This window comes from Myxine glutinosa, chromosome 1 (assembly GCF_964187855.1).
Source record: "Myxine glutinosa chromosome 1, kmMyxGlut1.1, whole genome shotgun sequence".
Taxonomy (NCBI): domain Eukaryota; kingdom Metazoa; phylum Chordata; class Myxini; order Myxiniformes; family Myxinidae; genus Myxine; species Myxine glutinosa.
This window is the reverse complement of record NC_136261.1, coordinates 212201117-212489474: the sequence shown is the minus strand read 5'-3', so window position 1 is coordinate 212489474 and position 288358 is coordinate 212201117. Positions and strand designations below refer to the sequence as shown.

At 45.8% G+C, this 288358-nt stretch overlaps 4 protein-coding genes across 19 annotated transcripts; 3 read left to right on the top strand and 1 right to left on the bottom strand.

Annotated features, from left to right (window-relative positions):
• The first annotated feature begins 11056 nt into the window (after positions 1-11056).
• On the top strand, positions 11057-42933 carry PSMC5 (proteasome 26S subunit, ATPase 5). Of its 4 annotated transcripts, XM_078783238.1 has the most exons (13): positions 11067-11665; positions 11967-12038; positions 15331-15400; positions 17990-18087; positions 18284-18340; positions 19853-20083; positions 29018-29144; positions 31260-31450; positions 33377-33475; positions 34520-34630; positions 40914-41000; positions 41259-41341; positions 41610-42933. In XM_078783238.1, exons 1-12 carry the CDS (start codon positions 11639-11641, stop codon positions 41310-41312), a joined length of 1224 nt encoding a protein of 407 aa, XP_078639364.1. In that variant the 5' UTR covers positions 11067-11638; the 3' UTR covers positions 41313-41341; positions 41610-42933. The 4 variants fall into 4 exon arrangements, with proteins under 4 accessions (XP_078639358.1, XP_078639364.1, XP_078639379.1 ...); XM_078783232.1 differs by having other exon boundaries at positions 11057-11665; positions 41259-42933; XM_078783253.1 differs by lacking the exons at positions 29018-29144; positions 31260-31450 and having other exon boundaries at positions 11546-11665.
• Positions 42934-61567: 18634 nt separating this feature from the next.
• Positions 61568-110262, top strand: ANKZF1 (ankyrin repeat and zinc finger peptidyl tRNA hydrolase 1). Its single transcript, XM_068126096.2, has 14 exons — positions 61568-61800; positions 62495-62565; positions 63579-63675; positions 63796-64028; positions 77564-77676; positions 77836-77989; positions 82272-82494; positions 82610-82720; positions 84039-84215; positions 98298-98709; positions 98881-98992; positions 102509-102676; positions 102774-102835; positions 109930-110262. The coding sequence occupies exons 1-14, from the start codon at positions 61656-61658 to the stop codon at positions 110048-110050; spliced, it is 2199 nt and encodes a 732-aa protein (XP_067982197.2). The 5' UTR covers positions 61568-61655; the 3' UTR covers positions 110051-110262.
• A 13635-nt stretch (positions 110263-123897) lies between these two features.
• Positions 123898-199568, bottom strand: SMARCAL1 (SNF2 related chromatin remodeling annealing helicase 1). 12 transcript variants are annotated; one of them, XM_078783170.1, is made up of 17 exons: positions 199252-199568; positions 196606-197430; positions 194056-194106; positions 189644-189907; positions 189463-189513; positions 180403-180586; positions 179744-179894; positions 177196-177357; positions 175960-176025; positions 147018-147158; positions 146662-146880; positions 136227-136288; positions 131665-131767; positions 126481-126663; positions 126065-126165; positions 124350-124443; positions 123898-124262 (listed from the first exon to the last, which is right to left on the bottom strand). In XM_078783170.1, exons 2-17 carry the CDS (start codon positions 197282-197284, stop codon positions 124077-124079), a joined length of 2697 nt encoding a protein of 898 aa, XP_078639296.1. In that variant the 5' UTR covers positions 197285-197430; positions 199252-199568; the 3' UTR covers positions 123898-124076. The 12 variants fall into 12 exon arrangements, with proteins under 12 accessions (XP_078639296.1, XP_078639307.1, XP_078639302.1 ...); XM_078783181.1 differs by having other exon boundaries at positions 199431-199513; XM_078783176.1 differs by having other exon boundaries at positions 199264-199442.
• Positions 199569-199795: 227 nt separating this feature from the next.
• LOC137433736 (sterol 26-hydroxylase, mitochondrial) lies at positions 199796-280884 on the top strand. 2 transcript variants are annotated; one of them, XM_068126012.2, is made up of 12 exons: positions 199796-199930; positions 201798-202015; positions 212334-212434; positions 212604-212907; positions 219606-219796; positions 228785-228984; positions 230942-231139; positions 231752-231915; positions 239239-239405; positions 267558-267636; positions 275918-276118; positions 280189-280884. In XM_068126012.2, exons 3-12 carry the CDS (start codon positions 212367-212369, stop codon positions 280312-280314), a joined length of 1698 nt encoding a protein of 565 aa, XP_067982113.2. In that variant the 5' UTR covers positions 199796-199930; positions 201798-202015; positions 212334-212366; the 3' UTR covers positions 280315-280884. The 2 variants fall into 2 exon arrangements, with proteins under 2 accessions (XP_067982113.2, XP_067982120.2); XM_068126019.2 differs by having other exon boundaries at positions 199815-199934.
• The last annotated feature ends 7474 nt before the right edge of the window (positions 280885-288358 follow it).

The window sequence follows — 288358 nt, the reverse complement described above, 5'->3', positions numbered from 1 at the left end:
CTTATTCATTGTTGACTATCCATATGTCGAGGGCGACACACGAATATGGTTTTCCTGTCATTGACTGTGCAAACATACCACTCTCCATGAATGCAGCCTGATCGACAGGAAGGGTATCAAGCACTGCGGTGAAATCGGGGAGATGCCGACCATAGTTGTTATTATCATAGATTTGCATCAAAGGAAGCATGAGCTTGAGTGAGGACTTGAACTCAGTCCAGTTGCTTGTTCTGATTGCATGGATATTTTGAGTTAGAACCTCAACCATTTCCATGAATGACATCCAGTATTCTACTTGTGGGGCACCCTCAAAGTCCTTGAAGAGAGCATCAACGAGGTCCTTCAGCTCAGCATTTCTCTCTAGCTCTGCATGTTCATCTGCAAGTTCCTGTGCATCAATCGGATGTCAAAGCTTGGCAAGGGATGCCTTTACTTCTTCAGATAGAGGGGAATCTTCCAAACGTTTGTCTATGACATGGTGGACCAGAGTCTCGTAGAATAGTCGCAAGCAGCGAACCCCACGCTTAACATGTTTTCCACGAAGGGCCTGATCAACAGACCCGTCTGCTATAACACCAGCTGCCACCAACACATCTGAGATGCCAGATCCCTTAAACCTCTTGTATATAGTGTAAATGAATGACATTTGGATGTGGAAGGGTGCCATGAATGGTAATATTTTGCTGAACAGCTCAGCATTCTCACTTTTCAACTCTAGCATGAGCACGTAGACAGGATGATCACCAACAATTATTGCAAAAGGCATCTTTTTTTCTTCGATTGATTTTGCAAGCTTACACATCACATCATTGAGAATTGTCTTACTGGGTGGGTTGGGATAGGTCATGTGGTGTATTGCTCGACTCTTCTCATCTGCATTTGACATGCTGGCGTGAAACCCTGAAAACCCAGGCACAGTCTGTTCTTCTGGCTTAGGTCTCGTTCGGTCATCTTGCGCCCTGGCCAATGCATGGATCACACCACGAATTCTTTGCACCGATGTGTCAGGAGGAGGAGTACTTTGATCAGCTGGTGGCTTCCTGAGAGGTGGTTCCCCACGCTTCGCTGTCTTGTATGGGTTGACTTTTTGCATTTCACTTCCGAGCTCTTTGAGAATTGTCGAGAGGTTTGATGCAAAGTTGGCACCGGGAACTGGTCTATCCTCGTGATTCTCGGAAGGAAGTTCTGTATCAAATGATTCTGGCTGCACAAACATGACATTAGTGCAGTGTGACTGGCCAGCACCGGTCAGTGTGTCGCTCTTGAAGTCATCGTTGTCGACTATAGCGATAGCAGGCTTACCCTCAGCTAGTTCGAAGGGGCAATCAGATGAGCACTTGAGGTCATTGACCACCCAAAAATCTCGCAGCATAAGTATGTCATTGTAACTGATGCCCAGTCCATCTTTGTGCATTATGTCGACTATCTCCCTACTCTTGGTCAGTCCATGTAGCAAGACAGAGATATTTATCTCAAATGCAGTGCGTTTTCCAGTGATGTAGCTTGTGAGGATAGATGCAATCGATCGGACGGATGGACTGTCATCAATTGCAGACTTATTTGGGTGTTTCAGCCATGTGAGCAGCTTCAGCAGGAGCTCACTGAGGTCTTCTTCTCTCTCCAACTCGTGTATATATGGGAGCCAGGGAGTAGTATTTGTCCTGATGACTTGCTCTTTGAGTCGTGCCGCAACATTCATCACCAACTGATCATTGCTGACACCCAATGAAGATATTGCCGCCTCGATGTATGTACCTGCTGCTGTTGTATCATATACCAGTTCACTCACATTCTTTTGAATGCATTCATGAAATCCGATGTCTTCCCCAAATTCATTGACGAGAATTTCCTTTAAGTAGCTGGATTTTACTACTGAGTTATGTCCGTGATTTGAGATAATGCGCTTATAGTCCTACAGCAGGCCTTGCAGTGTGCAAATTTCATGGTCTTTGAAGATGACTTGACGAATATGATGAAAGAAGAGAGCTTGGGCCTCTCGGAGGTTTACACGCTGCAGATGTTGAGTGCTTTCATCTGAAAGGGGCTTGTGGTCGCTTAGATATTTGCGCCAGCACGCACGATGGTAGCGGATTTCCAACCCAAATGCTGTTTGACTATCTGGGATGGATGCAATCAGAGTGTCAAGTCTCAATCTCATGACATCATCTTCCAGACGGACAGTATGTAACTTGAATTTAGTCCAGGCATCTACTGTTGATAGGAGTAAAATATGCTTGTCACGATCACTACTCTTGTATGCCCCTTTCATGCACCACACACATAGAGTCTTATCGTGAAGGACACCCATACTGGAGCAGAGCCTTTTAGGTGCACTGGCCTCTGGGGAAGGGTCTTGTTGATCTGATGCTTCATCTCTTTCAAGACGTTCCTCGGATTTGTGTTTGCGTTTTTCGGCTTGAGAGAGCTTGCGCTTGCTGGATAATGATGCGTAACAAGTGCTATGCATGTGGTGACCCTTTGGTCCCTTCTCCCAATCCACATTTTCATGTATATGTTGAAACTTATCAAGTTCTTTCCATTGTAAAGACTTTTCCCAGATGGATGCCCACTTCTCAGGTGTAATGTTTTCCAAACGATCATCTGCGGTACATGGCTTACCACAGAGTAAAATGCACTCGTCTTCATTTAATGTCTTGTCTGGTAACTCTTCACTCTCTCTTCTATTATCCATTATTTCGGTCACTTCACAAGTCTGCGATTTTCATCAGATGGGCATGCGATGCATCTGAAACAGTACAAAAGTAATATTAGATATACACTAGATTTTTTCCCCACTTCGCCGTATCGTGGGCATGCGATGCATCTGAAATAATATAAAAAGTAATATTAGATATGCTAAAATTAGTGGAAAACAACTCACATGCCCATCTAGCTTATCTTGTGCCAGAGATATTGAAGGAGCCCGTGCTCCAGCATGAGACGGACAAAATGACGGGCAAGACACAAACTCGTCCGAGAAGATATTTATTGTAAAAACCAACTCGGGAACTCTAAAAAGCCCGTTTATCGGGCTGCATATATATCACAACCAGAAAACATAACCGAAACCGAAAGCCACGCCTCTCAGGCGAGGCGTGCTTCGGTGGTCACGTGACCGACAGGTGTAAAGGATTATAACCGCATGCGCGGCACGCTTTGGTGGTCACGTGACCAGCCACCCCAGCGCCGCGGTTCCCCGCCGGTGACGTCACCGGCTGGAGCAAGGAGATTCTGCTGCTGGTCTCGCTTGGGGGACCCATGGGTCGCTACAATATTACATTTCATGTTTTTCAAGATGGCGTTGGCGGCCATCTTGGATTTAGAGGTCAGAATGATCCCTAAACTCTACAATAACCATTCCAGTGGATTTGTAATGCCAGAATTAGTGAAAAAGGACACCTCATTCGTCCTTGTAGCTCATCTGATGCCAGAGATATTACATTTCATGTTTTTCAAGATGGCGTTGGTGGCCATTTTGAATATTGGGCTCTAGCAGAGTTAGCCGTCATTTTTCAGAGGGGCATAGGAGCTAATTTTCCTTTAAAATGGTTCAGGTTGTCAAATCCATCGAGAGAAAAAGGTAGGAACAAAATGGTCACGGATTCCAAGCAAATGACCCTACTATATTGAACACATCCTCAACCATTCCTCGGACGGGCGTTTGTCGATTTTGTTCAAACTTGGCTCACAGATAATGAATGATGGCTTGCATATGCACATCATTATTTTTTTGGAACAGATCTAAGATGGCCGACTGGCGGCCATTTTGTTACTTACACGTGTCCCCAACCATTTCTTGAACGTGAATGGTCCGATTTTATTCAAACTTCGCACAATCACAGCACATAATGGCATACACGGGCACCTCACTTCATTTTGCGATCTGATCAAAGATGGCCGACTTGTAGACTCAGAACATGTAAATTGGCTTCAGAACAAGAATGTGAAAGTCCTTGAGTGGCCCAGCCAAAGCCCAGACTTGAATCCCATTGAGAATCTGTGGAAAGACTTGAACATTTTAAAATTAGTGATAATTATGTTACAGCTTGCTTGGGCGCTTTGAATAAAGCAAGCCGCTTTCTGACGGAACACCCCATCCCCTAGGGCCTAGGTAACCATCTACGACACTCGACATACTCGGACACATTATGGCCTAAAATTAAATTGCTCTTCCCATAACATAGGCGATAGGGTGTCTGTCACCCTAACAGATCCTGCTAGCAGTGTAAGGTTTCCGACCATTTGGAACACCTCAATACACAACGTCTGCTGTAATGCGGGACCCAAATCCCACCTTTTCCATTGTACGAGAGAGATGCAGATGGATCCGGCGCTTTGGTCTCCGAAGGAATATATTAAATATATAATATGCAGGATGAACCTCGACTCTACAAATCGGTTTTAAAATTCGTTGAATTAACGAGTCAAACTTTATAAAGTCCGCCTCCTGTTGAAGTTGTATTGTGCGTGGCGTATATAGAGCCTTGCAGTTCTGAGAACGCCATCATTAAACTCTAAAAAGAAGTATAAGTAGAAGAAGAAGAAGAAGAAAAAGAAGAGGCACAAGGGGCATGGATGATAGTGTCTTGGAAGTGTTTCAGGTGTTGATCAATAAGGTCTGGGCTTCAGTTAGGCTCCCTGGTGCGTGGAAGCATTCCATAATCATTCCTGTTTTAAAGCCTGCTAAGGATCCTACAGACCCATCCTCTTATCGCCCTATAGCTCTTATTTCTGTTTTCAGTGTAGTGCGGTGCCATGCGCACGACTTATCTTGCCAATAAAGGAAGCAACAACGTACGTAACCAAAAGCGTCTTTATTTGAAGGCTCAAACTATAGCACTGCCGTGCTTGGGGCTGTGAGCCCCGTGTATATCCCGAGGCCACGCCTACCCCTCGGGCGTGGCTGACACCCTCTTGGTGCGCAGAATGATGTCATCGCGCCAGCGAGCCATCGTGTCTGCCACACGTGCCCCCCCAGAATTCCCGCGCACCTGAAGGGTCAGTTTGCGGGGCAAACGGATGACCCGGCCAAAGCGCCCTCTGGCGGCTGGCGGCGTCTGGGATGCCGGGCTGCCACCGGCTGCCCCTGGGATGGGTGCAGGACTGGGGGGCGGCGTGCCGGCGGGGTTGGGCGGTGCCGGGGGTCTGCCCGCCGGGGGGCGGCCCCGACGTGGGGGCTGAGCCACTGGCGGGGGGTGGTCCACGTCGAGGTGGGCCGGTTTGAGGCGGTCCACGGAAACGCGGTCAGGAGTACCGCCGATGTCCAGGGTGAAGTGCTTCGCCCCGGTCTCCAGCACGCGGAAGGGCCCGTCGTACGGGGGCCGCAGCGGTGTCCGGTGGGCGTCGTGTCGGACGAACACGTACTCCGCCGTGTGAAGCTCCTGGGCAACGTGCGTGGGCACGTGCCCGTGGTGCGCCGTCGGCACCGGGGCGAACCTCTGGGCGGTCTCCTGCAGCGCGGAGCGCTGCTGTGCCGCGGACCATGGTGCCGTGGAGTCGGGGAGGAACTCGCCGGCACCCGCAGCGGTTGTCCGAAGACCAACTCCGCCGCGGATGCGCGCAGGTCGTCCTTGGGCACCGTCCGGAGGCCCAGCACGACCCAGGGGAGCCTGTCGACCCAGCCGCCGTCGCGGAGGGTGGCCCGGAGCACGGCCTTCAAGGAGCAGTGGAAACGCTCGCACAGGCCGTTGGCCTGGGGGTGAAAGGCCGTGGTACGGTGCAGCTGGACACCGAGCCCCCGCGCGACCACCCCCCAGAGCTCTGAGGTGAACTGGGGGCCGCGGTCGGACGAGATGTCCGAGGGGGCGCCGAACCGGGCAACCCAGGTGGCGATAAATGCCTGCGCGACGTCCGCCGCCGTCGTCGCCGCCAAAGGCACGGCCTCCGGCCACCGGGTGGTGCGGTCCACCATGGTGAGGACGTGGGTGAAACCCCGCGAGGGCGGCAGAGGTCACACCAAGTCCACGTGAACGTGGTCGAACCGACGTTCGGGCACCGTAAACGGGGCCAACGGGGCCTGGGTGTGGCGGTGCACCTTCACGCGCTGGCACGCAAGGCACGTCCTGGTCCAATCGCGGATGACCTTCCGGAGGCCATGCCAGATGAACTTGTCGGGGACCAGCCTCTGGGAGGCCTTCGTGCCCGGGTGGGACAGGCCGTGGATGGCATCAAAAACCCGGCGCTGCCAGCCCGTGGGCACGATGGGGCGAGGCCGCCCGAGGGAGGCGTCGCACAAGAGGGCCGTGCCCGGGCCGTCGAACGGCACCTCGGTGACGCGGAGGCCCGTGACGGCGGTCCGCAAGGCCTGGATGTCGGGGTCGGCGGTCTGGTCCGCCGCCATCCGGGCATAGTCGATGCCAAGGTGGACCGCGTGGGCGACGGACCAGGAAAGGCAATCTGCCACCGGGTTGTCCTTCCCCGCGACGTGCCGGATGTCCGTTGTGTACTCGGACACGGCCGAGAGGTGACGCTGCTGCCGGGCCGACCACGGCTCGGCGACCTTGGCCATCGCGAAGACCAGGGGCTTGTGGTCGACGAAGGCCGTGAACGAACGGCCCTCGAGCAGATGGCGAAAGTGCCTGACCGCCAGGTGAAGCCCGAGCAACTCGCGGTCGAAGGTACTGTACCGGCATTCGTGCGGGCGAAGCTGCCGGCTGAAAAACGCCAGCGGTTGCCAAGCTCCATGCACCCATTGCTCGTGCACCGCGCCCACCGCGTAGTCTGACGCGTCGGTGGTGAGGGCGATCGGTGCATCGGGCGCCGGGTGCGCGAGCATGGTGGGGTTAACCAGGGCGAGCTTCGCGCCCGCGAACACCGCGTCCATCTGCTTGGTCCAAACGACGTCACCTTTGCCCGGCTTCCCCCGGAGGGCCTCGTGCAGGGGGCGCAGGAGCTGGGCGATGCGGGGCAGGAAACGGTGGTAAAAGTTCACCATGCCCAGGAACTCCTGGAGCCCCCTGATCGTGCGGGGGCGCGGAAAACCCCTTGACCGCCTCCACCTTTGCTGGTAAGGGGATGGCCCCGTGCCTGGTGACGCGGTGCCCCAAAAAGTCGATCTCGGCGACACCGAACCGGCACTTGGCAGGGTTCACGATCAGGCCATGCTGGCCCAGGCGTTCGAAGAGCGTGCGGAGATGGCGGAGGTGCTCTTCACGGGACGCGCTTGCGATGAGGTTGTCGTCCAGGTAGACATATACGAAATCCAGGTCGCGCATGACGCTGTCCATCAGACGTTGGAACGCCTGAGCCGCATTCTTCAAACTGAAGGGCATCCGAAGGAACTCGAAAAGGCCGAATGGCGTAATGACGGCGTCTTCGGGATGTCCTCGGGCCTGACGGGGACCTGGTGGTAGCCGCGTATGAGGTCCACCTTAGAAAAGCAGGACATGTTCGCCAACCGGGCAGAAAAGTCCTGGATGTGAGGGACCGGGTAACGGTCGGGGGTGGTGGCATCGTTGAGGCGGCGGTAGTCTCCGCACGGCCGCCATCCCCCGCCAGGCTTCGGCACGATGTGTAGCGGCGACGCCCAAGCACTCTTGGAGTGCCGCACGATGCCCAGCCGCTCCAGTGTAGCGAACTCCGCTCTCGCCACCGCAAGCTTCATCGGTTCGTGGCAGCGGGCCCGGGCGTAGACCGGTGGCCCGACGGTGGGTATGTGATGTTCCACACCGTGCTTTACGGCCACCGCCGAGAAGGTGGGCCGCGTGAGGGCCGGGAAACTGGCGAGGAGGCGGGTGAACTCGTCCGCTGCCGGAAGCGTACAAACCAACCTCGCTGGGACCGAACCGCTCAGCAAGCCGCTTGGCGAGCAGCTCGGTGAGCTGCTCATTGAGCCGCTCAACGAGCTGCTCAGCGTGCAGGCAAGCGAGCTGAACGTTTCAGCCTGGACGAGACGTCTGTGCTTTACGTCCACCAACAACCCGTTTGCACAGAGGAAGTCCGCACCGAGCAATGCCATGGGCACTGCGGCGGTTACGAATGACCACTTGAAGCGTTGCCATCCAAACTGCAGGGAGAGGCAGCGCTTCCCGAACGTGCGTATGGGTGTTCCGTTGGCTGCAAGCAATGCGGGGCCCCGGCCCGCGGTTCGCTTGTCGGACGTAGAGGCAGGGATAACGCTCACCTGTGCACCTGTGTCGCATAGGAAGCGGCGCCCGGACAAGGTGTCCGTTATAAAAAGAAGGCTGCCGGAATGGCCGATGCTCAGGGCCGCTACCGAGCGCCGGCTTGGCAGTTTCCCGACTTGCCGAACGAGCACGGCGGGCGACAATTCCTCGCCTTGTGGCCAAACCTGGCGTGGAAATGGCACCAGGTTTGCGGCGAAGGTGGAGGCCGCGGTTTTCGCGGTGGTGGTGGGCGGGGCATGGCGGCGGCCACGCGATGTGAATGGGCATCAGCCTCGGGAACCCCGAGGTGTGCCTGCGCATCAGCCTCGAGATCCGCGACGGCCGCACCGAAGCTCACCCGCGTCTCACAAGCCGCGAAAAGCTTGTCGGCCTCGACGGCCAGCGCGCGGGGTTCCTTTATTTTGGAACCGGCCAACGCGAGACGTACCTGGGCCGGCAGCTGGCGTAGAAAGAGCGCCCGGAATACAAAATCCGGTGCTTTGTCCCCCTGTAGCGACAGCATGTGGTCCATTCGGACCGATGGTCGCATGTCGCCGAGTTTGGGAAGGTCCAGGAGACGGTCGGCCCGTTCGTCCTCTGTGAGGCCGAATGTGGTGATGAGGCGACGCTTGAGCACCTCGTACCTGTGGTCGGCCGGTGGGTTCCGCAGGACGGACACGACTCGGGCGGCTGTGCCGGGCCCGAGGGCGGCGATGACGTGGAAATAGCGCGTCTCGTCCGCCGTTATGCCTCGAAGCCTGAACTGGGCTTCGGCCTGCATGAACCATATCTCAGCCTGAGCCTCCCAAAACTCAGGGAGTTTCACCGCTACCGCGTTGCTACTTGTCATGGCGCGTTCTGTAGGTCAACGCCGGCTGACCTAGTCGGAGGTCACCAATGTAGTGCGGTGCTATGCGCACGACTTGTCTTGCCAATAAAGGAAGCAACAACGTACGTAACCAAAAGCGTCTTTATTTGAAGGCTCAAACTATAGCACTGCCGTGCTCGGGGCTGTGAGCCCCGTGTATATCCCGAGGCCACGCTTACCCCTCGGGCGTGGCCGACACCCTCTTGGTGCGCAGAATGATGTCATCGCGCCAGCGAGCCATCGTGTCCGCCACATTAGCAAACTTATGGAGAAGATGGTTAATGAACGCCTGATATTTTACTTAGAAAAGAATAATCTGCTTAATAGATGTCAGAGTGGATTCAGGAGGGGTCGGTCCTCTTCAGATCAAATAGTCTCTCTGGCGAATGACATTAGGAAGGCTTTCATCGTCCGCGAGTCGGTGCTGGGGGTTTTCCTTGATATTCAGAAGGCCTATGATTCTGTCTGGAGGGACGGTCTTCTGTTTAAGATTCACCAGTTAGGCATCAGGGGCAGACTTTTCTGGTGGGTCCGTGATTTCCTGTCTGGCAGATCTTTTCAAGTGCGTGTTGGTGCTGCTCTGTCCTCCGTGTTTCTCACTAAAAAGGGTATTCCTCAGGGTAGTTGTATTAGTCCCACCCTTTTCAACATAATGATAAATGATGTTGCCTCTCTTCCAGGGGTACGGGGCAATTTGTCTTTGTTTGCCGATGATATAGCTATCTGGGTTCGGGGCAGGAACTGTGCGTTCATCTCCAAGTGCCTTCAGGCTGATGTTGTCAGTATTGAGCAGTGGGCTGAAAAATGTGGTTTTGCCATCTCTGGGCCTAAGTCTAAGCTTGGAATCTTTACTCTCAAGAGAAGGGTTGAGGACGTCAGATTAACAGTCAATGGCACGGCCCTAAAAGTCTCTCCGGTGGTCCCCTTTTTGGGGGTGATCTTTGATAAGGGCTTAACCTGGAATGCCCATTGTGCCAAACTTGTAGCTAAGTGCTCGAAGGGTGTCGACCTTCTCCGTTGTATCTCGGGTACTTCTTGGGGTGCCCACCAGGATAGCCTCCTTATCTTGTACAGAGCTCTAATACGTTCGCACTTTGATTACGGGTGTCAAGCCTTTTGGGACATGTCCCTGTCCATCCGGAGGAGGTTGGAAGGAGTTCAGTCCAAAGCTCTCCGCATATGCCTTGGTGCCTTTAAAAGCTCTCCAGTGAGCGCTCTCCTGGTTGAAGCGGGTGAGCTGCCTTTGTCACTTCGATGGGAAGTGTCTATTCTCAAATACTGGTCCAAATGCATTTCCTTCGGGGTAAATCATCCTGGCAGTTCTCTGTTCCTGGATTGCTGGGAGTATCATGCTCTCGGTAATCTCCGTCGGCTTCCCCCTTTTGGTCTCAAGTGTGTTGGGGCGGTTATAAAGGGTTGGGGGTTGGACCTCCCCCCGGTTAACACAGCCAATAAAGTGTCCCTATGGCCGCCTTGGACCATCGTGGTCCCAAGAATTCACTTGGATTTACAGAGTAAGACAGACAGGGACAATCCCGTCGTGACAAGTAACATGGCTGTGGAATTCATTCACAAGTTTTGGAGTCAATCTCTCCATGCTTATACAGATGGCTCCAAAGATCCGGGTCTTGGCCGCACTGCGGCTGCCTTCTGCATCCCTGATGTGAAGGTGACCAAGGCTTTCAGGCTTTCAGACCACCTGTCGGTATTTTCGGCAGAACTTTATGCAATTGTTTTGGCTCTTGAATGGATTATAGACTTTTATCCCCTCAGCGCGGTCATATTTTCCGACTCCCTCTCGGCTCTGATAGCGCTTAGGTCGTTCCAGCCTGGCAGTAGGAACGAATTGGTTCTCGAGGTAATTCATCTCGTAAGTTTGGCCCATTGGAGGGGCACGGTCGTCGATCTATGTTGGGTCCCGGCCCATTTGGGCATTGCAGGCAACGAAGTGTGTGATCAGGCGGCCAAACGCGCCCTCAATCTGGATTTCGAAACCCCGGTTCCGCTAGGCCAGGAAGACCTCTCTAATTTAATTAAACAGAAAATTAATGTTATATGGCAAAGTCAGTGGGACTCCTCCCCTAAGGGGAGGTGGTTTCACAAGGTGCATCCATCGATCGTGTCCTTGGGGTCGTCTCCCCGGCTCCCTCGCAGGGAGCAGTCTATCTTATCTCGACTTAGAATTGGACATTGTTTTCTCAATTTTTATCTTCACAGGATCGGGTGCCATCCCTCGGGGTGGTGCGTCGGTGTAAGGTTACCGAAGGTCTGGACCATGTTTTTTCCTTTTGTCCGCGTTATAATAACGCTAGATCTCGCCTTCAGCTTTCTGTCCGCGGAATGGGGATCACGTGGTCATGTCTGCCGGAAGCCTTTTGCTGGCTGGATCTGAAACATCCTGGGTTTTGTAGAACCGTTTTAAAGGTTATCAAAGAGACGGGGTTAGCAGTGTGAGTCTCTAGTTTTTCTCGGGTTAACCTCCTGGTTGGTTTGTTTGGATGTTAGGGTGCGTGGCGTATATAGAGCCTCGCGGCTCTTGAAAGCGCCAGTAAACCTCAAAAACGAAGAAGAAGAAGGCATTAGAGGGAAGAAGAAGAGGAACAAGAGGAAGACGAAAGGCCCTGCGTGGACTGAGAGAAGTGCTTCGAGATTAGATAGAGCCACAATGGTTCAGGGGGGGCAGCAGCAGCAGGTATTTGTCTTGTTCGTGATTTTGTGTGTTTTTTACGTATATAACGCATTGTAATTGTGTTTATATTTTTTGGTATAATCTCCTGCGATAAAAAGTTCCTTTGCGTGTCGTTGCTCGCAAACTGCAAGTCATGCTAGGCCTGACTTGTAGGCCGAAGAGGAAGGTAATCGGTTTTTAAATTAAATTTTGGGTTCGGTTGCCCCTAATGTTCTGTACGAACAGTGAAAAATATAAAATGTTTCTTTCTTTAAGTTTATGTTCTTGGTCCAAGGATTTTGCGTTTTTATCTCCTTTCTTTCAGATGGAAACGGACGATTCGAAGCCGGGGGACGGATTGCGGCAGTACTACCAGACAAAGATAGAGGAGTTACAGGTACATTAATCACCACCTGGATAGATGTGTCAAGATTGATAAATGATTGGAATCCCTGCTAATTGATCGGTTTGTACGAATGCAAACCGGCACATTGGTCTCGGCGTCGATGGACCCCAAAACCTAGCACGTGGCTATTGGGGGAGTAGACGAAGCGTCATGGGGGTTTCCAGTAGTGACATCTTGGTGGCCTGTCGGACATCTTGGTGGCCTGTCGGACATCTAGGTGGCCTGTCGGACATCTTGGTGGCTTGTCGGACATCTTGGTGGCCTGTCGGACATCTAGGTGGCCTGTCGGACATCTAGGTGGCCTGTCGGACATCTAGGTGGCCTGTCGGACGTCTTGGTGGCCTGTCGGACGTCTTGGTGGCCTGTCGGACGTCTTGGTGGCCTGTCGGACGTCTTGGTGGCCTGTCGGACGTCTTGGTGGCCTGTCGGACGTCTTGGTGGCCTGTCGGACATCTTGGTGGCCTGTCAGACATATTGCTATTGGTGGCCTGTCAGACATCTTGGTGGCCTGTCGGACATCTTGGTGGCCTGTCGGACATCTTGGTGGCCTGTCGGACATCTTGGTGGCCTGTCAGACATATTGCTATTGGTGGCCTGTCAGACATATTGCTATTGGTGGCCTGTCAGACATCTTGGTGGCCTGTCGGACGTCTTGGTGGCCTGTCAGACATATTGCTATTGGTGGCCTGTCAGACATCTTGGTGGCCTGTCGGACATCTTGGTGGCCTATCAGACATATTGCTATTGGTGGCCTGTCGGACATCTTGGTGCCCTGTCGGACATCTTGGTGGCCTGTCGGACATCTTGGTGCCCTGTCGGACATCTTGGTGGCCTGTCGGACATCTTGGTGGCCTGTCGGACATCTTGGTGGCCTGTCGGACATCTTGGTGGCCTGTCGGACATCTTGGTGGCCTGTCGGACATCTTGGTGCCCTGTCGGACATCTTGGTGTCTGTTGTCCCTAAGATTTTTCCAAACAATTCTAGTCCAAATTTTCTCCAAATTCCTGCCCTAACTCGGCTGTTGTCAGGCCTGGCCAGCCGGTTCGTGAAGACTCGGCCCAAGCTTCCCCCGGCTGACCCCATGAGGTGGGATAATAGTGGCCGTTAAAGAAGAAGAAGAACGATTATTATGACCAGAAGCACCTGCTCCCTACAGGAACCGCCAGAGGGGAGGGGTCATGCTACTATCTTTATGATTGCTAGCATATTGCTAGCTTTCAGAATTATTGGAATCTCCCGCGATGAAGCTATCTCTGAGGGCCTTTCACTCACTCACCGCAGGCAGGTAGGTGGTCTTTCTGTCTTCCACAGACTCCTCTCCGGCCTTGCACCCCCAGCTCTCTCTGTGCTCTGTCCCCCAAATATTCCTACAGGTCGCACAAGATCTGCCAGCAACCCTCTGATGGTTAAACTGCCGAAATCTCGGCTCTCTGCTCACCTTCACTCTTTCATTCCTCTTTTCTCCCGCCTCTGGAACAAACTCCCTCACTCCCTTCAATCCCACTCCTCCCTCCAGGTCTTTAAAACAGCTGTTCACCACCATCTCTTATCTTCCCCCATCCAAAACCTTGATCTTTTCTACCCCCGCTAATTCACCCCAGATCCACCTTGTTTGAAATTCCAACTTCTTTCCTGGAAGTCCTGGCAGTGTCCATATGTTTTATACCTCTCCCACCGCCCCCTTCCCATGCCCCCCCCCCCCCCCCCCAAAGCCCTCGCCCTCTCTCAGATCTCTCGATGTCTCCATGTCTCTCGGTCCCTGCTCTCAAATGTTGTGTTTGTGTCCTTCCCCCTCTCTCCCCATCTTGTCTACCGCTCCCGATGTTATATGTTTTATGTGTCGGTTTGTCTTTCTGTGTGATTAATGTTCGCTCTTTCACGAGCCTCGATCTTGTATACAAAAAAAAAATAAAAATAAAAAATAAAAAAAAATATAAGACCTGTCGCTTCGTTGACAGGAACACCAATCTTTGCGTAATTGAAAAAAAAAGAAAAAAGAAGTTGTTTGGTGTTAAAAATACATTAAATGAAAGAAATGGGGAAAAATGTATAATTTGTATGATTTGGATTCGTGGAGATTTGGCATCAACGTGGTGCATAAAACATCTTTGCAGGGAGAGGGATAAGTGGTTATGTTTATTTCCTGAGACTGGTTTCATTGAAATGTGATCTCAAGTTAAAGAAGGATTCATGGGAGATGCTGCTCTCCGTGCAGGGATAACCAACGTGTTGGCATTTGCAGTTTTGACACGTGTCCAACCTTAAAAAACGTGTACCCATAAAAAACAAAAGTTTTCTAAATAAAGGAGTGACGCACTACAATGGGTGTTTTCTTGAAGATTCCACTTATTAAAATCGAAACAAATGGAAGATTCCATTTATTGAAATGTTAGGGGAAAGAGAGTTACTTTAACTCAAGAGTGGGGAATATTATTTTCCACATTTGTCCTTTGAAGAAGAAAAAAATTCTTTTAATTTGCCATAATTTGAAAAATGAAGAAGTCGTCATTGGTGTAAAGCAGCAACTCACTTTTCTATGGAGGGTTGAAGGTATGGAGGGTTGAAGGTATGGAGGGTTGAAGGTATGGAGGGTTGAAGGTATGGAGGGTTGAAGGTATGGAGGGTTGAAGGTATGGAGGGTTGAAGGTATGGAGGGTTGAAGGTATGGAGGGTTGAAGGTATGGAGGGTTGAAGGTATGGAGGGTTGAAGGTATGGAGGGTTGAAGGTATGGAGGGTTGAAGGTATGGAGGGTTGAAGGTATGGAGGGTTGAAGGTATGGAGGGTTGAAGGTATGGAGGGTTGAAGGTATGGAGGGTTGAAGGTATGGAGGGTTGAAGGTATGGAGGGTTGAAGGTATGGAGGGTTGAAGGTATGGAGGGTTGAAGGTATGGAGGGTTGAAGGTATGGAGGGTTGAAGGTATGGAGGGTTGAAGGTATGGAGGGTTGAAGGTATGGAGGGTTGAAGGTATGGAGGGTTGAAGGTATGGAGGGTTGAAGCTGAAGTTTGGCTCTAAAAAATAAAGCAGTGCAAAAAGAATTGCGGTGAAGAATACAAATGGCATGTTTTATAGGAGTGGTTTGTTACTGTTAGTGTTGAACTGTGGGTAATCTGACATCCTGTAGTTTGTACGTTTTGAATCTGGCGAGCTGTGTTTCGCCTTACTGTGGTTTAGCTCGCTTGGGGAGGCTTTCGTGGTGGGAGTGTGTGGAGGGTTATCCGATTTGCAAGTTAACAACCTTATTCATGGTATTTCAAAGTGACGGACATCTTGCGTTTGCAGTTGATCGTAAACGAGAAAAGCCAGAACCTGAGACGACTACAAGCACAAAGAAATGAACTTAACGCAAAAGGTAGGAAGCAAATGTTTGGTTTGACCATTTTACTAAATCTGTGATTATTTCACATTTGCACATCCTTGTCTATTTTGTCCTTTGAAAACATTTCTCTTCCACATTTGGTGGTGTATCTATTGAACGCACTTGTGATATTCTTTGTTGTTGGCGTTACCTCTGCCACCGAAGGTGGATGGAGGTTATGTTTTCACCTCTGTCTATTTGTTTGTCCGTTTGTGAACAAGATATCTCAAAGAGTTGTGGACAGATTCGGATGAAATTTGGCAGAGAGGTAGTGTATGTGACAAGGACGAAATGATTAGATTTTGGTGAAGATCCGGATTCGGATCCGGCTACTAGAATTTATTTAAGCGATTCTTCACCATTGGAAGATAAGGCCAAAAATGATATATAGCAGGATATCTCAAAAAGTTGTGGACGGATTTGGACGAAACTTGGTGGACATGTTGGGTGTGTGACAATGACGATTTGATTTGATTTTGGTGAAGATCTGAATATGAATTCGCATGTGAGAATTGTTTAATTTTTGAAGTGATTCTTCACCATTGAGAGATCGGGCAAAAAGCGATATATAACATTATATTTTAAAAAGTTATGGACGAGTTGTGAATAAATTTGGTGGATGAGTTGGGTAGGTGACAATACAAGCCGATTAGATTTTGGTTCAGGTCCAAATCCAGATCCGGCCTATCAGTGGGATACAAAATGTAAACTGTTCAGCTTGGCAGAGGTATATGCTCCATCAAGTGTTGTTCTAGTTGTTTCTGATTCTCTTTTCTTTCTTTCTTTCTTTTTTTTGGTGTATGGCTTTTGAAATCATCCATACGTCTGACATTCTCTGAAGACAACAACAACAACATGCATTTTAAGGCCATTTTCCCTGCTTGAGCGGGGGTTAGCCTTGCGGTCCCCATGACAATCTTCTCCATTTTGCCCTATTTTCTGCATCTCTCCTTGTTAACCCCCTTGCCCGCATTTCTTCTTCCACCATCTTTAGCCAAGTCTTTCTTGGTCTTCCCCGTCCTCGACTTCCTTCTACATTCATTTCCATCACTCTTCTCAACCAGTCACTTTCATCCTTCCTCAACACATGAACAAACCATCTCAAACTGTTTCTCTTCACAGCATCCATCACAGGCTCTATTCCCATCATCTTTCGCAATTCATCATTTGTCTTCCTCTCTCTCAACGATACTCCGCACATCCACCGAACCATTCGCATTTCCACCCTTTCCAGCCTTCGTTGCTGCTCTACGTTCATTACCCATGTCTCGCTCCCATAAATCATAACACTTCTCACACATGCAGCATTGCAGCATGCACCTTTCCCTTCAGCTTCAACGACACTCCCCTCCTCATCAGCACGCAACTCAGTTCCCGAAACTTCTTCCATGCACATCTCACTCTTGCAACCGTTGCCGAGTCTGATCCACCTTCTCCATTCAGCATGTCTCCGAGGTAGCAAAATGTTTTCACACCTTCCAGCTTCACGCCGTCTCCAAGATCCAACTCAACATTTCCTCCATCTGCAGCTCCCTCTGTGCACACCTTACACTTGAATGTAGCTGCCACACTGGTTAATGACCCTCTCAGACCACTACCTTTTTGATGAACCCACTCAGCGCACATTGTACATTGAATGGAGTTCACTCCGACACCCTTCCTGCACACAGCACTTGGCCACTTCCCAGTTCTTTCCACATCACCACATGCTTTACCACTTGCCATCCATCACCTTCGTCTTTCCGATATTCACCTTCAGACCTTTTGTCTCCATACATTCCTTCCACTTGTTCATCTTTTCCTTCAGTCCATCCATACTTTCTGCAATCAACACCAGATCATCTGCATACAACAACTCCCATGGTAAACCCTCCTTTACGTTCTGAGCCAGCACCTCCATCACAGCTACAAATAGTAGTGGACTTAGTACCGACCCCTGATGCACTCCCACCTTCACCTCAAACTCACCACTGTTCCCGTCCTTCGTCCTTACAGCTGTGCGCGCTCTTTTGTACATTGCCATCACTACTCTGATCAACCATTCCTCCACTCCTAACTTCCTCAATGCCCATGTCAATACTTTGCGTGGAACCCTATCGAATGCTTTCTCCAGATCAACAAACCCAATAAACAACTTCTTCCTCTTCTCCATGTACTTCTCCTGCAACTGCCTCACAATAAAGAGCACGTGTGTCGTTTCTCTTCCTGCAGGACATTCCCTGAAGCTGCTAACGAATTGTGTATATAAGGTGCCGCGGCAAATTTGGTGAAGGTCGCCACTTCCGTCCCCGTCCCCGTCCCCGTCCTTCTTGTCTCCATTGGTTTTACCCCCCCCCCCCCCCCCCATCCTTTCTGCCAAATAAAGATGTCACTAATCCCAAACGTTGCTCTGAGGGTCTAAAGGTGTTTCATGGTATCAATTAATTTGTCATCTAATGGCAATCACTTGTCATTTGTGTCTGTATTTATCACTTGTGTCGTTCGATGATAGTTACCGGTACTTTTTATACCCCTGTGAGCACAAGCTTTATTCCCACGGGTTTACCTTTGCCTTGTTAATCCCATTCTCTTGATCATGTACAGTTCGCATGCTGCGGGAGGAGCTGCAGTTGCTGCAGGAACAAGGGTCTTACGTCGGGGAGGTCGTAAAACCAATGGACAAGAAAAAAGTTTTGGTTAAGGTAGATGAAAGAAAAAAATATATATATTTGGTTTCTTTGGGCAAACTTCTTTCTGCATATGTTTGGGTGGGGGGACGGTGAAGCTTTGCAATCAAAAGTTGCCACGAGCTTGCCAAATACATATTGCAGGACGAATGAGTGTTGAAATGTGTTGAATTGATATTCCTGATATGTTTTTAATTTTTCTTTTTTAAAGGTTCACCCAGAGGGCAAGTTTGTTGTGGACATTGACAAGAATATTGACATCAATGATGTAAGGTCGCAGCAAAAGTGTCATGATTCTTCTTCTTAGTTATTTATTTTTGTTCCATCTACATTGTTCTCTCCAGTGATGCAAGTGTACTAGGCATTTGGTCTGAATGTAGAGTACATCATTTCACTGCATTTCTCTGCACAAAGTCTTTTTGTGTGGGTGATCAGTGGTGTGAGTCTTGTCCATCTACCTGACGAGGGATAAAATGACTGAGGAGAGATCACATGTCACGTTTATCTATTTACAATGTCATTCATTGAACTTCATGTCGCATAGAAATGGAACAAGTGAATGCTGCTGTTCAGTCTTGGAAATAATTGTCCATATTCATCATGTAAATATCTATTTGAAGTATTTTCCTTGTTTAAATCCAGCATTCATGTTTGCCTGTACATTACTTGCTTTTGGAAAGAATGCTGAAATATCTGGGAAAATCAAGTGTATTGTTTAAAGCAGGCATGGATTCAGAAAATTAAATTGAGGGGGGGGGGGGGGTCTCAATAAAGTTGGGGTTATATTTGGGGGGAGCATGGATACATTCGGATACTTTAATCCCATTTTCCAGGAAATCGCACCCAAAATCCTAAACCACTTGTTGAGAGTAGAGAACATTCACCTCTTTATATCTCCAAAGTCCAATTTTGTAATAAAGCAACAGTTTGGTCTCGAAATAAAGTACAGACTATATTTTAAATATTTTCTTCTTGTTCTTGTTCATAGGTTGAGGAAGCAAAGTGAAGTCCATGAAGGTCTAAAATCGGCAATTCAAAAGTTTCCGTCGCCAATCTTGTAGCGTCCATGTTGCACTCCAATGAGAAGGCTCTAATGCGAGTACGCTTCCTCTGAGCTATCCGGTCAGCCCCCCAGAAAGTGGTAACTCGGGTCCAGGGTAGCTTGGTTGCGTTTTGTAACTTGCATGTTGGTTTTGAAAATGTTTTTTATGCATTCCGTCTCTAATGTATGTAGCCGGTTTTCAGATCAATACCTGTTATAATGAAACAACAGTTTAATATACTTGCACGCTTTATCTGTCTTGTCAAGTTGTTGGCAAACATTGGAATGCCCATTCCCATTAGGATTAAAATAAAATTGATTATTCGGATTTGGAACCTTGAACTGCATATTAAAGATGTAGGGCAGAAAACGGTCCGATTATGGTATAATTTGACCGGAATAATTAATCCACTGTTTAAGGTTTTCTTTCTCGATTGAATAGTTGAGCCTCGGATGAAGCCATAAATGTAGTAATTGGCTGCATCACATAGATAATACTGATTTTACCAGAGAAAGTGGGTGGATGAGTAGGTGCAGCAATTTCATAAATCATAGGTTGGGTAATTTTGTTTTTCTCCCCAAAAGTTGGCATAGCCCTGCCCCATCCCCCCCCCCCCCCCCCCCCCCCATAAGCCTCAATGTTGGATCCATGCCTGAGGTTGTGTTTTCACAAGTTGTGCTACGATAAAAAAAAATATTCCCATCATCGATACGTTCTAAAGACTCTGCCTTGTGCAGGTGACGCCAAACTGTCGCGTGGCTCTACGGAATGACAGCTATACGCTGCACAAGATCCTTCCAAATAAGGTGGATCCCTTGGTATCCCTCATGATGGTTGAGAAAGTTCCCGATTCGACATACGAAATGATTGGTGGCCTGGACAAGCAGATAAAAGAGATCAAGGAGGTGATTGAGCTGCCAGTGAAGCATCCAGAACTATTTGAAGCTCTCGGCATTGCACAACCTAAGGTGATGCTTCCTTTCAGCAATTGCATTCCAATATGTTTGTTCACTCCTTTATTTATTTATTTATTTTATTTCCTGGTTTGAATGCAGGATAATGTGTAATCACAATCATGATATGTCTCTGAGGTCTGTCTCTGGTCTGAGGCCTGTTTTAGTCAAAAGTTTAAAAGTGCATTGATTTCACCATACAGGTGTATCGACCTGTATGGTGCCCTAATTTAATTGTTTAAGGTTTGCCGCTTAAGGTTTGCAGAGTGAAGGCTCCCTACAATGAATAGCTTAATTTAGCCTATTCATAACAAAGGTCTTCATTCACTACGAGAAGGAGCTGAGCCGGTCACAGTGTCATGGTGATTGTGTGATGTCACTTTTTCAATGGGTGATTAACGTTTTAGTGGGGCGGGGGGGGGGGGGGGGGGGGCATTAATTTTTCAGAAGGCTTGCAAAATAATTCACTTTTCAGAATGACAGGGTTAAAAATAACTATCTCCTCCACCATTTCCCACCACCATCCTGAATGGAAACTAGGACTCAAGATTGTTTAGGTAAGTGCTACAACTAAATTAAATTTATTATTTTGTTACTGTGTCTTTATTATTAGGTAAATAATAATATAGATTCACTTGTTTTGCTGAAAATTATTTTTTTCATTATATAATAAGAAAATTAATAACAACAACATGCATTTTAAGGCTATTTTCCCTGCTAGAGTGGGGGTTAGCCTTGCGGTCCCCATGACAATCTTCTCCATTTTGCCCTATTTTCTGCATCTCTCCTTGTTAACCCCCTTGCCTGCATTTCTTCGTCGACCATCTTTAGCCAAGACTTTCTCGGTCTTCCCCGTCCTCTACTTCCTTCTACATTCATTTCCATCACTCTTCTCAACCAGTCACTTTCATCCTTCCTCAACACATGACCAAACCATCTCAACCTGTTCCTCTTCACAGCATCAATCACAGGCTCTATTCCCATCATCTTTCGCAATTCATCATTTGTCTTCCTCTCTCTCAACGATACTCCACACATCCACCGAACCATTCGCATTTCCACCCTTTCCAGCCTTCGTTGCTGCTCTACATTCATGACCCATGTCTTGCTCCCATAAATCATAACACTTCTCACACATGCAGCATACACCTTTCCCTTCAGCTTCAACGACACTCCCCTCCTCATCAGCACGCCACTCAGTTCCCTAAACTTCTTCCATGCACATCTCACTCGAGCAACCGTTGCCGAGTCTGATCCACCTTCTCCATTCAGCATGTCTCCGAGGTAGCAAAATGTTTTCACACCTTCCAGCTTCATGCCGTCTCCAAGATCCAACTCAACATTTCCTCCATCTGCAGCTCCCTCTGTGCACACCTTACATTTGAATGTAGCTGCCACACTGGTTAATGACCCTCTCAGACCACTACATTTTTGATGAACCCACTCAGCGCACATTGAATGGAGTTCACTCCGACACCCTTCCTGCACACAGCACATGGCCACTTCCCAGTTCTTTCCACCTCACCACATGCTTTTCCACTTGCCATCACCTTCGTCTTTCCTATATTCACCTTCAGACCTTTTGTCTCCATACATTCCTTCCACTTGTTCATCTTTTCCTTCAGTCCATCCATAGTTTCTGCAATCAACACCAGATCATCTGCATACAACAACTCCCATGGTAAACCCTCCTTTACGTTCTGAGCCAGCACCTCCATCACAGCTACAAATAGTAGTGGACTTAGTACCGACCCCTGATGCACTCCCACCTTCACCTCAAACTCACCACTGTTCCCGTCCTTAGTCCTTGCAGCTGTGCGCGCTCTTTTGTACATTGCCATCACTACTCTGACCAACCATTCCTCCACTTCTAACTTCCTCAATGCCCATGTCAATACTTCGTGTGGAACCCTATCGAATGCTTTCTCCAGATCAACAAACCCAAGAAACAACTTCTTCCTCTTCTCCATGTACTTCTCCTGCAACTGCCTCACAATAAAGAGCGCGTCTGTCATTCCTCTTCCTGGCATAAATCCAAACTGCATTTCGTCGATCTTCACCTTCTTCCTTATCCTCCTCTCCAACACCCTTTCCAATACCTTCATTCCATGCTCCAATAACTTTATCGCTTGATAGGAGCCACAGTCCAGAGGGTCACCTTTCCCTTTGTATAGAGGGCCGAGGGTACTCGATTCCCAATCCACTGGAATGCAGCCTTCTTTCACCACCAGATTACAGATCTTTGTCATTCTCTTCACACCACAACTTCCTGCTGCCTTCAACATATCTCCCACAACTCCCGTCGGCCCTCCCGGTTTCTACTCTTCATTGCTTTTATCGCTTCCTCAACTTCTTTCTCAGTTATCTTCTCTGCCGGCCCTAAAACTGGGTTACTCTCTATGTTGCCATCCCATTCATTCTCTGTATTCAACAACATTTCCATATATCTTTTCCATCTTCCTTTAATTCCATCTGGGTCCACAACGATTTGTCCCACTTCATCCTTCAAGCAACTCACTCCCATCACATTACACCTCTCTTTCGCTATCTGCTTTGCAATCCTGAATACCGCTCTCTGACCCTCTTCCGAATCCAAGCTTTCTCCGAACATTTTCCTACATGCCTCCTGTGCCTTTGCTACCTCTTTCTTTGCAGCCTTCTTGGCTGCCTTATAACTTTCATGCTCTGCTTTGTCTACTCCCGTAGCCTTCGCCTTCTGCCACTCCTTGAACTTCTTCCTCTTCTCGTCAATCCTCTTTCCAACTTCATCATCCCACCACCATGTTTCCGAGTGCCTCGGTGGTCCTTTTGTCCATCCACATACCTCACCAACGGCTCCCAACAGACTATCTTTCATTGACATCCAACCACGTTCAAGCTCAACCACATCATCCTCTTCCCTACTCAGCCTCTCTTTTAATGCCTCCCTTACTGTCACCTCTTTCAACCTCCACACCTTCATTCTCGGTTGGTACTTCACCAGCCGAGCTCTCTTCGCACCTTTCACCCTTATGTTGCAGACAACCAAGTGGTGCTGTGAAACAGCCTCCTCCCCCGGGATCACCTTTGTGTCCCGGAGGTGCCCCCTATCTCGCCTACGCACCATCAGGTAGTCAACGGTTGTCGTCGACCCAACTGACGTGTATGTAACAAGCTTATTATCCCCTTTCTGGAACTGAGTATAACAAATCAGCAAACTCCAAAATCTTTTCACCTTCTCCATTTCTCACACCATATCCGTAACCCCCATGAACTCCCTCAAAACCGTCCATACTCCTTCCCACATGTCCATTTAGGTCTCCTCCTACCACAACAACTTCCTCATCTTTCACGTTTTCCATCAGCTTCTTTATCGCACACCAGAACTTGTCCTTCTCTTCATCGCTCCGACCAACCTGCGGAGCATATCCCGAGATGACGTTCACCAAGAGCTTTCTAATCATAATTTTCACCATCAACCTGTCACTCACTCTAGTCATAGATACATGCATTTCTAGGATACATACATTTTGGGACATACTGTAACCATATTTCCTTGCTGGACCACACTAAAGTTTTGTGATGTAAAATGCCAAGTGATCAATTTTGAAGTTTTCGAATGCATATGTCATTATTATTATTATTATTCTTCTTGGTTATTTATTTTTGTTCCATCTACATTGTTCTCTCCAGTGATGCAAGTGTACAAGGCATTTGGGCTGAATGTGGAGTACATCACTTTCCCGCAGCTCTCTGCACAAAGTTTTTTTTGTGTGGGTGGTCAGTGGTGTGAGTGTCTTGTCCATCTACTTGATGAGGAATAAAACACCTGAGGAGAGATCACATGTAGCGTTTGTCTATGATGTCATTCATTAAACTTTATGTCGAATGGAAATGGAACAAATGAATGCTGCTGTTCAGTCTTGGAAATAAAATTGTTTTTATTTATGATATAAACATCTATCTAGTATTCTAGTTGAAGTATTTTGCTTGTTTAAAGCATGCATTACCATATTGTACAGCAACACATGCATTACCGCCATCATATTAAAATTTTGTTTCACCAACGTGAAACTGTTTACCCAACGCCCTCTCCTCCTCCCCCTTCCCTCATCCCCCACATACAAACTCCTGTAAGCTTTGCTCATATCATCTATCTTCACTGTCTTTAACCTCATACCTCCCAACCCCTTTTCTTTCTCTCTATCATCCTACCTTTTTCTCACATCAAACGTTCTAATTTAACCCTCTGCATGTTTATATAACTATGGTTATTAGAACACCCTACACCATAGTCTTGAGAGACAGTAAATGGGAAGAGTCTTTTAAACTCTTGCCTTGCATTTCCAAGCACAACCTATATTTCCTACAAGCTACCATTTTGTCTGAATTTCGATATTCCACAACGCTAAGAATTTGTAAGCTGTGAAGCCGCTTCAATATTTGGCTTTATTCTTCTGGCCATCCGTCAAAAATGACGAAGAAACTTTCGTCAAAAATGAGGAAAGATTAACCGTGTTTAATTCTAAAGGGTTCTAAAGTTTATTTCTAGGTGGTTTTAAAGGGTAATTTGAATGGGTTTTGTTCGTTTCTCGGGTTTGCCTATTTCATTTTAGAAATGCCAAACTCCAACACGGGTGCGATTTATTTTAATCTGTCTGCCTGCCTGGCAATCAAACAAAAATGAAAATCATTCAAAACGGGAAACTTACTGTTTTTAAGGATGTCCTAAAGGACACAAACAACAGGTATGGAAAACAAATATAAGGTAGTGTAATGGCCACTGGTCAATGGTAGTAAACTTCCAGAATATTTTTTATACTACTTTTACAATCTTAATTTTATTTGAATTGAATTATATACTTGAACACTGCAGAACACAAATCGCCTTTGTTCTTCCAATAACCTCCAGTTTTGCAGGACTTTGACATGGGACTGGCGTCACTAGGGGTGTGCGGGGGGTGCGGACCGCACCGGGTGACACTATCAGAGGGGTGACACCAAATTTTTGCAGTGTCAAGGCTTTCCGATCTTGCGATATTATCATTTGAAAGTGAGTTGGCGAAAGGCATTGATTTCGATGAAGTGATTCACAAGTTCGCAGCTTTGAAGGCCAGGAAAGGAAAGTTCTGAATTAGTCGAGATGTTCACCAAGTGCTGAAATGCTTGTGTATTTGTTCGTTTATTTTTATGGTATTATTTAATTTATGAGTATATTTCCATATGCATTTATCAACAAGTTCTACATTATTTGGGCCGTTATTGATTATGCAAACCTAATCCATTAATGTATCGTGTAACAATAAAGTTTTTAACGTTAAAATCAACATAATTTTGATGTAGTTCTTAAACGTTTTTACTTCGAATTCTATTGTTTTCTTACCGAATTTTCACTTTAACCACATGAAACTATGTAAATGTAAATACATTTAGACTGTGCGTATGATATTGTAATTTAAAGGTGTAATTTTAATTTTGCTAGTTCTTTATGTCACCACTATTGCCATTACATTCAGTGATGTACGGGAATTACGATTTACGAGTAACATTAGTACAAAAACATTACTAAGGATTCTGTATGGTCTGGTATGGGAGAAGGGTCCATGTAGTCAGGGTCACTATTTTTTTTCGTTCAAAATTTTTGGAAATTGGCAAAACTATACATTTCTGGAATATTCAGAGCATGAGGAATCCAAAAATTAATGTTGGCATTTGCGTAGACACCTTTGCGAAAATGACACTCAGGACAGTGATGAAGATCTGTAAAAGCATATTCCTGAACGCTATAGACCTAGTAGATCCTGTGTATAGGACTTATAGTTCAATCTGATACTAACAAGGCTGCTTTCTTGCTTTATAAACCCATACCTATAACTTCAAAGGATTTGCAATATCATGTATTATGTAATACAGTTATATCACAAATATAAAGACAATGGTTTTCAATTACCTTTGTTTGTTGCTTTTCTATAATCCTTAGCACTATTTTGAGGCCTTTATTGGATTCCTTGACCCAGAAAACATAGGATTAGCATATTTAATTAAGTTTCTAGGTTGATTAGAAGCCGAGATAGCGCAAAATATGTATTTTATGGCGGCCATTTTGAAAATCCAAAATCTGTGTCTGCAAATGCCAACATTGATTTTCGGATTCTCCATGCTCTGATGATTCCAAAAATGTACAAGTTTGCTAATCTCCCAAAATTTGGAACGAAATTATTATATTTGTTAACATAGTGGACCTGACTAATAGGGAGTTTGGGGGGGGGGGGGGGGGTTTACACCATGAGTCACCGCACTGGGTGACACCAACCCTAGTGACGCCACTGGGACATGGTAAATAAGGGTGATGTACATAGGGTTGCTTCAATCATGCTAAACTTCCAGAGTATTTTTTTAAACAAACTTTATAAAAACTTTTATTAAAATCGGAAGTGTATTCTTGAACACTACGTGAGGTAATTCATTCTATGAACTCTCTAGTTACCTGCGCCAGAGGAGAGGATATTGCATTTGAGTCCGTTTGTTACTTGCCGGAAAAGATTCCGGCAAGTATGTAGATCGGTTGGTTTATCTGTCTGTGTGCAGCACTACGTCTACACCGTTGCACGTAGAATCGCCAAACTTTACACACATATTTCTTGCCCTGGAATAGACTGTGCCCAATTGATGACGTCATCGGTCACGTGGTTCGGCCGCCATCTTGGAAAAAACAAAAAACTTTGCTACTCTATCTCAAAGTGCTGAATAGAAAAAATTGAGACATGGCTCATTGTAAAGAACTCTCCATGGAGAATAAAATATGTTAATGATGATGTCATAGGTGCCTCCATTATGACGTCATAATTCGACAAGTACACAACTTTATCCGATCAAGATGAAATTTCTTGAGCATAATGTAGGAATAAATTAGATTAGAAAAAAATAATAATGACGTCATCGGTCACGTGGTTCGGCCGCCAAATTTGTTTTAACACAAAAGCCTTAAAAAACACTGAAAATACATCCTGACGAGGGTTTGCAATCTCTGATTGCTCTTTTTCTTGTTTATTCTTGCATTCCATTATGTAAATTGTTGGTAGGGTAGGCCAGAGTGAGCACACCTTCAATCACAATATTGTACAGTTTTAATGCTTGGGTGTGTACAGTGCTGCTGCTGTGAAAAGCTTGGGTTCTGTAAAAGTCATGCCATCATCAATATAACAATTTGTTTATTTGCTTTATTAATTTTTGGAGATTTATATAAAAAACTTTATTGGGCAAACGTTTCTACTCCCGCTAGGGAGGTGTGTGTGTGTGTGTGTGTGTGTGTGTGTGTGTGTGTGTGTGTGTGTGTGTGTGTGTGTGTGTGTGTGTGTGTGTGTGTGTGTGTGTGTGTGTGTGTGTGTGTGTGTGTGTGTGTGTGTGTAAAAACAAAAACAAGATATTTGGATGAAAGTTGGTGGGATGATTGCCATTGGGATAAGGAAGAATTGATTAGTTTTTGGTGAAGCTCAGGATATTATTCCGGATCCAGGAATTTTTTGAAGGATTTTTTTACCATTGGAAGAGAGGTCTCAGCAGCGGCCACCCACGGCGGGAGAATGCGCTCTACTGAGTGGCGTTCTAGTTTTCATTCTGAAGTGACGAGAAGCACCATGTAATCAAACCCACAAATTGGAAGAGGATATAGGCAATAGATATCTGGCGGTAATGCTGTTAAATTAATGGAATGCACATTCTGTTTAGGTCGTTTAAATTCTTTGTTTGCTTTTTATTAGCTTACTATAATATAAGACCCGTCACTTTGCTGATGAAAATACCAATCTTTGCTGTGACGGCTAATCTACGGGGGAAGAAAAAAAAAAAGGATTCCTGGGAGATCCTGCTCTCCGTGCAGGGATAACCAACATCGCGTGTTGGCATTTGCAGTTTTGACATGCTTGTCCATGTACCCATAAAAAAAGAAATTTGGGATCGCAAACACTCCCGGGAGTTATCCAAATCCACCGTAGTTGGATTTATTTTTAAAAACCACCTTTAGAGGCCATTTTTCCCCGCAAAGCGGGGGTTGGCCTTTTTCGGGAACCGTGGTTGTTGTTGTTTTTCGGTCCCCTTTTTGAAGCAATGCTTTACGGCAGGATGCCCTTCCTGACGCCAACCCTTTTTGCCGCCTTTAACGACAAACAGGGAATTACCAGTGAACTGGTACTCAATTAGCCGACCTCGGAAGGATGACAGGCTGAGTCAACCCCCCTGGCGTTAATTCAGCAATCGACCGGGATTCGAACCCAGGATCCTTGGATCCTAAGCCGGCACCCTAGCCGCTAGCCCAACACCAGGGTTAGTTGGATTTATTGAAATCCGTTAATCCGTTCTCGAATTATAACACGACAAACAGAAAGACAGACACGGCTCCTTTTATAATATGGATAGACTAGCAGAATTACCCTGCGTTGCCCAGCGTCAATTATTTTATGTTTGTTTTTTCCTATTTTTTTTGTGGGTGCTTAAACACTTCCGACACAAACTAAGTACAATTTGTATTTAATATCATAATAACACGCACTCACTAATCGGGGATAATTTAATATTACCTTTCACATAGCTACAAAGGCTCAGGCACTATAGAGCAATATTTTAAAATCCAAAGAAAATCTAACTTTTTTTCTTTCTTTTTTTCGTTTTCTTCAACATTTGTATTCTGTATACCGTATATAATTGTTTTACCAACAATTCCTGGCACTCACTGATGAACCCCTGAAAGTTTGACGAAGATCCGTTCTGCCATCTCTGAGAAAATGACTAGGCACACACAGACAAACAGCTCTCAGTATAGATTTCAAACCAAAGCCACAGCACATAGAATAAATAATAAATCGTTTTTAGAAAATAAATAATTATCAATTAAAACCTTTTGTGATTTTTCTTTTTTTCTTCAAGTTTCTTGTTTTGAATCTTGATCTGATATTTGCTCATTTCTTGTCATAGGGTGTCTTGTTGTATGGCCCTCCTGGAACCGGAAAGACGCTGCTCGCCCGAGCTGTTGCTCACCACACCGAGTGCACTTTTATTCGTGTGTCGGGTTCTGAACTCGTGCAGAAGTTCATTGGCGAAGGCAAGTATGTGGTTCTGTTTTGCTCCTTTTACAGTCTTGTGGCTGGACTTGTCTCAGGCTGGACTTGTGGCTGGACTTGTCTCAAATCCATATAATTTGTACTGTATATTGTCAAGTCTGTTACTGCTCTCCCCTCTGGGCTGGTGCTCCTGCCTCACACCTAGCTCGTCTTCACGCTGTTGAAACCAAAGCGTTCAGAATCATTAGAATCTCCCGTGATGAAGCTACCTCCGAGGGCCTTTCACTTACTCACCGCAGGCAGGTTGGTGGTCTTTCTGTCTTCTACCGACTCCTCTCCGGCCTTGCTCCTCCATCTCTCTCTGGGCTCTGTCCCCCAAATATTCCTACAGGTCCCACAAGATCTGCCTGCAACCCTCTTATGGTTAAACTGCCAAAATCAAGACTCTCTGCTCACCTTCACTCCTTCATTCCTCTTTTCTCCCACCTCTGGAACAAACTCCCTCACTCTCTTCCATCCCACTCCTCCCTCCAGGTCTTTAAAACAGCTGTTCACCACCATCTCTTATCTTCCCCCATCCAAAACCTTGATCTTTTCTACCCCCGCTAATTTCACCCCAAATCCTCATTTTTGAAATACCAACTTCTTTCCTGGAAGTCCTTGGTGCCATTGTGTTTGTACTTCTCCCAACGCCCTGCCCCCTTCCCACGCCGCCTCCCCCCAAGCCCTCTCCTTCCCACACATTCCCGATGTCCCTGCTCTCAAATGTTGTGTTTATGTGCTTCCCCTTCTCTCCCCATCTTGTCTACCGCTCCCCTTTTTATATACTTTGTTTGTCTGTTTGATTTGTTTGTGTGATAAATGTTAGCTCTTTCACGATCCTCGATTATGTATTTTTTTTTAAAAAGTCCGCGTCCAATGAAGACGAACCAGCCTTAGACGGATAGCCGGTTGGTCTTACACGACAAACCAGGCAGTCAAGCCGAAAATTGGCGGTACTTTTTGACGCGCGCAGGACAAAAGGCAATGGGGTGCTTAGCTGCATGGAGCTCACGGGGCTTATATCCGAAACCCACGAACACAGAAACACGACACAAGAAATGAAATGTACAATAATGGATTTAATGAAATTAAATCACAGAAATAAAATGAATGGTGAGGTAAATCTATAATCCTAACTTGAGACGTCTACTCAGACACGAAGACAGACAGGGGAATGATTAAAGAAAATAAAGGAAAATCCCCCTTTTTTGCTGGCACTCAGCTCTGGTCTCGACTAGCACTTTGGTGAGGTCGGTCGATGAGAAGACCACACGCTGAAGCGCCCAAACAATGGTGCCAGCACACCGAGCCGTGCAGCAGGCAGCCAAACGTCTCCCGCTCAATCCCGGCACAGCCAGCACAACACAGTCCTCAGCTCCCCGAAGAGCACCGCGTCAAACAACACCCTTGGCTCCCATGTTACAAGGTTCTCTGGGCTCCAAACAGTTCTCCTCATAATCGCACCTGAGAAAACAGCGACCGCCTGAGACGAAAGCCAGAACAAGAGAGACTGATTCTTCTTCCTCCCTTTTCGAAGTCTCTCGATGACATCACCCTGACCAATCATGCGCGGGGGGCAGGGCCTCGCGGGGGCAGGGCCTCACGGCCCCCCTGACCACCCGCCGATTCTCTGCCTCTACTGTGCGGGGCTTAGTTGCCGATTACGATTCCTTCAAGGCAGGGTTTATTTGTCGATCGTAATGTTCAGATCCTGTCGGCTGTGGTGGGGCGGGGTTCAGCCCAATCCGGGATGTTCGGGTTTCTGTCGGCATTTATGTCTGTAGTTTTGGTTTAATGGAGCAATCGTTGTTGTTGTTGTAATTGTAAAGATGTTTTTATGCCTGGCTTGTTATAATTGTAAGAACATAGGGGAAATCACAGGAAGCAATCACATACTGGGAGAACTACCCTTAGACCCTACCTAATTAGCATGTCTTCACCCGCGTGTGAAGAACACATAAAAACAACCTTAAGCTCACAGTTTTTCGACTTGCATACATCGAGATTGGCTTCTTACTCACACGCGGTCCATGCTAATACTACACAATCCTATCTCCACTATGGTATGTCATCACCTACCCCCACAAACGTATATTGTCCTGTGACATCAACAGGTTCTCGCATGGTACGCGAGCTGTTTGTGATGGCACGGGAGCATGCTCCTTCCATTATATTCATGGACGAGATTGATTCCATTGGCTCTTCGCGACTCGAGGGAGGCTCAGGTGGGGATAGTGAAGTACAGCGCACTATGCTAGAGCTCTTGAACCAGCTTGATGGTTTTGAGGCGACCAAGAACATCAAGGTACCTTTTGCGACGATCACTTTACATTTGAGTATGCTTTGTTGATGGAAAATACTTTTATCAGATTTACTTTGGGCAAGCACCCATTGAGTCCCAGTTCACTGGTAATTCCCTGTTTGTCGTTAAAGGCGGCAAAAAGGGTTGGCGTCAGGAAGGGCATCCGGCCGTAAAACATTGCTTCAAAAAGGGGACCGAAAAACAACAACAACCACGGTTCCCGAAAAAGGCCAACCCCCGCTTTGCGGGGAAAAATGGCCTCTAAAGGTGGTTATTTTTTTTTAAGTACCCATAAAGCCCTTACTATTTTATTCTTGGTCCCCCTACCGGTTTCACCGGAGAGAACTATAGGTTTGCTCTCGTCCATCTGTTTACTTGTCTGCCCGTCCCACCTGTGGTTTTCTAGACTTTTTCCCCATACCCTTTGACATATTCAATTGAAACTTGGTATATGGTGGCTTTATTATGATAAGTTAAAGAAACCAACCTATTCTGTAGCTTTGCATACCAAACATAGTGTGTGTGTGTGTGTGTGTGTGTGTGTGTGTGTGTGTGTGTGTGTGTGTGTGTGTGTGTGTGTGTGTGTGTGTGTGTGTGTGTGTGTGTGTGTGTGTGTGTGTGTGTGTGTGTGTGTGTGTGTGTGTGTGTGTGTGTGTGTGTGTGTGTGTGTGTGTGTGTGTGTATATATATATATATATACACGCACACATCACACACACATCACAATTATTAATTGGGACCAGAAGGGACACGTATTGCAAAGCAATTCTCCCTCGTTTTAAAAAATGTCCAAGTCTCAAAGAGGAGCATATAATACTATATCATAGGATAAGGATATTGTGAGAGATTGGTATCCTTTGTCATGAATTGCCACACTATTTAATACAATGTATTTAACCGACACATTATGTTATGTGGTTCTTGAATGGGCTGTTCAGCCTGGGTTTGCATCTTTACCCAGCTATTAACTTGCCACTCTCGTGTTTTTTCTTCTTTATTTATTTTTGTTCCATCGACATTCTTCTCTCCAGTGATGCAAATGTACAAGGCATTTGGTCTGAATGTAGAGTACATAACTTCACCGCATCTCTCTGCACAAAGTCTTTTTGTGTGGGTGATCAGTGGTGTGAGTGTCTTGTCCATCTACCTGATGAATAAAATGACTGAGGAGAGATCACATGTCACGTTTATTTACAATGTCATTCATTGAACTTCATGTCAAATAGAAATGGAACAAGTGAATGTTGCTGTTAATTGTCTATATTCATCATGTACATATTTATTTTTAAAATCCTGTACATATTGTCTTTAAATTGCTTTATTAATTTATCACCTATTTCCTCATGCGTGTGACCCATGCAGGGTTAGTTGGGGTGTTCATGGGAAGCGGGTTAAGCTGGAAGACCTGTCTGCCATCACTGGTTGTCGGTGGACATTAAATATGCCACGTAGTCCTTTGCAAAGAGTAGGCAAGTTATTGCCGGCTCCCTGGTAATCTTACAAATTCCTGCCCTGACTGATTTATGGTCCACACCAAACCACTCGGCTTAACCCTAACTATTGCTCAGGAACTGCTTAAGTACCGCTGATGGGGACATTTGTTTGACAATCGTGCATTAATGATGTCTGTAAAATTGGGTTTCAACATCCTGGACCAAAATTTTGTAATCGATCATTTAATTGACCAGGTCATTTATTTGGGGAATGTTTTTGTTAGCGATGACTAGTAACTGCACTGTTTTGTTTGCTTATTTTTGGGGTTGAGTTGGAGTTTGTTAGAAAATCTGTTGCAGTAATGTTTTCCAAAAGTAGGTGCAGTTTTTTTATGATAATTGTTGTTTCTTGCTTTGGTACAGAATTCTGTTCTTGCTGCTTTAGTTTTGAATACTTTATTCTGCTCTGCCCCGTTGATCATTGATCGTTCACTAGGTGATCATGGCCACAAATCGTATCGACATCTTGGATCCTGCCCTGCTTAGACCAGGACGCATCGATAGGAAGATTGAATTTCCTCCTCCCAATGAAGAGGTGCATTTTTCTTTAAGTTGTATGTCTGTGGTATCCTTTACTCCCCCCCACCCCCCTCCAAGCCATCTGTGCTGTGAAATGTGCTTTTGATTCGAATTGGAGTAAATGTATTAAATAACTAGAGTTCCTAGAACACCTTCCCCTGTACAGTTGTGAGAAAAATGACATGGGAAGGGTCTTTTCAACTATTGCTTTGCTTTCCGTTTCCGAGTACGATCTATATTTCCTATGAGTCGTGATTGTGTCTGAATCGTGATATTTCCCAACACTGAGAGCGTAAGCAGCAAATTTGGCTGGTCAAGATGCCATTAAATTTTGTTTTGTCCAAGTACTGTAAACCGGAGGTTTTTTGGAAGTGCCAAGATGGCGATTGGTGTTCCAGTGTTCACGTATATAATATTTCATTTGAAATAAAATAAAGTTTTTAAAGGTTGTAAGGAAAAAAAAATTCATAAGTTTACTGTCATTGAGGCAGTGTTTTTTACACCACCTTATTTAACATCATTAGTTATTCGTGCCTGTTTGTGTCCTTTGACATCCCTAAAAATAGTAATTTTCCTTTTTGGAATGGTTTTCAATTTAGTTTGACTGCCAAACAGAGTAAAAAATGATCTTGCTCATCTCTGTGCATGCGCGATCAGGACGAGACCCCGTACAATTTGCCAAATTCAGAGCCAAAGAAAGTACTGCGAAACTGCTGGTTTGTGGTCTGCCGTGTTCAACATATAACACTCAATTGAAATTGAATTCTTCCTCAATCATGGACTGACGTCTGTAGACAGACACACAAAGTGAGCTTCACCCTGCTTTTCACTTTTCACAGGATAAAAATGAGTCTGGTTTGTTCACTTGCATCCATTAATTTGCCTCGTTTATTGTCAAAGGGATGCTATAGGGTATTGTAATTGGTCTGTGAGTCTGCCTGCAGAGTGTTAGTACAGGTTGGTTCATTCTAAGCTCCACTGTAATCTGTATACCATGGCAATACTGCATCGTTAAATGCTCTGTCTTGTTTATGTTTGTATTTGCTTTTACCTATTTAAGGCCCGTTTGGATATCCTCAAGATTCACTCTCGCAAGATGAACCTGACACGAGGCATAAACCTAAGAAAAATTGCAGAATTGATGCCAGGGGCATCCGGAGCAGAGGTCAAGGTAAAATTGGTGGGGATCGGGGGAGGACACTGCAAGAAGCCGTATTCACATTATGTTAGTCAATGTGCAAGTTTTAAAAACCACATCAACTTTTTTGGATATTCCTGTAAACAAACTTTTATTTCTATTTCAGTATCTTGTAGTCGTGTTTTTCAAGTTGCTGATTAGTTGGTTACGATGGGCATGCTGTTTTACCAATTTATATTGGATTTCAGTTTTTTTGTTTATTTATTTATTTATTTTCCTCTTTTATTGTCAAAATAATTGTGATCGCACAAAATATGTTTCAAATAAATGCATTCAATAAATTACAGATGCGCTACCCGTCTACCGTGTGCTATAGTCCGGCAGCTAAGCTAAATATAGCATAACAATTGTGCATTTTGTGAGGAAAGCATCAAATTTGGCACACTTGTAGACTATCGTATTATGAAAAGATCTGGATATTGGGCCATCTCAGATTCAGAGATTTGATTTTTGCAAGATTTGCAGATTTGCAAGCTGAGATTGCAACGCCAGGGACGGCCGACTCCTTCCTGCGAGCTGCCTACGTTACCCGCACAAGAAGAGCTCATCAAATCACTGCAGCGGCACTGCACATCCTGCAACACCGTGCGTATGAACGCCACTGTATGACATATGCTGATGATGCAGAAGACCTGCCTGAGTTCGAAGACTGGTGTCACCAGAGATAAGAGGAGAAGACATTCCCAACTTTCAGTACTGGGCAACTGTGCTGGAACTAGAGATGTTGGTACTGGTCTACGTGCGTTCTCTGCGGCAGGCTTCATTCACGATGTACCTTGATGCCCTGACGGAACTGGTCCCATGGTTCCATGCCTTAGACCACACACACTATGCCAGGTGGGTCCCTGTTCACCTGAGGGACATGGTTGCACTCCCAATGAAGCACCCAGATGTAGCCAGATAATTCAGGGCTGGCAACTTCACTGTACAGAAGACGAAGAAGGTGTTCTCTTCGATCCCAATCGAATCGAAATCTTGCAAAAATCAAATCTCTGAATCTGAGCTGGCCCAATATCCAGATGTTTTCATAATATGATAGTCTACTCGTGTGCCAACTTTGGTGCTTTCCTCACAAAATGCACAATTGTTATGCTAAGTTGCCCCACTACTAACCAAGCATGGCACGTATCTTAAAATATAAAGGCTTTGATATGTCCCATTCACTGCTGCGTCTCGTAGTTATAGTCCTGATGAGAACGCAAAATGGGAACTTTTGTGCGATTATCTGCGTTGGCGAGGTGGAAACCACACGGTGCTGGTACGGTGCACTTGAGAAAGTAACGCAAACCAGTGGCTCCTATCTGGTTTAACATTAGATGTGATTGGTCAGCTGAGCCTCAGTAGGAATTTGCAATTAATTTTGTTCCAATGAGAGCTTTCATACAAACTTTGCCATTCTATACACCATGTGCTCATAGTTGTATTGTTGAGTGTTATTGAATGTGAAAATTTGCACAAAATCAGCTCTTTTCCCCTTGGCGGTGTAAAAATATCACATGACTTCAAAACCGATGGATTTTCGAAGAGCATTTGGAGAGCGAATGGATGAGGGGCAGGTGAAAGTTATTGATGCTTCTGTGAAAAATGCGTTGGTTGGAAAATATAAGTTGAAGGCATTGTTCTCTCTGTGTTCTGAAGTTACCAGAACCAGCTAAAGCTTTTTGTTTGTAGTGCAATGCGGATTGAAAGTACTGGGAGGGAGGCCTTCAAGTTATAAAGCAACACCACGAAGATTCATTGAGATGAAAGGGGCAGAGGAAATGACAAAAGAAGAGCAGAGAATAGAAATAATAACTGACAAGTTATTTGTGAATTGTAGTTACACCAAGTTGCTCCTACACTTTTATGCAAGTGTATTGCTACTCCTGAAGAAAAGTGTGCCCTCTTCCAGCAGAGGGTCAAATTCACAAACTCCATGATCTTCTTCTTTTGTATGCAGCACAAGGCTGTTGGGCTGCATCATTGGCTAGGGGGCACGGCTGAGCCGCTGATGCAATGCTCCCTGTAGGTTAGGGCAGGAATTTGTAATTTCGCCGTGGTGTCAGCGATAGTCCGCTTGCTCTTCACGAAAGACACCGTGGGATCTTTCACTTCCACAAACGAATATGGGCAGCCCGTTTAACATCCACCCGAGGGACGGCACACGTTGATGAATCACCCTGCCTGTGAAACACCGGGATGACAAATTATAATCTGTCATCTGATGATGAATGAATGAATGATCGTTTTAAAGGCCATTTTTCCCCGCTACAGCGGGGGTTAGCCTTGCGGGCCCCATGACAATCATGGTTCCCTGTTTGAGGCAATGTTTTTATGGCCGGATGCCCTTCCTGACGCCAACCCTTGGTCGCCTCTTACGATGCGCAGGGATACGGTGTACCTATTCTGAATCGGGGTGCACACCGTGATCATTCATCCCAGCAAGCTGGTACTCAATTTGCCGACCTCGGAAGGATGACAGGCTGAGTCAACCCCCCTGGCGTTAATTCAGCGATCGACCGGGATTCGAACCCAGGATCCTAGGATCCCAAGCCGGCACCCTAACCACTAAGCCAACACCAGGCTATCTGATGATGATGAATTATAAATAATTATAGCTGGGTTGGGATTCAAATCCAGACTAGACAGCTCGGAGGAGAGTGTGTATCTCTAGGCCATCTCATCAGCCCCAACTCGATTTTTTTTTATTTTTTTTTTTTATACAAGATCGAGGCTCGTGAAAGAGCTAACATTAATCACACAAAAAGACAAACCGACACACAAAAAACAAGGGGGGCGGCAGACAAGATGGGGAGAGAGGGGGAAGGACACAAAAGAGAGGGGGAAGAGAGGGAAGGACACAAACACAACATTTGAGAGCAGGGACATCGGGAGGACTTGGGGGGAGGTGGGAGAGCAATAAAACATATGAACACTGCAAGGACTCTGGGGTGAATTACCGGGGGTAGAAAAGATCAAGGTTTTCGATGGGGGAAGATAAGAGATGGTGGTGAACAGCTGTTTTAAAGACCTGGAGGGAGGAGTGGGATTGAAGGGAGTGGGGGAGTTTGTTCCAGAGGCGGGAAAAAAGGGGAATGAAAGAGTGAAGGTGAGCAGAGAGCCTAGACTTTGGCAGTTTAACCATAAGAGGGTTGCAGGCAGATCTTGTGCGACCTGAAGGAATATTGGGGGGACAGAGCACAGAGAGAGCTGGGGGAGCAAGGCCGGAGAGGAGTCGGTAGAAGACAAAGACCACCAACCTGCCTGCGGTGAGTGAGTGAAAGGCCCTCGGTGTTGACTACATCGCAGGATATTCCAATGATTCTGAAAGCTTTGGCCTCAACAGCGTGAAGCCAAGCAAGGTGTGAGGCAGGAGCACCAGCCCAGAGGGGGGAACAGTATTCCATTGAGCTGTGGATGAAAGCCTTGTATGTGGTGAGGAGCTCAGGTGTGCCAAGGAAGGACTTCGCACGACGGAGGATGCCCAGTCGGCGACTGGCTTTGGAGGCCAGCTTGGAAATGTGGTTTTCCCAAGAAAGATCATGGCAGATAGTGAGACCCAAAAGCTTGAGCGACAGAACTTCTTGGAGAGGATTGTTGAGAAAGTAGATGGGAGGGTTGTCCAGTCGGTCCTTTCGGAGAGACATTGTAAGTGTGTGAGATTTGTCAGGATTGAAAGACATGTTCCACTTGTTTGACCAGTCTGTGATTTTGTCCAGGTCTGCAGAGAGTGAGGAGGCTGCAGACTGCCGATCTGAGGGATGAGGAATGGAGCGACAGAGAGTAGAGTCGTCAGCAAAGAGATAGAGAGGATTTTCAAGAGAGTCAGAGAGATCATTGATGAAGACCAGAAAAAGCACAGGGCCCAGAACACTACCTTGGGGAACTCCAGCCTGAACAGGAAGAGGAGATGAGAGAAACCCATTCAGGGCCACACGTTGACTACGACCAGAGAGGAAGTCCGCCAGCCATGCGTGGAGATTTCCATGGATACCAAAGGAGGAGAGTTTGGTGAGCAGAGCAGGGTGCCAGACCGTATCGAAGGCACGTGAAATGTCAAGGGAGACAGCTCTAATTTCCTGTTTGGCGTTGAGGACCTCCATCCATTGTTGAGAAAGCAGAAGCAGCATGTCCAGAGTAGAGTGACCAGGTCTGAAACCAAATTGATGATCAGAGATCAAGCCATTGGAGAAGAGGAAAGATTTAATGTCTGAAGCAATGATGGATTCCATGACTTTGCTGATAATTGGGAGAAGGCTGATTGGTCTGTAGTTGCTGGGATCTGTTTTTGCACCTTTTTTGTGCAAAGCGGTGATGTTGGCTGATTTCCAAGCAGATGGCAGATGACCTTGAGCAAAAGAGAGGGTGAAGAGAACAGAAAGAGGGAGTGAAAGAGCAGAAGAACATGATTTTCCTTGCAGGTTCCAGGACAAATGGACAAATGGACAGTTCCAGGACAGGACTTTCAACTCAATGATGAAAGAATGTAACCTAGCAGGAACCTTCTACGCGTTGTCTAGTTTCTACTCGACATTCGTGGGATTTGTACACAATAATGCAAGTGTGCGACTTTTCCTTACCAAGCCAGGTTCCAGGACAAATGCTGTGGATATGCAACAGTATTTTGCGTGTTACATCAAGCCAGAAGGATTATTTCATTCTAAATCGAGTCGTGTAAATGTGACGAGAAAGGCATCACTTCTGAAACTTGAAAACATTTTTGGTAGACCAATAGCAGAGGTCATCCTTGCCCAAGAAAAAAGTGAAAACAGCTTTCCTTGTAACAGGCCAGAATGCTTCGTCTACAGGGAAATACCTAGAGGACAAATTACCCTTGAACAACAGACTTGAACAATTCTCTGCATTAAACACCTTGGTGAGGATGCTCATATATACATTCCCTGTTTGTCGTTGAAGGCGGCAAAAAGGGTTGGCGTCAGGAAGGGCATCCGGCCGTAAAACATTGCTTCAAAAAGGGGACCAAAAAACAACAACTACCACGGTCCCCGAAAAGGCCAACCCCCGCTTTGCGGGGAAAAATGGCCTCTAAACGGTGGTTTAAACACCTTGGTGAGGAGTCCTACGAAGGTAATGAAGTCCCTCCCAAATCTCATCACCAATGTGCTGGATGAAAAAGATCTGCAAAGCTTCTGCCTTGAAGTGCACCATTACCATTCCAATCTGCAAGTACAAAAGCTGATACAATGCTTGATTGCCTAGAACTAAATGGCCTTGCCTAGAACTAGATGAAAAGCTGTAATGACCTCACAGTGGAAACAGTGTGACAGATAGACAGACGGAGAGATCCGGCTACTTTCATATATACATTAAAGCTATTCTCAGCTGCTTCAATGGGCCTCAGGTTGAGCGTTCATTGAGCATTATTAACTCCACGACTGAAGGTGGACAAAGGTTTATGTTTTCACCTGTTTGTCTCTGTGAGCAGGATAGCTCAAAGTTGTCGATGGTTTCAGCCAACAGCAACGTAGTGGACAGGTTTTGCCTGTCCTGTTTCGCCTGCTGATGGTATGCGCTCTACCGAGTGCCGTTCTAGTGGATAATGTAATAACCCCACAGACATCTTGCATTGGCATTGAAACATGTGATGCCATCCAAAGTGTCAAGATCATTTTACAAACATATGATGTCTGCTGTCAAGTTTTTCAATAGGAATGACATTTGTCATGTTCCAGTTAACCCTGTACTTGTCAAAAGCATGAGGTTATTGCATGAAATATATGCTAGAAACTGGAAGACATTAAGCCAAGAGAATGTAGCCAAAAGAGCTAAACTTTACATCAAGAAGGAAACTGCATCTGCCTAACAGAAAGCGAAGGAGATTAACATAATAGTTGCTCAGAAAGCACGAAAAATGCACAGGCTTGCAATGCTAACGAAGTTGGCCTCAGAGAAAACGGCGATGTGATGGGACGATGAACATTGAAAAGCAGCCATGACAGCTGGTAACATTATAAATGTGTGCATGCGTGTCTTCACACCTTGTTCGTATCATGCACCATGAGTGCACAGGTTGTTCCCTGCACGGTACACATTTCAAAATGTCAGGCAATGCTACACCTTTGATGTAACAAAACATTCCTAAGAAAGTTTGTCAAACGTGTCCAAAGTCTAACAGCTTCAAGGGGCCTTCGGGCCCCCTGGACCTCCGGCCAATTTTCCCATTTTTTTTTTTTCCAACGTCTAATATCATGCCTGAATTCTAGTTTATTAATATGAACGAGGTGCATTTATGTGCATGTGTTCTGTTTTGTTGCAGGGTGTGTGTACAGAAGCTGGTATGTATGCTTTACGAGAGAGGAGAGTACACGTGACGCAGGAGGACTTTGAAATGGCTGTAGCTAAGGTGAGTTTCTGTTTTGAAAGTTTTAATGTATGTATTTTTTCAGATGAGCTGGATATTTCCCAATCCATGGATTTTTTTTTTTGTTGTTTTTTTTTTTGTTATTGATGGAAACATTTGAAAATGGTGAGGAATCTGCATTTAGCATTTTAATTACTCCTCGTGTCTGACTTTGTCTTCATCTATTTTTTGTATTTTTCATCACACTACATGCAGTGTGTTCATTCATTCCAACATTTTCCTTTCTTTGCTCTCCTCCAGGTGATGCAAAAAGACAGTGAGAAAAACATGTCCATCAAGAAACTATGGAAGTGAAAATGTTGCCGTTTCTGTCTGGTTGTAGTGTAAGCTTTTCTGCTGTTTATATTTCTAGATGGAATGCATGTTGTGGATGGGGGTAAGATTTTTCTTTGGTTGTTAAATTGAATACCTTGACTTTGTGTGATCTCCCTGTTTTGGTTTTCGATTTTCATCTCAAAATGCTTGAACATTTTCTCCAGACATCTGGTTGTACTACTTTGGTTTTGACAAACATTCTCAATCTGCTGTAAATGTCAATTGCAAGCATTATTATTCTTGTTTTTTTTCATGTGACGTACTACAAAACTGGAGTCTGTTTCACCAGGCTGGGTGAAGTAAAGCACGTCTACCGACCTACACCTGTTCCTCAGAACACCTGTTTCCTTTAAATCCTGGCTTTGAAGATGGGACTTGACATCAATGGTTGTCCGACTGTCAGGGGCAGGCTATTTTGTCCGGATAAGTGAAATCCTCAACAAATCTGTTCGAAGGACTGTTCAAATCACCGTTCATAAATGTAATAACCTTGACGTAATGTTATCATCAGACATAGCTGTTTTCTGTGTAAACAACAACAAGCAACAGGCTTTTAAAGGCCATTTTCCCTGCAAGAGCAGGGGTTAGCCTGTTTTCCGTGTAAAACGACAGTGATTAGCAATGATGAGGCCCCTCCCATCCCCTCCACTCCGCCCCCATTCACATCGACGGAAATGTCCATATCGGCACCAGAGGGGCTTTTTATAAGACACTTATGGCAATGTAGTTGATGCCGCTATCTCCTCCGCTTCAACGATGTAGCAGCACCACAATAATGGCAATGTGAAGGGCTCCTCAATTTAATGCAGAGTGATAAAGGTCAGTTAATTCAGCACCACGAGCACGGCGATATTTGGCGAGCTACGTATGACTGGTAACCCAGCATCAAATACGGAGACAGTCCGGTCGATGTGAATGAGTGCCATCTAATTTGATATGGACATTTTTATGACCGATACATTGTTTTCAAGGCAATATAGTTGGGTTTACGACGGGTTTACGAATGTGAATGGGTTTACGACGGAGTCCTACTCCTTTGCAATACCGGAGTATGATCCAGAGCTTTGATTCGAGGAGGACCGTAGAAGATATTTCTAGATCCGACCACCCCTACACACACCAATTAAAATTTCAGAAACAAATTACTATCATCCCACATGCTCACAGTACGAATTGTTGGGCAGGTGCAGACGTTGATGGCACCGGTACAATCTAAAACCTACCTGTTGCGTGGGCAGGGAGAGGGGATGTTAATGTTTATCTTTTTGAAGTGTCATCGGAACGTAAAACGGCATGTCTTTGCAATTCAAGTGTTTATGTACAACTGTATTTGCTTTTAGTCCCCTTTGCCCCCTTTTGCTGTTCTGTCTCTCTGTGACTTGTGATTTGTGGAATAAGTGTGCTGAAAATTAAAGCTTTTTTTTTTTAAGCAAAAACCCTTTTGTTATTTGTGTGTTTAAAGTGGCCAAATGCTAACTTCCTTTTGTATATTCTGTATTTGTATTTTGAGGCTTGTGGATGTCAACTCGCAGTAATACAAACATGCAAGTGGGGATAAAAGGCATGCACATTGAATGGAATAAAAAAATGTAAATGTTGACTTTTCAATGAAAGAAATCAACTTTATAAATTACATATATGAAGAGATGTCATATGAAAATGTAATAAATGACACCACAGAGGGTAAAATGACGCATCAAAATGTCATCCATGAAAAATGACCATGAAAAAGCCTTGATTTCTGAAGGGGATTTGATGATTTCTTTTCTTTTCCGAAAGGAATATGGAGCATTGTTAGCCTGAAATGGCATTGAAAGACTCCAGAAAATTGAAAAAGATGCGATTGACAATTGTTGTTTTTTTAAAGCAGTACATGCATGATAAAAAAAAAAAAAACCACCTTTAGAGGCCAAATTGTTACGGACGCGCTTAGGATGTTATTTTTGACCGAGCGGTTGGTATGCCCGCGACCGAACAGTTATTCCCCGACTAAACCCCGATTCCACCCAGACGTTGACCAAATCGCGCTATGCTAAATCAATGATGGAAAGGACACAACGACTGGGATAGATGAAACGACGCAAGGGAACAGTTCTCAAGACCTCCGGAGGAGGGTATAATTACAGTGGTGGAGAAAAGGGGGTATTGGTATGATGATATTGCATGATATCACATGATATCACATGCATGATATTGGAAGTAAATGGAGTAAAGTAGAATCTGTCTCTTAATTTGCTAGAACAGCTGGTTCCAATTTTGGTCTGCTGAAAGTGAGCCAAGGCCTGATTTCTTACCCAAAATTCTGTATCTCAGGTTGAAGTGCAATAATTGTCTTTCATAAATTATACCTCTAGTCCCTCTTCAAGGTTGCCTTTTCTGGAAATGGACAGTAGTGTTCCTGAAAATGACAAAAAGGTGGATCTTTGTTGGTCTCTCTGGAACCAAGTACAGCAAACACTCCACCATAAAAAGTCTGAAAGTCTAAGAGCGGTGTAGCCGGGCTTGTTTAATATTTTAGTTGAAGAGGATAGTATTACCTGGGTGGATACCAGTTAGCAAATAATGCAAGTATTAAATTATTTTGAAGTACTCTAAGTCTCTAAGCTGCCTGTCACCATGGAAATGAAGAGATTGCATTGAGACACTGGTTTATTCTGCATGTTTCGTGTCAACAATGAACCAACCATACACCGCTTCAATCTAGTACCTTTGCAGACATTACAAAGGGTTACGATTATATTTACTATATTATTATTAACATTATTATAAAACAATACCACTGTATTAATAAACCTGGGCTAATTTGCCTGAAGGTGAGGCAGGAAGCCTAAGGTCGATATGCACCGAGTCGTTGGAAGACACATAACGTCTATGCTTTCGATATTTGATGGTAATTTTAACAATCGGTTTTGTTTGTGTTTCACACTGAATGAGAAACGTGAAGGTAGAGCATGGAGATTGTGATATATGACAGGTTCGACGATATGTTCGGCCTGAACTGCATATAAATCAAAATGGCGGTGTGTGGTCAGCCGTCGTACCGCCGTAATGACATCACAGACGTAACACATCACATCACCCCTGTCATGTGACCAGATCTTCAGCTCTGGTGTACAAATGTACATTTGTGAGGGACTTAGAGACAGACAAATACTGTTCTAGACGGCTTTACTCAACAGGCTACCTGAACGTAGAATTGATATGATTGTTGAAGTACTGTTTCAGCGGTCATTTGAAGTGCCTTTTAGCACGAGGGATGTGCAGAACATCTGATTGCAAGTTTCCACGTAGCAAGCACGCTTAGGTTTTTAAAGGTGACCTGAGTCATTCTGAACGATTTTCAAAGCAGTCTGGCCGAGAAACCAGCATGTGGATCAGCCACAAAACACTGATGATTTAACAATCCATTCTAATGTTTCAGAAAATGAGGAATCAAATAATTAGCCATGCAAATATCTTTAACATGAGGAGAAGAACTATGACCTCAGAAGACGTTATCAATCCACTGGATCAACACGAGATATGCCAAGAAGTAGACTCTCGCTCAGGATAAAGACACACTTAGGACTACTACATTCACACACCCCATCTACGCAATCGGTTTCGAACTGCCCAGACTACTTCAAGCAGGCCCTAGGGCTCACAGGATGAGTGTTAACACCGACTTGAGGCGTCTCCATGATGCAAGGGCCCGTGCTCGTCATCCCGGTCAGCATCCAAGACCTGCACTGACAACATCCAAAACATTTGCAGTGCTCAAATCGGCATGTCTGATGGACACAGGCATTGAATGGGCAGGCGTTGTGTTGTAATATGAGTTCCCTTACAAGGAACTTCAATGCAGGAGGAGGCCATTCGGCCCACCAACCTGTGGTATGGTATTATTACCAACCTATGGTTTATCCGTGCTCGGTCCTTTTTTAAAGTCTTTGACAGGACAAGGCCAGGCTTCAAAACGCCTACCTCCCAGACTCAGAGTGGACATTTTAACCATTACGCCACAGGTTGGTTGAAAGTGTGATTGGAATATGTTTCAGACTGTGTCCAGGAAGCTTGACGTTTTGGATGTGGGAGGGTCATGATGTGGGGTGGTATTGCTGAAACCTTTCACACCAACTGATCCGTATCCATGGCAATCTGACAACATAGATACATCAATGAGATCTTACAGCAACATGTTTGCTACCCCTCAACAACATGGTCCAGGAATAATATTTATATTGCTCCTGCATATTTTGCTCCAGGCCTCATATTGCTCCTGCTCACAAGACCGTTCGAACAACGAACATTATTGTCAATGCCAACTTTAATGTCATGACACCATGGCCTGCCATCTCGCCAGATGTAGCTCCAATTGAACGTCTCTGGGATACCACTGACCACCGATTTCGAAGCTTGCCGAGTCATCCACAGACTCGATGAGCTGGAGCAGGAGCCAATTTTGGCTGTGGAATGTCATTCCCCACGGTCATATTAAAGTGCTCATACTGACGATTGTGCATTGTGTGCAATTCAGTGATTGCTGCTTGAGGTGAACATACCCAGTATTGAAATTACTTCCACCTTGGATCCATCCCTACGTGCAATACATTTGCCACAATGCGTCATTGAGTGATTTGGCGACAACTCACAAGGGCCTTAAACAGCCTTGATTACTAAAGCCCCAGTCATACCGGATTTGAGTGGCTACGAATCGCCCCGATCACCCCCGATCTGGCGATTCCCCGCACCAACACGACTTTTCGGCAAGATCGGCTGTAAATTTTCCCACAGTCATACCAAAACACCCCTGCCACGACTCCCGTACGATCGCGCCGTGACCGCCGCGCCGACAAAGCCCGATCCGCCAAGTGCGCGGCAAGATCGCCGCAAGTCCTAGCCCGTGCCCACACGTCTTCGCCCCGATCCACCCCGATCCCACTACGACCGCAGTACGCACGCGTACGTGCCCACCCGTCCGAGCCCGACTGCGCGGCGGCCGTCCTTGCCCTATATAAGAACGGCCAAGAATCACGCCGACCTAGCTACGATCTTAAAATTCAGACGACGCTAATCACGTTATTTTTGTATGTCGTTTATATAAATCATCAACTCCAAGCCTTCCAATGATGCCGCCAGCCAGGAAGAGGGGGAGGGGATCCAGGAAGACGTGCACAATCACGCGGCCGCCGTGACCAGCTTGGATGTGATCGATGTGACCAGCTTGGAATCAGGAGATGAAATGATTTCGCCGCCGGGGATCGCCTATATATACCCGGTCTTGTGACAGGTCGTACTGGCGCCTACTGGTGCTTACTGCATGCTTACGGCAGTCTTGGCGGAGTCTTGTTAATTCGTGAGAGATCGGCAATGATCGTGAGTCGTCATACTGCTGCGTGAACGTGGTCGGGACGGATCGGGGCAATTCTTGGAAGATCGTGATGGCAGTCGTACGGCGTCCATGTGAGGACGTACGGCGGTCGTATCAGTGCTTGCTGGATGCGGAGCGAATCGTGGCAGCCAAGTTTCCCGACCGCCGCAAGACACTCCACGACCATTTTCCCGATGCCCACACGCGCCCGTACGACACCCTCCAGACAGCAGCAAGAGTTTGAAAAACGCCACGAATCGCCACGATAATTTTGAACAGTTCAAAATTGTCGGGGCGGCTTCCCGTCTCGACCCGAACTGCCAAGTACACCCCCGATCATCCAGGAATCGCCAGGACCCCAATACGATCTGGCCAAGAATGTCGCCCCGATCTTAGGTCGTGGCGATTCGTGGCCTGAAAATGGCCGGTATGACTGGGGCTTAAGGGAGAACAGACTAGAACAGAAAAGTCACGCTTTATTCTAAAAGGTTCCTGCTTTCCAAAAAGGTTATTATCGTAGAATAACATGGTGCTGATACTCTCAGTTCCACACCTTTTGATTGGTATGAGGAATATAGATATCTGCAATATGAAAGCTAAATCTTGAACGGGTTTTCAAATATCATATACTGTTTAAATAATTTATTTATTATATTATAGTAATATTAATTTTAAAATTTCAAAAAAATAATTTCTTTCTTTCTTTATCTATTTCTCTTTATCTTAGGAGAAGTCAATTCTTGCAGAAGTTTTTCTGGAAGGTTCACTTGGCTGCGCCTGGATGGATTTGAGGGTTGATGAGTAGCAGCTGAAACCCGAATCCTATCCAGGTTCCTCCTGATGACTCGGTCGTTGCTCTTTACTTCTTCTGGTTCCTCCTGATGACTCCATCTTTGCTCTTTACTTCTTCTGGTTCCTCCTGATGACTCCATCTTTGCTCTTTACTTCTGGTTCCTCCTGATGACTCCATCTTTGCTCTTTACTTCTTCTGGTTCCTCCTGATGACTCCATCTTTGCTCTTTACTTCTTCTGGTTCCTTCTGATGACTCCATCTTTGCTCTTTACTTTTTCTGGTTCCTCCTGATGACTCCATCTTTGCTCTTTACTTCTTCTGGTTCCTCCTGAATACTCCATCTTTGCTCTTTACTTCTTCTGGTTCCTCCTGATGACTCCATCTTTGCTCTTTACTTCTTCTGGTTCCTCCTGATGACTCCATCTTTGCTCTTTACTTCTTCTGGTTCCTCCTGATGACTCCATCTTTGCTCTTTACTTCTTCTGCTTCCTCCAGATGACTCCATCTTTGCTCTTTCCTTCTTCTGGTTCCTCCGGATGACTCCATCTTTGCTCTTTCCTTCTTCTGGTTCCTCCGGATGACTCCATCTTTGCTCTTTCCTTCTTCTGGTTCCTTCTGATGACTCCAATGCAGTATTTGGTTTTCTGTTTCAATACACAAGCCAAGTTACCGAGATGGTTGGCATGGCAACATAATTCAGCCAATCACAATGTGATCTAATTAGGTTGAGATAATGTTTATGAGGAATACATATTGCCGAGTCATCCACAGACTCGATGAGCTGGAGCAGGAGCCAATTTTGGCTGTGGAATGTCATTCCCCAGGGTCAGATTAAAGTGCTCATACCGACAATTGTGCATTGTGTGCAATTCAGTGATTGCTGCTTGAGGTGAACATACCCAGTATTGAAATTACTTCCACCTTGGATCCATCCCTACGTGCAATAAATTTGACAAAATGCGTCATTGCGTGATTTGGTGACAACTCACAAGGGCCTTAACGATCTGCTCTCGATCTGCAATCGAGATCTCGCGAGATCTTGGAGACGACATCACGGATTTTCGAAGCTCCACACGGTCTCCACGTTTTCAAAGTTAATGTTCAAAATAGTATTTTGTCGAAACTGTATTTATCTTTCGGTGTGTGAACCTATAGTGTGCCCCTTGGAAGTTTCTCGATGTTAATCTTTCATAAATTAATCGTTTGTTTGCAGCGCCGCGTGTGGGGCCTTGCAGCCTAGGGCTTCCCCCGTCGAAGTTTGTTCCTTCCTTCGCTGTTTTTGCTCGGTTTTTTGATTTTCCCTTCTCCCCCAAACTTCACCGAACATCTACTCTTTGTCTAACGTTGTAAACCCCCCCCCCCCCCCCCCCAAAAAAAACAAACAAAAAAAAAACTTTTATTTCCCTCTCTCCTTGTGTGCTTTTGTCCCATCGTGTGCTTTTGCCTCTGTCCATGTGCGCTGTCCCGCCACGCCCCCATTATCCCCTTGCCTTCCACCTTTTCCCCTGTTCATGTGACTCGTGGTTGTCCCTCTCGGCTCCCTCTCCCCGTTGGTATTTTTGTGAATATAAGATTGTTCTTCATGGTTCTGTTTAAATATGTTTAAACTTTCCCCCGCAGTGTTTTATTCAGTGGTTTATTACAACACGCTGTTTTTCTTCCTATTTAAAAGGCTCCTTTCAATTTCCTCTTCAACTCATTCCATTTCCAAAAAATATTCAATCTCTTATAATTCTTTCTCACTAAATGCTCTAAATTCTCATTCATTCCACCCCTCCTCCATCGTTCTTAAACGGATCGCTAACTTGAAAATCACAATAAACCCAATTTGTTATAAATGTTCATCTTTCATTAATCATCCACTTTCTAAACTCCACCATTGCCCCTCCCCTCCAAATCTCCCCCCTTGTCCCTCTCCTCCTAAGCTCCCCCCTTGCCCCTCCCCTCCTAAACTCCCCCCTCGCCCCTCCCCTCCAAATCTCCTCCCTTGCCCCTCCCCTCCAAATCTCCCCCCTTGCCCCTCCCCTCCAAATCTCCCCCCTTGCCCCTCCCCTCCTAAACTCCCCCCTTGCCCCTCCCCTCCTAAACTCCCCCCTTGCCCTTCCCCTCCTAAACTCCCCCCTTTCCCCTCCCATTCAAAACTCCCACCCAACCCCTCCCCTTCAAATCTCCCCCCCAACCATCCCTCCCAAATTCTCCCTCCTCCCACCTCCTTCTCAAAGCTGCCTCCTCCCCACTTCGTCTCCCTTCTATCTCATACCTCCACCTCCCCCAACCTTCTACTTTCCTCTGCCCCCCCCCCCCTCAAACAACCCCCCACTGTGCCTCATTCCATCACCATCAAACCTTTCGTCCTCCTCATCCTTCCCTTTCTTGTAACTCTTCTGTAATCTCTGACACACAATCAACTGCTCTTCCTACCTCCCCCTCTCATCCTTCATCTGACCCTACCCCTCCCCTCCCCTGTCCTGCACCCGATGCTCCCCCTCTCTCCTCAATAACGGTATGGACCTCAAACATCCGGGGCCTTCGCTCAAACCTGATTGATCTCTCCATTCAGGTTGCTTCTGACAATCCAGACTTGATCTGCTTAACAGAAACTTTCCTCCTTCAAGATGTCTCTGATTCCTTAATATCTCTTCCTGGTTACTCCCTCCTCCGGTATGATAGACCTGAGCCTCGTCCTGGTGGTGGGGTGGCTATCTTTATCAAAAACTCTCATCCTCACTCTCCTTGCACTGCCCTCTCTCCACCCCACCCCCAGGAGTACCAATGGCTACGGCTTCCTCTCCGCTCCCTCCTTTTGTTCATATGTGTTCTGTACCATCCTCCAAACAGTGATGACTCCATTTACATTTCGCTGTCGGACAACATGGACCAACTTCTATCAACTCATCCAAACTCTCTCTTCCTCATATGTGGCGACTTCAACTGTCATCATGCCAGCTGGCTGGGTGTGGGTTCATCTCTCACCAGCCATGGCACCAAAGCAAAGGACTTCTGTGACTCATTGGGACTGATACAATCTGTCAATTTCCTGACCCGGATCTCAGTCAATGGAGTATCTTCTCTTCTGGACCTGGTTATGACTAACTTCCCTGCAAGTCTCTGCTGCTCTTCTTCTGCTCCAAATCGGTTCTTCTGATCATGCGCTTGTTAAAGTGGACATCTCCCTGGCCATTCTCAGAGAGCCTCCTCAGCGCCGACGAGTCTGGCATTTCACTCAGGCGGACTGGCAAGGGCTGCAAGCAGCCATCAATCATCTGGGCTGGTCTCCCATCTCGACTGCCTCTGACATCAATTCTTCCTGGGAATTCTTCCAAAGCAAACTGCTCTCTCTCATGCACAGATTTATCCCATCTCGTCTTCAGTTGTCTTACCCTTCCTCTCGTCCATGGTACACTGAATCTTGTGGTGAGGCAGTTGCCCTGAAACAACTTGCCTTTGCCTCTTGGAAGGCAAATCCAACTGAAGGCAATCTCAGTTCCTTCCACAAAGCTCGGAACACGTGTGTGTCTACCCTCAGGAGTGCCAGGAAGCACGATCTCTCCGCACTCAAGATTGAACTCTCAAACCTGTCTCCTTCCTCCAAATCCTGGTGGCGTCTGGTCAAATCCGTTTCTGGTGTTTGTTCCCCCTCCATCCCCTCCCTTACCTCAAATGGCTACACAGTTGACACCGCACGTGACAAAGCCGAATGCCTCAACTCTGTGTTTGCCTCAAAATCTTGTGTTCCAAACCCATCTCTCTCTGTTCCCACCTTTCCCAGTCGAACCCAACTGCTCCTGGACTCTGTGTCCTTCTCTCCTGACAAGGTGGAGAAGTTTTTGTCAAACCTCGACTCTGATTCTGCAACTGGACCAGACGGCATCAGCCCACGGGTCCTAAAATCCTGCTCTGCCGCTCTATGTCACCCTCTCTCTGTTCTTTTCACCCTCTGTTTTGCTCAAGGTCATCTGCCAGCATCTTGGAAATCAGCAAACATTACCGCTTTACACAAAAAACGTGCAAAAACAGATCCTTGCAACTACAGACCAATCAGCCTGCTTCCAATTATCAGCAAAGTCATGGAATCCATCATTGCTTCGGATATCAAATCCTTCCTCTTCTCCAATGGCTTGATCTCTGATCATCAATTTGGATTCAGACCAGGTCATTCTACTCTGGACATGTTGCTTCTGCTGTCTCAACAATGGATGGAGGTCCTCAATGCCAAACAGGAAATCAGAGCTGTCTCACTTGACATATCACATGCCTTAGATACGGTCTGGCACCCAGCTCTGCTCACCAAACTCTCCTCCTATGGTATCCATGGAAATCTCCACTCATGGCTTGCGGACTTCCTCTCTGGTCATAGGCAACGTGTGGCCCTGAATGGATTTCTCTCATCTCCCCTTCCAGGTCTGGCTGGAGTTCCCCAAGGCAGTGTTCTGGGCCCTGTGCTATTTCTGGTCTTCATCAATGATCTCTCCGACTCTCTGGAAAATCCTCTCTATCTCTTTGCTGATGACTTCACTATCTGCCGCTCCATTCCTCATCGCTCAGATCGGCAGTTTGCAGCCTCCTCACTCTCTGCAGACCTGGAAAAAATCACAGACTTGTCAAAAAAGTGGAACATGTCTTTCAATCCTGACAAATCGCACACTCTTACAATGTCTCTCCGAAAGGACCGACTGGAAAACCCTCCCATCTACTTTCTCAACAATCCTCTCCAAGAAGTTTTGGCGCTCAAGCTTTTGGGTCTCACTATCTGCCATGATCTTTCTTGGGAAAATCACATTTCCAAGCTGGCCTCCAAAGCCAGTCGCCGACTGGGCATCCTCCGTCGTGGGAAGTCCTTTCTTGGCACACCTGAGCTCCTCACCACATATAAGGCTTTCATCCGCAGCTCAATGGAATACTGTTCCCCCCTCTGTGGTTGGTGCTCCTGCCTCACACCTAGCTCGGCTTCACGCTGTTGAAACCAAAACTTTCAGAATAATTGGAATCTCCTGCGATGAAGTTAACTCCGAGGGCCTTTCACTCACTCACCGCAGGCAGGTTGGTGGTCTTTCTGTCTTCTACCGACTCCTCTCCGGCCTTGCTCCTCCAGCTCTCTCTGTGCTCTGTTCCCCCAATATTCCTTCAGGTCGCACGAGATCTGCCTGCAACCCTCTTATGGTTAAACTGCCAAAATCTAGGCTCTCTGCTCACCTTCACTCTTTCATTCCCCTTTTCTCCTGCCTCTGGAACAAACTCCCCCACTCCCTTCAATCCCACTCCTCCCTCCAGGTCTTTAAAACAGCTGTTCACCATCATCTCCTATCTTCCCCCATCCAAAACCTTGATCTTTTCTACCCCCGCCAATTCACCCCAGATACTCAGGAACATCTCAGGAACAACCTGAGATGGTGGTGAACAGCTGTCTTCATGGCCTGGAGGGAAGAATGGGATTAAAGAGGATGTGGAAGTTGAGCCTACAGGTGGGAAAAAGGGACTAACAAATGAGTGGAGTTGAGCAGTGATCCTGGATTGAGGTAGTTTCACCAGAATGGGGTTGATGGTGGACAATGTGAGCCCTGCAGAAACCTTTGGGGGGGGGGGGGGCAAAGCATGGAAAGAGCAGAGGGTGCAAGACCAGAAACGAGGTGGAAGAAGACAAAGAGACCACCAACCTTTCTGCAATGGCGAAGTGATACGCCCATCGACTGAGCTTCATCGCGGAAGGTCCCAATGAACTTGACGGTCTTGAATTCCATGACGTCAAGCTGAGCAAGATGTGCGGCAGGGTAGCCAGCACAGAGGGAAGGACAGTATTCCGTAAAGCTGCGGATGAAGGCCTTGTCGGTGCCGAGTTCAGGTCTGCCAAGGAAGGACTTTGTATGACGGAGGAAGCCCAATGAACAGTTGGCTTTGAAGGCCAACGTTTAAATGTTATTTGCCCCTAGAAAAATCATGGCTGATAGGGCGACACAAGAGTTTGAATGACTGAACCTAATCAAGAGGATTGTTAAGAAAGTAGATATGAGGGTTTGCCAGAAGGTCCTTTCTGAAGGATGAGGGATGCCATGGCAGAGGGTGAAGTCATTAGTAAATCGATAAAGATAATTTTCCAGAGTCAGAAAGATCATTGATAAAGACCAGGAATAGGAGTGGGCCCAGAATACTCACTCCAGCCTTGACAAGGAGAGGAGATGAGAGGATCCCATGGAGTGCCACACGTTGGCTACGAGAGTGGAGGAAGTCAATGAGCCAATGGGTGTACTTGGCCATGGATGGAGAGTAAGCCAGAATGCCAGACTATTAAAAGGATGAGATATGTCCAGAGAGATGGCCCTGATCTCATGTCTGACATTGAGGGCCACCATCCATTGTTGGGCGAGTATAAGCAGCATGTCCAAAGTGGAGAGACCGGGTGTAAATCTGATTTGGTGATCTGAGATGACGTTGGAAAAAAGGAAGGATTCCATATCAACTGTGATGATAGATTCCATGACCTTGCTAATGATTGGAAGTAAGCTGATAGGTCTGTAGTTAACTGCATAATTATTGCACCTTTTTATATAATGTAGTGATGGTGGTGGATTTGAGAAGATGACCAAGGGAAAATGACAGGGTGAAAAGGGCAGAGAGAAGATGTGAAAGAGCAGCAGAGCAGGTTTTTAGGACATGTGTGCTGATGCCGTCTGGTCCAGTAATGGAGTCAGAGTCGAGGGTTGAAAGAACCTTCTCTACCTTCTCGGGTCCAAAAATTCAAGGCTAAAGGCCGATATTAAACCTTTCAATCTACAGGTATAGTGTAGCAGCATAGCAAACCTGTTGTGCATTTTGTGATACAAGCACCAAATTTGGCACAAATGTACATTAATATGTTGCGAACATTTTCAGATATTGGGCCACTTGAAATTCCGTAATTTTTTTTTTCAAATTTTTTCAAATTTCGTAATTTCAAATTTTTCGGGTGACACCGTCACAATTTCGGTCTTCGAGGCCGGCCGATATAGTGGGGCGGCTTAGCCCAAATATTCAAAAGAATTGTGCATTTTGTGATACAAGCACCAAATTTGGCACAAATGTACATTAATATGTTGCGAACATTGTGTGGTCAGCAATGAAGACGAGAGTCTGAATTACATGTATGCAAAAGACCTTGTGAACCAGTGAAGCAAATACACGGGTAAGCATGAATTAAATCTAGGGCATGATATAATTTCCATGATGTTTACCTCTACACTCAATGGTGGAAGGAGGTAATGTTTTGATCCCAGCTTGTCTGTATGTCTGTTTGTCTGTTAGTCCACAAAATTCCAGACAAAGCTTGTAGTAGTTGTAGTGGTAGTGGTGATAACAGAAATTGTTATATAGAACTGAACTTATATTATTATTATATGCAGAAAATAACTTCATTTCTATATGCCCTGCAGTGGACAGGTTAATTGGTTTATGCACTGAAGGGGTCACCCTGGTGTGCACTGCTGTGTTCTGCCTCACTGAGTTGTTCAGGTATGATGTACTCAGCACAAGCTTCCGGTCGGCCCGGAGGTGGGGGTGCGGGGCCTGTCACGGAACGTCAAAACAAACGGCCTGCCGGGGCCGCCCAAAAGTCGGGCGTGAGGGGCACGTCCACTAATGGAACGCCTCTCGCTTCCCAGATCGAGGGCCACGTGGTCAGGAGAACCTCGTCCCTTCCGGTCACACTTTGCCTATCGGCCGGCCTCGAAGACCGAAATTGTGACGGTGTTACCCGAAAAATTTGAAATTACGAAATTTGAAAAAATTTGAAAAGAAAAATTACGGAATTTCAAGTGGCCCAATATCTGAAAATGTTCGCAACATATTAATGTACATTTGTGCCAAATTTGGTGCTTGTATCACAAAATGCACAATTCTTTTGAATATTTGGGCTAAGCCACCCCACTAGTATTGCATTTACTACTTTAAAGGATATTTGGGGGACAGCAGCCAAATAAAGAGGCCGTAGGCCCCATTGTGTCTTCTACCGACTCCTCTCCGGCCTTGCTCCTCCAGCTCTCTCTGGGCTCTGTCCCCCAAATATTCCTACAGGTCGCACAAGATCTGCCTGCAACCCTCTTATGGTTAAACTGCCAAAATCAAGACTCTCTGCTCACCTTCACTCCTTCATTCCTCTTGTCTCCCACCTCTGGAACAAACTCCCTCACTCTCTTCAATCCCACTCCTCCCTCCAGGTCTTTAAAACAGCTGTTCACCACCATCTCTTATCTTCCCCCATCCAAAACCTTGATCTTTTCTGCCCCCGCTAATTTCACCCCAAATCCACTTTTTTGAAATACCAACTTCTTTCCTGGAAGTCCTTGGTGTCCTTGTGTTTGTACTTCTCCCACTCCTCTCCCTCCCACACATTCCCGATGTCCCTGCTCTCAAATGTTGTGTTTATGTGCTTCCCCTTCGCTCCCCATCTTGTCTACTGCTCCCCTTTTTATATACTTTGTTTGCTTGTCTGTTTGTTTTGTTTGTGTTGTGGCGGGCACAAGGGGCAATAATTCCACGCACCAGTGGGTGGCGCGAGCGCCCAGGCGGGGACCGATGGCACATGCCCCGCCCTTCGACCGATCGGCCACGCCCGGGGATTAGGCGTGGCCTCGGCAGATATATGCGGGCTCTAAGCTCGAGCCCGCTCAGTGCTGCAGTTCGAGCTTTCGAAATAAAGACTTTTGTTTTAACAAACACGTTGTGGCCTACCTCTTTGGCAAGCAAGTTGTGTGTGCACAGCACCACACTTCACTGGTGACCCCGATTGGTTCAGCCGTTGCTGACCACCGAACGCGCCATGGCCACCAACGCCGTCGCAGTAAAACTCCCAGAGTTTTGGGAAGCACAGGCCGACGTGTGGTTCGTGCAGGCCGAAGCGCAATTTCAGCTTCGAGGCATAACGGCGGACGAGAACCGTTACTACCACGTGGTCGCCGCCCTCGGGCCGGCACTGCCGCCCGAGTCGTGTCCATCCTGCGGCACCCGCCGGTCGACCACAAGTACGAGGCGCTCAAACGTCTCCTCATCGCCACGTTCGGCCTCACAGAGATCGAACGGGCCGACCGCCTCCTGGACCTTCCCGAACTCGGCGACACACGACCATCCGTGCGGATGGATTTTATGCTGTCGCTGCTGGGTGACCAAGCCCCGGATTTCTTATTCCGGGCGCTTTTCCTACGCCAGCTACCTCTACAGGTACACCTCGCGCTGGCCGGTTCCAAAATAAGGGAACCCCGCGCCCTGGCCGTAGAGGCCGACAAGTTTTTCGCGGCTTGCGACACGCGGTCGAGTTACGGTGCTGCCGTCGTGGATCCCGGGGCAGAGGCTACAGCGTCCCTCGTGGCCGCTGCCGCGCCCACCGCCGCCGAGAACACCACGGTCGCCGCGGCCGCTGCCGTCCCCGCCGCCGCAAGCCTGGTGCTATTTCCACGCCAGGTTCGGCCACAAGGCTAGGACGTGTCGCCCGCCATGCTCGTTTGACAAGTCGGTAAACGGCCGGGCCGGCGCTCATTAGCGGCCCTGAGTGTCGGCCATTCCGGCAGCCTCCTGTTCATTACGGACACCTTGTCCGGGCGCCGTTTCCTCTGCGATACAGGAGCGCAGGTAAGCGTCATCCCCGCCTCAACGTCCGACAAGCGAACCGCGGGCCGGGGCCCCGCGTTGCTTGCCGCCAACGGTACACCAATCCGCACATTTGGGAAGCGCTGCCTTTCCCTGCGGTTCGGAGGGCAGCGCTTTCAATGGTCGTTCGTGACCGCCAGCATGCCAATGGCATTGCTTGGTGCGGACTTCCTATGTGCGAATGGGTTGTTGGTCGACGTGAAGCGCAGACGGCTCGTCCAGGCCGAAACCTTTAGCTCGCTCGCTTGTTCGCTGAGCGGCTCGTTGAGCGGCTCACTGAGCGGCTTGCCAAGCGGCTTGCTGGAAGGTTCCGTCCCGGCGAGTTTAGTTTGCACGCTTCCAGCAGCGGACGACTTTACCCGCCTCCTCGCCAGTTTCCCGGCCCTCACGCGGCCCACCTTCTCAGCGGTGGCCGTTAAACACGGGGTGGAGCACCACATCCCCACGGTCGGGCCGCCGGTCTATGCCCGGGCACGCCGACTCGAGCCCACGAAGCTCGCCGTGGCGAAAGCGGAGTTCGCCACGCTGGAGCGGCTGGGGATCGTCCGGCGCTCCAACAGCGCTTGGGCTTCTCCGCTGCACATTGTGCCGAAGCCCAGCGGGGGATAGCGGCCGTGCGGGTACTACCGCCGGCTCAATGATGCCACCACCCCCGACCGCTACCCGGTCCCTCACATTCGGGACTTTTCCGCCCGGTTGGCCAACACGACCGTGTTTTCTAAGGTGGACCTCATCTGGGGCTACCATCAGGTCCCCGTCCAACCGGACGACGTCCCGAAGGCGGCCGTCATCACCCCTTTTGGCCTCTTCAAATTCCTAAAGATGCCCTTCGGGTTGAAGAATGCGGCCCAGGCGTTCCAGCGGCTTATGGATAGCGTCTTGCGTGACTTACCTTTCCTGTTTGTCTACCTGGACGACATCCTAGTCACGAGCGCGTCCCGGGAGGAGCACCTGCTCCACCTCCGCACGCTTTTCGAATGCCTGGGCCAGCATGGCCTAATCATCAACCGCGCCAAGTGCCGTTTCGGCGTCGCCACCATCGACTTATTGGGGCACCGCATCACCGAGCACGGGGCCGTCCCTTTACCGGCCAAGGTGGAGGCGGTCAGGGATTTCCCACGGCCCCGCACGATCAAGGGGCTCCAGGAGTTCCTGGGCATGGTAAACTTTTACCACCGCTTCGTGCCCCACGTCGCCCGGCTCCTCCGGCCCTTGCACGAGGCCCTACGGGGCAAGCCGGGCAAAGGTGACATCGCATGGTCGGAGCCGATGGCTGCGGCGTTCGCGGGCGCAAAGCTGGCTCTGGCCGACGCCACCATGCTGGCGCACCCGGCACCCGATGCACCGATCGCCCTCACCACCGACGCGTCGGACTACGCGGTGGGCGCGGTGCACGAGCAATGGGTGCGTGGTGCTTGACAACCGCTGGTGTTTTTTAGCCGGCAGCTTTGCCCGCAGGAACGCCGCCGCTATAGCACCTTCGACCACGAGTTGCTCGGGCTCCACATGGCGGTCCGACACTTCCGCCATCTGCTGGAGGGCCGCCCGTTCACGGCCTTCGTTGACCACAAGCCCCTTGTGTTCGCGATGGCCAAGGTCGCCGAGCCATGGTCGGCATGGCAGCAGCGCCACCTCTCTGCCGTGTCTGAGTACATGACAGACATCCGTCACGTGGCGGGTAAGGACAACCCGGTGGCGGATTGCCTTTCCCGGTCCATCGTGCACGCGGTCCACCTCGGGGTCGACTATGCCCGGATGGCGGAGGCCCAGACCGCCGACCCCGGCGTCCAGGCCTTGCAGACCGCCGTCACGGGCCTCCGCGTCACCGAGGTGCCGTTCGACGCCGCGGGCACGGCCCACCTATGCGACGTCTCCCTCGGCCGGCCTCGCCCCATCGTGCCTGCTGGCTGGCAGCGCCCAGTGTTCGACGCCATCCACGGCCTGTCCCACCCTGGCGCGAAGGCATCCCAGAAACTCGTCGGGGCGAAGTTCGTCTGGCATAGCCTCAGGAAGGACGTCCGCGACTGGGCCAGGACGTGCCTCGCGTGCCAGCGCGCAAAGGTCCACCGCCACACCCAGGCCCCGTTTACGGTGCCCGAGCGGCGGTTCGACCACGTGCACGTCGACTTGGTGGGACCTCTGCCCCCCTCGCGAGGGTTCACCCACCTCCTCACCATGGTCGACCGCACCACACGGTGGCCGGAGGCCGTCCCATTGGCGGCGACGTCTGCGGCTGAGGTGGCGCAAGCCTTTATCGCCACTTGGGTTGCCTGGTTCGGTGCCCCCTCGGACATTTCGTCCGACCGCGGCCCCCAGTTCACCTCGGAGCTCTGGGCCGCGGTGGCGCAAGGGCTCGGGGTGAAACTACACCACACCACGGCCTACCACCCCCAGGCCAATGGCCTGTGCGAGCACTTTCATCGCTCCATGAAGGCCGCGCTCCGGGCCAGCCTCTGCGACGGCGTCTGGCTCGACAGGCTCCCCTGGGTCCTGCTGGGCCTCAGGACGGCACCCAAGGACGACCTGCGCGCGTCCTCGGCGGAGCTGGTCTTCGGGCAACCACTGCGGGTACCGGGTGAATTTATCCCCGACTCCACGGCTCCTTGGTCCACGGCGCAACAGCGCTCCGCCCTTCAGGAGACCGCCCGGAGGTTCGCCCCGGTGCCAACGGCACACCACGGTTGCCTGCCTTCCCACGTCGCCCCGGAGCTTCGCACGGCAAAGTACGTGTTCATCCGGCACGACGCCCACCGGGCACCATTACGGCCTCCGTACGACGGGCCCTTCCGCGTGCTGGAGACCGGGGACAAGTTTTTCACGGTCGACATCGGCGGTGCCCCGGATCGCATTTCCGTGGACCGCCTCAAGCCGGCCCACCTCGATCCGGACCACCCCCCGCCAGCAGCGCTGCCTCCGCGTCGAGGCCACCCCCCGGCGGTCGGACCCCCGGCACCCCCGCCAGCAGCTCTGCCTCTGCGTCGGGGCTGCCCCCCGGCGGTCGGACCCCCGGCACCCCTCAGCCCCGCCGGCCCGCTACCCCCCAGCCCTGCACCCATCGCCAGGGGGCGTTTCGGCCGGGTCATCCGGCTTCCCCGCAAACTCACCCTTCAGGTGCGCGGGAATTCTGGGGGGGCGCGTGTGGCGGGCACAAGGGGCAATAATTCCGCGCACCAGTGGGTGGCGCGAGCGCCCAGGCGGGGACCGATGGCACATGCCCCGCCCTTCGACCGATCGGCCACGCCCGGGGACTAGGCGTGGCCTCGGCAGATATGTGCGGGCTCTCAGCTCGAGCCTCGAGCCCGCTCAGTGCTGCAGTTCGAGCTTTCGAAATAAAGACTTTTGTTTTAACAAACGCGTTGTGACCTACCTCTTTGGCAAGCAAGTTGTGTGTGCGGAGCACCACACTTCAGTGTGATAAATGTTTGCTCTTTCACGAGCCTCGATTTATATGTATACAAAAAAAAATAAAAAAAATATGCAATATGAAAGCTAAATCTTCAACGGTTTTTCAAATATCACATGGACAGGTTATCCTCATTTTAATGTCTCTGACCCTGGGCGGTGGGGCAGGGGATAATAAAAAGCGGTCATCTTGAAAAGCTAATAATGTAATATTGTAGGGCCTGTAGGCCGTATGTCCCAACAAACGTACACCAATCAGATCTGAAGATCTGGTCACATGACAGGGGGACGCGTTTAGTAACCGTTACAGTTGCATATTTTACTAAAAGGTAATATAATAACCTTTAGACAATCGGTCTTGTTTTGGTTTCGGGAGCGATTGAAGGAGCTGTCATTTTCCTATACACCGCCCACATAAATGTGTGCGTCAGGAGAACGTGTTGCAATAATTATTGAAAAAAAAGGTCGCCCTTAGGGTGGGCACACTGCTCGTATGTAAAATATACGTAAAACACACACAACCAACAACAACCCTAGTCATCACGACAACAACCCTAGTCATCACGACAACAACTTGTTATAAAAGATCCATTTTTCTTGCGTGTCACTTTATCTTTACATCATTATTGAGATCCACAGATAGACATGGAATGTGTTTGTGAAGTACCGTACAACATGCAGTTTTATGATTAAACCAATCAGCAAAGCGACGGGAGGCATGCCCAGTTCCTCCTACCATTAAAGTACTCGGGGTGTTCGGTTACCAAGTTTATTGGAAAGCGCTCGCCAGGTAGCTTAAGCACTCAAGCAAGCACTCCATTCGAAACTGTTGATAAGGAACGGATGGCTTGGCAAGCGCTAGATAGCTGCTTATGAACTGAACACCTCCCAAGATTCGCTTTTCGGTCGTGACATCACTCCAAATAAATCATTACTTTAACGGTAAAATAGCGTTTAGATAAATATAACCTATAACCAGCTAAATATGTACTTTGAAAGCTCGCGATCATACAAAAATTTATATTTCAGTAAAAAAGAAAAGAAACGTTGAATAGCGGAAGTGACGTTTGGTTCATCAGCTGAACTTCCGCTCGAACGGAGGATGTGACGTTCGCATGTGGTGAGGGCTCAATGGAAGCTTCACATTTGAACAAAGTCTTCAATAATGACGACTCGCTGTTCTATTTTCTCCTTGTGCGAGGGCAAAGTTCGCTTTTACCCGAATTCTACCGACGGACCACTGTCCGGTTTGGTTGTGAATAAGGCTGCTTATACAGAACCAGAACGCACTTCCCAAAGCGCCCATTCAGGTTGTTAACGTGTGTGTGTGTACGTGTGTGTGTACGTGTGTGTGTATGTATGTATGTATACACGTGTGTGTTTGTATATATATATATATATATGTATGTATGTATGTATGTGCGTGTGTGTGTATATGTATGTGCGTGTGTGTGTATATGTATGTGTGTGTGTGTGTGTATATGTATGTGCGTGTGTGTGTATATATATGTGCGTGTGTGTGTATATGTATGTGCGTGTGTATATGTATGTGCGTGTGTGTGTATATGTATGTGCGTGTGTGTGTATATGTATGTGCGTGCGTGTGCATATGTATGTGCGTGCGTGTGTATATGTATGTGCGTGTGTGTGTATATGTATGTGCGTGTGTGTGTATATGTATGTGCGTGTGTGTATATGTATGTGCGTGTGTGTGTATATGTATGTGCGTGTGTGTGTATATGTATGTGCGTGTGTGTATATGTATGTATGTGCATGTATGTGCGTGTGTGTGTGTATGTATGTGCGTGTGTGTGTATGTGAGTATATATATGTGTATGTGTGTGTATATATATGTGTATGTGTGTGTATATATATGTGTATGTGTGTGTGTATATATATGTGTATGTGTCCATCTGTGTTTGTTCAATCACCTCCATTGGGCGTTTTGAAGGATTTGATCTGTTTCCCTTTGAGTAATTTGTCCCGCTTTTCTTGGTCTTGCAGAGCAACCAGAGAGCACGGAAAGGCCGGCATGTTCCACGTGTCTCTGCCAGCTGGACGGTCGACAAGAACAGGTGTGTGCAACGGTTTTGTAAATGTTTACACGAGCACCTCCCCATCGATGCCTATGCATGCTTATCCCCTGTTTCCTGAAAGATTGCTTTGTTTGTGCGAATTAGACATCAGTCATGGAATTCTTGAAAAGCGCTATACAAAATAAATGAATTATTATTATTATTATTATTAAGTAATAGGATATGCTTATGGGGTCGTTCTGTTGAGATTTCTCCAAGGAAACGTCTCAAAGTGCCTGTTTACCTGTCTGTGTCCGCACAATAACTCAAAAACTCTACATCCCCAACATGGTTAAGGAGGATAAAGTTGAACCTTGCATCCCATTCCAGACTAAGGCGCAGCAGAGCCGAATACATTTTGGTAATGCAATGATGTAATGGTTAGCTTAAGTAATATATGTACCATAATGGTGAATTGATGGTCCGAGGTTCGAGTACACAGCTTTTCTAACTCGAGAACACCAATGAGGAGGAAGGTAAAATGTACACTTTGCTTTGTGTGACCCCTTTGACACGGCTGATGATTTAAACAAAAGTGCATCTCTCATCCTTGCAGTTAAGGTCCCAAGTTTGAATGCATGGGATTGCTCAAACCTTTTCCTGCCACAACTACCTTTCAACCTTGTGAACGTGTGTCGTGTTTATCGGTGAATTGCAAATTGTGCTACCAATACCTCCTACCTTTCCTGTGGTTTTTCTGGTCTGGTTTGTTTTCTGGTTTATGGTTTTTCTGTTTTTTTGTGGGTTTTCATATACATATACCTTTCCTGTGGTTTTTCTTTGGTTACTATAAAATTTCTAGCTCTTCCATGAGCCTCGACCAAGTATCCAAAAATAAACGCAAATTTCTTGCTCTTGAATTATATTCACAATGATCCCCCACAATGATAGATGTCGTGATCGTGCACATTGTAGTAGCTCTGTTGCTCAAAGCCGTGCTTGGTTGAATCTGCGAACGTTCAGATCATCATGCTGGACTGCACAGATTATAATCCTTGTGACCGTTTGCACAGGTGGAGCACTATAAGACGGATTGGCATCGCTTCAACCTGAAGCAGCGCCTCATGGGAGGTTCACCTGTGTCAGCAGAGCGTTTTGAAGCCATTACAGGTGAGCAGTGGCTGATTACCCATGGCATAATCTATGGAATTCTTGAAGTGAGAAGAACAATGTAAAACTATAAGCTGATGTCCTGTTGCTCAGTTCAAGCTGCAGTGTCCTATTTTACAGGTGACATTTCTAGTATTTCGGGCTCTGGTTCGGAGTCGGGGGAGTCGAGTGACGAGGGAGACGACCGTGCACGCCACACGAATCCCACTGCCACAAGTCATTGCCTTGGTAGCAAAGTGGGGGATGAAAAGGAAGACGTGGCCTGCAGAGAGCGGGGAAACCCTAAAATAATTTTGCAGAATTCCGAGGGGAAGTTGTTAGCTGTGTATCGCTGTGCACTGCATAGTAAGAAGGTGAGATATTTGTATTATGGGAAAACGTTTATTTTTATTATTATTATTATTATTTTACAATGATCTAAGAGCTTGTACCTAAATCACATTCAGGGCAATGACAGAAGTTGATATCAATGTAATTTTGCATTACTTACAGGACAATGGATCATTGCATATCTGGAATATAGAATTTGAACGTGGGTTTCCGGCATCATGAGCCCTCTGTTCAAATGAGAATGTGTTACCAAAACTATTTGAAATCTTCCCTCATAATTAATCCTTCCCTTATTGGATGGGGGGAGGCTTGTGCCTGTTGTAGGGTTTGTTACCCCGTGCATGCGAAGCAAAAAGTGGGGTTAAGCAATCGCCCTCATGTCCATCCATCTGTCTGTCCATCGTATCAGTTTATGATCGAGGAACAACTTATTTGAATCAAATGTTATATTTTGAACACAAAACAGAACTTGAATAGTGTGGGGAATTTCCCTTACTCTTCTGTCAGGTTCGAAGTATTACAGTTGAAACATTTTTAAAAATTATTACAACTAGGGCATGCCCGTACTATATATATATCTAAAATTATATCCCCCCCCTCTATTTACATGAAATGGTTTGGTCCAAAGCGAACGGCTTGCGAGTGGTGACAATCCCCCCCCCTCTATTTACATGAAATGGTTTGGTCCAAAGCGAACGGCTTGCGAGTACGGTGTTTTTTATCGGACCCGTGGAATTATAGATAGTAGTTTTAATTAGTTTTAAAACATAGTTTAACGGCAACATAGTTTGCCAACGTGAAATAAATGAATACGCTCTCAAATGTGCCGTCCGAGGCAGAGTGTGTTCGCCACGTTCGGCACACGCGATAGCTCGCTGCTCTCTGATTGGTTGAATCGTTTTTTGGACATAGCTCGGTAAGTAATTGTCCGATTAATATGAAACCTTGAAAAGGCACATCCTCGGGTCCCCAGCAATATACCTGGCAAGTTTAAAGTATATCGGACCCGTGGTTGTCGAGAAACAGCGGTCACAGACAAACAAACAAACAAACAAACAAACACACATACAGAGATTACTGGAATTATAGATAGATACATAAATTTTTTTTAATGTTACATTAATTTAACATTAATTACAATACATACAATTTTTTTTTTTTTTTTGACATGTGGCGTCAGGAAGGGCATCCGGCCATAAAAACATTGCCTCAAACAGGGAACCATCATTGTCATGGGCCCCGTAAGGCTAACCCCCGCTCTAGCGGGGAAAATGGCCTTAAAACGATCATTCATTCATTCATTCATTCAATACATTAAAATAATATTACAGTTGAGTGTCCATCTTGTTTATCCCGAGAACCCTGTACTGCCCCAGCCCTCTCCCGATGTCCCTGTTCCCTACTGTTGTTGCATTTCTTTCTCTCTCTCCCTCTTATCTCCCGCTCCCTTTATTATATTGTTATAGATCGCGGTTAGATGTTATAGACCGAGCGGTGGTTTAGAACCGCGACCTAACAACACTCACCCGATTCACCCAGACTTTGGCCGTATCGCACCCTAGCTGCTCAATGAGGGAAAAGACAAAAACGACGCAATGTAAAGAGGAAAACGAAGGCCAAGAAAGGTTGGAAAGACTACTAAATTTATTCCTACGATTTACACACAAGCAACAAAAAAGCAATTCAGTTTATTTACAAGTACAAGACGCATGTGACACAGTGCAAATTTAGCTTATCTACAGACTTAACTTATTACCCAGGACAGAACAAACAAAGACGACTCACACGGGGAATGCCAGGGATGGCAGAAGGTGGATGGCTGGCGGGAGAGGAAAGGTCCAAGGGGGGGTCTTGCAGCACAACCGGCGCGTTCAGCAGCCGCCGTTCCGTTTCGGCCCTGCTCCGAACCGCCGTTCAGGCCCCCTTTGGCGGTCGGGTGTCGCGGCTGCGGCGGCCTCCGTCCGCTGCGTTCCCAGGACTTGTCTCACTCGTCTGGTCCCTCAACCCTCAACTCTTTCTTGCTTCTCTCACTCCTCACCACCGACTTCTCTCTCTGGCAACCGACTGTGACCAACTCCTTGCAACTCTCTTTCTTCTTCTCTTCTCTTCTCATCTCATGCTCATCTCCAAGGCCTCTCTCATAAAGCAGTCCCTTACAGTCGCTTTTATCACCCCCGGTGAAATCAAGCCGCCGACTCCGAGGGCACACCTACCGGGTCACTCACCGCGGCCCTGGTTGGTCGCGCGACCCTCGGGCTCCGCCCCGGACGACGACGGGCGGGCGCGCCCCTCCCCTCCTCTGACGAGGTGGAGACACGCCTTTCTTCCCTGACTCGAGCCTCGTGGTCACTGGCGGTTATTGGAGGGGAGGTGATTGGGAATCGAGGCTCAGCAATGACGAGAGGGGATGTAATATGGCAATCGAGGGTCGGCAATCACGAAAGGGGGGATGTGAAGGAAATGGGGATTTTTGGGGATGGGAATGGAAGGGGATCTATTCTCTTTCACTGGTGCAATGGAGTATTTCAATTAATGGGAGACACAGCCTTATCTTAAAACACAGAATAAGATATAACTATCGAACATGAATATCCTATGATTGGCTGACGTGTATGCTTGTGGACTATGGGACGCCCTTTTGATCTTACCCAGCTCCGGAGGCAGGAGGCACAGCACAACAACAATAATAATAATCATACAGCACACAATAAAAAATATATATATGCAGTCCTCATATCCACAACACTGCACTCTCCTCCTCTTAGGCACGTCCCGGGCCTACAACTTTTAGCTTTAGCGTGACACGTAGGTGTAGTTCCCTCTATTTTTAACCTGACCCTGAGTGCGACAGTTTAAACATAAATAAATGTGTCCCGCTGCTCCATTGCACCCTGCCTAACAGACTTACGCCCACAGTTAACCGAATTGCGGAATGGTCTTCAAACTATACACTGACGGTGGGGAGCATTATTTACACTGACGCTATTTTTATTTACAAAACTAACCCAGGACCTGTAATTGTTCTTTCTGGGGGGGAGACAGTCTGCTCTGCATCAATGCACCATTAAAGCACCCAAAAACGCACCAATACACACCCAAGCACCAATCGGTGCAGTCCCCATTGTTCAATGAATAAAATAAAACCAACAAACCCAACCCTGCAGGTGTCTCTTGCTCTTCGGCTCCCTCTGCTGGTTATCATTATTTCTTCCAGTTGTTGTCATTTTCTTTGCTTTGCTTACTGGCGGCCTATTTTCAATAAAACTTGCACCCAATGTGTCCTTTTTATTTATTTATGGCCCACCAGGCCGACTATGTGTATGGTTCACCTGTGGGGCATTGGTACCCTGTGGCCAAGGTCCGCCAGCAAGATTTCGGGCCCTCATGGCCGGTTCCAGCAGAGGGGCCATGCCCCAACCCATGGGGTCCATAAGTGGTGCTCGGCCACTGACATGTGGTCCATAATGTGGTGCATCGATGCAGACAGCTGGTTCTGGGAATTTCGGGCTCACAATGGCCGACCCACGCACGCTCCCCTCGGCGCCCAACGGCGCTCAGGTCCTCATGTGGGAGACAAAAAAGGGGGGACAAGACAGATGAGCGAGGGGTAAGGTCTCAAGGGTACACATCAAAAAGGCAATGCAAGGCGAAATGCGTACGGAGGGCGAAGTGAGAAAGCTCGTCCCTACCGTAAGTCACCCCCCTGTTACCTAGCCTACCCTTGCCCTTACCCCATATGTACAAAATCTACGCATTACCAATTCGTCACTACTGTCACGTCTTCCCCATATTTCCCCTATACCAAATTCGTCTCCACAATCCCTCTACTTCAAAATTTGCCATCACCAATTCATCATCAATCCTCATAAGGAGGGAGAGATGGAATTACGCACAATGTCACACCCACGTCATGATGCGTCGCACAATCCAAACATTTGCATCATAAAAAATAATCAAAACATGGCATGGTGTGGAGTACCTGTCACCTCAGGCGAGTGGATGCAGATGGTGCGAGGAGATCCTTCATCCTAACTATCCTCTAAATGACTTTAACACACTTTACACTACCCGGGGTCTTTCTCCGGCCAAACCATTGGCCCTCTTACACTATGGGTTCCAAAAACCAATTCCCATTGGCCAAACTGTGGTGCTCTTCAATTTGGGGTCTCACTCCCCCGATTCATCTCCCGGTGCCCTCGCACAATTTCTGGGCCGCGACGTGTAGCTCTCCCAACAGGTCTACCCACCTGCACACCTCCACCACTGTAGTTGCCACCCGAGCTTACCTAGCTCCTCACCCTAACCTATCTAACTGGGGGCAGCCCCTCTCCTGGCTCTGTCACCCCATGGTGCCCTCTGGCACTGGGCTACCCGGGTCCGTCCTCCGGATCCTCGGGCCCCATCCACAACAACTACTACCGGCTCCCAGAGCCCACCTGCGGCCTCACCTGGCCGACATCCTCACAGTGGTGGAGTGCTCAAACAACTACACACACTAACAGGCTACACGCCCAGCCATTTCCACAACACTAATGCACCCATCCACAGACCATTCTTTCACCCGCACCACAGATGCCAATATCCAAACCACAATTTACCTGTACCCTCTACCTAACACTTACACTACCCGCCCCGGGTATCCGTGATGGGGGTCCACTCTTCCCCCATTCACACCTTCGCACCATCCACTCCACTCCACAATTTCCACCATACTCACTCCACGACCATCCATTCCAATACTCCATACCATTTATTCCATACACCTGTCTTTCATTCACCTGTCGTTGCACACCTGTGCAATCTCACCTGGTGCCACCTGCACCCTCCTCCTCTTTCTGGACCAGTTGGTCAACGCAACACACATCACCATCACTCACTCATACACTGCTCCATTCACCTGTTCAGTTGCACACCTGTGCAATCACACCTGTTCCATTCTCACCTGTTCAATCCTCACACACACGGCATCATCTCAGCTAACTTCTCCCCTCTGAAACTTGCGCTTCCCAGTCGTCCCTTTAAACTATTGCGCTCCCACGTCATTATCATCCATACTAATCTACCTGCGTCCCCACTACAGGTATCAGTCACTAACTAAACTTAACGTTACCTAATGTCAATCTTCGCTAGATCCCTACACACCATATCCTAACCCACCCGGGCTAGTTTTCACTGCCATACACCCCATAATCTAGTGCTCCTTTGCCCCCACATGGGAAGGATGGTGGATTTGCCATCCCACCACATCGGGGGTCTCTCACTACCAATTTCGCTCGTCCAAATCCAACAATTCAAAAATTTTCCATTTACTGCCAATTCTATTCACTTTTCTAAATTTCGTTTTAAATCACTATCACTATCACCATCACCCGTCTACTTATTACATCCTCTCGGTGCGCCAACTCACATCTACAGCCCGGCTTCGTACAGCCGAGCAATGAACGCGGGTTCTTTTGTGCCAGCGGCTGGATACGTCCCGCATTCGGGGCAGGGACGGAGGCTTACCCGGGCCGAGATCCCATGCACCACCTCGGCGTGGAGTCATCCAATGTCCCGATCTCGACCTGCCGGCACGTCTCAATAGAAAGTGGTCGCCATGACGACCCTTCCTATCGAGCTGCCCGCTCCGCCTTGTGGAGCCCGGACGCGGCCGCTCCACGCGAGGCCCAGCGTGGATCGCGCACGGCGGTCCTTTCGAACCCGCCGTGGCTCGGATCTCCGCTGGTTCTCGCGGCACGCGAAGCCCGGCACGCACCGAGGGCCCGATCCGGCTAAAAGTCGACCTAACCTTTAACCCGGTTACCGTCGACGCTTCACCTGCAGGCTTACATGCATACGCTACCTCTTTCTTGCTCATACATGCAGCCGTTCCCATTCTCCTCGTACCTTTTCTTTCACACCTCGGTACTCTCATTCCGCTCACCGACTTGGTCACACACCTGACCACCGAACACTTTGGCACACATTCGTTGCTCGCACACCTCACCAATACACCGCTTCGCGCCCCTTTCTCGGTCACCTCCTTTGTGACGATCACAGGTGTGCTCTCACCCGCACACCCAACCACGTGCCTCACTACCAACTCAAATGTGCCTTCCCACACACGCTCTACCATTCCAGGTGTGCATCCTTCCATCCCAGGTGTACATCCTCGCCCACCTGTCACAACCAGCTCACTCTCCTTGTCACTCTCACTACTCTCACCTCCACTCTCGGTCGCGCACTCACCCTTACTCTTGACAGCATGTGCTTTCCCCATGCACCCGTCCGTTACACACCTTTCTCGCGCATCCTCCCGCGCACACTTCTTCGTTACTTCCTCCGTAACACTCACCACAGGCATGCATTCTCCCTTACTCTTGACAGCATGCGCTTTCCCCATGCACCCGTCCGTTACACACCTTTCTCGCGCATCCTCCCGCGCACACTTTTTCGTTACTTCCTCCGTAACACTCACCACACCGCGCTTCCCTGTGCTCCCTCGCACACGCGCTACGACCGGCTCACTCCTGACGGCACACTCACTCCTCGGCGTGCACTTTTTCCTCACACACCCCATGGTCGGACATTCTCGCACACCTCTTTTTTCGCACACCAGACCTGTCGCACACCTCACCACCGGCCTTTCACGAACACCCGGATCCAATCCAATCCCCAAGCCGACTGAAGCTTTCCTCACATCATATACATTGCCACTCACCTTGGCACCTCGTCCCCGCACCTCCTTTGCCACCTGCAAACTTTTTATTTGGTTAGTGAGCACCGCATCATGATTTGAACACAGACCTTGTACATATTCCATGACTTCCTCCTTTATCTCCCTCTTAGTTTCTGTCCGTCCCTTCTTAATTTCACTCACCTCTTCTCCCACTTCCTCTAGTTTTTGTTTAACCTCTTTTATTTCTCGGTGCGTCCCCTCAAGTTCGTCCTCTAAGGCTACCGTGACCGTCTCTATGTGCATCCTCACCTGCCGGTCCTTTGTCTCCATTATCTCTGTCACCTCCTCCACCCTCATTGTCAGTTCCTCCCGTACCATCTGACATTGCCTCTGCGTCGCTATTAATTCGTTTTTAATTTCTTTTTGTGTCGCCTTTAACCCTCCGAGTACTGCAGTGTTCCTTTGAACCTGCTCCACTAATTTAGTTTGTCCCTCTGTCAGCTGCTCCACCTCCTCCGTCAGATCTTCTATTCCCCCTTGTAACTTAGCCGTATTATTCCTCACTTCTTTCTCTATACGCTTTTCGCCTCGCTTTACCTCCTCGCGTAGCCCCGAGACCTCCTCACTCACCCCTCGTCGTATTTCCTCCATCTGGTTCCCCATCTGTTCGATTTCCCGGGCGGATTGTTCCCCTATTTCCCGCAATTTGTCCTCCATCCTATTTTCTAACCCCATTAACCCATTTTTCACCCCCTCTAACTGATTCTCCTGGGCAGCCATTCTGTTTTCCACCCCCGTTAACCCATGTTTCACCCCTTCTATCCCATTGTCTAACCCCTCAAATTTCTTGTCTAATCCCTCAAATTTCTTGTCTAATCCCTCAAATTTCTTGTCTAATCCCTCAAATTTCTTTTCTAATCCCTCACCGGTACCCCTCGCTTCGTCCCTCATTACCCCCATTTGGCCCTCCAATCGCTCACCCTGAGCATCCATCCGGTTCCCCATTACCCCCAATTGCTCACTCTGAGCATCCATCCGGTTCCCCATTACCCCCAATTGCTCACTATTCTGGGCCATAAGGGCCTTCATTTGTATAAAAAAAAGGTTCAAATCCATTGGCATCTCCGGTTCGACTACCGCGACCATGGGCGTGGCTAAATGTGGCGCCGCTGTAATCACGTGCGCTAGAGCGCCATTTTGTGCACCTGAAATTCCCGCAACCACATTGCCATTTTCCTCCTCCCTTTCTTCCCCGAAGTCCTGGGTTACTTCCAACCCCTCTATCTCTCCCACCGGCATCCCGTCGCCTTGGACAGCCATGGCGCGATTTCAAAATTCAGGTTTTGTAAAACAAAACAAATTTCGGCCGCTCCAAATTTTGACCAAAATTTTTTTCTAGATGTTTTAAAAATTTGGTTCGGGACCCGAATTCCACTCCCAGACACCAATTGTTATAGTACTAACACAATTGGTGTCCAAAATTTGGGCTAAATAAATTTAGTCCCAGGTTCGAATCCCATCTCCTGACTACCAATTGTTATAGATCGCGGTTAGATGTTATAGACCGAGCGGTGGTTTAGAACCGCGACCTAACAACACTCACCCGATTCACCCAGACTTTGGCCGTATCGCACCCTAGCTGCTCAATGAGGGAAAAGACAAAAACGACGCAATGTAAAGAGGAAAACGAAGGCCAAGAAAGGTTGGAAAGACTACTAAATTTATTCCTACGATTTACACACAAGCAACAAAAAAGCAATTCAGTTTATTTACAAGTACAAGACGCATGTGACACAGTGCAAATTTAGCTTATCTACAGACTTAACTTATTACCCAGGACAGAACAAACAAAGACGACTCACACGGGGAATGCCAGGGATGGCAGAAGGTGGATGGCTGGCGGGAGAGGAAAGGTCCAAGGGGGGGTCTTGCAGCACAACCGGCGCGTTCAGCAGCCGCCGTTCCGTTTCGGCCCTGCTCCGAACCGCCGTTCAGGCCCCCTTTGGCGGTCGGGTGTCGCGGCTGCGGCGGCCTCCGTCCGCTGCGTTCCCAGGACTTGTCTCACTCGTCTGGTCCCTCAACCCTCAACTCTTTCTTGCTTCTCTCACTCCTCACCACCGACTTCTCTCTCTGGCAACCGACTGTGACCAACTCCTTGCAACTCTCTTTCTTCTTCTCTTCTCTTCTCATCTCATGCTCATCTCCAAGGCCTCTCTCATAAAGCAGTCCCTTACAGTCGCTTTTATCACCCCCGGTGAAATCAAGCCGCCGACTCCGAGGGCACACCTACCGGGTCACTCACCGCGGCCCTGGTTGGTCGCGCGACCCTCGGGCTCCGCCCCGGACGACGACGGGCGGGCGCGCCCCTCCCCTCCTCTGACGAGGTGGAGACACGCCTTTCTTCCCTGACTCGAGCCTCGTGGTCACTGGCGGTTATTGGAGGGGAGGTGATTGGGAATCGAGGCTCAGCAATGACGAGAGGGGATGTAATATGGCAATCGAGGGTCGGCAATCACGAAAGGGGGATGTGAAGGAAATGGGGATTTTTGGGGATGGGAATGGAAGGGGATCTATTCTCTTTCACTGGTGCAATGGAGTATTTCAATTAATGGGAGACACAGCCTTATCTTAAAACACAGAATAAGATATAACTATCGAACATGAATATCCTATGATTGGCTGACGTGTATGCTTGTGGACTATGGGACGCCCTTTTGATCTTACCCAGCTCCGGAGGCAGGAGGCACAGCACAACAACAATAATAATAATCATACAGCACACAATAAAAAATATATATATGCAGTCCTCATATCCACAACAATATGTTCTATGTGTTAGCTCTGACACGAGCCTCGACGTAGTATACAAAAAAAAAAAAATCAGAAAAAAAAAAAATCGTTTTCACCAATCAAGTTCCAAGCATAACAGAGTTCATTTGTTTATTGGTACTTGCATAAAGATGTTACAGATTTCAAAGTTAATTTATGCAAGCAGGAGAGAGGACCTCTCACATTTAGTTACATTTTGCCAATCAAGGCATTTGCTGGGATTCTCTCTCACTGGACACTCCAGTTGATCTCATTTTTATACTCCCGAACACGGCCGATTACATCATCATCATCATCGAGGCCATCCTTCAAGGCAGATAAAATATTTTGGATTATGTCAAAGTAGATTGGAGGTTGTACCACGTACAAGCAGGAGGAATGCAGACTTATTGGCGCCCAGGGGGAATCTTGACTAATCTGAAAATACATACATTCATTTTTTATATTTAACTTGCCCCTGCTCCATATAAAATCGACAATATCATTTAACATTCAAAAGTTATAAAACGATGTCCCCTGCGAGATGCCTGCATTTATCAACCGAAGACAAAAGCCATTGTGGCCATGAGGCAACCCCACACGTCCACGCGGGGAGAGCTGGCCTTCACCCCATCCCGCCATCTCACCAGGATTGCTCCCACACACAACACTCGGTGATTATCCATCGTAACCACATTTTACCCTGCAACATCCTCTTACTCAGTAAATATATCAGTGTGTGTGTAGGTGTGTGTCTGCATGTAAATGTTGATTTAAAAATCTTCTACAATAGGAAGACAAGATGCCGTTTTACCGTACTTTGGCTTTGAATTCGTCCCGATCGACCATGCGCAGAGAGTTGATAATAATTTTACTCTGTCTGCCTGTCTGGCAGTCGATCAAAATTGAAAATCATTCCAAACAACAAACTTCCTGTTTTTAAGGATGCTATAAAGGACACAATCAACAGGCATGAAGAACGAATGAAATGTGTTAGATAGGGTGATGTAATTGACACTGGGTAAAATCCGGAATTAATTAATTTATATACCTTTAAACCTCTTTAAATCTTTATTTTAATTGAATTATATACTTGAACACTGTAGAGCACCAGTCCCTTCATAATACTTCCAAGAACCTCCAGTTTTGCAGTACTTGGACATGTTATATCGGGTGATGTACGCAATGGGATTTCTCAAGTGTAGCCCCTAGTTAGTGGGTGTGGCATGTGAAAGGGTGCAGTATCGGGGTGAGGATATGTGCCTCCGATTATGGCTATATACGATGCCGATTGATGCTGTGTTCTATGGTGATCAATACAGCCTCCATCTCCTAAACTGCAACACAACATCGTCTTATTACAGTGTATAAGGGTGGTGTATAAATAAGATTGCATCAATAGCAGTAAACTTCTGGGGTTTTTTAACCATCTTTAAAATCATTATATTGTTGCGGATATGGGACTTGGCCTCAATATCCGCTTGTAAATACTCCCCTATTTCCCCAATACTCCCCAACTATCCCCAATCCCCCATTCCCTAGTCCCATTGCCTGTAAATAACACTCTGTAGAACCGACCTTCCCCTTTTTCCCCCATTAAATGTCGTGCCCAGGTCCACCGCATCTCACGTAGACAACTTTAGGACATCTTGCTAGTTATTCTTAGTCTATGTCAGTTAAGGACTCGTTTCCATTAATTCTGACTCTTCGTTGCACCAGAATGTGATTATATGGCACCAGTAGTGAGTTTAGGATCTTCCCATACCTCCTCCCATCTTCTTCCCCAAACAACAACTACAACAACAACTACAACAACGGCGCGGCGCGGGGGGAGTGTGCGTCCTCACACCGGCTCGGTTAGCCGCCATTGACCATGCGCTCCGACGGGGTTACCACGAAGGGGCTCCCTGTCAGCTCCTCGTCAAGGGCGGAGCCTGGTAACCCCCCCGCACCCAATAACAAGGGCGGACCGATTCCATCTGGGCCGGAGCTAACGAGCCGAGGGCGTGTCACTCCCCGCCGGATATACGCGACGACTAACCGGATGTGAGGTCAGATGCGCCTGAACTACGGAGAGCAAAGGACGCCACCCCCAGCGCGACGATACCTCCCCGCATCTATTGGACCGGACCGGGTCGATTTGTCCCTGAGCCAAGAGTGCACCTTGAGCCATCGACCAACCCGCCTTTCCTTGCCATCAATCCCCGTGTGAGTCAGTTTTTGTCCTGTTTATCTGTCGTCTGTCAGGGAATAAGATAAGTGTGTCTAAGTGCCTGTCTTTCTATGCTGTCCCTCTTGTAGTTGTAATCTGACCTTCCGCCCTAATATAACCTCCTCCGGAGGTCTTGAGAACTGAACCCTTGGTGTCGTGTCATTTTAATCCAGCCGTTGTGTCTTTTCCATCATTGATTTAGCATAGCGCGATTTAGTCAACGTTCGAGTATAATCGGGTAACTTGTGCGGACACGGCGGCCATTCCGCTCGGCCCACCTTAACATCAAAGTCGTGTCTGTAACAATATTATTAAAATTGAAGTACAGTCATGTGAAAAAGTAAGTACACCCCATGTAAAGTTTTGACTTTTTCAACATATTTCAACATACAGCTATTTGATCTTCATTTCAACAATATTGATAGATAAAGGTGATATAATATAACAAATATCATGAAACATTTACATTTTGTAGTCCATTGTATAATTTAAATAAACATAAATGCAAATTTCGCATGTGGAAAAAGTAAGTACACCCCGACATTTATCACTACTTCAAATACCTAAAATTAGAATCAGGTGCACCAGCTCAGGTGCAAATGATTAGAACATCGTTAGAGAGGATCTTGGAGGAACCTGTCTTATTTAAACCTCAGACATTTAGTTTGGTTTGCTCTTTGTTGTTGAAGTGTGTGGCGTCACCATGCCTAGATCAAAAGAGCTCTCTGAGGCCTTCAGAAAGAAGGTTATAGATGCCTACAAGTCTGGGAAGGGATTTAAAAAGATCTCCAAACAATTTGAAATCAATCATTCGACTGTCCGGAAGATCATCTACAAGTGGAGAAGATTCCAACCAACTGCCAACTTGTTCAGGCCAGGCCGCCCCAGCAAGTTCAGCCCGAGAGCAGACCGCAAGATGCTGAACTAAGTCTAAGAACCCCAGAATGTCATCACGGGACCTACAGGTAGCTCTTGCCACTGTTGATGTCAAAGTGCACGAGTCTACCATTAGAAAGAGGCTGCACAAATTTGATCTGCATGGGAGGTGTGCCAGGAGGAAACCTTTGCTGTCCAGAAAGAACATCAGGGCAAGACTAAAGTTTGCCAATGAACACCAAGGCAAAGACCAGCACTTCTGGAACAATGTGCTCTGGACAGATGAGTCAAAGGTAGAGCTATTTGGCCACAGTACCAGAAGACATGTTTGGCGAAAACCAAAGACAGCATTTCACCACAAGAACCTGATACCAACTGTAAAGCATGGTGGTGGAAATATTATGGTTTGGGGTAGCTTTGCTGCATCAGGGCCTGGGAAGCTCACCATCATAGATGTGCTCACCATCATAGATAATTTATTCAATTATCTGGAATAAAGGCCAAGGTGAAATGGTGGTCTGAAAAAAAACATGCTTTTTTTGTCATTGCTCGATTTTGCCAATGCGGAATCTCAGACCGCTTGGCCTTGCAAGATGGATTGCATTATAATAGTGGACCTGCACTGAAGCGGTGCACCTGATATTTCTTTTGTTTTGTTTCCTTGACCTACTTTTTTTTTAAATTAACTCAGAAACACTTTTTTGATTAAAACTTGAATAGTATACCTCCGATTTTCATGATGTTAATTTTTTTGGATAGGATGTACATGGGAACACATTTTTAAAATTTACACTCTATCCCTAAATGTTGAAGGTCAAGGTCATATGGCGGCTCAAAATTAATATGGTTTTCATTGGATCACGGGTGCCAGGAGAGGCTTACCCTTATTGATCGCTTTGTACTCACAGATATCTAGTTGACGTGTGCAATTATATTCTTACTGAATAAAAACTATCAGTCTGCCTTGTACTGGGACTTTGTCCGATTCACACACTTTTTCACAGGAGCACTACAGTGATGAAGACTTTGCTGAGAAGTTGAATTGCCTGTGTGGTGATGCTATGTGGGTTGTGCTGATGGCAGGAGGAGGGCATTTTGCCGGTGCTGTTTTTCGGGGGTACGTACCTTTAACCTTGGAGATGTTAACTCGTGGTTGCAAATGCAGGTTGCAATTATTATTGAGTGTAATTGTACGTGTAATTTATTATTGTGATTGACCTAGTTTCTGAGCCATGCTTTGATTTCCCTTTACCATGTTTGGGGACATTGCATCCAGGGATAAGGTCATCGCTCAAAAGACATTCCATCGGTACACAGTGCGTGCCAAGAGAGGGACGGCACAGGGTTTGCGTGACATGCAGTCACATGGAAATGTCCTGAAATCGGCAGGTGCATCGCTGCGCCGATATAACGAGTCTGCCCTGGCGAGGGTGAGTTTGCTTTGTATGCATTTATGGATTCTATGCATTCTCACGGATTTTGGTGAGACATGTCATATCAGGCAAAAACGATAAACTCGAGAGTTCATAAACGAAAATAAACAACAACAACAACAGGCATTTTAAAGGCCATTTTCCCTGCAAGAGCGGGGGTTAGCCCTGTGGTCCCCATGACAATCTTCTCCATTTTGCCCTATTTTCTGCATCTCCCCTTGTTAACCCCCTTGCCTGCATTTCTTCTTCGACCATCTTTAGCCAAGTCTTTCTCGGTCTTCCCCGTCCTCTACTTCCTTCCACATTCATTTCCATCACTCTTCTCAACCAGTCACTTTCATCCTTCCTCAACACATGACCAAACCATCTCAAACTGTTTCTCTTCACAGCATCCATCACAGGCTCTATTCCCATCATCTTTCGCAAATCATCATTTGTCTTCCTCTCTCTCAACGATACTCCACACATCCACCGAACCATTCGCATTTCCACCCTTTCCAGCCTTCGTTGCTGCTCTACGTTCATTACCCATGTCTCGCTCCCATAAATCATAACACTTCTCACACATGCAGCATACACCTTTCCCTTCAGCTTCAACGACACTCGCCTCCTCGTCAGCAAAGCCACTCAGTTCCCGAAACTTCTTCCATGCACTCCAGCAACCGTTGCCGAGTCTGATCCACCTTCTCCATTCAGCATGTCTCCTAGGTAACAAGATGTTTTCACACCTTCCAGCTTCACGCCGTCTCCAAGATCCAACTCAACATTTCCTCCATCTGCAGCTCCCTCTGTACACACCTTACATTTGAATGTAGCTGCCAAACTGGTTAATGACCCTCTCAAACCACTACATTTTTGATGAACCCACTCAGCGCACATTGTACATTGAATTGAGTTCACTCCGACACCCTTCCTGCACAAAGCACATGGCCACTTCCCAGTTCTTTCCACCTCACCACATGCTTTACCACTTGCCATCACCTTTGTTTTTCCGATATTCACCTTCAGACCTTTCGTCTCCATACATTCCTTCCACTTGTTCATCTTCTCCTTCAGTCCATCCATACTTTCTGCAATCAAAACCAGATCATCTGCATACAACAACTGCCACGGTAAACCCTCCTTTACGTTCCGAGCCAGCACCTCCATCATAGCTACAAATAGTAGTGGACTTAGTACCGACCCCTGATGCACTCCCACCTTCACCTCAAACTCACCAATGTTCTCATCCTTCATCCTTACAACTGTGCGCGCTCTTTTGTACATTGCCATCACTACTCTGATCAACCATTCCTCCACTCCTAACTTCCTCAATGCCCATGTCACTACTTCACGTGGAACCCTATCAAATGCTTTCTCCAGATCAACAAACCCAAGAAACAACTTCTTCCTCTTCTCCATGTACTTCTCCTGCAACTGCCTCACAATAAAAAGCGCGTCTGTCGTTCCTCTTCCTGGCATAAATCCAAACTGCATTTCGTCGATCTTCACTTTCTTCCTTATCCTCCTCTCCAACACCCTTTCCAATACCTTCATTCCATGCTCCAATAACTTTATCGCTCGATACGAGCCACAGTCCAGAGGGTCACCTTTCCCCTTGTATAGAGGGACGAGGGTACTCAGTTCCCAATCCACTGGAATGCGGCCTTCTTTCACCACCAGATTATAGATCTCTGTTATTCTCTTCACACCCCAATTTCCCGCTGCCATCAACATATCTCCCACAACACCCATCGGCCCTCCCGCTTTTCTACTCTTCATTGCTTTAATCACTTCCTCAACTTCCTTCTCGGTTATCTTCTCTGCCGGTCCTAAAACTGGGTTACTCTCTATGTTGCCATCCCATTCATTCTCTGCATTCAACAGTATTTCCATATATCTCTTCCATCTTCCTTTAATTCCATCTGGGTCCACAACGATTTGTCCAACTTCATCCTTCAAGCAACTCACACCCATCACATCACACCTCTCTTTCGCTATCTGCTTTGCAATCCTGAATACTGCTCTCTGACCCTCTTCCAAATCCAAGCGTTCTCCGAACATTTTCCTACATGCCTCCTGCGCCTTTGCTACCTCTTTCTATGCAGCCTTCTTGGCTGCCTTATAACTTTCATGCTCGCTCCTTTTCTGCCCCCAAACCCTTCACCTTCTGCCACTCCTTGAACTTCTTCTTCTTCTCGTCGATCTTCTTTCCAACTTCATCATCCCACCACCATGTTTCCGAGTGCCTCGGTGGTCCTTTTGTTCATCCACATATCTCACCAACGGCTCCCAACAGACTATCTTTCATTGACATCCAACCACTTTCAAGCTCAACCACATCATCCTCTACCATACTCAGCCTGTCTTTTAATGCCTTCCTCACTGTCACCTCTTTCAACCTCCACACCTTCATTCTCGGTTGGTACTTCACCCGCCGAGCTCTCTTCGCACCTTTCAACCTTATGTTGCAGACAACCAAGTGGTGCTGTGAAACAGCCTCCTCCCCCGGGATCACCTTTGTGTCCCGGAGGTGCCCCCTATCTTGCCTACGCACCATCAGGTTGTCAACGGTTGTCGTCGACCCACCTGACGTGTATGTAACAAGCTTATTATCCTCTTTCTGGAACTGAGTTTTACAAATCAACAAATCAGCTCCATCAGCAAACTCCAAAATCCTTTCACCTTCTCCATTTCTCACACCATATCCGTAACCCCCATGAACTCCGTCAAAACCATCCATACTCCTTCCCACATGTCCATTTTGGTCTCCTCCTACCACAACAACTTCCTCATCTTTCACGTTTTCCATCAGCTTCTCTATCGCACACCAGAACCTGTCCTTCTCTTCATCGCTCCGACCAACCTGCGGAGCATATCCCGAGATGACGTTCACCAAGAGCTTTCCAATCATCATTTTCACCATCATCAACCTATCACTCACTCTCGTCACACTCACCACACTGTCGACAAACTCCTCAGAAAACAGGACACCAACACCATTCACGCCTTCTGGGCACCCTTGCCACACAAACTTGTATTTCTGTCCCTGCCTACCCTTCACCATTCTCACACCACTTCCCTTCCATATTGTCTCCTGCACACAACATATGTCCACTCTTCTGAACAATACTTCCACCACTTCTCCTGATCTCCCTGTCATTGTCCCTACATTCCATGTCCCAAACCTCAGAAACCGATCTCCACGTCGGGCATCAGACTTTTCGTCGTCATAAATGGAGTGATTTCCACCCTTGCTTCAATCGGGTTCCCCACCTTGAGTTTTGACGAGAGGGAGTGGGGTCCCCCACGGGGTACTTCGGGCTGTACCCTGCCCATGTCTAGTTGTAATTGTCATGGTTCTCTTTTTGAGGCAATGTTTTTCTGGCCGGATGCCCTTCCTGACGCCAACCCTTTTAGTCGCCTCTTATGACACGCAGGGATATGGTGTACCTATTCTAAACCGGGGTACACACCGGGTAAGAACTGGCATAAACGATTGGCCAAAAACGATACATAGCAGGATATCTCAAAAAGTTATGGATCGATTTGGACGAAACCTGTTGGACCGGTTGTGTGCGTGACAAGGAATAATCGATTCGATTTTGGTGAAGATCTGAATATGGATTCGGAAATGAGAATTATTTAATTTTTAAGTGAATCTTCACCATTGGGAGATATGGCCAAAAACGATACATAGCAGGATATCTTAAAGAGTTATTGATAGATTTGGATGAAACTTGGTGGACCGGTTGGGTGTCTGACAAGGACGATTCGATTCGATTTTGGCGAAAATCTGAATATGGATTCGGATATGAGAATTATTTAATTTTATTAAGTGATTCTTCACCACTGGGAGATAGGGCCAAAAACGATACGTGTGTGTGTGACAAGGAAGAATCGATTCAATTTTGGTGAATATCCGGATCCAGATCCAGCTAGTAGAATTTTTAAAGTGATTTTCACCATCGAGTGATATGGCCAATCAAGCGGAGGTGCTCTCTACTGAGTGCCGTTATAGTTTTAGATGCTGTCATGCTTGAATATTCAAGAGAAGAAGTTTTATAAGAATTTTTTTCCATGCCTTTTTGAGATGAGATGCATGTGTTCGGCATGTGCCTGCATTTTTCCTGTAAGAATTTCATTCTGGTGGAGGTTAGTGTTGTTCTTATACCATTTTTCAGGTGTGTATCCATATCTTTTGTGCCATACCAATGTGGAGTCATGTAAAATTAGGGTAGAAATTGCCCAGTTTCGGTTTGAGCAGGAAGGATCCTGAAATTTATTTTTCATGCACTAGGATGTGCAGGAGCTGCTGAAGGCCTGGACAGAGTACATACGTTTGGCAGTTGCCATTTTTGTGCGAGCACCGTGCTCTGGAAAAGGCTTGCTGTTTGCAGAGAAGCCTCCGTTATTGCTACGAAGGGATGAGCGTGTTCGCTCTATTCCCTTTAACACACGGCGTCCCACATTAAAGGAGGTGCTGCGCACGCATAAAGAGCTTGCTTCCATTTTGCTTTATGGTGAGAAAAACACTGGCAGTGAAGATATATATATATATATATATTCTTCTTTTGATCTTTCTCTCCTTTTGCTTCTTCCTCTCGATGTAAAATGTCACTTTTTTTTCAATTGTAGAGAAAGGAAGCACCATTGCCATGAAAGATTGCCTCACCAAGGAGAAAAACAAGGTCAAGAAATTGACAGAAAAACTCCACAAAGAGAACCCTCCTGAGGCATTGCATAAAGGTAATGATAAATGTTACCAATATAATGACCCCACACATTCCAAGCAAAAAGCAGGGTTAAGCAATTGGTTCACTTTGTCTGTCTGTTTGTCCAAAAACGTCTGTTTATGATTGACTAATGATTTAAATTGAGTGTTATATTTTGAACACAAATCGGAACATCAATTGGAAAACAAACCTGTACTTCAGCAGTACTTTGACAGAGTTCCTTGATTGAGATGGGATAATCTGCCTGAAGGACAACAGTCTCTACAGCACTTCACAAGTCTAGGCTTTATGGGGAGAGTGGCCAGACGGAAACCACTCCTGAGAAAAACGCACATGACACCACGCTTGGAGTTTGCAAAAAGGCTCGTGAAAGACTCAGAGCATGAGGCAAAATATTATGTCGTCTGATGAGATGAAAATTGAATTCTTTGGCCTGAATGTAAAGTGCTACGTTGGGCAGAAACCGAGCGCAGCTCATCACCCATCTAACACCATCCCTTCTGTGAAGCATGATAGTGGCAGCTTCATGCTATGTGGATGCTTTTCAGCGGTAGTGACGAGTAGACTTGTAAGGATAGAGGGAACAAAGAATGGAGCCAAATACAGGCAAATCCTTGAGGAGCATCTGTTTGAGAGTGCAAAAGGCACACTGTTGTGTCACTGCTCTGACAGTCTGCACCAAGGATTTACGTTCCAACAGGACAATGACCCCATGCATACAGCTAAAGCAACACTGGAATGGCTTCAGAACATGAATGCGAAAGTCCTTGAGAGGCCCAGCTAAAGCCCAGACTTGAATCCCATTGAGAATATGTGGAAATACTTCAAGATTGTTGTTCATTGACGCTCCCCATCCAACTTGACAAAGCTTGAGCAAATCTACAAGGAAGAATGGGAGAAATTCCCCAAATCCAGATGTACAAAGCTGATGCAGACATGCCCAAGAAGACTCAAAGCTGTAATCGCTGCCAAAGGCGCTTATACGGAATATTGACTCGTGGGGTTGAATACGTATGTAAATTAGATATTTCTGTACTTCATTTTTAATTCTTTTGTATAAATTTCGAAAAAAACAAAATCCACTTTAACATTAATGGGGTATTATGTGGTAGATCAGTGACAGAAAAAATCTCAATTTAATCCACATTAAATTCAGGCGATAACACAACAAAATGTAAGAAAAGTCAAGGGGCGTGAATACTTTCTGAAGGCACTGTAAGTAGGTTGCTTGTTTTAATATGATTGACACTCTTCCTTGATATTCTCCAGACAGCACTTGGAAATATGTTTCTCTGTAGCAAACCCTTCCTGACCAGTTGCTGTTGTTTCAGATATTGCTCAAAACAGTGATTCTGATTCTTCAGAATCACAGCCTATGGAATTATGTGCTGGTGAGGAGGTTCATTTGACGTTACACCTTAGAGAGCTTGAGGTCTTTCACAAAAGAAGGAGGAAGAAGAAGAAGAAGAAGGTGTCGACTAAAGATGGAGTGGAAAACCCTTCTGCAGGTCTTTTGTACATTCTAATTATTATTTTTTACATTCAATTATCACTTAACATTTTCACTGGATAATTCCAATTTTTGTTTGTATTTCTTGAGACAGATGGAATACTTAATAACTGTGATGGGCTGGTGTTATTTATCCTTACTATAATTCACGGACCGGTTGTTTGTGTGTTTGTTTGTTGTGCCACCCCTCCTACAATTCTGGCCCGATTCCATCCAGAATTGCTACATAGGATCAGTATGGGGTGTTTTAATCTTTGCCGGTGGTCTTCGGGTTGGGGGAGTGGGTGTAAATTATCTATGTAAATGTGTATCGTGTCCCCACCCTTTACAGTACAGTATCCCTGTCCCCACGTTTTCCAGGGCAGTGAGGTGTTTTGAATTATAAGCGGTTGGCATGTTTTTACTTCATGCACGTATAACCAGTAACTAGTAACCCAGGTTATTATTACCCTCGCCAGAGGAGAGGGTATTGCATTTGAGTGTTTGTTTGCTGTGTCCGCACAGGAAATTTTCACCATAGGTGCAACTCCACCTGTATAATTTTTTAATGATACTTATGACGTCATAGGTCACGTGGTTCGGCCGCAATCTTGGAAAAATCGAAAAAAATTGCACCTCGATATCTCGGAAAGCGCTGAATATAAAGAATTGAGACATGGCTCATTGTAAAGATCTCTCCATGGGGAATAAAATGTGTTAATGATGTCACAGGTGCCTCCATTATGACGTCATAATTCGACAAGTACAAAACTTCATCCTATCAAGATGAAATTTATTGAGCGCCATGTCGGCATAAACTGGTGGAGAAAAAAATAATGATGACGTCATCGGTCACGTGTTTCGGCCGCCATCTTGGAAAAAACGAAAAACTTTGCACCCCTATATCTCCGTAAGCGCTGAATAGAAAAAATTGAGACATGGCTCATTGTAAAGAACTCTCCATGGGGAATAAAATATGTTAATGATGATGTCATAGGTGCCAATATTATGACGTCATAATTCGACAAGTGCAAAACTTCATCCGATCAAGATGAAATTTATTGAGCATAATCTAGGAATCGATTAGTTTAGAAAAAAATAATGACGTCATCAGTCACGTGGTTCGGCCGCCATATTTGTTTTAACACAAAAGCCTTAAAAACACTGAAAATACATCATGGCGAGGGTTTGCAATCTCTGATTGCTCTTTTTCTTGCTTTATTTTATTTTTGGGTGCGATTGAGGGAGCTGTTAGTTGCCTATACACCACCCAAATAAAGGTATGTGTCAGAAGAGCGCATTGCATGCGTAGAATAAGGTCGTCCGCAGGGCGGGCACTCTGCTAGTTTATTTAATTCACTGTCCTCGTCAAATTGATTGTTTGTTGATCTGGAGAAAGCATTTGATAGGGTTCCACGCGAAGTATTGACATGGACATTGAGGAAGTTAGGAGTGGAGGAATGGTTGATCAGAGTAGTGATGGCAATGTACAAAAGAGCGCGCACAGCTGTAAGGACGAAGGACGGGAACAGTGGTGAGTTTGAGGTGAAGGTGGGAGTGCATCAGTGGTCGGTACTAAGTCCACTACTATTTGTAGCTGTGATGGAGGTGCTGGCTCAGAACGTAAAGGAGGGTTTACCGTGGGAGTTGTTGTATGCAGATGATCTGGTGTTGATTGTGAAAAGTATGGATGGACTGAAGGAAAAGATGAACAAGTGGAAGGAATGTATGGAGACAAAAGGTCTGAAGGTGAATATCGGAAAGACGAAGGTGATGGCAAGTGGTAAAGCATGTGGTGAGGTGGAAAGAACTGGGAAGTGGCCATGTGCTGTGTGCATGAAGGGTGTCAGAGTGAACTCCATTCAATGTACAATGTGCTCTGAGTGGGTTCATCAAAAATGCAGTGGTCTGAGAGGGTCATTAACCAGTGTGGCAGCTACATTCAAATGTAAGGTGTGCACAGAGGGAGCTGCAGATGGAGGAAATGTTGAGTTGGGTCTTGGAGATGGCGTGAAGCTGGAAGGTGTGAAAACATTTTGCTACCTCAGAGACATGCTGAATGGAGAAGGTGGATCAGACTCGACAACGGTTGCTAGTGTGAGATGTGCATGGAAGAAGTTTCAGGAACTGAGTGGCGTGCTGATGAGGAGGGGAGTGTCGTTGAAGCTGAAGGGAAAGGTGTATGCTGCATGTGTGAGAAGTGTTATGATTTATGGGAGCGAGACACGGGTAATGAACGCAGAGCAGCAATGAAGGCTGGAAAGGGTGGAAATGCGAAAGGTTCGGTGGATGTGTGGAGTATCGTTGAGAGAGAGGAAGACAAATGATGAATTGCGAAAGATGATGGGAATAGAGCCTGTGATGGATTCTGTTAAGAGAAATAGGATGAGATGGTTTGGTCATGTGTTGAGGAAGGATGAAAGTGTCTGGTTGAGAAGAGTGATGGAAATGAATGTAGAAGGAAGTAGAGGACAGGGAAGACTGAGAAAGACTTGGCTAAAGATGGTGGAAGAAGAAATGCGGGCAAGGGGGTTAACAAGGGGAGATGCAGAAAATAGGGAAAAATGGAGAATATCGTCATGGGGACCACAAGGCCAACCCCCGCTCTCGCAAGGAAAATGGCCTTAAAATGCATGTTGTTGTTGTTGTCCTCGTCAAATACACCCAAATGAACACTGGACCCAAAACCATCTCTTCCTACCTGTGAATGCTGCACCTTAGTGCTTTCGTTATGCAAGTTGTTTTTGTGGTTGCATTGTGTCAGTTGGTTGTGAGTCCGTGTGGTGGATTGGTGGGTATAACAACAACAACAACAACAACAACAACATGCATTTTAAAGGCCATTTTCCCTGCTAGAGCGGGGGTTAGCCTTGCGGTCCCCATGACAATCTTCTCCATTTTGCCCTATTTTCTGCATCTCTCCTTGTTAACCCCCTTGCCCGCATTTCTTCTTCCACCATCTTTAGCCAAGTCTTTCTCGGTCTTCCCCGTCTTCTACTTCCTTCTACATTCATTTCCATCACTCTTCTCAACCAGTCACTTTCATCCTTCCTCAACACATGACCAAACCATCTCAACCTGTTCCTCTTCACAGCATCAAGCACAGGCTCTATTCCCATCATCCTTCGCAATTCATCATTTGTCTTCCTCTCTCTCAACGATACTCCGCACATCCGTCGAACCATTCGCATTTCCACCCTTTCCAAACTTCGTTGCTGCTCTACGTTCATTACCCATGTCTCGCTCCCATAAATCATAACACTTCTCACACATGCAGCATACACCTTTCCCTTCAGCTTCAACGACACTCCCCTCATCATCAGCACGCCACCCAGTTCCCGAAACTTCTTCCATGCACATCTCACTCGAGCAACCGTTGCCGAGTCTGATCCACCTTCTCCATTCAGCATGTCCCTGAGGTAGCAAAATGTTTTCACACCTTCCAGCTTCACGCCGTCTCCAAGATCCAACTCAACATTTCCGCCATCTGCAGCTCCCTCTGTGCACACCTTACATTTGAATGTAGCTGCCACGCTGGTTAATGACCCTCTCAGACCACAACATTTTTGATGAGCCCACTCAGCGCACATTGTACACTGAATGGAGTTCACTCCGACACCCTTCCTGCACACAGCACAGGGCCACTTCCCAGTTCTTTCCACCTCACCACATGCTTTACCACTTGCCATCACCTTCGTCTTTCCGATATTCACCTTCAGACCTTTTGTCTCCATACATTCCTTCCACTTGTTCATCTTCTCCTTCAGTCCATCCATACTTTCCGCAATCAACACCAGATCATCTGCATACAACAACTCCCACGGTAAACCCTCCTTTACGTTCTGAGCCAGCACCTCCATCACAGCTACAAATAGTAGTGGACTTAGTACCGACCCCTGATGCACTCCCACCTTCACCTCAAACTCACCACTGTTCCTGTCCTTCGTCCTTACCGCTGTGCACGCTCTTTTGTACATTGCCATCACTACTCTGATCAACCACTCCTCACTTCCTCAATGCCCATGTCAATACTTTGCGTGGAACCCGATCGAATGCTTTCTCCAGATCAACAAACCCAAGAAACAACTGGATATAAATAAATGGGTGGGTATAAATGGATTATAATTTGGTTAGTGTGGATTATAAAACAAAAACGAATTGGATCATCACCGTTGTGCCTTTGGAGAAAACAAAATTGAAATTGTGAAAGTATTTTTTTTTTGTGAATGAAATAATAAATTCAAGTCTGTTCACAATGTTTAAATTAAATGTGCAAAGTTTGTTTGTTTTAAGCGATGTTAATTAGTTCATTCGACTGAAAATGATGCAGTATTTTCTTCCGATGTTTATTTCTTCTTTCTTTCCAACAAATTACAATCGCGCACCATTCCTTCATTTCTGAGCCAATCCTATGCAAATGTGACATGGAGTAAGGTAACACAATCCCATCAACTCCAGACCCTGTTTTTAACTTTTCGACTTGGGCCTTCATTCTGATTTTAAGTGTTTCAGGTGAAACACTAAAAATCCACACAATTGGCCTTGCTCTTCAACAACAACACAACAACATGCATTTTAAGGCCATTTTCCCTGCTAGAGCGGGGGTTAGCCTTGCGGTCCCGATGACAATCCTCTCCATTTTGCCCTATTTTCTGCATCTCTCCTTGTTAACCCCCTTGCCCGCATTTCTTCTTCCACCATATTTAGCCAAGTCTTTCTCGGTCTTCCCCGTCCTCTACTTCCTTCTACATTCATTTCCATCACCCTTCTCAACCAGTCACTTTCATCCTTCCTCAACACATGACCAAAACCATCTCAACCTGTTCCTCTTCACAGCATCAATCACAGGCTCTATTCCCATCATTTTTCGCAATTCATCATTTGTCTTCCTCTCTCTCAACGATACTCCGCACATCCATCGAACCATTCGCATTTCCACCCTTTCCAACCTTCGTTGCTGCTCTATGTTCATTACCCATGTCTCGCTCCCATAAATCATAACACTTCTCACACATGCAGCATACACCTTTCCCTTCAGCTTCAACGACACTCCCCTCCTCATCAGCACGCCACTCAGTTCCCGAAACTTCATCCATGCACATCTCACTCAAGCAACCGTTGCCGAGTCTGATCCACCTTCTCCATTCAGCATGTCCCTGAGGTAGCAAAATGTTTTCACACCTTCCAGCTTCACGCCGTCTCCAAGATCCAACTCAACATTTCCTCCATCTGCAGCTCCCTCTGTGCACACCTTACATTTGAATGTAGCTGCCACACTGGTTAATGACCCTCTCAGACCACTACATTTTTGATGAACCCACTCAGCGCACATTGTACATTGAATGGAGTCCACTCCGACACCCTTCCTGCACACAGCACAGGGCCACTTCCCAGTTCTTTCCACCTCACCACATGCTTTACCACTTGCCATCACCTTCGTCTTTCCGATATTCACCTTCAGACCTTTTGTCTCCATACATTCCTTCCACTTGTTCAGCTTTTCCTTCAGTCCATCCATACTTTCCGCAATCAACACCAGATCATCTGCATACAACAACTCCCACGGTAGACCCTCCTTTACGTTCTGAGCCAGCACCTCCATCACAGCTACAAATAGTAGTGGACTTAGTTCCGACCCCTGATGCACTCCCACCTTCACTTCAAACTCACCACTGTTCCCGTCCTTCATCCTTACAGCTGTGCGTGCTCTTTTGTACATGCTCCTTGCATGGCCTTGCTCTTCCATGAGCCTTATATTTGAGTTGTTGTTGTTATTGTTTTTGCACAGCCCCAGAGAGTTCTCTCAAACAGGCCCGCAGCACGGATACAGCCGATCAATCTCCCAGGAGCGACTCAGAGATCCCCCAAATCTGGGATGTTGAACCCCCACCTTCACAAAGTTAGGGCCACAACCAGAGTTGGAGAGAGAGAAGAGGCAAGAGGGAAAGGGGGCAGGTCCATGGGGACTGATCGACACTGACCGTGACCGCGCTACCCTGATGAATCCAGGCAGCAGGGAGGAATGGGGGAGATTTGGCCCGCAACTTGCATTGGGGGGTACAACCACCACAAAGAGGCATCCCTGATAGTTGCTTATATTTGAGTTTGGCACAACGGTGTTTTCATAGAGCTCCTATTGGGATGCACGGATTTTTATTTTTATTTTTTTTATTTTTTTTGGATACAGAGTCGAGGCTCGTGAAAGAGCTAACATTAATCAAACAAAGAAATCAAACAAACAAGCAAACAAAGTATATAAAAAGGGGAGCGGTCGACAAGATGGGGAGAGAAGGGGAGGAAGCACACAAACACAACATTTGAGAGCAGGGACATCGGGAGATGTTTTTGGAGGGAGAGGGCCTGGGGGAGGCAGGATAGGTATAAAACGCAAGGACACCAAGAACCTCCAGGAAAGAAGTCAAAAGTCACCTCAAAAAAGTGGATTTGGGGTGGAATTAGTGGGGGTAGAAAAGATCAAGGTTTTGGATTGGGGAAGATAAGAGATGGTGGTGAACAGCCGTTTTAAAGACCTGGAGGGAGGAGTGGGATTGAAGAGAGTGAGGGAGTTTGTTCCAGAGGCGGGAGAAAAGAGGAATGAAGGAGTGAAGGTGAGCAGAGAGTCTTGATTTTGGCAGTTTAACCATAAGAGGGTTGCAGGCAGATCTTGTGCGACCTGCAGGAATATTTGGGGGACAGAGCCCAGAGAGAGCTGGGGGAGCAAGGCCGGAGAGGAGTCGGTAGAAGACGGAAAGACCACCAACCTGCCTGCGGTGATTAAGTGAAAGGCCCTCGGAGATAGCGTCATCGCGGGAGATTCCAATGATTCTGAACGCTTTGGTTTCAACAGCGTGAAGACGAGCTAGGTGTGAGGCATGAGCACCAGCCCAGAGGGGAGGGCAGTACTCCATTGAGCTGCAGATGAAAGCCTTGTATGTGGTGAGGAGCTCAGGTGTGCCAAGGAAGGACTTCGCACGACGAAGGATGCCCAGTCGGAGACTGGCTTTGGAGGCCAGCTTGGAAATGTGGTTTTCCCAGGAAAGATCATGGCAGATAGTGAGACCCAAAAGCTTGAGTGACAGAACTTCTTGGAGAGGATTATTCAGAAAGTAGATGGGAGGGTTGTCCAGTCGGTCTTTTCGGAGAGACATCGTAAGAGTGTGAGATTTGTCAGGATTGAAAGACATGTTCCACTTGTTTGCCCAGTCTGTGATTTTGTCCAGGTCTGCAGAGAGTGAGGAGGCTGCAGACTGCCGATCTGAGGGATGAGGAATGGAGCGGCAGAGAGTGGAGTCATCAGCAAAGAGATAGAGAGGATTTTCAAGAGAGTCAGAGAGATCATTGATGAAGACCAGAAAAAGCACAGGGCCCAGAACACTGCCTTGGGGAACTCCAGCCTGAACAGGAAGAGGACATGAGAGAAACCCATTCAGGGCCACACGTTGACGACGACTTGAGAGGAAGTCCGCCAGCCATGCGTGGAGATTTCCATGGATACCAAAGGAGGAGAGTTTGGTGAGCAGAGCGGGGTGCCAGACCGTATCGAAGGCACGTGATATGTCGAGGGAGACAGCTCTAATTTCCTGTTTGGCATTGAGGACCTCCATCCATTGTTGAGACAGCAGAAGCAGCCTGTCCAGAGTAGAGGGACCTGGTCTGAAACCAAATTGATGATCAGAGATCAAGCCATTGGAGAAGAGGAAAGATTTCATATCCGAAGCAATGATGGATTCCATGACTTTGCTGATAATTGGGAGAAGGCTGATTGGTCTGTAGTTGCTAGGATCTGTTTTTGCACCTTTTTTGTGCAAAGCGGTGATGTTGGCTGATTTCCAAGCAGATGGCAGTTGACCTTGAGCAAAAGAGAGGGTGAAGAGAACAGAGAGGGGGAGTGAAAGAGCGGAAGAACATGATTTTAGGACCCGTGGGCTGATGCCGTCAGGTCCAGTTGCAGAATCAGAGTCGAGGGTTGACAGAAACTTTTACCCCTTGTCAGGAGGAAAGGACACGGAGTCCAGCAGCAGCTGGGTACGACTGGGTATGGTGGGTACAGAGAGGGATGGGTTTGGGACACAAGATTTAGAGGCAAACACAGAGTTGAGGCATTAAGCTTTTTCACGTGCGGAGTCAGCTGTGTAGCCGTTTGAGGTAAGGGAGGGGATGGAGGGGGAACAAACACCAGAAACGGATTTGACCAGACGCCACCAGGATTTGGAAGAGGGAGACAGATAAGAGAGTTCGGTCTTGAGAACGGAGAGATATTGTTTCCTGGCTCTCCTGAGGGTGGACACACACTTGTTTCGGGCTTTGTGAAAGGAAATGAGATTTCCTTCCGTTGGATTTGCTTTCCAGGAGACGAAGGCAAGTTGTTTCTGGGCAACAGCCTCACCACAAGATTCCGTGTACCATGGACGGGAGGAAGGGTATGACAACTGAAGACGAGATGGGATAAATCTGTGCATGAGAGAGAGCAATTTACTTTGGAAGAATTCCCAGGATGAGTTGATGTCAGAGGTGGTAGAGATGGGAGACCAGTCCAGATGATTGATGGCTGCTTTAAGACCGTGCCAGTTGGCCTGAGTGAAATGCCAGACTCGTCGACGCTGATCAGGCTCCCTGAGAATGGTCAGAGAGATGTCCACTTTAACAAGGACATGATCAGATGATCCGATTGGAGCAGAAGAAGAGCAGCAGACATTTTCAGGGAAGTTAGTCATAACTTCCTAACCCTAAGCCATTCCTCGGCACACCTGAGCTACTCACCACATACAAGGCTTTCATCCGCAGCTCAATGGAATACTGTTCTCCCCTATGGGCCGGTGCTCCTGCCTCACACCTAGCTCGGCTTCACGCTGTTGAAACCAAAGCTTTCAGAATTATTGGAATCTCCCGCGATGAAGCTATCTCTGAGGGCCTTTCACTCACTCACCGCAGGCAGGTAGGTGGTCTTTCTGTCTTCTACCGACTCCTCTCCGGCCTTGCACCCCCAGCTCTCTCTGTGCTCTGTCCCCCAAATATTCCTACAGGTCGCACAAGATCTGCCAGCAACCCTCTGATGGTTAAACTGCCGAAATCTCGGCTCTCTGCTCACCTTCACTCTTTCATTCCTCTTTTCTCCCGCCTCTGGAACAAACTCCCTCACTCCCTTCAATCCCACTCCTCCCTCCAGGTCTTTAAAACAGCTGTTCACCACCATCTCTTATCTTCCCCCATCCAAAACCTTGATCTTTTCTACCCCCGCTAATTCACCCCAGATCCACCTTGTTTGAAATTCCAACTTCTTTCCTGGAAGTCCTGGCAGTGTCCATATGTTTTATACCTCTCCCACCGCCCCCTTCCCATGGCCCCCCCCCAAAGCCCTCGCCCTCTCTCAGATCTCTCGATGTCTCCATGTCTCTCGGTCCCTGCTCTCAAATGTTGTGTTTGTGTCCTTCCCCCTCTCTCCCCATCTTGTCTACCGCTCCCGATGTTATATGTTTTATGTGTCGGTTTGTCTTTCTGTGTGATTAATGTTCGCTCTTTCACGAGCCTCGATCTTGTATACAAAAAAAAAAAAAAAAAAAAAAAAAAAAAAAAACCAAGTCCAGAAGAGAAGATGCTCCGTTGACTGAGATCCGGGTCGGGAAATTGACAGATTGTGTCAGTCCCAGTGAGTCGCAGAAGTCCTTTGCTGAGGAGCCATGGCTGGTGAGAGAGGTACCCACACCCAGCCAACTGGCATGGTGACAATTGAAATCACCACATAATTGCAGATTTACAGCCATTTTCAGGGCTATATTTTGGGATTTTGAAGTCATAATGGGACACAAAATTATGGTTTATGGTCTGCCAAGCATTTATATTTCAACCAATGTAGACAAGACATGGAACAAACAAACATACCTTGTCACAGCCCCTTCAGAATAAACCAGGTCTTCATTTCTTTATTTGGTGTTCACAAATAGGTGATGATGTGTCATGGGGTATAGTGTTACGTGCTCCTCCCCAAACCCCCTGGTCACGGGGTACCTCCGAGCCCCGAGAGGAGTCACGGCAGAAAAATGTGTTATTCTGGATGTCAAAGATCAATGGTGAAGCCACACCAATTGTTACAAACAAACAAGTATTGTATTAAGATCACACAAGAATAACAGTACAACAACAATAGTAATCAATTGTACAACAAATATATATTTCCTATGATGGTACCATCAGGTTCATACAATATAACTCACTGTGCTCCAAGTGAGCGAAAAGAAGAAGATTCCCAATGTCTCTAATCCGGGCTTCAAGCCAAAGTTGATTCCGGCTTCAAGCCGACTGTCTTTGGCTGACTCCGGCTGACTGTCTTTCCCTCGCGGTCCCCCTGTACTGTCTTTCCCTCGCGGTCCCCTTGTACTGTCTTTCCCTCGTGGTCCCCCTGTACTGTCTTTCCCTCGCGGTCCCCCTGTACTGTCTTTCCCTCGTGGTCCCACTGTGCTGTCTTTCCCTCGCGGTCCCCCTGTACTGTCTTTCCCTCGTGGTCCCCCTGTGCTGTCTTTCCATCGCGGTCCCCCTGTGCTGTCTTTCCCTCGCGGTCCCCCTGTGCTGTCTTTCCCTCGCGGTCCTCCTGTTCTGTCTTTCCCTCACGGTCCCCCTGTGCTGTCTTTCCGTCGCGGTCCCACTCTGCTGTCTTTCCCTCGCGATCCCCCTGTACTGTCTTTCCCTCGCGGTCCCCCTGTACTGTCTTTCCCTCGCGGTCCCCCTGTACTGTCTTTCCCTCATGGTCCCCCTGTACTGTCTTTCCCTCGTGGTCCCCCTGTACTGTCTTTCCCTCGTGGTCCCCCTGTGCTGTCTTTCCCTCGCGGTCCCCCTGTGCTGTCTTTCCCTCGCGGTCCCCCTGTGCTGTCTTTCCCTCGCGGTCCCCCTGTGCTGTCTTTCCCTCACGGTCCCCCTGTGCTGTCCTTCCCTCGCGGTCCCCCTGTGCTGTCTTTCCCTCGCGGTCCCCCTGTGCTGTCTTTCCCTCGCGGTCCCCCTGTGCTGTCTTTCCCTCACGGTCCCCCTGTGCTGTCTTTCCCTCGCGGTCCCCCTGTGCTGTCTTTCCCTCGCGGTCCCCCTGTGCTGTCTTTCCCTCGTGGTCCCCCTGTGCTGTCTTTCCGTCATGGTCCCCCTGTGCTGTCTTTCCCTCGTGGTGCCCCTGTGCTGTCTTTCCCTCGTGGTGCCCCTGTGCTGTCTTTCCGTCGTGGTCCCCCTGTGCTGTCTTTCCCTCGTGGTCCCCCTGTGCTGTCTTTCCCTCGTGGTCCCCCTGTGCTGTCTTTCCGTCGTGGTCCCCCTGTGCTGTCTTTCCCTCGTGGTCCCCCTGTGCTGTCTTTCCCTTGTGGTCCCCCTGTGCTGTCTTTCCCTCGTGGTCCCCCTGTGCTGTCTTTCCCTCATGGTCCCCCTGTGCTGTCTTTCCCTCGCGGTTGTCAGCTCTTTCACGAGCCTCGATTCAGTATTAAAAAAAAAAAAAAAAAAAAAGCCAGAGTCGATCCGCTCCAGCGATTGTCAGAACAATGTCCAATTGAGACCAGAATCCCGTTGGGTTGGCAGTTGCAGTCCTGCTGCCAAAGCTGCGCAAAGGCGCCCTCAAGGCGACTGGGAAATCACACCCTCGGGTATGGACGTTTCACGGCTCCAAATTGGCGACACGCAGATTTTCCACTCAAAAGCCATGTTACACACACCCACACCAGATCAACGTCTGAATGCGGTGAAAATGGTCGAAGCGAGATGAAACCTGGAGCGAAGCGCAAGTCCTGCACGAGTCAAAATGGCCGACGGCCCGTTCTCGTGGCGTAACGGCAGTCAAACGATTCTCTTCGGAATCGACCGCAAAACCTGACACGCAGGTTGATCTGTCACAGCGATAACAACTCTGTCGCAGGAATCCCTTTCCTGGGAAACCCAAAGTTCACTCGTGACTTTCGTTCGTCAACGTTCGCTCAGACCTCAAAGCAGCTCGGCTTTCTTGTCGAACTCACTCGCTCCGCCTTCTCTCTCCTCTTCCTCTTTCTCGTCGTCCGGTTCCCGATCCGGTTTCCGGTTTCTTTTAACTCTAACTTTTTCACCTTTTGAAAACAGTTCATAAACAATAAACCCTTTGAAAACAATAATAGTACATGGAATCAAAAATGTTTACAGTGGATGAAAACCACCACAACGGAAGTGACGAATCCATAACAATAGTATAAACCTTTTTGCAAACTAGTTCTCGCTGACATATGCTAATGACCTGATCTGATCGTTGGCATATTTTCGCTAACTCGCAAGTTGCCCGTGCCCGCACAGGATTCCAAACAGGATTAGGTGTGAAGGCAGCAAAAATGCAAATGGCGTCTTTTGTCATCAATCTGGCAAGCTGGATTTATTGCCACATCTGGTGCAATTTAAATTATTTAATGGTGGTGAGGTGCTCCATTTGAAACTGTTTGTTCGATATATGTAGCTTTTTGATGCCTAGGATCCGTAACATAAATTTGTGTTGGTGTCAAAGTCAGTGACCAATTGCAAATTAATAGTAGGAGTTGTGAACCTGTCTTATGTGGCCAAAATATGGTTCTCATGTTTACATTGAGCAATAATTTGCAATGTTCAATAAAACTTGATCTGCGGCCACTCATCAATTCTGTTTGGATTGACCAAGGTTTTGTAATACTGTATTTGTTTTCATGCATCATCTTCAGCTTTGATTTTCAAGAGGGTTTTCAAGAGGGCAGTATCGATTTTTACGCTGGTCAAAGGTCGAAATGTGCCACAACGTAGGAGTGATCATTTAGGGTTGCTAGAACACAGATGTTGCACCCTGTTACTTTTTCAGACTACTTATTGATTAGTGCAAATTAGGGGAAACATTTGCATTTGCTTGTGAATGCCTGCAATTTTAGTTTTATTACCCTCGCCAGAGGAGAGGGTATTGCATTTGAGTCCATTTGTTTGTTTGTCTGCACAGAATAAATATGATTTTCTCTGCAACCGATGGTCCGATTGACAGGAAATTTTCACCATAGGTGCAACGCCACCTGTAGAATTTCTAAATTATAATTATGACGTCATCGGTCACGTGGTTTGGCCGCCATCTTGGAAACACCGAAAAAAATTGCACCTCTATCTCTGAAAGCGCTGTATAGAAAAAATTGAGACATGGCTCATTGTAAAGAGCTCTCCATGTGCAATAACCTATGTTAATGATGTCGTAGGTGCCTCCATTATGACGTCATAATTCGACAAGTACAAAACGTCATTTGATCAAGATGAATTTTTTTTTTTTTTGGATACAAGATTGAGGCTCGTGTAAGTTCTAACATCAATCACAAAAAAAAAACCGACACACAAAACATACAATAAAGGGAGCAGGAAGCATCATTCTTGAGCATCATCTCGGGATAAATTGGCAGAGGAAAAAAAATTATGATGACGTCATTGGTCACGTGGTTCGGCCGTCATATTTGTTTTAACACAAAAGCCTTATAAAAACCACTGAAAGCACGTCCTGGCGAGGGTCTGCAATCTCTGATTGACCTTTCTTGTTTTGTTTGTTTTTCTACGAAGTTTGAGGTGCTTGGAAAAACGAGGCGACAGGAGAAAAGGACAATGCACCGACAGTGGGACAGCAGGGGAACAAGCAAGAGAACGAATAAATTGCAAAAGAGGAAGGGGTAGGGGGGTGGGCAGGATACAAAGAGCCAAGAATAAGGCCTGCAAGAGCAACGAGGCCGACAAGCCAAAGACCCACGAACACAAACACATTTCATCAACAAATTAAGAAAAACTGTTGAGCAAGACAGTTCTTGAATAGTATCCTCAGCTTTCAAAGACGGCTTCTCAAAGAAGATGGTGTCTGGCTGGTGAAGGAACCCGGAACCTGGAATATCGAACAGGAAAATGAACAAAACTTTCCGAAACTTCTTTTTTTTTCCTTGTTATTAAAGTTGTATGCAAGTGAGGATGCCAAATGTAAAAACAGATTTTTATTTTCTTGAAAGTAAAGCACTAAATTTCAGCCAAACCAATCTAATTTAAGCTCTTCTTTTGAAAATACACTCTTTAGTCTTAAGATTATTTTGTAAGGAACTTTGAAATCCTAGTAAAGATTTACTTGTGCCTGTAGACCTCAAGACCCGATTGCAGAGTGACTTGTACACGGCCTGCCAATCAGGGGATGTGCAAAAGTTGCAAGAGCTGCTGCAGCATCCGTTGCCACTTGAAGAATCAGCGGTGTCAGAAAGGACCTCAGTTACTGGGCCTTTTGAGCCACGTTCTTGCAATGGCTCCGAGGATATGGAAAGCATTGGACAGGGAGGCGATGACGTGCACTTTGTCACTTCCGAAAAAGCGGGGTTGGAGAAGGCTGACAGGTCTTCAGAGGCAGTGGGAGTTGGGCCAGAGTACCTGCTCAACACAGCTCTTCTTAACAAACCCATGGGAAAAAACGATTTCACCCCCTTGCACGTGGCCGCATTCGCCGGACACCACACTGCGGTTACTTTGCTCTTGGAAGCCGGATCCGATCCAGCCATTAGGTGTGCATGATCCCAACGAAAATTTACATTTTGGTTGTGATTTTATGGGAGTTGGCTAATGTTGTGATTAGTGTATGGTGCCTGTGAGAGTGATAATTTCCTGATTAAAAGGTGATTGTCGTGATCGTTTTTTTTTCAATGAATGTGATGGAATTTTATTTAATATTGCAGGAACCGGAAAGGCAACACTGCTTACAACGTCTCGACACAGAAGACAACGAGAGCAGCATTTATAAGCTACAGGGAAACTCATCCACAGAAGTACGATTATGACATGGCACAGGTATGGTCATTGTTCGTCGGGATTTGGGAAATTGTTACGACAGGTAAAGAAGGTGAGGTATCTGAAAGTATTTGGTGAGGTCGTTAGTAAAGTCGGATGTCGAGGAATATTTTGTTGCTGATCATTTTTCTTGGATCCCATTTATCTACTCGAACAACTATACACTGTTCCACATCACTCTCTTCCTCAGCCTTGTACTCTTGCATGATCTTCTCTTTTACTCACCGTTTGTTGACCTATCCAACTTTCAGCTGAACAGTCTCTCACACTTGACTGAGGATGGGCAGCAGAGACATCATTTCAACTGATGCATTAGAACCTGGTAATCAGACCTCCAGCCATTGATACTCCAAAGCTTGACCCAGGCTAGTCACACTCAGATGTGCTCGTCAGACATTCATGAATTGTCAGATTTGTGCTTATTTTCTGTATTAATTGCTCTGTCACAATAAATGAAAAATAACTTGGGTTGTGGTATGAAGATTGTATGGTCATAATATCAAACTGCATTACTTTACTATGATCGTGATGCTGTATTAACATTGATACGACGAATACAATGTATAATGATGGATAAAATGAATGGAGCCAGTCACCGACTGGGCGTCCTCCATCATGCAATCTCCTTCCTTGGCACACCTGAACTCCTATCCACCTACAAGGCTTTCATCCACAGCCTTGATGGAGTTCTGCTCTCTCCTCTGGACTGGCTCGCCTGCCTCACATCTTGCTCAGCTTGATGTCACGGAAACCAAGGCCGTCAAGATTATTTGAATCTCCCACAATGAAGCTCTGTCTATGGGTCTACCACTGTGCCATCGCAGACCGGTCGGTGGTCTCTCTGTCTTCTACCACCTCCTTTCTGGTCATGCACCCTCTGTTATTTCTGTGCTTTGTCCCCCTCGCCCCTCCCTCCCCTAGGATTCTGCAGGGCACCCACATTCCACCATAAACCCCCTTCTGGTGAAACTACCTAAATCCAGAATCACTGCTCACCTGTACTCATTTGTTCCTCTTCTTTCTCACCTGTGGAACCAAATTTCACATCCTCTTCAATCGCATTCTTCCCTCCAGATTTTCAAGACAGCTGTTCACCACCATTTCAGGTTGTCTGCAATCCAAAGCCAGGGTCCTTTCTACCCTCGTTAACCCCCCCAACCCTACTCTAATCCTTCCTCCTTCCAAATTTCCAGTTTTCCCCCCTGAGTGTTTCCTCCTGTATCCAACTTGTCCACCACATGCATCCACTCATGCCCCATTCCTCCCCATACCCATTGTTTGTCCACATCTGCCTCTATCTTGGCCTTCAACTCTACTATTGTTGTTTCCCCCTTCTCTCTACTGTTTATTTTGGCTTGTTGTGTCCTGATCCCTTCAGTGTCCTAGTACTAGCTCTTGCACGAGCCTCGACTATGTATACAAATAAGGAGCTAATTAAGGTATGTTAACAGTTGTGGAAAGCAAGGAGAAGCTGACTTTTTCCCCCATTAATGCCTCATTGGAGCAAAAGATTGTTAACAAAGCTCTGACAAAGGGTTAACACCCAAAATATCAGCTTCTTGCTTTTCCTGACCAGTGGTTAGGACACGTGGGTCAACGCCCGGTGTTGATTTCATCCAATGTTGTACCTGTCCAACGATGCACATTGACACGACCTTCACCAGCAAGACGAGTTCTTCATTCTAAAATGTGTAATATGCATTAATATAATGCATAAATTAATGCATCAATATTAGCCTGGTGTTGGCTTAGCGGTTAGGGTGCTGGCTTGGGATCCTAGGATCCTGGGTTCGAATCCCGGTCGATCGCTGAATTAACGCCAGGGGGGTTGACTCAGCCTGTCATCCTTCCGAGGTCGGCAAATTGAGTACCAGCTTGCTGGGATGAATGATCCCGGTGTGTACCCCGGTTTAGAATAGGTACACCGTATCCCTGCGCATCGTAAGAGCGTGACCAAGGGTTGGCGTCAGGAAGGGCATCCGGCCATAAAAACATTGCCTCAAACAGGGAACCATGATTGTCATGGGGCCCGCAAGGATAACCCCTGCCCTAGCGGGGAAAATGGCCTTTAAAAAACGATCATTCATTCATTCATTCAATATGCATATTAATGTGTAATATAATGCATCAATTAATATTATGCATCAATATGCATAATATAATGCATAAAATGTATAATATAATGCATTAACAAAGCAACACCAGCTTCAAAGTATACAGCCAATGGGTGCTTCAGTGTACAGGTCAACTTGCATGTCACATAAAGAAATGTCTGCCGTCGTCATGTGCAGTTGCTTGCTGTTAATTTTCAAGGCTCAATTTATCAATGTACAGTGCCTTCAGAAAGTATTCACACCCCTTGACTTTTTCACATTTTGTTGTGTTACAGCCTGAATTTAAAACTATGAAATTACCCTTTAGAACCCATTGGAATTACCCTTTAGAATCATGCTTTGGAACCCTTTAGAATCACCCGTTAGAAGCCTCTAGAATTACACTTTAAACCCCTTTCAAATTAAACTCGGTTGGTTCGAAAGGTTCGTCTTCTTCATTTTTGACGGACGGATGGAAGAAAGGACATAGCCAAATATTGAAGCGGCTTCACCGCTTAAAAAAGAGCCTAGTGTTGGCTTAACAGTTAGGGTGCCGGCTTGGGATCCTAGGATCCTGAGTTTGAATCCCGGTCGATCGTTGTATTAACACAAGAGGGGGTTGACGCAGCCTGTCATCCTTCCGAGGTCGGCAAATTCAGTACCAGCTAATTGGGGCACTGCATCAGCGGCATAAACGTGCTTCCAGAAAAATGATGCAAACCAGCAGCCATAGGCTGCATACGAAACAACAACCGCTTAAAAATCATCTAATTCTCTGCATATGTGTGATTGGGTCGAATTCAGCACCAAAGTACTGCTAAACTACAGGTTAGTTTTCTGATTTATGTTCAAAATATAATATTAAATTGAAAGAAATGATGTAAACTGGTATTTGTGGACAGACAGACAGACAGACAGAGAGAGGGAACCAATTATTTAAACCCCCTTTTCGCTTCGCACGTGCGTGGTAATTATGGGAAACGTTGCAGAATGCATGGAACAACCTCCCAATGGAATTTCTCAGCATTCCAAAATGGATATCGGTTGTTTTGCATCAAAAAGGGTATAACGCCAAATATTGAAATTTCATGATTTAATATTGTAAAATACAGTTATTCATTAAAAAAAAACAAAAAGACGATCATTATAAAACTAACTATATATATACAGTATATGTATATATCACTAAATTTCCTGCCAAACCTAAATATATATATATATATAATTATATCAAAATATGCCACTAGGTGGCCTAAGACTTTTGTGCAGTACTGCATATAGTACATGCCCTTTAAAAGAGTCATTTAAATTTGAGATCTTAAATTTATTTATTTCATTAAAATTCATCTTAAAGGCTATTGCCTTTAAAGGGATTCTACCGTAAAGGATCTCACATCATCCTTTCTCGGTCCTGTCACTGCAGATCCCAGTGCCGCTGACTGAGGAGGAAAAGCAGCAGCGGGCAGACAAGCTCCGTGCACAGAAAAGCATCAGGAGGGAACGTGAAAGGGAACGGCAACGAGAACAACAACGAGCAATTGCTGAGGAAGAAGAGAGGATAAAGTTTGCCGCTCTCTCCGACCGCGAGAAGGTTTGCCCTTTACGAAAACATTTTTGTCATCTTTGTGCCGTCAACAATGGTTGATTGAAGAAATTGGTTTATTGATGCTTTATGTGGTTTGTTTTAGAGAGCGGTCGCAGCAGAACGAAGGATTGTCCAACTCTCAACAAAATGTACAAACAACATTGCGTGAGTGTTCTCCCTCAAACTGTGCTGCAGTTTTTCTTTGCTGCGCATAACTTTGTTCTAATTAATTGTCTGAATCTTTTTCCCTCAATGTTTTAGGTTAATTTTCACTCTTCAAGTAACTTCTGAGGTACTACCTTGTAGAGCACTCAGTAGATGGCATACCTCCGCCAAGCTGAACTGTTTACATTTTATATCCCACTTGATAGGCTGGATCTGCATCCGGACCTGAACCAAAATCGAATTGGCTTCTTCTGGCCAACTAACCAACTCATTCACCTAGTTTTGTCATAATCCGTCCACAACTTTTTGAGATATCGTGCTATATATAGTTTTTGGCCCTATTTCCCAATGGCGAACAAACACTTTTAAAAATGTTTTTAATGGATCCAGATCTTCACCAAAATTTTATCGATTCTTCCGTGTCACACACCCAACCTGTTCACCAAGTTTCGTCCAAATCCGTACATAACTTTCTGAGAAATCCTGCTATCAGACAAACGGGAGTGAAAACATATTCAGGAGAAGCAGTTAAAATCTTCGGTTACAGAGGTAAAACAATCGCCAGCGAGAACAAAATGTCGGTCATCACATGCGCATGTGTGCAACTTTGGAGAAACCTTTTTATGTTAAAAAAATCGTCGAAATGCAGATGAACTTGTCAAAAATAACTCTCAAAAATATCAACAAACAACCCCTGGTCTGTTGATCAAGATGTCAATGTGCACACTGCCACGTCTACATACTTCCTTTGTAGGTTAGCATACATGAACTTCGTAATCAAGATTCATTTGGTTTAAAATTCGACCTCCCATGGATCCGGTTTTCCACATTTTTCCCACCTGCCATGTATACATTTTTTCATTTTATTATTCCACACCCGTGTCGTCCTGATGGCAAAATCCAGTACATCACGCAGGGTTGCTGTGGAGGATTTGAGGTACTTGAGGAAAATTGTATTTTTCCCAATGAAAATAAATGCTTCTTCCGTTGATAACACGAAACAGAATTTCGTTTTTTTGGAAACGGAAAAGGCACTTGTTTGAAACGGAAAACCATTGGCTCAAGAATAGTTCTCATGTGTGCATCTGCTGGTGTGATCTTGTATTCGTGGATTGGTCAGGAAGGCCTTGTATCGCCACAATATGGTTAAGATGGGAGTGACCTACGAATAGTGTAAATGCTGTTTTTTGTGTAATGTCCAGACTTTCAATGTCAACTCACACCACTATTGGAATCTCCCACAAAGAGGGCAAAAACACGAGGCCTGTGGTGCTCACATTATAGACAAGTCAGTGGCCTCTGGTTTTTTTTTTGTTTGGTTTTTTAACCGCTTCTCCTCAAGTCTTGTTCCCTCTGCTCTCTCAGTCGTCTGACCCTCAACAACCCCAGGATGTACGTGCTGTTCCAGTAACCCCCTCCTGGTTAAACGTCCAAAACCCAGGCTGACTGCACATCTTAACTATTTTGCTCATTTTTACTCCCATTTGTGGAACTGCTTTCTAGAGACAACTCAATCACACTCTTCCCTCCAAGATTTCGAGCAAGCAGTACACCACCATCTCATGTCATGCACCAAACTCCACCCCACAATCGGTGATCTTTTCTACCCCATTATCCCTACCTAACCCAACTCTCTTACTTAAATTACCGGGTTCCATCCCTCCTCTTTCTCCTCCTCTCCTCTTCATCCTTTCCCTTGCTTATTGCGTCCAACTCCACGACCCCGCTGTGCCAGCATGCTGTCATTTTACCCTTTGTCGCTTCACTTTTACATGAGACTACATTTTTATATACAAAAGAAGAAAAATAAAAGCATTGATAATTATTATTAGTAAGTATGCATACATATTTGTATTTAAAAACATGATGACGTAAACACTGTAGATAAATAAATAAAACCTTGATCGTAACCATTACCTTTGACTGGAAGTCCAACTCTTCCTTTTTTCCTGACAACCACATCTGATGTCAAAATCCCAACTAACCAATTGAAAATTCACTACAGCAATAACTGCATTGGGTGCAAGAAGTCCCCAGACCTGAGGTCTTAACACCAGGGATCTGTGGCACTTTTGATTTCAAGAACTTTTGATGGTAATGGGTGGTTTTGGCAACTCTGGACTTTGTTGGATCGCACAACGAGCCTCGATCCTTTTGCCAAGACCCCATTGTGGAAAATGCTCTCCCGCCGGTTCGTTCTTGTATGTAGACTGTGCCAAATAGACTGCGCATACGCACAGCACGAGGTAAAAACGACCATTCACAGGTTAACAGCTGTTGCTTTAAGGGTTGCCAATAAATGGGTCACATCTCACAATAGGCTATGAGCCAAGGGGGTTGGTCGGTACCATACAGATGGAGTCAGGCTCATTGTGATTTTTAGCAAGATATATGTCCCTAGATATGAAAAAAAAGTGATAGCAGTGTATAACTCTCGGCCATCTCTGTGTTATCACCCGAAATATTATTATACGCCTGCTTCGCTTTGCCAAAAAATGTGATATTTGCTAAAATTGGAATAAATATGTTTTTAAGGACCACAGAGTGCCAATAATTTGCATACTGGATGCCAACTAATATAGTAATAGAAATATAGAACATTTGTGGGGGTTATTTATCAAAATTTCTCTGTCTTTCTCTGTCTCACCGAAACCTGGCAACAACCACTGGACTACTACACGCTCAACCTCACCACACCCAATGGATATACCTACGTCAATAAACCACGCTCGGAGGGCCGAGGTGGTGGAATTGCCGTTATCCACCGTCAAGACATCAGGACCAGCCTCATCCCCATCGCCTCATCCTCATCCTTTGAACACCTGGCTTTTAAACTCTCTGGTCGCACGCAGTCAGTCATGGCTGTCGTCTACCGCCCTCCCAAACCACACCCATTATTCCTGTCTGACTTCTCCTACTTTCTGACCCAGCTATGTTCCCTCTCCCCCTCAATCCTCCTCTTTGGTGATTTCAATATCCACATGGACTCCACTGACTCCACAATAACCACTGACTTCACTGATTTACTCACTTGCTTTAACCTCACTCAACATGTCAACTTTCCTACGCATATCCGTGGTCACATTTTGGACCTTGTCTGCTCCACTGGATTAATTTTGCACCATCTCTCTGGCTCCGACCTCACCCTCTCTGACCACTTAGCCATCACTATGACCATCAACATCCCCACCCCAACACCAAGACATTATCGCACTATCAACTTCCGTAAGCTAAACGCTCTTTCACCTACCTCATTCTCATCCACCCTCTCTGAAAAAATGTCCACTTCTCCCTTCATTGACCTCCACACCCCTTCCGACCTCACTGACTACTACAACCACACTCTCTCCTCCTGCCTTGACCAGCTTGCGCCTGTAAAAACCAAAACAGTTTCTTTCACCCATTCTGCTCCCTGGTTTACCCCTGAACTCCGCCTGATGAAAACTCGTGCTCGCCAACTTGAAAGACTCCGCAATAAAACAGGTCTCACAGTTCACTCCCAAGCCTACAAGGACCACCTACAACACTACAAAGATGCCCTCTCCCACGCCCGCTCTGCCTACTACTCTCAAATTATTCACTCTGGCTCCGGAAACCCAAAAGCACTCTTCTCGACAATAAACAAACTCCTCCGCCCCCTGGACACCACCACCCAGTCATTCACAGTAGACAACTGCATCTCCTTCCTTTCTTTCTTCCAACGCAAAATTGACAACATCTACAACAGCTTGACCACCGCCGCACCCGCTCCCCCTCCAACCACCTGCCCCCCCCTTATCCTGCCTTCCCCTGTCTCAATTCTCCCCGGTCTCCCCTACTGACCTCTCTGAACTCCTCATAGGAATGAAAACTGCCACCTGCACTCTTGACCCCATCCCCTCCAGCTTTGTCAAGGCCTCCCTCCCTGCTCTCTCTCCACTTATCATTGCAACAATAAACTCCTCCCTGTCTACAGGCATCGTCCCACCATCCCTCAAAATTGCTGCTGTTACCCCCATTCTAAAAAAACCTGGTCTAAACCCTGACACCCTAAACAACTTCAGACCCATCTCCAACCTACCCTTTCTGTCGAACGTTTTGGAACGCGCTGTAGCCACTCAACTCAAACATCACCTCTCTGCCAATAACCTGTATGAAACATTCCAATCCGGATTCCGCTCCAACCACAGTACTGAAACTGCTCTCCTCAAAATCACCAACGACCTTCTCCTCTCCTCTGACGCTGGCAACCTCAACATTCTCGTCCTCCTCGACCTCAGCGCTGCCTTTGACACCATCGATCACACCATCCTCCTCACCCGACTTGAATCCACCTTTAACGTTACCGGCACTGCCCTCTCTTGGATTAAATCATACCTCTCTGACAGACGCCAGTTCATCTCCATCAATAACTGCAAATCCCCCACTGCTCCCCTCCCCCAAGGTGTCCCCCAAGGTTCAGTTCTTGGCCCCCTCCTCTTCATCCTTTACCTGTCCCCCCTCGGTCACTTAATCCGCCGTCATGGTCTCCAATTCCACTGCTTCGCCGATGACATCCAGCTTTTCATCTCCACCAAGTCCGTCTCCACCGACACCCACTCTATCCTGACAAACTGCATCTCTGAAATAAAATCCTGGCTTCAAATCAACTTCCTCAAACTTAACTGTGATAAATCTGAAATAATCATCATTGGCCCAAAAACGCTCACAAAATCCACCCATAACTTTGCCCTCAACATCGACGGTATCCCAGTATCCACCTCCCCTCTCATCCGAAATCTTGGCGTCATCTTTGACCAAACCCTCTCCTTCGACAAATACACTAAACAGATCACAAAGACAGCCTTCTTTCACCTGAAAAACATCGCCCGTCTCCGCTCATCCCTCTCCTCCACGGCTGCAGAAACCCTCATCCACGCCTTCATCACCTCCCGTCTGGACTACTGCAATAGCCTCCTCTATGGTTCACCCTCAACAATCACCAATAAACTCCAATACATTCAGAACTCCGCTGCCCGTCTACTCACCCATTCCCGGACCTGTGACCACATCACCCCCGTCCTTTACAAGCTTCACTGGCTCCCCATCTCCCAGAGAATCCAGTACAAAATCCTCCTCTTGACCTACAAAGCCCTCCATAACCTGGCCCCATCCTACCTGGCTGACCTCCTCTCCAGACACACTCCCACCCGCAACCTCCGCTCTGCTGGTACCAACCTCCTGACCCCCCCCCCCCCCATCCGGACCAAATTCAGATCCTGGGGGGACAGGGCCTTCTCCATCGTTGCTCCCACCCTCTGGAACTCACTACCTCACACCATCAGAGACTCCTCCTCACTCACCACATTCAAAACATCACTCAAGACCCACCTGTTCAGCACTGCATTCAACATTCAACCCACAGCATTTAACCCCTGACTATCACTTCTCCTTCTCCCTCCTTTTGCTTTAAATATTTACCTATTGATTTTTGTATTTTTGCAATTGTTGTTTTCATGTTTTGTTATGCATTATGTTTTGCACTCTGTCAAAGCGCCTTTGGGCTTCATGAAAAGCGCTATACAAAATAAATGAATTATTATTATTATTAAAATATCGATATAATGACAAAAAATATGTTAAATTTAGTGAAAAAGTGGTCGAAATCGCTTCGAGTTCAGAATTCACATTGTACATTTTTGTCAATATTTCAAAAATGAAAACTCCCAGAGTAACATTTGACCCCTCAAAATCTTCGCAAGGAACCACTGCATTGGAATATATCATTACTTTGTAATATGGTGGTTGTTTGGGGCACATATTTTGGCAAAGTTCAAAATATGTTCAACCATACCCCCTAATTTTGATATTTTGGAACGAAACATAGCTTTTGAACATTTTAGGTTTATTCGTCTACTACTTTTGGTATCTCAGTGTAATTTTTGGTATTAGCTAGTATCCTGAAGTAGGTTTGTAACATCAGCTACATTATATTTCACAATGCATGCAAACTTGCTCCACACTAGGTTTATCATGATCTCTCGAACAAATACGATCTCGATCTCGATCTCGGCACTCTGTGGTCCTTAAAAACATATTTATTCCAATTTTAGCAAATATCACATTTTTTGGCGAAGCGAAGCAGGCGTATAATAATATTTCGGGTGATAACACAGAGATGGCCGAGAGTTATACACTGCTATCACTTTTTTTTCATATCTAGGGACATATATCTTGCTAAAAATCACAATGAGCCTTACTCCATCTGTATGGTACCGATCGGTCAATTTGGGGGGTCTGGCTCATAGCCTACAATAAATGAGTCTTGTTTGGTGTTACCTCCTCATACAAAGGCCTGCATGACAGATGCTCATGACTGGAAGTGAGTTGGGTTCACATAAAAACTGCATGTGGGCATGGGGAACAGAGGGCAAAAACTCCACAAGCCAAATTTTTTATTTCACTAGTAATAGGCATCCACAACCATCCTTAACCATGATGTGGAACGTTGGCTGAGGCCCTCACTTTTTCACCTTTGTTTCTTTTTAAATTCATTTTCTCCGCAACAGCTTGAGCGATTGGCACACTCATTTCAACATAGGAGTGCCTATCCATGTAGAAAGTTTTAACAAAGATACATGATTGGATGGAAAATGTGGCCGGCATTCCAAAAGGTCCGTTTTCTGTACGTATGTGTTGCAGGGATAGCCAATTTAACAGGTTTAAAACAGCTGTTCACCACCATCTCTTATCTTCCCCCATCCAAAACCTTGACCTTTTCTACCCCCGGTAAAACACCCCAAAATTTGCCTCTTTCAATCCCCAGCTTCTTTCCTGAAATTCCTCTTAGTGAAATTTCTAGTAGTGTTCATTTGCCTTATACCGTGTACCCCTCCCTCCTCCCCAGCCCTACCCCTTCCACAGATCTTCCGACGCCCCTGTTCTCTTCTGTTGTTGTGCTTGTGTGCTTTCCTCTTTCTCCCCCCTCTTGTCTCCCACTCCCTCCATTGTATGTTTTATGTGTCTGTGCATGTTTTCATGTTCAATGTGTTAGCTCTTACACGAGGCTCGATTCTGTATACAAAAATAAATAAAATATAGCGGTTTCATCTGTAACTTGCTGTTTCCTTTTGCAGTAGATGCTGGTTCTGCGGAAAATCCTTCGAAGGAAAAACACCATTCGAGTACCTCGACTTTTACTTCTGTTCTGTAGTCTGTCTACAGCTACACCGGAAGGAGCGGCAGGCACGCCAATAACAAGACTCGTCATGACCTGAACAGCATTGCATCGTTTGGGGGAAATGGGGTGGTATTAAATGCCTTGGTATAGATATTTATTTTGGATACCGAGATTTAAAAAGTGCATTATTCTGCAGATAGTGAAAGTAATGTAATATAAACTGCTCAGTTATAAAGGGATAATCCCAATGCAAACATATAATTGGAAATAAATTGGAGAGAAAATGTAACGTTTTGATAATCTATTCTGCAATTGTTTCTGGTATACTGTCACGCGAATCCCTCGGTTAATACCATGGGCTCGCGGATAGCCCAAACGGACTTAAATGGAGGCGACGATCAACGACGGATTCGACTATAAAAGCACGGAGGGAAGAAGGAAGAGGAAGTAGCGGAAAGCTCTTACCTGATGCCCCGACGGCAGCCCTCGATCCTGTAGGGAATGAACTCAAAACGGACACGGGGGTAAAATGTACAAAAATAAAGATTTATTACGGAACCTGATAACAATGGAACGCGACGATAAAACCTAATTCTAAATTGGGATCCCGCACACCTCACTTCGACAACAGCACAGGGGGATGAATTAAATAAAGAAATCGTCGTGTTGTGCGCGTTTGTGGGTGCGAGCTTATCTGTGTCTGTAGCATCTGTCAGGAATCGTCCAGGCTCCGGTGTTCGCGCGAAGCAGGACAGGCCTCCGTCCGCCTCGTTCACGCCCTGCAAGGCCCCGAGCGACCCGCTCAGCGGCACGCCTCGCTCGCCCCTCGTCGGTCGCATGCGAGGTCCCGTTTGCTCGTAGCACCACGCCTCGCTCCAAGCACCAAGCACCGCTCCAAACACCAAGACAAGAACACCACGAAGAACTCAGGGAAGACGCCAACTACCACCAGGGAAGAACACAGGGAAGAAGAACCAGGGAAGCAGAACAACGACCAACAGGGAAGAATGCAGGTAACAAGCACCAGGGAAGACGACGACCGCACACACTGAAGCGCCAGAAAGCCCGCGAACGAGACCTTTTGTCCCCCGTGGTCTGATGTCAATTCTGGCGCGTCACCAATCCGTCCCTCCCTTCTTTGTGGTCTTTCCCGCCTTCTGACGTCACAGGCCCTTTCCTCTAATCAACGACCTCCTTCTAAGTAGTAGTTTGGCAACTTCTGCCCTGATTGGCCGAGTGTTCGCGCCTTCCGCACTGATTGGCCGAGGTGTCAACGGTCGGTGGCCAATCAGTGCGCCGCTCCCTTCCCCCAACCAATCACATGTTCCCTCGGCGTGGCTATTGCTTGCCTTGCACGATGCTCGTTACTATGCCAGCTGGTGATGTGGCTGGCTGCGGCCCCATCGGCGGTGCCCCGATCTGGCTTCCTGCCTGTTCTTCCTGTAAGTCTTTTTGTGGCGGAGGGGAATTAATTCCCCTCCGCCAATAAAAACATTAATGTGTGCACTAAGGGACCTATCTAAGTGTCTATATGAGTGCGTTGCCATAAGGTACACTGGATTGCTCAGAGGGAACGACAAACAAGGGAATTTTACCCATAATCCCTGTACTAATTAGCACGCCCCGCCCCCTCGTGGCAGGGACACAGATACAACTTATTCCGAAATCTGGGCTACACACAGAACATATTACAGGTAGATTCCCTATCACGACAGTCGAGTACCTACCTATGCAGATCTACCTGGCTCTAGATATTCCTTGTTATCTAGCGTTACATCTAGAAAAACGTTACACCTCTATATCTCCCAAACCACTCAATGGAAAAAATTGAAACATGGCTCATTGTCAAGTACTCACCATGGGGAATAAGATATGTTGATGGTGATGTCATCGGGGCCTTAATTATGACGTCATAATTCGACAGGGACAACGCTTAGTCTGATCAGTTTGAAATGTATTGGGCGTGATCTATGCAACAATTATATTAGAGAATATAAATTTATGATGTCATCGCTCATGTGGTCTGGCAGCCATATTGGATCAAAGAAAAAAAAGGTTCAAAAACAGAAAAGTTGGCTCACAACAAGTTGCCTGCCTGCGCAGGGTAAGTATTCTATGAATACCATCTTGTTAATACTTGCAAACCATGGAAGGCCAGGTGTTTTTGGTGATATGACAGCAGGACGGCTTAGTGTGTGTGTGCATTGTTGACTTGTGTTGCACTCGTAAACCGTTCGATGGAATGAGTTGAAACAAATTTGTTGTAGTCGGGGTGTATGGGAACGTTATAGTAAGTTGGGATGGCCACCTCCAACTTAAAGTTGACCCCACACACCCCTTCACCGCTCCCTTATGAAGCGGGTGTTTCTCGTGGATTGAATTCTCGCATCTGCAATGTCTGGTTATGCATTTGTTCCCCTGTATTGGTTCACGAGTTATCAAGTGACCACTATATTCGTCATGTGTGTGCATCTGTCTGTCTGTGTGTGTGTGTGTCTGTCTGTCCGCAGCATAACTACCCGATGATATCATCCGATCTTGATGAAACTTGGGTGGGAGGTTGATATCCTGATCTAGTTGTGTCCTGCCTAGAGTGGGCGTATTGCGCCCATTGTGGGCGGAGCCACGCCCGAAAAAGATGTCTTTTTAGGGGGTAATTGAGTTCAAGCTACATCTTCTCCGAGGGGTTTAGTGGAATCTGACAGGGGTTTCGATATGTGGTTCGGCCAATGTCATGTGTCTAGCCCCACGGAGCTCGATTTTTCATTTATCTTTTTTTTTTTTTTCATTTCATTTTTCACCGAATTTTCGGTATTGTGTAGCTAACTAACCTCATAACTGATTATACATTATTTTCTATCTCATTTCAAGGTCAGTAACCTTCGTTTTGACATTTCCGGGCCTGTTTCGGTTATAGTCCGTCCTTTGTCATTGAATACCGCTCGCTCGTGAACCATCGTCATCTCCTGACTTGTAATTTATTACAACTGAAACTGCCATTCTGGTGCAGTGCTGTGCTCATAGAGGGTATTACATCTCTGGGCATTATCCTTTAATGGGCATGTAAATCAGGCTCTCCTTTTCAAAAGTTAAGAGGTTAAATGTGCCACTCTTTCAAAAAGATTCGGGTGCTTTGTGCTGGTAAGCTGACCAAGTTAATTATAAAACGATATTAATATTGTCGCGCAACCGCCAAAATTAATATCTGGCGGTCGCGGATTGCCGATCACAAAGGCTTTAACTCCGAGGCGGAAACTCAATGGCGGATTCCAAAATCTAAAACACCTAAGCGTGCGGAATGGAGGGAAGCGGCGCAAGTCCCCGCAGCCTTAACTGTGAAATCAACCACCCGGTAAACTGCGTTCAGGTATTTGTACAAAAAGTAATATAAAGGTTTATTGAATAAAAGCAAGGACAGGAAAAGCACGCACCGGTAAATCTAATATCCTAATCAGGACGTCCCCACTCACACTTCAGATACAAACGAGGGGCTGCGAACTAAAGAAAAGAAACACGTTCGTTGTGTAAAATGTAATCGCGGATGCGGCCTTATCTCGTCTTGTCGTCCTGTCCGTCCAATCTCCGCTGCACACCACGAGGTCCCTTGCTCCAGTGCCCCAGCACCGCGAAGGCCCGGCCAGTGCCCACTCCAGGCTCCTCGTCGACCCCCACGAGGTCCGTGCACCAAAGGTCCAACGCAGGGCTGCACGAAGCAAGCGAACTCCACTCGGGCTCGGCCTCACAAGCCAACCAGGGCCAGGACTCTCTCAACTCGGGATCGCACCGGGACTGTACTCAACTCAATGCCAACTCCTCTGGCCTGCACTGCGCACAAACTCAGGATCAGATCTGAACTGAACTGCTTGAAAAGGCGTCCGGCCCCCGTTAATATCTCTGGCCGATGACGTCAGCTTTGGCGCACTGTCCTGCCAATTAGAGCCTCCCCCGACTCGCCGGCTCGTCCAGGGCACGCCCACTGCGCCACTCTCACTCCCGTACCCTATTCCTTGGTTACAGCACGTGCTATGCGAGGCGGGTAGGCCTCTCGGAGGTGCAAATGGTGGCGGCTGTGTCGGCGGTGTGCTAGCCTGATTTCTTCCTAAGTCATGTCAGGGGGGAAAGGGCATCATCAATGTTGTACTAAGGGAATCCTAACTAGTGTGTATGTGGTCTGCAGTGCCATAAGGGACAAAGGTTTGACTACCAGGTGAGACATACAAGGGCTCTACTCATTATTCCCTACACTACCTAACACACGAATCTCCTGGTAGATTCACATTCATACATCTTAGCCGACAAAATGCCTACACATGATTTATTACAGGTAGATTCCCTATCGCGATAGTCGAAGCATGTTACCTACTCAGATCTACTCTGCTCTCCATATATCACTACCAAAATTCGTAACAATATTAAATGGTGGGAAAGGCCCAGGTCGAAAATCCCATAGAAACCAAGAGACCAGTAGGACATTTATATTGGTCTCCATTGGAAATAACAGTTTCTGCAGGAACCAGTAGAGTTTCCAGTAGAAACCAAACCAGATTCAGTTGAAACCAATATAAACCATTTGATGCAACTGGTCTGAAACCCATAGGAACCTTTCGGTTCAACTGGTCCTGTAGAAACCATTAGAGTTAACCTGTTTGAAAACCCATAGAGCAACCAAAATACTATAATTATAATTAGTTATAGCCATCCAGGAGCCAGATAGCTCGGATGGCAGAGCACTGGTGACGTGCACCAGAGGACCTGGGTTCAATTCCCAGTCTGGGCATGCAATCCTTATGCCCTCGTCAATGAAGTCACCAGAGGCATTGTTTTCAAGTTGTTCGTCCGTCCGTGATAGGTTTTTGTTATCGCGATAACTTGGGAACGGCTGAAGGGATGTTAGTCAAACTTGGTGCAGGTATGTACACTACCGGTCAAAAGTTTTAGAACACCTCAATTTTTCCAGTTTTTGTTGAAATTTACGCAGTTTAATGTCCCAATGTACTCTGAAATTATGCATAGAACAAATAAACAATTGGAGATAAAAAAGAAATCATAGAATCATTTTGTTTAACAAAATTTAATTTCAATTTTTGACTCAGCAAAGTAGCACCTTTTGCAGACAAAACCGCCGAACACACTCGTGGCATTCTTTCTGCAATGGAAATCAAATATTGTTCGGGAAGTTCTTCCCAACACTGTTGCAGAGGTTCCCACAAATGTGTTGCACTTGTAGGTTGCTTTGCTTTCACCCTTCTGTCCAGTTCATCCCAAACCAGCTCCATCGGGTTTAAGTCTCGAGACTGCTGGCCATTCCATGATTTGAAGCCTACCGTCTTGTTCTTTTCCTCGAAGGTAGTTTTGACATAGCCTGGAGGTGTGTTTAGGGTCATTATCTTGCTGTAGGATGAACCCCTAACCAACTAGGCGTATACCAGAGGGTATTGCATGGCGCTGCAAAATGCTGTGGTCGCCCTTTTGGTTCAGGGTGCCAGTCACTCTGTGCAAGTCGCCGACTCTGGATCCAGCAAAAGAGCCCCAGACCATCACGCTTCCTCCTCCATGTTTGACAGTTGGTGTCACACACTGAGGAACCATCCTTTCGCCTACTCGACGGCGTACAAAAAAACCCTGCGTGATGAACCAAAGATTTCAAATTTTGATTCATCGGTCCATAAAACCTTCTTCCAGTCTTCAGTAGTCCACTGACGGTGCTTCATGGCCCAGGCAAGCCTCTTTTTCTTATTCTGCCATCTTAGCAATGGCTTTCTTACTGCCACTCGACCTGTCAAACCTGCAGCTCGAAGTCTTCTCTTCACAGTTGAAACTAAGACTTGCTTACTTCGACCAGTGTTAAGCTTTGCTTGAAGCTGTTGTCCTGTGAGCCGCCTATCACGCAAGCTGTTGACTTTCAGAAACTTGTCTTCTGATTCTGTTGTGGCTTTGGGTCTGCCAGACCTCTTCCTGTCGGAGTTTCCTCCAGTTTCCAATATACTACTTCCTGCAGTGCAATATTGTCCAAATAATGCTTCAGAGGGTGTAATAACAGTCTGTTCCAATACTGCTTTTATACAGACAGGGTGTTTGTAATCAAGTAATCAGCAGAGGTTGGGACACCTGTAGGAATTGTTTGCATCAGCTTTCAAGGCTTAATTTACTTACATTGCTGCAGAACAGCTGTAAGTTGTTAACCCATTACTTGTTCCCTGAATCAGGCCTTTTTTTTTTTTACAATATAACTGCAATTTGCATTATTTTCCCGTTTTTGCTAACCTAAACTTTTTATTTAACCTCGAGCAGTTTACTGCTTCCCTTTGTACCATTTCAGGTTATTCACTGGACAGTAAACTGCGTAAATTTCAATAAAAACTGGAAAGATTTAGGTGTTCTAAAACTTTTGACCGGTCGTGTATAATGAGGTAAAGATGAACTGATTAGATTTTGGGGTCACGAGGTCAAAGGTCAGAGGTCATTTTCGGTAAAAAAAAATCCTGTTACCACGATAACCTGTGAACCAGTGTTGGGATTCTGACCAAACTTGGTACAATTATATAGAATGATGTAAGATGAACTGATTAGATTTTGGGGTGAAGAGGTCAAGGTAAAAGTCTGTAATAGGTCAATAACTTGATAAAGGTTGAAGTGATTTAATTCAAACTCGGTACAGGTATGTATCATGATGTAAAGATTAACTGATTAGAATTTAGGGCCAAGAGGTCAGTCTGTAATAGGTCTATACTCTATAACTTAAGAAAGGGTAAAGGGATCTAATTCAAACTTGGTACAGATACGTATAATGATGTAAAGATTAACTGATTAGATTTTGGGGTCCCGAGGTCAAAAGCCAAAGGTCATGTTAGGTAAAAATGTGATAACTTGTGAACAGCTGAAGGGATTTAAATTAAATTTGGTATAAGTATTATAATGATGTAATATATCATGTAATCTTACTATAATTCACCAAATGTCCGTCCGTCTGTCTGTCCGTTCGAATGTACCGTAAAAACTGCTGAACCGATCCAACGATATTTTCGGTGGGTAATCCTGGGATCTCCAGGAGTAAAATCGGCTATTTAATTTTCCCAATTTCAGCTTTAGTCTCCAGCATTCTCAGGTTTGGACTCCTGCATAACATTCGCGTTCGCATAACGTTCATTGTGATGATGTTTTCATTGTGACGATGTTGTTTTCCCAGATGCCGCACAAACGGCTGCACCGATCGCTGCACAGCTGCACCGATCGGACTCGGTGACCTCGGACAAAGACCTTTTATAAGGACACGGGTTGAATCCCTGCTTGAGAGAATTCCGACCCCCTCCCTGCCAACACGGCTGTCTCTCCAACTTACAATCCCACGAGATATGCGGAAAGGACGACCCAAAACCAATTATCTTATTTTTGATTCGTATGTAAACATCACGAAAAGTAAATAATGACCTCGGCCAAAGTTCAAATGACGTGAGTTTAATCTCTACATGAGAGAATTCCACATAGCTATTTGGGCGGTGAATACGCTAACAGATCGCTGTCTCCATCGATCTTTCCAAGGCCGTAACAGCTATCGGCTCAAAATCCTTTTAACTGTTGATTTGGAAGTTTTTACAATGAAGGAAACACGTATCTGGAGTACATATGACACGGGGAGGACTAACTGCACGCGTCTTCAGTATCAAGCTTAAATCTGTCATGGTGGATCTGAAGAGCGGAATGCTTGGAGAAGTGGTGGGCCACTTCGGTATGGAGGATCAGAAACGTGGACTCCCACACTGCCACATCCTGCTGATACTTGCTCCCGCATGACGTTATTTTCCCGGGTGCCGCACAAACGGCTGCACCGATCGAGATTTAACGGATGTTTATATAAATCGTTTAAAAGAAAAAAAGCCTTCAATTTCTGAGATTTAGTCTTTTCATTTGGGCCTCCCAATTGAAGCCCCACCCGTAGGGCAGGTACCGTTGCTAGTATATTGTAGCGGCTACCGCTGGGTTTTCACAATCGCCTTGCACCTATCAAGGACGCGGAGCGATCACCATGCCGGGAAAAATGGCCTCTAAAGGTGTTTTTTTTTTTTATTCCAAAAAAAATCCGTTTTCTGCAGGCATGGTTTATAGGGTGTTTCATGTAGCAGGAATAAACGACCTTGCTTCGCTCTGCCTCGGCCGAAGCAGATGTGCACTCAACATGCGCGGCATTAATTTTGTCGATAGGAAATAATCAGCTGGTGTGTCCAGTTGTGCTCTCAGACGTTTTTGCATTCGACATCCATCTATCTATAATTCCAGTAATCTCTGTCTGTACGTTTGTACGTTTGTCTGTGACCGCTGTTTCTCGACAACCACGGGTCCGATATACTTTTAACTTGCCAGGTATATTGCTGGGGACCCGAGGATGTGCCTTTTCAAGTTTTCATATTAATCGGACAATTACTTACCGAGCTATGTCCAAAAAACGATTCAACCAATCAGAGAGCAGCGAACTATCGCGTGTGCCGAACGTGGCGGGCACACTCTGCCTCGGATGGCACATTTGAGAGCGTATTCATTTATTTCACGTTTGCAAACTATGTTGGCGTTAAACTATGTTTTACAACTAATAAAAACGAATTTGCGATTCATTCGCTTTCCTGCGCGTTTGTGCACGCGATGGCGATTTCTTTACCAAACTCCGGAAGCCGTTCGCTTTGGACCAAACCATTGCATGTAAATAGAGGGGGGGGATTGTCACCGTACTCGCAAGCCGTTCGCTTTGGACCAAACCATTGCATGTAAATAGAGGGGGGGGATTGTCACCACTCGCAAGCCGTTCGCTTTGGACCAAACCATTTCATGTAAATAGAGGGGGGGGGATATAATTTTAGATATAGATATAGTACGGGCATGCCCTAGTTTATCACAATTCGGCAGCAAATGCAATTTAAGTGAATTGCAGTAGAGGCCTTTGTGGGTCACGTGTTGCCTTTGTTCGTTGTGATTGGCTGTGGAATGTCACGTCCTTAGAAAACTGCACAAACTACAAACAAATGCTTTATTTATCAGGACATCTTCAGTTGGACCAGTAGGATCGACTGGTTTCAATAAGGAAAGTGAAATACTGGATCGGTAGAAAAGACCAATAGGTCAATGGGGCCAGTATGACACCAATAGAATACCAATATATAAATGAACATGATTGAAAATAACCAATCAACATATGTGGAACGAGAACGACACTTTGACGTCACAAGGTCAACCGATATGCCTCCTCCGCCCACATTATTACATCGTTATACTTGCACCAAGTATTATAATGATGATATACAAGCAACGGTACCTGCCCTACGGGTGGGGCTTCAATTGGGAGGCCCAAATGAAAAGGCTAAATCTCAGAAATTGAAGGCTTTTTTTCTTTTAAACGATTTATATAAACATCCGTTAAATCTCGATCGGTGCAGCCGATCCTGTTTGTTTTGTCCTGTTTGTTTTGTCCTGTTTGTCCTGTTTGTTTGAAAACAAAACAAAAAATTTGTCCTGTTTGTTTTCTATGGGATTATCATCCTGGGAGGGTTAATACATAAAAGTAAACTGATAAAGTTAATAAGGTGGTTAAAACCATGGGCATGATATGGGCCATATGGCTTTCTACAATCTGACATTGCTATGCTGTCTTGGAATGGTTTCGATGAACAGTTTATCATTACTATTGGTAGTAATGGTGGTGGTAGTGTAGCTGAGTATTTCCACAACTCTGTATGAACTGCTATAAGGTAGATTCACTGCGACCAAATTAACCCCACACTAAGTGGTTTGCCCTCGTCTTCCTCAGAGCAGGAATTTGTAATGTGTTCATGGTGCCAGTGATGACTCGTCTACTTCTTCACACCATGGGATCATTTACATCCACCAACTAATGCTAGCAGATGGGACACCCAGCTTAAGCATCCGAGTGATGGTGCACTTTATGATGCGACACACTGCCTGCAATGCACCAATCTGACCGTTCATAGTCAGGCCGAGAGACAGCTCAGAGGCTACCCTCGCACCGCGCTAAACTGGGCATCTTGGCTCCGGTAATAGGTGGTGGATGTTAAAAATCCCACGGTGTCCCTCTCGGAGAGTAATGACAAATTACTCTTTAATTAAATAACAAAATAGCACCATGAACAAATGACAAATTTGTGCCCTAACTGCTTAGTCGAGTGTCGAGCCTGTCCAGCCGGTTCGTGAAGGACTTGGGCCAAAAACGTCCTCTGGCCAACCCCACAACAACGTGGGAATAATTGTGGCCATTAAAAGAAGACGATCTTGTTCATCAACAATCAATACCAGTGGTTCTTGGTGATTTCTGAAGTTGGAATAATTGCCTTCCTAAACGTTTTTGGAATATGGGAGTGGAGAGAGGAAAATAAAACAATGCATTTCTATAAATGTGCTTTACTTATACTCTAATCCCTGCATATTGAATAGATTTTTTTTTGTATACAAGATCGAGGCTCGTGTAACAGCTAACATTAACAACAAAAAACAAACGGACATATAAAACATATAATAAAGGGAGTGGGGGACAAGATGGGGAGAGGGAAACACACAAGTACAACATTTGAGAGCAGGGACATCGGGAGATCTGTGGGAGGGAGAGGGCTTGGGGGGGGGGGGGGCGTGGGAAGGAAGGAGGTTAAAAATAAAAAAAACATGGACAGAGCAAGGACTTCCAGGAAAGAAGTCGGTATTTCAAAAAAGTGGACCTGGGGTGAATTAACAGGGGTAGAAAAGATCAAGGTTTTGGATGGGGGAAGATAAGAGATGGTGGCGAACAGCTGTTTTAAATACCTGGAGGAAGGAGAGGGTTTGAAGAGAGTTTGGGTGTTTGTTCCAGAGGCGGGAGAAAAGAGGAATGAAGAAGTGAAGGTGAGAAGAGTCTTGATTTTGGCAGATTAACCAGAAGAGGGTTGCATGCAGATTTTGTGCGACCTGTAGGAATATTTGGGGGACAGAGCACAGACAGAGCTGGGGGGGGGGGGGGGGGGAGGGGGTGGGGGACAGAAAGACCACCAACCTGCCTGCGGTGAGTGAGTGAAAGGCACTCAGAGTTAGCTTCATCGCAAGAGATTCCAATGATTCTACAAACGCACCAAAAATGTAATGGGTTTGTGTAAACTGCTTTAAAAACTCCTTTTTTTTTGCATTATGAACTTCAGTCACGTCCACATGGCATTTCACATTGCACTCTGCCAAGGGAAGAGTTCTTGTTTTGTTTTTGCCTTGTTCAAATACAGTAATAGGCATCCACAACCATCCTTGACCATGTTGTGGAACGTCAGCTGAGGTCCTTGAGTGAGATAAAAAAGGACTTTACTGAATGTTCCAGTCAACACAAACATCAGGATAATATATTAGTGCTCATTATCTTCTATGTTGTCTGTTGTGCCACACTAGCAGCAATTGTGCCGTACCGCTAACACGCCGCATGTGATAGAGATTAAAGAGGGTGCAACACTAATTTTCTCAAGCTTGAGCTGAAGAAAGCTGTCAAACAAATAGAGCCCAAGTTCGCATTTCTTCCCAGTAAATAGTTTCCTGGGAATTCCTGGAAAATCGATTTGGGATTCCTGCTTTTCCCCTTTTTTTTGGTTCGGTAGAATTTGGGCTCAAACCATCTCTATTGGCAAGTGTAGATGTGCTTGCGCAGTCTGCTCTGTGCACCTCCTTTAGTAACATCAAGCAAAGACTCATCAAATTGTATTTTATGGCTTTCAAAGCCATCCTTCAACCAAGCTGACTGAATAAAAAATGTGGGCAATGGTAAAAGCTCGCTTCCTACAAAGTTTTTATTTTTTTGTATACAAGATCGAGGCTCGTGTAAGAGCTAACATTAATCACAAAAAGACAAACTGACACATAAAACATATTGTTATGTCGATGTGGTAGAGCAATATGTAGAGCAGCTAGATCTGAATAGGTAACATGCTTCGAGATGTCGCGATAGCTAGAACCCACTATGTACCTTTAAGTTAGTATGTGTAGGCGTTTGTCGGGTTAAGATGTATACTTGTGAATCTACCAGGAGGTTCGTGTGTTAAGTAGAGTTAGGGATTAAAGAGTAGCGCCCTTGTATGTCTCACCTGGTCAGCCAAACCTTTGTCCCTTTTGGCACCACAACCACTTAGACACTTAGTTAGGATCCTTATTGCAACACTAAATAACGCCCTCCCCTGACATGACTTAGGAAGGAAACCAGGCCAGGATGCCGCCGCATGGCCGCCGCCATTTGCACCTCCGACCGGCCTGGCCAGATCGAGTGCCGCATGCTGTGACCACACCACGGGCCTGTGATCCGGTGGAGGCCACTGATTGAGTGGCGCGCCAGGGCTGACGTCACCGCCGCGGAGTGATACGAGGGGCGGGAGGACTTTTGGTGAGTGAGGGGGTTGGCAAGCAGAGATCAGCGAGCGCCGAACACTATTGTGGAGTCTGGCAGTGGGTCTTGCGCCGAGTGAGTCTTGAGCGAGTTGCGTCTGGCAGTGAGTCTTGAGACGCAGTGGAGTGAGCAAGTTGGCGAGCAGAAGAATTGGCCAGCAGTGGAGTTCGGACAGGGAGAGAATTGTGAGAGTTGCTTCGTTGGCTTGAACTTGGCGAGCAGTGGAGCTTGCTGGCCTGCGTTGGACGCGTGGTGCCTGGTGCACGGACCTCGTGGGCGGCGAGAGGATCGGAGCTTGGAGCGGGGCCTACCTCGTGTGCAAACGATCGGAGCTTGGAGTGAGGCCTGGTGGCGGCCGAGCGGGGCCGTGTTACACGCAAGACTACATACAGATAAGACTGCACACTACATTACCTTTCCCAATTACACGACGAACGTGTTCTTTTTATCAATTCATATTCCCTCGTCTCGTTTCTGAAATCTGTCGTGTGGGGACGTCCCGATTAGGATATTTATTACTGCGCGTGGTTTTTCCTGTCCTTGCCTTTTTCCTTTAATAAACCCCTGTATTATTTTGCATCCCCTGTTAAACCTGTGCCCGGTTGAGTTGATTTCACCGACAGGATCACCATTTCGCAGTTAAGCACTTTTGCCGCAGCCTCCATTTTCCTTCTTCCTCCCGCGCGACATATAGCCGAATCCGTGTTTGGTTGTTGCCTCCATTAAAGCCGTTCCGGTCATCCGCGACTCTGGTGTTAACTGGAGTTGCGCGACAATATGTTAAAGGGAGCGGGAGACAAGATAGGGAGAGAGAGGGAAGCACATAAGTACAACATTTGAGAGCAGGGACATCGGGAGATCTGTGGGAGGGAGAGGGCTTGGGGGGAGGAGGCGTGGGAAGGGGAGCGGAGGGGGGGTAGGAGAGGTAAAAAGAAACAAAAAAAAACACGTACAGAGCAAGGACTTCCAGGAAAAAAGTCGGTATTTCAAAAAAGTGGATCTGGAGTGAATTAATGGGGGTAGGAAAGATCAAGGTTTTGGATGGGGGAAGATAAGAGATGGTTGTGAACAGCTGTTTTAAAGACCTGGAGGGAGGAGTGGGATTGAACAGTGAAGGAGTTTGTTCTCGAGGTGGGAGAAAAGAATGAAAGCGTGAAGGTGAGCAGAGAGTCTTGACATGATTCTTGAAGTTACATGATTGGATGGAAAATTCGGCTGGCATTCCAAAAAAAATCCGTTTTCTGCAGGCATGGTTTATAGGGTGTTTCATGTAGCAGGAATAAACGACCTTGCTTCGCTCTGCCTCGGCCGAAGCAGGTGTGCACTCAACATGCGTGGCATTAATTTTGTCCATAGGAAATAATCAGCTGGTGTGTCCAGTTGTGCTCTCAGACTTTTTTGCACTCGACATCCATTTATCACAATTCGGCAGCAAATGCAATTTAAGTGAATTGCAGTAGAGGCCTTTGTGGGTCACGTGTTGCCTTTGTTCGTTGTGATTGGCTGTGGAATGTCACGTCCTTGGAAAACTGCACAAACTACAAACAAATGCTTTATTTATCAGGACATCTTCACACACACAAAAAAAACAAAAACGTGACAGCAAGTCTGATTTATGATTACATTTTGCACAAAATCATTTTTGCATTTAAAATCCTGCATACGTCAAAACATTGCACAATTCAACTTTTGGACGAAACTTCCAACAGACTGTTCCGTCATTTCTTCATAAGCCAATCATCAATCTTTCGCTTCTTATTTGGACTCCTGGGAAACGGATGCCGTTTGGTGATGTCTGTTGAAGTCTCAGCTGCAATCTCGGCAGCGAGCAGCATTTCATCGTCAATGTCATCTTCTGACAATGAGCGCTGAAGCAATTCCATGATGGTCTGTTGCTTCGGGTCCTTGGATAAATTGACAAAAATGAACCGCAGCAGAGGTATTAGCCAGGAAATGACGGGAAGAGATGGTACTACTGTCCTTACACTCACCTTATGATGGAAAGAAGTCGAAGTCGCATTTCCAAAACTATGTCCACTCAGGCCTGCTTCTCCCAGAACTCTTAGCTTTTCTTGTATCATTGGCCTGTTGGTGTTTGGATAAAACAATTAAGCAGAAACAAAATCCTTATTTTTTGCTCTTTGAAGACCTATTAACCTAAAAAGGTGCATTTGCAATTTCAACCCCACCTACCTGTACATCTTTATACAATAGCCGAGAATCAATCATACTAAACCCACAATTGGACTGGTGTGACGTCATTGCACCTTGAAGCCTAATTATGCATCAATTACTGTGTGAGTCGAGCTTGAGGAAGTCCATTTTTAGCTCACCAGGAACGAAGTTCAGAGGAGCTTATGCGATTGCACGTCGTCCGTCCGTCCGTAAACACTTGAAATTTCTTCTCCGAAACCGCAGATGGGATTGCCACCAAATTTGGCACAAATGATATTTGTTGTTGTGACGAAAGTTTGTTCACGGCATTCAAAAATAAATAAAAATCGGGGTCTAAGGGGGTCTACTGGGGGTCAAAGTGGATCCAGGTTTGACCCCCCAAAATAGATATTTGCTTTCTTCTCTGAAACTACACAAACGATTTCGATGAAACTTGACCACAACCTTCATCACCCGTGATGGACCAAAGTTTGGTCACTGCACTAAGAAAATCGAAGTTTAAAGGGGCCTATGGGAGGGTCAAAGTGGGTCAAGGTTTGACCACCAAAAATAAGAATTTGCTTTTTTTTCTAGCCACATGGCTTCAGAATCTCCATAGTGGTTTTTTGCATTCCTCAAATGTGACTCAAGGTAGGATTTTTTTAGTAATGGCTTCCTTCTTGCCACATGACCATACAGGCCAGAATTGTGGAGTGCTTGGGATATTGTTGTCACATGCACACAGTGAGCAGTCTTTGCCATAAAGGCCTGTCGCTCTTTCAAAGTTGCCATTGGCCTCTTGATAGCCTCTCTGATCAGTCTCCTCCTTGCTTGGTCATCCAGTTTGGAAGGATGGCCTGATCTCGGCAGAGTCTCGGTGGTACCATACACTTTCCACTTCTTAATGATTGTCTTGACTGTGCTCCAAGAGATATTCAAGGCCTTTGAAATATATTTCATACCCATACCCTGATCTGTGCCTTTCCACAACTTTATCCCGGAAGTCTTTTGAAAGCTCCTTGGTGCTAGTTGAGTCTTTGATGTGAAATGCACTACCCAGCAGAGGAAACCTACAGGAACAGCTGATTTTATTCTGAAATAATTTATTGGGCTGAGGCCTGTACTTACTGTGGCCTTCACGAAGCCTGTGACACCTATCAGCTCCAACTTTTCGATATTTGATGATCCCTTTAACAGTAACTTTGGTTGTTTTGCACTGAAGCAAAAACTTATAGGGAGGGCATAGCGATTGTGAATTTTAACAGCTCCGAAGAAGTCTTTGGCTTGGCATATCACCAAAATGGCGGCCATATGATTTTTCAGGTTACGTTTGTGGGTGGAGTCAGGCAAGCTGTCCAACCAATGGGTGGAAAGGAGCATTACACATATACACACGTACAGACAAACAAGCAAAGCATGATTATAAACATAAGACTGGTTCTAGATGAACTTTTTTCTTAAAAACTACTAAATAAAAGCTTCAAAAACCTGTCATAACCACAATCACCAACACATCTTACTCGTATTGCAACTACCTAAATACAGAACTTACCAAAGATAATCATCAGAAGTTCCCTGAGCCACCAGGTAATGGATGTTCACAGAGTTTTTCTGGCCAATGCGGTGGACTCTATCCTCTGCCTGGATCAATATCTTGGATGAGAGGAGAAAGGGGGAGCATTGGAACAGTTACAGATTAGGGGGTTGAGAAGGTGCATCCAAACAAAAACAAGGAGGAAACATTGCAGGATGCATCACTTCAAAATGAACATGAATGATTAAGCTATCCATTTTCAATTCTTCGTTACATAATTCTTCAAACCTATAAACAAGGCGTGAATATTATATTTTCTGTAGATCACTGCAAAGCACCATTCCTAAAGCACATACTGTAAAAAGCTCCTCTAAAACCAGCATTGGGCACAGAAGTTATCATCTACCGGATTGCTACACCGTTTTAAGTCTTACCCCGGGGTTCCAGAAGAGCTCAGCAAAAACAACGAGATCAGCGGCAGAGAGTGTGAGGCCCATGTTTGCAGCCGTGATGGACAATACTGCGACGCGTGGTTTTTCTTCACGTTGGAAACGGTCACACAGGGCTTGCCGCTCCGCAGATCCTGTCGAGCCATCGATTCGAATGTAACTCACATTCTGTATGGGGTTACGAGAAGAGAATATGGAGAGGAAAATATTATAGGTCTTCATCACCTGCATAAAATTTGTCTCTGGTCCACTACCAAGTGAATCCAGTTCACATTCCACCATCTTGTTTTTCTTGGATCTCTAATCATCGGAAAAGAAACATGTTTTTGAATAATGTATCATTTTATTTCACCTAACTACAAACTGTACTGATAATGCAATATGTTAAACAATTCCAGCCTCAAGGCCTTAGCCATAGCTCAATGGAGTATTTCTCTCTCCCTGTGGGCTTCACCCGAGCATAGCATCGCACGATGCATATCTATCTATCTATCTCTCTCCTGTTCCTCTTTTCTCTAACCTCAATTCTCCTGTTCCTCTTTTCTCTCACCTAAACTCTCCTGTACCTCTTTTCTCTCACCTCAACTCTCCTATTCCTCTTTTCTGCTGTTTATTTCAGTGGGCTTCCATAAATGGTTAAGTCGCATTCTTTCCTCTAAGGTTTCAATTCAACCAGGCAATACACCCCACCATCTCGTGTTATCCCCCATCCCTTACCTGTTGTATTTTATACCCCCATTAACCCTACCTAATACAACCTTCTTGCAGGTTACTGGATTTCCCCCCTAATCCTCTCCTGTGTATTCTTTTTCTTACTGTACTTGTTTTGCCCATATGTGGCCCCACGATCAGTATGTTGCCTTTTATCCTCTCCCACTCTTCCATGAGTGTTGATCATGTATATAAAACACCAAATGTAATGGTAACAGTTGAAGTAACCACAAATTAGGAAAAGACAGCTGGGGAGAGAGAATAATAGTGCGTAGAGAAACGGATCCAAAAATATTCCAGAGGGATCAGGGGTGAAAGGATTGTGGGTGGCCATGGTGAAGTGAGTTCCTGATAGCACCATCACCAACAAGATCTTTGGGTTTGTCAAAATACAAGATAGCCATGGATGGAGCTGGAATGGGATAGGAAGATGTGCCACTCGGAGCACTTGAGGCAATCTAAAAGAAAAGGAAGGACACTTGACAATGACATCACACCAAGTTTTCAGGTCCTGTTTTTCCACTTTTTTGCAGTATCAACTTTCAATCAAGCTCAGGATCCCAAATGAAGAGGTACTGGTCAAGACCTTTCAGGGTCAAGCTTGTTCCAGCGAGAGCGTCCCAAAGTTCTCCATACGTTAAGAAGATCAACCTCAGCAGCGTTAAAGAATGCTTTGATGGTGGTTTGTTTTTTTCTTCTCAGCTGAAAGGTCCATGAGATCTTGCAAACTGAGCTCATCGCAGTGGATCGAAATATACTCCTCACGTCCCCAGCCGTCACGTGCCGCTTAAAGCGTTTTTGTTCGACCTTTATCCACACAGATTTCAAGGCCAGTCTCATCTGCATTGCACGCAATGGGAATAATCAGCACACAGCTGCGCACACTCCTTTAAAAAAGACTTCATCAATACTACAGTATTTCTTCTTCATGTAATCGAAGAGGAGGAAACTGCGAGGCTGCTGCAAGTGGCACACATTTTATCTGGCAACATCGGCCCAGAGACGAGGATGTTCCCTTTCCTCATCAGATGAAAACAAATGAGTAAGACGTCCTCCATCAGTTCAAACATGTTGGCACCTGTGCACCTCCCATCACTTCATACTATTTCGATTTCAATTTTCTCCATTCACAAACAATTGAAGCTGCTGCTGCTTCTCATCATTGAGCAACGGCACAAAGAGACGTACCAGCTTTAAGAATAACAGCTTCTAACTTCCTCCCAAGAGACCAGACTTAACCGTCTTATTCCATTTGGAAATCGTGATTGTAGAGGTCACAGAAATACAGAAATGCCAAACAGCAATATAACAAATGCCACAAAATGTGTCTTGAAACAATGTGCAATGAGTGATACACAATGGTGATCTAGGAGACGTACACTTATTACAGTACAGTACTGTTGGGCACACTGTTTGAGCCTCTACCCAGAGACGTGCTCGATACTAAACCCCACCCAGAGGCAGGTGCCTTCTACCACCGTTTAGAGGCCATTTTTCCCCGCAAAGCGGGGGTTGGCCTTTTCGGGGACCGTGGTTGTTGTTGTTTTTTGGTCCCCTTTTTGAAGCAATGTTTTACGGCCGGATGCCCTTCTTGACGCCAACCCTTTTTGTAGCCTTTTTACGACAAGCAGGGAATTACCAGTGAACTGGTACTCAATTTGCCGACCTCGGAAGGATGACAGGCTGAGTCAACCCCCCTGGCGTTAATTCAGCGATCGACCGGGATTCGAACCCAGGATCCTTGGATCCTAAGCTGGCACCCTAGCCGCTAGCCCAACACCAGGGCTGGTACGTACACCTTAAATTACTACAGAAGGCCCTTTTATATAGTTTGGCCACAAGTTCCCGTCGTGCCATAAGAATGCTTCACAAACTATCCAAAATAAAATGTTTTATTTAATTTCTCAACAATTGCTCAATGGATTTGCTTTTTTGTTGTTGTTGTTTTTAACAAAAAAAAAGGAATTATATAATTAATTTTATATAAAGTTTGACCTACAGTAGCCATTTCACCATTATAGCACTTATATAAATAACTAGCCCTTAATAGCATATTACTTAATTTCTCTGCAATGGCTTTGTACGAGACTGAAAACACAACATTGGGATTGAGGGACAAAACAGAGAGACTTCGAAGATAAGGGTTGTGAGGAAAAATGAGGACTATGGTAGGACACAGGCTGCACAAGATGGATACAGAAGCAACATCTCAGAAAGGAAAACAAAGAAGTTTTATAAAGAGGTGGGCTTGGGGAAAGTTAACGGGGGTAGAAAAGATCATGGTGTTGGATTGGGGATGATCCGACATGGTGGTGAACAGCTGTTTTGAAAACCTGGAGGGAAGAACGAGATTTAGAACGTTTATTCCACAAGTGAGAGAAAAGAGTGATTCTGTATCTTGGGAGTTTCACCAGAATGGGATTATTCACCTTGTGCATCCTGCAGAAATCTGGGGTGGGGGTGGGGGTTTATGGAGAGAATGAAGGGTGCAAGACCAGAGAGGAGGTAGCAGATATAAGACAGACCACCGACCTGACTGTGATGGTAATGTGACGGACCAATAGACTCGGCTTCATCACAGGAGATTCCAAAGGTCTTGAGGATACGAGTTCAAGTGTGCCAAGGAAGAACCTTGTATGATGGAGGATGCCCAGTCGGTGACTGGCTTTGGAGGTCGGATAACAGATGGCGTTGGGGACAATATTTGGAAACGAACAGAATTGAGGCATTAATTGACGTGTTACACCTTCCTCCCACAGGCCTTCTCAATGGCAGAGTCGGCTGTTGTGCCATTTGAGGAGAACGGAAGTTCCATGAGGAGAACGGAAGTTCCATGAGGAGCAGGGAAGTTCCATGAGGAGAAGGGAAGTTATTTCAAGGCAACTGCCTCACCACACGATTCAGTGCACCATGGGCGGGAGTATGGGTAAACGAGTACTAACTGAAGATGAGATGGGATTAATTTGTGCACAAAGGAGAGAAGGTTTCTGTGGAAGAATTCCCAGGCTGAGTTAATATTATGGGTAGTAGATATCATATGGGAGACCAGTCATGAAGTGCAATGGCTGCTTGCCGGTCCCTGCCAATCTGCCTTGGTGAACAGCCAGACTCACCAGCGCTGAGGAAGCTCTCTGAAAATAGCCAGAGAGATGTTGACTTTCACAAGCATTTGATCAGAATCAATCAGAGCAGAGAAAGAGCAAGAGACATTTGTGAGAAAGTTGGTCATAACCAAATCTAGAAGGGAGGATTTGCCATCGAGAGAAATCCGGGTCGAAAATGTCACAGATTGAGTCAGTCCCATGGAGTCACAGAGGTCCTTTGCTGAAGTGCCATGGCTGGTGAGAGAGGTACCAACACACAGCCAATTGACATGGTGACAATTGAAATAACCACATATGAAGAAGAGAGGGTTGGGATGAGTGGTTAAAAGTTGATATGGGAGGGGGAGGTGTGTGCTAAGCCTGGAGGAGAAGGGTGAAAGTAAATGAAAGGTAAAGGGACCAGGGGGAAGCTGAGAGGGGATGGGATGAGGGGAAGGCAGATGGGGACGGGACAGGGAGAATGCAGACATGGAGGGGTTTGAAACCATTCGTGGATGTGAAGGGGAGTCGTCGTGTGTGCACAACCTCTCCAAAATAAACTTATCAGGATCCTGAAACTGGACATATGGAGAGACTTCATGGGAGGGGTGGAAAAATCATTTTCGTAGGTGTGGAGCTGTAGGTGTGAGGAGGGTGGATACCACCGTTTAGAGGCCATTTTTCCCCGCAAAGCGGGGGTTGGCCTTTTCGGGGACCGTGGTAGTTGTTGTTTTTTGGTCCCCTTTTTGAAGCAATGTTTTACGGCCGGATGCCCTTCCTGACGCCAACCCTTTTTGCCGCCTTCAACGACAAACAGGGAATTACCAGTGAACTGGTACTCAATTAGCCGACCTCGGAAGGATGACAGGCTGAGTCAACCCCCCTGGCATTAATTCGGCGATCGACCGAGATTCGAACCCAGGATCCTAGGATCCTAGGATCCTAAGCCGGCACCCTAGCCGCTAGCCCAACACCAGGGAGGAGGGTGGATGAACTAAGCATTTTGTAGTTTTGGAAAATAAAAGAAAGCAGGTTTTGGGAAATAAGCCGTGTGAAAAAGAAGAGGAAGAGCATTTGAAAACATTCTGTGATTGCACCAACCTGGTTTATCCTCCCAAGATCCGCAACTCTACCTCCCAGAATATAATAAATCTGATCTTTCTATGTTTTAAATCAAATTAAATCTCATTTGAATAAAACAACCATTTAATCTTATTTTATCTCCATATTACCCTGTTCTTTTCTCTTGCTTAATAGTCTCATTTAAAAGTTATGTTTTCCCCTCATAATCTAAATGTCATCTCACAGACACTGCATGTTACTGACAACCCTTCATTGCCAAAGGAAAGTTGGGTCGGATAACAGATGGTCACACCTTTTTCTCAAGTCCACGGCTCACTTGATCGAGCATCACCTTGTGATGTCCAAACACTAAAAACTTCGATTCCGTGCTTTCCAGCAGATCATTTATGTACTCGCTGCACAGAGAGACAAGAGGACACGTCAGCTGATCACATCATTATTTTACAAAAAAACCAACTACTGTCCAACTATAAATACCCACGACCACTTTGAAGACAATTCTTTTTAATTCACATGCAGAATATTATGAGAATATTATGCAGAATATTCACATGCAGTACACGCCTTATGATATTATATATACACAGTGCCTTCAGAAAGTATTCACACCCCTTGACTTTTCACATTTTGTTGTGTTACAGCCTGAATTTAAAATGGCTTATATTGAGATTTTTTGTTACTGATCTACACATAATACCCCATAATGACAAAGTCAAGAAATGTTTTTAGAATTTTTTACAAATTTATTGACAATGAAATACATAAATATCTAATTACCTCTGCCACAGAAGGTGAGCAGAGGTTATGTTTTCACCCCTGTCTGTTTGTTTCTCTGTAAACAGGATATCTCAAAAACTTGTGGACAGATATGAACGAAATTTGGTGGATAGGTTGGGTGTGTGACAAAGACGAAATTAATGCATTTTGGTTCAGGTCAGGATCCAGATCCGGCCTATCAAAAAAAAAAAAAAAAAAAAAAAAAAAACAACCTTTAGAGGCCATTTTCCCCGCAATGCGGGAGTTGGCCTTTTTCGGGCACCGTGGTTGTTGTTGTTTTTTTGTTGGTCCCCTTTTTGAAGCAATGTTTTACGGCCGGATGCCCTTCCTGCCGCCAACTCTTGTTGTCGCCTTTTACGACAAACAGGGAATTACCAGTGAACTGGTACTCAATTAGCCGACCTCGGAAGGATGACAGGCTGAGTCAACCCCCCTGGCGTTAATTCAGCGATCGACTGGGATTCGAACCCAGGATCCTAGGATCCTAAGCTGGCACCCTAGCCGCGACACCAACACCAGGCTCTAGCCGCTACATCATTGATAGATCCGGCCCATCAATGGGAGAGAAAATGTAAACTGTTCAGCCTGGCGGAGGTATGCGTTCTACCGAGCGCTGTTCTAATTTACATAAGTATTCAACCACAAGTCAAAACTTGGTAGAAGCACCTTCGCAGCGATTACAGCTTCGAGTCTTCTTGGGTATGTCTGTATTAGCTTTGTACATCTGGATTTTGTGAGTTTCTCCAATTCTTCCTTGCAGATTTGCTCAAGCTCTGTCAAGTTGGATGGGGAGCATTGGTGAACAGCAATCTTCAAGTCTTTCCACAGATTCTTGTTTCTTGTTTCCACAGACACAGAATCTTGTTTCTCAGTCTGTGAGTCCTTCAGGTGCTTTTTTTGCAAACTCCAAGCGGGCTTTCATGTGTCTTTCACTGAGGAGAGGCTTCCGTCTGGCTACTCTGCCATAAAGCCCAGATCGGTGGAGTGTTGCAGTGATGGTTGTCCTTCTGGAAGTTTCTCCCATCTCCACACAGGATCTCTGGAGCTCAGCCAGTGACCATCAGGTTCTTGGTCACCTCTATTACCTCGGCCGTTCTCCCCCGATTGCTCAGTTTGGCCGGGCGGCCAGCTCTAGGAAGAGTCCTGGTTGTTCCAAACTTCTTCCATTTAAGAATTATGGAGGCCGCTGTGCTCTTGAGAACCTTCAATGCGGCAGAATTTTTTTTGTAGGCTTCCCCAGATCTGTGCCTCGACACAATCCTGTCTCTGAGCTCTGCAGGCAGTTCCTTCGACCTCATGGCTTGGTTTTTGCTCTGATATGCATCGTCAGCTATGAGACCTTATATAGACAGGTGGGTGCCTTTCCAAATCATGTCCAATCAATTGAATTTACCACAGGTGGACTCCAATCAAGGTGTAGAAACATCTCAAAGATGATCAAGAGAAATGGGAGGCACCTGAGCTAAATTTCAAGCGTCATAGCAAAGGGTCTGAATACTTATGTAAATGTGATATTTCAGTTTTTTATTTTTAATAAATTTGCAAAACTTTCTAAAATCCTGTTTTGTTTTTGTCATTATGGGGTATTGAGTGTAGATTGATGAGGGAAAAAATGAATTTGAACGATTTCAGCATAAGGCTGCAACATAACAAAATGTGATAAAAGTGAAGGGGTCTGAATACTTTCTGAATGCACTGTATATTGCTATCATAATGGCGAGAAAAAGGCAATTAACAAAGGAAGACAGACAGACCATTATAACCCTTAAAAGTGTACGTCTTTCCTTTAGAGAAATTGCAAAGAAAGCCAAGGTGCCAGTGAGTACAGTTTCCTACACCATCAAAAGGCACTTGGAAACTGGAGGAAACTCTGACAGGAAGAGGTCTGGCAGACCCAAAGCCACAACAGAATCAGAAGACAAGTTTCTGAGAGTCAACAGCTTGCGTGATAGGTGGCTCACAGGACAACAGCTTCAAGCACAGCTTAACACTGGTCGAAGTAAGCAAGTCTCTGTTTCAACTGTGAAGAGAAGACTTCGGGCTGCAGGTTTGACAGGTCGAGTGGCAGTAAGAAAGCCATTGCTAAGATGGCAGAATAAGAAAAAGAGGCTTGCCTGGGCCATGAAGCACCGCCAGTGGACTACTGAAGACTGGAAGAAGGTGTTATGGACCGATGAATCAAAATTTGAAATCTTCAGTTCATCACGCAGGGTTGTTGTATGCCGTCGAGTAGGCGAAAGGATGGTTCCTCAGTGTGTGACACCAACCGTCAAACATGGAGGAAGCGTGATGGTCTGGGGCTCTTATGCTGGATCCAGAGTCAGTGACTTGCACAGAGTGACTGGCACCCTGAACCAAAAGGGCTACCACAGCATTTTGCAGCGCCATGCAATACCCACTGGTATACGCCTAGTTGGTCAGGGGTTCATCCTACAGCAAGATAATGACCCGAAACACACCTCCAGGCTGTGTCAAAACTACCTTCGAGGAAAGTACAAGACGGTAGGCTTCAAATCATGGAATGGCCAGCACAGTCTCCAGACTTAAACCCCATCGAGCTGGGTTGGGATGAACTGGACAGGAGAGTGAAAGCAAAGCAACCGACAAGTGCAACACATTTGTGGGAACTTCTGCAACAGTGTTGGGAAGAACTTCCCGAACAATATTTGATTTCCATTGTAGAAAGAATGCCACGAGTGTGTTCGGCGGTTATATCTGCAAAAGGTGCTACTTTGCTGAGTCAAAAATTTAAATTAAATTTTGTTAAACAAAATGATTCTATGATTTCTTTTTTTATCTCCAATTGTTTATTTGTTCTATGCTTAATTTCAGAGTACATTGAGACATTAAACTGCGTAAATTTCAATAAAAACTGGAAAAATTGAGGTGTTCTAAAACTTTTGACCGGTAGTGTATGTCCGATTAATTGAATTGGCCACAGGTGGCCTCCAATCAAGTTGCAGAGACATCTTAAAGATGATCAAAGGAAATTGAATGTACCTGAGCTCAATTTGGTGCTGATAGCAAAGGGGTTGAATACTTATTGATTCAAGACATTTCAGCTTTTCATTTTAAATTAATATGTAAGAAATGTTCTATAAACAAGTCCACGTTGTCATTATGGGGTAATATGTGTAGATGAGTGACAAAAACAAAATCTCAATTTAATCAATTTTAAAATTAGGCTGAACACAACAAAATGTGAAAAAAATCAAGGGGTGGAAATACTTTCTGAAGTCACTGTACATTATAGAGGTAAAAAAAAACAAAAAAAAAAAACACCTTTAGAGGCCATTTTTTCCCCGCAAGCGGGGGTTGGCCTTTTTCGGGGACCGTGGTTGTTGTTGTTTTTCGGTCCCCTTTTTGAAGCAATGTTTTACGGCCGGATGCCCTTCCTGCCGCCAACCCTTTTTGTCGCCTTTTACGACAAGCAGGGAATTACCAGTGAACTGGTACTCAATTAGCCGACCTCGGAAGGATGACAGGCTGAGTCAACCCCCCTGGCGTTAATTCAGCGATCAACTGGGATTCGAACCCAGGATCCTAGGATCCTAAGCTGGCACCCTAGCCGCTAGCCCAACACCAGATAAGGTACTCATATTATAATTGTACATACATTATGGAGGTACTCATATTATAATTGTACATACATTATAGAGGTTTCCCCGCTTTGCGGGGAAAAATGGCCTCTAAACGGTGGTTTTATACATTATAGAGGTGGGATAGTGGTTACCACCAGATGGCATTTGTGGGCTACATTAACACATTATGCGGACAGCCAGACAAACTCAAATGCAATACCATCCTGGTGAGTTTGCATAATTCAACAAAGTTTGTCTGTGTTTTTAAAACTTACTTTTAAACTTACTTTTAAACAAATTAATGTGTTTTTTTTGTAATGCAATCATTAAGGTGTACGATCTGGTTCACCAAATTGTCTTGTTAGGTTTTAACAATGGAATAAAATAGACACCTTTCGATGGTAACAGTGAATTGATCCACTGTGGCACAACCTGCAGTTATAAAGAGAAATTGTCTTCAAATACAGAAAATAGGCCCAGCCCATGCCATGCTTACTTGACAGCAGACACCTTGGCCTCAGCAGTTTTGCTAAAGAACAGCAGCAATGCTTCCTTTTCCTGTGCATTGTGGGCAATAAGGAGAAAATGGACAAAATGGAACAGCTGGAAAAATGGCAAACAACAAAAACAATCAGATATCTCTTCAACTATCAATCAGAACAACTAATCGGGGATTCGTCAGGGCAGATTCTTCAGGGCAGGGCAGCAAGGCCATGGTCAGAGCGCTGATCAGTCCTGATGGACTGGCACACTCCCTCTCAACTTCAACACAAATTACTCCCACACAAACACCCAAATCGCCACACGTCACACTCACACACAAATCGCATATCCGCAACAAAGTTTATTTTAACGATTTGGGATGTGGACCTCCTTCCAGCAGTCCTCCCTTTTATCCTCCTTCTAGCCAGACATATAAACTATCCCAGGGCCCACCACAATATACATTTGCCCAACATGTAAAACACACATCACTGGCTCCAGAGCCAGATGAGGTTCCATCCGCTGCACGAGGTGTTAGAGTTAGTACACTATCAGATGGCACACATACATGGGTCTGCGGTAGCAGCCTTTGACTGCATCCAACCTCAGATCCAAACGACGATTCACCCACACAAGACCCAAATGCCATACCACCACCCTTAACACTTCCACCCCATACACCACCACCTGCACACAATCAACTACCTCAACCGCAAAAATGCACACATAACCTTAATATCCTCCAATACAACACAGATGGCATCATCAGCAAGTCCATGCAAACACTTCACTCTCAATAACAACATTCACATCGCCATCATACGAGAAACCAAATTACACGAGAAAAACAAAACAACCATTTCCAACTATACATTGATATGCACAGACAGACCGGACACCAGATATGGAGACCTCATCACATGCATACACAAGTTAATTGGATACACAGATATCACTCAAGAGACAAAAGCATTTATACCACCAGACAACACACTCGAAATTCAATCTTTCAAAATTAAAACTGATAACAAAGAACACACGAACATCATAAATATTTTCATACCACCAGACATCCCGCACTGTACCACCCAAATACTCCACAACAACAGAACCTCTGCTCCCTCCCAAACACCATCATTGTTGGGGACTTCAATGCCAAAGACACAGCCTGGTACCATTGGCACACAACTAAATTTGTTATTCATACTTAAAGATCCAGACTAACGCAAGCACTAGCACACAAACATACACAAAAACACACACACTTGTTCTCCATCACTTTCTACACAACCACATGGAGAATCCAGAACAATAACTCCGTCCAGATAACACAATACTTTCCCTCAAGGTTAGTCTTCTCCCGTACACTCTTTAATCTGTTCATGCACACCATTCCACAACCACCCGAGAACATAGAAATAGCGTCATATGCGGATGACATGACCATTATCTCTACCCATAGCAACATCAGCACAACCACAGCACAACTTCACCCCTTCCTCAGCACCCTACAAACCTGGCTCACCATCAACAGACTAAAAGTAGCTCCCTCAAAAACAACAGTCACTCAAACAAATTACACGAAAGAACATAGCGCTGCACTACATATCACACTGAACAACATCCCTATTTCATATAAACACCAAACAAAAATTCTCAGCATCACTTTTAACACATCCATGTCATTCTCAGATAACATCACAAACATTTAAAAAAACATGCACGCCCAGGCTGAACACACCTATTGCACTCAGAGGCACAGACGTCAGACAGCACAAAGAAACAACACTAATATTGTTACGGTCCGCGGTTAAGGATGTTGTTTGCCGAGCGAAGGCACCGCGACCTAACAGTTTTCCCCGATTCACCCAGACGTTGGCCGTATCGCGCCACAGCTATTCAATATGGAAACCTCTAAAGCGACCGAATGTAAAGAGGAAGAAGAAGAAGATGTGCGGAGGAATAACAGGTTTTATTAATTATTTACACAAGCCAAAGCAAAGAGAGCAGTTGGTTATATACAGAAAATTGAAGGAGCAGGCACACAGTGAAATCTTTAGCTTACCTATACAAGCTTAATTAATAAACCCCAGGACAACGTTAAAGACAGACGGATGATCACACTTACACGGGGAAATGCAGGCAGGAATGAATGGCTTGGAGATGGGTGGCTTTTAGAGGCAAGGAAGGTTCAGCGGGTACTGGGCACGGTCGGGCTAGAAGGCACCGCCGTCAAGAAGCCGAGCTTTGGTCCCAAACTGCGCGGGCGAAGTTCCTCTCTCTGTACTGCTGCCTCGTGCGCTCCTTGCGTTGCCCCGATCCGCTTTTCCTGCAGCGCGGCACGTTTCACGGCGGCTCGGTCACACCTGCTCGTCTCCAGCGCATCTCCTGGACCCATCTCCGTAAAAGCTCATCTCGTATCTCAGCTCATCTCGTATCTCTTGGGAGCGTCCCGCGGCGGGTTATCTAGGCCCCGCCCTTCACCCTTTTCAAACCTTCCCCAAACGTTCTCTCTCCGCCCTCTCAAGCCAAACCCCTTGTTCTGGGTTGGATGAGCGGGGCCGACTTACTCCTCCCCTCTATGACGAGGTGGAGACCCGCCTTTCTTCTTCGGTGTTACCTCGTGCGTAATGGAGTCAACTGCAGCAAAGTGGACGGCAGATGAAAATGCAGTAAAGTGCCTAAAGAGGCAATTGCAGCAAAGTGGCGAACCTGGCACTTGGAAGCTGCCATGGGGCGTCAGAGGGCCTACTCTTATTTAATTCGGTGCAATGAAGAGTCAAACTAGTGGGAAACACATCCTTAGCCTACACAGAGAATAAGGGACTAACTATTTAAAAGGATATATCGTGTCCTGTGTGTAGGTTTATGGAATTAACTAAGAGGACGAGCTGCGACCATTCTTTACATTACGAGGGTCAGTTACACACAACAAAACCATACTTTTCACATTCGTTACACTTTCTTAAAATTGTTACACTTCTCAAATCCGTTACACTTCTCAAATTCGTTACACTGCACCCTCCTTTCTTCAGGCCCGTGTTCGGGCCTACAAAACTTTAACTTAGTGTGACACGTAGGTGTAATTCCCTCTACAATTAACCTGACCCTGAGTGTGACAATTTTAAAACACAAATAAATATGTCCCCCTGCTGCATTGCACCCTGCCTAACAGATTTGCGCCCACAGGATAACCGAATTACGGAATTGTTTTCAAGCTATACATTTACGGTGGGGAGCATTATTTACAGTGATGTTCTTTCTTATTTACAACGCAACCCAGGACCTGTGTTTTTTTTTCTTTTCTTTTTAGGGAAACAAAGAGAAGGAAATTCCTGTTGGGAGGGAGGAGACAGCACGTATTGCATCGATGCACCAGTACCAATAACACCAAAGCACCCAAACGCACCAACCAGTGCACAGTCATTACTGTTTGCAATAAACACACAAAAAAACAACTGGTGGTGGTCTTCTTCTTCTCTGCTGGGCCGATGTTCTTCCCGATGTCTTCTTGCTTCATGCGGCCTACTTGGACATATAAAAAGCACAAACCGTGTCCATTTTTATTTAGGTCCACAGGGGCCAACTAAGGGTGGTCCACCTGTTTGGCATAGGTGCCACCTTACCGAGGTCCGCAAGCAAGATTCCCTGGCCACTATGGCCAGTCTCCAACAGAGGTGCCCTGCCCCAGAACCTGGGGTCCATCAAGTGGTACTTGGCCGCAGAACAGCGGTCCATAAAGTGGTACATCAATGCAATGCATGCTGGTTGAGAGGGTCCTGGCACACAAGACGACCTCCGCACGCTCCCCTCAACACCCAGTGGCGCACAGTCCTCAGGTGGGAGACAAAAGGGGGGGAAACAGATGAGCAAGGGGTAAGGTCACAAGGGTACACATCAATAAGGCAATGCAGGGCGAAATGCGTACGGAGAGCAAAGTGAGAAAGCTCGTCCCTACCGTACGTCACCCCCCCTGTCACCTACACTACCCTTGCCCTCACCCCATATTTACAAAATCTACACATTTACAAATTCGTCACTACTGTCACATCTTCCCCATATTTCTTCGATACCAAATTCGTCTCCACAATCCCTCTATCCAAAATTTGCCATCACCCAATTCATCATCAATCCTCATAAGGAGGAAGAGATGGAACATCAAGCACAATGTCACACCCACGTCATGATGCGTCTCACATTCCAAAACATTTGCACATAAAAATAATAAAAACAACCTGGCATGGTGTGGAGGTACGTCATCTCAGGTGAGTGGATGCAGATGGTGCAAGGAGATTTTCATCCTAACTACTTTCTAAATGACATTAACACACTTTACACTACCCGGGGTCTTTCCCTGCCAATCCATTGGCCAACTTACACTATGGGTTCTAAAAACCAATTCCCATTGACCAAACTGTGGTGCTTCTCAATTTGGGGTCTCACTCCCCCGATTCATCTCCCGGTGCCCTTGCACAATTTCTGGGCTGAGACGTGTAGCTCTCCCAGCAGGTCTACCCACCTGCACACCTCCACCACTGTAGTTGCCACCCGAGCTTACCTAGCTCCTCACCCTAACCTATCTAATTGGGGAAGGCCCCTCCTGGCTCTGTCACCCCTTGGTGCCCTCTGGCACTGGGCTACCCGGGTCCGTCCTCCGGATCCTCGGGCCCCATCCACAACTACCGGCTCCCAGAGCCCACCTGCGGCCTCACCTGGCCGACATCCTCACAGTGGTGGAGTGCCCAAACCAACTACACACACTAACAGGCTACACGCCCAGCCATTTCCACAACACTAATGCACCCATCCAAACATCATTCTTCCACCCGCACCACAGATGCCAATATCCAACCACAATTTACCTATACCTAACACTTACACTACCCGCCCCGGGTATTCGTGATGGGGGTCCACTCTTCCCCCATTCACACCTCCGCACCATCCACTCCACAGTTTCCATCATACTCACTCCACTACCATCCATTCCAATACTCCATATATTCCACACTACCATTTATTCCATACACCTGTTGGTGCACACCTGTGCAATCATACCTGGTGCCACCTGCACCCTCCTTCCTTCCTGGACCATTCGGTCAATACCACACTCATCACTATCACTATCACTCTCACTCATACACTGCTCCATCCACCTGTTCAGTTGCACACCTGTGCAATCACACCTGTTCCTTACACACTTTTCACAATACACTTCCAATCCTCAAACACACGGCATCATCTGAACTACCTGTTGCCCTGCTAACTTAGTGCTCCCCGTCTTCCCTTTAAACTAAGCACATACCACATCATTATCATCCACACTAATCTACCTGCATCCCCACTACAGGTATCATTGTCACTACCTAATCTTAACGTCACCTAAGGTCGTTCTTTTCTAGATCCCTACACACGATATATCCTAACCCTCCCGGGCTAGTTTTCACTGCCAAACCCCATAAATCTAGTGCTCCTTTGCCCCCCCTGTGAGGGATGACAGAGTTGCCATCCCACCACATCGGGGACGTCCCACTATCAATTTTGCTTACCAAATTCCAACCAATCAAAAATTTCCAATTACTGCCAATTCTATTCACTTTTCTAAATTTCATATCAAATCACTATCACTATCACCATCATCACAGTCCACTCACTAATGCCTCTCGGTGCGCCAATTCACTTCCACAGCCCGGCTTCGTAAAGCCGAGCAATGAATGCGGGTTGTTTGGTGCCGGCGGCTGGATGCGTCCGGCACTCAGTGCAGGGAAGGACGCTTACCCGGGCCGAGATCCCACGCACCACCTCGGCACGGAGCCATCCAATGGCCCGATCTCGACCTGCCGGAACGCCTCAACAAAAAGGGGTCGCCATGACGACCCTTCCTATTGGGCTGCCCGCTCCGCCTAGTGGAGCACGGACGCGGCCGTTCAAAACGCGGCCCAGCGTGGCTCACGTACGGCGGTTCTTTCGAACCCGCCGTGGTTCAGATCCCCGCTGGTCCTCGTGGCACGCGAAGCTGCCCGACGCGCACCGAGGGCCCGATTCGGCTAAATGTCGCTCTAACCGCTAACCCAGTTACCGTCGATGCCTCACCTGCATGCTTACACCCTGCAGCCCGTTCCTTGCTCATACATCCAGCTGTTCCCATGCTCCTCGTCATTGCACCTTCTCTTACACACCCAGGTACACTCATTCTTCTCACAGACTTGGTCACACACCTGACCACCGAACACCTTGGCACACATTCGTCGTTCGCACACCTCACCAACACACCTCTTCGCGCCCCCTCCTCGGTCACCTCCTCTGTGACAATCACAGGTGTGCTCTCACTCGCATACCCAACCACGTGCCTCACTACTAATTCCAGCGTGCATTCCCATACACGCTCTACCATTCCAGGTGTGCATCCTTCCATTCCAGGTGTACATCCTCTCTCACCTGTCACAACCAACTCACGCTCTGTGTCACTCTCACTACTTTCACCACCACTCTTGACAGCGCACTCACCCTTACTCTCGACAACGCACTCTTTCCTCACGCACCTGTCCGTTACACACCTTTCTCGCGCACACTCTTGCACACTCTCCCCCGTTACACCCTCTGTAACACTCACCACAGGTGTGCATTCTTCCTTACTTTTGACAGCGCACTCTTTCCCCATGCACCCGTCCGTTACACACCTTTCTCGCGCACACTCTCCCGTTACATCCTCTGTAACACTCACCACAGGCGTGCATGCTTCCGTTACATCCTCTGTAACACTCCTCACTACGCGCTTCCATGTGCTCCCTCGCACACGCGCTACAACCGACTCACTCTCGACAGCACACTCACTCCTCGGCACGCACTTTTTCCTCACACACCCCAGAGTCGGACATTCTCGCACACCTCCTCCTTCGCACACCGTACCTGTCGCACATTTCACCAATGGCCTCTCATGAACACCCGGATCCAAATCAACCCCCAAGCCGACTGAAGCTCCCCTCACATCATATGCATTTCCGAATATATCGCCACTCACCTTGGCACCTCGTCTCTGCACCTCCTTCGCCACCTGCAAACTCTTTATTTGGTTAGCGAGCACATCATCACGATTTGAGCACCGACCTTGTACATATTCCATCACCTCCTCCTGTATTTCTCTCTTAGTTTCTGTCCGTCTCTTCTTAATTTCACTCACCTCTTCTTCCACTTCCTCTAATTTTTGCTTCACCTCTTTTATTTCCCGGTGCGTCTCCTCTATCTCGTCCTCTAAGGCTACCGTGACCGTCTCTATGTGCATCCTCACCTGCCGGTCCTTTGTCTCCATTACCTCTGTCACCTCGTCCAACCTCATTGTCAGTCCCTCACGTACCATCTGACATTCCTTCTGTGTCGCTATTAATTCATTTTTAATGTCTTTTTGTGTCGCTTTTCATCCCCCGATTATTGCAGTGTTCTTTTCCACTTGGTCCACTAGTTCCTTTTGTCCCACTGTCAGCTGTTCTACTCCCTTCGTCAGACCCTCTATGCCCCCTGTAACCTAGCCGTATTATTCCTCACCTCTTTCTCTATACGCTTTTCACCTCGCTTTACCTCCTCGCGTACCCCCGAGATCTCCTCTCTCATCTCCTCCCTCTCTTTTGTAGATGCCGCCCTCATCTGTCCCAATTCATCCCTCTGGGCATCCAGTTTGGTTTCTACTCCGATTTTCACCTCCTCTATCTGCTCTCCCATTTGTTTAATTTCTCGGGCGGATTGCTCCCCTATCTCCCGCAATTTGTCTTCCATCCTATTTTCTAACCCCATTAACCCCTTCTTTACCTCTTTTATCCCGTTGTCTAACCCCTCAAATTTTTTGTCTAATCCCTCACCGGTGCCCCTCGCTTCGTCCCTCATTACCCCCAATTGCTCACCCTGAGCATCCATCCGGTTCCCCATTTCGCCCCCTTTTGGCTTCTAGCCTCTCCATAAGGACCCCCATTTGTAACATAAAAAGGTCCGAATCCACCGGTGGCGCTGCTACGGTCGCGGGCGCGGTCGCCGTAGCCATGTGCGAGGCGCCATTTTGCGCGCCCGTAACCTCGTGCGCGAGAGCGCCATTTTGCGCGCCTGGAACCCCCTCAACCACCTCCTCCATATACATTTCCCCGAGGTCCTGGGTCGATTCTACCCCGTCTATCTCTCCCACCGGCATCCCGTCGCCTTGACCAGCCATGGCGCGATTTCAAAATTCGGGTTTTGTAAAACAAAAGCAATTTCGGTACTTTGTAATTTTGAGCGCGTTAAACGCTTCAGGTCCGAATCCGACACTCCTGACACCAATTGTTACGCCAATGGTACAATTGGTGTTCCAAAATTTGGGCTAAATAAATTTAGTCCCAGGTCCGAATCCGACACTCCTGACACCAATTGTTACGGTCCGCGGTTAAGGATGTTGTTTGCCGAGCGAAGGCACCGCGACCTAACAGTTTTCCCCGATTCACCCGATTCACCCAGACGTTGGCCGTATCGCGCCACAGCTATTCAATATGGAAACCTCTAAAGCGACCGAATGTAAAGAGGAAGAAGAAGAAGACGTGCGGAGGAATAACAGGTTTTATTAATTATTTACACAAGCCAAAGCAAAGAGAGCAGTTGGTTATATACAGAAAATGGAAGGAGCAGGCACACAGTGAAATCTTTAGCTTACCTATACAAGCTTAATTAATAAACCCCAGGACAACGTTAAAGACAGACGGACGATCACACTTACACGGGGAAATGCAGGCAGGAATGAATGGCTTGGAGATGGGTGGCTTTTAGAGGCAAGGAAGGTTCAGCGGGTACTGGGCACAGTCGGGCCAGAAGGCACCTCCGTCAAGAAGCCGAGCTTTGGTCCCAAACTGCGCGGGCGAAGTTCCTCTCTCTGTACTGCTGCCTCGTGCGCTCCTTGCGTTGCCCCGGTCCGCTTTTCCTGCAGCGCGGCATGTTTCACGGCGGCTCGGTCACACCTGCTCGTCTCCAGCGCATCTCCTGGACCCATCTCCGTAAAAGCTCATCTCGTATCTCAGCTCATCTCGTATCTCTTGGGAGCGTCCCGCGGCGGGTTATCTAGGCCCCGCCCTTCACCCTTTTCGAACCTTCCCCAAACGTTCTCTCTCCGCCCTCTCAAGCCAAACCCCTTGTTCTGGGTTGGATGAGCGGGGCCGACTTACTCCTCCCCTCTATGACGAGGTGGAGACCCGCCTTTCTTCTTCGGCGTTACCTCGTGCGTAATGGAGTCAACTGCAGCAAAGTGGACGGCAGATGAAAATGCAGTAAAGTGCCTAAAGAGGCAATTGCAGCAAAGTGGCGAACCTGGCACTTGGAAGCTGCCATGGGGCGTCAGAGGGCCTACTCTTATTTAATTCGGTGCAATGAAGAGTCAAACTAGTGGGAAACACATCCTTAGCCTACACAGAGAATAAGGGACTAACTATTTAAAAGGATATATCGTGTCCTGTGTGTAGGTTTATGGAATTAACTAAGAGGACGAGCTGCGACCATTCTTTACATTACGAGGGTCAGTTACACACAACAAAACCATACTTTTCACATTCGTTACACTTTCTCAAAATTGTTACACTTCTCAAATCCGTTACACTTCTCAAATTCGTTACAATATACAAACAGTACATTAGCTCAGTCATTGCTATGCCAGCTTCCTCATGGGCCACCTACATATCAAACACACATTTCTACACCATATACACCATATAAAACAAAGCCTTTGCTCACATCATCACGGGTTGACAATTAATATCGTTGACAAACAAATTGACAAAAAAAAACAAACAAAAATTGACATTGTTGACAAACAAAACAAACAAAACAAACAAATAAATTCGTTGACAACAAACCCATCGTGCATCTACATACACAGGCAAAAATGTTAAAAATAAAATTAAAAAACCGACAAAGTGCCAACCATGATCACCCGTACCACTACATGTCCAGCCACCCACAGACCCCTAGACACATTAGGACTACACCACAGCGACGTCCTTCAAACCATCCCCTCACCAATCAACGACAACTACAAAAAGCACATCCATGTCAACATCATCATAAATACAATAATCAATATCCTTGGCATTAAACCGCCATCTATCGAAGACACAGAGAAATTACCCCTCAGGTCTGATCATGTTCATTTGTCAGACCTCTGCTGTGGACACCACCCACAGCTTTTACAGGCCAAACATAGACTCGATGACACCACTGAAGACACTTGCAACCTGTCAGGCTGCCCCCAGACACAATAAAACCCATTATGGAAGACTGCGTGGCCTTGGCTCCACAACGGCAAGAGCACATAATCTTAAAAGTCCCGGATCGCTCCCGGGAGATCAAATGACTATCTCCATGCCGTGGGCCTGTTCGAGTGGAACTGACCAGGGCTAATCAACAACAACAACATTCAAAGATCACAAAAGAACACCAAAACTCACCAACGTCTTCCCCCCAGCACTGTTCTTTGCTGCTGCAGCAAGAGCTGAACGTGCCCGTGCGTCCACCACGCCAGATTCGACAACAATCATCTTGCGTTGCTTGGCAGGCAGTTGTGTAAGGACATCTGCCTTTAGACGTCGGATGAGCAATGTCTCCTCCAATAGAACCCGCAACTCGGTCATGTGGGAAGAACCAGTGTAATCCCAGCCCCAATGCATCTGAGAGACAGGCATTACGTTACTCATTGAACAAGACTCCCTGATTTTAGTCCTAACTATGAAGCCAAAATGTGGGTCGCAAATGCAACTCACAGCAGAACGTACGTGGGAAAGTGTGAAGAATAGGAGATACACACCTTACGGGCGGCACAGTACCGCAGCCCAAATTCATGGAAATTTGGGAAAAGCCGTGGCTGGAGAGCCATCAGTTGAGTATACAGTTCCATGGGTCGGGACATAGCAGGTGTGCCGGACAGCAACAGGAGGCGGCGTGCTTTCTGTAAATAATGGTTGCACACACATGAAATGCATAAAATAACTAATATCGGAGAGGAGTCACAAACAGTAGGGCAGAAACTAATTCAGGGCTAGGGGGGAGAGAGTGGGAGAGGTGCAATCAAATAAACAGGGACAACAGCCACTGCAAAATATCCTCGTGTGAGTAACTTCTCCAGGTTGGTGTGCCAGGATTGATCCTGGGCTTTTTACTCTGGTTGTCTTCTTCACAATCCTCATCTCATCTGTATCGGGCTTTTTTGCAAAAGTCTAAGCTCATTGAGGAGCTCAACAACAAAGAACAGTAGGTTTACAGACTACCAAAGGGAGACGATTTCACAATCTAGAGAATAAGGGGGCAAATGAATGCAGGTGGGCAGCTAGTCTGAACTTTGGGAGGGTGAGTAAGTGAGGGTTTCTTTAGGAATGCATGTGACTTGGGGTGGCTTGGGAAGGGCAGATGTAGAAGAGGGCAGGAGGAGCAAAGCCAAATGTAAAATTGCTGCCAATGGGAGAGTGACAGTCCCTGGGAATCTGCCTCCTTTCTTGAGATTGCGATGGTGCAGAAGACCTTATTTTTGACCGAGTCTAGTGAAACAAGGTGGGAAACAGGAGCACAAGGCCAGAGTGAGGAGACGTACTCCATGAAGCTATTTTAAAGCTTCGTGCACTGTAATGAGCTCGCTGCGGCTCAGGAATGCCTTGGCTCTACAAAGCATACCCAAACAGGGACTAGACTTCGAAACTAGCTTGGTGACATGATTCTCTCATGAATGGATATGGAGGATGGTGAGGCCGAGGAGTTCCAGAGAGTGCACCTCCACCAGTGGCTGTCCAGAAAAGTAAATCGGATAGTTTGATTGCCAATTCTTGTGGAGTAACCGTGTAAGAGCGCAAGAAGGTCCAAGTACTTGACAATCATATGTTCCTTTAATCACATAATTGCAAATAATGGTTTGCACTGCATCACAGCTATTGTAATAAATGTGCTAAATAATGGAAGTGATGTCGACAGTGCTATATGATTATCATTTCAATAAAAGGTAAGATTTAAGCCATAAGATCCAATATTGATCAACAATTTTATGACTTTTTCAGATGGAACTACACTAGGTATGTGCAATGGAGCACAAGTTGCAATGGCTAGAATTGTTGGTCACCAGAAAATCCGATCTAATGTAAAGGCTTCCAAATCCCGAGAACAACTATCAATCAAATGTTTGCATCCCCTTCTTGGATCACTTGCTTCAATAAATGAATGCACAAATTGCTGAAAATAGTGGGGCTTGTGGTGATTTGTTCAACCCAATACCATCAATGATGATTATCACAACGAAGATTTCAAAAGTATTACAGAGAAGCTATTCTTCTGGCAAGATGCTCTTCATTCACAATTTCCTTAAAAATTAGTTGAAAGAATGGTCTGGCTTATAGACTTCAATGCTAGCTGCAGAACAGCTAGTACCAGTTGCACCTCATGAGTGCTGTCTTGGAGATGAAAGTGATGAATTTCCAAATGTAAACTCTTGCAAATTGCCTGTACCTTTCCTGTGGGAAGCACAATTTCCTGCCGACATCGTTTATATATATACAGACTTGGCATGTAATATGGAATTTTTTTTTTTTCTTGACTTGGGTTTACTTTCTGAACTCGGTATATCAATCTGGTGAGTTTCTTTTACGCTTCGGTGATTTCTTTGTTAAAAGAACCATGTCACTGATTGTCTGTCGCAGCAAGAAGTCAATAACAGGATTATATCACAGGTGGCGTGACAAAATGTACGGACAGGTACATTTGACGATTGGCTTCACAATCGGGTATATAAGGGTTGTTGCGTTCTGTATTAGTGGAAAACAACTGCTGCACGTCTACAAAAGTTATTGCCGCTTCCCCTGGAAATGGTCCGTCAACTCGACAATGCTGTTTGTCATTTAGTGGTGGCTTTACGAAATTCCGGCATGAAACAGCGTGCTATTGCTCGGCAGTATGGCATCACTCAAGGTCAGGTGTCAAAGATCCTGAAACGAAATGCTCAGAGGGGTGTCCCTACTCCACCGTGTGTCAGGTGTCAGGACGTCCCCGCCGAACCACAAGGAGGGATGATCGCCAGCTGCACCGGTTAGTCCGCAATGGCCGTACCAAGTCAGCTAATCGGCTGAGGGCTGAGTGGCAGCAACTGACAAATGTGCCTGTATCCAGAAGGCTAGTCAACCAACGACTGGTTCAAGCAGGCTATTGTGCCAGGCGTCCCCTGAGACAGCCACGTCTGACCAGACAACACCGTCAGCGCCGATTGCAGTGGGCCAGAGAGCACCGTCAATGGCAGCCAGGACACTGGAATCACGTGATCTTCAGTGACAAGTCTAGATTTCTGGTCTATCGTCAATACGACCGCGTCCGAGTGCGCAGACAAGTGCATGAAGCCTACAACGAAGATTGTATAGTGCCAAGAGTCCAAGCTGGAGGTGGTGGGGTGACCGTTTGGGCTGCTTTTCATGCAGGGGGCAAAACTGACCTGGTTGTTCTGAATGGAAACCTGAACCAGTTCAAGCACAGGGCCATTCTGGAAGAAACATTGCTTCCATTTGTTTGTGCAGCCTTTCGAGGAAAGTTTGTCTTCCAAGATGACAATGCACGGCCTCATCGTGCTCGCATGATCCAACACTTTCTTGCTGACCGTGGTGTAGAGCATATGGAGTGGCCTGCCATGTCCCCGGATATGAATCCGATAGAGAACTTGTGGGCAGAATTAACGTGTCAAATCGACAACTTGGACCAGCAGCCTGCCTCTGTGCGTGAATTGCAGCAGGCTATTGTAACTGCATGGCAAGCGATTCCTGTCCAAACCTTGGCAAATCTCGTGAACAGCATGCCTTGATGTGTACGTGCTCTCCTGAATGCTCGTGGGGGTTACACGAAGTACTGAACTGTAATTTTACTGTCCATAATCCCAGTCGTAATTTAACTTTCGTTTTTGTTAAAAAAGAAATTTGGGCTAGTGTGCAAAATAAAGAGATACTTCTGGAAAATGCACAGAAGTTTAACACAGTACTGTCCGTGAATTGAGTTCGATATCAGTTTACATTACTTTCAAGGATCAATGTATTTGCTTCGAAATGTCAAATGTGGTTTTTGTTTCTTTTAAAGGTCACATTAACAAAATCTAGAATAATTTCAACATAATTCCAATGAACTTTTGGTTCTAAGTCATCTTGAAAAGTAAGTTCACCCCCACAAAAAAAAATTCCATATTAAATGCCAAGTCTGAATATATATATATATTGTTACAGACGCGGTGGTGGATGTTAGTTTACCGAGCGGTTTGGTATGACCACGTCTGCACAGTTTACCCGATTATGCTCGAACGTTGACTAGTCGCGCTACGCTAGATCAATGAAGGAAAAGGACACAACTGCTGGATTCAAATGACACGACACCAAGGGTTCAGTTCTCAAGACCTCCGGAGGAGGTTATATTCGTTCGGAAGGTTAGATTACAACTACAAGAGGGACAGCATAGAAAGACAAGCACTTAGACACACTCTTATATTAACCCCAACAGACGACAGATAAACGGGACAAAACTGACTCACACGGGGATTGATGGCAAGGAAAGGCAGGATCGATGGCTCCAGGTGCACCTGGGCTCAGGGCAGAATCGACCCGGTTCGGTCCGGTCCAAAGATGCGGGGAGGTATCGTCGCGCTGGGGGTGGCGGTGGCTTCCTCTGCTCTCCGTAGTTCAGGCGCATCTAACCTCACATCCGGTAAGTCGCCGCGTATATCCGGCGGGGAGTGACACGCCCTCGGCTCGTTAGCTCCGCCCCAGATGGAATCGGCACGTTGCTTCTCATTGGGTGCGTGCGGGGGGGTTACCGGCTCCGCCCTTGACGAGGGGCTGACAAGGAGCCCCTTCGTGGTAACCCCGTCGGAGCGCATGGTCATGGCGGCTAACCGAGCCGGTGTGAGGACGCACACTCCCCCCGCGCGCCGTTGTTGTAGTTGTTGTTGTTGTTGTTTCATGGGGAAGATCGGAGGAGGTAAGGGAAGGTCCTAAACTCACTACTGGTGCCATATAATCACATTCTGGTGCAACGAAGAGTCAGAATTAATGGAAACGAGTCCTTAACTGACATAGACTAAGAATAACTAGCAAGATGTCCGAAAGTTGTCTACGTGAGATGCGGTGGACCTGGGCACGACATTTAATGGGGGAAAAAGGGGAAGGTCGGTTCTACAGAGTGTTGTTTACAGACAATGGGACTAGGGAATGGGGGATTGGGGATAGTTGGGGAGTATTGGGGAAATAGGGGAATATTTACAAGCGGATATGGAGGCCAAATTCCATATTCGCAACATTGCACCCTTCTCTACCCTCGGGGCGTCCCGACCCGATAAATTTTTACCTATTTTAGTGTGGCACTCAGATGTAGTTCCCTCTACTATTAACTCTACCCTGAGTGCGACAGTTTTACAGATATTCACAAATGAGTAAATATGTCCCCCTGCGACGTTGCACCCTTCTCCTCACAGAAACACACCCACAGGATAACCGAATCCGGAAAGAATCCTCAAACTAAACATACAGCCGGTAGGGAGCATTATTTACAAGACTACGCTGATATTTACACTACGATCCAGGACCTGTTTTTGGAGGGACACATGCAGATGTTATGCATAGAGAGAGCACGCATGCCAGCATCGATACACCAACCCACGAGTGCTCTGTGGCCTTACGGCCTTTAATAATGTGCAGAGCACCCCTTCCAAGCACCAAAAGCACCACCCCATCATGTACAGTCAGCACCATCCGGTGCACCAATAAAGTGTCTGTAAATCACCGGTGGTGTCGCAGCCGGCCGATGTTCTGCCGCTGGTCTTGCCTTCGTGTGGTGCACTTGGCCTTCTGGCTTCTTTAAAAATAAAGAAAGGCGCCAACCGCGTCCATTTCTGTATTGCGACCGTCAGGGGGCCAACTGTTAGTGGTTCACCTTGTATGGCATAGGTGCCACGTTGACCCATAGGTCCATCCATGGGTGGTGCTTGGCCGCAAAAGAACTGCGGTCCATTGTGGGTGGCCACAAACATTGCGGTCCATATGGTGTATCGATCCAGGCAGCAAGCAGCGAAAGTGCAGGCCCACAACTGCGTAGCCAGCACCTCTCTCTCCTCTCTCTCTACCCCAAAGCCAGATCCTCGGAGGTGGGAGACAAAAGAAGAAGACAAGTGAGTAAGGTGGTAAGGGCGCAAAAGTGCACGCAATACAAGATGATGCACACTGGGGGCACATGGGAACCAGGTGAGACAGGTACGTTCCTATCGTACGCCCCCCCCCCCCACCAGGTAACCTACATGGCCCCTCCCTTACCCCTTACTGTATCCACAAAACACAACACTACCCATAAACATCTACTTTACAAATCAACAAACATCCCTACTGTCTTCCCCGTTCCTCCCATAAACCAAATTCGTCTTCTCTCCCTCCTAACCAATCAAATTTGCCATCTCCAACTCAACATCATAATTTGCTATCACCAATTCATCATCAGTCCCTCCTAGGGAGGGAGAGATGGAATCACCCCAATGTCTCATCCACGTCGTGATGCGTCTCACAAATCCTCACAGCAATTCTCATTTCCTGCACCAAAACAAAGAAAACACAGGTGTGGAGTCATCATCATCACCACAGGTAAGTGGCTGCGTATGGTGCGACAGGTTCATCAATCCTAACTATTTCCTAAATGACTTTAACAACTTTACACTACCCGGGGTCTTTCTCCGGCCAAACCATTGGCCCTCTTACACTATGGGTTCTACAAACCAATTCCCATTGGCCAAACTGTGGTGCTTTTCAATTTGGGGTCTCACTCCCCCGATTCATCTCCCGGTGCCCTCGCACAATTTCTGGGCTGTGGCGTGTACCTCTCCCAGCGGGTCTACCCACCTGCACACCTCCACCACTGCAGTTGCCTCCGAGCTTACCTGCTCCTTACCCTAACCTAACTACCTGGGGAAGGCCCTCTGGCACTCTCCCCACTCGGTGCCCTCTCTGGCACGGGGCTGCCCGATCCACACCCGGGATCCTCAGGCACCCACTCACAACTACCGGCTCCCAGAGCCCACCTGCGGCCTCACCTGGCCGACATCCTCACAGTGGTGGAGTGCCCAACCAACTACACACACTAACAGGCTACACGCCCAGCCATTTCCACAACGCTAATGCACCCATCCACAATACCATTCTGCAACCGCACCACAGATGCCAATATCCAACCACAATTTACCTATACCCTCTACCTAACACTTACACTACCCGCCCCGGGTACTCCTGAAAGGGGTCCACTCTTCCCCCATCCACACCTTCGCACCATGCACACCACTCCGTACCACTTACTCCAACTCTCTCCACACACCTGTACTTGCACACCTGTGCTCTCACACCTGGTGCCACCTGCACCCTTCTCTCCCCAAGCGCATTCGCGCTGATCCACACACTCACTACTCATACACTGCTCCACACACCTGTCCAGTTGCACACCTGTGCAATCACACCTGTTCAATTCTCACACACACGGCATCATCTCAGCTAACTACTCCCCTCTGAACTTGCGCTTCCCAGTCGTCCCTTTAAACTATTGCGCTCCCTCGTCATTATCATCCACACTAAACTACCTACGTCCCCACTACAGGTATCAGTCACTAACTAAACTTAACGTTACCTAATGTCATCTTCTAGGGCCCTATCAATATAACCTAACCCACCCGGGCTAGTTTTCACTGCCACACACCCCATAAGCTATAGCTCCTTTGCCCCACATATGGGAAGGATGGTGGATTTGCCATCCCACCACATCGGGGGTCTCTCACTACCAATTTTGCACATCAAATTTCAACAAATCAAAAATTTGCCAATCACTACCCATCATCTGCCAATCACTACTGCCAATCCCTTGCCAATCATCAAATTTTGTTTTTCTCTAATTTTGGGTCCAAAACACTAACCTCATCACCCAGTCTACTCACTAATACCTCTCGGTGCGCCAATTCCTGTCCAAAGCCCGGCTTCGTAAAGCCAAGCCATGAATGCGGGTTGTTCTGTGCCAGCGGCTGGATGCGTCCGGCACTCGGTGCAGGGACGGGGGCTTACCCGGGCCGAGATCCCACGCACCATCTCGGCGTGGAGCCATCCAATGTCCCGATCTCGACCTGCCGGACTGCCTCAACAAAAAGTGGTCGCCATGACGACCCTTTCTATCGGGCTGCCCGCTCCGCCTAGTGGAGCACGGACGCGGCCGTTCAAAGCGAGGCCCAGCACGCACCGAGGGCCCGATTCGGCTATAAGTCGTTCTAAACTCTACCCCGTCTAACGTCGATGCTTCACCTGGACGCTTACACCCCGCAGCCCGTTCCTTGCTCACACATCCAGCCGTGCCCATGCTCCTCGTACCTTTCCTTACACACCCAGGTACACCCATTCCACTCACAGCCTTGGTCACACACCTGACCACCGAACACTTTGGCACACATTCGTTGCTCGCACACCTCACCAATACACCGCTTCGCGCCCCCTCCTCGGTCACCTCCTCTGTGACAATCACAGGTGTGCCCTCATTCGCACACCCAACCACGTGCCTCACCACCAACTCCAGCGTGCATTCCCACTCACGCTCTACCATTCCAGGTGTGCATCCTTCCATCCCAGGTGTACATCCTCGCTCACCTGTCACAACCAACTCACTCTCCTTGTCACTCTCACTACTCTCACCTCCATTCTTGACCGCGCACTCACCCTTACTCTTGACAGCGCACTCTTTCCTCATGCACCTGTCCGTCACACACCTTTCTCGCGCACACTCTCCCGTTACACCCTCTGTAACACTCACCACAGGTGGACACTCTTCCTTACTTCTGACAGCGCACTCTTTCCTCATGCACCTGTCCGTCACACACCTTTCTCGCGCACACTCTCCCGTCACACCCTCTGTAACACTCACCACAGGCGTGCATTCTTCCTTGCCTTTGACAGCGCACTCTTTCCCCATGCACCTGTCCGTCACACACCTTTCTCGCGCACACTCTTGCGCACACTCTCCCGTCACACCCTCCGTAACACTCACCACACCACGCTTCCATGTGCTCCCTCGCACACGTGCTACGACCGACTCACTCTCGCCAGCACCCTCACTACTCCTTGGCACGCACTTTTTCCTCACACACCCCAGAGTCGGACTTTCTTGCACACCTCCTTTTTCGCACACCAGACCTGTCGCACACTTCACCAACGGCCTCTCACGAACACCCGGGTCCATCTCGACCCCCAAGCTTCTTAAATCCCCTGGCGCATCATACGCACGACCATATTGGTCACCACTTACACCGGGTCCTCTTCCTCTTCGCTTCTCCTCCATCACCTGCGAATCCCTCATCCGGTTAATGAGCACATCATCACGATCCAAACACAGACTTTGGACCAATTCTTTTACTTCCTCTTTTAACTCTTTCTTATCCTCTCTCCGTCGCTTCTTAATTTCGCTCACCCCTTCTTCCACTTCTTATAATTTCTGCTTCACCTCTTTTATTCCCCGGTACGTCTCCTCCAGCTCGTCCTCCAAGGCTACCTTGACCGTTTCCATGTGCGTCCTCACCTGCCGGTCCTTCGTCTCCATTACCTCTATCACCTCGTCCAACCTCGTTGTCAATCCCTCACGTACCATCTGACATTCCCTCTTCGTCGCTACCAAGTCATTTTTTAGGTCATTTTGTGTCGCTTTTAACCCTCCGAGTACTGCAGTGTTCTTCTTTACCTGGTCCCCCAACTCCTTTTGTCCCACTGTCAGTTGTTCTACTCCCAGCGTCAACTCCTCTATACCCCCTTGCAGTTTTACAGTCCCCTTTCTCACCTCCGTCTCCATGCGCTCCTTACAGTGCCTCACCTCCTCGCGCACTCCTCCGACCTCCTCACTCACTCCTCTTCTGATCTCCTCTCCCATCACTTGCATCTCCTGCCCAGATGCCACCCTCATCTGCTCCATCTCCTCCCTGTGAGCATCCAGTTTGGTTTCTACCCCAATTCTGACCCCCTCTATCTGCTGCTCCATTTGGTTAACTTCCCTTTCCGCTTGGTCCCTCATGTCCCTCAATTTGCCTTCCATCCTGTTTTCTAACCCCTCTAACCCATTTTTCACTCCCTCTATCTGATTCTCCTGGGCAGCCATTCTATTTTCTACCCCCTCTAACCCCTTTTTCACCTCTTTTATCCCGTTGTCTAACCCCTCAAATTTGTCGTCTAACTTCCCAAATTTCTTGTCTAAACCCTTAAAATTATTGTCTAACCCCTCTCCGGTACCCCTCGCTTCGTCCCTCATTACCCCCATTTCGTTTCCCATTACCCCCAATTGCTCATTCTGAGCCTCCATCCGGTTCCCTATTACCCCCATTTGGTTTCCCAACCGCTCACTATCAGCCCTCATTCCCACCATTTGTTCCATAAGGGCCCTCATTTGCAGGAGGAAAAGGTTCGAATCCACCAGGGGCGCTGCCACGGTCGCGGGCGCGGTGACCAGCGAGGCGCCATTTTGTGCGTCTGCTACCCTCGCTGCTTCGCTCTCCTCACGTCCCTCAATTTGGTCCTGGACCGACCCTGCCTCACTCTCCACTACCGGACCCCAGCCGACTTGGTCTGCCATAGCGCGACTTTCAAAATTCGGGTTTTTATTTCCGTATAACAAAATCAAATTTCGCCGTTATAATTTCGTCGAGCGCAGTAAACGCGCTCCGGATCGATTCTACCTCCCAAAGTTTGGGCCTAACAAATTTAGTCCCGGGTCCGAATTCCACTCCTCGACACCAATTGTTACAGACGCGGTGGTGGATGTTAGTTTACCGAGCGGTTTGGTATGACCACGTCTGCACAGTTTACCCGATTATGCTCGAACGTTGACTAGTCGCGCTACGCTAGATCAATGAAGGAAAAGGACACAACTGCTGGATTCAAATGACACGACACCAAGGGTTCAGTTCTCAAGACCTCCGGAGGAGGTTATATTCGTTCGGAAGGTTAGATTACAACTACAAGAGGGACAGCATAGAAAGACAAGCACTTAGACACACTCTTATATTAACCCCAACAGACGACAGATAAACGGGACAAAACTGACTCACATGGGGATTGATGGCAAGGAAAGGCAGGATCGATGGCTCCAGGTGCACCTGGGCTCAGGGCAGAATCGACCCGGTTCGGTCCGGTCCAAAGATGCGGGGAGGTATCGTCGCGCTGGGGGTGGCGGTGGCTTCCTCTGCTCTCCGTAGTTCAGGCGCATCTGACCTCACATCCGGTAAGTCGCCGCGTATATCCGGCGGGGAGTGACACGCCCTCGGCTCGTTAGCTCTGCCCCAGATGGAATCGGCACGTTGCTTCTCATTGGGTGCGTGCGGGGGGGTTACCGGCTCCGCCCTTGACGAGGGGCTGACAAGGAGCCCCTTCGTGGTAACCCCGTCGGAGCGCATGGTCATGGCGGCTAACCGAGCCGGTGTGAGGACGCACACTCCCCCCGCGCGCCGTTGTTGTCGTTGTTGTTGTTGTTGTTGTTGTTTCATGGGGAAGATCGGAGGAGGTAAGGGAAGGTCCTAAACTCACTACTGGTGCCATATAATCACATTCTGGTGCAACGAAGAGTCAGAATTAATGGAAACGAGTCCTTAACTGACATAGACTAAGAATAACTAGCAAGATGTCCGAAAGTTGTCTTCGTGAGATGCGGTGGACCTGGGCACGACATTTAATGGGGGAAAAAGGGGAAGGTCGGTTCTACAGAGTGTTGTTTACAGACAATGGGACTAGGGAATGGGGGATTGGGGATAGTTGGGGAGTATTGGGGAAATAGGGGAATATTTACAAGCGGATATGGAGGCCAAATTCCATATTCGCAACAATATATATAGTGTAGAAAAAAACCATGGAAATACCAGGTAATGCGGCAGTACAAGATATATGCAAAGTATGGAGCCGCCGCAAGTAGGTGACCGATGCAATCGATGCATGAACTATGTAAATCTCTTCCCGGCAGTCCTCTTGTTTGTGTGTATGTGTATGTGTGTATGTACAGTCATGTGAAAAAGTAAGTACACCCCATGGAAAGTTTTGCCTTTTTCAACATATTTCAACATACAGATATTTGATCTTCATTTCAACAATATTGACAGATAAAGGTGATATAATATAACAAATATCATGAAACATTTACATTTTGTAGTCCATTGTATAATTTAAATAAACATAAATGCAAATTTTGCATGTGGAAAAAGTGAGTAAACCCTTGGCTCTATTAGGTGGTATTGCCCCCTTTGGCAGAAACAACCTCAAGTAGGCGTTTCTTATAACTGTCTACCAGTCTCTGACATCGACTGGGAGAAATTTTTGCCCACTCCTCCATGTAGAATTCTTTCAGCTGTGCGATGTTTGAGGGGTTTCTTGCATGCAGAGCTCGTTTCAAATCCCCCCACAACATATTGATGGAATTTAGATCCAGGCTTTGACTTCGCCATTCCAGAACCCTCCATTTCTTTCTTTTCAGCAATTCCTTGGTGGATTTACTGGTATGTTTAGGATGCGCCCCCAGCTTGAGCAGACAAGTCACCATCTCCGAGCGCTGTGACCTTCCCGCATCTCTGGACCGGACCGAGTCGACCCTGTTGTTGTTATTTGTTACAGACGTTACAGACGTTAATTGTTACAGACGTGGCTTGGATGTTATTTACCGAGCGGTTTTGGTATGACCACGTCTGCACAAGTTACCCGATTATACCCGAACGTCGACTAATCGCGCTGCGCTAGGTCAATAAAGGAAAAGGACACCACGGCTGGGATTCAAATGACACGACACCCAGGGTTCAGTTCTCAAGACCTCCGGAGGAGGTTATATTAAGGCGGAAGGTTAGATTACAAGGACGAGAGGTACAGCATAGTAAGGTGGGCACTTAAACACAATCTTATATTATTCCCAACAGACGACAGATAAACGGGACAAAAGGCTGACTCACACGGGGTTTGATGGCTAGGAAAGCGGGTATCGATGGCTCAAGGTGCACTCTTGGCTCAAGGACAGGGTCGACTCGGTCCGGTCCAGAGATGCGGGAAGGTCACAGCGCTCGGAGATGGTGACTTGTCTGCTCAAGCTGGGGGCGCATCTGACGTCACATCCGGGGAGTCGCTTCGTATATCCGGCGGGGAGTGACACGCCCTCGGCTCGTTAGCTCCGCCTCGTGGAATCGGCACGTTGCTTCTCATTGGGTGCGTGCGGGGGGTTTTTACCAGGCTCCGCCATTGACGAGGAGCTGACAGCCAGCCCCTTCGTGGTAACCCCGTGGAGCGCATGGTCCGGAGCGCTTTGTCAATGGCGGCTAACCGAGCCGGTGTGAGGACGCACACTCCCCTGCGCAGCGTCGTTGTTGTTGTAATTGTTGTTGTAGTTGTAGTTGTAGTTGTAGTTGTAGTTGTAGTTGTTGTTTGGGGAAGAAGATGGAAGGAGGTATGGGAAAGGTCCTAAACTCACTACTGGTGCCATATAATCACATTCTGGTGCAACGAAGAGTCATAATTAATGGAAACGAGTCCTTAACTGACATAGACTAAGAATAACTAGCAAGATGTCCGAAAGTTGTCTACGTGTGATGCGGTGGACCTGGGCACGACATTTAATGGGGGGAAAAAGGGGAAGGTCGGCTCTACTGATTGTTGTTTACAGACAATGGGACTAGGGAATGGGGGATTGGGGACAGTTGGGGAGTATTGGGGAAATAGGGGAATATTTACAAGCGGATATGGAGGCCAAATTCCATATTCGCAACATTGCACCCTTCTCTACCCTCGGGGCGTCCCGACCCGATAAATTTTTACCTACTTTAGTGTGGCACGCAATGTAGTTCCCTCTACTATTAACTCTACCCTGAGTGCGACAGTTTTACAGATATTCACAAAGGAGTAAATATGTCCCCCTGCGACGTTGCACCCTTCTCCTCACAGAAACACACCCACAGGATAACCGAATCCGGAAAGAATTCTCAAACTAAACATACAGCCGGTAGGGAGCATTATTTACAAGACTACGCTGATATTTACACTACGATCCAGGACCTGTTTTTGGAGGAACACATGCAGATGTTATGCACAGAGAGAGCACGCATGCTAGCATCGATACACCAACCCACGAGTGCTCTGTGGCCTACGGCCTTTAATAATGTGCAGAGCACCCCTTCCAAGCATCAAGCACCACCCCATCACACAGTGAGCACCATCCGGTGCACCAATAAAGTGTTTATGACTCATTGTGTGGTGTCGCAGCCGGCCGATGTTCTGCCGCTGGTCTTGCCTTCGTGTGGTGCACTTGGCCTTCTTACTTCTTTTAAACAAAATAAAGAAAGGCGCCAACCGCGTCCATTTCTTTATTGTGGCCGTCAGGGGGCCAACTATAAGTGGTTCACCTGTATGGCATAGGTGCCACGTTGACCCATAGGTCCATCCACGGGTGGTGCTTGGCCGCAAAAGAGCTGCGGTCCATTGTGGGTGGCCACAAACATTGCGGTCCATATGGTGTATCGATCCAAGCAGCAAGCAGCGAAAGTGCAGGCCCACAACTGCGTAGCCAGCACCTCTCTCTCCTCTCTCTCTGCCCCAAAACCAGATCCTCGGAGGTGGGAGACAAAAGAAGCAGACAAGTGAGTAAGGTGGTAAGGGCGCAAAAGTGCACGCAATATAAGATGATGCACACTGGGGGCACATGGGAACCAGGTGAGACAGGTACGTTCCTACCGTACGCCCCCCCCCCCCCCCCCACCAGGTAACCTACATGGCCCCTCCCTTACCCCTTACTGTATCCACAAAACACAACACTACCCATAACCATCTACTTTACAAATCAACAAACATCCCTACTGTCTTCCCCGTTCCTCCCATAAACCAAATTCGTCTTCTCTCCCTCCTAACCAATCAAATTTGCCATTTTCAACTTTCATCATAATTTGCCATCTCCAACTCAACATCATAATTTGCCATTACCAATTCATCATCAGTCCCTCCTAGGGAGGGAGAGATGGAATCACCCCAATGTCTCATCCACGTCGTGATGCGTCTCACAATCCACACAGCAATTTCATTTCCTGCAACAAAACAAAGAAAACACAGGTGTGGAGTCATCATCATCACCACAGGTAAGTGGCTGCGTATGGTGCGACAGGTTCATCAATCCTAACTATTTCCTAAGTGACTTTAACAACTTTACACTACCCGGGGTCTTTCTCCGGCCAAACCATTGGCCCTCTTACACTATGGGTTCTAAAAACCAATTCCCATTGGCCAAACTGTGGTGCTCTTCAATTTGGGGTCTCACTCCCGCGATTCATCTCCCGGTGCCCTCGTACAATTTCTGGGCTGCGACGTGTACCTCTCCCAGCGGGTCTACCCACCTGCACACCTCCACCACTGCAGTTGCCACCCGAGCTTACCTAGCTCCTCACCCTAACCTAACTACCTGGGGAAGGCCCTCTGGCACTCTCCCCACTCGGTGCCCTCTCTGGCACTGGGCTACCCGGGTCCATCCTCCGGATCCTCGGGCCCCATCCACAACTCTACCGGCTCCCAGAGCCCACCTGCGGCCTCACCTGGCCGACATCCTCACAGTGGTGGAGTGCCCAACCATCTACACACACTAACAGGCTACACGCCCAGCCATTTCCACAACACTAATGCACCCATTCACAACACCATTCTGCAACCGCACCACAAATGCCAATATCCAACCACAATTTACCTGTACCCTCTACCTAACACTTACACTACCCGCCCCGGGTATCCGTGAAAGGGGTCCACTCTTCCCCCATCCACACCTTCGCACCATGCACACCACTCCGTACCACTTACTCCAACTCTCTCCACACACCTGCACTTGCACACCTGTGCTCTCACACCTGGTGCCACCTGCACCCTTCTCTCCCCAAGCGCATTCGCGCTGATCCACACACTCACTACTCACACACTGCTCCACACACCTGTCCAGTTGCACACCTGTGCAATCACACCTGTTCAATTGCACACCTGTGCAATCACACCTGTTCAATTGCACACCTGTGCAATCACACCTGTTCAATCCTCACACACACGGCATCATCTCAGCTAACTACTCCCTTCTGAAACTTGCGCTTCCCAGTCGTCCCTTTAAACTATTGCGCTCCCACGTCATTATCATCCACACTAATCTACCTGCGTCCCCACTACAGGTATCAGTCACTAACTAAACTTAACGTTCCCTACTGTCATCTTCGCTAGATCCCTACACACCATATCCTAACCCACCCGGGCTAGTTTTCACTGCCATACACCCCATAATCTAGTGCTCCTTTGCCCCCACATGGGAAGGGTGGCAGGGGTGCCAGCCTTACCCACCGGGCACATCGCTCACTACCAATTTTGCACATCAAATTTCAACAAATCAAAAATTTGGCCAATCACTGCCCATCATCTGCCAATCACTACTGCCAATCCTTTGCCAATCATCAAATTTTGTTCTTCTCTAATTTTGGGTCCAAAACACTAACCTCATCACCCAGTCTACTCACTAATACCTCTCGGTGCGCCAATCCCTGTCCAAAGCCCGGCTTCGTAAAGCCAAGCCATGAATGCAGGTTGTTCTGTGCCAGCGGCTGGATGCGTCCGGCACTCGGTGCAGGGAAGGAGGTTTACCCGGGCCGAGATCCCACGCACCATCTCGGCACGGAGCCATCCCATGGCTCGATCTCGGCCTGCCGGAATGCCTCACCAAAAAGTGGTCGCCATGACGACCCTTTCTATCGGGCTGCCCGCTCCGCCTAGTGGAGCACGGACGCGGCCGTTCAAAGCGAGGCCCAGCACGCACCGAGGGCCCGATTCGGCTATAAGTCGTTCTAAACTCTACCCCGTCTAACGTCGATGCTTCACCTGCATGCTTACACCCCGCAGCCCGTTCCTTGCTCACACATCCAGCCGTGCCCATGCTCCTCGTACCTTTCCTTACACACCCAGGTACACCCATTCCACTCACAGCCTTGGTCACACACCTGACCACCGAACACTTTGGCACACATTTGTTGCTCGCACACCTCACCAATACACCGCTTCGCGCCCCCTCCTCGGTCACCTCCTCTGTGACAATCACAGGTGTGCCCTCATTCGCACACCCAACCACGTGCCTCACCACCAACTCCAGCGTGCGTTCCCACTCACGCTCTACCATTCCAGGTGTGCACCCTTCCATCCCAGGTGTACATCCTCGCTCACCTGTCACCACTAACTCACGCTCCATGTCACTCTCACTACTTTCACCTCCATTCCTGACAACGCACTCGCCCTTACTCCCGACAGCGCACTCTTTCCTCATGCACTTGTCCGTTACACACCTTTCTCGCGCACACTCTCCCGTTACACCCTCTGTAACACTCACCACAGGTGTGCATTCTTCCTTACTTTTGACAGCGCACTCTTTCCCCATGCACCTGTCCGTCACACACCTCTCTCGCGCACACTCTTGCGCACACTCTCCCATCACACCCTCTGTAACACTCACCACACCACGCTTCCATGTGCCCCCTCGCACACGCGCTACGACCGACTCACTCTCGCCAGCACCCTCACTCCTTGGCACGCACTTTTTCCTCACACACCCCAGAGTCGGACTTTCTCGCACACCTCCTCTTTCGCACACCAGACCTGTCGCACACTTCACCAACGGCCTCTCACGAACACCCGGGTCCATCTCGACCCCCAAGCTTCTTAAATCACCTGGCGCATCATACGCACGACCATATTGGTCACCACTTACACCGGGTCCTCTTCCTCTTCGCTTCTCCTCCATCACCTGCGAATCCCTCATCCGGTTAATGAGCACATCATCACGATCCAAACACAGACTTTGGACCAATTCTTTTACTTCCTCCTTTATCTCTTTCTTATCCTCTCTCCGTCGCTTCTTAATTTCGCTCACCCCTTCTTCCACTTCTTCTAATTTTTGCTTCATCTCCTTCATCTCTTCGTGCGCCCCTTTAAGTTCTTCCTCTAACTCCACTTTATTTTTTTCTATGTGCTCCCGCACCTCCCGCTCTTTAACCTCCATCACCTCTACCACCTTGTCCATCTTCCTCGTCAGGTCCTCATGTACCGTCTGACACTCTTTTTTAATTACCCCTACGTCCTTTTTCATCTCCTTCTGTGTCGATTTTAAACCCTCTATTACCGCTGTGTTCTTCTTTACCTGGTCCCCCAACTCCTTTTGTCCCACTGTCAGTTGTTCTACTCCCAGCGTCAACTCCTCTATACCACCTTGCAATTTTACAGTCCCCTTTCTCACCTCTTTCTCCATGCGCTCCTTACAGTGCCTCACCTCCTCGCGCACTCCTCCGACCTCCTCACTCACTCCTCTTCTGATCTCCTCTCCCATCACTTGCATCTCCTGCCCAGATGCCACCCTCATCTGCTCCATTTCCTCCCTGTGAGCATCCAGTTTGGTTTCTACCCCCATTCTGACCCCCTCTATCTGCTGCCCCATTTGGTTAACTTCCCTTTCCGCTTGGTCCCTCATGTTCCTCAATTTGCCTTCCATGGTGTTTTCTAACCCCTCTAACCCTTTTTGCATCCCTTCCATTTGATTCTCTTGAGCGGCCATTCTGTTTTCTACCCCCGTTAACCCATGTTTCACTCCCTCTATCTGATTCTCTTGAGCGGCCATTCTGTTTTCTACCCCCATTAACCCATGTTTCACCCCTTCTATCCCATTGTCTAACCCCTCTAATTTCTTGTCTAATCCCTCACCGGTACCCCTCGCTTCGTCCCTCATTACCCCCATTTCGTTTCCCATTTGTCCCATACTGCTTTTCAAACCTCTAATTTGGTCTCCCAATTGCTCACCCATTTGTTCCATAAGGGCCCTCATTTGCAACATAAAAAGGTTCGGATCCAGCAGGGGCGCTGCCACGGTCGCGGGCGCAGTGATCAGCGAGGCGCCATTTTGCGCTCCCGCAATGTCGGGCACAACGACGCTATTTTGTGCGTCTGCTACCCTCGCTGCTTCGCTCTCCTCCTGTCCCTCATGTCCCTCAATTTGGTCCTGGACCGACCCTGCCTCACTCTCCCCTAGCGGACCCCAGCTGTCTTGGTCTGCCATAGCGCGACTTTCAAAATTCGGGTTTTTATACAACAAAACAAATTTCGGCCGTTATAATTTCGCGCGGGAAACGTGCTCCGAATCGATTCTAATTGTTACAAATTTGGGCCTAATAAATTTAGTCCCGGGTTCGAATTCCACTCCTCGACACCAATTGTTACAGACGTGGCTTGGATGTTATTTACCGAGCGGTTTTGGTATGACCACGTCTGCACAAGTTACCCGATTATACCCGAACGTCGACTAATCGCGCTGCGCTAGGTCAATAAAGGAAAAGGACACCACGGCTGGGATTCAAATGACACGACACCCAGGGTTCAGTTCTCAAGACCTCCGGAGGAGGTTATATTAAGGCGGAAGGTTAGATTACAAGGACGAGAGGTACAGCATAGTAAGGTGGGCACTTAAACACAATCTTATATTATTCCCAACAGACGACAGATAAACGGGACAAAAGGCTGACTCACACGGGGTTTGATGGCTAGGAAAGCGGGTATCGATGGCTCAAGGTGCACTCTTGGCTCAAGGACAGGGTCGACTCGGTCCGGTCCAGAGATGCGGGAAGGTCACAGCGCTCGGAGATGGTGACTTGTCTGCTCAAGCTGGGGGCGCATCTGACGTCACATCCGGGGAGTCGCTTCGTATATCCGGCGGGGAGTGACACGCCCTCGGCTCGTTAGCTCCGCCTCGTGGAATCGGCACGTTGCTTCTCATTGGGTGCGTGCGGGGGGGTTTTACCAGGCTCCGCCCTTGACGAGGAGCTGACAGCCAGCCCCTTCGTGGTAACCCCGTGGAGCGCATGGTCCGGAGCGCTTTGTCAATGGCGGCTAACCGAGCCGGTGTGAGGACGCACACTCCCCTGCGCAGCGTCGTTGTTGTTGTAATTGTTGTTGTAGTTGTAGTTGTAGTTGTAGTTGTAGTTGTAGTTGTTGTTTGGGGAAGAAGATGGAAGGAGGTATGGGAAAGGTCCTAAACTCACTACTGGTGCCATATAATCACATTCTGGTGCAACGAAGAGTCATAATTAATGGAAACGAGTCCTTAACTGACATAGACTAAGAATAACTAGCAAGATGTCCGAAAGTTGTCTACGTGTGATGCGGTGGACCTGGGCACGACATTTAATGGGGGGAAAAAGGGGAAGGTCGGCTCTACTGATTGTTGTTTACAGACAATGGGACTAGGGAATGGGGGATTGGGGACAGTTGGGGAGTATTGGGGAAATAGGGGAATATTTACAAGCGGATATGGAGGCCAAATTCCATATTCGCAACAATATTGATGGAATTTAGATCCAGGCTTTGACTTCGCCATTCCAGAACCCTCCATTTCTTTCTTTTCAGCAATTCCTTGGTGGATTTACTGGTATGTTTAGGGTCATTGTCGTGTTGCAAGGTCCACCTTCGGTTGAGCTTCAACTTTCTGACAGATGGCCTCACATTATCCTCAAGCACCCTCTGGTACAATGAAGAATTCATAGTGGATTCTATGATGGTGAGCTGCACAGGCCCTGATACAGCAAAGCTGCCCCCAAACCATAATATTTCCACCACCATGCTTTTCAGTTGGTATCAGGTTCTTGTGGTCAAATGCTGTCTTTGGTTTTTGCCAAACATGTCTTCTGGTACTGTGGCCAAATAGCTCTACCTTTGACTCATCTGTCCAGAGCACATTGTTCCAGAAGGGCTGGTTTTTGCTGAGGTGTTCATTGGCAAACTTTAGTTTTGCCCTGATGTTCTTTCTGGACAGCAACGGTTTCCTACTGGCACACCTCCCATGTAGATCAAATTTGTGCAGCCTGTTTCTAATGGTAGACTCATGCACTTTGACATCAACAGTGGCAAGAGCTACCTGTAGGTCATGTGATGACATTCTGGGGTTCTTAGAGACTTCTTTCAGCATCTTGCGGTCTGCTCTCGGGTTGAACTTGCTGGGGCGGCCTGGCCTGAACAAGTTGGCAGTTGTTTGGAATCTTCTCCACTTGCAGATGATCTTCCGGACAGTCAAATGATTGATTTCAAATTGTTTGGAGATCTTTTTAAATCCCTTCCCAGACTCGTAGGCATCTATAACCTTCTTTCTGAAGGCCTCAGAGAGCTCTTTTCATCAAGGCATGGTGACGCCACACACTTCAACAACAAAGAGCAAACCAAACTAATGTCTGAGGTTTAAATAAGACAGGTTCCTCCAAGATCCTCTCTGACGATGTTCTAATCATTTGCACCTGAGCTGGTGCACCTGATTCTAATTTTAGGTATTTGAAGTAGTGATAAATGTAGGGGTGTACTTCCTTTTTCCACATGCGAAATTTGCATTTATGTTTATTTAAATTATACAATGGACTACAAAATGTAAATGTTTCATGATATTTGTTATATTATATCACATTTATCTATCAATATTGTTGAAATTCTGCAGCCTCCTCACTCTCTGAAGACTTGGACAAAATCACAGACTGGTCAAACAAGTGGAACATGTCTTTCAATCCTGACAAATCTCACACTCTTACGACGTCTCTCCGAAAAGATCGACTGGACAACCCTCCCATCTACTTTCTCAACAATCCTCTCCAAGAATTTCTGTCGCTCAAGCTTTTGGGTCTCACTATCTGCCATGATCTTTCTTGGGAAAACCACATTTCCAAGCTGGCCTCCAAAGCCAGTCGCCGACTGGGCATCCTCCGTCGTGCGAAGTCCTTCCTCGGCACACCTGAGCTCCTCACCACATACAAGGCTTTCATCCGCAGCTCAATGGAATACTGTTCTCCCCTATGGGCCGGTGCTCCTGCCTCACACCTCGCTCGGCTTCACGCTGTTGAAAGCAAAGCTTTTTTTTTTTCTTTTTTTTTTGTATACTGAATCGAGGCTCGTGAAAGAGCTAACATTTACTTCACAAACAAATCAACCAGACAAACAAAATATATAAAAGGAGGGAGCGGAAAACAAGTTGGGGAGAGAAGGGGAAGCACACAAACACAAAATTTGAGAGCACGGAGATGTGTGGAAGGGAGAGGGCTTGGGGGGAGGAGGTGTGGGAAGAGGGGGGGGGGGGGGGAGGGAGAAGTATAAAACACAAGGACACCAAAGACTTCCAGGACAGAAGTTGGTATTTCAAAAAAGTGGAATTGGGGTGAAATTAGCGGGGGTAGAAAAGATCAAGGTTTTGGATGGGGGAAGATAAGAGATGGTGGTGAACAGCTGTTTTAAAGACCTGGAGGGTGGAGTGGGATTGAAGAGAGTGAGGGAGTTTGTTCCAGAGGCGGGAGAAAAGAGGGTTGAAGGAGTGAAGGTGAGCAGAGAGTCTTGATTTTGGCAGTTTGACCATAAGAGGGTTGCAGGCAGATCTTGTGCGACCTGTAGGAATATTTGCGGGACAGAGCCCAGAGAGAGCTGGGGGGGCAAGGCCAGAGAGGAGTCGGTAGAAGACGGAAAGACCACCAACCTGCCAACGCGCTTTCAATTTCAGAATTATTGGAATCTCCCACGATGAAGCTATCTCTGAGGGCCTTTCAATCACTCACCGCAGGCAGGTAGGTGGTCTTTCTGTCTTCTACCGACTCCTCTCCGGCCTTGCACCCCCAACTCTCTCTGTGCTCTGTCCCCCAAATATTCCTACAGGTCGCACAAGATCTGCCAGCAACCCTCTGATGGTTAAACTGCCGAAATCTCGGCTCTCTGCCCACCTTCACTCTTTCATTCCTCTTTTCTCCCACCTCTGGAACAAACTCCCTCACTCCCTTCAATCCCACCCCTCCCTCCAGGTCTTTAAAACAGCTGTTCACCACCATCTCTTATCTTCCCCCATCCAAAACCTTGATCTTTAGTACCCCCGCTAATTCACCCCAGATCCACCTTGTTTGAAATTCCAACTTCTTTCCTGGAAGTCCTGCAGTGTCCATATGTTTTATACCTCTCCCGCCCCCGCCCCCCCTTCCCATGCCCCCCCCCCCAAAGCCCTCTCCCTCTCACAGATCTCTCGATGTCTCCATGTCTCTCGGCCACTGCTCTCAAATGTTGTGCTTGTGTCCTTTCCCCCTCTCTCCCCATCTCGTCTAACGCTCCCGATGTTATATGTTTTATGTGTCGGTTTGTCTTTCTGTGTGATTAATGTTCGCTCTTTCACGAGCCTCGATCTTGTATACAAAAAATAAAAAATAAAAAATAATGAAGATCAAATAGCTGTATGTTGAAATATGTTGAAAAAGTCAACTTTACATGGGGTGTACTTACTTTTTCACGTGACTGTATATACAACAGGAATTTTAAGGCCATTTTCTCTGCAAGAGTGGGGGTTAGCCTTGCGGTCCCCATGACGATGTTCTCCATTTTGCCCTATTTTCTGCATCTCCCCTTGTTAACCCCCTTGCCCGCATTTCTTCTTCGACCATCTTTAGCCAAGTCTTTCTCTGTCTTCCCCGTCCTCGACTTCCTTCTACATTCATTTCCATCACTCTTTTCAACCAGTCACTTTCATCCTTCCTCAACACATGACCAAACCATCTCAACCTGTTTCTCCTCACAGCATCCATCACAGGCTCTATTCCCATCATCTTTCGCAATTCATCATTTGTCTTCCTCTCTCTCAACGATACACCACACATCCACCGAACCATTCGCATTTCCCCCCTTTCCAGCCTTCGTTGCTGCTCTACGTTCATTACCCATGTCTCACTCCCATAAATCATAACACTTCTCACACATGCAGCATACACCTTTCCCTTCAGCTTCAATGACACTCCCCTCCTCGTCAGCACGCCACTCAGTTCCCGAAACTTCTTCCATGCACACGTCACTCGAGCAACCGTTGCCGAGTCTGATCCACCTTTTCCATTCAGCACGTCTCCAAGGTAACAAAATGTTTTCACACCTTCCAGCTTCATGCCATCTCCAAGATCCAACTCAACATTTCCTCCATCTGCAGCTCCCTCTGTGCACACCTTACACTTGAATGTAGCTGCCACACTGGTTAATGACCCTCTCAAACCACTACATTTTTGATGAACCCACTCAGCGCACATTGTACATTGAATGGAATTCACTCCGACACCCTTCCTGCACACAGCACACGGCCACTTCCAAGTTCTTTCCACCTCACCATATGCTTTACCACTTGCCATCACCTTCGTTTTTCCGATATTCACCTTCAGACCTTTTGTCTCCATACATTCCTTCCACTTGTTCATCTTCTCCTTCAGTCCATCCATACTTTCTGCAATCAACACCAGATCATCTGCATACAACAACTCCCACGGTAGACCCTCCTTTATGTTCTGAGCCAGCACCTCCATCACAGCTACAAATAGTAGTGGACTTAGTACCGACCCTTGATGCACTCCCACCTTCACCTCAAACTCACCACTGTTCCCGTCCTTTGTCATTACAGCTGTGCGCGCTCTTTTGTACATTGCCATCACGACTCTGATCAACCATTCCTCCACTCCTAACTTCCTCAATGCCCATGTCACTACTTCAAGTGGAACCCTATCGAATGCTTTCTCCAGATCTACAAACCCAAGAAACAACTTCTTCCTCTTCTCCATATACTTCTCCTGCAACTGCCTCACAATAAAAAGCGCGTCTGTCGTTCCTCTTCCTGGCATAAATCCAAACTGCATTTCGTCAATCTTCACTTTCTTCCTTATCCTCCTCTCCAACACCCTTTCCAATACCTTCATTCCATGCTCCAATAATTTTATCGCTCGATACGAGCTACAGTCCAGAGGGTCACCTTTCCCCTTGTATAGAGGGACGAGGGTACTCAGTTCCCAATCCACTGGAATGCGGCCTTCTTTCACGACCAGATTGCAGATCTCTGTCATTCTCTTCACACCCCAATTTCCCGCTGCCTTCAACATATCTCCCACAACTCCAGTCGGCCCTCCCGCTTTTCTACTCTTCATTGCTTTTATCGCTTCTTCAACTTCCTTCTCGGTCATCTTCTCTGCCGGTCCAAAAACTGGGTTACTCTCTATGTTGCCATCCCATTCATTCTCTGCATTCAACAGTATTTCCATATATCTCTTCCATCTTCCTTTAATTCCATCTGGGTCCACAACGATTTGTCCCACTTCATCCTTCAAGCAACTCACCCCCATCACATCACACCTCTCTTTCGCTATCTGCTTTGCAATCCCGAATACTGCTTTCTGACCCTCTTCCGAATCCAAGCGCTCTCCGAACATTTTCCTACATGCCTCCTGTGCCTTTGCTACCTCTTTCTTTGCAGCCTTCTTGGCTGCTTTATAACTTTCATGCTCTGCCTTTTCTGCCCCCATACCCTTCGCCTTCTGCCACTCCTTGAACTTCTTCCTCTTCTCGTCAATCTTCTTTCCAACTTCATCATCCCACCACCGTGTTTCCGAGTGCCTCGGTGGTCCTTTTGTCCATCCACATACCTCACCAACGGCTACCAACAGACTATCTTTCATTGACATCCAACCACTTTCAAGCTCAACCACATCATCCTCCACCATACTCAGCCTCTCTTTTAATGCCTCCCTCACTGTCGCCTCTTTCAACCTCCACACCTTCATTCTCGGTTGGTACTTCACCCACCGAGCTCTCCTCGCACCTTTCACCATTATGTCGCAGACAACCAAGTGGTGCTGTGAAACAGCCTCCTCCCCCGGGATCACCTTTGTGTCCCGGAGGTGCCCCCTATCTCGCCTACGCACCAGCAGGTAGTCAACGGTTGTCGTCGACCCACCTGACGTGTATGTAACAAGCTTATTATCTTCTTTCTGGAACTGAGTATTACAAATCAACAAATCAGCTCCATCAGCAAACTCCAAAATCCTTTCACCTTCTTCATTTCTCACACCATAGCCGTAACCCCCATGAACTCCCTCAAAACCGTCCATACTCCTTCCCACATGTCCATTTAGGTCTCCTCCTACCACAACAACTTCCTCATCTTTCACGTTTTCCATCAGCTTCTCTATTGCACACCAGAACTTGTCCTTCTCTTCATCGCTACGACCAACCTGCGGAGCATATCCCGAGATGATGTTCACCAAGAGCTTTCCAATCATCATTTTCACCATCATCAACCTTTCACTCACTCCAGTCACACTCACCACACTGTCTACAAACTCCTCAGAAAACAGGACACCAACACCATTCACGCCCTCCGGGCACCCTTGCCGCACAAACTTGTATTTCTGTCCCTGCCTACCCTTCACCATTCTCACACCACTTCCCTTCCATCTCGTCTCCTGCACACAACATATGTCCACTCTTCTTCTGACTAATATTTCCACCACTTCTCCTGATCTCCCTGTCATTGTCCCTACATTCCATGTTCCAAATCTCAGAAACCGATCTCCACATCGGGCATCAGACGTTTCGTCGTCATAAATGGAATGATTTCCACCCTTGCTTCGATCGGGTTCCCCACCTTGAGTTTTGACGAGAGGGAGTGGGGTCCCCCACGGGGTACTTCGGGCTGTACCCTGCCAATATGTAGTCGTAATTGTCATGATTCTCTTTTTGAGGCAATGTTTTTATGGCCGGATGCCCTTCCTGACGCCAACCCTTTTTGTCGCCTCTTACGACACGCAGGGATACGGTGTACCTATTCTAAACCGGGGTACACACCGGGGTATTCGTGACTTTCGTGACTGTGTGTGTGTGTATATATATATATATATATATATATATATATATATATATATATATATATATATATATATATATATATATATATATATATACATATATACACATATATACACAGACTTGGCATTTAATATGGAATATTCTTTTTTTTCTTGACTTGGGTTTACTTTCTGAACTCAGTATATCAATCTGGTGAGTTTATTTTACCCTTCGGTGATGTCTTTGTTGAAAGAACCATGTCACTGATTGTCTTTTGCAGCAAGAAGTCAATAACAGGATTATATCACAGGTGGCGTGACAAAATGTAAAGACAGGTACATTTGACGATTGGCTTCACAATCGGGTATATAAGGGTTGTTGCATTCTGTATTAGTGGAAAACAACTGCTGCACATCTACAAAAGTTATTGCCGCTTCCTCTGGAGATGGTCCGTCAACTTGACAATGCTGTTTGTCATGGAGTGGTGGCTTTACGAAATTCTGGCATGAAACAGCGTGCTATTGCTCGGCAGTATGGCATCACTCAAGGTCAGGTGTCAAAGATCCTGAAACGAAATGTTCAGAGGGGTGTCCCTACTCCAATACCGAGGCCAGGACGTCCACGCAGAACCACAAGGAGATGATCGCCAGCTGCACCGGTTAATCTGCAATGGCCGTACCAAGTCAGCTAATCGGCTTAGGGCTGAGTGGCAGCAACTGACAAATGTGCCTGTATCCAGAAGGCTAGTCATCCAACGACTGGTTCAAGCAGGCTATCGTGCCAGGTGTCCCCTGAGAAAGCCACGCCTGACCAGACAACACAGCCAGCGCCGATTGCAGTGGGCCAGAGAGCACCGTCAATGGCAGCCAGGACACTGGAATCACGTGACCTTCAGTGACGAGTCTAGATTTCTGGTCTATCGTCAAGATGGCCGCGTCCGAGTGCGCAGACAAGTGCATGAAGCCCACAACGAAGATTGTATAGTGCCAAGAGTCCAAGCTGGAGGTGGTGGGGTGACCGTTTGGGCTGCTTTTCATGCAGGGGGCAAAACTGACCTGGTTGTTCTGAATGGAAACCTGAACCAGTTCAAGTACAGGGTCATTCTGGCAGAAACATTGCTTCCATTTGCTCGTGCAGCCTTTCGAGGAAACTTTGTCTTCCAAGATGACAATGCACGGCCTCATCGTGCTCGCATGATCCAACACTTTCTTGCTGACCGTGGTGTACAGCATATGGAGTGGCCTGTCATGTCCCCGGATATGAATCCGATAGAGAACTTGTGGGCAGAATTAACGCGTCAAATCGACAACTTGGACCAGCAGCATACCTCTGTGCGTGAATTGCAGCACACTATTGTCACTGCATGGCAAGCGATTCCTGTCCAAACCTTGGCAAATCTCGTGAACAGCATGCCTTGATGTGTACGTGCTCTCCTGAATGCTCGTGGGGGTTACACGAAGTACTGAACTGTAATTTTACTGTCCGTAATCCCAGTGATAATTTAACTTTAGTTTTTGTTGAAAAAGAATTTGGCTAATGTGCAAAATAAAGAGATCTATACTTCTGGAAAACGTAAAGAAGTTTAACACAGTACTGTCCGTGAATTGAGTTCGATATCAGTTTACATCACTTTCAAGGATCAATGTATTTGCTTCGAAATGTCAAATGTGGTTTTTGTTTCTTTTAAAGGTCACAATAACAAAATCTAGAATAATTTCAACATAATTCCAATGAACTTTTGGTTCTAAGTCATCTTGAAAAGTAAGTTCACCCCCACAAAAAAAATATTCCATATTAAATGCCAAGTCTGTGTGTATATATATATATATATATATATATATATATATATATATATATATATATATATATATATATATATAACTAAGGAAGCACACTAAGCCTATGACATGACGCTGACATCATGTGCATAAATTATTCCAACACATCACCAACAAACTCTGAGGCATCCAAAACATCAAAAACCTTGATCATCAAAAAACTTCCCCCATCCAAAACCTTGATCTTTTCTACCCCCTTTAAAAACACCCTAAATCCACCTCTTTCAATCTCTAACTTCTTTCCTGAAAATTCCTCGTGGTTTTCATTCACTTTGTACCATGTACCCCCTCCCCCCATCACCCCTCCCACCAGCCCTCTCCTTTCCACAGATCTACCGACGTCCCTGTTCTCTACTGCTGTTGTGCTTGTATGCTTTCGTCTCTCTCCCAGTCTTGTCTCCCACTCCCTTTATTTATTGTATGTTTTATGGGTCCGTGTATGTTTTCGTGTGTAATGTGTTAGCTCTTACACAAGCCTTGACTCCGTATACAAAAAAAACAAACAAAAGAAAAACAGAAGAGCAATGGCAGACAAACTGTGTGTGGAGTTCGACGAGAGCCGTGAGTATTCTACGTCGTCAAAAACGGTCAGAAGGAAGTTTCAGAGGACAGAATACCATGGCAGGGTCAAAATATGCTTTGGAAGTATTATAATATACTTCCTTATGCCGTTCAGACATATATATGGTGGCGGACATCTTGGATTTTGACGTGGCGCCCCAATTTTCAACAGCCTTCTTCCTTATGCCGAGGTACACCCACTTACAAAATTAGAAGTTGGTACTTCGCTTATTTTTCAAGATATTCATCTCACAAGGTTCAGACATACATGGCGGTAAGATCGTGACCGTATCCCTGCGGTAAGAGCGTGACCAAGGGTTGGCGTCAGGAAGGGCATCCGGCCATAAAAACATTGCCTCAAACAGGGAACCATGATTGTCATGGGGCCCGCAAGGCTAACCCCCGCTCTAGCGGGGAAAATGGCCTTAAAACGATCATTCTATATATAATAACAACTTGTCATGCAAAATAAATGGATGAAGGCATTTTAAAATGCCAAGCTAAACAAATCTGTGTTTACATTGTTTAACAAGAAGCATATCAATCGCAAGTGTAATGGATCAAAAGACAATACATCTGTATGTGTGTGTGTGCGGGTTTGTACGTCTCACACAAGCAATCTTACCTTCATGACTGGCAATGCAGCCCTGCAGCGCACAGTCTTGATGTTCTTGAGGAAATGAGATTCATCCTGCAACAAAACGAGGTGCAACTAACTGTACAAGAGACTGAATAAAGGATATTTTCTGGTCAAAAAAACAAGAAAGACAATAGCAACATTTCATTATGGTGACGTTAAAACAAGATGAACTAGAACGGCACTCAGTAGAGTGCATACCTCTGCCAGGCTGAACAGTTTATGTTTTGTATCCACTGATAGGCCGGATCTGGATTCGGACCTGAACCAAAATCTAATTGGCTTGTTATTGTCCCCTAACCAACTCATCCCCCAAGTTTGAATTCCCCAAGTTTAGTCCCCCAAGTTTAGTCGTAACTCGTCCATAACTTTTTAAAATATCATGTCTTTGATCGCTTTTCGCCCGATTTCTCAATGGTGAAAATCACTTTTAAAATGTAATAATTCTCGTATCCGAATCCATATTCAGATATTCACCAAAATCAAATCGGTTTTGTCCTCGTCACACACACAACCTCTCCACTAAGTTTCGTCCGAATCTGTCCATAATTTTTTGGTTTTGAAGGAGAATGAAGATCACTTGCTTCAATATTGTGTATACAATATTGAAGTCTTGAGGAAAAGTCTTTAGGAAAAGCTCGTAATCATCTAACCCATCCACTTTGCCTAAACGGTTGTGCATGTCATATCTTGTTCACAGACAAATAAACAGACGGACAGGGGTGCAAACATAACCTCCATCCACCTATGGTGGTGGAAGTAATTACAAAGACACTCTGTTTGAGCGCATACCTTCACCAAGCTGAACAGTTTATGTTTTGTATCCCACCGATAGGCCGATCTGGATCTGGATCTGGATCTGAACCATAATCTACTCGGCTTGTTCTTGTCACTTACCTAACCCATCCACTTAGTTTCATCCGAATCAGTCTACAACTTTTTTGAGATATCGTACTACATATCGTCTTTTACCTCATCTCTCAATGGTGAAGAATCACTTTAAAATTTTTGAATCCAGATCTGGATCTTCACCAAAATCGAATCATTTCGTCTGTGTCACATACCCAACCTCTCCACCAAGTCCAATTCCGTCCACAACGTTTTGAGATATCTTCTTCACAAACAGACAAACAAATAGAGAGACAGGGATGAAAACATAACCTCCATCCACCTTTGGTGGCGGAGCTAAATTACTAAATATAAACAATGGATAATGTGACCAACCATTATGATAAAGGCAAAGGCCAGCTCCTCTAGTTGAGTCTGCATACGGCTCAGCAGGTCATAGCTGATTATTGTGATCACTCCAGCCCCAGGTTTGTCCCGACCCTTCACGACCACCTGGATCTCCTGAGGATCCAGCGACGGCAACCATCGGCGAAAAGCCTAGATGTAAATACATTGTAAAAGTATTTTAAAAGTATTTTTTAAGTACAATAATACATTTTAAAAGTATTTCTTAAAATATAACAATTTTAGGTTTTGTATTATCTTACCAGTATTTTGGATGGAGCCAAGGTTTTTTGCAATAGTTTTGGAACCCCAAACACCTGTCGACAACAGACATACTCATGCGATCCCTGAGTGCAACGACTAATTTTATTGCATGCCGTGCCAAATTTCACCTTCCTCCACCCTCAATGATGTTTCCAGGTTGGATTACACCGCTACAGTAACTCAGGAACATCATACAGTTGCACCAACATTTCTTCAGCACCGATTTGGTGCAGTCTTAAGTGGTGTGCAAACTTTCACCTTCCTTACTTATTATCCCCACGCCTTTTGAAAAAAAAAATGGGGGTATTGGGTGGAAGGGTATTGCAATCGGCTCCGTCTGTCTGTCACGCTATCTCCTAAACGGTTGTGCAGAAATTCACCAAACTTGGTAGTTATGACGACCACATGGCATTAAGGTGCGAGAGCTGTGTCATTTTTGACCCCACCCCCTTGGGGCGGAGCCAAACGGCCAAATAGCAAAAAAAGCAATTGCGGACACATTTTGAATGAAACTTTACATATGCCAGAAGCCATTAATAACGGACAAGCCATTAATTGTCAAGGATGGGGTGCCTTCAAACCACAACAACCTAGAAGAATAGTTCAATGCTGTGTAGCAATTCATTACCCGAGCATGGCTCCATGCGCAGTGATTAGCAATTTGACTTTCATTACTTGTGGAAGAAGAAAAGAAAGAAAGAAAAAAGGTTTCAGAACAATCAGCTGGGTGAGAAGGGAGAAGCAAAAATAGCAAAAAGTTAACGGACGACCGGATTGACATCCAGACATCACGACCCATTTTATGAGTTTATTTCTTCAAGAATCGAGATGAGACAACCGAGAAATATGGCAGAGTGAGAGGTAGTCAGGGCCCTTAGGGATATTTTGGTTCAAATTCTTCCAAAAGCATCAAATTTGGCGCAGATGTTGCCCATGCCACACTCTTTCGATTTTTGACGGGCGCCAAGGGCGGTATGATCCGGGGACCATACCGGTCCATCCCGCCATGTCACCTGACCTATGACGTCATAATTAGGATATGCATCCAATCACATGGCGTACTATAAGTGGTCAAAGCTCAAAATGAATCGATCGAAAAATGAAGGCAGGGATCCATTTTTAAGGTTTTCATAAAATCCAATATGGCCGCCAGGTCACATGACCTATGACGTCATATTTATGACATGTATACAATCATGTATACATGAACCCGGATCATGATCGCACAAAAATTAAACACAAGGATATGGCATACAGTTCATAAAACATCAAAATCCGTACCTTTGTAATTAGAATGATGAACTGCATATGCCTGAAAATTAGGAAATAGACGTAAATATTTCCTCTAATTGTCAAAAATAAGGTCAGAGTTCGATTACCCAACCCAGAAACATAAAATGGTGAACCTCGCGTAAATCTTGACAAAAAACTCAAAAACCGACATGTTTGACTCAAAAATGACCTTTAAGATGACCTTGAGGGTTGACCTTGACCTCGAATCATCAAAATAACATCATAATTGGATTCCTCGACCTCGAAAACCCCTGAAAAGTGGTATCATACATGATTCCAACCCTTTTGGTTATTTAACTGATTTTCCTCTAATCCGGGTGGCGGCCATTTAGTATTTCGCCAATATGGGGCCCCCGGGGGGGGGGTGAGGGGGGCGCCCGTCTTGGCGCCCGTCAAAAATCGAAAGAGTATGGCATGGGCAACATCTGGGCCAAATTTGGTGCTTTTTGAAGAATTTGAACCAAACGGCCCCAAAATATCCCTAAGGGCCCTGACTAAGGGGAAGTAAATGGATCTAATCCATCTTGTCGAGGGATGTTTAACTGGGATTCAACAATGAATTTTGTCTGCTGGTTGCATTATTGCTAAGGTGAGGATGTGCAGTGTCCTTAAATGTTAGGGTAGGAATTGGGAATTTGGCCAGGGCACTGGCACACAAAAGCATACCCTTTTTGAATGGCACTGAGGGATCTTTAACATCAGCCACCATTGAATGCTGAAAAAAATGACAGTCAGTTTCACACCCCCTCCAAGGATGGTAAACCTATTGAAGCGGCCTGCCTGCTAATCACAGGATCATGCGTTATAGTAGGGTCAGGAATAAAATATAGACTAGACAGCTCAAATTCAAATGTGCTCAACTCTAAGCTATATTGGAGTGAGAAAAAGGGGTGGATGAAACAACAACAACAACAACAACAACAACAACAACAAAATTCCATTACACCAAAGACAGCAAAAGCTGTACGTATGATCACCCTACCTCTGCCCAGGTGAATCGAACTGATGAGGGTGCCACCACGAGAAGCGGCCAGTCCTGCCGATAATAAGCTGCGACGCAGATCGCCTGCACCGTTTTCCCCAAGCCCATGTCATCTGCAATGAGCAACCTCCCTTCCCGTGCCACTGCAAGACTAAAAACAGCAAAAGGATTCATGCACTCACATACGTTTGAACGAATGCAATATCCCACGCAGGTTCCAAGTAATGTACATTGCAGTGAGATGTTCAAGCATTTGCTTGTAAACCTCCCAAATAAAGATGTATTGTTATTCGAGCCGAGCAGCATGAACATGGAACATGTGCAGAGAGGCAAGTGCTGTGAGGAAAACTTAATTTATATTGAACTGGGCAGATCCTTATAAACCCATAATGTGCAAGGCATTTCGATTCTGTTGCAGAAACAACATTTGAGCACCTTCAGCAAAACGGTTCACTCTTCTTTTGATCATTAGCAAGAAAGGACTACCTTTACGTGACACCTGAGCCTGATTAGACACACAATGACAAACTTATTGTCCATGAATCCTATCAGCTTGGCTAAGCTGAACCCTTTATCCCTCATAAATCCCCTTCTGAAGTGCAAGCTAAGCTGGATGCATTTTTATTCATCGACGATCACTTTTGCGGTGCGTTACAAACTTCACGCCCTGTAGCTGGAATGGCAGCAAGTTTTTGGTCAGTTGTTGTTCCACGGATGAGAGGTCTGCATCGGGGATGGGCTCACGGTGTTTCTCAGATTTCTGAAACTGAGGCAGGAATGCCTGGACCACAGCTTGGGGAAGAGGTTCGATTTCAAACACGTGACTTTGGCAGGCTTGCTCCACTAGGGAAACCAGAGGAACAGGAAGAGAAGGGATAGAGGAGGGAAGAAAAAGTTGGATGTTGTTAAAAGCTGTTAATTCCATTTTTATGCCTCCACCCTCGAATATGGCCGGAGGCATTATGTTTTCGGGTTGTCCATCCGTCCGTTCGTCCGTCCGTATGGGCTAAACCTCGTTTTTCTCAGCAACCACATGTCCGATTGAGACATACCTTTCAGCGTAGGAGCGACACCGATGCAGAATGTGTTTCTGATCATTGTGACGTCATAGGCACGTGGTATGGCAGCCATATTGGATTAAATGCAAATAATTTAAAAATAATTATCGGAAACTGCTGAATGGAAAAACTTGAAACATGGCACATTGTCAAGTGCCTCCCAAAGGCAAACAAAAGCATGATAATGGTGACATCGTCAGTGAAGTGGTATAGCAGCCATAAATGTTTTAATAGAATGCCTTATTCTAAAAATCTGAAATTGCATGCACATGATCTATAACCCATTTGTATAGAAATATTAAATTTATGACATCATAGGTCATGTGGTTTGGCAGCCATATTGGATTTAACCTAAAACCTCAAAAATATCTTCTCCCAAAACACCGAATCGATCAACTCAAAACTTTACGTGTGTCATTGACTAGGCATGGTAATTAAGAAATGATCACGAAAACATCATTGGTCACATGGTGTGGCAGCCATATAGGATTGCAGGAAAATAGAAAATAATTATATCTCTGAAACCGCTTTCCCTATTGATGCGAAACTTTACAAATGTCATCTAGCACCATTGCTGCATATAGTTCTGAAAATGATGACATCGTAAGTCACGTGGTTTGGAAGTCATCTTGGATAGAAAAACGAACCTTATCCGATCAGCACGAAACTTCACAAACGTGATCCACTACCTATACATATGCAGCGTTTATATTTTGATGTCTTATGTCACGTGGTTTGGCAGCCGTATTAGCTTGAAAGCCGATATTTGTTTTAAAATCCCTTCACTAATCGATGTGAAACCTGTTGTGTCTGGTGAAAATGTGATACTTGAAAACAGCTGAAGGGATTCAAATCAAACTTGTTTATTTTTAGGACAGTGAAGGAGGGCATATACCAGAACCCGTTGTAATGGGCAGGGACTACGTGGAGGCATACTGGCGACACGGTCGCATTGCTTTAGTTAACTTTCTTTTGTAAGCCTTTTTTGGTGGTGTTTTATATGTTTTCTTGAGTGACTGTATTAAGCAGGGACACTCTTTAGTATCCCTCTGGCCCTGTAATCACATTGATGCAATGCCATGGTAGCCACGCAAAAGGAAAATATTTTACTTTCCACCTGTATGACACAGAGGAGCGCTCGGTGGTGGAGTGGATACAGCTTTGCTGCATTGCCCTCACTGGTGTGGGTTTGATTCCCATGGCTTCTCAGCATAAATTTATACATGCTAGGACAAAGTGGTGACCTGTCAAAGGATTAATTCTTGCCACAGAAACGTTCACAACTGGTCATAGGTATATCTGAATGAATGAATGTTATATTCAACATTTTTATCCACCAAGTCTGGAGATGGAGATGCACCATTTGGTTGAAGTCTGTTATAACCTCCTCCACCGAATGTTTGCTTGTTGTGACGAAAATTGAAATTTTTCGTCATATGACCTGTCTGTCTCATTTGTTACTTGCAAAATCGAACATTTTTTCACGTTTATCGGTCGGTTGCATTTGTTATTAGGTCTGTTTGTCTGTGTGTCTGTGTGTGTGTCTGTGTGTGTGTCTGTGTGTGTGTCTGTGTGTGTGTCTGTGTGTGTGTCTGTGTGTGTGTCTGTGTGTGTGTCTGTGTGTGTGTCTGTGTGTGTGTCTGTGTGTGTGTCTGTGTGTGTGTCTGTGTGTGTGTCTGTGTGTGTGTCTGTCTGTGTGTCTGTCTGTGTGTCTGTCTGTGTGTCTGTCTGTGTGTGTGTGTGTCTGTCTGTGTGTGTCTGTCTGTGTGTCTGTCTGTCTGTGTCTGTCTGTGTGTCTGTCTGTGTGTCACTGGCCTACAGGTCACAATTTTAAACCAATCGTCATGAAACATCACCAAGTTGTAGAGGTCGTCTCAATTGAGAAGCCTATTGATTTTGAGGTCAAAGGTCATCTGGAGGTCAAATTTCTTAAATCGCCATTTTCATCCGATTGACTTGAAAATTGAACAGCATTTGTATATTGTCAATAAATTGGTAAAAACTATTTTGAGCTCAACAGGTCAAAGGTCAACTCAAGGTCAAACTTCCAAAATCATCAATTTTCACCTGAAAAACCGTCAATTTTCATCAGATTGACTTGAAAATTATATAGCAATTGCACAGTGCGCCTCACTGAATTGGGAAACCAACTATTTTAAGGCCAAGAGGTCAAAGATCAACTCAAGGTCAAACTAAAATCATCAATTTTCATCTGTAAAATAGTCACTTTTCATCCTATTGACCCGAGCTTTGATCAATATTGTCAATTTTAATCTTGATGAAATGGACAATTTGATGGATCAATGGCAACTTTGGGGGGGGGGGGTGGGAGGGGGAGGGAGAGGGTGAATGGATTTTGCAAGTATCATGCTCTGCATGATGTCTTCTTGTTTGTATGTTTGTTTGTGAGTGTGATAACTCGCAAACACTTTCAGCTATCTTCGTCACATTTTACCAGAGGATTCTGAAGGACAAAAGTAAGGCTATCCATCTTTTTTGACTGTATAGGTCAAAGGTCAAGGTTCTCTTTTCTGTTTTTTCCGGACGATATCTCAGCCATCCTTTGATCTAGGAAGCTGAAATTTGGGAACAACAGTGAACAAGTGCTTTGACAAATTTTTTTTAAAATTTTCTTGATTAATCTATCAATTGATTAATAGTAAGGGAAACATATGAAAATCTGTTAACTAAATTGTTACCAAAAAATTTCTTCACCAATATGTTTGTAAAGGTGTGTAATAACATGTGTTAAAATGTTGAAGGTCAACTCCCGTGGGAAACCCAGAAAAAAAGCTGTTGAATTCGGGTACCGAAAAATTATTTTCGAGAATTTTTTTTTTTTTTAATCGGCCCTTACGTAACTTATGAGGGGTCAAATAAGGGTTTTTCATGATTCTGAGTTGATTGTTAACATTTATATTTCACCACAGACACTCCTTTGTGGAAAAATAATTTCTAAATATATCTCATTTTCTACTTTGCAGGACATGGAGTCTAGCAATATGGATGAAGACGTTACTCCACCTGTGTTCAATTGCTTCATCTGTGCACGCTCGGATACACCAGCTGAAAGGCTCATACAGGCAACTCCAAAGGGATACTCAACTTTATTGAAACAAGCAGAAACTGTCGAAAATGTTACTGTTGTGGAACGTATGAAGGAGGCTCAAAAGGAAGGAAAACTGAGGTACCACCAGAAGTGTAAAACTGATCTGTACAACAACTTTGTTGCAACCACCAAGAAGTCAGCTCAAGCATCAAAGGCAGAGAAAGAGTCATCAAAGTTGAAGAGAAGACGCACTACTTGTGAGTTCAGTTCATCAACTGGCTGCAGTTCTAGAAGATCACAGTCAGTTGACCTCCTGTATAAGGATGTATGCATTCTTTGCAACCAACCAGCCCAGCTCTACAAAAATAATCCAGCACAAGCTAGAAAGAAATACAGAGTGCCAGATAATTTGACTGTGATCAGTGCAGATACACTGAAGGCAAGCTTGCTGAAGACAGCACGGAGTCGCGGGGATGACTGGGGCACTGAAGTCACTGGACGCCTGGAAGGGATCAACGACTTGGTAGCAGAAGAAACACTGTACCATTTGCGATGCAAACTTATGTTTGCGAGAGGTGACAGTTTGTCCAAGACCGATGAGGAAGGAAAAAGGAAGAGAGGACAGAGGAGTATTGATGAGGAGCGAGAGGCAGTTTTTATTGAATTCTGCGAATGGTTAGACTCAGAATTAGAGCATGGGGTAATGAACATGGACCAAGTCCATGAAAAGCTGCAGGAGTTTGATCAGTCACTTGAGAAGAGCCTTTCTTATTCAAAGCATTGGCTAAAGATAAAACTTCTAGAGAAATACGAAGACACCTTGTATTTCACAACACAGGAAAGAAGGGCAGATGTACTCTGTCTCAAAGATGGCACCGACAATATTCTGCGAGCGCATCATGCTAATCTTGACCATGGAGATGAGAAGACTCAGATCATAAAGACGGCACTCAAGTTCATATCCAATGATATTGCCTTGATTGATTTAGGTCCAAAGTCATACCCCACCACACACAGTATGACTGACATCGATAGTCAGCTGACACTTGTTCCTGCAAGCCTTCAGATGTTCTTGAGACCGATTGTCAAGACAGACGAAAGAGTTGCCGTTTGGGGGCAGAATTTTATTAAGGCCTGTCGACCTCGGTCTGGAGTATTGCCACACCAAATGGGGCTTGCCATACAACTTGATCATAGATTTGGGTCAAAATGGATGCTCAACAAGTTCCACCGGCTGGGATACACTGAGTCTTACACGGAGACACAAAACTACAAATACTGCTTCCTTAATAGTAGGAGTGGAGATGATGTTCCAGATACTTCTGGCACTCTTGACACCATTGTGGAGGAAACCGATGAACAGATCAATGATGAGGTTGCGGTTGATGCTGCGCTTGAGGATCAATCAGTGATGACAGCCAAAGTGCCAGCCAGTGAAAGTGAATTGTCAAGTAATGATCAGGTGGTCTTTATGGAGGTTGGGGAAACAAACAATGCAGTCACTCAGTTTGTTGGAGACAATATAGATTTAAACATCGTCTCTATTCACGGAAACACTCCCTTTCACTCAATGGGTTGGATCGAAGTCACCTCTCCGGCACCACCTTTGCCAGATCCACAGACAACAGCAGCTTTCCCCCGGGTGAAGTTGAAGGCACTCGACAAAGCTAAGATCCTGAGAGGAACTGAAGTAAAGATTATTCCATTTACGAACAGGAAACAGATAGGAACGAACGCGATCATGTTTCTCCCCCTCGCTGAGCTTTCCTCCTCCCTGGCTCATGATCAGCCACTCCTCACTCCAGGTGACACACTCTGGGCAGCGGCAGGAGTGATCAGACCAGAGACTCTACCTCCAACAGAGGGTGCAGCTGCACAACATTCACTCCGTGCCTACCTGCAGACCCAGGACTGGATCCTTCTACAGAGCATGTCTCTGAACCCCAGTGACTATGGATGGACAATAGGTGTGCATGGGTATGAGCCAGTTCCAACACTGGACCCCACGGCTCCTGAGGAGCTATTGCAGTTCACGAGCTGTAATTGTCATGGAGATTGCAGCAACCGGCGATGCAGCTGCAAGAAGAATGGGGTCACGTGCATCTCGGCCTGTGGAGTCTGTAATGGCATTACATGCAGAAACTGCAGTCATGATGTTGTTGAGTCTGAAGAAGACATAGACAATGACTGTTGAAACTTCTGACATTGTGAATGAGAAATAACTCGAGTATTATATATGTATGTGAAATAAAAGCTACTTTGTGTGTAAATGTAAAAGTGAAAATATAAATGTTAACAATCAACTCAGAATCATGAAAAACCCTTATTTGACCCCTCATAAGTTACTTAAGGGCCGATTAAAAAAAATAAAAATTCTCGAAAATAATTTTTCGGTACCCGAATTCAACAGCTTTTTTTCTGGGTTTCCCACGGGAGTTGAACTTCAACATTTTAACACATGTTATTACACACCTTTACAAACATATTGGTGAAGAAATTTTTTGGTAACAATTTAGTTAACAGATTTGTGAAATATCTCATAAAATGCCCTTACTATAATTACTTAATTATTAATGATTTATTAAGTACTTATACATTTCTTTTCTCATCTGGCCAATATCTCAGGTACCTTTTGAGCTAAAAAGCTGATATTTGGATAAAATAATTTTTCATTGATATAAAAAAATTTTCATACATAATTTTACATTGACATCGATTTTCATACTACCTGTCAGCCTTCTTGTTTAGATGTCTGTTTGTCTGTGATCAGGATATCTCAAAAGGTTCTGGAAGAATTTCGGACTAAACTTGGTGGACAGGTTGGGTGTGCGACAAGAACAAATTGATTACATTTTGGTTCAGGTCCGGATGCATAGCTGGGTATGGGTTTTGGCCCATTTGGCCATACGGCTAATATCCTGTTTCCGGTTAGGGTTGTATAATGCCGCCCGCAGGCTTTAAGGCCTGGTGTTTCACGAAAAATAATCCTGGAAATGATTTGCTTGAAGAATCCTCCTGAAGCTCCCGCACTCGTGATATCGCCTATTCAGCGCGAAAGAGGAGAGACCGGAACGGAGCACTGGCAGGGTTTTTTACGCATCGATGACTTTGGCTTCTACCTTGCGGCGATGAGACACTGGATCTCACTGGCCTGCCGTGAAAGACGTCCCGCGCTTACTGTCGTAAGTCGAAGACCCGTATAGGGGAGAGTCATTGTTATCCTCTCGGGGTTGAGAAGGCAAGGCGATTTGAAAAAATGTTTGGAGCAAGTCGGCAACGGCTACACGGCCATGGAACAATTGCGACAAGACAATGTGGAGTCTTTTTCAAGCATCAACAAAAGCTGCTGTTTTATTTCAGTATGTATACACCCCCACGCGAAAGCAAAACAATAGTTATGGTACTGTGGGGGTGTACGGGGGTAGGGAAAAGCAAGAAAGCATATGAGCTCGCGAATGAAAGCACTTCCTCTTGGAAAGCACTTCCACACGTGCATATACACCGAACTGTAACGCAAACGGTAACTGTAAGCTGCGCTTCACTTCCGTTGAACTTGGGGACGACTAAGAAGAAGACCTTTGTTGGTCGAAAGCTTGTCGAAAATTAAAGATCGACGTCCTGAAGTTACGTCCGCGTCTGATTTAATCTCCCGATTATTTATTTAATGCAAATGAGACGCCCTGCTCGTACTGTGGAGTTTCTACTATTTCTCACAGTTATATATATATATATATATATATATAAAATATATATATTGTTGCGGATTTGAGAATCCTGTGTTTTTTTTATTGTTGTAAATATCACCCTGTGTAAGTGTAATGAATTCTTGTAAATATCTCCGTTTTGTGTGTAAAGGTCAAAAGTCGTCCTCTTAGTTAGTCCATATACATGCACGTAGGCCACCATATAACCTTCTAAATAGTTATTTCCTTATTATGTGTATTAGTTTAAGGCTGTGTTTCCCATTAATTGACTCTGCATTGCACCGAATTGAAATAAGATAGATCCCCTTTTAAATTCCCTCAAAGCCTCCATTTTCCAACTGCCTGCATTGCCAACTGCATTCGCCCTCCATTGAGCACGTGCTCTAACTCGAAGAAAGGCGTGTCTCCACCTCGTCATAGGAAGGAGGAGTGAACCCTTGCCGATCAACCAACCAAGCACGAGGGGTTTGGCTTGAGAGGGCGGAGAAAGAACGATCGGGCAGGTTCGTGAAGATTCGAGGGTGTGGCCCTATATAACCCGTCACGCGACGCCCCCACCAGAAGAAGGGATGAGTTCACCTAAAGGAGTCCACCGCAGCTTTGAACAAACCGCAGCTTTGAACAAACCGCAGTTTTAACCACCGCAGCTTTGAGCGTCGACAGCGGTGACGGCAGTTGCGGCCACGAAGCAACGTCGCTGTGCGGAGACGATTGGGGAGAGTCGGTGGCTGCTCAACTCGAGCCGGGATCACACCCACCACCCGCATCCTTCCCGCCTTGCGATCCCACCTCCTCGTCCGTCCAATCATCCACCTCCAGCTGAACCTTCCTCCCCTTCCAGCCATTCGTTCCTGCCTTCATTCCCCATTCGTGTAAGTCTGATTGTCGTCTGTGTTGTATGTCTTGTCCTGGGGTATAAGTTAAGCCTGTTTAGATAAGTTAGTATTTGCACTGTGTCTTCTGATCCTTCCATCCTTCTGTCTTTATTTTCGTATCTTTCCTTCTCCTTGGTTACTTTTGGTCTTGTACATAATAGTTAGTAATAAATCCTGTTCTTCCTACCTTGCCTTCTTTCCTTTACATCCGTTTCGTTTTAGTGATTTCCCCATTGGATACCTGTGGCACGATTTGGCCAACGTTTCAGAATCGGGTCTAGTTACTTGCTAATGGTTCGTTGCCGCGGCTGCTAATCCGCTCGGCAATTAACATCTTGTCCGCTGTCGCGAACGAGGTTGCTCACCTGCCTCCCTAGAGGGAGCTGAGCAGCTTCAGGACTCACGTCGGTCAGTCACAGACAAGGGGATTAATCCCCCCTTCTTAAGGGAAAAAAGGCCGACGTTGAGATCCGCAATATATATATATATATATACACATACATACATACATACATACATACATACATACATATATATATATATATATATATATATATATATATATATATATACATACATATATATATATATATATACATACATATATATATATATATACATACATATATATAGTATATATATATATATATATATACAATATATATATATATACATACATATATATATATATATATACATACATATATATATATATATATATACATACATACATATATATATATATATATATATACTATACATATATATATATATATATACATACATACATATATATATATATATATATATACATATATATATATATATATACATACATACATATATATATATATATATATACTATATATATATATATAATATATATATATATATATAATATATATATATATATATATATATATATATATATATATATATATATATATATATATATATCAGTAATTCTGTGCTCGCATTGATATGGCTAAATATTAATGGAATCGTCAAATGGAATTCCAATTTGAAAACTTACTTAAATCCATGTAGTCTTCAAGCAAGAAGCTCCACTGCTTAGTAGTCGAATCTACAAAGGAAAATCCATAAGTGACAGAAAAACAGGATGAAAAACAAAATTAATACATCCGATATGAAGTAAGAACTTAAATGTAATTTGCATTTATAGCCATTTAAAGTGATAGTCCTTTTTTCCTCACCATAGCTTCGAGATCTTATTGCCTTGCAGAGAGCTACGACGTCGGCATGGTATGTCACCTCCAGTATGAACCGCGAGCGTGACATTAACACACACTGCCCATGGACTACCACATGTGGTTTGCGCCAGCTGTGGCATGCAAGCATCACTGCTGCAACCGAGAGAGTCCCGCTGGATGATGATGAGGCAGAGGTGAGGGGAGGTGGGGCAGTCCTGCCTGGCAAAGGTTCAATCCTCACTCCTGGGATCTGATGCACATCGGACACTGAGAAAAGTAGAGCAAACAGACAACAAACCATGATAGCACAAACATAAATTTTTGGTTAATGTCTACAAAAGCAGGAAGGAAAGGGGAAACTTTCCTTACGGTTGATAAAAAAAAATTTTTATAAGTAACTGGAGAATGAGAAAGCTTTAATTTTCAGTTTATTTGAAAGGAATGTACAGTTGTACACACAATAGAAATTGTACATTAAAAATGTATGGAAGTCAGCAAAATTTTCCATTCTTTGTTTAGGGGCCCACAATAATTCACACCTTCTTGTGTGGTCAGCTGGGAAAAGGTTTTGTCCAAAGTCTTTGACTAACTATCTGGCCCACAAACCAAATCCTAACTCACAAATTCTGCAAAAATAATTAGTGTATAAGGAAAGTAAAAACACATTGCAACTACTCTGGTAAATATTGTCGCGTCAGACGCCCAGCTATCACAGGCGCTCTGATCCGGAGGTCCAGAGACCTTCACAAATGACAAACAATGTTTGCTGAATTCACACTGCGCTCTTTTCATTAACTATAATCCCCAAGGATCGCCCAAATGCAAGCCGAAACTGGTGGTTGTTCGCACAAGAAAGCAAATGGTGGAAAGATGTTTCTGGGCAAGTAAATGGTTTATTATAAAATGATACCGACACTGGGATGGACAAGACAAAAACCGGAGAGACATGGCACACAAAGACAGACAAATAAGGAATGAAGGATGAAAAGTTACTGTAGAGAGAAGGAATACTGATTAAACTAGAAAGCATCTGAAAATGCAAAGCCTGTCCACGCCGCCATTGTATACGGAATTCTTCTTTTGAATGCTAAACATGACAAAAACAGCTAAAACAAATTGACAATTTTAGGCCACCTTGACCTTTGACCACAAAAGCAATAGGCTTCAGTGTCCCAATATGCAAACCCTGCTCAAACTTGCAAAACCAATTCAATGATGCAATATGCAAATTTTGTTCAAATTTCAGGTCAATCATATAAAAAAAACAATAAAAAAACAACCAGCTTATAGCTTTTGATTGGTGAACCAATTAAGTGACCCAATATGCAAATTCTTAAAATTTCAGGTCAATCAGCTGAAAATTGAGGATTTTGTGACATTAACCTTTGACCAAAGTACACTACATGACCAAAAGTATGTGGACACCCAATCATCAAACATCTTATTCCAAAATCATGGGCATTAATATGGAGTTGGTCCCCCCTTTGCTGCTATAACAGCCTCCATTCTTCTGGGAAGGCTTTCCACTAGATGTTGGAACATTGCTGCGGGGATTTGCTTCCATTCAGACACAAGAGCATTAGTGAGGTCGGGCACTGATGTTGGGCAATTTGGCCTGGCTCGCAGTCGGCGTTCCAATTCATCCCAAAGGTGTTTGATGGAGTTGAGGTCAAGGCTCTGTGCAGGCCAGTCAAGTTCTTCCACACCGATCTCGACAAACCATTTCTGTACAGACATCGCTTTGTGCGCGAGGCCATTAGTCATGCTGAAAAAGGAAAGGGCCTTCCCCAAACTGTTGCCACAAAGTTGAAAGCACACAATCGTCTCGAATGTCATTGTATGCTGTAGCATTATGATTTCCCTTCATTGAAACTAAGGGGCTGAGCCCGAACCATGAAAAACAGCCCCAGACCATTATTCCTCCTCCACTAAACTTTACAGTTGGCACTATGCATTCGGGGCAGGTAGCGTTCTCCTGGCATCTGCCAAACCCAGATTTGTCCGTCGGACTGTCAGATGGTGAAGCGTGATTCATCACTCCACAGAACACGTTTCCACTGCCCCAGAGTCCAATGGCGGCGAGCTTTACACCACTCCAGCCAACGCTTGGCATTGCACATGGTGATCTTAGGCTTGTGTGCGGCTGCTCGGCCATGGGAACCCATTTCATGAAGCTCCCGACAAACAGTTGTTGTGCCGACGTTGCTTCCAGAGGCAGTTTGGAACTCGGTAGTGAGTGCTGCAACCGAGGACAGACAATTGTAACGTGCTACGTGCTTCAGCACTCGGCGGTCTCATTCTGTGAGCTTGTGTGGCCTACCACTTCGCGGCTGAGCTGTTGTTTCTCCGAGACGTTTCCACTTCACAATAACAGCACTTACAGTTGACCGGGAAAGCTCCAGCAGGGCAGAAATTTGATGAACTGACTTGTTGGAAAGGTGGCATCCTATGACGGTGCCACGTTGAAAGTCACTGAGCTCTTCTGTACGGCCCATTCTACTGCCAATGTTTGTCTATGGAGATTGCATGTCTGTGTGCTTGATTATATACACAAAGAATTAAGTTAAGCACCCCCCCCGTTTTTTTACAACCTCGCACATTACAAGTTTGTTGTCGTCAAAACAGTGTAATATACCCATGATATTGCTATATTTTCTGGAGAAGTGATATTATGGTCACATAAAAACATAACAATCATGCCGTTTGTAATATTTTATCCTGAATAATTTAAGGGTGAAATTTTTTGGGAATTTTAGGCATATTTTCACCGCAATTTAAGTATGGAGCTATAGGTCCATCACGGACAGTGTGGATGACGTTTATGTTTTCTAACGTACAGTCATTGTTCTGAGAAGACCTCAAGCGATCTTTGCGTCAATAACGTGTGTAGGACCCACGTGATCGGATCACTGACTCAACCCTACGTCTCATAGACCCTGTAAGCCGTCGTATGCGTTGCTGTGGCAGGTTGAACCCCCTCGAGCACGTTTGGGACATGTTGGGATGACAAATTGCGAAGATGGTCCCTCCAATAGCCAATCTGGATGAATTGGAACGTGCATTACATCGGGAATGGAACAACCTGCCACAGCAACGCATACGACGGCTTACAGGGTCTATGAGACGTAGGGTTGAGTCAGTGATCCGATCACGTGGGTCCTACACACGTTATTGACGCAAAGATCGCTAGAGGTCTTCTCAGAACAATGACTGTACGTTAGAAAACATAAACGTCATCCACACTGTCCGTGATGGACCTATAGCTCCATACTTAAATTGAGGTGAAAATATGCCCAAAATTCCCAAAAAATTTCACCTTAAATTATTCAGAATAAAACATTGAAAACGGCATGATTGTTATGTTTTTATGTGACCATAATATCACTTCTCCAGAAAATATAGCAATATCATGGGTATATTACACTGGTTTGACGACAACAAACTTGTAATGTGCGAGGTTGTAAAAAAACGGGGGGGGGTGCTTAACTTAATTCTTTGTGTATATATACCTGTCAGCAATGGGTGTGGCTGAAACAGCTGAATCTCCTAATTAGAAGGGGTGTCGGCATACCTTTGGTCATGTCGTGTATTAACTTGTTCCCTCCATATTCCCATCATAAAGCTTTGTTGAAAATTTGATGACAAAAGCTCAAATGGTAAAAGGTCCGTAACACACACACACACGACTGCAAAACACCATCTCCCGCTGCACAGGGGCATGCTGATAAATACCTACCGAAAGCACCTAAATAAATCGTTATCCGACACAAACGAAATATGGGAAAAACAGTTGAGGGCTTGAGGCAGACAGGAGCTGATGTTGCTGTCGGTGGTGAGGTCATGGAGGTTGGTGTGGCACAGGGTGAAGTGTGGCTCGGGACAGTAGAAATTGTGATGAGGAGCGATGGTGAGCTGTCCGATCACCGTAACAGGTCCTTCCACTGGGGCAATGAAGTAGAAGCGAGAAAGAGATGTTGTTCTCACAAAGGTCCAAGTCCAACTGCCACGCATGCGTGGACATGGCCATTATCACCTTGGGGACCGCCTTCAAGGTAGCGGGTCCCGTTATTGGCCGTCCACTGTCTGTGGGCGCCGTCATTCTCCACAGCTCACTACGCCACCCTGGCCCACTGTCTTCTGGCCAAACGGCCCTGTTAATGGCAATCAGCACTTTCCATGTGTTTTTGGTGTTAAACGCCACAAGTCCTGTACAGGAAGTTAACACAACACAACCTTTTCCTACTCTGCTCTATTGTTTACAATCACTACCCCCTCAGTGCACATATTACGTATGAATTACCTCTGACAGATCACCAATACAGGAGTAAATCTTACCTACTTGAACACACGGTCCGTACTATTCTTAGCACAATCAATAGGTCCTCTAACCCCACATAACATCCAACAATACTTACAAAGGCCGTCATGATCTTCTGTGGAAAAGCTCCACGTTTTACTCTCACCATCTGCAATGGGATACATGGTATTGATTGAGGTGCAATGGGATACGTATTATTGATTCAAGTGTATCGATTTAGATAGTACAATGAAACTCCTATGATTACCTTTATTTATAAAATGAATTTCTTGCTAACGAGCCTTGCTCATTTGCCAATTGACATTAAATAGAGATAAAAATCCCCCATACTATATAGGTATTTGTCCATTGTATACCAAGATTGCTGTAAATGATATCTACTCATTATTTATTTGTCATGCATGCAATTTACATAGTACAAGCTCCCTCATGAGCCTTAGATCAATGTAACAAAAATAATAAATAAATAAAATTCAATAAATAGATAAAATGCATTAAAATCATAAGTTGGAATGAATATGCCAAAAGTGGAAATTGTTCTACAAGTTTAAGAGAGGAGAGGGAAATCACACACACATGCAACTTCATTTTGCTGGATATAAAGAGGGTTTGAGTCTTGGACTGATTTGAGTCTTGAAGACAAGGTTGGTGGAGCCCCATTGGGAGAAGACATGGAAATCACAACTGATGGAGGTAACAGTTGAGAGGTGATCGGCAGCAAGGGACTGGAAGGAAGTGTACTGGGATTTATAACTTGTGGAGGAGTGGAGGGTGGAATTATCAGAAAGGAATGGACAGATGTTGACGAAAAAAAGAAAGAGGGAGGGCTGGATGGCAGAATCTTGAGGGACACCAGAATTAATGAGGTGGGGATCAGAGAGAGCCTCAACAATGCAGGTAGAGATCGATCACCAGGCAAGGAGGCTGGAAAACCAGGAGATCGAGCTGAGGCTGAATACCATACATTGGGAGCTTTATTCGGACCCCTTTGTGCCAGACTCTGCCAAAGGCCTCGCTGATCATGTTCAGCACAACTAAACTTTCTCCGACGTGCTCGAGAGCTGAATACCATTCATTGGTAATGTAGGCCAGGAGGATGCCAACTGACCTGCCTTTGTGGAAGCTATATTGGTGGTCATTGAGGAGAGAGCAGGATTTGATGCAGCTTAAAATTGTTCATTGATGAGAAACTTCAGGACTTTGGCGATATTGGAGTTCAAGAAGATTGGATGGTAATTGGAGGGATCAGACATCTTTGGGACAGGGCAGACATAGGCAGGTTTCAAGGAGTTTGGATAAATACCGGTAGAGTAAAAGATGTTGAAAAGCTTGGAGAAAATCTGAGCAAGTTCAGGAATGCAGCGTTTGAATACAACAGCGGGGATGCCATAACTTGATGGTTAATTCAGACATCAAACTAGAACAGCACTCGGTAGAGCGCATACCTCCACCAGGCTGGACAGTTTCGGTTTTGTATTCACCGATAGGCCGGATCTGGATTTGGACCTGAACCAAAATCGAATCGGCTTGTTCTTGTCGCCTAACTAACTCATCCACCAAGTTTCGTCCAAATCCGTCCACAACTTTTTGAAATATCGTGCTATACGTATATCGATACATTACTAACATAATTGCCTTCGCCGGTGTTGAGAATACTTCTGTGCATAAGGCAATTTTTCCAAAAATAAAAATCGCGTTTTTTGGATCGGAAATTAGTTTGATAGTCATGAAATTTTCTGGAGATGTTGGGTACAGTTAGGTAATGGTGAAGAAAATATTTTTTTTGCAAAAAACGATCGAAGGCAATTATGTTAGTAACGTATCAATATCGTTTTTGGCCCTACCACCCAATGGTGAAGAATCACTAAAAAATTATTGTATCCGGATCCTGGTCCTCACCAAAATCTAATAATTTCATCCTTGTACACATATCCAACCAAGCTCCTTACCAAATTTCGACCAAATCCATGCACAACTTTTTTATATATCCTGTTCACAGACAGACAGACAAACTTATAGTGGAAACATAACCTCCACTCACCTTGGGTGGTGGAGGTAAAAGGGAGCTTGTATAAGTTATTCAAACCTGTAATCTGGTGTATTGTGACAACAATTGCTCCACAGACTTAAAATCTATTTACATGGGTCATCCCAAAAGTTCCGTCACCTCTAACCTACATAAGATATAGTACTACTGACCAACTGTATTCATGCCACAATATTCTCCATAGTTTTAACAATATTAAATGAACTTTGTCCAGTGGTCAACAAACTTTTCGATTGCAGCCAACTCAGCTCCAACAACAAATAACCTTTCCAAGTCAAATATATATAAATATACACATACACAGGGTGTTTCAAAAAAAGTGGACTATTTGAGCAGCCTGATATTCTGTCATTTCTAATGCTAGACTCTTCTCTCTTGCAGGTTATGTTGGTGGTGGTATGTCATTTCTACCAAGTAGTCAGTAGGACCCTACATCAACTATGGTGTTCACAGTGGAACAAAACGTGAAAATTGTGACTTTGTGGTGCAAGACAAAGTCCGACATGCAGGTGCACCGAGGATACCGTCATGTCGGTATTACAATGTTCACACCCGTAATTACAGAGTGAAGACAATCGTTTGCACGTACAGGATACTCACCATACAACCGACTGGGTATGCGCTTGAAAAGCATGATGAGTTCGGCTTTATAACAGACTTCCACCTTGAAACGTTCAGGCGAAAGAGGGACACAACAACCCTGGACACCTGATCCCCGTGGTATTACAGCTCTTGCATACTTGCAAGTCATACTTTGCGACAACGTTGTCGGCGAAATCTGAGGCTGCAACGACACTACAGAATTGCACCCAGAAAGACTGTTTATGCTCTTAGAAGCCACAGAAGATGAGGATTTGGAGTAGAAGCTGGAACTTGGCAATGAGCAAAAACTTTCGAGGGTGTTACCTGGCGTTTTGGTTGAGACAAGCACCGAGGCGGGTTGAAAAAGAGCTGTGACACTTTGGGGCTTGACTTCCGTACTATCACATAAAATGCTGTTCTCTTTTTGATCACGTTGGACTGAGGTTGCGCTAAAGTGAGTTTCCTTGGTAACACAATTGGTATTATACAAGGTCCCAGTCGATCCCATCGAGAGGCACTGCACCTGCTTTCCACTTTGGCAATTGCCGTTGCTGCCACCACTGGATACATTGCTAGCAGGCTGGAATTGAGTGTGCCCATTTTGAGCACCCAAGGCTAGCCTCTCCGCTCGTTTAGCAAGGGCCCGTTGTCTGTTCGCCTCAATCCGACGTTGCTGCTCATCACTCAATCCACTCATGGTGATGCAATGACATGTAGCACCGTGAAAGAGCCAGAAACAAGCATTCGGACAATGTCAATTTGCAGGATGTTGAGGGGATAATCTCAGTCTCCTTCAAGTCGTCTCGTTTTCTTTTCAGCCAGAAAAAACTAGAAGTCCAGCATCTGCAATACAATATCAACCAGCAATGAGCTTTCTTCAAAGAACAAATGTGGTTACATAATCTGCACGAGAATGACATTTAGAGGAGACCGCTGGGGTGGGGGGAAGTGATCACCACATGACTCCTCTGCACATAAACGTGTACCATGTAGTGGTGGCATACAGTATTACAATTACCTTTTTTTACCTGGGCAACGCTGAGGTTAAAGCACTCTTCACACGGGTTAATTTGTCCTCCTTCCCTCCCCATCCATCCCCCTCTGTGGGGCATATAGATTACAATAGATCTAGGCTCAGGACTCAAGAACGCCACAGGTGTATTCAGTTACCAAGTTTACACCCTCCCGTTCTCTTTGTGGTAATAAACCTTTTGCTCATATAAACCTGCACGTGGTCATTCAAGGTACGGGACTTTGTCATTAAGCACGACTGAATTGGCTTCAAAAACACGGTAACGGGCTGATTGAGAAATGCGCATTTAACGTGCATATGGCAACGTTGAAAAATTACATATGGCTATTTTTATAGAGGCACATACAGGCTTGATTAAGCCTTACTAATAATTTAACACTGGACCCAAAAAAGCCAGATAAAATCTGACACAACAAAACTGGACAGTGTATAATCAGCAGAGGCCTATACAGGCTGAATGTGTTAGGCCATTCCTGGAAAAAGATGGCGACCATATAATTTTGTATCAGCACTATGGTGGGTGGAGTCAAGAAACAGATGTGGGTGTGGTCAGATCAGTAGATCTACAACCTTGGTCACAGATCCACATCAGTAGATCACCTACATCAATAGATCCAACACCTCAGTCATGGGCCCACATTAGATCACTTACATCAGTGGATCCACAAAATCAGTCATGGACCCACATTAGTAGATCACCTACATCAATAGATCCAACACCTCAGTCATGGGCCCACATTAGATCACTTACATTAGTGGATCCACAAAATCAGTCATAGACTCACATTAGTAGATCACCTACATCAGTGGATCCACAACCTCGGTCATGGATCCATATTAGTAGATCACCGAAATCAGTGGATCCACAAAATCAGTCATGCACCCACATTAGTAGAACACCTACATCAATAGATCCAACACCTCAGTCATGGGCCCACATTAGATCACTTACATCAGTGGATCCACAAAATCAGTCATGGACCCACATTAGTAGATCACCTACATCAATAAATCCACAACCTCAGTCATGGATCCACATTAGTAGATTATCTACATCAGTAGATCCACAACCTCGGTCATGGATCCACAACAGTAGATCACATACATCAACAGATCCACAACCTCAGTTATGGATCCACATTAGTAGATTACCTACATCAGTACATCCATCATCAGTACATCCATCATCAGTACATCAGTGGATCCACAAAGAGAAGATTGTCATGGGCCCCGCAAGGCTAACCCCCGCTCTCGCAGGGAAAATGGCCTTATAAAAATGCCTGTTGTTGTTGTTGTTGTGGATCCACAACCTCGGTCATAGATCCACATCAGTAGATCACCTACATCAGTTGCAGTCAATCAACCCGTCAATGCAACATCACTAATCAAACTTTCCACGCTAGAGGAGGATGTAATGCATTAACACACAGCATACAGTGAATGTTTTGGGTCTCCACCAAAGTCGAAGATCAAAGACAGTTGAGATAAAGATTAGAGACCCAGATCAAACCGAAATAACTCCCGCAATGAAAACTTCAAGCGATCGATCATTCATTCCCTCCCTGTGTACGTCTCATTACCATTCGTTCAAACGTCCGTTCGCCCCACGAAGTAAAATATACCATACTCACTCATTCACTCACTCCTTCTCGTCTTATTCAATCACAAAATTCTTTCCAATACAACTCTTGCACCGTTTATCGCTCCTTTGGTCATGTTTAGCCTAGCACCTATTGCACTGTACAGGTACGATACATATAGTTGCTCAAGTTGACGAATACAGTGCATGTACAGTACAACGGAATCCTACTTCCTGGCGTCCAGTCCAAAGGCGCCAAAATAAAAATGACCGTTTGATAAATCATTCTCCCCTGGCATAGTCCAGGATGCATTGCGCGGCCACAAAGCGAGTTTTCGCATGAGGGATTTTTACACCTGGTCCACGAATGAATCGGTTCAATTTAATGCAGTTCCCTTGCGCTTGCAGTGATGTGCGGTGTGTGCGATGCGTCCATTAAATGGCCCTGCGGTTTTTATTCATTTACCGTTGATATCTAGCTGTAGGTGCTTTAACGTTATCGTCAGTCAATCGGGCAAAACTACTCAAAACCATCTTACCGATTGCAGGAATTCGGACAACGCGCTAATACACCGCCTGGAGTGCAAACACTGGTCACATGACTTATGGGGCACATCCAGGGTGAGGCACAAGTTCCAGGATACGGTTTTAGCTGCTGATATGTCGTGAATTTGGTACATTGTGGATATTCAATGAGTACAATGAGCGAATTCCTGCTGGACATTCCATGAGTAGGTAGCTACTTGTTATGTTATTCAATGAGTAGATATTATACCATATCTCTTGTTTCAAGGTTATAACTCATCTTGCTCTTAGTCTTATCCTTCATTTTGTAATTCTGTGTTTTTATTACTATTATTACATACTAGGGCATGCCCGTACTATATATACAGTATATCTAAAATTATATCCCCCCCCCTCTATTTACATGAAATGGTTTGGTCCAAAGCGAACGGCTTGCGAGTGGTGACAATCCCCCCCCTCTATTTACATGCAATGGTTTGGTCCAAAGCGAACGGCTTCCGGAGTTTGGTAAAGAAATCGCCATCGCGTGCACAAACGCGCAGGAAAGCGAATGAATCGCAAATTCGTTTTTATTAGTTGTAAAACATAGTTTAACGCCAACATAGTTTGCAAACGTGAAATAAATGAATACGCTCTCAAATGTGCCATCCGAGGCAGAGTGTGCCCGCCACGTTCGGCACACGCGATCGTTCGCTGCTCTCTGATTGGTTGAATCGTTTTTTGGACATAGCTCGGTAAGTAATTGTCCGATTAATATGAAACCTTGAAAAGGCACATCCTCGGGTCCCCAGCAATATACCTGGCAAGTTAAAAGTATATCGGACCCGTGGTTGTCGAGAAACAGCGGTCACAGACAAACGTACAGACAGAGATTACTGGAATTATAGATAGAAGATTAGCCCTTGTTAGCCCAGGAGACAGGTTTTGTAGTCGCTTCTGTGTGTGTGTACTGTGTATATATATATCTGTATCTATCTGTGTGTGTGTGTGTGTATTTATATATCTGTATCTATGTGTGTGTGTGTGTGTATATATATATATATATATCTGTCTTTCTGTGTGTGTGTGTGTGTGTATGTGTGTGTATCTCAGTCTGTCTGTCTGTCTTTGTGTGGGTGTGTGTGCGTGTGTGTGTGTGTCTGTGTCTGTCTGTCTTTCTATGTGTGTGTGTCTGTCTTTATTTGTGTTTGTGTGTGTGTGTGTCTGTGTCTGCGTGTCTGTCTGTCTGTCTTTCTGTGGGTGTGTGGGTGTCTGCCTTTCTGTGTGTGCGTCTGTCTTTCTTTTTGTGTGTGTGTCTGTCTTTCTTTTTGTGTGTATGTGTGTGTCTTTCTGTGTGTGTGTGTGTGTGTGTGTGTGTCTTTCTGTGGGTGTGTGGGTGTCTGCCTTTCTGTGTGTGCGTCTGTCTTTCTTTTTGTGTGTGTGTGTGTCTTTCTGTGTGTGTGTGTGTGTGTGTGTGTGTGTGTGTCTTTCTGTGTGTATGTGTGTGTGTGTGTGTGTGTGTGTGTGTGTGTGTCTTTCTGTGTGTGTGTGTGTGTGTGTCTTTCTGTGTGTGTGTGTGTGTGTGTGTGTGTGTGTGTGTGTGTGTGTGTGTGTGTGTGTGTGTGTGTATGTGTGTCCATGTCCGGGCCGTAACTTTTTTGCCTTTTGGGTTTTGTCATCATCTTTTCACCAAAGTTTTATTATGGTTATACAGAGAAAGCAAATTAATAATTTTGTCAAAAGGTCAAAGGTCAGCATCACATAAAATCGTCAATTTTCAAACAAGTGACCTTAAATTTCAATTTACCATTTGAAATTTGTCATCAAATTTTCAATAAAGCTTTATTATGAGAATATAGAGAAGGTCAATTAATAATTTGGTCAAAGGTCAGTGTCATAAAAGCCTGAATTTTCGTCCGATTAACCTGAAATTTTAAGATTTTGCATATTGGGTCACTGAATTGGTTCACTAATCAAAAGCTAGAAGCTGATTGTTTTTTTTTTTACATCAAAAGCTCAAAGGTCAAGGCTGCATAAAATTATCAATTTTCACTTTGTATTTTTTTTTCTAACTTTTCATTATTTTGGGCATAGGGAAGAAGAAGAAGAAGAAGAAGAAGAAGACGTCTGAATACAAACTGACGTGGATGGGCTTTGCATTTTCAGATGCTTTCTAGTTTCCTTTGTTTCAGCACTGCTTCATTCAGTTGAATAAAGCCATGCTTCGGATCTAAGGAGTTACTTCAATGTATTCAACTATGAACCGTCAAATGGGCACCTTCAACTATGGATAAATTCCTCAGACCCCAACGGTTTGATGCCGACCCCAACTCCTGCACAACATCTGTTTTTTACAACACCTTATTTAACACGTTACATTAGTTCTTAGATTGCCCGTTGTTTGTGTCCTTTATGACATCCCTAAAAAAGTAAGTTTCTTGTTTGGAATGATTTTAATTGTGTTTGACTATCAGATGGGCAGATAGACTAAAATATTGTCTCACTGCTCTATTGCCTTACTCCTCTGTGCATGCATGCTTGAAATGAGATTCCACACAATTTGCCAAATTCAGAGCCAAAGTAACTCTTGCGAAACTTCAGGTTCATGTTCTGATCACTTAGACTACGGATTTTTATGTTAAGAAGATAGGCCTTTTATGTTTTGAAAAGCGGAATTTTTTTTTTTTAATGTGAAAAAATCCCGAAATATTTTTTTCCCCCGTTTTATTCATTTTTTATTATTACCAAGTTTTTCAGAAATCAGTCAAAAAAAGAACAAAAAATGGTAAGCTTTTTCCTGCACAACATTAAGCACTCTGGGCTAGTAAACAGGTAAAAAATGACGTTCAGGTACCTTTATTGCAACCGCATTGTTTGATAAGTAGAGGACTAGAAGAAATTGACAAGACCCTTTTAGGAACGGTTAAAGTAGGTGTTTGAAATCATTATCTTGGTAATGTTCTCCTTGGTGAGGCGGTGTCGGCGGTCGGTGAGGACGTTTCTGTAGACGGAGAAGGACCTTTCCACGTCGACGCTGACGATGGGGCAGTACCTCAAGAGGGGGATGTCAGCAAGCTCGACTCCAGCCGGCACACCAACCACAGATCCGTGCTGATCTCCATCCAGGATCAAAGCCACTGTCCTCAGCACACCAATGTCGGGATTGCGCTGCAGCACCGCCTTGAACTTGGTGAGCAGGATCTCCTTACGGCAGCCTCGGATCTTTTCGAGCTCCTCCTTGGCCTGATCAAGGAGCTGGAAGGCCTTGGCCAGCTCCATGCCGGCCTCCTCCAGCTGCTTAAGGATCTTCGGGATGAACGACACGTGGGCATTTAAGAAGACCAAACTGAGCTTGATGTCCGCCTTTCCGAACAGGTCCTTGGCACTCCGGATTGCCATCGCGTCGTCATCGTTCAGCTGGTCCACAATGTCCTTGACGGCCTCGAAGTGCTCGGCGTAAAACACCGCGGCGTCGATCCACGTCCCCCACCGAGTCAGAATGGGCTCCGGGGGGGGGGGGGGGAGAAAGATTGGGCTGCTGCTCCTTCCAAAAGACAACACGCGACGGGGCTTTGACGAACACCTTCTTTGTCGTGGCAATCAGGTCGTTGACGTCCTTGAACATTTCTCGGACTGTCTCGCAGACACGGTGGAGCGCGTGGGCAACGCAAGTCACATGCAGCAAGTCCGGGAAGAGTTCCTTCAGGGCATGGCCGGCCTTGATCATATAGGCCGCGGCGTCGCTGACGAGGACCTTGAGGCACTCCGGCTTTAAATCAGGCCAAAGATAGCGCAGCGTGTCATTGACTGCACGCACGATCTCCCCGGAGTTGGTCTTCTCCAGAAACATGCACTGGACGAGGTGGGGACGAAAGTACCCCTCCTTGGACAAGCGTCCCGCGATGATGTTGGCCACATATCGACCTGCCGAATCGGTCGTCTCGTCGACGGACAGCCAGATGGGCTGCTGTCCAGGGTCGGCACGGATCCCCGCCAAGGCCTCGTCATAGCACTTGTCGAGGTAGTGCTTTCGAATCCAGCTTTCATCGGGGATCTGGAGAGTGATGTGCTTCTCCAGGAACGACCGGAGGGCAGGGTTTTCCAATTTCGACCATGGGATGCCAGCGGCCAGCATGGCCTGGCACAGCTCCTGAGCCACGACGTCGCACTTGTGCCTCTTTCCGCCACCAAAGTCCTCCATGGTGGCTTGCGTGACCGTCCTCTTCTTCTTCAAGGCCAAGTTGCTCTTGTGGCTGTCTCCTCGGACATGTTGGGCCAGCTCAGACTTCTGCTTCGCCCGGAAAGTCTTTTCACAAGCTCGACAGAAAGCCGTGTCACTCGACACGTACTTGAAGGTGGCCCCATCGCCGCCAGCGTTGAATTCCTTCAGCCACTTGTCACGAAGAGCAGCACTCATCTTGATAGGAGACTTGTTCACACTTTGTGTACACTCTCTCACTGTAGTACACCGCCTCACTGCTGTACACGCAAGTGGACGCAACGTTTTGTTTTTGAGATCGATCGCAGTTAAAAATTTCGATCGCAGTTTAAAATTTCGAAAAATTCCCTAATTTCTTTTAGCGTTGCCAGACATTTTCGACCAAAAAGGGCATTTTATTTTATTTTTCCCGAAAAAGGGCGAAATTCTTTTTTTCTCCGAAAATAGCAAAATAATTTTTTTGCGTGCAAAAAAGCCGTTTTATGTGAAAAAATATTTTTTATTTTTTCACATAAAAATCCGATGTGCACTGATCAGTGTTCAAAATATAGCATTCAATGAATATTTAATAGTTTTCTCTATCATAGGTTGACGTCTGTAGACAGACGAGTAGACCTTTTGCTTCGCCAGCACTGGGTAACAAAGTGGTCCCAGGGGCCCAGCAAGCACTTTTTGTGAGACTTTGGTATGAGGTCCAAATTTGCCAAGCGGTTTTAAGGTGATGGAAAGGTAACTTCTGAAAGTGCAAGAAAAATTACAGGAAATAAATCTGCAAATGAACAATCTTTCATTTCAACAAATAACGTTTTGTTTTGGGGGGTTTTGTTGCCATCTCTCACCAATTATCCTCTCGGGTCACGACCCCAGGTCACGACCCCAGGGCGAGCAGGGAGGATGACCTGCTCATTGCCAACCCTAATTAGGTTTCAGAGCTGCACAACCCCTAATTCATTCTTGGTGTTACACAACTTGAATTAGCAACACTTAATGTGTCCGTGTTAGGTAGGGTGGTCCAAAAAACATCAATCTCTCCGATTTTGATGCTCCACTGGATTATTGTGAGAAATGGTCTAAAACATTCACCCACCAAATATTTTCGCTCAATTCCATCTAGAAACTCATACACACTTCAATTGAAATATGGCGTTTTTCACCAAATTTGGCTAAAGGAGAACAATCCAATAGCAACCTAGGTGGAAAAGTACATGCACTATTGTACTAAGCCATTTTGTGGTTCATGACTTTTTGCATGCGCTTGCGCCTGTGAGTGTGAAACTTGACAATGCTTGAAACATGTTTGAAACATGTTCATACATGTCTGACTCATGTTTCGACCATGAGGACTTCACAAGGGTATGTACCATCAATGACATTATTTAGGAAAAAAATATTTCTAAAGTCTTTGTAAGTCATTAAAATTGACCAAAATGACAAATTTATATGTTGAGTGTGTATGAGTTTATAGATGACTCAGATGCAAAATATTTTTTGGGTGAATGATTTAGACCATTTCTAACAATAATCCAATAGAGCATCAAAATCCAGATAAAAAAGTGATTTTTTTGCATTTTTGGACCACCCTAGTGTTAGGGTTACGGTTAGGGTTAGATGGCACTTTGCCTCAATATTATTGGTAAAAAACCCTAAGCTGCTTCAAATAAACAAGTAAATAAATAAATATTCTGTATAAAGACTTCTTTTTTTTAATCGCTCCACATTGGCAAGATCTTTTTCAGAAGTGTAAAAAATAAATGTATTGTTCTTGCTCTTCCATATTAGTATTTTTCTCCTTCCCAATGAAAGTTTAAAACAGTGTTCAAGTCAATAATCATTTGTACGTGAATATGAACATGCAAGTTGCCCCCTTTTGAAGCTTGCACAAAAATAGAGCTAAGTCCATCCTGATTGTATCCTGCATCATATTAAATGTAACTTGGGCATTTTTACAAGTTTTCATATCTACAGAAGGCCGAATTCTTCTCTCTCTTTTTTCTTTTTATTGTATACAAAGTATAAGAGCTGGTAGCATGGCCTAGGCCTAGACTTAGTGGCACGCACATTCGCCTATAAGCTGCCTAGCCTGGGTTTGAATCCTGACCATACTGTCATCCCGGTGTTTCCCTGGCAGCGTGACTCATCAATGTGTGTGCCATTCCTCGGATGGACGATAAACTGTGCGTTCCATCTACCGACATTAGTTGGTGGATGTTAAATATCCGTTCGTCTAAAGGCGTTCCTATAGATCAGTAAGGGAGCTATCACCAGCACCATGGCGAAATTCCAAATTCCTGCCCTAACTACTGCTCGGAAGACAATGGCAAAATTAAGCACCCAGTATAACCCTTGCCAAGACACTGCTTCGACAGCACCGATTCTCTGCAACAAAGCATGGTACATCAGAATACAAAGTCAAGGCTTTCTTTCCTACGCATATCCGTGGTCACATTTTGGACCTTGTCTGCTCCACTGGATTAATTTTGCACCATCTCTCTGGCTCCGACCTCACCCTCTCTGACCACTTAGCCATCACTATGACCATCAACATCCCCACCCCAACACCAAGACATTGGCGCACTATCAACTTCCGTAAGCTAAACGCTCTTTCACCTACCTCATTCTCATCCACCCTCTCTGAAAAAATGTCCACTTCTCCCTTCATTGACCTCCACACCCCTTCCGACCTCACTGACTACTACAACCACACTCTCTCCTCCTGCCTTGACCAGCTTGCGCCTGTAAAAACCAAAACGATTTCTTTCACCCATTCTGCTCCCTGGTTTACCCCTGAACTCCGCCTGATGAAAACTCGTGCTCGCCAACTTGAAAGACTCCGCAATAAAACAGGTCTCACAGTTCACTCCCAAGCCTACAAGGACCACCTACAACACTACAAAGATGCCCTCTCCCACGCCCGCTCCGCCTACTACTCTCAAATTATCGACTCTGGCTCCGGAAACCCAAAAGCACTCTTCTCGACAATAAACAAACTCCTCCGCCCCCTGGACACCACCACCCAGTCATTCACAGTAGACAACTGCATCTCCTTCCTTTCTTTCTTCCAACGCAAAATTGACAACATCTACAACAGCTTGACCACCGCCGCACCCGCTCCCCCTCCAACTACCTGCCCCCCCTTATCCTGCCTTCCCCTGTCTCAATTCTCCCCGGTCTCCCCTACTGACCTCTCTGAACTCCTCATAGGAATGAAAACTGCCACCTGCACTCTTGACCCCATCCCCTCCAGCTTTGTCAAGGCCTCCTTCCCTGCTCTCTCTCCACTTATCATTGCAACAATAAACTCCTCCCTGTCTACAGGCATCGTCCCAACATCCCTCAAAATTGCTGCTGTTACCCCCATTCTGAAAAAACCTGGACTCAACCCTGACACCCTAAATAACTTCAGACCCATCTCCAACCTACCCTTTCTGTCAAAAGTTTTGGAACGCGCTGTAGCCGCTCAACTCAAACATCACCTCTCTGCCAATAACCTGGATGAAACATTCCAATCCGGCTTCCGCTCCAACCACAGTACTGAAACTGCTCTCCTCAAAATCACCAACGACCTTCTCCTCTCCTCTGACGCTGGCAACCTCAACATTCTCGTCCTCCTCGACCTCAGCGCTGCCTTTGACACCATCGATCACACCATCCTCCTCACCCGACTTGAATCCACCTTTAACGTTACCGGCACTGCCCTCTCTTGGATTAAATCATACCTCTCTGACAGATGCCAGTTCATCTCCATCAATAACTGCAAATCCCCCACTGCTCCCCTCCCCCAAGGTGTCCCCCAAGGTTCAGTTCTTGGCCCCCTCCTCTTCATCCTTTACCTGTCCCCCCTCGGTCACTTAATCCGCCGTCATGGTCTCCAATTCCACTGCTTCGCCGATGACATCCAGCTTTTCATCTCCACCAAGTCCGTCTCCACCGACACCCACTCTATCCTGACAAACTGCATCTCTGAAATAAAATCCTGGCTTCAAATCAACTTCCTCAAACTTAACTGTGATAAATCTGAAATAATCATCATTGGCCCAAAAACGCTCACAAAATCCACCCATAACTTTGCCCTCAACATCGACGGTATCCCAGTATCCACCTCCCCTCTCATCCGGAATCTTGGCGTCATCTTTTACCAAACCCTCTCCTTCGACAAATACACTAAACAGATCACAAAGACAGCCTTCTTTCACCTGAAAAACATCGCCCGTCTCCGCTCATCCCTCTCCTCCACGGCTGCAGAAACCCTCATCCACGCCTTCATCACCTCCCGTCTGGACTACTGCAATAGCCTCCTCTATGGTTCACCCTCAACAATCACCAATAAACTCCAATACATTCAGAACTCCGCTGCCCGTCTACTCACCCATTCCCGGACCCGTGACCACATCACCCCCGTCCTTTACAAGCTTCACTGGCTCCCCATCTCCCAGAGAATCCAGTACAAAATCCTCCTCTTGACCTACAAAGCCCTCCATAACCTGGCCCCATCCTACCTGGCTGACCTCCTCTCCAGACACACTCCCACCCGCAACCTCCGCTCTGCTGGTACCAACCTCCTGACCCCCCCCCCCCCCCCCCATCCGGACCATATTCAGATCCTGGGGGGACAGGGCCTTCTCCATCGCTGCTCCCACCCTCTGGAACTCACTACCTCACACCATCAGAGACTCCTCCTCACTCACCACATTCAAAACATCACTCAAGACCCACCTGTTCAGCACTGCATTCAACATTCAACCCACAGCATTTAACCCCTGACTATCACTTCTCCTTCTCCCTCCTTTTGCTTTAAATATTTCCCTATTGATTCTTGTCTTTTTGCAATTGTTGTTTTCATGTTTTGTTATGCATTATGTTTTGCACTCTGTCAAAGCGCCTTTGGGCTTCTTGAAAAGCGCTATACAAAATAAATGAATTATTATTATTATTATAAGGCTCATGGAAGAGCTAGAACATAGAATGAACAAGGACGTAACACCAGGAACTTTACACAAATGGATATATCGGTATGTACAAAAATGTGATACTTATTACACTTCAATTGATTTGTTTAAAGAAGAAAATTACTTTACAGTCAATAATTATACCTCCACCACCGAAGATGGATGGAGGTTATGTTTTCACCCTTGTCTGTCTGTCTGTCTATGAAGAACAGACAAACAATTGTTAATACACCCCAAATCTACCTTTTTTAAATTCCGACTTCTTTCCTGAAATTCCTAGTAGTGTTCATTTATTTTATACCGTGTACCCCCTCCCCCCCAATCCCCCCGTCCCCACTCCCCCCTCCCCTTTCAGCCCTCTCCCTTCCACAGATCTACTGACGTCGCTGTTCTCTACTGTTGTTGTGCTTGTGTGCTTTCCTTTCTCTCCCCCTCTCGTCTCCCGCTCCCTTTATTGTATATTTTATGTGTCCATGCATGTTCTCATGTTTAACGTGTTAGCTCTTACACGAGCCTCGACTTTGTATACAACAACAACACACAACATGCATTTTAAGGCCATTTTCCCTGCTAGAGCGGGGGTTAGCCTTGCGGTCCCCATGACAATCTTCTCCATTTTGCCCTATTTTCTGCATCTCTCCTTGTTAACCCCCTTGCCTGCATTTCGTCTTCCACCGTCTTTAGCCAAGTCTTTCTCGGTCTTTTCTCGGTCATCTTTAGCCAAGTCTCTTTCGCCACTTTGTATACAAGAAGAAAAGAAAAACAAAGAACAAAAGGAACAGTAGAAAGAGAGTGGGAAACTCATAAATAGCGGGGTTGAGGGACAAAATAGAGGGAGACTTGTACAAATAGGAGGTCATGTGGGGTGGACAAGATGGATACAGAAGCAAACTCTCAGGAAGGAAAAACCTGGAAGAGGTGGCCCTTTTCGTTTGCGGAGGGCAAAGAAGATTTTTCTTGTAAACTTTGACCCTTTCATCTTCTTTCATATTAGTGTTTTGTACTCGTATAGTGGTGGCACGTGCATCATCTCCTGAAAAAAAATCCTCACATGAAGTCATTAAAAAAATTATCTACAATTTGCTTTGTGCATTGCGAGAAAGAAATTTCAGGCATCCATCAGAAATTTCAAATTTCCCTTACTCCATTTCCATGGCATTCCCTACACGAGCAAGAAAGTACAAACTTTAACTCCATCTCTGTAGTATGATGCTCACAGCTTTATGTGAACAAATCTGCAAGTCGCACAAGTCTACAATCCGAAAAGACGGTATAGCAAGGATATTATCTTTCATGAACTATGCATGTTTTGGACACAAGGACACCATGTGTAAAATCACACTCTGTTATACAAAGCTTCGCAATAAACATATGTTTGTGAGTTTGGCAAGAGGAATGAGCTCGCATCCAACCAAGGTCACTTGAACAAAGCATTCCACAGTGAATGTTGAGACTTTATTCCAGTGCTCAGAAAGAATCCCGAGGTGCTGATACCGTCTTGCTGTGGAACCATCACTGAAGGTAAACACAATATCAATTGTTGAAACCTGGTCACAAGCATTTCAAGGTCCGACCCCTAATCTCAGTTTCAACCCTCTGAGTGCAGGAGAAATCTTGAAAGGCTTTCACCATTGACGTCAATATTCACAATGATACAACTGCAGTTACATTTTGTGAAAAATATTATGGGAATTTAGTTTTTCTTCCACCCGAAGAGAACTGTAAACCCCCTTCTGGTGAAACTACCTACATCCAGGATCACTGCTCCCCTCCACTCATTTGTTCCTCTTTTTTCCCACCTGTGGAATCCATTTTCCACATCCTCTTCAATCTCATTCCTCCTTCCATGTCTTTAAAACAGCTGTTTACCAACATATCAGATTGTCCCCAATCCAAAACCGTTATCTTCTCCACCCTCGTTAACCCACCCCAATCGCATCTGTTTCCAAATTTCCAGTTTTGCCTCCTGAGAGTTTCCTTCTGTATCCATCTTGGCCACACCATGCGTCCTCTCCTGACCCCATTCCTCCCCACACCCTTTGTTTGTTCAAGTCTCCCTCTATCTTATGCTTTCACACCACTGTTGGTGCCCCCCTCTCTCTCTCTCTACTGTTCCTTTTGTCGTGGTATCTCTCTATGTATGGGTATATATATATATTTTATATATATATTTTATATATATATATATATATATATATATACATATATATATATATATATATATATATATATATATATATATATGTATATATATATATGTATATATATGTATATATATATATGTATATATATGTATATATATATATGTATATATATGTATATATATATATGTATATATATGTATATATATATATGTATATATATGTATATATATATATATGTATATATGTATATATGTATATATATATATATGTATATATATATATGTATATATATGTATATATATATATGTATATATATGTATATATATATATGTATATATATGTATATATATATATATGTATATATATGTATATATATATATGTATATATATGTATATATATATATATGTATATATGTATATATATATATATGTATATATATATATATATATATATGTATATATATATATATATATATGTATATATATATATATATATATATATATATATATATATATATATATATATATATATATATATATATGTATATATATTCTGTATATATAAATATACATATATGTACGACTTATCTTATAAAGAAGTACAACGGCACTCGGTAGAGCGCATAACTCACCAGGCTGAACAGTTTGTTTTGTATCTTACTAATGGGCCGGATCTGGATTCGGACATGAAACAAAATCTAATCGCTTGCTCTTGTCGCCTAACTAACTCACCCCAAGTTTATTCCTAACCCGTCCTAACTTTTTTAAACATCATGTTATATATCGCTTTTCGCCCTATCTCTCAATGGTGAAGAATCACTTAAAAAATTAAATAATTCTCGTATCCGAATCCATATTCAGATCTTCACCAAAATCTAATCGATTCTTCCTTGTCGCACACACTACATCTCCACCAAGTTTCGTCCAAATCCGTCCACACCTTTTTGAGATATCTTTTTCCCAGACAGACAGACAGAGGTGAAAACCTAACCTCCATCCACCTTCGGTGGCGGAGGTAACAAGAGGAGTAGGGTTGAGCAATTGGTTCACGTTTTTATATTGTTTTGATTTTGAATATTACCACCATGATGTGTTTACCTTGTTCCACTTTCACGGCATTGTTCCACACCAATAAACATTTTAGACTTTATTTGTTTGCCGTATTTGCAGCTTCACTGTTGCCAACAACAAAGAGGTTATGCCCATGTAGGTGATGACCTTTCCCAAAATTTGGCAATATCCATCAGGGCATACATATGTCCTTGAGCTTTCTTGCTTGTTTTTTGGTTTTCAAATCTCCCACCAATTTCTCCACGCAAAGATCTCTGTGCAAAGATAAAGGGAATACATAAAGATGACTGAAGGAGATTCAAGGACATGGCAGAGAGCAAATGCGGCATCTGAGCACAATGTTGGGGAAAGGTGAGAAATACTATCAGTCTGGATTTGGTTTCTGCCTCCTCTCCCATTGTACCAACCCCCTTAGACAATAATATTCATACAGAAATTAACTATTTATCAAGCCAAACCCAGTGGGTGAATGCACTGTCCTCCTTCTTTGCTCCCAATCCTGTCTCCATTCTTCCTCAAGCATTTGGTCTCGGGACAGTACCAAGAAAAATACAGAGCAGTTTGCAATTGAAACAGCTACTCAAAGTCGGAAAAAGATGTTTGCTTCACTCCAACGTGCTTTGTCCATGCAGAGTCGGAACGCATATCACACAGGTTCCAAAACCATGTGGAGCTTCAGAGAGTTTCGAGGCAACGGCACGCCAGTCAAATCCAACTCCTGTGTTCGGCTCAAAGGTTTGGAAGATATCCCTGAAGCCTCTGGATATCGAAACGTGTACTTGCTGTATGTCAAGGGCTATAAAGATCGCATCCATGAAATGCAGGTATGATGTTGAAGATGCTGTACTAATTAATATCAAGAACTCTTGATGAATTAAAAAAAATTTGCCTTGTTATAAACCAAAGTTCAGATATTTCAGACCATTGTTTGTTTGTTTTTTGGAATGGGTGGATAATTTAAAATAATTATTTTATTGTTTGATAAGTACGTGTTCTGTGTGTGATCTGCTGTTGAGACTCCACCTGAATTTGTGCCTTGTGTCCGTCCTAGTAACTTATTGCATTGGTTTGTGTGTTCTGATCGTTCCGCATTATTTTAACTATCAAGTATCTTTATTAAATTAAGTATAAGCATGGAGAAGACTTTTCTTGTTCTGCCAATTGTGGCTGTCAGCGTAGCAACAACCATTGAGTTTAATCATGAAGTTGAAAATTCGCACTGAACGGTTCCATTTTGACAATTAGTAGCATTCATTAGGTCATTCATAGGTGGAGTCGTGCGTGTACAGCGAGGTGAGCGAGCTGCCATCTTGTGTGCCTCCTCGTACACACAGCAAAACGAAAAAGAAAAGAAAGAAACGTTGCTACTGCCTTTTTGTTTCTAAGGCATGATTTTGTCATTCTGATGCAAACGTATGCTTCTGCTTAAGAAATGCAGATTTCGTAAATCTAGGGAGAGATTTATTTCGCATATTGATAGATGCACCATCACACTTGAGCTATTTCGTAGCAAAGCAAAATGCAGTTCTATAGATGACAAGGCCTTCAATATGGCCTTCACAGGCATGTTTCACATGGAAATGAGCTGTCCATCCCAATTTATCTCAACTAATTTCCTACCTCACCTGTAATGAAATATTGGCCAGACGGCCAGACCAGGAGAGGCCAGACGGAAGCCTCTCCTCAGTGAAAGACACATGAAAGCCCACAGAATCTTGTTTCTCACAGTCTGAGAGTCCTTCAGGTGCTTTTCTGCAAACTCATAGCGGGCCTTCATGTGTCATTCACTGAGGAGAGGCTTCGCCTGGCCAATCTGCCATAAAGCCCAGATCGGTGGAGTGTTGCAGTGGTGGTTGTCCTTCTGGAAGTTTCTCCCATCTCCACACAGGATCTCTGGAGCTCAGCCTTAGTGACCATCGGGTTCTTGGTCACCTCTCTTACCAAGGCCCTTCTCCCCCGATTGCTCAGTTTGGCCGGGCGGCCAGCTCTCGGAAGAGTCCTGGTTGTTCCAAACTTCTTCCATTTAAGAATTATGGAGGCCACTGTGCTCTTGGGAACCTTCAATGCAGCAGAGATTTTTTTTGTATGCTTCCCCAGATCTGTGCCTCGACACAATCCTGTCTCTGAGCTCTGCAGGCAGTTCCTTCGACCTCATGGCTTGGTTTTTGCTCTGATATGCATTGTCAGCTGTGAGACCTTATATAGACAGGTGTGTGCCTTTCCAAATCATGTCCAATCAATTGAATTTACCACAGGTGGACTCCAATCAAGGTGTAGAAACATCTCAAAGATGATCAAGAGAAATGGGAGGCACCTGAGCTAAATTTCAAGTGTCATAGCAAAGGGTCTGAATACTTATGTAAATGTCATATTTCAGTTTTTTATTTTTAATAAATTTGCAAAACTTTCTAAAATCCTGTTTTCTCTTTGTCATGATGGGGTATTGAGTGTAGATTGATGAGGGAAAAAATGAATTTAAACGATTTCAGCATAAGGCTGCAACACAACAAAATGTTAAAAAAGTGAAGGGGTCTGAATACTTTCTGAATGCACTGTATATATTCTGTTTATACTAAAAAATATACATTTTAGTATACTGAAATATGGAATTGATAACTCATCAGACAGGTTGCATAAAACATGGATTTTTAAACGTGCTGTCTCCATTTGAAGAGAAAATTTTCTTCTCTTCTTCTTCTTCTTCCTCTTCATCTTCTTGTTCTCCTTCTTCTTCTACGTCTTCTTTCATATGCAGTGCAAGACTGTTGGTAGCATCATTGACCGAGGGTGCGGTTGTGCTGCTGATGCAACACCCTCTGTAGATTAGAACAGGATTTTTGTAAAATCGGCCAGGGTGCAGGCGATAGCTCGCATACTGCGCAACTTTCCAGAATGACACTTTATATTAAAATGTAAATAAAAATGCATTATCAAATGAGCGGCAAATTTGATTGGTCATGATGATATAAAGTGCCATTATATTTCGTCCAAGTACTGCTAAACAGAAGGGTTTTGAAAGTGTCAAAAAGGCGACTTGTGTTCTGCAGTGTTCAAGTATATAGCTAAAATGAAATAGATTAAAGATTTGAAAGGTTGTAGAAAACAATTGAAGTTTACCACCATTGATGCGGCGTCTTTTACGCCTCCTTATTTAACATGTTATGTTAGTTGTTCGTGCCTGTTGTTTGTGTCCTGGATGACGTCCTTAAAAACAGTAGGTTTCCTGTTTGAAATGATTCTCAATTTTGTTTGACTGCCACACAGGCACACAGAGTAAAAATAGTTATCTCCCTCTGCTCTGCGCATGCTCGATTGGGTCGAATTCAGAGGAAAAGTACTGCGAAACTGCAGGTTTATTTTCCGATTCAAATTTAGATTTGTGTTCAAACTATAACATTCAATTGGAATCAAATTGTTCCTCAAGCATAAACTGATGTTTGTAGACAGACAGAAGTGAAGCAATTGCTTAACCCCGCTTTTCGCTTCACACGCACACGGGTAACAATAACAAAACTATGTTGGTAAAATATTTACTGCTTCATTAGTTTGTGTTATTTGAATGTTCAATATTCAAACAAAAATATTCTGTGGACCTATACAGCAATTTAGGGAGTGCCGGAAAAGATAGCTTGCTTATAAGTTTTCCAGTCCACATTTAACCCAAGCAAAACCAAATATGACAAAAACCTCTCATCCTGGTGCCTTGCCTTAATAAATTTGGCTGGCACAGGATAGCCAAGATGTACAAACGCTAAACTGTCTAGACTGGCTGGATTAGAGTCTCGGCACAACTACAAACTGTCATCCTGGTGTTCCACATGCAAGGCAAAGTATTAATGTGTGTCATCACTTGGATGGGTGTTAAGCAGGATGTCCCGGTCTGCCAGCATTAGTTGGTGGACGGTAATGAAGCCATAATGTCCTTTTGCTAAGCGTAGGCCAGTTATTGTCAGCACCCTGGCCAAATTACAAATTCTGGGCTTGGACTGCAAGTAGCAAGTACTAAGATCCTCTTGTACATTTCTTGACACAAGTTGCTTGTTGCTATTACATCAGAAACAAATTAACCAGGTAGCTTGCATGTTTCACCGAAGGTGGATGGGGGTTACGTTTTCACCTCTGTCTTTTGTCTTTTTCTGTCTGTCTGTTTGTGAACAGGATATCTCAAAAGGTTTTGGACAGATTCAGCCAAAATTTGGTGGAGACGTTGGATATGTGACAAAGACGAAAAGAATACATTTTGGTGAAGAACCAGATCTGGAACTGAGAATTTCTTTCGTGATTCTTCACCATTGAGAGATAGGGCAAAAACTATATATAGCACGATATCTCAAAAAGTTACAAACGGATTTGGACGAAACTTGGTGGACAAGTTGGGTAGGTGACAAGAAAAAGCCGATTAGATTTTGGTTCAGGTCAGAATCCAGATACGAGAATCTTTTTCAAGTGATTCTTCACCGTTGAGTGATAGGCATCAGGGATCGGGCCAAAAAACGATATATAACATGATATTTCAAAAAGTTGTGGACGACTTCTGACGAAACTTGGTGGATGAGTTTGGTAAGTGACAATAACAAGCCGATTAGATTTTGGTTAAGGTCCGGATTCAGATCTGACCTATCAGTGGGATACAAAACTGAGCCTGGTGTTGGTTTAGCGGTTAGGGTGCAGGCTTGGGATCCTTGGATCCTGAGTTCGAATCCCGGTCGATCGCTGAATTAACACCAGGATGGTTGACTCAGCCTGTCATCCTTCCGAGGTCAGCAAATTGAGTACCAGCTTGCTGGGATGAATGATCCCGGTGTGTACCCCGATTTAGAATAGGCACACCGTATCCCTGCGCATCGTAAGAGGCGACTAAGGGTTGGTGCTAGGAAGGGCATCCAGCCATAAAAACATTGCCTCAAACAGGGAACCATGATTGTCATGGGGCCCGCAAGGCTAACCCCCGCTTTAGGGGGGGAACAATGGCCTTAAAACGATCATTCATATTCATAGTGGGATACAAAACTAAACTGACAGCCGGGCGGAAGTATGCTCTCTACCGAGTGCTGTTCTAGTTTCATGATGCTTTCAAATTACACTTAATATGTAGCATATTCACAAACTACTTCAGTGATAAGGCAAAAAATAGATTACAGATAAAATGTGGATAAGTTAGATTAACAGAGAAAATCCGATGAATCTCAGTTGTATAAGTATTCAAACCCTTTGCCTAATTAATCTTAACTCACTTCAGGAGCAAATTATTTGTTTGAAAGGTTACCAAATAAGTGCAGTCGGTTTTACCTGTATGTAATCAGTGGTTTAATTAAAAAACTAAGCTCCCCCACTTACCTAAGCAGTTTTAAGGTGTAACTCACTTTGTCAGCCAACAAGGAAAACATGAAGTCCAAGGAGATTTCCAAAGAAGCCAGACATAAAGTGGTGGAGAAGCACCGTTCAGGAGAGGGCTATAATAATATTTCAAAGTCACCATTTATCCTTTTGAGTACGGTGAAATCCATTATTAAGAAGTGGAAGAGGTATCGTACCACCCAGATTCTAACCTGATCAGGTCAAGCATTGAAACACAGCAGCTGGACAACCATCAAACTAGTTTAGGATGTCACTGTAAATCCAACAATGACTTTGAAAGATCTGCAAGGCTCTATACTATGTCTGATGTGGAGATTAGCGTTCATCAATCAACAATATCCCGTTCCCTTCACAAAGCTGGCCGCTATGGACAGTTGGCAAGAAAGAAGCCCTTACTGAAAAAGCTGCATCTAAAAGCTCATATGGCGTTTGTGAAAAGCATCTTAATGATTGACACTGCAGGCATGTGGAGAAACGTTTTGTGGTCAGATGTGACAAAAATTGTACCTTTGGTCTAAATTTAAAGTATTATATGTCACAAGCCTAACACTACACATCAACCTGTCAACACCATCTCTACTGTCAAGCATGGTGGTGGCAGCATCATGTTATGGGGTTGCTTTTCATGAGCTGGGACTGGCACGTTTTTCAGGATGGAAGGCCCAATGGACAGGAACAAAGTATAGGAGAATCCTTGATGAAAACCTGCTTGAGTCAGCCATGAATCTGAAACTTGGTAGCACATTCACATTTCAGTAGGACAATGATCCAAAGCACAAACCTAAAGCCACACCTGAGTGGCTGAATAAGAAGAAAATAAATGTTCTTGAGTGGCCCAGTTAAAGTCCTGGCTTGGAACCAATTGAACATTTATGGCGAGAGTTGATGATTACAGTCCATCGATGATCCACATCAAAACATTTTTTTGTGAAAACATTTGTGAAAACATTTTGTTACCTAGGAGACATGCTGAATGGAGAAGGTGGATCAGACTTGGCAACGGTTGCCAGAGTGAGATGTGCATGGAAGAAGTTTCGGGAACTGAGTGGCGTGCTGATGAGGAGGGGAGTGTCGTTGAAGCTGAAGGGAAAGGTGTATGCTGCATGTGTGAGAAGTGTTATGATTTATGGGAGCGAGACATGGGTAATGAACGTAGAGCAGCAACGAAGGCTGGAAAGGGTGGAAATGCGAATGGTTCGGTGGATGTGCGGAGTATCCTTGAGAGAGAGGAAGACAAATGATGAATTGTGAAAGATGATGGGAATAGAGCCTGTGATTGATGCTGTGAAGAGAAACAGTTTGAGATGGTTTGGTCATCTGTTGAGGAAGGATGAAAGTGACTGGTTGAGAAGAGTGATGGAAATGAATGTAGAAGGAAGTAGCGGACGGGGAAGACCGAGAAAGACTTGGCTAAAGATGGTCGAAGAAGAAATGCGGGCAAGGGGGTTAACAAGGGGAGATGCAGAAAATAGGGCAAAATGGAAAAGATTGTCATGGGGACCGCAAGGCTAACCCCCGCTCTAGCAGGGAAAATGGCCTTAAAATGCCTGTTGTTGTTGTTGTTGATGATCCACATCAAACTTGGCAGAACTAGATCAATTTTCACATGAAGAATGGGCAAATGTTTCACCATCTCACTGTGCAGAGCTGGTAGAGATATACTGTACCATAAAAGACTCGTAGCAGTCAATGCTGCAAAAGGTGGTTTCACCAAGTTCTGACCTAAGGGGCTGAATACTTTTGCAACCAGTGAATTTTGATCTGTACGTTTTTTGCAGGTATTCCTGACAGGTAACCTCCTTCAACTATAACAGTGTTTATTTTGATCTATTCAGCAAAGATATGCCTACCTGGCACTGTGGTCTTCCATAATTGGTGCAAAATTTCATTCCTAAGGTCCTTGCCGAATCCGAGATACAGCTCAGACATTGGTAGAAAAAAGGGAGAAAAACCTAAATGGGATGTCACAAACTTAAATTTGCACCACCCATTGGATTATTGGGGTTGGGGTTAATTACAAGTGTATTCTGCATGTATACCTACCTACTTAGACTGACGTTTAATATGCTGTGTCCAATATTTATCATTTAATTCCCTTCCTTTTTTCCTTAATTTTCACTTCTACCTTTTTCTGATTTAGCATCATGTGTACCTGTTTGTGTAGCATTTGAATCGCCAGAGCCTGGGTCCCATTTGGCGAGAGAGTCTTGGATCGGGCAGCAACGTACACATTGCAAGTGGCGAGTTAATCAAGCAAGTTTTAAGACAAGAAGGCCATCAGCCTGTGCGAGCTGACATGGAGTTATGGAAGAAGTACAGAAGGATCCACGGTCTTGCTGAAGGGCCCTCAACTGCGTGCGTCCACTTCCTGAGCATTTTTCTTAATAACAAAAGTACATAATAATCTTAGGTATATTTATAGATTTTGAAGTACCTACTCCATTACAAAGCATGGGTGCTGCCAAAGCAGTTTCTTGACGAGGGTTATACTGGGTGGTTTGCCATTGCCTTCCCAGCGTTGTTTTTTTCCGTTTTCTGTCCTTTTAATGCTGGGCGTCAAGCAAGGAAGCAGCACGTACAATTTTTAAAGTCTTTGGTATGACTCAGCCGGATATCAACGACCTCCCAGACCCACAGCAGATGCTCTAACCATTACACAACTGGGTCTAATCTGATTAGACTGATTAGGAGTCTTAGACTGTAGGGTCTCCAGTTGGGCCAAAAATGTGTTTGTTTTGCTTTTTCAGAGTCAAGTTCTAGATGTGTGTGTGTGTGTGTGTGTGTGTGTGTGTGTATATATATATATATATATATATATATATATATATATATATATATATGTATGTATGTATGTATGTATGTATGTATGTATGTATATATATATATATATATATATATATATATATATATATATATATATATATATATGTACGTATGTATGCATGTATGTATGTATGTATGTATATATATATATATATATATATATATATATATATATATATATATATGTACGTATGTATGCATGTATGTATGTATGTATGTATGTACGTATGTATATATATATATATATATATATATATATATCATACATACATACATACATACATACATACATATATATATATATATATATATATATATATATATATATATATATATATATATATATATGTGTGTGTGTGTGTGTGTGTGTGTGTTCTGGGGGGTAGGGGTGGAGGGGCATCACCCTTTGCTGTTGTGGTGACTCAAATTTGTATCCCGTCATGGCCATTACCACACAAATTTTAACAATCATGTATTGCCTGCCACACCAACACAATGCCTGTGCCAGCATAAACAGCCAATCGATAAATATGCAGGCGGGAATGGCATTAATACGAATGACCGCACTGTGGTCACAACCTGTGACAAAATACAGTGACGTGCTGGTTGGGAAACGTGCATTTAACGTGCATATGTTGTGTTCAAAAATTACGTAATGATATTTTTTCAGGAAGGTATACGTCCCAGCTTGAATAAACCTTATTAATAATTTAACTCTCGACCAAAACAAAGGCAATGAAAATCTGACGCAACAAAGCTGGGCAGTGTAAATCATCAGTGGCCTATAGGCCTGTGCTAGGCCCACCAGGAAACAATATGGCGGCCATATTATTTTGTCTCGGTCCTATGGTAGGTGGAGTCAAGTGACAGATGTGGGTGTGGTCTGGCAGCTGTCCGATCAATGGGTGCACATTTCAAAACTCTACCCCAACAAGAACCCCAACAACAGCAACGCGAACCTCTTGTAGACCTGTGACATGTCGCAGGCAAAAATTAAATGCACCAACTTAAATTTGCACCACTCATTGGGTCAGTAATATAGGTACGTATTGTGTTCGCCGATGGCCTGAGATCGGGAGTGTCATTTAAGCTTTAGAAACCCATGAAACGTCAGCCCCACAGGCTATAGGAGAGTGACCTGAATGCGCATGTACATTCGTGGCCAAAAATATTGCCACCCTTGCACTTTTTTCAATAATGCACCATTTCTTCCAAAAAATTGTTAAAAGTTAAAAAATATATTTTGGCATCCACAAATGTATTTCTTTGGTTTGTAGTGGAACAAAACAAAAAAAGCCGAAAAAACTACTAAATCTCAGCTTATTCCACACAGAAATCCGAAAATAGGCCAGACAATATTATTGGTACCTTTTAGAAGTTGTTAGAAATAATTAGATTTCAAGCAGGTGATTCTCCTTTACTTTGGAATTGAACTCACCTGTGGTGAGCTGCAGGTGCCTGCAATATAAAAATCACTCATTCAACCAGTTTTGAATGGAGAAAAGGAGTCATTCTGCTGTTTTGTGTCACTGTATGTACCACAATGAGCATGGAGAAAAGAAAGAAAACCAGAGAATTGTCTGAGGAGGTCAGACACAAGATTGTAGCCAAGCACGGACAATCTCAAGGCTACAAGTCCATCTCCAGAGACCTTGATGTTCCTGTGTACACCGTACGCAATGTTATCAGGAAGTTTAAGGCCCATGGCACTGTATCCAACCTGGCCACAAGGTTGGACATGGCCGCAAGAGAAAACTTGATCGAAGATTGCAGCGAATGATTGTTCGAATGGTGGAGGAAGCAACTCACTCAAGTGGCAAACAAATTCAAGCTGCCCTTCAGATGCAAGGTACGACAGTTTCAACTTGCACCATCCATCGCCAACTCAATGAAAGGGGGCTCTATGGTAGGAGACCCAGGAGGACCCCACTGCTGAGAGAGAGACATAAGAAAGCCCGACTGGAGTTTTCCAAAACACACCTGAACAAGACAAAATCCATCTGGGAGAATGTCGTGTGGACAAATGAGACGAAATTAGAGATTTTTGGTAAAGCACATAATCTCTATGTTTACAGAAAACAAAATGAAGCCTTCAAAGAAAAGAACACCTTCCCTACAGTCAAACATGGAGGAGGTTAAGTGGTTTTGGGGTTGCTGTGCTGCCTCTGGCACTGAGTCCCCTTGAATGTGTGCATGGCATCATGAAATCAGGAGATTACCAAGGCATTTTGGAGCGCAATGTTCAACCCAGTGTCAGAAAGCTGGATCTCCGTCGAAGGTCATGGGTCTTGCAGCAGGACAATGACCGCAAACACTTCAAAAAGCACCCTGGAATGGTTCAAGACAAAAACCTGGACTGTTCTGAAGTGGCCAGCAATGAGTTCAGATGGAAATCCCATTGAATACCTGTGGGGAGATCTGAAAACAGCAGTTGGGAGAAGACACCCTTCAAATCTGGGAGAACTGGAGCAGTTTCCACAAGAAAAGTGGGACAAACTGCCAGTAGAGAGGTGTAGGAAGCTCATTCATGGCTATAGGAAGCGCTTGACTGCAGTTATTTTGTCCAAAGGCTACCAAATATGTGCTACCAAATATTAAGTCCAGGGTGTCAATAATTTTGCCAGTGCAGTTCTTTTTATTTTCTGATTTAAAAGGATATATTAAATTCTGAATCAAAAACAAAGGTTCTGTAATATTAACAGTGAAATAAAGAATTGTAGAGACCAAATACTTTTGTCAATTTCAACTTATTTTTAGAGAAAATTGTGAGTTATTTGAAAAAAGTGCAAGGGTGCCAATATTTTTGGCCACGACTGTGTGTACATTTCTGCCTTAGGGCATCATCAATTGATGTATTGGATATATCACAAAACATTGTAGAATGGGAAACCGTTGTGTTTTTGCTCTTGACTACTTTACAGTGTTTTCAATAAGTATTGGAAAAGTACTGTCAAATTTTGTTATTATTTCTATATACTCCAGAAATCTGGATTTGAGATCAAAAGATGAATATGAAGCAAGAGTACAGGGATTACCTAAATGGGGGGACTGAGCATAAAAAGTGCTATTGATCTACAATGATAAAACATATATATATATATATATATATATATATATATATATATATACTGTATATACTGTATATACATATACATATACATATATATATATATATATATATATATATATATATATATATATATATATATATATATACATATATATATATATATATATATATATATATATATATATATATATATATATATATAACACAGTTTGTGTGTGTGTGTGTGTGTAATGTTACCGATAGACTCCTAAACGGAGAGGCTCACGTACTTGATATTTGGCACAGACATGGCCATTGAGCCTGGGAAGAACATGGCCGACCTAAAAATGTATTTCATAATATTTTTTACCATATTTTTTACCTCAGCGCATTTCAGCGAGGAATATTATGCACGGAATCTGACCAGTCGCAGAGCAGCGCGCTGATTCGCTCAGAGCGATCACGTGATGTTCCTTGCCGCCATTAACTCAGTTACGCGTTCGCACGTATTTCAGAGCGAAAAACGATTGCGTTTTTTCACATTTCAGCGAGGAACATTGCCATTCACACCACATAGGTTTCGGTAATGTCGGAGTTTACGGGCGTAAACTGGATAGGTGGTTGTAATGTCGGAGTTTACGGGCGTAAACTGGATAGGTGGTTGTAATGTCGGAGATAACGGGCGTAAACTGGATAGGTGGCTGCCTTCAAACCAACTGCCTTGACGAATGCTTTGTCGAGTCTTACAGGTAGAGCAGTACCATGTCTTCCCGTCTGATACATCACCACGAGTAATAAAACCACAATGGACATTACATCGAGGGCAAATACAATAATTCTTGTTGAGTCTGCGACGTGCACACCACTTAATAATGTCAGATATTAGAGCCAAAGAAGTGATATTATGATTAATACCTGACATTATTAAGTGGTGTGCACGTCGCAGACTCAACAAGAATTATTGTATTTGCCCTCGATGTAATGTCCATTGTGGTTTTATTACTCGTGGTGATGTATCAGATGGGAAGACATGGTACTGCTCTACCTGTAAGACTCGACAAAGCATTCGTCAAGGCAGTTGGTTTGAAGGCAGCCACCTATCCAGTTTACGCCCATAAACTCCGACATTACAACCACCTATCCAGTTTACGCCCGTAAACTCCGACATTACAACCACCTATCCAGTTTACGCCCGTAAACTCCGACATTACCGAGGTTTTTTTTTCACCACGAGGTTCACCTGTCAATTTTGCCATGCCTTGAAATGGAAGGGAGAAACACCAGGAATGTGTTGCAGGGGAGGCAATGTCCTTTCGCCTTCTCTCCAATCTCCACCGGAACCTTTGAAAGAACTACTTCAATCAACTACGACTCAATCCAGACACTTCCTGAAGGAAATCCGTAATTACAACTCTTCGTTCCAAATGACTTCGTTTGGAGCAGATCGCGTCGTCACTGAGCAAGGATTCATGCCTACATTCAAGGTGCAAGGCCAGGTATACCACCTCATTGGCTCTATCCACCCTCAACCAGGTGAGCAACCGAAATTTTTACAAATCTATTTCATGGGTGACCACCGAGAACTCCCCCTCCCCCTCACCTCCCCTCCCCTCCCCCTCCCCCTCCCCTCCCTCTCCCCCTCCCCCTCCCCCTCACCCTCCCCGGCCCCTCCCCCTCCCCCCTCCCCCTCCCCTCCTTCACCCCCTCCCCCTCCCCCCTCCCCTCCCCCCTCCCCCTCCCACCCCTCCCTCCCTCCTCACACCCCTCTCCCATCCCTCCCCCTCCCCCCTCTCCTCCCCTCCCCCTCCCCCTCCCCCTGCCCCCTCACGTTTATACACGGAATGCCAGGTACTTCCCCCCCCTCTCCTCCCCTCCCCCTCCTCTCCTCCCCTCCCCCCCCCCTCTCCTTACCTCCCCCCCCGTTCCCCCCCCCCTCCTCTTCCCCCTCCCCTCCCCTCCCCCGCCCGGCAATGCCGGGTACTTCTGCTAGTATACCAATAAATAAATGCTGACCTTGCCTCATATTCATCTTTTGATCTCAAATCCAGATTTCTTGAGTGTACAGCAATAATAACAAATTTGACTTTACCGTTCCAATACTTATGGAAGGCACTATGTTCACGTCAAGGTTTCACTGTCAAAACTAGAATACGTAGGACACAAGCCTAGTGAACCTTAACCTTTGTTAAGTGTGAACATTCCAGTGTCCCAGATGCCTTTATTTCACTTACCATAGGTGGTAGCTGCCTTGCCAATGCTGAAGTTCAATTCCTCATCGAATGGCAGGTTGTCAGTCACTATGGAACTCAAATAAAAAAACTTAGGAGCAATCTCCAAGAACCTTTTATCCAATGTGATCATTGGCGAGTCGATTGTGCCCTGTGCCATAACCACTGTTTTATTTTGTTGGTGAGTCGATTGTGCCCTGTGCCGTAACCAATGTTTTATTTTATTGGCATTTTGATTATGCCCCGTGCCATAACCATGGTTTTATTTTGTTGGTGAGTCGATTGTGCCCCTCTCCATAACCACTGTTTTAATTTGTTGGCATTTTGATTATGCCCCGTGCCATAACCACTGTTTTATTTTGTTGGCATTTTGATTATGCCCCGTGCCATAACCACGGTTTTATTTTGTTGGTGAGTCGATTGTGCCCCGTGCCATAACCACTGTTTTAATTTGTTGGCATTTTGATTATGCCCCGTGCCATAACCACCGTTTTAATTTGTTGGCATTTTGATTATGCCCCGTGCCATAACCACTGTTTTAATTTGTTGGCATTTTGATTATGCCCCGTGCCATAACCACTGTTTTATTTTGTTGGCATTTTGATTATGCCCCGTGCCAAAACCACTGTTTTAATTTGTTCGCATTTTGATTATGCCCCGTGCCATAACCACTGTTTTAATTTGTTGGCATTTTGATTATGCCCCGTGCCATAACCACCGTTTTAATTTGTTGGCATTTTGATTATGCCCCGTGCCATAACCACTGTTTTAATTTGTTGGCATTTTGATTATGCCCCGTGCCATAACCACTGTTTTATTTTGTTGGCATTTTGATTATGCCCCGTGCCAAAACCACTGTTTTAATTTGTTGGCATTTTGATTATGCCCCGTGCCATAACCACTGTTTTATTTTGTTGGCATTTTGATTATGCCTTGTGCCATAACCACTGTTTTAATTTGTTGGAATTTTGATTATGCCCCATGCCATAACCACTGTTTTAATTTGTTAGTGAGTCGATTGTGCCCCGTGCCATAACCACTGTTTTATTTTGTTGGCATTTTGATTAATCCCCGTACCATAACCACTGTTTTAATTTGCTGGCATTTTGATTATGCCCCACGCCATAACCACTGTTTTAATTTGTTGGCATTTTGATTACTAGGGCATGCCCGTACTATATATATATCTAAAATTATATCCCCCCCCCCTCTATTTACATGAAATGGTTTGGTCCATGAAATGTTTTGGTCCATTCGCAACGCCAAAGCGAACGGCGAACGCTTTACATGAAATGGTTTGGTCCATGAAATGTTTTGGTCCATTCGCAACGCCAAAGCGAACGGCGAACGGCTTGCGAGTACAGTGACAATCCCCCCCCCCCCCCCTCTATTTACATGAAATGGTTTTAATTAGTTTTAAAACATAGTTTAACGCCAACATATGGCATGCCCGTACCCGTACTATCCGTAATGGCGCACGCTCTCACAGGAGCTCCGGAAGGTCGCATATCGCAGGAAAGCGAAAGAATCGCAAATTAGTTTTAATTAGTTTTAAAACATCGTTTAACGCCAACATAGCGCCAACATAGTTTGCCGACGGGAAATAAATGAATACGCTCTCAAATGTGCCATCCGAGGCAGAGTCTGTTCGCCACGTTCGGCACACGTGATAGCTCGCTGCTCTCTGATTGGTTGAATCGTTTTTTGGACATAGCTCGGTAACTACTTCTGCGATTAATTTAAAACCTTGAAAAGGCACATCCTCGGGTCCCCAGCAATATACCTGGCAAGTTTCAAGTATATCGGACCCGTGGTTGTCGAGAAACAGCGGTCACAGACAAACAAACACACACACAGACACACAGACACACACACACACACACACACACACACACAGAGATTGCTGGAATTATAGATAGATGCCCCGTGCCATAACCACTGTTTTAATTTGTTGGCATTTTGATTTTGCCCCGTGCCATAACCACTGTTTTAATTTGTTGGCATTTTGATTGTGCCCTGTGCCATAACAACTGTTTTAATTTGTTGGCATTTTGATTGTGCCCCGTGTCATAACCACTGTTTTATTTTGCTGGCATTTTGATTATGCCCCGTGCCATAACCACTGTTTTAATTTGCTGGCATTTTAATTATGCCCCGTGCCATAACCACTGTTTTACTTTGTTGGCATTTTGATTATGCCCCATGCCATAACCACTGTTTTAATTTGTTGGCATTTTGATTATCCCCCATGCCATAACCAGTTTTATTTTGTTGGCATTTTGATTATGCCCTGTGCCATAACCACTGTTTTAATTTGTTGGCATTTTGATTAGGCCCTGTGCCATAACCACTGTTTTAATTTGTTGGCATTTTGATTATGCCCTGTGCCATAACCACGGTTTTAATTTGTTGGCATTTTGATTATGCCCTGTGCCATAACCACTGTTTTAATTTGTTGGCATTTTGATTATGCCCCGTGCCATAACCACTGTTTTAATTTGTTGGCATTTTGATTATGCCCCGTGCCATAACCACTGTTTTAATTTGTTGGCATTTTGATTATGCCTCGTGCCATACCACTGTTTTAATTTGTTGGCATTTTGATTATGCCCCGTGCCATAACCACTGTTTTAATTTGTTGGCATTTTGATTATGCCCCGTGCCATAACCACTGTTTTAATTTGTTGGCATTTTGATTATGCCTCGTGCCATACCACTGTTTTAATTTGTTGGCATTTTGATTATGCCCCGTGCCATAACCACTGTTTTAATTTGTTGGCATTTTGATTATGCCCCGTGCCATAACCACTGTTTTAATTTGTTGGCATTTTGATTATGTCCCGTGCCATAACCACCGTTTTAATTTGTCGGTGAGTCGATTGTGCCCCATGCCATAACCACTGTTTTATTTTCTTGGCATTTTCATTATGCACCGTTCCATAACCAGTTTTAATTTGTTGGCATTTTGATTATGCCTCGTGCCATAACCAGTTTTAATTTGTTGGCATTTTGATTATGCCCCATGCCATAAGCAGTTTTAATTTGTTGGCATTTTGATTATGCCTCGTGCTATTATAACTACTGCTTTCGACAGGCTTTTGACCCACTGAAAAGTTTGACCACTGAAACAAATATATGTGCAGAATTCGTAAAGTAAAATATTTTGTTTGTTCAAAGCAAATTGCATACCAGTGGATACAAAGACATGTGACTTTTAATGCTAAATTCGTGGTACCTTACCAGAGATGGAGAGAACTGGTGTCATCTGCGTTCGATACTCAACCCCGGCCTTCTGCTGCCTAGCCAGGTGGTCAAATATGAGCGAGAACTTCACCCCGTGATTTCTGACCTGCTCGAGAGGATCAACTGGCTTCGCTTCCTCTCACCCAATCAGAATATGGTCAATAATATTAACAAGGAGCTACAGAACTTTACAATGGAAGGTGATAAGCTATCCTTATCTAGTTGATTTCTAGCCCTTTTGGTTGGCGTAAGCTTCATTGGAGTAAAAAATGTCGAGAATTTACACTGATAATACGTGACTTTCGAAATGACATATGGATGCTAATGAAGCCTTTGTGCATGTGCTGTGTGTGCGTTTTCAATGACTCAGTTCTCCTCGAAGGGCACTTTTAACTTGATTTTTCTAGCACGAAATCAGTGATTCAAATCGTCGTTTACCCATAAGTTTCAGCATTTCGACAAAAGAGTGGAAATTACAAGATGGTTAACCATAATTGTTCTGTTCCTAAATGCAAATCGGACTCACGGATATATCCGTGGAGGAGCAATGTCTGGTTTGTACAACTTCCTTTTTGTACAAGTGAGCGGCGGCAGTGGATATAACGCAATCACACACACAGACAAATGCTTATCCTTTCACCAATAGATACAAAAATATAGTATAATTTATTGTGTGGCCCCAGAACCAAACAAAAAATATATGTATTTATAAGGACCCTTGCATCCCATACGGCTCCCACTCCCACCCCACCATCCACATACTAAAAACATGATTACCGTAATACTACCCAACTTCGACAAAAGGAAGCAAATAACATTCTTCAGAAAAATGAGTTAACTCGCCCAATCACATCACGGAGGCAAGTGGCATGCACTGGCGCAGAGATTGTTTAATACGATTCTTATTTTAGCTTTAACTGCCATGTCAAATGCAAGTACCAGCACATAAATGATTTCCAATAATAAAAGGAAGTAAGTAGCCAAACATGTTTTGTAACTTGCTTCCATTTGTCAAAGTTTGACAGAATAGTAAATATCATCATTTTAAACTTACCCTGTGCATTGCCAAGCCACAGATATGACTTTCCCATTGGTGTTAAAAAGCAACCGGACCAGATTCGGTGTCTCTCTCTGGGAAGTCTCCCTGAATGTTGGTAATGTAATGATCAATGATGGCATCGTCTTTCCGATTGCAGACTCCATTAAATATATCACCAAGCCTGCCATGTTGACACGAGGCAATCTCGCAAGATTCAAAGTCCACTCACTGGCAGTTGTGGTCAAAGGTTTGGGTAGAACTCACTTGTCTATGAACCTTCGGGCTTTGCATGCAGTTATGCAAATCCATGCAATCCATGCAGCATTGGGATTAGCTTTTTAGGCGAGTACAGAAGGTTCTCCAACTCTTTCGTTGTTAAGAGGCACACCCCTTTTTCACTGGAACGTTTACAAGTATTTTCCACTTCTTTTAAATCTTTATGAGCCATTTTAGGTAACAATACTCATCATGCACACATGATATACGTTCGGCTGCACTGCTTACCCCGGTTGTTAGGGATTTATGTGCATGTGCCCAGCATACTGGGGCGGATTACATCATTTCGAAAGTCAGGGATTATATTTTGATGTTTTGCTGCAATGCGTCCCAGCTGCTTAGTTCTTCAAAGGAACATATGTCAGAGGTTTAAAATATTTCCAAACACAACTTTTCCAAATAAACAACTTGCATTTGTAAACCATTTTTATCTGTGACGTGACAGTCCCTCAGTCGAAGAAAATTGAAGTGGAAGAGTTGTAATGCTGTAATAGCACAGCCCTATTTTTTCACTTTGGGCAATTGTTGTTTAGTCATAGTTTTGATACCTTCTTCTTCTTCATTGTATTGCAGGCCCAGAATATTTTGGCTAGAATCACTGCAGTGACACCCATATGGTGGTACGTGGGCTATGGATGTTGCATCATATTTGTAAAACATCCAAAAGTTCATTTGTAATCAGGTCTAGGTTCACCTTCATGGGTGTTCACACCTGTAAAATGAATTCTGAAGACTCTACCTCTATTACAGTAGTACAACACCATATCATGAATGTTCAAATGAAGTTTTTTTTCTGTAGTGATGGGCAGACAACTTTGGTTATTTAACATTTCATTCCACAGGTATCTTTGCAGCTTTGTTCAGCCAGAGACTTGGATGTTTGAGTAAGAAGACCCCACAAGACACACAACAGTTCATCGACAGCATTCACACCATGATGAGATCTTTCATTTGGCTGTCCATCTTGCCGACTTGGACCAGGCCTCTACTTCCATTCTGGAAGTCATTTGTGGGTGCTTGGGACATAATTTTTGCATTTGGTAAAGATCATGCTAAACTATGTCTCTATCTCTACCCACCTCCTGTGGGGCCATACATTTATTATGTATAAATGTGGAGGCTAAGAGGGTGAACGAGGGAGTTTGAAAATGCTGTATTACACATGTACAAATTATGAGGCAGGTAATAACTAGAATGGCACTCGGTAGAACGCATACATCCGCAAGGCCGAACAGTTTACGTTTTGTATCCGACTGACAGCCAGATCTGCATCAGGACCTGAACCAAAATCTAATCAGCTTGTCCTTGTCACCTAACCAATTTATACACCAAGTTTTGTCAAAATACGTCTACAACTTTGTGAAATATCATGCTATGTATCGATTTTGTCCCCATCTCTCAACGGTGAAGAATCACTTTTAAAATTCTTGTATCCGGATCTGCACCAAAATCTAATCGACTCGTCCCTGTCACACACCCAACATGTCCACCAAATGTCGTCCAAATCCATCGACAAATTTTTGAGATATCCTGCTCACAGCACTTTGAAATAATAAAAAAAAAATCCATATTTGCTTTTTGTAACAAATGGATGGTACCTTTTTTTAATTTGTTGTCTTTCGCTTTGACTGATCCCCTGCCTCTTTCTGCAGTCCAGAAACACATTGAAAAAAAGATCAAGGAGGTGGAGCAAATTGTGGCATCCGGTGAGCCGGTACCAAATGGATACGTCACCCGTCTGCTCACCAGTGGGAAATTGAGTCGACATGAGATTTACAGCAGCATCACCGAAATAGTTCTGGGTGGCGTTGACACAGTGAGGCCCTATTCACAGTGCAAAGTGCATTAAACATTGTGAAACCATGAAACGGTGGTGATATGACGTATTGTCACGTTGAGGGGGGTCACTAATGCGAAGTTCATATTTTGAACACTGTGGAACTCGAATCGGCTTGTTTGCACTTCCAAAATCCTGCGGTTTAGCAGCATGTTGGCTCTGGATTTGGCAAAATTGTACGGCGTCTCATCTTGCGCACGCATGCACACAGTGGGGTAAAGCAATTGCTTCAGTCTTTCTGTCTGTCAATAAAAAAATAATTGAAAGTCATTTCAAACAGGAAACCTACTGTTTTTAGGGACGTCATGAAAGACACAGACATCGACATGAATAACTAATGCATATGCGGCGGTAAACTGCTGATTCAGTTTTTTTTTCTACAGCATTTATAACTTTATTTCTTTCAATGAAATATTATATTTACAATGAATATACACTGTAGAACACAAATTATCTTATTTGCACTTTCAAAAACCCTCAGTTTAGCACAATTATCGGGGACGCCTCTTTGTGATGGTTGTACACCCCAACACAAGGCCGAGGTTAATTCTTCCCCATTACTCCCTGCTGCACGGATTCGTCAGGGCAGCGCGGTCACGGTCAGAGTGCCGATCAGTCATGCACCGGCCCTCTCTCTCTCTCTCTCTCTCTCTCTCTCTCTCTCTCTCTCTCACTCTCACTCTCACTCTCACTCTCACTCTGTCTCACTCTCTCTCACTCTCTCTCACTCTCTCTCTCTCTCTCTCACTCTCTCTCACTCTCTCTCACTCTCTCTCTCTCACTCTCTCTCACTCTCTCTCACTCTCTCTCACTCTCTCTCTCTCACTCTCTCTCACTCTCTCTCTCACTCTCTCTCTCTCTCTCACTCTCTCTCACTCTCTCTCACTCTCTCTCTCACTCTCTCTCACTCTCTCTCACTCTCTCTCACTCACTCTCACTCACTCTCTCACTCTCTCTCACTCTCTCTCACTCTCTCTCACTCTCTCTCACTCTCTCTCACTCTCTCTCTCACTCTACCTCCCTCCCTCTAACTCTGTCGTGCCCCTGACATTGTGAAGGTGGGGGTACACCATCCTACTAGATGTGGGGGATCTCTGGGTCGCTCCTGCGAGATCAATCGGCTGTCTCCATGTCGCGGGCTTGTTAAAGAGAACTGTCTGGGGCTATACAACAACCCTCCGTTTAGCAGTACGTTTTGCAAAAATGTATGCCTTCTCGAACAATCAATTTGCCACATGTGCTCTCAGGGTGGGTGAATATCGAGATTGAGACAAAATTGCAGCACCCGGCGATGCCATGCCTGAGGTAACTTCATCCAAATAAAATAAAAAAGGCAGGGTAACTCTTCCTACGTCCTTTTTCTCAAGATTTCGTGGATATGGTGTTCTATAAATTCTCTGGTTTTATTTTAAAAGTAACTGGCAGGGACCCAAGGCTTCCAGAGGCTTCCTTTTTTAGGTGGTGTATAGGCAATGAAGCGCTGCTTCTAATGCTTCCGGAAGTTTATGTTTCGCAATGTAAAGGTCGGGCATGGCGATTGTAAATATGACAGGTTCGACCATGTGTTCGGCCTGAACCGCATGAAAATCAAAATGCCAGTGGGTGGAGTCCGACTAATGATGTCATTGTGGGTGTAGTCAGGCCATCTGCGCAACCAATGGGCGGAAAGAGAGAAACAGACGGAGGCAAAACGGCTGCTACTTTAATATACAGATAAATTGCATTTCCTTGCAAACTCTTGAAAAACATCACGTTTTTCTTCAGATCAAAAGCCAACCATGAATGTGTTGGCTTCCACCACGTTTGATAGAAACATGCACCCTTTGAACTGTCGGACTTCCGATCTTCTTTTCTCCCCAAGTTCAGTTCTTTCTTCCTGATATAACTTGCACCTTTTTCCTCCTTTCAGATTACTCATACTCTTGATATAATTCCTCCATTATGTCTAAATTTGAGCCTAAATCTAAATTTGAGGTGTTGGCTTAGCGGTTAGGGTGCAGGCTTGGGATCTTAGGATCCTGAGTTCGAATCCCGGTCGATCGCTGAATTAACGCCAGGGGGGTTGACTCAGCCTGTCATCCTTCCGAGGTCGGCAAATTGTGTACCAGCTTGCTGGGATGAATGATCCCGGTGTGTACCCTGATTCAGAATAGGTACACCGTATCCCTAGTAAGAGGCGACTAAGGGTTGGCGTCAGGAAGGGCAGCCGGCCGTAAAAACATTGCCTCAAACAGGGAACTAAAGCGCGGCGTTACGCGCGCTGCTTGTGAGCAAGGAGGAAGCGGACAAGCGGTAACATATAAACGTCTTTATTGTAAGACTACACTGTAACACTCCTCCGGGCTGGTCGCCCGGTGTATATCATGAGGCCACGCCTACCCCTCGGGCGTGGCCACCGCCCACTTGGTGCGTGGAATGATGTCACCACGCCAGTGGGCTTTTGTGTCCGCCACACGCGCCCCCCCAGAATTCCCGCGCACCTGGAGGGCCAGTTTGTGGGGCAGTCGAATGACCCGGCCGAAGCGCCCCCTGGCGATCGGCGGCGTCCGGGGTGCAGGGATACCAGGTGGGATGCCCCTGGCTGCCCCTGGGATGGGTGCAGGACCGGGGGGCGCCGTGGCGGCGGGGCTGGGCGGTGCCGGGGGTCTGCCCGCAGGAGGGCGGCCCCGACGTGGGGGTCGGGCCACTGGCGGTGGATGGTCCACATCGAGGTGGGCCGGCTTGAGGCGGTCTACCGAAACGCGGTCAGGAGTACCGCCGATGTCCAGGGTGAAGTGCTTCGCCCCGGTCTCCAGCACGCGGAAAGGCCCGTCGTACGGGGGCCGCAGTGGTGTCCGATGGGCATCGTGGCGGACGAAGACGTACTCCGCCGTGCGAAGCTCCGGGGCGACGTGCGTCGGTGGGTGCCCGTGGCATGCCGTTGGCACCGGGCCGAACCTCTGGGCGGTCTCTTGCAGAGCGGAGCGCTGCTGTGCCGCGGACCATGGTGCCGTGGAGTCGGGGAGGAACTCGCCCGGCACCCGCAGCGGTTGCCCGAAGACCAACTCCGCCGCGGATGCGCGCAGGTCCTCCTTGGGCGCCGTCCGGAGGCCCAGCAGGACCCAGGGGAGCCTGTCGACCCAGCCGCCGTCGCGGAGGGTGGCCCGGAGCGCGGCCTTCAATGAGCGGTGAAATCGCTCACACAGGCCGTTAGCCTGGGGGTGGTAGGCGGGGCGTGGCGGCGTTCACGAGGTGCGTATCAGCATGCTGCTGAACCACAGCGTGCTGTAGAAGATGATGCTGTGGAACATCAGCGTGCTGTAGAAGATGATGCTGTGGAACATCAGCGTGCTGTAGAAGATGATGCTGTGGAACATCAGCGTGCTGTAGAAGATGATGCTGTGGAACATCAGCGTCGAAGGCCGTGACGGCCACGCCAACGCTCGCCCGCGTGTCCGAAGCGGCGAAGTACTTGTCCGCCTCGGCCGCCAATGCTCGGGGTTCCGTTAGCCCGGTCCCGGCCAACGCGAGGCGAACCTGCGCTGGAAGTTGGCGACGGAAAAGCGCCCGGAATAGCGAACCGGGGGCTTCGTCGCCCAACAGTGACAGCATATGGTCCATTCGGACCGACGGGCGCGTCTCACCGAGCTCGGGGAGATCCAGGAGGCGGTCGGCCCGTGCGTCGTCCGTGAGGCTGAACGTGGCTAGGAGTAGCCGCTTGAGTGCCTCGTACTTGTGGCCGTCCGGTGGGTGGCGATGGACGGACACAACTCGAGCGGCCGTGCCGGGCTCGAGGGAGGCGACGACGTGGCAGTAGCGCGTGTCATCGCCGGTGAGGTGCCGAAGCTGAAATTGGGCTTCGGCCTGGACGAACCAGACTTCGGCCTGAGCCTCCCAAAATTCCGGAAGTTTGACGAAGGCGGCCATGGCGATGGCGTCGCGTGTGGAAGGATCGCTCCGGCAGATCCAACGTCGAGGGTCACCAGTAAAGCGCGGCGTTACGCGCGCTGCTTGTGAGCAAGGAGGAAGCGGACAAGCGGTAACATATAAACGTCTTTATTGTAAGACTACACTGTAACACTCCTCCGGGCTGGTCGCCCGGTGTATATCATGAGGCCACGCCTACCCCTCGGGCGTGGCCACCGCCCACTTGGTGCGTGGAATGATGTCACCACGCCAGTGGGCTTTTGTGTCCGCCACAGAACCATGATTGTCATGGGGCCCGCAAGGCTAACCCCTGCTCTAGCGGGGAAAATGGCCTTAAAACGATCATTCATTCATATTAATTATGTCTAAATTTGTTACTGTAACCTATATTATAAAACAGGAGTGTCTATCTGTCCGTCCCCAACTACTCCCTCTGTTTTGGGGCTAGCCCCGCCAAACCTTCTGTGGAATGTTTTGGGGTCCTCGTGGATGTTGTAAGGTAGGTAGGAGGTTTCATAAGTTTCTCAGTAAAAGTATGATTTTGAAATTGGCTGGATACGGGCTTGCTCCCGAATCCGGAAGTGAACAGATGACGCCAATTGGCTGGTTTGATAATATCTCAATACAATCGTGATTTAACACAGTATTTTGTTATAGTATTAATTTATGATTGGAATGATGCTGTTTGGAATGAAAATGGAGATATTGAGTTTAAATGAATGAGAAAATGACGTGAGGGTTTCTAGTTTCTAACCTTGACATTCGCAGATTCGCCATCGATTCGCTATTGATTGGGGATAGAGCCAGACGGGGTACTTTTTTTGCCCAAGTCCTTCACGAACCGGCTGTCCATGTCTGACGTTCGACTGAAGGTGGCACAGGAATGTGAAATTTATTCCATGGTTTAGCATTCACCGTTTCCGCATTGTTTATTTGCTTTTGGCTTCCCAACCGTGCATAGCACGGCTACCTCACTCGTGGCACAGTAAACGCACAGGCACGGCACGACTGCACTCCCGAGCAATGATAAGGTCTGAAGCCAGGACCTGGGCATAGCTGATGGGCTCCGTGCGTGAGCACACAGTCAAAGCTCGGGGCTGCACTTCGCTGTTTTGTACTGATACCGTCTAAAAATAATTTGGATGGGTTGCACCTGGGACTTGTCCTTTCGTCCACATTTTTCAGTGTTTTCAACAATTAAAAAAAAGTTTCTGAGCCTTAGTCCAATGGTCTGTCTACAATACATCCAATTTACTATCGAGCAAAATCCCTGTAAAGACGGTGGAAGTAGGCTCCTGACTTACGGGTGGCACAGATTGTCGCCCTTAGCCCAATGCATTTGAAGAGGACTAAAATCAAACCGTGTATTTACATCGATTAAAAAACAAACAAGTACAAAAAGTTTTAATTAAAACAAAAGCCGCGTCGATGTTACACAATGCCTAGATGCAGCTGTGCCTATAACGTCGATGTTATAGGCACAGGACATTCCTATTGATTCGATTACTTGATGTTATTTTTGTGCAAAGTGAAAATATATCTCGGCAATTTCCCGTGTGTGGCGACGAATTTTTAATATATCTCGGCATTTTCCCGTCTGTTATTTCAGGCGGTGTATGACTGACCATGCCGCGATTTAAAAAAAATATATCTCGGCAATTTCCCGTGTGTGGCGACGAATTTTAAATATATCTCGGCATTTTCCCGTCTGTTATTTCAGGCGGTGTATGACTGACCATGCAGCGATTTAAAAATATATATATCTCGGCAATTTCCCGTGTGTGGCGACACGTGAACGAAGCTATGCTCCTCTCTCCACATTATTGTGACGACGTATAAATTAAATATTTCATCGTGACGATTGTCATCAAATGGACGAATTTTTAATATACCTCGGCATTTTCCCGTCTGTTATTTCAGGCGGTGTATGACTGACCATGCTGCGATGTAAAAAAAAAATATCTCGGCAATTTCCCGTATGTGGCGACACGTGAACGAAGCTATGCTCCTCTCTCCACATTATTGTGACGACGTATAAATTAAATATTTCATCGTGACGATTGTCATCAAATGGACGAATTTTTAATATATCTCGGCATTTTCCCGTCTGTTATTTCGGGCGGTGTATGACTGACCATGCCGCGATTTAAACAAAATATATCTCAATGGACTTGAAGTTACAGGCCTTTGAGAATTCATTTCGTTCTATAAAGGGCAACTTTCATCGGATTTTCTTCACGTTTTTTTTCAACCGAGTCTAAAACTATGTTAGCGACTGTGAAAAATGAAATGATATATCGAATTTGATTTGAAAGAAAACTGTGTGAGAGAGCAAGACACCACGGGCCTACAAAACAGGCCTCAAAGCTATGCGAGTTAATAAAATGGTGGATATTTGTTTATATGAAGCCTCTCCCACAATGGGTGGAGCTATGGTTCCCAGAATGGGTGGAGCTTTGAGGTTTTGTCTTCTCTGCAAGAAGAACAACAAGAAGAAGAAGAACAAGAAGAAGAACAACAACAACAGCAGAGGGCACTCTATGAGCAGCATCTTGCGACGCGGCTAAAAACAAAGAGAACTAGAGAGTTCGTAGAATACGATACACCGCACAGTGTTCAAGTATATGTACTTAAATTTTTTAAGATCGTTTGAAAATTCGACTTTAAGCTGTGAGAAATCCAGTTTTAAAAGTTTAGTGCTACTGAAACAATTTTATACATCCCCTTTATACACTGTATTAAGATGACGTTGAGTCACAATTTAAAAGATGGCGGCGTTATTGATGACCATAGAATGCAGCATCAACCGGCCTCGTACTTACATAGCCATATTGGTAGATTCCTCTCCACCCTGTACCTGTCTCTCTCACATGCCACAGTTTGCCACACCCTCTCATGCTATATATATCAATGGAAACTTGTCTTCCTATTCATGTTCCAATTCGTGTTCAAAATATAATATTCGACTTAAATAAGTTGTTCCTCGATCATAAACTCATCAGACAGACATACGGATGGACAGACGGACATGACCCAATTGCTTAACCACACTTTTTGCTTCGCTTGCGCATTGTAATTAGTAAAAAAAAAAGTGGAATACAAGCAAGTGTTGCATTTCCCACCCACTTGTGTTGCCATAGCAATACCATTTATGTGTGTGGGGCAATTATTGATTCGGTAAGAGATTATCGATTGCTTCTGCAAATTGCAGGTGTGATATATTATATCTATATTCTACTTGGTAACTGATCAATGTGGTAGCCAGTGCAGAAAGGAATTTGAAGCAAGAATTCTTTCAAATAAACCATAAAGGTGGATTTTTTTTTCTTGCTGAAAATTTAGGTGTTATATTTGATAACTTTTTGTTTCACTCCTCCTATTCATGTTGCTAAAAAGATGGCCAACACCCTGACGTGGTCACTTCAGCTGCTGTCTGAACATCCTGCTGTACAGACTGCAGTGGCAAATGAAGTGAAGAACGCTTCGCCAGGAAAAGGGATACCTGGCGTACAGAACGTGACCTGCATGCCTCTTCTAAGAGCTGTTGTCAAGGAAACACTCCGGTACCCATATAAAAGGAAGGGATGTAAAATAGTTTGACGAAGGCAATCCACCATTACTACTACTGCTTCTTTAATGGCCCCAATTATTCCCAACTTATTCCCAAACTAGAATGACACTCTTCGACGTGATGACGTCGACCGATATGCCTCTGCCCACACTATTACATCATTATAATACTTGTACGACGTTTGCTTTAAATCCATTCAGCTGTTCTCAAGTTATCACATTTTTACCTGACATGACTTCTGACCTTTGACCACGGGACCCTAAAATCTAATCAGTTAATCTTTACATCATTTTACATATTTGTACCAAGTTTGACTTAGATCCCTTTTGGCGTTCTCAGGTTATAGACCCATTACAAACTTTGAACTTTGACCTCTTGACTCCAAGTTCTAATCAGTTAACCTTTACATCATTATACCTACCTGTACCAAGTTTGAATTAGATCACTTCAGCCGTTCTCAAGTTATAGACGTATTACAGACTTTGACCTCTGACCTCTTGACCCCAAAATATAATCAGTTCATCTTTGCATCATTCTACATAATTGCGCCAAATTTGGTCAGAATTCCATCACTGGTTCACAAGTTATCGTGGTAACTGGATTTTTATCTAACATGACCTCTGACCTTTGGCCTTTGACCTCGTGACCCCAAAATCTAATCAGTTCGTCTTTACGAACGTCACGAGGTCAAAGGCCAAAGGTCAGAGGTCATGTTAGATAAAAAATCCTGCACCAAGTTCGACTAAGATCCCTTCAGCCGTTCTCAAGTTATCATGGTAACAAAAACCTATCACGGATGGACATACGGACATACGGATGGACGGACAGCCAGACGGACAACCTGAAAACATAATTCCTCCGGCGACTTCATCGGCAGAGGCATAAAAATATAATCTTTGATGAGCTGGCTGGCCAGACCGAATGTTCGATTGAAGATGGCAGGAATTTGGAATTTATCCAAGTGCAATAACTCCCCCTTTTGAGAAAGAAAGTGTGGGATCTTTAAAATCCACCACTGACTAGCGCTGGCCGGCTTTTCTGGGTTTAACAACCTTCTGGTGGATGATGTACATATTGATGCTTCGCCCTGCATGCGAAACACCAGGGTGACAGTTTGTAACTGGGTTGAGATCCAAACCCATGCTGGACAGTTGTAAGGCGAGTACACTTGTGTCGGAGAAATAATAAGCAAAATAATTATTCTGCGATGTTTTCTGAGAAGGAGAGAGAGAGAGGAGGCGAATTATCGCCAGCATCCTGACCAAATTATTTTGTTTCTCACCGAATCAAGATAGAAATCGTGCGCTGTTGTCTTGCTACAAACCAAGCAATGGTAAATTAATTTGTAAATAAGGGGACATATGTGTAGATATATATTGTTGTGTTATTATGTATTTCCACTGTTTAATTCATCTATATGAATCATTTGTACCATGTGATGTATTGTGCTTTGAAATATGGTGTTGGAATTACTCATCTGTATAATATTGCATACAATGATAAATTCATATGATGCTACATACATGACGAATAATATTTTAGGAAATCTTGTAAACATAAAACGTATATATATATATATATATATATATATATATATATATATATACCGTAACAATATATATATATATATATATATATATATATATATATATATATAGTTACGGTTTTCCACCGCCCTTCTTACCCTTACCTAGGGGGGATTAAACCCCTTGTTCTTTCTGGGCTTGGCAGAACCGAGAGACTTGAAATGCCTCTTCCGGACAAACGCAAGGTAGGGTTTCGGGACCAAGTCTCGCTCGTACCTAAATCCCTGCGCCACCACGGAAGCGGGGAAGCAAGCCTCGCACGAGCCACGTGTGATTTGGGTACGCCGAGCGGATTGAGTACCACGTGGTCTATGCAGTTACCGTTAAATATTGGACCCCGATTCGAGCGGTTCTATTCGTACCACGCTTAGTCAATGAGGAAATCACGAGGACGATCGAATGGAAAAGGAAGAACACAGGTTTAATTATTATTCCCACACGTATATACAATGATCGGTGGACGCAGAGACACAGAGCAGCACTTGGTCAGTCTTATCTTCCCGCCCAGACTCGGGCCCGTCACACTCACACGGAATTGCAAGTATGTTGATGTTCCGGCCACATGCGCCGACCTGTTCGTCCAGGAACGGCCCCGTCCGGCTCTCCACGGTCCCAGCACGTCCCGTGAAGATGGCAAGCAGGCGGTGGAAGGGTCTCATAGCGCATCTCCCGAACCAAAGGCAGCCGATGAGGTAGGACAGAAAATATGCGTCTCTCAGTGCGGCTGGCGGTTACACAGCCATTATCACTCGCGTAACTCAATGCACTGTACGCGGCTCGGCCTCAAACTCAACTGATCGTTGCTTTATATTAGCGCGTATTCTGGTTCAATGCGCGTCTTTCTCCACTCGCGTATCTCTCAAAGTCCTCTTCGGCTCACCGCGCTGCTGGAACTCAACTCTCAACCGCTGGTGCTCAGTCCTTACTCAATGAGTCCTTTGACGCTCGGGTCCTCCTCGCGCGAGTCCTCTGCTCATCAGTCTTTTGACGCTCGGGTCCTCCTCGCGCAAGTTCTCTCGAGGGCTTTGCGCAACGCTTATATAGATACGCCCCGAACCTTCTCGAACCCTCTGGAACCTTCCAACCACGCCCTGTGATGCAGTGCTGCCGCCACACCCTCTGAGCCCTGATTGGCGGCTCGGGCTTACCGTCAGCTCCTCTGCCACCATCATTCGGCCCCGCCCCGACCCTCCTAGGCCTGCCTCGTGTTAATTCACCCAAAATGAACCAAAGTCAGCACAAAGAGGCATGAGGCTAGGGAGGCGGGATAGTCAGTAGAAGTAGGACCTATTCTCCTTACTCTACTCAACGCAGAACTAACATAGGAAAAGGACTAAGCTCACAAATACTAAGAGATAACTATACTATCGCGAGGCTACATGTTCCTTGTGTGACTAACTATGAGGGGGAAATTTTAACCTTTATTATACTGACTCTGACCAAAACTCAAAACCACAACATTACCCCTCTCCCTCGTCAGACTCGTCCCCGAGTCGAACCTACAAAAATTGGAACGACCAGTTTTGAGAAAGATCTGGGAACTAACTTTTACTGTTACATGTGACATATAGATGTGGTTCCCCCTAACATTTACTCTAACCTGTGTATGCGACAGTTTTAAAACACTAAATATGTCCCACCTATTGCGTTGAGTAGCTACTCTAACAGAATCACGCCCACAATTAACTGAATCCTGAATTTGTTAAACTAAACATAGAGCCGGTGGGCAGCATTTTATATACATGCACAAAACCCTACTCCTTATTTGCAGTTCTATGACCCAGGACCTGTCCTTTTTGGAAAGAAGATTGGAGGGGAAAGAAAGCACAGTAAAATACACAAAAACACATTCAAAAGTTCACATTTCATTTGCTGCTTGCTTCTTGCTTCTTGCTGCTTGCATCTTCTGTGTGCATATATCAAACCAGCAAGCCCCCGGACCGGCATACAGGCCATTCCTGCTCTTCAGGGCTAAATAACTGGGAATGGGAATTCTTCCCTGACTTCCGTTTCCGGTCTTGCTGGCGACGGTTCGTTTTTTCGCAGGTCTCCACGCTCTCCATCGAAATCGAAGTTAAGTCATTGTTCCAATTTGTATTTTCGTTATAACTGTATTTCTTTTATGGTGTATGTACGTTTATTGTCCCGTCAAAGATTTTCGGTGCAAATCTTTCATACCTGTATTGAAAATCGCGTTAATTCGTGTCGTCTCGAGGTCCTGTACAGTGTACACTGTACAACCTTGAGGCTTTGTTTTTCTCTCAGCGCCTGTCGTTTGTGATCCAATAACTTTCGTTCTCTGTTTTCGCAGTCTTTCCACCCCAAAGCCTACTTCCTTATGTAAATCTCAACTCAAAAAAAACAAAAAAAAAAGACTACCTTCTCTGTGCTCATTCGTTTATTCATTCTTATTCGTTCGTTCGTTCTTCGACCACGTGTTTCTCCCCCATTTCCCCAGATAGATTGTCAAATTTCAATTCGTTATTTTATCGTCCATGTGATATTGTTTGATTATAGTTAGTTTTGGTTTGAATTTCCTGTAACTCGTAATTAATTAATCGTTTTCTGCCCTTGTGTGTGGCCTTGTAGTTGTACCCCCGTCGGTGTTTTGTTAACTTAAGTGTGTTTTGCTTGGCTCTTGGTTTTTTCCCTTCTACCCCGAACATAATACTGTCTAACGTTCTAATTCCCCACCCCCCCCCCCCCCCAAAAAAAAACAAAAAAAAACAAAAACATTTATTTTATTTTCTCCACGTGTACTGTTGTCTCATCCTGTATTTTCTGTCCAGGTGTGCTGTTCGCCCCACCCCCATTATCTCCTTGCCATCCACCGTTTGCCCTGTTCACGTGACTCGTGGTGGTCCCTCTCGGCTCTCCCCCCCGTTGGTATTTTTGTGCATATAAGATTGTTCATAGTTCTGTTTAAATATTTTTAAATATGTTTTACCTTTCCCCTTCTGTTTTTTATTCAGTGGTATATTACAACACGCTGTTTTTCTTCCTATTTAAAAGGCTTTTCTCAATTTCCTCTCCAACTCATTCCACTTCAAAAAAAAGAAATTCAATATCTTATACGTCTCCCTCACTACATGGTCTAAATTCACATTCATTCCATCCCTCCTCCATCATCCTGAACCGGATTGCTAACTTGAAAATCACAACAAACCCAATTTGTTATCAATGTTCGTCTTTCATTAATCATCCACTTTCTAAACTCCCCTCTTGCCCCTCCCATCCAAATCCCCCCCCTTGCACCTACACTCCGAAACTTCCCCCTTGCCCCTCCACTCTTAAACTCCCCCCTTGCCCCTCCACTCCTGAACTCCCCCCTTGCCCTTCCCCTCCTAAACTTCCCCTTTGCCCCTCCCCTCCTAATCCCCCCCCTTGCCCCTCCACTCCTGATCTCCCCCCTTTCCCCTTCCCTCCAAAACTCCCCCCTTGCCCCTCCCCTCCTAAACTCCCCCCTCACTCCTCCCCTTCAAAACTCCCCCCCAATCCCTCCCATTCAATTCTCCCCCCATACCATTCCTCTCCAATTCTCTCTCCTCCACCCTCCTCCTCCAAGCTGCCTCCTCCCCACTTCGTCTCCCTTCTATCTCATACCTCCACCCCCCCAAACCTTCTACTTTCCTCTGCCCCCCCCTCAAACAACCCCTCACTGTGCCGCATCCCTTCACCAGCAAACCTTTCATCCTCCTCATCCTTCCCTTTCTTGGAACTCTTCTGCAACATCTGAAACACTATCAACTGCTCTCCCTACCTCCCCCTCTCATCCTTCATCTTACCCTACTCCTCCCCTCCCCTGTCCTGTACCCGATGCTCCCCCTCTCTCTTCATTAACGGTATGGACCTCAAACATCCGGGGCCTTCGCTCAAACCTGACTGATCTCTCCATACAGGTTGCTTCTGACAATCCAGACTTGATCTGCTTAACAGAGACTTTCCTCCTTCAAGATGTCTCTGATTCCTTAATATCTCTTCCTGGTTACTCCCTCCTCCGGTATGATAGACCTGAGCCTCGGCCTGGTGGTGGGGTGGCTATCTTTGTCAAAAACTCTCTTCCTCACTCTCCTTGCACTGCTCTCTTTCCTCCTCACCCGCAGGAGTACCTCTGGTTACGGCTTCCTCTCCGCTCCCACCTTTTGTTCATATGTGTTCTGTACCGTCCCCCAAACAGTGATGACTCCATCTACATTTCAATGTCTGACAACATGGACCAACTTCTATCCACTCATCCCAACTCTCTCTTCCTCATATGTGGTGACTTCAACTGTCATCATGCCACCTGGTTGGGTGTGGGTTCCTCTCTCACTAGTCATGGCACCTCAGCAAAGGACTTCTGTGACTCACTGGGATTGACACAATCTGTCAATTTCCCGACCCGGATCTCAGCCAATGGAGTATCTTCTCTTCTAGACTTGGTTATGACAAACTTCCCTGCTAATGTCTGCTGCTCTTCTTCTGCTCCAATCGGTTCTTCTGATCATGTGCTTGTCAAAGTGGACATCTCTCTGGCCATTCTCAGAGAGCCTCCTCAGCGTCGACGAGTCTGGCATTTCACTCAGGCTGACTGGGACGGTCTTCAAGCAGCCATCAATCGTCTGGATTGGTCTCCCATCTCCACTGCCTCTGACATCAATTCTTCCTGGGAATTCTTCCAAAGCAAACTGATCTCTCTCATGCACAGATTTATCCCATCTCGCCTTCAATTGTCTTACCCTTCCTCCCGTCCATGGTACACTGAATCTTGTGGTGAGGCAGTTGCCCTGAAACAACTTGCCTTTGCCTCTTGGAAGGCTAATCCAACTGAAGGAAATCTCAGTTCCTTCCACCAAGCTCGGAACAAGTGTGTGTCTACCCTCAGGAGTGCCAGGAAGCACTATCTCTCCTCACTCAAGAATGAACTCTCAAACCTGTCTCCTTCCTCCAAATCCTGGTGGCGTCTGGTCAAATCTGTTTCTGGTGTTTGTTCCCCCTCCATCCCCTCCCTTACCTCAAATGGCCACACAGTTGACATCGCACGTGACAAAGCCGAATGCCTCAACTCTGTGTTCGCCTCGAAATCCTTAGTCCCAAACCCATCTCTCTCTGTTCCCACCTTTCCCAGTCGAACCCAAATGCTCCTGGACTCTGTGTCCTTCTCTCCTGACAAGGTGGAGGAGTTTTTGTCAAACCTCGACTCTGATTCTGCAACTGGACCAGATGGCATCAGCCCACGGGTCCTAAAATCCTGCTCTGCCGCTCTATCTCACCCTCTCTCTGTTCTTTTCACCCTATCTTTTGCTCAAGGTCATCTGCCAGCATCCTGGAAATCAGCTAACATTACCGCTTTACACAAAAAAGGTGCAAAAACAGATCCTTGCAACTACAGACCAATCAGCCTGCTCCCAATTATCAGCAAAGTCATGGAATCCATCATTGCTTCGGATATGAAATCTTTCCTCTTCTCCAATGGCTTGATCTCTGATCATCAATTTGGTTTCAGACCAGGTCACTCTACTCTGGACATGCTGCTTCTGCTGTCTCAACAATGGATGGAGGTCCTGAATGCCAAACAGGAAATCAGAGCTGTCTCCCTTGACATATCAAGGGCCTTTGATACGGTCTGGCACCCAGCTCTGCTCACCAAACTCTCCTCCTATGGTATCCATGGAAATCTCCATGCATGGCTTGCGGACTTCCTCTCTGGTCGTAGTCAACGTGTGGCCCTGAATGGATTTCTCTCATCTCCCCTTCCTGTTCAGGCTGGAGTTCCCCAAGGAAGTGCGCTGGGCCCTGTGCTTTTTCTGGTCTTTATCAATGATCTCTCTGACTCTCTGGAAAATCCTCTCTATCACTTTGCTGATGACTCCACTCTCTGCCGCTCCATTCCTCTTCCCTCAGATAGGCAGTCTGCAGCCTCCTCACTCTCTGAAGACCTGGACAAAATCACAGACTGGTCAAACAAGTGGAACATGTCTTTCAATCCTGCCAAATCTCACTCTCTTACTATGTCTCTCCGAAAAGATCGACTGGACAACCCTCCCATCTACTTTCTCAACAATCCTCTCCAAGAAGTTCTGTCACTCAAGCTTTTGGGTCTCACTATCTGCCATGATCTTTCTTGGGAAAACCACATTTCCAAGCTGGCCTCCAAAGCCAGTCGCCGACTGGGCATCCTCCGTCGTGCGAAGTCCTTCCTCGGCACACCTGAGCTCCTCACCACATACAAGGCTTTCATCCGCAGCTCAATGGAATACTGTTCTCCCCTATGGGCTGGTGCTCCTGCCTCACACCTGGCTCGGCTTCACGCTGTTGAATCCAAAGCTTTCAAAATCATTGGAATCTCCCGCGATGAAGCTATCTCTGAGGGCCTTTCACTCACTCACCGCAGGCAGGTAGGTGGTCTTTCTGTCTTCTACCGACTCCTCTCCGGCCTTGCTCCCCCAGCTCTCTCCGTGCTCTGTCCCCCAAATATTCCTACAGGTCGCACAAGATCTGCCAGCAACCCTCTGATGGTTAAACTGCCGAAATCTCGGCTCTCTGCTCACCTTCACTCTTTCATTCCTCTTTTCTCCCGCCTGTGGAACAAACTCCCACACTCCCTTCAATCCCTCTCCTCCCTCCAGGTCTTTAAAACAGCTGTTCACCACCATCTCTTATCTTCCCCCATCCATAACCTTGATCTTTTCTACCCCCACTAATTCACCCCAGATCCACCTTGTTTGAAATTCCAACTTATTTCCTGGAAATCCTGGCAGTGTCCATATGTTTATACCTCTCCCACCCCCCCCCCCCCCTTCACATGCCTCCCCCCCTTCACATGCCTCCCCCCTTCACATGCCTCCCCCCCAAAGCCCTCTCCCTCCCACAGATCTCTCGATGTCTCCATGTCTCTCGGTCCCTGCTCTCAAATGTTGTGTTTGTGTCCTTCCCCCTCTCTCCCCGTCTTGTCTGCCGCTCCCGATGTTATTTGTTTTATGTGTCTGTTTGTCTTTCTGTGTGATTAATTTTCGCTCTTTCACGAGCCTCGATCTTGTTTACAAAAAAAAAAAAAAAAAAAAAAAAAAAAAAACTTAACATTCTTCTCGTCCCTGGCACACCATAATAAAAATACACAACAAATGTGTTTATTTATTTGCCAGCAGGGCCAACCCTATGTGGTCCGACTGCGTGACATTGATGCCACTCAAAACAAGTGGTCCGAATATGCAAGGTGAGTTTGCAGCAAGGTACTGCACAGTAGAGGTGTAAGGCCACAAAACCTGTGGTCCATAAGTGTAATGTGTGCAGCAAAGTGTTTGTGGCAGCAGAGTGCTGCACAGGTGCAGCAAAGTTATTACGAAAGGGTATAGCAGCAAAGTGCTGCGCCATTCGGCTGCACAGATGTAACCAAGTGCAGCAGGGATGCTGCACATATGCAGCAAGGTGCAGCAAGGAATGCTGCACAGGTCGCTGGTGCTGCACAGTTCCACCACCAAAATGGTCCTGGGGTGGGGGGGGAGAGACAAAGCACGACCAGCAAAGCGGAAAGGGCACAAAGGTACACAGCAATACAAGGTAATGCAGCATGAGGGGCGCGGAAGAGCAAGCAGAGCCAGCTCGTCCCTATCCGTTCGTACCCCCCCCCCCCCCCCCAACGTCGCTTACACTACCCTAGCCCTTTCTTTGTATTTACAAATTTGTCCCTACGTCTTGTCTCCCATATCCCCCTCTAATTCAAATTCGTCTCCCAATCCCTCCCAAGAAGGAAGAGATGGAATAAACACATTGTCCAATCACGTCAAGATGCATCTCACCCACTCAAATAGTTCACAAAACCTGGTGTGGAGTTCCGTCTCCCTTGGTGAGTGGATGTGGATGGTGCGAAGATACTTCCTCATCCTAACTATACTCTAATAACATTAACTCAGTTACACTACCCGGGGTCATGCCCTGCCAATTGGCATCTTTAAACTATGTGGTTCTAAAAACCAATTCCCATTGACCATCCTGTGGTGCTCTTCCAAATTTGGGTCTCACTCCCCAATTTTTCAATCTGTGCCCTTGCACAATTTGGGGGCTGGGTCATGTGGCTCCACTCGCAGGTCCAACTACCTGCACACCGCCGCCACTGAAGTCGCCACCCGAGCTTACCTGCTCCTGCGACTACCTAAACTTGGGAAGGCCCCTCCTGGCACTTTACCCCCCGATGCCCACCTTGGCATTGGGCTACCCGGTCCTTTCCTTGGATCCTCTGGCCCCACTCACAACTACTCACAACTACCCTAACTGGCTCCCAGAGCCTACCTGCGGCCTCACCTGGCCGACAAACTACCAGTATCGGAGTGCCCCAATAACCATACTCACCAATTAAACCACACGCCCAGCCATGTCACTGACCCATGCACCCTCCAAAGCACTACATTGCCACTACCTGCACCACAGGTGTCAATATCCATACAAATTTTGCCTATACCCTCTACCTGGGTTTACACTACCCCCCCGGGCTTCCGTGAATGGGTCCATCTCCCCCCCATTCACTCCTTCACACCATGCATTCGACACCTTTTATTCCCACACCAAGCATTCCACACTACTCATTCCACACCATTTATTTCGCACGCCACTTTTCTCGCACATCTTTTGTGCTCACACACCTTTTATTTCCACTCACAATTCCATTTGTCTCACTCAACACAATTCCTCACACATACAGCATCATCTATCTAGCTGCTTTTCCCCTAAAACTCGTGCTTCCCCGTCATCCCATTAAACTAAGCACTCCCTTTTTTTTCTTTTTCTTTTTTGTATACAGAATCGAGGCTCGTGAAAGAGCTAACATTCATTTCACAAACAAATCAAACAGACAAACAAAATATATCAAAAGAGGGAGCGGTAGACAAGATGGGGAGAGAAAGGGAAGCACACAAACACAACATTTGAGAGCAGGGACATCGGCAGATGTGTGGGAGGGAGAGGGCTTGGGGGGAGGGGGGAGGGGTGGGAGAAGTATAAAACACAAGGACACCAAGGACTCCCAGGACAGAAGTTGGTATTTCAAAAAAGTGGATTTGGGGTGAAATTAGCGGGGGTAGAAAAGATCAAGGTTTTGGATGGGAGAAGATAAGAGATGGTGGTGAACAACTGTTTTAAAGACCTGGAGGGAGGAGTGGGATCCGTCCGTCCCTTCGTCATTAACAACCATCTAATCTACCTACGTCCCTACTACAGTACAAATGTCGCTACTTAAATCTCATGTCTTCTACTGTCATCTAATTTCCCTATCAATTATCCTAGCCCTCCCTCGGCTAGCTTCGGTGCCCCATGGAGGTAACCATCGCTGGCCCCCCATGTGCCTAAACACTGCCATCCCCCTAATCTAATGCTCATGGGCCCGGACGGTGTGAGGAATGGTCAAACTACCATTCCCCCACGCAGGGTACACTATTTCCATTCATCCACTGCACTTGAGCCTCTTCGTGCGGAAATACATTGTCATGGCTTGACCTCGAAAGGCAGAGCGATCCATGCAGGTGGTTAGTCTACTGTAGGTTGGGTCCGTCCGGCATTTTCGATCCAGGGGAGGAGGAATGGATGGGCCGAGGTTCAGGGCCCCATCTCTGCGCGGGGTCTCGCGGTCCCACGCACGATGGCCCAACCGCCCACGGTCGGAGCATCGCACCCACAAAGGTGCGCGGCTCCGAACTCTCCTACCTCCCCTTGAACCTCGCCGTTTGCCTTTAACGCCACGGCGCGGCACCAACCATACAGGGCGGGGGCCGGCATGAATCGTGCATGTCGGTCCTTGTGACACGGCCGTGGCATCGATCCCCGCCGGTCCCTGCCGCACACAATTCACCGAGGGCTCACGTCGGCTATCCATCGCGCTAAACGCTACCCCGGTCGGTGTCGATGCTTGAGCAGCGTTCTCACCACACCTCGCGACCCACTCCGCACTCGCACACCGCGGCGCTCCCATACACTCCATCCATTGTTGCAGCACACTCTCCTTCCACGTCCGCTGGTGAGCATTCTCCCTCGCACACCGTACTCGCACCCGCGCACCTAGGCGCACTCATACCTTCCACACAATCCGTTACACACTTTTCTGTTGCACACTCTGTAACACCCACGGGTGTGCACTCTCCTGTTGCACACCCAATCACCGTACACTTTTCCTCCACGCACCCTTCTCGTGCACACTCTCTCGTTACATACTCCATAACACCCACGGGTGTGCACTCTCCTGGTACACACCCAATCACCGCACACTTTTCCTCCACACACTCTTCTCATGCACACTCTCTCGTTACATACTCCGTAACGCCCACGGGTGTGCACTCTCCTGGTACACACCCAATCACCACACACTTTTCCTCCACGCACTCTTCTCGTGCACACTCTCTCGTTACATACTCCGTAACACCCACGGGTGTGCACTCTCCTGGTACACACCCAATCACCGCACACTTTCCCTCCACGCACTCTTCTCATGCACACTCTCTCGTTACATACTCCGTAACACCCACGGGTGTGCACTCTCCTGTTGCACACCCAAGCATCGCACACTTACCCATGGGTGTGCACTCTCCTGTTGCACAGCCAATCATCGCACACTTACCCACGGGTGTGCACTCTCCTGTTGCACACCCAATCATCGCACACTTACCCACGGGACTCTCCTGTTGCACATGCAATCATCGCACACTTACCCACGGGTGTGCACTCTCCTGTTGCACACCCAATCATCGCACACTTACGCACGGGTGTGCACTCTCCTGTTGCACACCCAATCATCGCACACTTACCCACGGGTGTGCACTCTCCTGTTACACACCCAATCATCGTACACTCTTTTTCCCCACTCTCGGGTGTGCACTCCTTCGCACACTCTGTAACACACTCTCCTGTTACACACTCTTCCCACACACATTCCGTCATACACTTTTCTCGCTCACACTCACGCTCCGGTGCACACTTTTCTCTCACACGCGCGCCAGTCACCCTCGTACACCGCACAATGGACCTTCCACGACCGCCCGGGTTTCGTCCATGTCCCAAGCGCGCCAAAAACCTTTTCGCGCCAAACACATTCCTACTCACCTTGGGGGACCTTCTTTCCCGTCAGCACCTGCAAACCTTTCATTGAGTTAGCAAGCCCGACATCACGGTGTAAATGCAATCTTTGTTCAGGCTCCATTTCTTTCTCCCGCGCTTCATTCCCCGATTCTACTGTCTCTTCGGTTTCGATTATTTCTTTGAGTTCAATTATTTCCTTTTCTACCTCGACGACCGCCGGTCCTCCTCCAAGCTTCTCTTCCAAAAAGTACAGGTCCTGGGCCATATAATTGTAAATATACGTGCTTGTAAATATAAGAATGTGCCCACCGGCTATGTCTTTAGTTTGAAATTCCGGAAATACTCGGGTCGTTGTGGGTGTGAAACTGTTAGATAGCTGCTCAACGCAATAGGAGGGACATATCTAGTGTTAAAAATGTCGCACACATGGGTCAGAGTAAATGCTAGGGGGAACCACACCTATGTGTCACATTTAAACGTAATATTAATTTTGCATGCCCGGCCCTACCGGTCGTTGCATTGGTGGGTTCGACTCGGAACGAGTCTGGTGAGAGAGGGGTGTAGTGTTGTGGTTTTGGAATAAAGGATAACCCCCCTCGTAGGTAGACGCACCACAACATGTAACCTCGCGATAGTATAGTTATTTCTTAGTAAATGTAAGGTAGTCTCCTTTCCTGTGTTAGTTTTGCGTTGAGTAGGCCAGTGAGCTTAGGTGTTCTTTTGCGCTGGAATGCCACGTGCTCGGCCTGAACAAGTCTGGCAAGGCCGAAGGGAGGAGCTGCAGGGGGAGTGGCCGGTAAGTGCGAGCCACCAATCAGAGCTCGAAGGGAGTGGCTAACCACGGCAACGGGAGGCGGAGCATGGAACATTCGGGTAGGGCCAGGGCGGAGCCATAAAACCCTGCTCCGAGCCCCCCGCCTCAGTTGAGTCGTGTGCACAGTTCTGAGTTCAAATCAGTGGAGCTGGAGTGCGAGTTGAGCTTGAGAACGCGAGTTGAGCTGCAGAAGGAGTGAATTGAATTGCCTGTTATCATCGTTGTACACAAACTTTCCCTGTGCCCCGTGCCCTGCGCTCTGTGCTGTATTAATCGCGCTTGGGAAGACGGCCCATTCCGGGCCACAGACGCGCGATCTCCTCCCTGCCTGCATTTTCCTGGATACGTGCCGTGACCGCCATAGGGCCACGCCGGGCGAGCTGTCCGGGAGCGACCGACGGCAAAGCGCGTTTGGCGCACGAACTTCCTTTCTTCTTCTTCCCCGTTTGCGTGCGTGGGCCCTGTGTCTGGGGATAAGTTACCACTGTTAAGCTTCTGCTCTGTGTCCCCTTTCCTTTATCCGGATTATTGTACATTGTGTAATAAATTGTGTTATTCCTCTTATTTGACCTTTCCCGCCCCTTCCATTAATCGGCCTCGCATAGTACGAATAAAACCGCTCGAATCGGGTTCCATAAAAGTAACGGCACGAGTCACGTGATACGCACACCGCTCAGGCATAATCGATTAGCGTAGCTTGTGCGAGGTCCGGTCCCCGTTTTCGTGGCAGCGTGGGTCAAAGGTACGAGCGGCGTCGACCCGATACCCTTTTTCACGCTTGCTGCGGAAGTGGCGATTCGGCCTCGCGGACACGAAGACCCAAGGGGAAAAAGGGGTTTAATCCTCCCCCTTGTAACGTGGATGGGCTTCGTGAGATCCGCAACAATATATATATAACAATATATATTGTTGCGAATATGGAATTTGGCCTCCATATCCGCTTGTAAATATTCCCCTATTTTCTCCAATACTCCCCAACTTTCCCCAATCCCCCATTCCCTAGTCCCATTGCATGTAAATAACAATCAGTAGAGCCGACCTTCCCCTTATTCCCCCATTAAATGTCGTGCCCAGGTCCACCGCACCACACGTAGCCAACTTTCGGACATCTTCCTAGTTATTCTTAATCTATGTCAGTTAAGGCCTCGTTTCCATTAATTATGACTCTTCGTTGCACCAGAATGTGATTATATGGCATCAGTAGTGAGTTTAGGACCTTTCCCATACCTCCTCCCATCTTCTTCCCCAAACAACAACAATAACAACAACTACAACAACAATTACAACTACAACTACGACTACAACAACAGAGGGGCGGGGAGTGTGCGTCCTCACACCGGCTCGGTTACCCGCCATGACCATACGCTCCACGGCGTTACCCCGAAGGGGCTGGCTGTCAGCTCCTCGTCAGGGGCGGAGCCAGTAACCCCCCCGCACGCACCCAATGAGAAGCAACGTGCCGATTCCACGAGGCGGAGCTAACGAGCCGAGGGCGTGTCACTCCCCGCCGGATATACGCGGCCCCGCGCCGGATGTGACGTGAGATGCGCCCCCAGCCTGGAGAGAGAAGTCGCCACCCCTCGAGCGCTGCAATACCTCCACCGCATCTCTTAAACTGGACCGTACGTGATCCTGCCCTGAGCCCAGGTGCACCTGGAGCGATCGCTACCCGCCTGTCCTTTGCATCAAACCCCGTGTGAGTGAGCCTTGTCCCGTTTATCTGTCGTCTGTTGGGAATAATATAAGAGTGTGTTTAAGTGCCCACCTTCCTATGTTTCCCTCTTGTCCCTGTAATCTAAACCTTCCGCATTATTGTAATAACAACCTTTGAGAACCGTATCCCTGGTGTCGTGTCGTATTAATTCCAGCCGTGTGTCTTCTTTTTCCTTCATTGGTCTAGCATAGCGCGATTAGTCAACGTTCGGGCACAATCGGGTAACTTGTGCAGACGTGGTCATACCATAAAACCGCTCGGTAAATAACATCCAAGCCACGTCTGTAACAATTGGTGTCGAGGAGTGGAATTCGAACCCGGGACTAAATTAGTTAGGCCCAAATTTTGGGAGGGAAAATCGAGCCGGAGCGCGTACGGCGCTCGACCGAATCGATTCGGAGCGCGTTTCCCGCGCGAAATTATAACGGCGAAATTTGAATTTGTTTTACGAAAATAAAAAAATAAAAACCGAATTTTGAAAGTCGCGCTATGGCGGATCAAGACAGCTGGGGTCCGGTAAAGGAGAGTGAGGTAGGGTCGATCCAGGACCAAAATGAGGGACAGGAGGAGAGCGAAGCAGTGAGGGCGGCAGGTTCGCAAAATAGCGCCGTCACGCACGAAGAAGCGGGCGCGCAAAATGGCGCCTCGCTGATCACCGCGCCAGCGACCGTGGCAGCGCCCCCGATGGATTGGGGCCTTTTTTTTATACAAATGAAGGCCCTTATGGCCCAGAATAATGAAGAAATGGCAAACAGAATGGGGAACCGGATGGATGCTCAGGGTGAGCGATTGGAGGGCCAAATGGGGGCCAATAGCCAACGGTTAGAACAAAGAATGGGGTCCAATAGCGAGAAATTGAGGGAGGACATGGGGGCGCAGATCGGAGGGTTAGGGAGTAGAATAGAGGGATTAGACAATAATTTTAAGGGATTAGACATGAAATTTGGGAAATTAGACGATAGATTAGGGGAAATACAGGAGGGGTTAACGGGGGTAGAAAACAGAATGGCCGCTCAAGAGAATCAGATAGAGGGAGTGAAACATGGGTTAACGGGGGTAGAAAACAGAATGGCCGCTCAAGAGAATCAAATGGAAGGGATGCAGAAAGGGTTAGAGGGGTTGGAAAACACCATGGAAGGCAAATTGAGGGACATGAGGGCCCAAGCGGAAAGGGAAGTTAACCAAATGGGGCAGCAGATAGAGGGGGTCAGAATGGGGGTAGAAACCAAACTGGATGCTCACAGGGAGGAAATGGAGCAGATGAGGGTGGCATCTGGGCAGGAGATGCAAGTGATGGGAGAGGAGATCAGAAGAGGAGTGAGTGAGGAGGTCGGAGGAGTGCGCGAGGAGGTGAGGCACTGTAAGGAGCACATGGAGAAGGAGGTGAGAAAGGGGACTGTAAAGTTACAAGGGGGCATAGAGGACCTGACGCAGGAGGTGGAGCAGCTGACGGTGGGACAAACGGAGTTAGTGGAGCAGGTTCAAAGGAACACTGCGGTATTAGGAGGGTTGAAAGCGACACAAAACGACATAAAAAACGACTTGATAGCGACAAAGAGGGAATGTCAGATGGTACGTGAGGGACTGACAACGAGGTTGGACGAGGTGATAGAGGTAATGGAGACGAAGGACCGGCAGGTGAGGACGCACCTGGAAACGGTCAAGGTAGCCTTAGAGGAAGAACTTAAAGGGGCGCACGAAGAGATGAAGGAGGTGAGGCACAAATTAGAAGAAGTGGAAGAAGGGGTGAGCGAAATTAAGAAGCGACGGAGAGGGGATAACAAAGAGATAAAAGAGGAGATAAAAGAATTGGTCCAAAGTCTGTGTTTGGATCGTGATGTGCTCATTAACCGGATGAGGGATTCGCAGGTGATGGAGGAGAAGCGAAGAGGAAGAGGACCCGGTGTAAGTGGTGACCAATATGGTCGTGCGTATGATGCGCCAGGGGATTTAATAAGCTTGGGGGTCGAGATAGACCCGGGTGTTCGTGAGAGGCCGTTGGTGAAGTGTGCGACAGGTCTGGTGTGCGAAAATGGAGGTGTGCAAGAAAGTCCGACTCTGGGGTGTGTGAGGAAAAAGGGCGTGCCAAGGAGTGAGTGTGCTGGCGAGAGTGAGTCGGTCGTAGCGCGTGTGCGAGGGAGCACATGGAAGCGTGGTGTGGTGAGTGTTACAGAGGGTGTGACGGGAGAGTGTGCGCAGGAGTGTGCGCGAGAAAGGTGTGTGACAGACAGGTGCATGAGGAAAGAGTGCGCTGTCAGAAGTAAGGAAGAGTGTCCACCTGTGGTGAGTGTTACAGAGGGTGTGACGGGAGAGTGTGCGCAGGAGTGTGCGTGAGAAAGGTGTGTGACAGACAGGTGCATGAGGAAAGAGTGCGCTGTCAGAAGTAAGGAAGAGTGTCCACCTGTGGTGAGTGTTACAGAGGGTGTAACGGGAGAGTGTGCGCGAGAAAGGTGTGTGACGGACAGGTGCATGGGGAAAGAGTGTGCTGTCAAGAGTAAGGGTGAGTGCGCTGTCAGGAATGGAGGTGAAAGTAGTGAGAGTGACATGGAGCGTGAGTTAGTTGTGACAGGTGAGCGAGGATGTACACCTGGGATGGAAGGATGCACACCTGGAATGGTAGAGCGTGAGTGGGAATGCACGCTGGAATTGGTAGTGAGGCACGTGGTTGGGTGTGCGAATGAGAGCACACCTGTGATTGTCACAGAGGAGGTGACAGAGGAGGGGGCGCGAAGAGGTGTGTTGGTGAGGTGTGCGAGCAACGAATGTGTGCCAAAGTGTTCGGTGGTCAGGTGTGTGTCCAAGGCTGTGAGTGGAATGGGTGTACCTGGGTGTGTAAGGAAGGGTACGAGGAGCATGGGCACAGCTGGATGTGTGAGCAAGGAACGGGCTGCGGGGTGTAAGCGTCCAGGTGAAGCATCGACGTTACACGGGTTAGAGGTTAGAGCGACTTTTAGCCGAAGCAGGCCCTCGGTGCGTGCCGGGCCTCGCTTTGAACGGCCGCGTCCAGGCTCCACTAGGCGGAGCTGGCAGCCCGATAGGAAGGGTCGTTATGGCGACCACGTTTTGTTGAGACGTGCCGGCAGGTCGAGAGCGGGACATTGGATGGCTCCGTGCCGAGATGGTGCGTGGGATCTCGGCACGGGTAAGCCCCCGTCCCTGCCCCGAATGCCGGACGCATCCAGCCGCCGGCACAAAACAACCAGTATCCATTGCTTGGCTTTACGAAGCCGGGCTTTGGACAGGAATTGGCGCACCGAGAGGTATTAGTGAGTCGACTGGGTGATGAGGTTAGTGTTTTGGCCCCAAAATTAGAGAAAAACAAAATTTGATGATTGGCAAGGGATTGGCAGTAGTGATTGGCAGATGATGGGCAGTGATTGGCAAATTTTTAATTTGTTGAAATTTGATGTGCAAAATTGGTAGTGAGAGACCCCCGATGTGGTGGGATGGCAAATCCACCATCCCTCACAAGGTGGGGGGCAAAGGAGCAATAGCTTATGGGGTGTATGGCAGTGAAAACTAGCCCGGGTGGGTTAGGATATTGTGTGTAGGGATCTAGAAGATGACATTAGGTAACGTTAAGATTAGTTAGTGACTGATACCTGTAGTGGGGACGCAGGTAGATTAGTATGGATGATAATGACGAGGGAGCGCAATAGTTTAAAGGGACGACTGGGAAGCGCAAGTTCAGAGGGGAGTAGTTAGCTGAGATGATGCCGTGTGTGTGAGGATTGAACAGGTGTAATTGCACAGGTGTGCAACTGGACAGGTGTGATTGCACAGGTGTGCAACTGGACAGGTGTGATTGCACAGGTGTGCAACTGGACAGGTGTGTGGAGCAGTGTGTGAGTAATGAGTGTTGTGGATCAGCGCGAATGCGCTTGGGGAGAGAAGGGTGCAGGTGGCACCAGGTGTGAGAGCACAGGTGTGCAGGTACAGGTGTGTGGAGAGAGTTGGAGTAAGTGGTACGGAGTGGTGTGCATGGTGCGAAGGTGTGGATGGGGGAAGAGTAGACCCCTTTCACGAGTACCCGGGGCGGGTAGTGTAAGTGTTAGGTAGAGGGTGCAGGTAAATTGTGGTTGGATATTGGCATTTGTGGTGCGGTTGCAGAATGGTGTTGTGAATGGGTGCATTAGTGTTGTGGAAATGGCTGGGCGTGTAGCCTGTTAGTGTGTGTAGTTGGTTGGGCACTCCACCACTGTGAGGATGTCGGCCAGGTGAGGCCGCAGGTGGGCTCTGGGAGCCGGTAGAATTGTGGATGGGGCCCGAGGATCCGGAGGATGGACCCGGGTAGCCCAGTGCCAGAGAGGGCACCGAGTGGGGAGAGTGCCAGAGGGCCTTCCCCAGGTAGTTAGGTTAGGGCAAGGAGCAGGTAAGCTCGGAGGCAACTGCAGTGGTGGAGGTGTGCAGGTGGGTAGACCCACTGGGAGAGGTACACGCCGCAGCCCAGAAATTGTGCGAGGGCACCGGGAGATGAATCGGGGGAGTGAGACCCCAAATTGAAGAGCACCACAGTTTGGCCAATGGGAATTGGTTTTTAGAACCCATAGTGTAAGAGGGCCAATGGTTTGGCCGGAGAAAGACCCCGGGTAGTGTAAAGTTGTTAAAGTCATTTAGGAAATAGTTAGGATTGAAGAACCTGTCGCACCATACGCAGCCACTTACCTGAGGTGATGATGATGACTCCACACCTGTGTTTTCTTTGTTTGTGTTGCAGAAATGAGAATTGCTGTTGGATTTGTGAGACGCATCACGACGTGGATGAGACATTGGGGTGATTCCATCTCTCCCTCCCTAGGAGGGACTGATGATGAATTGGTAATGGCAAATTTTGATGTTGAGTTGAAAATGGCAAATTTTGATGAGAGTTGAAAATGGCAAATTTGATTGGTTAGGAGGGAGAGAAGACGAATTTGGTTTATGGGAGGAACGGGGAAGACAGTAGGGATGTTTGTCGATTTGTAAAGTAGATGTTTATGGGTAGTGTTGTGTTTTGTGGATACAGTAAGGGGTAAGGGAGGGGCCATGTAGGTTACCTGGTGGGGGGGGGGGCGTACGATAGGAACGTACCTGTCTCACCTGGTTCCCATGTGCCCCCAGTGTGCATCATCTTGTATTGCGTGCACTTTTGCGCCCTTACCACCTTACTCACTTGTCTGCTTCTTTTGTCTCCCACCTCCGAGGATCTGGCTTTGGGGTAGAGAGAGAGGAGAGAGAGGTGCTGGCTGCGCAGTTGTGGGCCTGCACTTTCGCTGTTTGCTGCCGGGATCGATACACCATATGGACCGCAATGTTTGTGGCCACCCACAATGGACCGCAGTTCGTTTGCGGCCAAGCACCACCCGGGGATGGACCTATGGGTCAACGTGGCACCTATGCCATAAAGGTGAACCACTGTTAATTAACACCACTGAAGGCCACACGAAGAGCAAGAGACACCTGCAGGGTTAGGGGTTGTCGCATTTATTTTTATTCCAATGAACAATGGTGACTGCACCGATTGGCGGTGGGGTGGTGCTTTTGATGCTGGGACAGGGTGCTCTGCACGTTATTAAAGGCCGTCGGCCACAGAGCACTCGTGGGTTGGTGTATCGATGTTGGCAAGCGCGCTCTCTCTATGCATAACATCTGCATGTGTTCCTCCAAAAACAGGTCCTGGATCGTAGTGTAAATAGCAGCGTAGTCGTGTAAATAATGCTCCCTACCGGCAGTATGTGTAGTTTGCGAATTCTTTCCGGATTCGGTTATCCTGTGGGTGTGTTTCTGTGAGGAGAAGGGTGCAACGTCGCAGGGGGACATATTTACTCATTTGTGAATATCTGTAAAACTGTCGCACTCAGGGTAGAGTTAATAGTAGAGGGAACTACATTGCGTGCCACACTAAAGTAGGTAAAAATTTATCGGGTCGGGACGCCCCGAGGGTAGAGAAGGGTGCAATGTTGCGAATATGGAATTTGGCCTCCATATCCGCTTGTAAATATTCCCCTATTTTCTCCAATACTCCCCAACTTTCCCCAATCCCCCATTCCCTAGTCCCATTGCATGTAAATAACAATCAGTAGAGCCGACCTTCCCCTTATTCCCCCATTAAATGTCGTGCCCAGGTCCACCGCACCACACGTAGCCAACTTTCGGACATCTTCCTAGTTATTCTTAATCTATGTCAGTTAAGGCCTCGTTTCCATTAATTATGACTCTTCGTTGCACCAGAATGTGATTATATGGCATCAGTAGTGAGTTTAGGACCTTTCCCATACCTCCTCCCATCTTCTTCCCCAAACAACAACAATAACAACAACTACAACAACAATTACAACTACAACTACGACTACAACAACAGAGGGGCGGGGAGTGTGCGTCCTCACACCGGCTCGGTTACCCGCCATGACCATACGCTCCACGGCGTTACCCCGAAGGGGCTGGCTGTCAGCTCCTCGTCAGGGGCGGAGCCAGTAACCCCCCCGCACGCACCCAATGAGAAGCAACGTGCCGATTCCACGAGGCGGAGCTAACGAGCCGAGGGCGTGTCACTCCCCGCCGGATATACGCGGCCCCGCGCCGGATGTGACGTGAGATGCGCCCCCAGCCTGGAGAGAGAAGTCGCCACCCCTCGAGCGCTGCAATACCTCCACCGCATCTCTTAAACTGGACCGTACGTGATCCTGCCCTGAGCCCAGGTGCACCTGGAGCGATCGCTACCCGCCTGTCCTTTGCATCAAACCCCGTGTGAGTGAGCCTTGTCCCGTTTATCTGTCGTCTGTTGGGAATAATATAAGAGTGTGTTTAAGTGCCCACCTTCCTATGTTTCCCTCTTGTCCCTGTAATCTAAACCTTCCGCATTATTGTAATAACAACCTTTGAGAACCGTATCCCTGGTGTCGTGTCGTATTAATTCCAGCCGTGTGTCTTCTTTTTCCTTCATTGGTCTAGCATAGCGCGATTAGTCAACGTTCGGGCACAATCGGGTAACTTGTGCAGACGTGGTCATACCATAAAACCGCTCGGTAAATAACATCCAAGCCACGTCTGTAACAATATATATTGTTGCGAACCCGTAACAATATTATATATTGTTACGGGTTCCTCTACGATCTCCTGGTCTCGGTAAACCTCCGAACCCCGAGAGGAGCCCCGGCAGAAAAATAGGTTATTCTGTGTTAGAAATCAATGGTGAGACCACACCAATGATTATAAATGAACAGATATTGTATTAAAAATCACACACATGAATAACGGTACAACAAATGGCAATTAAGAGTGCACTCTATATACCTTATCGCTTAGGATGGTACCATCACCTAAAGTGAGATAACTCACTGCGCTCCCAGCGAGTGAATAGGACACTCCTCAATGTCTCGATAACCTTTTCCAAGGCGAAGGTGATTCACTCCAGCGGTCGCTAGAACGATATCCAGTCGAGACCCGAATCTCACTCTCCAGTTGAGACCCGAATCGTGTACAGATGGCAATGGCAATCGCCCCGCCGAAACTGTACAAAGGCGCCCTCCAGAGGAGCACCTTCACCGCTCACTCAGCAAATCGCAACGTAATTGGAGACGAAGCGGTCGCACACACACATCCCCGACAGACGGTAGGATGTTGGGGTAAAGCTGACGCGAAGCAAAACCTTTGTAGGTGTCCAAAGCGCAAGGTTCAAAATGGCCGATGGCTCTTACTTGAGTCGATGCGACTAGGCGAGGATTCGTCGAAATCTCAGCGCCCAAACCTGACTACGCAGATTTCTCAATTCCAGCGATAATTCCTATCGCCGGATGTCCTTTCAAGGAACTCAAAATTCCCTTGCGACTTTCGGTAGACCACGCTCGCTACGGAGCCTCGGCGTCACGCGTCTTCTCCCACGTTGCTCACCACGCCTCTTCCTCTTCTCTCCCGTCATCTTCCGGTTCGGTTTCCGGTATCATTTAAAGTTAACCTTTTTAACTTTAGATAACTGTTCATGAATAATAAACCTTTTGAGAATAATAATAGTACATAATATCAGAAATATGTCAAGTGGGTGAAAACCACAACAACGGAAGTTACGAATCCGTAACACTTCCCCCATTCAAGAAAGAAAGTTTGAACACAGCAAAAACTTTCTTTGCATGCAAACTCTTTAAACAAACGAAAATAAACTCACAACCCAAATCACCAATTCCCGTGAGCAACAATTATCAATATCTCAAAAATAAAACAACAAAATTTTACACAACCCACAGAGATTTCCAAAGTTAATTCACTCTGGACAAAGCATCCGCAACGACATTGTCCCTCCCCTTTACATGTTCAATTTCCAAGTTGAACCCCTGCAAAGCCTAACTCCATCTCATCAACCTCTGATTTTTATTTTTCATTTTTTATTTTTTTGGAATGAAGGTTATGGGGTGGTGATCAAAATCCAAAGTTAAGCAAATCTACAGCACTTTTTCCGGGAGGCCGAGCTGAGAGCCAGGTTCCATGATGGTTGGGTGGTGAGGCCTGGAAGTATTCACTACATGGACGCCTTTAGGAACGTGGAGTTCACGGTTAATCCATGTAGGAAAGTTCACTACATGGACGCCTTTAGGAACGTGGCGTTCACGGTTAATCCGTGTAGGAATTTTGGCTCGGCTGCTCCGCAGCATTCAGTACTTCAACTCTTTCTAAATTTCGTAATAATCACGGTTGGACCGCTTGTCACTGTAGTCACTGTAGCGGGTTGTGAATAGCGGTCTCCTTCTCGGCCACTACCCTGATAATCATTCCTTCGGGAGCTGCCGTAACTCTGGGAGCCTCCATAGTAATATCGACTGTTGCCACCACCAAAACTACCGCCACGTTTTCCTCTTCTGTAGCCCCCTCGACGCCTACGGCCTGCCTTCTCTACGGCTATGGTCCGACCATCCAAATCCTTGCCATTCCAACCCTTCTCTGCCTCTTTGGCATCCTTTGTGTTTTCAAACGTGACAAAGCCAAACCCTCTTGACTTTTGCGTTTCCCTGTCGTTTACCAGCCGCACTTCCAAAAGCGGTCCATATTTGCTGAAGACAGAGGTCAGAACTTCTTCCTTTGTTTTGGAGTTCAGTCCACCTACAAATAACTTGCCAAATTTGCCGCCATCCCTAACTGGTGTGGTGTTATTTTCCCTACTGGGCTTTTTAACAACCATCGGGTTACCACAAACTTGACCACCGGCCAAATAATTCCCGATAACAAAAGATACTTCCTTTACAGGAAGAGTGGCTTGTAAACCTACGGTGACCGGTCCTGACACCAAATCAGACTCTAAATGGATGACATGAAGTGGAGCTTTAACACAGCCACCAACCCCTGTAAACGAACACTAACACCAGTTGCCGTCTTCTCTGACAATGGTAAAATGCCTTCAAGCATCAAAGATTGATGTGCTCCTGTGTCCCTCAATACCCTAACCAGTTTCTGGTTAGTCAAGTCTCCATCCAATGACACAAACCCCTCTGAAATAAATGGTTGGTAACCCTTTTGAGGGCGATTTCTCACATTTGCCATTGCATTCGGAGTTGTACTCGTCTGACTCCGCTCCTGATTTTGCCTTTCCATAGCAAAACATCGGGACATCAAGCGTCCAGGTTTATTGCAAAAAGCGCAAGTAGGCCCGGAGGAGAAACTGGTGGTTTGTCTCGAGCCCCCCCCCGGAGGATAAGTCTGCCTTGGAACTGTTGTCTTCTGATTTCTAGAAGTCGTAGTATCAGAGTGGTCCTCAGTCATCTCGAGGCCGCCCCCATGAATTTTCGTTCTCTGCGCCGGATGTACCATAGCTCCCCTGTTTAAGTCTAGGCGAAAAGTTAGGTTTGTGGAACCCCATCTTGTGTGTTAAGGCATAGTCATCTGCCATGGTTGCTGCCTCATACAACTTTGGTACTTTCCTTTCCTCCAGATGTACTTTAATGTCCTCGTGGACACACTGTTGGAATTCCTCCACCAGGATCAATTGTCGCAATAGTTCGAAGTCTTTCCCAACCCCTTTTGAATCACACCACCGATCAAACATGGTTTCTTTCATTCTGGCAAACTCCACATGTCTCACTCTCCCTCTTCCTGGCATTCCGGAATTTTTGCCGGTAAGTTTCAGGGACCAATTCATAGGCTTTGAGAATGGTTTTCTTCACTATCTCATAATCTGCACATTGGTCAATCGGTAAAGCCGAATAAATATCTTGAGCTTTACCCACCAGAACACTTTGCACTAACATGGTCCAGGACTTCTCAGGCCATTTTAGCATTTGAGCCACTTTCTCAAAGTGTGAAAAAAAAATTGGCTACCTCCTTTTCATTGAAGAGTGGAACCAGCCTAACATGTCTGCCAACATCCCAGGTGTTCTGACTAGTTGTCGAACCCGTCGGCATGGATGGTACCTCTCCCCATTCTCTCATTAACTCCAGCTCCTTGACTTTAATTTCCTGCTGAAGCGATATTTCACGTTACCTTATCTCCCTTTCGGCTTTTCTCTCCTCTGCTTTTATCCTTTCCTGGAGTTCTCTTTCCTGTGTTGCTCTTTTTTCCTCGAGTTCTCTTGCAGCTCTCCTTTCCTCTGCTTTTTTCTCTTCTAACCTTTCTTCGAGTTCTCTTGCAGCTCTCCTTTCCTCTGCTTTTTTCTCTTCTAACCTTTCCTGGAGTTCTCTTTCCTTTGCTTTTAACCTTTCCTGGCTCTGCAATTGCATCTCCATTTTTTGGAGCTCCACATTTTCTTGCTCTTCTGGTAACCAATCCAAGGCTCCCTCTTTCCATGTTCCTAGTTCCACCAGAGAATCCATCACCAATCTCTGCATCTCTGCTTTCCTCATATTCGCTCGGACCTCCAAGCTAAAATGTCTGGCCAATACCAAGAGTTCCGATTTTAGTAACGCTCGGAACTGTGCCTCATGAGGGGTCGCTGCAAACTTCTCTGCGTCAAACTCCATGGTGACTATCCGTTAGCACCTGTTAACCTTCACACAAGAAATTTAAATATATATATATATTTTTTTTTGTTTGTTTTTTGAAATATTTGTGAATGTTGGAAAATATTCCAAAATTGGAAAATTTGGGAATGCTAGGGAATTCTTTCCCGGACGAAATTTAAGGAATTTAATCCACCGTCGGAGATTTAGGGAATTTAATCAGCAAAGCCGAGTCCCCAATTTTTCCACAGTACAAACCCCCAATTTCAATCTGGGTCAATCCCAAATGGATGTTTTTAGGGAATTATATCCCGGACGAAGACCCAATTTCGAGCCCACGAGTCAATTGGACGAGCCCCCAATTTCTGTTACGGGTTCCTCTACGATCTCCTGGTCTCGGTAAACCTCTGAACCCCAAGAGGAGCCCCGGCAGAAAAATATGTTATTCTGTGTTAGAAATCAATAGTGAGACCACACCAATGATTATAAATGAACAGATATTGTATTAAAAATCACACACAAGAATAACGGTACAACAAATGGCAATTAAGAGTGCACTCTATATACCTTATCGCTTGGGATGGTACCATCACCTAAAGTCAGATAACTCACAGCGCACCCAGCGAGTGAATAGGACACTCCTCAATGTCTCTATAACCTTTTCCAAGGCGAAGGTGATTCGCTCCCGCCGTCGCTAGAACGATATCCAGTCGAAGCCCGAATCTCGCTCTCCAGTCGAGACCCGAATCGCGTACAGATGGCAATGGCAACCGCCCCGCCGATACTGTACAAAGGTGCCCTCCAGAAGAGCACCTTCACCGCTCACTCAGCAAACCGCAACGTAATTGGAGACGAAGCGGTCACACACACACATCCCCGACAGACGGTAGGATGTTGGGGTAAAGCTGACGCGAAGCAAAACCTTTGTTTGTGTCCGAAGCACGAGGTTCAAAATGGCCGACGGCTCTTACTTGAGTCGATGCGACTAGGCGAGGATTCGTCGAAATCTCAGCGCCCAAACCTGACTACACAGATTTCTCAATTCCAGCGATAATTCCTATCGCCGGATGTCCTTTCAAGGAACTCAAAATTCCCTCGCGACTTTCGGTAGACCACGCTCGCTACGGAGCCTCGGCGTCACGCGTCTTCTCCCACTTTGCTCGCCACGCCTCTTCCTCTTCTCTCCCGTCGTCTTCCGGTTCGGTTTCCGGTATCATTTAAAGTTAGCCTTTTTAACTTTAGATAACTGTTCATGAATAATAAACCTTTTGAGAATAATAATAGCACATAATATCAGAAATATGTCAAGTGGGTGAAAACCACAACAACGGAAATTACGAATCCGTAACAATATATATATATATATATATATATATATATATATATATATATATATATAATGTTTTAATGGAGTTAATTGGAAGGGGATTGATGGAAAAAAAAACTCTTTGACTGAGTGGCATCATGATGTCTGCCATTGTCGCCTAATTAGCATGCTTTGCTAAACTAATATAAATGAACACAATGCTTTCCATTTCTGAAACTGTGTGATGTTTGCACATTTTCTGTGACTCCTCCGGAGGTCGAACGGACCATTGTCAGGTTAATTACCTTGGAATGTAAACCTTGTTTCCAATCTGCATATCTTTTCTTTGCAAACATGTGGTGAAACAGACTTCTATTGTATCAGGGAACTTGCTGCCCTCGGGTTCAGGCAGCAATGCAAATATCCCTTCCCCCTGTTTGAGGACATGAAGGTATGTAAAGACTGATTTTTGAGACTGACAGTAGAGCGAACTATGATGCCAGCCAAGCATCATGTCCGTCTCTTCTATCTAATGTGCGCATTAAGATAGTTTGCGCTGTGAATAGATATATTTTTAATGAAACTATTTCAATGAATCTATGAGCCTGATTTTCCCTCCACACTTTGTCTAAGCAATCCTGACAGCCCCTTGGTGTGATTGAGGTAATGTAGAGCATAACTATGATGCCATATGATGTAGAGCATAACATAACTATTGATGATAAATTGAAGGAGGCAATGAAAATATGAAAACCCAAATAAAGTTGTGAATGTTGTTCTTCCAGGTTATACCCTGTCGTGCCAGTGAACTCCAGATTTGCTCTTGAGGACATGGTGGTTGGTGGCTATTTAATTCCTAAAGGAGTAAGTTATTTACAAGTTGTTTATGTCATTTTAAAGTACGTAAATACAGTGCCTTCAGAAAGTATTCATGCGCTTTGACTTTTTTCACATTTTATTGTGTTAGTCTGAATTGAAAATGGATCAAATTGAAATTTTGTTGTCACTAATCCACACATAATACCCATAATGACAAAGTGGATTTCTTTTTAGAAAATTTTACAATAATTTAAAATGAAATACAGAAATATCTAATTTACATTACTCGCAACGGTACCCGCCCTATGGGCAGGGCTTCAATTGGGAGGCCGAAATGAAAAGGCAAAATATCGGAAATTGAAGGCTTCTTTTTATTTTAAACGATTCAAATAAACATCCGTTGAATCATATCACACGCAAATCATCAAAATCTAAACAGTACATGGCGTCCATTTTGAAAAAAATTGAATTCTGTAAAACGGAAGCGGCCGCTGCACGTCTTTCTTAGTCGCATGTTTATGTGTGAAGAGTGCGTGCCGAATCTGTAACACGGAAGCGGCCGCTACACCTGTTTCTCAGTCGCTTTGCACACGCTGCCATGTTACTTCGAAGCCACACATTTATATAGGAAGAGTTCGTCAGGAGTCGATCTACTCTCTCCTGGTACGTAGAATAAACAGTATTTGTAGAATTTCAACAAAAGCCACATCACTGTTCATATCGGTAAATATTATTCCATCGTGTTTGAAAAAACTGGAAAATTGGAAATTTGGAAAACTTGGAAAAATTGGAAAACAATATAGCCTATTTTACTTCAGGGGGTCCTAGGATTACCCACCAAAAATATCGTTGCGATCGGTTCAGCCGTTTTTGCGGTACCTTCGAACGGACAGACAGACGGACATTTGGTGAATTATAGTAAGATAAGTATTCAACCCCCTGAGTCAATACTTCGTAGAAGTGCATTTGGCAGCGATTACAGTTTCAAGTCTTCTTGGGTATGTCTGTATCAGCTTTGTACATCTGGATTTGGGGAGTTTCTCCCATTCTTCCTTGCAGATTTGCTCAAACTCTGGCCAATACCAAACTGATACAAACTCTGTCTGTATCAGTTTGGCCGTCTAGATTGTGTCCTTCCCCCTCTCTCCCCATCTTGTCTACCGCTCCCGATGTTATTTGTTTTGTGTGTCTGTTTGTCTTTCTGTGTGATTAATGTTCGCTCTTTCACGAGCCTCGATCTTGTATACAAAAAAACAAACAAAAAAAAAACTGTCAACTTGGATGGGGAGCGTCAGTGAACAGCAATCTTCAGGTCTTTCCACAGATTCTCAATGGGATTCAAGGCTGGTCCTCGTGCTGTCAGAGTCTTTCACGAGCCTTTTGCAAACTCCAGGTGTGGTGTCATGATGTGCCTTTTCTCTGGCGTGCCTTCCGTCTAGCCACTCTTCCATAAAGCCAAGATCTGTGAAGTGCTGCAGACACTGTTGTCCTTCCGGCAGGTTCTCCCATCTCATCAAAGGAACTCAGTAGTTCTGTCAGTGGTCATTGGATTCTTGGTCACTTCCCTGACCAAGGTTCTTCTTGACCAGTTGCTTAGTCTGGTCTAACCAGCTCTAGGAATAGTCTGTGTATTTTAATGTTCTTTCCATTTCCTAATGATGGAATTCACTGTGCTCTTGGGAACTTTCAACATTCTATAAATTGTTTTATGTCCTTCTCCAGATCTAAGCCTCCTCACAATTCTATGTCGGAGTTCTACGGACAGTTCCTTGGACTTCATGGTAGAGTTTCTGCTCTGACATGCACTGTCAACTGTGGGAACTTATATAGAAAGGTGTGTTTCTTTCTAAATCATGTCCGATCAATTGCATTGGCCACAGGTGGACCCCAATAGAGTTGGCGAGACATCTCATGGATGAGCAAAGGAAATTGGATGCACCTGAGCTCAATATGGAGTGTCATAGGAAAGGGCTTGAATACTGATTGACTCAAGACATTCAACTTTTCATGTTTAATTGTTTTGTAAAAATTTCTACAAAAAGAATTCCACTTTGAAATTATGGGGTATTATGCCCACTTTGACATTATGGGATATTATGTGTATCTGCTCTGCTCAAGGGGTGTGAATACGTTCTAAAGGCACTGTATACCTATTTCGGGCCTGTATTGCTTCAATGAAACTATGGACAAAAATTGCTGCTGTGCTGCTGATGTCATGCCCTGGCATATTAGGGCACAAATTGTGAATTTGGCCAGGGTACCTGCACAATATCCTACTCTTGCTAAAAAGGTTGTAGGATCTTTCAAAATCCACCAGTGAATACATCAGACAGGACGGATAGCTTGGTCAAAAGCTCATGAAAAGTGTCGTGAGATTACTCTTTGAAGTTCAGGGCATTAAACAATTGGTGTTCAAAGCATCAATAATCAACTCTCTTATTAACTTGTGATGGGAAGATATCTGAAGATAGTTTATGAAGATCTGTCTTGATGTCAGTCTTGTGAATAGTGCTAATTTTGGCAATGTCCCATGATAAAAGCAGGCAGACATTTTTAAAAAATCTAAAAGGAACAAATAAATAGGAGCAAACAGGACAGGTGCAAAGGTCTTGAGGATCAAAGTGTTGTTCATTGGATAGAGACGTGATACAACACCATCCTTCAAATAATTATTCAACTCTTCTTTGGTGAAATTGTATCATCATGTTGCTTGGATAAATACTAACATTTGCCAACAGGTTTGAACAAAGGTCTAAGAGATGAGATAATGGGAATAGGCTTTGGCTCTTCAAAAATGGGGACAGAGTGGGTCATACTTTGGGGAGTGACTAATTTTCCTTCAGTTGAATTGGCTTTACAGGACGAGAAGGAACGGTACTTGCTGCCATTTATCTCACCACATGCTCGACACTCATACCAAAGTCCACTCACATCTACTCGCTGGTCACAGGTATTGGATAGTCTAAACATTATACTGAAATTATACTGAGTGTTGTGGGACCCCGCTATTCACGGGGGATACATTCCTGGAAAATCCGCGAATAGTGAAACACATGAATAGCGGGGCATTGTTTCAATGTAAAAAGGGGGAATAGGTTCCCAAGTCACAAAAATCCGCGAATAGAAAGGACCAAACTGTTAATGGCGAGGCAAAACCCACGAATGGTGAGGCAAATCCAGAGAATGTCGATGATAATCCACGAAGGTTGATGAAAGTCCCGGAAATGGTAAGACAAAACCCGCAAATGTCGACGAAAATCCGCGAAGGTCGATGAAAATCCCGTGACTGTATGCCACGGCATTGTTTCAATGGGGAAAAGGGGGAATACGTTATAGGTTCCCGGCGGTTCCTGATTCATAGAGGAAACATTTTTAAGTTTAAAATGTTTTCGACTGCAAATGCACATGATTACAGTTTCACAAAAAATGCTTACAAATTTTTTAAAAACGACAACACCACGTACCATTTCCATTTTATTGAAGGAATGCGCTTACAGTTTATTAAGAGTGCTTAACCAGCTTAACCATACCGTGGCGTGAAACAAAAAATAAAACACAACACCATCATGTACCGTTTAGATTTTTTATTTCACAAACACACGCAACTTTCAAATGTTTATGATGATGGTGATGATGATGATGATGATGATGGTGATGAATTAAAATACCATGAATTCCTCTGACTCTGAGGATGACCCAAATGATAGTCCTGCAACGTTGTGCACTGAGGGATAGGCAGGACATGCAGGAGATGGAGCAATTGCGGGTGTTGGTGAGGACGCTGGTGAGGTCACTAAAAGGGCGGCAGGAGAGGGTGCCTGTAGTGTTGAGGTGGAGGGAGCATGGCTGAAGAAATGGGTAATGGAGAGCTGCCAGGCAGATTGCCGCAGGTGTATCTCTTTGTAGGGGAAAGCAAATCATCCAAGCCCCTCTTGAACTTTTGAGGTACCTCTCCATGACTGGGTCAGCATCTTCCAACTTGTCGACAAGCACCCGCATGCCATGCAGCAACTCGCCCAGGAACTGGACTGTGAGGTTAAATCTCAGCACCTCTTACTCATCACTGCCCACCTCCTCCTCCTCAGAAACCGTTATAATGGCCTCCAACTCCTCCTCGGTGAGGTTGTTGCCATGTGAGGCAATGAGATCCTCCAACTCCTCAGGCTGCATGTCATCAAATCCTTCCCCTCCCAACTGTCGTGCCAACCCGACAATCACATGCCTCTCCCACATGTTATCGGGAAAGCCAGTAAAGTTTCTGACTGCTGTGGCCACAGGTTGTGCCAGCACGCATTGGTGGTGGAGGCTCTCACCCCATCCAGCGACTCCTTGATGGCGCCGATGCAGTGGGCAATGTTGAAATCCTTCCAACACTGCCCGATGGTGAGCCCTGGGTCAGACTCCATCGCATCCAAAATGCGGCAAAAGGTGCAACGGGTGTAATATGTTTTAAACATTGAAATCACACCTTGGTTGAGTGGCTGGATGAGGGAGGTGGTGTTGGGCGGCAGGAAGATCACCTCAACGTTCGGGTGAGCCACGTCCAGGTCTGTGGGGTGACCAGGAGCATTGTCCAGGAAAAAGAGAACTTTGAACGCAAGGTTTTTTCCGCCATGTACCTCCCAACCTGAGCCAAGAAACAATTATGGAACCAGTCCAGGAAGATTGCTGCCGTCACACCGGCTTTCCTGTTGGCCCTCCAAAACATGGGCAGAGTTTGCTTGTTCTTGCCCTTGAGAGCACGTGGGTTTAGGGAATGGTACAACATCGTGGGTTTCAGCATGAAGTCCCCTTTTGCGTTTGCACAGAGGAGAAGAAAAACCCGGTCCTTGGCAGCCTTGAATCCCGATGCTGTCTCCTCGCACTTTGAGAGGAAAGTTCTTGTGGGCATCTTTTTCCAGAAGAAGCCAGTCTCGTCAGCATTGAACACCTGCTCTGGGAGGTATCCCTTCTTTTCGATCAGCCTCGCAAGTTGAGCAGGGAACATTTTTGCTGCCTCGTGGCCCGTGAAAGGCACGCTCCCCTGTGAGCTTCACTTTTTTCAGGCAGCACCTCTCTTTGAAACGATGGAACCATGCCCTGCTTGCAGTGAATAAAGTCACGCTGCTTGTACCATCATCACTCGGCGCATCACTTGTGCTGGCACCACCCACACGAGACAGATGATCGTAAGTTCGTTTGGCCTTTGCGTGAATGAGAGGTCCACTCAAAGGCATACTCTTTTGTGTGTTGTCCTTGATCCATATGCTGACAGCCTTGTCCATCCTTTCTATGTGGACATCCCGGACATGGATGACCACCTTCATACTAGATACAATGCTCACTGAAATACTGTCACGAATCGCCTTCTCATTCTTCCGTATGTAGTGAACGGTGGATTCGTTGACGCCATAATGCCTGCCCACAGTGGCCGCACTCTCTCCTCTTGAAAGCCGGTCGAGCAGTTCCAATTTGTTGCTGAGGTTCATCACTTTCTTCTGCCTCTTGGTAGTCGATGCATCTCCGGCACTGGTCTTGCGCTTGGGAGCCATGATTGAACGATGAGTAGTTCAAAAACACAGGTCAAAGCAACGGGACGAGAACAATGATTGAGATCCAGGACACAGTCTGTATCTGTAGGATTGCGAACATTGTGGGTAGCTGCGAGAGGGGTGAATCCGCTGACATTTTTTGTGGGGGGTGTTACCGGATGATGCCGTTTTGAGCCTATCTGTTAATTTCAAGAATAGATTTAATGAAGCATTTGCATTCTATAATTCTCGGGGTTGACATGTTTTCGTAGATGATGGAACATCCCCCGATGCATTTTCATTGTGTAAGATCTCTGATGATGCTTTACCGTAAATTTCAAATTGTAATTGATTAATGAAGCATTTGCATTCTATAATTTGCGGGGATGACATGTTTTTGTAGCTGGCAGAACATCCCGTGAAGCTCTCGATTATAGTCCGGCTAAAATTCACGACCACAAAAGCCATGAAAACGCAAAGCCCACAGCAGTGAATGTATAAGCAGGTCAAGATCGTGGCTCGTAGATGTTTTTTTGCGTATGTATGTCCAGGTGCTTTATGCATGGCTGGTGAAAGATGGGTTTTATAAATACCTGTACCATATGTCAAGCTAATAGCTCGTGAATTTTTTTTTTTTGCGCCCTTGAAAAACCGCGAATTTGTGGAACACGGCCGGGAATAGGGAAAAAAATCCCATGATTTGGCTGAACACGGCCGCGAATAGAATAAAAACGCCCGAATTTGCGGGACACTTTTCCGCGAATAGAGAAGAGAAACAGGTCGCATTTTATCACCCGCGAATACGGGGAATCCGCGAATAGCGGAACCTCGAATAGCGGGGTCTGACTGTATTTGATGCCAAAATGATAGCGGTAAGGCTATCAACCTGTCAAATTTAAATGTCGCGCAGATTTTGAGGAAAGTTGGTTGTTGTTGTTGTTGTTGTTCTATAGCCCCGGAAAGTTCTCTTGAATAAGCCCACGGCACGGAGACAGGCGATCCATTTCGCAGGAGCGACCCAGCGATCCCCCACATCCAGAATGGTGTACCCCCACCTTCATAAAGTCATTGCTATGACAGAGTTAGAGAGGGAGATGGAGAGAAGGAGAGAGAAAAAGAGAGAAAGAGAGAGAGAAGGAGAGAGAAAGAGAGAAAGAGAGAGAAAGAGAGAAGGAGAGAGAAAGAGAGCGAAAGAGAGAGAAGGAGAGAGAAGGAGAGAGAAGGAGAGAGAAAGAAAGAAAGAGAGAGAAAGAGAGAGAAAGAGAGAGAAAGAGAAAGAGAGAGAGAGAAAGAGAGAGAGAAAGAGAGAGAGAGAGAGGAAGGGAAAGAGAGAAGGAGAGAGAAAGAGAGTGAAAGAGAGAGAAAGAGAGAGAAGGAGAGAGAAGGAGAGAGAAAGAGAGAGAAAGAGAGAGAAGGAGAGAGAAAGAGAGAGAAGGAGAGAGAAAGAGAGAGAAGGAGAGAGAAAGAAAGAGAGAAAGAAAGAAAGAGAGAGAAAGAGAGAGAAAGAGACAGAAAGAGAGAGAAAGAGAAAGAGAGAGAAAGAGAGAGAAAGAGAGAGAAAGAAAGAGAGAAAGAAAGAAAGAGAGAGAAAGAGAGAGAAAGAGACAGAAAGAGAGAGAAAGAGAAAGAGAGAGAAAGAGAGAGAAAGAGAGAGAGAAAGAGAGAGAGGGGAAGGGAAAGAGAGAAGGGAAAGAGAGAAGGGAAAGAGAGAGAGAAAGAGAGAGAGAAAGAGAGAGAGAGAAAGAGAGAGAGAGAAAGAGAGAGAAAGAGAGAGAGAGAAAGAGAAAGAGAGAAAGAGAAAGAGAAAGAGAGAGAGAGAGAGAGAGAGAGAGAGAGAGAGAGAAGGGAAAGAGAGAAGGGAAAGAGAGAAGGGAAAGAAAGAAGGGAAAGAGAGAAGGGAAAGAGCCAGTCCATGGGGACAGATCGGCACTCTGACAAATCCAGGCAGCAGGGAAGAATGGGGAAGATTTGGTCCCTGAATTTCGTTGGAGGGTACAACCACCACAACGAGGCGTAGGAAAGTTAGTAAAAGGAGGCGGTGTCAAATGATTAAGAAGAAACACCCAGGATGGTTTTAGATAATATCAGATGGTACTGTAATTATTAATGCAAAATTTGAGAAACTACCATTAGTTTTGATTAACATTTTGGACCCGAGTGGATGGCACAGAGATAGCACACTTACCTTTGAACTGCCTAGCCAGAGTTTTATTCGAAGCCCAGCTATAAATTATCCGATTGGTCTGCTCGCAAGCAGGGCATTGTTTCAATGTGTGTGCCGCCCTTCGGATGGGTCTTGAGCTGTATGTCCCATCTCATAGCATTAGTTGGTGGACTTTGAAGATCCTACAGTGTCTTGCAGGCACCCTTGCCCTAACCTACATGGGAATTTATTCATCGGCACCAAAGCTGTAATCCCAACAATTAATTATGTAAACCTGCAGCCACATGCACATACAAATGTTGATGTTTATTATTTTATTTTTTTCTTGGATGAAGAATGATGTGTCCACACACAAAAATAACCACTTGTCCAGTATGTTAAAGTAACGTGGACATGATATTCATAATGCAGCATTTCAAATGATAGAGAAATGGTTTGTTTGAGCAAAACAAAAATGTGTTAGCAATTTTGTTGGTTGCCCTTTCCCTGGAGAAATGTTTGGTCAGTCTTTAATTTAAGGAAGCATAATGATTTGTGATCCAAAGTTTCTCCCACATAGATTTCAGATATGTATATTTGTAAAACTGATATGTATTATGTATATTTGTAAAAATGTAAAACTGATTTTTCTTGTGCCAAATGATGCGAGCAGAATCTAATTACACTTTGTACGTTTGTGGCCTCGCGAGATCCTGAGGAGTTTCCAGAACCCACATCCTTCAAACCAGAACGCTGGCTGCGGACGGGTCCTCGTCTTCACCACCCTTATGCTTCACTACCATTTGGTTATGGTGTACGTGCTTGCATAGGCCGCCGCCTGGCTGAACTGGAAGTGCACCTTACTCTGGCTCGGGTGAGACATTTACAAAGACAGACAAACAAACAAACAAGAACAAGAAATATGTTGTGCATAGCACAATACTTGCGAAATCCCTAAAATAAGTTGTTGGCCGATGATGACCTCAAGAATAATTGGTGGTTGAATTCAGTGATCTGGTATGCAAATCCTCTTAGAATTTCAAGTCAATCAGATGAAAATTGAGGATTTTAGAAATGTTGCCTATGTTGACCTTTTGGCCGATGTTGACCTCAAAAATAATTGGTGGTTGAATTCAGTGACCAGATATGCAAGTCCCCTTCAAATTTCAAGTCAATCAGATGCAAATTGAGGATTTTAGAAATTAGACAAAGTTGGTGACCTTTGGCCTATGTTGACCTATTGACCTTTTGACCCCAAAAACAATAGGCTTCTTGCTTATGACAAACTCTACCATTTGGTGAGGTTTTGTGAAGATTGGGTGAAAATTGTGACCTTTAGGCAACTGACATACAGACAGACAGACAGAATAATGCACAAAACCAACCAATATAATTGAAAAATCTTCGATTCGCAAGTAAATATGTCAGCACAATACTTGTGAAATCTCTAAAATAAGTTGACTTTTGGCCTATGTTGACTTCAAAAGTAATTGGTGATTGAATTCATTACGCTGATATGCAAATACTCTTCAAATTTTAAGTCAATTGGATGAAAATTGAGGATTTTAGAAATTCAACCTAAGTTGTTGACCTTTGGCCTATGCTGACCTTTTGGCCTATGTTTACCTCCAAAATATTGGTGGTATAATTTAGTGACCTGATATGCAAATCCTCTTCAAATTTCAAGTCAATGGGATGAAAATTGAGGATTTTAGAAGCAGCTTTTGGAGAAATGACAATTGAAATGCAACAGAAAGTGGTTTTGGAGGAGTATTGCGAAAGGTTGTACACATTGCTTGAAAATGATGGAAATCATGTCAAAATTCACAACTAAATTTATATACATCTGATGTTCAATAAAAGTTGTCAGTCGCCTAAAAACCTGAAATTTGTATCAATATTGTGTAAAAATCAATATCCGGCATAACTGGCCTTCTTCAACACTTGCGGATCTTCAATTTGAACACTCTGTTCAAGAGATTGTAGCTTTTTGTGAGCCCTCCAGTGATGACGTCATTTTCAGTGTCTACTTTTAAAATAAAATTCTTCTTTATCGAGTCGCACTTTATCGGGCCGACATCGAGTCAAATACCAGGAGCGACTTCTTTTTGGTGAAGAAGGAACCTGGTCGTCGCCACCAGCAGTTTTCAGCCCACTCTTCCATTTCATCTCCATTCATCCAGCCCTTTTCATTGGTCCTCACAAAAACGTCAGGGGGGAATTCTCTTTGGGTAGAGTTTCTCTTTTGAATATGACCATCGGCTTGATCTTGGTACCATCACGATGCAGGCCAGTAAGATGGTGAAATTTGTTTTTTTACGTCCCATAATTATGATGCTGACGGTCGATGAGTTTAATTTACTAGTACACCCGCTCAATACGGGAGCGGAAAAAAGGGTCATTCCTCTTTGGGGTATGTCGATTACAGTCGATCTATGGTCGGGTCTCGAGAACATTGGGTGTGTGTTCATTTACCAAGTTTATTGTGGAGAGATAGCCAAGTGGTTTAAGCATTTGAGCAAGCCCTCCATTCAAAACCGTTAAGGAACAGCTGGCTTGGCAAGCGCTAGCTAGCTACTTGGTAAAGAAGCACAACCCGAGCTTCTTCCTTTCAGTTTCGTATCAAACAACAGGAGCGAGTTTCAAAAGTTGGCTACGAAAAATGCCACAGTAGCGGCAGAAAGGACCATGTTATTAACCCAACATTTGTGGGGTATACAGAGTACATTGGATCTTCGCTCAGTTCTGTAAGTAAACCTTACTTCACAGATGTCGGGATTCCTCCAAATTTCTTCAGTGTTATAAAGAGCATTAGCGACTGTTTAAAAAGCAAATCATACGTGTTTGTGGTTTATAATATTTTTACTTCCTGGAGAAGCTGTTGCTCACACGGACATGCCATTATAACTATAAGCTATTTATACACGTTATCACTGCAGGAAAAACGCCTTGGGGAAGTGGGACATTATTAGTATTAATATTGTTTTGTCATAACATTAACAATATGCAATTATCATTAATTTTGTTATTAGAAGCGTCTTTGGAAAAACGCCATGATAAATCTTCTTCTTTGGAAAAATGCCACGATAAAGCTAATTCAACATTGATATACACCTCAACACGCAACCTCATTGACGGCAATGGCGGGGAAGACCCGCTCGAGGAAGAAAACCCCCTTGGGGAGGGGGGGGGGGGCAAATGAATGCGCTACAACCTTCATTATGTAACCCTTCGTCATCCTGTGAAGTTTGGTTGAGATTGGATAATAACGACGGAATGTATTGGCGTCAAAAATTCATCAGACAGACACGAAATGGCGTATTTTAGTATGATTTCCACGGCCCATGAGGGCGGCGCACCAAAAATGGCGGGCACCTAATCCATGTTACCGAGGAAATACAGCATATGGATGCCCAGATCTACCTTCTACTTTTCAACAAACTCCAAGAAGCTTTTCAGTTTTACTTCCCAGTTCATGGGCAATTTCTGACAAAGACGGTCGTCCTGGCTCTTACAGATAATGGGTTTCGTTTCATGAAGTTGAAACACCATGAATGTCCTCCCGTGAAGTCAGCGATACCCATCTGCTTCGCCATCCGTTGCGCTCGAAGGGGTATCAGGGTCGTGGATGTTGAACGGCCTGCATCTCTCTGTGATACAACCCAAGTCTTCAGATCCTCTTCCACTTGAGATCCTCTTCTACTTCGTACATCCACCCCTCTTGGTTCGTTTAGTTTTTGGCATGTCTTTTAAATTTCGGCTGTTGTTTTCACCACTCTTGCACAGATTTGTCGTCCACTTATACACGGCGAGCCTCTCTGTTGCTGCGCTCATCCGCAAACTGCAAAACTTTCAGTTTGAATTCAACCATGAAGCATTAACATTTTCTCTTACTTGTATTGACAGCAGACATTGTACGGCTGGGACTTGTAATGGTATGAACACTTTAGTGGAATGACAAAAAAAAATTCAACAGCCTGCAGGGTATTCATACATGTAATACATCTCATCGGTAAGAGAGATGTGAATATGGGTATCTCCTTTCCCAATGATTCCCCTTCTAACAATTTCTTTTTTGTAGCCCCATCCTTTGAGAATGAGAATGATACGTGAACGAAAATATATCCTCCACCATGGTGGATATTGGGGTTGTACACAGAATATTGACATCATCTGGATTCATCTGTGGAATAAATGTGATATGTAATTTAATTCAACGATTTTATGTGCTCTGAAACAATCAAATATTTACACAAGGTCATCTATAGAAAAGACCAACGCCCGCTCTAAAAGAAGAGTTGTTGATAACCACGATGAAACAATGCTCATAATGAATGACAAGTATCCAGATAGGATCACTGGGACCTTTATTCCATTCCTAAAGCTGAAAACGGGATTTGAAGTATTTCTTCTGAAGTTAAGTCATAACGAATTGTTAGGAGGGAAGGATCACTATTTTGGTGGCCGAGCATATCTTTGTGTCTGTCAGGATTTTGTGCCAGCAGTCGTAATGTTCTGGAGAGGTCACTGCCATTGTTGGATAAGATTCCTGAAAACCTCAAATCGATATGGATTGTAAAGTGATGCAGCTGTTTAGTTCGCCAAAGTCCATGATAAGAATGGGGTCTACAACTAAGTGCATGCAAGACAAGTAAACCGATTGATGAAGTTGATGGTGTAAATGGTCTTCTCTTGTGTCAAAGTTTCTTGGTATATTTCTGCAAGTGAAATAACACAATTTTATTAAAGCATGAATATTGATAGACATCTGACATCCAAACAGACAAATATAAATTTGAACTAAATACCACACTAAATGCAGTTCATTAGAAACATTGTTGCTAAGGAGCAATAAAAATAAATTTGCTTATATTCAATACAACTAATCAAAATGAATCTTCTCGAAACAACCTTGATGCTAACATCTGTGATTCTCTATTTTAGCTCATGAAACAATTCATCTTGGAGCCAGACTACAATGAAAAGCCACCGAATGGAAAAATGCATCTTATCCTGCTTCCTGATCGACCCATCAATCTGCGCTTCATGGATCGCAAGCCGTGCCAATAATTAGAGGACATGTGGGCATCCAAAATAACTTCCAGTTAAAACAATTTGTTACAGGCTTGTTGCTTCAGCAACTCTTCCTGGTTCTGTAAGAAGTAACTTTTTACATTTGCATCTGCAAGTTGGAGAAAAGGCATCGAATGAGGGAAAGGGGAGTTACTTTGACATAGCCTGTCGTTCTTCATGGGTCAGAGTTTTAAAGCATCAGGATCTGCGTGTCATCCCATTATCATCGTTTGCTGGGTTCTGAGGGTTATTCGAAATGTTCTCGGAATAAAACTCAATAGGCCAAGAAATACCAACGTTTAATTCAAGGTGTAAATGTATTGATTAGTTAAAATAATTATTTGCTAATTAAATATATGTGTGTATATATATATATATATATATATATACAGACTTGGCATTTAATATGGAATATTTTTTTTGTGGGGGTGAACTTACTTTTCAAGATGTCTTAGAACCAAAAGTTCATTGGAATTATGTTGAAATTATTCAAGATTTTGTTAATGTGACCTTTAAAAGAAACAAAAACCAAATTTGACATTTCGAAACAAATAAATTGATCCTTGAAAGTGATGTAAACTGATATCGAACTCAATTCACGGACAGTACTGAGTTAAACTTCTGTACGTTTTCCAGAAGTATCTCTTTATTTTGCACATTAGCCACTTTTTTTTTTAACAAAAACAAAAGTTAAATTACGACTGGGATTACGGACAGTAAAATTACAGTTCAGTACTTCGTGTAACCCCCACGAGCATTCAGGAGAGCACGTACACGTTGAGGCATGCTGTTCACGAGATTTGCCAAGGTTTGGACAGGAATCGCTTGCCATGCAGTGACAATAGCCTGCTGCAATTCACACACAGAGGTCGACTGCTGGTCCAAGTGGTCGATTTGACGCGTTAATTCTGCCCACAAGTTCTCTATCGGATTAATATCCGGGGACATGGCAGGCCACTCCATATGCTCTACACCACAGTCAGCAAGAAAGTGTTGGATCATGCGAGCACGATGAGGCCGTGCATTGTCATCTTGGAAGACAAAGTTTCCTCGAAAGGCTGCACGAGCAAATGGAAGCAATGTTTCTTCCAGAATGGCCCTGTACTTGAACTGGTTCAGTTTTCCATTCAGAACAACCAGGTCAGTTTTGCCCCCTGCATGAAAAGCAGCCCAAACGGTCACCCCACCACCTCCAGCTTGGACTCTTGGCACTATACAATCTTTGTTGTAGTCATGCACTTGTCTGCGCACTCGGACGCGGCCCTCTTGACGATAGACCAGAAATCTAGACTCGTCACTGAAGATCACGTGATTCCAGTGTCCTGGCTGCCATTGACGGTGCTCTCTGGCCCACTGCAATCGGCGCTGGCGGTGTTGTCTGGTCAGGCGTGGCTTTCTCATGGGACGCGTGGCACGATAGTCTGCTTGAACCAGTCGTTGGTTGACTAGCTTTCTGGATATAGGCACATTTGTCAGTTGCTGCCACTCAGCCCTGAGCCGATTAGCTGACTTGGTACGGCCATTGCGGACTAACCGGTGCAGCTGGCGATCATCCCTCCTTGTGGTTCTGCGGGGACGTCCTGGCCTCGGTATTGGAGTAGGGACACCCCTCTGAGCATTTCGTTTCAGGATCTTTGACACCTGACCTTGAGTGGTGCCATACTGCCGAGCAATAGCACGCTGTTTCATGCCGTAATTTCGTAAAGCCACCACTCCATGACAAACAGCATTGTCGAGTGGACGGACCATCTCCAGAGGAAGCGGCAATAACTTTTGGAGACGTGCAGCAGTTGTTTTCCACTAATACAGAACGCAACAACCCTTGTATACCCCACTGTGAAGCCAAACATCAAATGCACCTGTCCGTACATTTTGCCATGCCACCTGTGATATAAGTAGTAAGGGAAACATATGAAAATCTGTTAACTAAATTGTTACCAAAAAATCTCTTCACCAATATGTTTGTAAAGGTGTGTAATAACATGTGTTAAAATGTTGAAGGTCAACTCCCGTGGGAAACCCAGAAAAAAAGCTGTTGAATTTGGGTACTGAAAAATTATTTTCGAGAATTTTTTTTATTTAAATCGGCCCTTAAGTAACTTGTGAGGGGTCAAATAAGGGTTTTTCATGATTCTGAGTTGATTGTTAACATTTATATTTCACCACAGACACTCCTTTGTGGAAAAATAATTTCTAAATATATCTCATTTTCTACTTTGCAGGACATGGAGTCTAGCAATATGGATGAAGACGTTACTCCACCTGTGCTCAATTGCTTCATCTGTGCACGCTCGGATACACCAGCTGAAAGGCTCATACAGGCAACTCCAAAGGGATACTCAACTTTATTAAAACAAGCAGAAACTGTCGAAAATGTTACTGTTGTGGAACGTATGAAGGAGGCTCAAAAGGAAGGAAAACTGAGGGACCACCAGAAGTGTAAAAATGATCTGTACAACAACTTTGTTGCAACCACCAATAAGTCAGCTCAAGCATCAAAGGCAGAGAAAGAGTCATCAAAGTTGAAGAGAAGACGCACTACTTGTGAGTTCAGTTCATCAACTGGCTGCAGTTCTAGAAGATCACAGTCAGTTGACCTCCTGTATAAGGATGTATGCATTCTTTGCAACCAACCAGCCCAGCTCTACAAAAATAATCCAGCACAAGCTAGAAAGAAATACAGAGTGCCAGATAATTTGACTGCAGATACACTGAAGGCAAGCTTGCTGAAGACAGCACGGAGTCGCGGGGATGACTGGGGCACTGAAGTCACTGGACGCCTGGAAGGGATCAACGACTTGGTAGCAGAAGAAACACTGTACCATTTGCGATGCAAACTTATGTTTGCGAGAGGTGACAGTTTGTCCAAGACTGATGAGGAAGGAAAAAGGAAGAGAGGACAGAGGAGTATTGATGAGGAGCGAGAGGCAGTTTTTATTGAATTCTGCGAATGGTTAGACTCAGAATTAGAGCATGGGGTAATGAACATGGACCAAGTCCATGAAAAGCTGCAGGAGTTTGATCAGTCACCAGAGAAGAGCCTTTCTTATTCAAAGCATTGGCTAAAGATAAAACTTCTAGAGAAATACGAAGACACCTTGTATTTCACAACACAGGAAAGAAGGGCAGATGTACTCTGTCTCAAAGATGGCACCGACAATATTCTGCGAGGGCATCATGCTAATCTTGACCATGGAGATGAGAAGACTCAGATCATAAAGACGGCACTCAAGTTCATATCCAATGATATTGCCTTGATTGATTTAGGTCCAAAGTCATACCCCACCACACACAGTATGACTGACATCGATAGTCAGCTGACACTTGTTCCTGCAAGCCTTCAGATGTTCTTGAGACCGATTGTCAAGACAGACGAAAGAGTTGCCGTTTGGGGGCAGAATTTTATTAAGGCCTGTCGACCTCGGTCTGGAGTATTGCCACACCAAATGGGGCTTGCCATACAACTTGATCATAGATTTGGGTCAAAATGGATGCTCAACAAGTTCCACCGGCTGGGATACACTGAGTCTTACACGGAGACACAAAACTACAAATACTGCTTCCTTAATAGTAGGAGTGGAGATGATGTTCCAGATACTTCTGGCACTCTTGACACCATTGTGGAGGAAACCGATGAACAGATCAATGATGAGGTTGCGGTTGATGCTGCACTTGAGGATCAATCAGTGATGACAGCCAAAGTGCCAGCCAGTGAAAGTGAATTGTCAAGTAATGATCAGGTGGTCTTTATGGAGGTTGGGGAAACAAACAATGCAGTCACTCAGTTTGTTGGAGACAATATAGATTTAAACATTGTCTCTATTCACGGAAACACTCCCTTTCACTCAATGGGTTGGATCGAAGTCACCTCTCTGGCACCACCTTTGCTAGATCCACAGACAACAGCAGCTTTCCCCCGGGTGAAGTTGAAGGCACTCGACAAAGCTAAGATCCTGAGAGGAACTGAAGTAAAGATTATTCCATTTACATGGGTATGAGCATGGGTATGCATGGGTATGAGCCAGTTCCAACACTGGACCCCACGGCTCCTGAGGAGCTATTGCAGTTCACGAGCTGTAATTGTCATGGAGATTGCAGCAACCGGCGATGCAGCTGCAAGAAGAATGGGGTCACGTGCATCTCGGCCTGTGGAGTCTGTAATGGCATTACATGCAGAAACTGCAGTCATGATGTTGTTGAGTCTGAAGAAGACATAGACAATGACTGTTGAAACTTCTGACATTGTGAATGAGAAATAACTCTTGAGTATTATATATGTATGTGAAATAAAAGCTACTTTGTGTGTAAATGTAAAAGTGAAAATATAAATGTTAACAATCAACTCAGAATCATGAAAAACCCTTATTTGACCCCTCATAAGTTACTTAAGGGCCGATTTAAAAAAATAAAAATTCTCGAAAATAATTTTTCGGTACCCGAATTCAACAGCTTTTTTTCTGGGTTTCCCACAGGAGTTGAACTTCAACATTTTAACACATGTTATTACACACCTTTACAAACATATTGGTGAAGAAATTTTTTGGTAACAATTTAGTTAACAGATTTGTGAAATATCTCATAAAATGCCCTTACTAAAGCCTGTTGTTGACTTCTTGCTGCAACAGACAATCAGTGACATGGTTCTTTTAACAAATAAATCACCAAAGTGTAAAAGAAACTCACCAGATTGATATACTGAGTTAAGAAAGTAAACCCAAGTCAAGAAAAAAAAAAAATTCCATATTAAATGCCAAGTCTGTATATATATATATATATATATATATATATATATATATATATATATATATATATATATATATATATATATATATATATATATATATATATATAATATATACTATATACTATATACTATATATAAACTATATATAAATATATTATATATAAATTATATATTTATATATAATTATATTATATATAAATTTATATATTATATATAAATACTATATATAAACTCAGAATTCCAACAGAACTCCAAGCCCTGTTGGGATCTGTGTAGGGATGGACGGCTTCAGGATTTCTACATTACCATCACAGCAGACATGTCACGAAATGCGATCGCGCTCACAACAACAACAACAACAACAACAACAACAATGTATACCTGACCACCACGATCAATTAACTTCAACGATTGATGCAAAAAGACAAAGACATGAACTACACTTCACTTACCTAAACGAATATAAACAACGAGGGATCGTACCTAAAGGTCTCCTCATTAAAAAACGATCTTGCTTCGCAACTCGAACCAATGATGACGTCATCACTGCACGTTGGAATCTACTGCTATGGAACACTGCTCAACAACTACTGGAGATTGTAATAACACAAGTAAAATAAAATTAATCAATTGAATGAGAACATCAGCCAAAAGAAGGAGAAGATGTGGAAGAATGTGAATCCTGAACAATACCACCACATAATGTGCTCATTCAATGATAAGCTAATGGCTGCTAAACACGACATTGTTAAAGTTAAGGAAAGGAAACATAAACGTGATGCAATGTTATGCAAGCATATAAAACCATCTCAAGAGAATACACCCAATGCAAACAATAACCAGGTAACTCCAACCACCACTCCCAACCACTTCTCTCCAACCACTTCTGACCAACCACTACAACCACTTCTCCAACCACTTCTCCACCACTTCAACCACTCCATCTTCAACCACTCCAACCACTTCCAACCACTTCTCAAACCACTTCTGACCAACTTAAGCATAAACACAAAAATCGACATTATCGTAAAAAAACAATACACAAACCGCAGACATCATTACATACAGAACCGTTCCTCCATGGAAATGAACACAGCTGAGGTTGAAAATAGTCAAACCAACAACAATAGAACTTCTACTGCAACCAAACTTGTAGATCTACCTAAACTCGGGATCATCAATCTTTCCAATCATTCCCTCAGTGAGGCGGAAATAAACCTGCTCTCTAAAGGTTTAAAATTTGCACAATCGCTCCACAAATAGACCAATTACAATTGAAAGAGGATTTAAAAGATTTCTGTAGGCGAATGACATTAAAGGCACACTTTGCTAAAGTACACCCAGCACCATCAACACCACAACAAACAACACCAACAACCACGCATACAATCACATACACCGATACTAATACACCACAACTCACTTTACCTAAACCAAAAAGCACCTGGACACCACGTGTTGACAATCCATATCTACATGTCTATATGGAACAAGTCAGCAATGAAATTGAAAAGGTGGCACAAAAATATAATTGTTCCAGACATAAGGACAATCTTACAAAGGCAGAGCGACGAGCACTTCACAATCTCCAAAATAATGAAAAGATAGTCATAAAGCCAGCAGATAAAGGTACTGCCATTGTCATTATGTCGACTACCGATTACGTTGCAGAAGGTAATCGTCAACTACATAGTGATACTTACAAAGAGCTCCCATCCGACCCTACCCTTTTACATCTTGAAGAGGTTAAAAAGGTAGTAGATTCTATTCGGGTGGATTTTTTTTTCTTCTTTTTTTTAAATGCTGAATCGAGGCTCGTGAAAGAGCTAACATTTATTTCACAAACAAATCAACCAGACAAACAAAATATATAAAAAGAGGGAGCGGAAGACAAGATGGGGAGAGAAGGGGAAGCACACAACCACAACATTTGAGAGCAGGGAGAAGTGTGGGAGGGAGAGGGCTTGGGAGGAGGAGGCGTGGGAAGGGGGGGGGGAGGGGGGGAGAGGTATAAAACACAAGGGGACCGAAATTAGCGGGGGTAGAAAAGATCAAGGTTTTGGAGGGGGAGGATAAGAGATGGTGGTGAACAGCTGTTTTAAAGACCTGGAGGGTGGAGTGGGATTGAAGAGAGTGAGGGAGTTTGTTCCAGAGGCGGGAGAAAAGAGGAATGAAGGAGTGAAGGTGAGCAGAAAGTCTTGATTTTGGCAGTTTAACCATAAGAGGGTTGCAGGCAGATCTTGTGCGACCTGTAGGAATATTTGGGGGACAGAGCCCAGAGAGAGCTGGGGGGGCAAGGCCAGAGAGGAGTCGGTAGAAGACGGAAAGACCACCAACCTGCCTGCGGTGAGTGAGTGAAAGGCCCTTGGAGTTAGCTTCATCGCGGGAGATTCCAATGATTCTGAACGCTTTGGTTTCAACAGCGTGAAGACGAGGGTTTAAACTGACAAGGGAAAGTGTGACACTTTTAGCAAAGTGTCAAATCTCGCTTGGTTCCGAAAGATCCTCATTGCCCTAACCTTTATTTTCTTTCTAAAATACACAAGGTAAACAATCCAGGTAGACCAATCGTATCTGGCTGCACATGTCCAACTGTTCTAATATCAAAATTTGTTGACTGTCATTTACGTCCTCTCGTGATGAATCTCTCCTCATACCTCAAGGACACAACCAGTTTTCTGACCCACATCCAAGGATTGAACAGATATATTCACCTTTCAACTCCCAAACCATTTTAGTCACAGCAGATGTTACATCCCTCTACACTAATATTCCACATTCAGAAGGCCTGTCTGCATGCCGCAAAGCCCTCGATACACGACAAGTCCCAATACCACCTACTCAAGACCTTATGCGCCTATTAGAACTGACACTCAAACTGAATAATTTCCAATTCAACGGACAACATTACATTCAAACTCAAGGTACCGCTATGGGTACCCCTGTTGCACCGTCGTACGCTAACATCTTCATGGGAATGATAGAGGCCAAGATCAATGCACAACCTCATCACGGCATCTTGGAAAAATCCTGGGTACGTTATATTGATGACATCCAGTTCATCTGGTCAAAATCCCCCCGTAGTTTCACACAATTCCAAAATGAATTAAATTTGATTCATCCGACCATCAAGCTTACATTCGACAGCTCACAGTCCGAAGTTCACTTTCTAGACACATCACTCACGCTTCAAAATAACAGACTCAAAACAGAACTATACACAAAACCAACAAACACTCACCCTTACCTTCTCCCTTCTTCATCTCATCCTAAACATACAATTGCAAGCATGCCATA

Excerpts from the sequence above, each read along its gene's own strand:
- PSMC5 (XM_078783232.1), top strand. The coding sequence starts at position 11,639 with ATGGTTCAGGGGGGGCAGCAGCAGCAG. Across the intron at positions 11,666-11,966 it reads AGGGGGGGCAGCAGCAGCAG|ATGGAAACGGACGATTCGAA; the intron begins GTATTTGTCTTG and ends CCTTTCTTTCAG. Across the intron at positions 29,145-31,259 it reads GCAGAAGTTCATTGGCGAAG|GTTCTCGCATGGTACGCGAG; the intron begins GCAAGTATGTGG and ends TGACATCAACAG.
- ANKZF1 (XM_068126096.2), top strand. The coding sequence starts at position 61,656 with ATGACGACTCGCTGTTCTATTTTCTCCTTGTGCGAGGGCAAAGTTCGC. Across the intron at positions 63,676-63,795 it reads GCGTTTTGAAGCCATTACAG|GTGACATTTCTAGTATTTCG; the intron begins GTGAGCAGTGGC and ends CCTATTTTACAG. Across the intron at positions 84,216-98,297 it reads AGTGGAAAACCCTTCTGCAG|ACCTCAAGACCCGATTGCAG; the intron begins GTCTTTTGTACA and ends TTGTGCCTGTAG.
- SMARCAL1 (XM_078783162.1), bottom strand. The coding sequence starts at position 197,284 with ATGAGTGGATTGAGTGATGAGCAGCAACGTCGGATTGAGGCGAACAGA. Across the intron at positions 176,026-177,195 it reads CCTTTGCCTTTATCATAATG|GATGAATCTCATTTCCTCAA; the intron begins GTTGGTCACATT and ends GTTTTGTTGCAG. Across the intron at positions 131,768-136,226 it reads GCCAAGGTGTCTGCTGTCAA|CGAGTACATAAATGATCTGC; the intron begins GTAAGCATGGCA and ends CTCTCTGTGCAG.
- LOC137433736 (XM_068126012.2), top strand. The coding sequence starts at position 212,367 with ATGACTGAAGGAGATTCAAGGACATGGCAGAGAGCAAATGCGGCATCT. Across the intron at positions 231,916-239,238 it reads TTCTGGGTGGCGTTGACACA|ATGGCCAACACCCTGACGTG; the intron begins GTGAGGCCCTAT and ends GTTGCTAAAAAG. Across the intron at positions 276,119-280,188 it reads TGCACCTTACTCTGGCTCGG|CTCATGAAACAATTCATCTT; the intron begins GTGAGACATTTA and ends TCTCTATTTTAG.